At 47.1% G+C, this 238,596-nt stretch overlaps 8 protein-coding genes, 1 long non-coding RNA gene, 1 other non-coding gene and 1 pseudogene across 34 annotated transcripts; 6 read left to right on the forward strand and 5 right to left on the reverse strand.

The window, feature by feature from the left end:
* Positions 1-8,783: 8,783 nt before the first annotated feature.
* Positions 8,784-8,916, reverse strand: LOC131840060 (small nucleolar RNA SNORA70). Its single transcript, XR_009357171.1, has one exon. It is a non-coding gene; the product is annotated as a small nucleolar RNA SNORA70 (small nucleolar RNA).
* Positions 8,917-22,250: 13,334 nt separating this feature from the next.
* On the forward strand, positions 22,251-30,157 carry FKBP4 (FKBP prolyl isomerase 4). The gene is made up of 10 exons (XM_059184498.1): positions 22,251-22,549; positions 24,565-24,709; positions 25,157-25,299; positions 26,128-26,248; positions 26,516-26,672; positions 27,266-27,356; positions 27,452-27,535; positions 27,730-27,915; positions 28,437-28,676; positions 29,953-30,157. The coding sequence occupies exons 1-10, from the start codon at positions 22,445-22,447 to the stop codon at positions 30,058-30,060; spliced, it is 1,380 nt and encodes a 459-aa protein (XP_059040481.1). The 5' UTR covers positions 22,251-22,444; the 3' UTR covers positions 30,061-30,157.
* A 149-nt stretch (positions 30,158-30,306) lies between these two features.
* On the reverse strand, positions 30,307-36,984 carry LOC131838394 (uncharacterized). Its single transcript, XR_009356585.1, has 2 exons — positions 36,863-36,984; positions 30,307-31,688 (listed from the first exon to the last, which is right to left on the reverse strand). It is a non-coding gene; the product is annotated as an uncharacterized LOC131838394 (long non-coding RNA).
* ITFG2 (integrin alpha FG-GAP repeat containing 2) lies at positions 36,875-49,100 on the forward strand. Of its 5 annotated transcripts, none has more exons than XM_059184493.1 (13): positions 36,876-37,101; positions 42,036-42,131; positions 42,661-42,702; positions 42,892-43,063; positions 43,861-44,000; positions 44,451-44,599; positions 44,976-45,079; positions 45,253-45,306; positions 45,408-45,499; positions 45,991-46,047; positions 46,206-46,323; positions 47,835-48,008; positions 48,100-49,100. In XM_059184493.1, the coding sequence occupies exons 1-13, from the start codon at positions 37,006-37,008 to the stop codon at positions 48,201-48,203; spliced, it is 1,398 nt and encodes a 465-aa protein (XP_059040476.1). In that variant the 5' UTR covers positions 36,876-37,005; the 3' UTR covers positions 48,204-49,100. The 5 variants fall into 5 exon arrangements, with proteins under 5 accessions (XP_059040480.1, XP_059040476.1, XP_059040477.1 ...); XM_059184494.1 differs by having other exon boundaries at positions 36,877-37,101; positions 44,976-45,073; XM_059184495.1 differs by lacking the exon at positions 45,991-46,047 and having other exon boundaries at positions 36,878-37,101.
* Positions 49,101-49,357: 257 nt separating this feature from the next.
* NRIP2 (nuclear receptor interacting protein 2) lies at positions 49,358-57,477 on the reverse strand. Its single transcript, XM_059184499.1, has 6 exons — positions 56,953-57,477; positions 53,066-53,218; positions 51,910-51,992; positions 51,454-51,575; positions 51,184-51,236; positions 49,358-50,844 (listed from the first exon to the last, which is right to left on the reverse strand). Exons 1-6 carry the CDS (start codon positions 57,208-57,210, stop codon positions 50,752-50,754), a joined length of 762 nt encoding a protein of 253 aa, XP_059040482.1. The 5' UTR covers positions 57,211-57,477; the 3' UTR covers positions 49,358-50,751.
* Positions 57,478-68,642: 11,165 nt separating this feature from the next.
* On the reverse strand, positions 68,643-76,836 carry TEX52 (testis expressed 52). 2 transcript variants are annotated; one of them, XM_059187624.1, is made up of 3 exons: positions 76,748-76,836; positions 75,169-75,719; positions 68,643-70,509 (listed from the first exon to the last, which is right to left on the reverse strand). In XM_059187624.1, the coding sequence occupies exons 1-3, from the start codon at positions 76,817-76,819 to the stop codon at positions 70,209-70,211; spliced, it is 924 nt and encodes a 307-aa protein (XP_059043607.1). In that variant the 5' UTR covers positions 76,820-76,836; the 3' UTR covers positions 68,643-70,208. The 2 variants fall into 2 exon arrangements, with proteins under 2 accessions (XP_059043607.1, XP_059043608.1); XM_059187625.1 differs by lacking the exon at positions 76,748-76,836 and adding an exon at positions 76,520-76,570.
* A 667-nt stretch (positions 76,837-77,503) lies between these two features.
* On the reverse strand, positions 77,504-91,241 carry FOXM1 (forkhead box M1). Of its 7 annotated transcripts, none has more exons than XM_059184506.1 (9): positions 90,996-91,241; positions 87,777-88,325; positions 87,041-87,186; positions 84,417-84,608; positions 83,563-83,691; positions 82,843-82,887; positions 82,131-82,200; positions 81,768-81,943; positions 77,504-79,516 (listed from the first exon to the last, which is right to left on the reverse strand). In XM_059184506.1, the coding sequence occupies exons 2-9, from the start codon at positions 88,276-88,278 to the stop codon at positions 78,494-78,496; spliced, it is 2,283 nt and encodes a 760-aa protein (XP_059040489.1). In that variant the 5' UTR covers positions 88,279-88,325; positions 90,996-91,241; the 3' UTR covers positions 77,504-78,493. The 7 variants fall into 7 exon arrangements, with proteins under 7 accessions (XP_059040489.1, XP_059040486.1, XP_059040485.1 ...); XM_059184503.1 differs by having other exon boundaries at positions 82,131-82,203; XM_059184502.1 differs by having other exon boundaries at positions 87,753-88,325.
* An 18-nt stretch (positions 91,242-91,259) lies between these two features.
* RHNO1 (RAD9-HUS1-RAD1 interacting nuclear orphan 1) lies at positions 91,260-98,755 on the forward strand. 2 transcript variants are annotated; one of them, XM_059184510.1, is made up of 3 exons: positions 91,260-91,364; positions 95,937-96,146; positions 97,884-98,755. In XM_059184510.1, exons 2-3 carry the CDS (start codon positions 96,021-96,023, stop codon positions 98,481-98,483), a joined length of 726 nt encoding a protein of 241 aa, XP_059040493.1. In that variant the 5' UTR covers positions 91,260-91,364; positions 95,937-96,020; the 3' UTR covers positions 98,484-98,755. The 2 variants fall into 2 exon arrangements, with proteins under 2 accessions (XP_059040493.1, XP_059040491.1); XM_059184508.1 differs by having other exon boundaries at positions 91,261-91,364; positions 95,937-96,188.
* A 1,565-nt stretch (positions 98,756-100,320) lies between these two features.
* TULP3 (TUB like protein 3) lies at positions 100,321-166,127 on the forward strand. 9 transcript variants are annotated; one of them, XM_059184523.1, is made up of 13 exons: positions 100,356-100,444; positions 114,014-114,134; positions 135,792-135,843; positions 140,231-140,373; positions 145,852-146,011; positions 146,666-146,842; positions 156,520-156,647; positions 157,034-157,231; positions 159,475-159,587; positions 159,889-160,003; positions 162,005-162,103; positions 162,504-162,675; positions 163,551-166,127. In XM_059184523.1, exons 5-13 carry the CDS (start codon positions 145,900-145,902, stop codon positions 163,682-163,684), a joined length of 1,248 nt encoding a protein of 415 aa, XP_059040506.1. In that variant the 5' UTR covers positions 100,356-100,444; positions 114,014-114,134; positions 135,792-135,843; positions 140,231-140,373; positions 145,852-145,899; the 3' UTR covers positions 163,685-166,127. The 9 variants fall into 9 exon arrangements, 7 of the variants coding, with proteins under 7 accessions (XP_059040499.1, XP_059040506.1, XP_059040500.1 ...); XM_059184519.1 differs by lacking the exons at positions 114,014-114,134; positions 140,231-140,373 and adding exons at positions 102,159-102,237; positions 102,397-102,566 and having other exon boundaries at positions 100,360-100,444; XR_009356586.1 differs by lacking the exons at positions 114,014-114,134; positions 140,231-140,373 and having other exon boundaries at positions 100,321-100,444; positions 163,551-164,529; positions 165,377-166,127.
* Positions 157,240-159,468, forward strand: LOC131838400 (small ribosomal subunit protein uS5-like; annotated as a pseudogene).
* Positions 166,128-175,586: 9,459 nt separating the features above from the next.
* On the forward strand, positions 175,587-238,282 carry TEAD4 (TEA domain transcription factor 4). Of its 5 annotated transcripts, none has more exons than XM_059184515.1 (12): positions 175,587-175,682; positions 203,357-203,611; positions 216,082-216,146; positions 216,589-216,651; positions 220,501-220,629; positions 221,583-221,725; positions 222,261-222,316; positions 224,909-225,048; positions 226,133-226,306; positions 236,629-236,769; positions 237,714-237,866; positions 237,982-238,282. In XM_059184515.1, exons 2-12 carry the CDS (start codon positions 203,605-203,607, stop codon positions 238,093-238,095), a joined length of 1,185 nt encoding a protein of 394 aa, XP_059040498.1. In that variant the 5' UTR covers positions 175,587-175,682; positions 203,357-203,604; the 3' UTR covers positions 238,096-238,282. The 5 variants fall into 5 exon arrangements, with proteins under 5 accessions (XP_059040498.1, XP_059040494.1, XP_059040495.1 ...); XM_059184511.1 differs by lacking the exon at positions 175,587-175,682 and adding an exon at positions 176,881-177,094; XM_059184512.1 differs by lacking the exon at positions 175,587-175,682 and adding an exon at positions 176,881-177,094 and having other exon boundaries at positions 221,682-221,725.
* The last annotated feature ends 314 nt before the right edge of the window (positions 238,283-238,596 follow it).

A 238,596-nucleotide genomic window follows, 5' to 3' on the forward strand; every position in this document is an offset into this window, starting at 1 on the left:
TATATATTTTATATATATACATATATATTATATATATATACATATATATACATATAACCAGACTATTCACATATACACACACACACATACGAATGCACAGAACATACATCAAAGTGGTAACATATCCAGATGGTAGATTTATAAGGAATTTTTATTTTCTTCTAAGGACTTCTCTATAAGTTCCATGCAGTTTAAAATAAACATATGTTACTTTTGTCATCCCAAAAGTGTTACTTTTAAGTATGTTCTTTTAAAAATGTAAACTGATGATTCAGAAAATGTTTTATTAAAAGAAAGGAGGTTTATAGAAAAAAGCCTAATTCAAGTGACGTCAGCAAATTTTTTTTAGCTTTGTCTGTATGATGGGTGTTGTGAGGGTATTCGAGATAAAGGTAACATGATTGCTGACCTCAAAGAACTTAGAGTGAGAGTAAAGAACATATGACAGTTATAAGAGAAGACAATACATACAATATTGTAGGCATGTACAATGTTCTAAAAAACAGAGATGAGAGTATATAATTAAGTCTGTAAGAGCTAGAGAAGGTTTCCGAGAGAATGGGCTGATGAGTGTGGCTTTTCAGGATGAAAAAGGGTAGAGGGCATGATGTGGAGGGAGAAGGAACCTCTCAAACAAAGAAACAGGATATACAAAAAGCACTCAGCCATGAGGCAATGCATGAGACATCATGTCAAGGGACGTACACACAGAACCAGTCAAATAATGTAGTGATTTCAAATGATGGACGTGTCATGTAACTGCTAAAATTAAGATTTTATTTTAAGATTTTATTTATTTATCCGACAGACAGACATCACAAGTAGGCAGAGAAGCAGGCAGAGAGAGAGGAGGAAACAAGCAGGCTGAGCAGAGAGCCCGATGTGGAGCTCCATCCCAGGACTCCGGGATCATGACCTGAGGCGAAGGCAGAGGCTTAACCCACTGAGCCACCCAGGCGCCCCTAAAATTAAGTGCACTTGTGAGTTCAATATTTGGTAGAAGTGTACAGAATGCAAGTGAGGAAGAAAGGACTTGTCACCATGCTGTGGCAACAGGGAGTCCTTGAAAGGCTCACATATCAGAGGGTCTGGGATTTGTGATTTAGAGGAACCACTCTGTAATGCAGAAGATGGGCCTGAGGAGGACAAGACTGCAGGCAGGGGGGAGAAATGATAGTTACCTGACCTGAGGTAGTAGCACAGGAGATGAAGAGACAAGAACAGATCACAAAGATACTCTGGAGGATAAAATAGGCAGAACTTGGCAATGGATTAGAAGAGGTGAGAGAAGACGCCAAGGAAAAGCAGGCACGTGGGATCTCTCCCAGGTTCAGAATTGAATACGGTAAATGGAAGAAACATTCGATATTGAAAATACAGAAAGAGGAACCCATGTGAGAGGACAGGGGATAATGGGAAGTTTTAAGAACATGATGGGTTTGAGATTTCTCTAGATATCCAAGGGTAAAACTTGGAAGCATTAGGATATACTAGAGTTTAAGGGGAACTGGAGATGTAGATTTTGTAGCTCAGAGGTGATGGTCAAAGCCATTCTTTTGCCTCAGAAGAGAAGAACAAGTGCAAAGGGCCAAGAATCCTGAAGAAGATAAACATTTAACAAAATGAGCAGAAGAAGGTGAGAATATAGAGGAGGAGACCGAGTGAAAATAATGAAGTGGAAGAGTATGCTATAGAGAGCTAGCACAGTGATTGAGAGCTTGGTCTTTGGACAATTATCATACGATCTCACTGATGTGTCGAATTTAAGAAACAAGGCAGAGGATCATAGGGGAAGGGAGGGAAAAAGCGAAACAAGACAAAACCAGAGAGGGAGACAAACCATAAGAGACTCTTAATCTTGGGAAACAAACTGAGGGTTGCTGGAGGGGTGGGGGTGAGGAGATGGGGTGGCTGGGAGATGGACATGGGGAGGGTCCATGATGTGGGGAGCACTGGGAGTTGCTCAGTGTCACAGACCTATTCCCCTGAAACAGTTTCCTTATTCATGAAACTGGATACAGATAACATCTCCGCATTCGTGAAAAAAAATCCTCAACAAACTAGCAATAGGAAGTTACTTCCTCAATATGGTAAAAAGCATCTGTGAAACCTACAGCTAGAGTATTTAATAGTGAAAGACCAAGAGTTTTCCCCCTAAGATTGGGAGGAAGGCAAGGATATACATGCTCACCAACCCTATTCAACAACGTACTGACTATTCTAGCCAGGATAAGTAGGCAACAAAGGTATAAAAGGCATCCAGATTGGAAAGGAAGAAATCAACTATCTTATCCACAAATGACATGATCTTGTATACAGAAAATCTGAAGAAATCCACTAAAAAAAAAAAAGCTAGAATTAATGAAGGAGTTAATTAATGAAGGAAATTCACAAAATCGACATCTAAAAATCAGCTGTACTTCTATACACTAGCAATGAACAATACAAAAATGAAATTTAAAAAATTATCACATTCACAATAAGATCAAAAAGTAAAATACTTAGGCATAAACTGAACGAAATGGGCGTAAGAGCTTTACAATGAAAACTATAAAACATCGCTAAAAGAAATTAAACAAGACTTAAACAAATAAAAAGACATTCCAGGTTCACGGATGAGAAGACTAAACATAATTAAGATGGACAATCTCCCCTAATTGGTCTACAGATCCAACATAATCCTTATCAAATTCCCTTCTGCCTTTTTTGTGGAAATTGGAAAGTTAATTGTAAAAGTTATATGGAAATGCAAAGAATCCCAAAATAATTCTAAAAAAGAAAGGATGGAGGACCTATACTTCCTGATTTCATAACTTACTACAAAGATAATCAAGACAGTGTAGTACTGTCATTAAGACAGACATACAGGTTGGGGCACCTGGGTGGCTCAGTGGGTTAAGCCGCTGCCTTCGGCTTGGGTGTGATCTCGGGGTCCTGGGGTCGAGTCCCGCATCGGGCTCTCTGCTCAGCGGGGAGCCTGCTTCCCTCTCTCTCTCTGTCTGCCTCTCTGTCTACTTGTGATTTCTCTCTATCAAATAAATAAATAAAATCTTTAAAAAAAAAAAGACAGACATACAGGTTGATGGAATATAATTGAAAGTCCACTAATAAACACTCACATTTATAGTCAATGGATTTCCTACAAAAGTACCAAGAAAATCCAGTGGGAAAGAAATTGTCTTTTCAAAAAATGGTGTTGGGGCAATTTGGATAACCCAAAGGACAAAAAAATTAATTTGGGCCCCTACCTCAGACCATACAAAAATTAGCTCAAACGGATCACTAACCTAAATGTTAGAACAAAAATTTAGGAGAAAATCTAAGAGTAAATTTTTGTGGTCTTACGTTGGGCAAAAAGCAAAAGCACAAGGAGAAATCAAAATGGTGAATTTAAAACTTCAGCACTTCAAAAGACACAATCAAGATAATGAAAAGATAACCATAGAAGAGAAGAACATATTTACAAGTCATAGAGATATATGCGACTTACCTCTTACAATTTAGTAAAAAGCACAAATAACTCAATTTAAAAATGGGCAAAGGAGGGGCGCCTGCGTGGCTCAGTGGGTTAAAGCCTCTGCCTTCGGCTCAGGTCGTGATCTCAGGGTCCTGGGATCCATCCCCAAGTCAGGCTCTCTGCTCGGCAGGGAACCTGCTTCTCTCTCTGCCTGGCTCTCTGCCTACTTGTGATCTCTGTTTGTCAAATAAATAAAGAAAATCGTAAAAAAAAAAAAAAATGGGCAAAGGATCTGAACACACATTTCTCCAAAGAAGATATATTAATGACCAATAAGCACATAAAAAGGTATTCAACATCATTTGTCACTAGAAAATGTAAATCAAAACCACAATGAGCTACTACTTCATATCCCCTAGAATAACTATAGTCAATAAGACAATTAACAAGTGTTGGTGAGGATGTGGAAAAATCCTCATACATTGCTGGTGGAAATGTAAAATGGTACGACCACTTTTTTTTGAAAATAATATGACAGTTTCTTAAAAGGTTAAATATAGAATTACCATAAACCCAGGAATTTTACTTTGGTTATCTGCCAAGGGGAAACGAAAACATAGGTCTTCACAAAGATTTATACATAAATGTTCATAAAAGCACTATCCACAAGAGCTAAAAGGTGATAATAATTCAAATGCCCATCACCTGATGAATGGATAAACCAAGTGGTATTTCTATGCAATGGAAGAGTATCTATCCAACAATACCAAAGAAGGAAGTACTGAGACATGCTGTCATAAGCTCTATGAAAGAAGTAAAACACAAGAACACACATTGCACGATTCCATTTTTAACAAATGTCCAAGATAGGCAGATACATAGAGACAGAAAGTAGGTTAGTAGCTGCCTAGGGCTGGGGGTGAGAATGAGGGACTCTAGTAAGATAAAGTTCTTTTGGGGTGATAGAAATGTTCTAAAATTAGATTTTGGTGGTGGTTGCAAAATTCTGTAAATATGCTAAAAATCAGGGTGCCTGGGTGGCTCAGTGGGTTAAAGCCTCTGCCTTCGGCTCAGGTCCTGATCCCGGGGTGCTGGGATCGAGTCCCGCATCGGGCTCTCTGCTCCGCAGGGAGCCGGCTCCCCACCCCCCACCCCCCCGCCTGCCTCTCTGCCTACTTGTGATTTCTCTCTCTCTCTGTCAAATAAATGAAAATTTGGAAAAAAAGAAAAAAATATATGCTAAAAATCATTGAATTGTACACTTAAAATTGGTGAATTTTGTGGTATTTAAATAATACTTTGATAAAGCTATTAATTTTTTAAAGTATTCTTTTAAGATTTTATTTACTTATTTGTGAGAGAGAGAGGGTGAGCTTGAATGGGGGGAGGGGCAGAAGGAGAAGAACAAGCAGACTCCTCGCTGAGCAGGGAGACCGATCCAGGATACCTTCCAGAACCCTGATATCATGACCTGAGCCGAAAGCAGATGCTTAACTGACTGAGCCACCCAGGTGCCTCAATTTTTAATTTAAAAAGAAATATGTCTATCACTGGCACCAAGATTCTGGCCTCCAGATACCCTTTCCCACTAAAAGGAATGAGGACTTCTTAGAGAAACTGTTGATCCCAGGTCTGGGGACAATAATGTTTAAGATGAGCCTGGAACGTATTGCCACCCTAAAGAGCAAGGAATCTATCAAAGATTATTTGTTTCAAGAGACAATTTGAAGAACTCCTTCTGGCCAAAGATGAGACATTTTAAACAGTAATAAAGATAATAATTAAAATATATTGAAATATATCAAATGCATTTACACACCTGAGTTCATAATGATTCTTTTTTTTTTTTTTAATTTATTTGACAAACAGAGATCACAAGTAGGTGGAGAGGCAGGTAGAGATAGAGGAGGAAGCAAGGCTCCCCGCTAAGCAGAGAGCCTGATGTAGGGCTCGAGCCCAGGACCCTGAGATTACCACCTGAGGCAAAGGCAGAGGCTTTAACCCACTGAGACACCCAGGTGCCCCAGTTTATAATGATTCTTTTTTTTTTTTTTTAAGATTTTATTTATTTATTTGACACAGAAAGGGAGATCACAAGCAGGCAGAGAGGCAGGCAGAAAGAGAGGGGGAAGCAGGCTCCCTGCTGAGCAGAGAGCCTAATGCGGGGCTCGATCCCAAGACCTTGAGATCATGACCTGAGCCAAAGGCAGAAGTTTAACTCACTGAGCCACTCAGGCGCCCTGCATAATGATTCTTAAAGGGGAAAAAAATTGGTCATATTTGAAAAAATGTATATTATTTTGAAAAATGATAAATAAACAGAACAAATCAAGCAATTATTCAGTCTCTTCTATATATATTGTACCACTGGATAACAAAAACAGTTTATTAAGTGGCAGTATCTCTTTACAGAAGTATGCCAGTTAATGAAAGAAGAAGCAATGATATAATAATATCATGATTTTTGAATTCATAGTTGATCAAAGGGTGCTAACATCTCCCCGCCAAAAAAAACCCAAAAAACCTCTAATCTGAATCTGATCAAGCCTCCAGAACGAACTAGTAATTTACAGTAAATACAAAGAACAGAGGAACATGTTAAACAATTCATGAGGCTATAGTTAGCAAAACCCAAAATGTGGGAAAACAGCCTTGTTCCTTCAATAAATAAATCTCAAGAGAGTAAAAAGAGATGAAAGGGGAAATCAAAGGTCAAAAAAGCTAAGAGACAAATCAAACAGTCATAAAGTAGGACTTCACTTGGATCTTGGTCCAAACAAACACACTGTAAAAAGAAAATATGAAATAATTGTAAATTTCAGGATAGCAATATTTGATGATATTGAAGAATAATTGTGTGGGTGGTTAGTGTGATAACGGTATTTGCTTGTGTTCTTTTAAAGAGATCATATCTTTTACAGATATATACTGAATATTTATGGATGAAATTATATGTCTGGGATTTGCTTCAAAATAATAAGGGATGGGGAGAAATGGTGGGAGTAGATGTGAAACAAGATTGGCTTTGAGTTAATAAATAGTGCATTTGGAGATGGGTACAGGAAAGCTCATTGTGCTATTTTCTTGACCTCTGCATATGATTAAAATTTTTTGCAACAGAAACTAAGCTCTCCCAGGCACCCTCTATTATATTTCATTTCCCCTTCTTCATAGCACTTATTACTCTCTGAAATTATCTTATTTGTTTATTGTCTGTTTCCTCCCCGCAAACAGGTAAGCTCCGTGAGATGAGGAAGCTTGCTCATCTCGTTCATTTCTGTATTTCTGGCCTAGATTAGGTCCCCAGTCCCCACGTCTTAAACAAAATGAACAAATGAATGAGTTGCCCTCTTTGCTCTGGGCTTCCTTCCCCGAACTACCCTTCTGCCTCTGCCCCTTCCAACTTCTCCCCGAAGCCTTCAGAAAAGCCTCTGCACTGCAAAAACTTCCCTCCATCCTCAACTCTTCATGGACTGTCCTTTTCATCTCGTTTCCTCGGTGGAAACGCGACACCATGGTTTCTCCTGTGTACTCTGCCGTGCAGCCTGCTTGTTTCCTCCTGTGCTGCGTGACTCAGGGTCAGGCCCCGCACAGCCTTGTTTAAACACTTAACCCCATCCCCAGCCCCACTGCCACCCACTCCCGCTGCAGGCAAGCCTCTACTCATCCAGCGGACCCTTAGTGTCATTGCTCCGGGAAATGTCTTTTGGTCCTCTGGCCCATACTGCCGCTGTCCAGGGTATACGTGCCACCCCACTGAACGTCCTCACCTATGAGAGCATTTTTCACACTACATCGCAACTATCAGCTTCAGTTACATGTCTCATCATTCATCCCCATCCCCGCCCCGACCATAAGCTCTGTGGGTGAAGGAACTTCTCACAGTGCCTGCACATAATGGGCTGTCCGTAGACATGTATTAAATGAAGGAAGTCAGGACATTCCAACAGTGAGAGAGACTAAACATGGAGAGACCCAACAGGAAGTCTCTGTCACAGAACCAGTGGGAAGTGTTAAGAGTCTAGATTGGGGGAGTATGGCAGAACCAGATGGAGACCTGGACATGATGCCGCATAATTATCAATAACACAATCTTTCTTGCTAGATCACCACTCCTCCACCGCACCCACCCCCACCACTGGAGCCAGAAACCTGGGAGACCTCTGCCCTCAACCCACTCCATCTAATCAGAGACCAAACCTCATGTCCAACCTTCCTTCCTACCCCAACTGCTTCTGCTTTCGTTCAGACCGCCATCATCTTACATTCTGCTTGTTTCAAGTAAATCTTATGGGGCCATCCACCTTTAGGTCTGCCATCCTACATCCCTATGCTATCTTTCCTCCGCACGGCTAGAAGAGTGAACTTTAAAGCGCCAATCTGTGTGTTATTCCCCTAATTAAACCCCTATGATGGCTCCTCATTGCCTTCATGGCTTTAGCCCAGGCTCCTCAGCATGGCGGCCAAGGATCACACTCCGTGATCCATCAGCTTCCTGAGGCTCTTGCCCTGCCCCTTCTCTAGGGGCACTTCCCTTACCCACAGTGTGTGTCATGCTCATCCTGGTTTCCCTCCCTGGGATGTGTTTTCTATCTGTGTACACTGCAAAAAAAAAAAAAAAAAAAAAAAAAAAAAAATCATCTTTCTTTTTGGTTTTGTCTTATTTTGTTTTGACAGGAAGTAGGATTTATTGGTGAGCATGAATGGGAAGGGTGCAGTGCCGAGGTTTTCATGAGTGCAGAGCCTGCCATTTGTCCTAGGGACCATGATTTGGTGGCGGGGGTGGGGGGATGCACAGAACTCTCTCTTTAAAGATATTTATTTATTTATTTATTTATTTGACAGACAGAGATCACAAGTAGGCAGAGAGAGAGAGGGAGAAGCAAGCTCCCTGCTGAGCTGAGAGCCTGATGCAGGACTCAATCCCAGGGCCCAGAGATCATGACCTGAGCAGAAGGCAGAGGCTTAACCCACTGAGCCACCCAGGCGCCCCCCAAGGGACCATGATCAGGGATATATCTGACCCACGGCCATCTGTGATGAACCACTTTTCAGCTCCCATGTCTTCATATTCTTCCCCATTAAACTTAGTAAGGCCACTTCTTGGAAATGTGGATCTTCTGGAGGCCAGGGAACTTGACCTTGGCCCTGCATGGGGCCTCAATCCATGCTCCTTGTTCTGCAGCTTGGTATGGATGGACACGGTGACTTGGCCAATATGGACCCTGAACACTGTGCCCTGGGGCTTTCCAAAGGCACCCCACATACCTGTCTGGAGCCTAGATTAGAGATAACATGAGGTCAGACATCAATGTCCACTGGGAAGGGCTGTCTCCAAGGTTCCTTAGGGCAATCCTTAGGGCAACAGGCTGCATATACTACCAAGGAGGTTCCTGTTTGCAGCCATTGTGCACTGGGCCCCCATGGGAAAAGAGCACAGTCAGCTTAACTGGCTGCAGACCCATCATCTTTCAAGACCCAGTTCAAGCCTCTCCTACTTTTTTTTTTTTTAAAGATTTTATTTATTTGACAGAGAGACAGCTAGAGAGGGAACAGCAGGCTCTGCTGAGAGCCCGACTCTCAACGGGACTCAATCCCAGGACCCTAGGACCATGACCTGAGCCGAAGGCAGACGCTGAACAACTGAGCCACCCAGGCGCTCCTTATGAGGTGCTTTTTAATGCCCCTATTGTCCCCACCACCCCTCAAGACACAGCAGTCCCCCAAGGAGCCTTCTGCCTTAGCACCTCACCCCATTTGGCACTGTATGTGTTTCCAAGGCTGTCTCACTCAGTTAAAGCTTGGGGTCCTCCAGAGCAGGGACCATATCTCAGTCAGTTTTGCAATCCCAGTGCCCAGCACAGAACCTGGCACATAGGAGGCCCTCCCTCAGTAACCATGGAAAACTGACTGGAATCCTAGAAACTCGAGGGTACACCTGAGTGGTGGGGGAATGATCTGCTGCCCTCTCCTGGCAACGTGAGGCATTGTCCTAACCACAGGCACCACCCCTGGGAGGAAGGGGAAGCTGCAAAAAAGGATGGAGAATGGACTGGATTGAGGTCTTGGGGGGACACCTTTATCAGCTCCCACGCAGTTCCCAAGACCATGAAAGCTAGGATGCACAAGCCAAGTCAGTGCATCCAAAGGACGGCATATCCTTAGAGTGGGTCTATCCCCCACACTAACTATAAATTCCCCAAATTATACCATATTTGTCTCCCACTCTGTCCTGTTGTCCTTGTGGTGGTTCCTATTCCTGCTGCTTTCATTCACTTTAGCAGGCGATCACTAATTTCTTCCTCCAACGTTATAACAGCGTGTTTTTTGTTTTTTGTTTTTCTTGTGCATAGAAAGGCTGAATTTGACAACTAGTTTCTCTTGATTTTAACTCAGCTTCCCACTGATAGGAGGTGGTCTCTAGTGTTCTGGGTGTCTCAGCTTTCTGCCAAAATCCAACCACCAGCTGGGATCCCACAGCCCTCATTCCCTCCACAGCTTCAATAAGCCATGTGACATCATGGCCGGGGAGGGCGGTTCCTGGCAAGGAGAGTCATTACCTCACTCCTTTGGGGGCTGCAGGCTTATTGTCTGTATTTTGACATGTGGGAAACTGCCTAACACCTAACATGAGAAATGGGCTTGGGAAGGAGCTTGGGGCTGGAGATAGAGGTTTGAGAGTGACATGCCCCCAGGTAGGTAAAAACTCAGAGCAGTAAGATAGTCCACCTGCAGAGAAAGTTCACCTATTACTTATTTAGAGGCCTTAACATTTATTGTACAGGATACTCACTAAACATCTACTGTCTGTTGAGCTATTGAGAGTACACACACACACACACACACACATACACACACACACACACACAAAGAAAAAAGGGACTAGGGTCCAGAAGCCCAATTTTTGACAGTGAAAAATACTAGAGCTGCCTGAGAGGTTTGCCCTAAATTTAAAAATTCATACCATTAGAAAGGAAATGCCTTCTTCACTAAACAAATGCTCTCCTCAGGGCTCCCAAAGAAGTCCTCCTCACCTCTTAATTCCATTCCACTCATCCAACCCCTCAAAGATTTACTGAACAACTGGGATTGAGCCCCGCATCGGGCTCTCTGCTGAGCAGGGAGCCCGGTTCTCCCTCTCCCTTTGCCTGCTGCTCTGCCTACTTGTGCCCTCTCTCTACCTCTCTCAAATAAAAGAAAAAGTCTTAAAAAAATAAAACTGATTTTAAAAATCAGTTGCATGGAAATAAAACCAGTTGCATGAGAGAAAGAAAAATAGGAGAATAGAAATGGAGAAAACTTAAGTGTTTTCAAGCAGCTGCTGAGTGAACCAGGGAAAGGCACACCATCGAGGAGGACATGGTGTTGGGGTTGGAAGAACCCACCAACAAGAAAGAGTGGCTTTGTTTGCCTTGATGGTCAGAAAGGGAGGGTGACAGATGTTAGAGACATACTTCTTTGTTTCATGAGTAAGAAACAGAAAAGAAATAAAAAGCTAAGAACTGAGCAGAGAAGCAACGAAAAGAATACAAGTGTCTAAAAGACTGACAGAGGGGCACCTGGATAGCTCTGTCGTTAAGCATCTGCCTTGGGCTCCAGTCATGACCCCATCATGATTCCAGGGTTCTGGGATCAAGCCCCGCATCAGGCTCCCTGCTTGGTGGGAAGCTGCTTCACCCTCTCTCCCTCCCCCTGCTTGTGTTCCCTCTCTCGCTGTGTCTCCCTCTGTCAAATAAATAAATAAAATATTTTTAAATTTTTTAAAAAGTAAATTTAAAAATAAAATAAAATAAAAGACTGACAGAGTCCAGGAGCAGATAAGACATCTATCTACAGGAACTCTTCAAGCATTACCTGCAAGGAGAGAGGAAGCTCCAGCCATTCTTTCAAACCTCTCACACACCTGCATTGTGAGAAGGGAGTAGATGGCCAGAAAGCAGATGAGCGGCTGCCAGAGGCTGGGGCTGGGGGCTGGGGAGCGTTGGGAAGTGATAACTAAAGGGTACAGGGTGTCTTTATTGGGGGGGATGAAAATACTCTAAAATTGGTTGTACTGATGGTTGCACAACACTGTGAATACACTAAAAGCCTCTGAATTTGCACACTTTAAAATGGTGAATTACATGGTGTTTGAATATTATCTCAATAGAGTTGTTACCAGAAGAAATCATTGTAGGTTTACAATGTGAATGTATTTAACACCCTTTATTCCTTACACCTAAAAATGGTTAAAATTGTAAATTTTGTTATCTATATTTTACAATTAAAATACATACAAACCAAAAAAAAAAAAAATTGCATTAGAAATACACAAACGATTAGAAAGTAAGCCTTTTTTTTTTTTTTTTTAAGATTTTATTTATTTGACAGACAGAGATCACAAGTAGGCAGAGAGGCAGGCAGAGAGAGAGGAGAAGTAGCCTCCCTGCTGAGCAGAGAGCCCGATGCGGGGCTCGATCCCAGGACCCTGAGATCAGGACCTGAGCCAAAGGCAGGCTCAAACCACTGAGCCACCCAGGCGCCCTGAAAGTAAGCCTTTAAAAATTGCATTTGCAACAGAACCAAAACCCAAAAAATGCCTAGGAATAAATCTAATAAAAGAAGTACAAGACCTCTACACTGAAAATGTGGAACACAATACATTACTGAAAAGATTAAAGAATATCCCCCCAAATGGCAGAATATATCATGTTCATGGATGGACAATTCAGTATTTGAAGATGTCAATTCTCCCTAATCTGATTTTTTAAAAAAGATTTTATTTATTTATTTGACAGACAGAGATCACGGTAGGCAGAGAGAGAGGGGCAAGCAGGCTCCCTGCTGAGCAAAGAGCCCAATGTGGGGCTCCATCCCAGGACCCTGAGATCATGACCTGAGCCGAAGGCAGTCGCTTTAACCCACTGAGCCACCAGGCGCCCTCCCTAATCTGATTTATAAATTCAGGTGAATCTCAACGGAAATCTCAGCATTTTTTAAAGATATTGACAAGGTAATTATAAAATACATACGAAAAAAAATCAAAGAATGGAAAACCCAAGGCAATCTTGAAACAAGAATAAAACTGGGGGTGGGGGGAGGGACTTTTGCTACCAGATATCAAAACTTATTTCAGAGTCAGAGTAACGAAGACAGGAAGGTACTGGCACAGGATAGATTGACAGACCAAGGGAACAAAATAGAGTCCACAGACATCTACATATGGTCCTATGGGACAGGTGACAAAGGAGCTCGGAAGCTGCAGCAGTAATCAGGGCAGTGCAATATTAACAAAGGAATAAACAAATAGATCAATGAAAAACAGCAGGGAGCCCAGAAACAGATCCAAGGAAGTACAGCTGATCTTTCACGAAGGAGCAAAGGTGATACAATACAGCAAAGACAGGCTTTTCGGCAAATGGTGCTGGAAGAACTGGACCCACGGGGACACCTGGGTAGCTCAGTGGGTTAAAGCCTCTGCCTTCCGCTCAGGTCATGATCTCAGGGTCCTGGGATCGAGCCCCGCATCAGGCTCTCTGCTTAGCAGGGAGGCTGCTTCCTCCTCTCTCTCTCTGCCTGCTTCTCTGCCTACTTGTGCTCTCTGTCAAATAAATAAATGAAATCTTAAAAAAAAAAAAAAAAAAAAAAAGAACTGCACCCACATGCAAAAACATGAAAGCCAGACACAGACTTTCACCCCTTCACCAAACTAACTCGAACCGGATTCACAGACCTTAATGTAAAAAGCAGAACTACAAAACTCCTAGACGGTAACACAGGAGAAAACCTAGAAGACCTTGGGTATGGTGATGAGTTTTTGTACAACACCAAAGGCACAACCCATGAAGGAAACAATGGATAAACTGGACGTCATTACAATTAGAAACTTCCGCTCTGCAAAATCTGTGTCAAGAGAATGGAAAGACAAACCACAGGCTGGGAGAAAAATATTTGCAAAATGTACATCTGATACTGGACTGTTGTCCAAAATATGCAAAGAATTCTTAAGACTCAACAATAAGGGGCATCTAGGTGGCTCAGTCGGTTAAGCATCTGCCTTTGGCTCAGGTCCTGATCTCAGGGTCCTGGGATCGAGCCCCATATTAGGCTCCCTATTCAACAGGGCCCTCTCCCCAAACTTGTGCTCTCTCACTCTCTTTCAAATAAATAAATAAAATCTTTTAAAAAAAATGACTCAACAATAAGGAAACAAATCTATTTTAAAATGAGCCAAAAACCTGACAGACACCTAAGATACACAGATGGCAAATTAGCATATGAAAAGATGCTCCACATCCTAAGTCACAGGGAAAAGAAAATTAAAACAGCAAGATAGCACTACATACCTACTAGGATGGCCAAAACCCAGAACTCTGACAAAACCAAATGCTGGTTCGGATATGGGACAATAGGAAGGGAATTCCTATTTGTCGCTGGGGGGAATGCAAAACACCCACTTCGAAATTTAGTTTGGCAGTTTCTTACAAAACTAAACATACTCTTATCATACAGCAATATACTCCAAGGAGTTTAAAACTGATGTCCATACAAAAACCTGCACATGGATGTTTATAACAGCTTTATTCCGTATTCAATAAATTGCATACTGTTATCCAATAACAACATCATTGCCAAAACTTGGAAGCAGCCAAGAAGTCCTTCAAGAGTGAACAGATCAACAAGCTGTAGTACATCCATAGAAGGCAAAATTATTCAATACTAAAAAGAAATGAGCTGTCAGCCATGAAAAGACACGGAAGAAACTTAAATGCATATTACTGAGTGAAAGAAGCCAGTCTGAAAAGGCTACTGTATGATCCCAACTATATGACATTCTGGAAAAGGTAAAACTACAGAGACAGAAAAAAGATCAGTGCTTGCCAGGGGTTACCAGGGTAGAGAGGGACGGACAGGCAGAGCACAGAGGATTTTTAGGGCAGTAAAACTACCTGTAGGTTACTGTAATGGTGAATACATGTCATTACAAATTTGTCCAAACCTGTGGAATGTACGAGTCCAAGAGTGAACCCTAGTGTAAACTATGAACTTGGATTGATAGTGATCTGTTGATACAGGTTCATTGATTATAACAGATTTAGTCCTTTGGTGAGGGGTGTTGATAATGGAGAGAGGCTACAATAATGGGTGTGAAGGTGCCGGGTCTATGCAAAACCTCTGTGCCTTCTGCTCAGTTTTGCTTTGAACCTAAAGCCACTCTAAAAAGTTAAGTTTATTAAAGAAAATCACTAACCATAAAAAATACACTAGTAAATTGAACTCCATTAAAATTAAAATGTTCACCAAAACATACCATTATGTGAGAGAAAAGGCATGCTACAGACCAAAAGAGTATTGTGATATCTGTCAAAGCAAATCTTACCTAGAATATAGAAAAGAAACTCCAAAATTAATAGCAAAAAGATAGACAATGTAATCTCTTTAAATGAGCCAAAGATAAGAATAGATAAAATTTGAATGAGTTATCCTGATGGCCAAGAAGTATATGAAAAGTATTTGACTTCATTAATTACTAAGGGAATACAAATTACATAGCACTACACCCCCCAGATAAGCTAAATTTAAAAGGACTGACATACCATGTTTTGGCAGGAATGTGCTGGAAGTGGAATTCTCAGACACTCCTGGTGGGAGTGTAACTTGATACCACGATTTCAGAAAATTGGCAGCATTACCAAAGCTAAGTATAAGAAAAACCCATGACCCAGCAATTCCATTTCTTAGGTACATATCCAACTGAAATGAGCACTTGTCTCTCTAAAAGTCATGTATAAGAATGTTCATAGAACAGGGCACCTGGGTGGCTCAGTTAGTTTGACATCTGCCTCCGGCTTAGGTCATGATCCCAGGGTCCTGGGATGGAGTCCAGAGTCGGGTTCCCTGCTGACACCTTCTCTCTCTCCCTCTACCGGCCACTCCCCCTGCTTATGGTCTCTCTCAAATAAATTTTTTAAAAATCTTAAAAAAAAAGAAAAGAATAGTCATAGGAGCTTTGTAATAACAGCTGAAACCTGGAAACAACCCCTGTATCATCAACAAAGGAATGGATAAGAAAATTGTGATATAGTTATACAATCAAATATTATATAACAATGAAAGTTAATGAACTCCTCCTACATACAATAAAATGGATTAATTTCTCAGACATAATGTGGGATGAAGGAAGTCAATCCAAAAAAAGTACATGCTATAGGATTTGTTTTGAATGATGTTCAAACACAGAGGGAAATAATTTATTGTGATGGAAGTCAGAAGAGTGGTTACTCCTGGAGATAATTACTGCCCAAGCAGGGGACGTGAGGGAGGCTGGTGGGGTGCTGAAGTGTTCTACCTTGATGTGATAGCTAGAACATACATATACATGTAAGAATTCATTAAGGTATATATTTATAAGTAAATACATATTATTATCCATCTTTCGGAACGCCTGGGTGGCTCAGTCAGTTAAACACCTGCCTTAGGTTCAAGTTTATAATCCCAGCGTCCCGGGATGGAGTCCCACGTCAGGCTCCCTGTTCAGCGTGGAGCCTGCTTCTCCCTCTGCCCCTCCCCCTGCTTATGCGTGTGCGTGCTCGCGCGCGCGCGCTGTCTCTCTCTCTTTCTCTGGAAAATAAATAAATAAAATCCTTTAAAAATAAATAAATAAAAAATATTACTATCCATCTTTCAAGATCTTTCTCAAGTTCTAGTTCATTCTGAGGACTGCCCAGCATACCCTACCCCTTACCAGATCTGGGCATTTTGTACTCTGAATCAGTGCCACACTGGTCAGCCCTTGGTGTTAGTCTAACTTCTCTGTGTAAGCACCTCAAGCATAAGATAATTCTGTGGTAGACTCTAGGCACCCCGTAATCCCTACTGCTGAACTTGGAACCCAATGCATTCTCAGGATATCTCTTTAACACCAACTGGCCATTTTGAGGAAGCTGTGGTGGCGAACATTAGTGGGAATTAGTGGGCTGAGGGATGTTCTCCATAACCCTATCTTTCCTTCCCATGGGAAAGAGGCTAGCTGGGATGTCAAGTAATTGATCAACAAAGGAGCAAACCAAGAACCCCTTTACAAAAGGACACCCTTCTCCCCAAAGGTATATGAGGCTCTCTCTGTCTGGTCTACCCTAGACACTGTGTGAGTATTCCCACCCCTGGCTAAAGCTCCATGAGAAAATAACACCTGAGGTAGTAAGCCCGAGGAAATATCAGATAGTTCTCCAGCAGGTGGCTAGCTGTGGAGAGGGTAAAGGTCATCAAGTGCAAGGTTAAAGACAGAGACGCTGTGAGTACACATTTTGGATAACTGTTGAATAAATAAATACTAAAGTCAGTATTTGACTAAACTAAAGCTATTACCAACATAGAATGAACTTCTGGAATAGAAGAATAAATCCAAACTCTCATACAAACTTTTTATTAATACAACTTAAACATTTAAAAATATTAGCAGACCCATTATAGAAGTATGATCCTGTACTGAACAAAAAATTATTTAATTTCTCAGTAATGACAGCTGCTGCATTGCTCCTGTGGTCATTAGGTGCACATTCACAATCTTAAATATACATTTACTTTCAACCAAGGACCATGGAGGGCAAGATTTTATTTTTCTCAAACAACAATCCTCATTCTAGTTATGTTAATTAGACAGATGACAACCTTCACAAACACCTAATCTTTAATTGCACTCAAGTTTGAGAAACTAGAAATAATGCCAAAGTAAGTATTTGGCTATATGATCCCCTGAAAAACAAGGCCAAAGCCATATTTCAGTGCATCCCTAGACAGAGAAGGATAAAGACTGGCTGCTTTTGGTCACCCTAGGAGCAAAACAAAAAATATATATATATATATATATCTGTGGTGGAAAATTAGACTTTTCTTTTTAAAGATTTTATTTATTTGACAGAGATCACAAGTAGGCAGAGAGGCAGGCGGGCAGTGGGGCGAGGGGAGAAGGCTCCCTGCTAAGCAGAGAGCCTGGTGCAGAGCTTGATCCTGGGACCCTGAGATCGTGACCTGAGCTGAAGGCAGAGGCTTAAGCCACTGAGCCACCCAGGTGTCCCAGGAAATGAGACTTTATGTTTAAAAAGAACAACTCTTTCACTTAGCAGGACAACCAATAAATATTCTGTCCTCCTGTCCCCAGAGAGATCAGATAATGGTGGAGCCCACAGAAATATGAAGACCAAATTCTTACCTTCACAGGGCTCCCAGGCTTTTTAGAATGACAAAATGTCAGCACACAAAGATACTGTGAGGTATAATAGACAGTCAGATTCATCATTGAGTGTTAAAGAGCAAAAAAATGTATAGATATGATTTAACATCAGGAAAGATGCACTCCCCTCGAAATGACACCCCAAACCCTTGTCTAGACCAGCAGCTCTCCACTGAAGGGCCAAAGACAGGGTCCTCCGGGGCTTTTATTCCATATTCCAGCAATCATCGGGCTGAATAAATAAAACGTGGTACCCAGAGTAATTATCACTTACCTACTTACTACTTGTGCCATGCCCTGCTTTAAGTACTTCACACCTAATCATTCATATAATCCTCAAACAAAACCCCTCTAAGGTAGGTACTAGCATAATTCCCATTTTTAGAGCTCAGGAAAACTTGCCCAAGGGCCCACAGAGTGTTCAACGCTGAAACTGAGAAATGTGAACCCAAGCCGGAGCTCAAGAGCTTAGCCTTTACGCTATGCACTCCGGCATGCAAACCTCCCAAAAGTCTACTATTTTCAAGTGTATGAAAATGGACTGGGGGTACCTGGGTAGCTCAGAGGGTTAAGCGTTCAACTCTTGATCTCAGCTCAGGTCTTGAGCTCAGGGTTGTGAGTTCAAATCCTGCATTGGGCTCTGTATTAGGTGTGGAGTCTACCTAGAATAAAAACATAATAAAAATGGCCAGTAACTGCTAAAATAAGTAAGTAAATAAATGTATGTTTCAGGAACTATGCAGTACTTGTTTTAGTCAGTAGTATAGCTTGCATTTTCTCAGTCAAAAGACACCAAAAGTAGAAAGAAATTATGTAAGTGTCCTTAACACTTTTGGTATTACATTTTTTAAAAATTCAGTTTAGTTTCTGTAGTAGTTTTATACTAGTTTCAAGTGTACAATATAATGATTCCATAATTCTCTGCATTACTGTTTATTAAGTGTTTATTAAGTGCCCTCTAATCCTCTCCACCTAGTTCACCCATTCCTCATCCATCTCCCCTCTGGTAAGCATCAGTTCGTTCTCTAGAGTTAAGAGTCTTATTTTCTTTGTTTTGTTTTGTTTTGCCTTTCTCTGACGGACTTACCTCACTTAGCATTACACTCTCTAGATCCATCCATGTTGCTAAAAATGGCAAGATTTTGTTTTTTAATGGCTGAGTAATATTCTATTATATAAATACACCACATCTTCATCCGTTCATCTATCAATGGACCGTTGGGGTACTTCCAGAATTTAGTTATTGAAAATAATGCTGTGGGGCACCTGGGTGGCTCAGTTGATTGGGTGTCTGCCTTCAGCTCAGGTTATGATCCCAGGATCCTGAGATCGAGACCCACACCAGGCTCCCTCTCCCTCTGCTACTCCCCTGGCTTATGCTCTCCTGCTCTCTCTGTCAAATAAATAAAATCTTTAAAATAGAAGGGGGGTGGGGTTATAGACATTGGGGAGGGTATGTGCTTTGATGAGTGCTGTGAATTTGTGTAAACCTGGCGATTCACAGACCTGTACCCCTGGGGATAAAAATATATGTTTATAAAAAATAAAAAAATTAAAAAAAAATCTTTAAAATAAATAAAATAAATAAATTAAATTAAATAAAAATTAAAATAAAATCTTTAAAAATAAGAAAAAGAAAATAATGCTGTAATAAATATAAGGGTGCACATATCTTTATGAATTAGTATTTCACTATTCTTTAAGCAAAACCCAACAGGGTTTGCTATTACATTTTTGACACACTTCATAGCAGTAATGTTGTGATCCTTGGGCTCGGCGGCATATCCCAACGTTCATCATGTAGGTATGTTACATACTGTGTGTATGTCCACATGTACAAGCACACACACATACTCATTCCAAATACTTTTTTAAAATTTTTATTTATTTTTTTAATCTTTCATTGTTCCAGAATTCATTGTTTATGCACCACACCCAGTGCTCCATGCAATGCGTGCCCTCCACAACACCCACCACCAGGATTACCCAGCTCCCCCCACCTTCTCCCAAATACTTTTGAATGATTCAAATATATTTATTTTCTAAATATTTAAGAGCATGGGTAGTCAAAGAAGTTCAAAACAACAACTTTAAAAGACAGGAGGGTCTTCATGTCTGAAGGATGGGCCCAGCATTAGGGGGATGAAGTAGATGAGCTCAAGAAGGCGAATTTTAGCAATAATAAAACTTCTGGCCACAGCATGAGTCATCTACAGAATAAGGGGATTAAAAAAAAAAGTTATATTCTCTTCTTGTAGCAAAAAGAAAAAAAAATGGAAGGATTTTGAATGAGTGGAAATTAATACCAGTGGAAATAAGTACAGTGTTAAACATCTTTAATGGGAATACTAATTTAAATAGCTAGGAACGGGTTCAGTCAAGGGAGGGAAAGAACAAAATATCTGGGAACTTTCTGCATTGAGTATGTATAAGTTTTACAATCAGAAAAATATAATGTAAAGAATGGGGGAGGGGAATCTAGAAACAAGGTTCTGGTCTGGGAATTCAAGAATCCAATGCCTACTGCCCCTTCCCCCTCCCTTCCCCCTCCCAGCCCCTCCTGTATTCATCCACTGAACCTGGTCAAAAATTTTCACTGGAACCCTTTTCCTCCTGTCCTTCTTTCCCTCCCGCCCTATCCTTCCCCACTCTAATAGACTTCCGTGTTCCTGGCACTCTGCCCCCACCTCCACCACATTAGAATAAGGATCATCTTTCAGTAACCACCAGCTTGAAGGGGGGTACTGTGCTAGATACCTGTGTTCCGTTCCTCTTTCCCCGCCATCACACCTCCTCTCATTGACAAATGTTACTACCTCCAGCACCTGCTCCAGATCAAAAGGTACCAGGGTGACCCAACTCGCAGTGGCACGTGGGACCGAGCTAAGGGTAGCATCAAAAGAAACTAACACATAGGCGCCTGGGTAGCTCAGTCGGTTAAGGCTCTGACTCTCGGGTTTCGGCTCAGGTCACCTTGAGATTCTCCCCCTTAAAATAAATTAGTAACCCAAGAAACCAACCAACCAACCAACCAACCAGCACACGCTGGGTTAGCCAAGTGCACAAAAATCAACAGCAAGGTAACTGACAACCCATTCAGCCAGCACCTTATCCACCAGCCATCTCCTGGAGTTTTGGAAAACCTCCACATTGTTACTTCTTACTCTACCAAGGGATGCATAGAAAAGTAATGGGTTTATCCCTCCATACCCTCTGGGATATCCCCAGTCATCTAATGAGACATGTGTTAGTTACGACTAATGTCATTTGCTGTAAATTGCTGGAGGAAACGGTTTTATTTCTTCAGCATCCCTTCCCATTAGGCTCCATCAGAAAGCACTATAATGAATGATCCAATTACATTAGGGTATTGCAATTTCATTTATTATAGGGTAAATTTTGTACCTAAACGGGACAGCTTGTGTACAACAGCAGCACAGTGCCAGGCACGTAGCGAGGACTCAAAATAAAAAATTACTGAAATACAAATTAATGCAGCCAGTAAGTATTTGATACCACTCACCAGGCACTGTGTTAAACCGCGGTTAAGCGCTGAGCAAAATCAATTCTCTAGATGGTTCTTCTTCGTCAAAGGCTATTTGTTTAGGTATCCAAGTGCTGCAGAGCTGACTTGCTGCCCAGATCCCCTGCACGCCACAGGCAGTCGAGAAACACTTGAGAACCAAATACTTCCCGTGGGGTCTTTGGTAAAATGGAATGACTTTTCTCGTGACTTGAAACCATTTTACTCTTTAATATTAATCTAAACTGGTCGATTTATTACTGCCGGAGAAGGTCCCTTTAATATGCGCCCCATTTAAAGAGTCCTTAGCTCAGCGGGTCATTTCTTGCAAACCGGCTGCCTCTAGCATTTTAAAGAGCTAAAGGTGGCACGTGTTCCCGGCTCTGGGGAAATCAAGGTTGTTTCCCCCGATTCTGTGCATTACCGCTTTTCACTCGTTTTCTCCCCACCTGACTCCCCTTCCCTCTCGCTCCCCAATTCGTTAAGTATATATACGCCAAGTACAGACGGGGAGGCCATGCGGTCTGCGCTTACGACCGGCTTTTATAAAAATGCGCGTCTCGGGTGCGGGGAGACGGACGCGCGGCCACTCACATCCGGCTAAGCAAACCACGCTGCAGCCTGCAATGTGTAGGGCGGATCTGGGGCGGCTGGCCGGCTCGGTATTGGAGTGATGTAGGGGGATGGAGAAGGATCTGGAAGAATCCGGTTAGACCGGGCAACGGGCGGGGGAGGGCCCGGGAAAGGCCCCGGGGTGGCGGGGGGCGGTGAGCGGGGGAAATCCCCAGAGTCCGAGGGTCCCAGGAGTGGGGGGAGGGAGGCCAGGCAGCCAGAAGGGGTAAGGAACCCCCCAAAAACCAAACCAAAACACACACACACACATTCACAGAAGCACCCTTAGCACTAAAGCCCGAACTGGCTTAGCGGCCGCCGTCTCTAGAAAGTTCTCCGCCCCCTCCCCCTCCGTCCCTCGCTCCCGCTCCAGCTCCTCCCAGCCCCTCCCTCCGCGGCGGGGTGGGACCAATCGCTCCCCGCGGCCGCTCATTACCCACCTCCTCCAGCTCCCGCGCCCCATCGGCCGCGGGCTGCGAGCGCGCTGGGCGGCAGAGGTGCTCAAGCCTTCGACCGGTTCACAGCTGGGCGGCAGCCCCAGTGCCCTCCCGCCCGCACAGCCGTGCAGAGAGGCCCGGCCGAGAGGGCTTGGCTCGCGCCCAGTGCCTGGCTCCCGGAGTAAACGGCGCACCGAGCGGCGATGACCGCCGAGGAGATGAAGGCGACCGAGAGCGGGGCGCAGTCGGCGCCGCTGCCCCTCGAGGGGGTGGACATCAGCCCCAAGCAAGACGAAGGCGTGCTGAAGGTAAGGGCGGCGGCGCAGGCGCCCCTCGCAGCCGACCTCCCGCCGAGCTGGGGAGCTCCGGGCCGCCTCTGCAGCGTCCGGGCGGGTCGTTGAGCCCGGCGGCCGGTTGCATCGTCCTCCTGGACCCGGCTGCGTCGTTCGGGGGTGGAAGGGCCGCCACACTTTCTCAGGGGGCGGCCTGGGTGCGCGGGCCTCCCCGCGGGCATTCTCCGGCCCCCTGGGGCACCCGCGGTCCGGCGGAGGCCCCGGCCCCCTAGCCCCTGCGGCGCCCGGGCCCGGGACTGCGGCGCCAACTCCGGCGTGCGCGGTGCAGCGCGGAGGGAGGGGCGGGGCCGCGCCGCAGCACGCGAGCTGCAGCTAGGGGGCCCGGGCGGCGTGCACCCGGGCTGGAGCCGGCAGGGGCCCACTCCCGCCCCGACGCCGCCCCTCCCTCACGTCACCTCTCCCCGACCCCGCGACCCGGGCCGGGCCGCCAGCGCCTTCCCCGCGGGCCGCAGCCGGGAAGTCCCTGGCGGCCCTCGCCGGCCGTGCGGCGAGCACTCGGCTTCTCCGGGCGGTTAAACATTAGCTAGGACCTGAAGCGGGCCACCACAGTGATTTCCTGGCCCAGAGGCCTTTGTACGACTTGGCGCCCGGGGCCGGGCCGCGAGAGAGGTTCTGACGCCCTTCGTCCCCTTGGTGACCCCCTTCCTAAAAGCCGGCTGGACCCAGCTAGGTCACCCGCTCAGCCATGCTGGCCCCCCTTCCCCCGCCCCGGGAAAACCAGGGAGCGGTGCATGCCGGGACTTGTAGTTCCCCCTCCCACCTCGCCCTCCCCCTCATGAGTTGGGGCAAAGGGGTGTGGGGCCGGGAGGAGGTATTTTGCTGGGAGCCTCGTAGAAGCAAAGCGAAGGGGCAGGGCGTCTTGACCTGGTCGGGACGACTGATGGTGCTTCCGAGCAGGTTCTGCAGAGTGCAGGATGGCGAAATCCTAGGCTGGATTTCATGCCTCTTCCTCATCCAGTGTTCTTTTTACCCTCGCTCCCACTCCGTTCCGTGTGTGTGTGTGTGTGAGGGGCCTGTGCAGAGCTAGAGACCTCGGGGAGCCCATATCTGGTCCAGAAACGGTCCTAATTTTGTCCCAGATCTTAAGCTGTTCTTCAGGGGGCATGTGGCTTCTCCTAATCTCTCCAGCTCCCTGGAGATTTCTACAAGGTTATTATTCCCAGAAGGGTCCTTTCTTCTTTAATCTTCCACTCCTTCCCTTTTGCCTTTCTACTCCTCGAGTCCTCTGTCCATTCTGTCCTGTAGGTAACCACATACCTACCAGTTGACCCACAGAGTCTCCTTGTCACTTTTTATAAAGTTCAGAAGAGAAGCAGAGCTTGTTGAAATTCCTGAGAAATGCTCCAGCCCTCAAAAGACTTCAGTAGCCTACCAGTCAGAAATGTTCATGCCCCAAGCCAGAGTTTTAGGGCCTGAGTGAGCTCCCCTATGCTCATCAGTGACCTGGTACTTTCTGAACCTCTTCTGGGCTGTTGCTATTTCTGTTTTGTTACTCATATTCTTAATTCTTTTCTTATCCACAAACCAGATCCAGACCTAATGACCACCAGCATTTAGGAAGAATGAGGAAACTTAACATAACTGCTTCCCCCTTTGCTGCTGATAATAATCATCTTCAGCTTTCTGCCAATTTAATTCTCCAACCCTGATAGAGGTTATTATTACTGGTTTACAAATAAGGTCTAGAGAGCTTGACTTGTGCGAGAACATACAGCAAAAACTTGAGCTTGGGTCTTTCGTCTCTAGCTTTTAAACCAAGTCCTGTTGCACCTCAAGAAAGATGGAAGAGAGCAGTCAGTGGGGGTGTCTGTTGGCATCTAGCCAAACCTCACATTGGAATCATTTGAGGCTTGGTCCTTTTGCTTCCAAGGAAGCAGAAAAGTCCCCGTTTCCATCAGAGGTGTGCAAACAGCTTCGGGGCCTCTTTCTGCCCCCACACCTGGGTACACTCATCTTTGCTTTCCTCCCAGGTCATCAAGCGAGAGGGCACTGGCACAGAGACGCCCATGATTGGGGACCGTGTCTTTGTCCACTACACTGGCTGGCTGTTAGATGGCACCAAGTTTGACTCCAGTCTGGACCGCAAGGACAAATTCTCCTTTGACCTGGGCAAAGGTAGGTCCACGGTTAGTGGATTGGTAGCATTAGTCCTGAGGAGGGTGTAAGCTGTCACAAGCAGAAACCGTATTCTCAGAAGCGTGAGGAGCAGTCTCTTAGAATCCGTGAATTAACCCTCCCATAGCTCTTTTTTTTTCTTTTCCTTTTTGGAACCATATTGATCTCTATCTCACCTTCCCTGATCACCTCTGAACACCTCAAATTTTCTTCGGAGGTGGATTATCTTGTTCCTAGAACTCCTGTGTTCCAGGGTTGAGTCTTTTATAAAGAGGTCTGAGACCTGACAGTGCTTACTGCAACCAGGTCCTCTACCTCCCTGGTCTCGTTTCCTAAGAGTATATAGCTTCCCCGTGAGTGTGGTCTGATGAAGGTCCCTGGAGCTGCTCTCTGAGCCGGGGGTCTGATCCCTGTCAAGCAGGACCGGTTTGCTTTCTGTACCTACAGGGGAGGTCATCAAGGCTTGGGATATTGCTGTAGCAACCATGAAGGTGGGAGAGGTGTGCCACATCACCTGCAAACCAGAGTATGCCTACGGTTCGGCAGGCAGCCCTCCAAAAATCCCCCCCAATGCCACGCTTGTATTTGAGGTGAGTGTCCAGGCACAGAGAGCAAGGCAAAGAGCCAGGCTGATCTCAGCCCGGGGCCTGGCTGCCCTCCAGCACTTCCTGCCGCTTAGAGACAATGTAGCCAAGGCTAAGGGCCTGGCCTTAGGGGAGGAAGGGACCTGGAGAGGGCAGCTGGCTCTGCTCTTCACAGAGCCTGCTGTTGCCAGAAAGCGGCTGCTGGCGGAGATTTCAGGGGAAGAGAGATGGCCACAAACCCTTCCCCAGACTTGAAGCGGGGTAAGGGTTGAGGCCTGTTCTATTTCACGAACTGCCCGGAGATGGGTTATAATTTTGACTGAGAGGAGTCAGAAGGTCAGAATCTGTATGGTTATAAATGACAGTATAGAACGTCAGTGCTTCAGAGATCGAAGGAGGAAAAAGAATGCCCCCCATGGGTTGAGGGGGTGAGAAAAGCCTTCACTGAGAGGGGGAACTTGACACCATTCAGGATCAGAGTGTCTGAGCCCTCCTGTAATGGATGCTTGGAGAATGTTGAAAGTTGCTGGGTCATTTCCACCGCCTACCAGATTGGCCTTGTGAGACGGCTGGGTTAGGCCTGGCTGGAGCATGTCCTTCCTGGGGGAGCAGCTAGTAAGAAGATTGATCTTCCGAGGTCAGCAGACTCTGTGACCTGCCCACTGCTACCAAAGTTGAGACTAGAGCTCTCCCGGAACTTACCAGAAGTGCCACTTTGTCCAGTCTTGGTTTGGCTGCCCTTGTGCTCAGGCCTGGTCTGGCAGTGACCAGGGACTCTTTGGCTGATAGGGTAATGCTGAAAGGCATCGTGTCATCTTGCGTCTCGTCCCACAGGTGGAGTTGTTTGAGTTTAGAGGAGAGGACCTGACAGAAGAAGAAGATGGGGGGATCATCCGGAGAATACGGACTCGGGGCGAAGGCTATGCCAGGCCCAACGAGGGTGCCATCGTGGAGGGTGAGACAGCACAGTTTGTTCCGATTCCAATTCTGGTACTTAGTCCCTGGGTGGCTTTGGGCAGGTCACTTCCTTTTCTGATCTGAGTAGCTCATCTGAGAACTGAGGGATGGGACCGTACCTTCCTAACATGCCTCTAGTTCTGATAATACAACAAGGGCACCTTGGGCATGCAGTGGTGAGGTCATGGAGGGAGGCTGCAGTGGCCTCCTTCCTCAGCCCCTTGCCTACTCACATCCCTGGCATACTGCCTCCTTCTCATGCCAGTTGCACTGGAAGGGTACTACAAGGACCAGATGTTTGACCGGCGGGAGCTCCGCTTTGAGGTTGGCGAGGGGGAGAGCCTGGACCTGCCTTGTGGGCTGGAGAAAGCCATTCAGCGCATGGAAAAAGGAGAACATTCCGTTGTGTACCTCAAGCCCAGGTAAGGAGTGGACACTTTGTAGAGCAGGTGGGTGACGCAAGGTCAGAGATCTACATGTCCACAGTGAGTAGTTGTGTAACTAGGCACTTGACTCTGTTCCTCTGTGTGCGCTCACCCACCCCCACAGCCTCAGTGGCAGTCCCTGTGAGTCTGGCACGCACGTGATCTCCGTGTTTGGGACGTGGTCACAACTGGCCACGTCTGGAATCATAGCCTCATTTTTTCAGTTCTGGCCACTCCAGGTCTCCTCCTCTACCAGGGTCAAAATTGTTGTCTCCTACTAAACATACTCCGTCATTCATGACATTGATTGAAACCCATCTGTTATGTGCCAGACCGGGGGGGGGGGGTGCTGGAAATTCCGTTAGTCATCATTCCAGTGTTAGTATGAGTTAGAAGGATATGGAAGATGCTAAGAGACCAACTAATTGTGTGAAGAGGTCAGGGAAGATTTTGCCCAACAGGAAATATTTGAACCAAATCTCAGGGGATAGGGAGGTGCCTTGCAGGAAAAGGACAGGAAGCCTTTTCAGCGTGGAGCAGGTTAAACGTGGCCACAGTAACCTAGTTTTGTGGGCCCCCCCCCCCAACAGCTATGCTTTTGGTAACGTGGGGAAGGAAAAGTTCCAGATCCCGCCGAATGCTGAGCTGAAATACGAAGTACACCTCAAGAGTTTCGAGAAGGTGAGTTTGCTCAAGGTCCTCTCCGTCCTGAAGTCAGTTCCCAGGACATAGCTCGGGGTAGCTGATGACTTTGTTTCTCCCTTGGGGTACGGCAGGCCAAGGAGTCTTGGGAGATGAACTCCGAGGAGAAGCTGGAGCAGAGCACCATAGTGAAAGAGCGGGGCACCGTGTACTTCAAGGTGAGCCAGCATTGGGGTCCTGAGGACACTCCCCAGGACAGCACAGGGAGCACCTACAGTCTTCACCCAGCATATTGGAGCTGGCTGGTCCTACCAGTGGTGGTGTGCAGGGGAGGCAGGTCTCCCTCACGGCCACGTGTCCCTGATAGCTACCGAGGATGACAGCCCAGTGCCTGAGCCTCCCTCCCTTTTAGGAAGGCAAGTATAAGCAAGCTTTACTGCAGTACAAGAAGATTGTCTCCTGGCTGGAATATGAGTCCAGTTTCTCTAATGAGGACGCCCAGAAGGCCCAGGCCCTTCGGCTGGCCTCCCACCTCAACCTGGCCATGTGTCACCTGAAACTACAGGCCTTCTCCGCGGCCATTGAGAGCTGTAACAAGGTGAGGCCCTTCCCAAGAGGGTTGGGGAGCAACATTCACAGGCTCAGCTGGGTAAGCTGCCGGCGGGTCTGAAACGGCCTGGGTGACTCAGGTAGGGATAGGGTAGCAAGTGGGACCAGTGGGAGCCTGGAGGTGAAGGGCCCCAGAGGGAGGGGCTTCAAGAAGCCAGCACCTTGGCTTTCGTGGTAGAAGGCAGCTGACATGGAGGTCGAGGAGCCACAGGGAGGGAAGAACAGCTACAGCAATTCCTTTGGTTCCTAGCCGGGCTCTCCTTAGTACCTGCTTTATTCTGGAGAGAATGGAAATGTTGTATTGGGTCTTGTCTTTCATCGAAAGCCCAGGACGAACGGTTCCTTCCTAGACCTTGGTCTTTCCCATGTCATGCCCCAAGACCCCTTCCTGAGGTGGAGCCGGCGGTGTGTGTTCTGCCTGACCTCTCAGCACTGCCTCTGGAACCCTGTCTCGGCCAGAGAGGCCGCAGGGGCTCAGGTCTCCCTGTTGCTTCCTCTCTGTGTCCTTAGGCCCTGGAACTGGACAGCAACAACGAGAAGGGCCTTTTCCGCCGCGGAGAGGCCCACCTGGCGGTGAATGACTTTGACTTGGCACGGGCTGACTTCCAGAAGGTCCTGCAGCTCTACCCCAGCAACAAAGCCGCCAAGGCCCAGCTGGCCATCTGCCAGCAGCGGATCCGCAAGCAGCTTGCGCGGGAGAAGAAGCTCTATGCCAACATGTTTGAGAGGCTGGCCGAGGAGGAGAGCAAGGTAAGGCTCCAGAGGGGGACAGTAGGGACAGACTGGAGAAAAGGCGCTGCCTTGTCCCGGTGCCTGACCCAGCTGTTGTGGCTCCTCGCCTCCGGTTGTGCATGCCACGCCTGGACACCCGGTGCTGCCCTTGTCCCTGGAGCAGTGACATGTCCCGTTGGCAGAAACCGCTATGGTGTTGGGGGTGGGACATGGTTCCCTTGATCACACCTAAAAACCCCCCTCGAGAGCCCTACAGGTGAGGAGTTTGTTGTGCTGGGTGTGCCTCCCAAACTCTGTTCTGTGTGCCTGTTCAAAACCCAAGTCTTAAAAAAAAAAAAAAAAATAGGTTTTAAAAGCCTATGTTTAAATAGGTAATATAATTACCTCATACTGTTGAAACCGCACAAAACAATATATAATAAGAAGCCTCTCTCCCACCACCCAGAAGTGGTTGGCTGTGTCCAGTGTTCAGATGATTCCAGTAAACGATGCACATGCACAAGTAGACAGTCTTCTTCCTCTTCCCTAGTAAAAGGCAACATGTCCTGCCAGTTCTGTACATTATACTCTTTTCATATCATTCCTGCAAGACTGTCTTACATCGACAGCTCTCACGTTCTTCACTGTGCTGCTGGAGTCCCATAGTAAAGCACATGGCCTACCGTATCCCAGTCCCTTTAGTCTCCAGTGTTCAAGACCAGCACTGTTGAACAGAAACAGAACGCAAACTGTACAGTGATTTTCAGTTTTCTGAGTATCCGTGCTAAAACAACCAAGTGAACAAGTAAGGTTAATTTTAATACTTAGTTGACCCAAGGTGTCTAAATACTGCAACATGTAATGTTTTCAGATTGTTCCTCATCTTTCAGACCTAAGTTGGTCTCCAGAATTCTACCGTATTACTTTGTACTTAGAAAACATCCGTTTGGCCTAATTGTTAAGTGCTCAGGAGTCACACGTGGTCCTCGCTACCATGTTGGACGAGTGCGGTTCTAAGTAAAATCGCACTAAGGGATAGTTTAAGTGTCTACTTGTGTGTGTGTGTGTCTTTAGGACACACCTGGAGAGGGAGTTGGCTGTGTCGGCGTTCCAGTGCGTATCTTTTCTTCAGGGGATGAGTGTGCGTGGTCCGGAGTTGACGTGGTATCCGCGTGGTACATGCACGCGGCTCGTCACCACCTTGGCTCCGTGCTGGCAAGTGGGAGTGGGGACGTGGAGCGAAAGTCCCCTTTCTCCTCAGAGGCCTGGACCAGATGAGAACTGGAACTGAGCCCCTTCCTCTCCCTTCTCCCAGGCCAAGGCAGCAGAAGCCGCAGGAGACCATCCTGCTGACGCAGAGATGAAGGAGGAGCAGAAGAACGAAGTGGCGGGGAGCCAGCCTCCGGTGGAGACAGAAGCATAGCCTCTGCCCGGCCCTCCTCCCACGGCTGCCTGCCTCCCTTGCTCCCTCCCCTCCTCCACCCTGTTAGTTTTGTAAAAACTGAAGAATTTTGAGTGAATTAGACCTTTATTTTTCTACCTGGTTAGATGGTGGCTTTGGGGGAAGGGGGAAAGGAGTAGGCTGGGGGATCGTTTTAGGTGGTGTCACCCCCTCGTCCCTTCCCCCATCCTCCATTACATGTGAACAAATGTCCATCCACACGCACACTCATCAGAACGTTAATTTATTTTGCTGCTTCTGTTCGCTGTGTCTATTTTTCAAATGGTAGAAGGGAGTGAGTGGTAGGGATGCTACGTGGGCTCTGATGTGAAACCAGGGTGGAGAGGGAGACTCCCAGGCAGCCATTTCCTCATCCTTCCCTCCTGCCGGTCCGTTCCCAAACACGAGGCCTCCATGTGGGTGCTAGGGGCATGGGAAAAACCACTGCTATGCCCGTTACTGCTCTCTGTTCCCATCCCCACCCTCGATGGTATAGCTGAGCTGTCTTCTGGTGTCCTGATGACCACCCCTTGTCCCCCCCACCAGTATTTCCCTTTGGATCAGTTTCCCTTCTCAGCCAGGTCGTGTCCCCAAACCCCTCAGCCTCTTCTCTGCACGTTGCTGAAGGTCCAGGCTTACCTCAAGTTCTGTGCTTGAGCAATAAAGTGGAACTCAAACCTGGGTATCGGGCAGCCCTTTCTGTCTGGCCTCGAGGGTGGGCATGGTGGCTTACACATGGGGGACAAAACTGAAGGAGTGGCCTCCCCTCCTCCCCAGCCCTGGCTGGAGCGTGGTGGCTGATGAAGCCTGTGAGCGTGGCCAGCAGCAGGGCGATGCCTTCAGCCTCCCACAGGTTCCCAGTGCCCCTCTGCAGCCAGGCGGCTTTTCATAGCTTTCCTTTTCTTTCCTAACACCAAGGAAGCAGCAAACACAAACATGTAAAATACTGGGACCACTTGTCTTTGGGACAGATTGGTCGACCACCTAACTGATCGAGTAGAGGCATGTAATCTAGCCAAAAGCATGAGCTTTCTTGGATTCTTAAGGTAAAAATCCCCATGAGCAATCCTCCCAATTAGACACCTTTCACACAGTTACAGAAGAACCACCTCCAGGCCAGGGAGCTTTGGCACTCACTCGGGCCTGCTTTCCAGCTTGCCTCAAGGCCTTCATAGGGAAGAGCTTGTACTTCTGTGTGTTGACCTTTGGCTCCTATAGGCACTTCAGGGCCCTGGGAGAAGCCAAGGAGGCATAAGTCTAGCTAGTGTTTTCTCTGGATGGTCATAGCCATAGGCTAGAGGCTCGCTCTGGGGTCTCAGCCATCTTCCCTCCTATGAGAGCTGTCCTTTCTGCCTGGTGGAAGAGGTAGTCTGTCAGCCCACATCTCTGTACAGTTCCAGAAGACATTTCTCCATGCTTTTGCTGAGGAAGATGAATTTGTGTCAGAGTTGCACCTCGTCCTACAGCATGGCTGGTGTGTGAACCAGAACTAAGATTTGGTTCAGTCCATTGCCCACTCAGGCTCTTGAGCTCACACAGTCCTGCACATCTGGGTCTTGCTCATACTTCAAAGATCCGTCTTGCCCCTGCAGCCAACGACAGCCGCTTACCTAGGATGTGAGCCTGGGATTCAACCAAGAGCCTTGTGTGAATTAACCTTAGTACCTGGAACCGTCCTATGAAGGAGTTAACACCCCTACTTCGCAGATGAGGAGAATGAGGCTCAAGTTAAAGAGGGGTCTGCCTGGAATATGAGCAAGCTGGAACAAATATAAACTTGCTGGGAGGCTCATGTGACCTTGGGCAAGCTGAGCATATTTCCTTAGCTGCAAGAACAGGGGAGCAGACAAAACACACTTCTTTCTAAGGTTCCTTCCAGCTTCTGTGGGATTCCAGGAATTTAAAACACACACTTCCATAGAATCCTGGAGCTGGATAAGCCTTGGTTGGTGTAACATTAAAGCCATACCGTCAAGATGTTTTATTTAAGGGGCCAGAAGTCTTCAGGGTTAAAACAAGACCTGTCACGTACTTCCACTCTGCTCTGGACCATGCTCAAGTTAATAGCCTCGTCAGTTGAACATTTCCTCACCAACACTCAAAATCCTCCTGGGTTGAGAGAATGTGCTTGGATAAGGGAAACGGGTAGCAACCAATACACTGCTAGCTGTTACTGCAGATTTGGACATTTTCAGATTGGGTTCATCTTGTCCTAGTGCTGATCCTCATGACAAGTTCTATAAATTCGATCTCCCAAGTCTTTCCCATCTCCGTTCTAGCAGCCCCTCCCCAACATCACCAGATGCCTCCAGCCAGGTCTCCTGTCCAACAGCTTAAAACCCATTGATGACTTCCCATCCCAGAACCCATACTGAGGTCCACAAGACCCTGTGGGGCCTGGCCCTGCCTGCCTTCCACCAGCAGTGAAAAGCTTGACCCCCCTCTATACCAGCCACAGTATCAAGTTGGGGTGGGTGGCGGGGAGTGTGCATCTCCCTTCATTTAAGAGTGGAATCCCTCTTCTGTCTGCTGTGCTTCTTCCCTTTCCAAATCTAGGGCATCTCAGAACCTTAGGACATACTGAAGTTGAAATGAAAAGGGGTTAACGGCAGTGCTGAATAAAGCTAAAGTCAAGAGATTCTACGTAAAAGAACTTGTCCTCTTTCTGGAAATCATTATTGCTGTTTTCTGGCTGTAGTTCCCCAGCTGCTTGCCAACCTCAGATAACTTGAACGCACTACCACTGACCTCAATCAAAATCTCAGGATCATAATAAACCCTCGTTTAGCATGTAATGAACAATACTAAGGATCCCAATTTGGGAGGCAAAGTAAGAATGAAAGAGTCACAAAGTGGTTCTGAGGAGGGACAATCAAGAAAAAAACTCCTTAATGAACTTGCAGACTTCTCTGGCTAGATGAGGGTGCTGGTCCTATCCTGTGCCCCGCCCCGCAAGGCTATAGGTTCCAACTGTCATTAGTGCTTCACACATAAAATTATTTGTATTTTTTTTATTGAGGTGGAATTCACATAAAATTAACTATTTTACTATGGACAACGCAGTGGGATTTAGTCCCATTATGTCGTTGTACGACCACCACCTCTATCTAGTTCTGAGCCATTTTCATCATCCTTTGTTTCCTCATGAAACAGTGAAGGACTAGCCTTCCCCTTCAGTTAACGAGCCAGTAAACAGCCAGCCATCCCGGGGCGCCTGGCTACCTCAGTCAGTACAGCATGTGACTCTTGATCTCCGGGTTGTTGAGTTCAGCCCCAAGTTGGGTGTAGAGATTACTTAAGTCTTTTAAAACAAAAGAAAGCCAGACGAACAACCCGGACAGGCTCTAGGATCAAAGCTTCCCAGAGTGGGCAGTGCTTTGTGACATAGCCAGACGTGTGAGGAAGCCAGTGGGCCTCAAAAGGAGTGCTCTGAATAACAGCATTTCACTCAGAGCAGGGCTGCCCACAGTGTCATTCTGCCTAATTTCTGGGTCAAGGAAGTCTGAGAAACAGGTTTCTGTACTTGGGGACTTTGTGGGACCTTTAGTATGCTAAGGTACACTGTAGCTTAGAGAGGGAAGGGGAATGAGGAAGTCTCAAACAACCCATTAGGAAGCTAGGCCCTGCGCCGAAGATGGTGAGTGGCTCTGGGCCCAAGGTGTAGAAAGTCTTAAAGCTCTTGTTTCTTGCTTAGCCATCCTAGGCAGACAGAACTTGGACCCCTCTATCTACTCTTGGAGAAAGAAATGGACAAAGAATCTCCCTGGAAATGCTTCCCACTTAACACCTCCCTCCCTTCCCATAGCAGGTTTCAAATGAAGCTGTTGTTTGGCTGGTTTGTAAAGAATATGCCACCCAGGGGCGCCTGGGTGGCTCAGTGGGTTGAGCCTCTGCCTTTGGCTGAGGTCATGATCTCAGGGTCCTGGGATCGAGCACTGCATGGGGCTCTCTGCTCAGCGGGGAGCCTGCTTCCCCTCTCTCTGCCTGCCTACTTGTGATCTCTCTCTCTCTCTCTCTGTGAAATAAATAAAATCTTTAAAAAAAAAAAAAAAAATCTGCGACTCACACAACTTTACCCATGTCATCTAATGAAGAAGATGGCCTGATGAGGCTGTTTTGGAGACTAAGCCAACACCCATGTTCAAAGAGTGCTTGGCTTAAAAAAGACAAGCTCTAGAGATGGTGTCAGTGGAGACCCACCAACCATTCCATTAGGAAGGGCCAAAAACAAGAGTGTTCTTGTGGAGCCTGGCATCTGTCCACACAGCTCTGGGATGCCTAGTGTGTTCCACTTACGAAGAATGTAACATAACACATAATGCAGTTAAAGTTAATTGATGCAAGGTGGGAAGAATAGAAAGATTGGATTCCTGTTGTATTTTTTGGAGCTCCCTTTCAAAATTTATTGGGTTCTCTTGACAAAACCCAAAAGGTATGGTATCCAAATTGTCATATGACATTATGTCATCATGACAGGACCTACAGGACAAACATTAACAGGCAACCCCTGGCCCAGAAGAGTCAAGTACAAGAAATGCAACCACTGAAGAAGATCAAACTAAGGCACCGAAATTCTGGGCCAGGGTATGAATTCAGAGAACTGGATCAGGTGAGGACACTTAGTGGCAGAAGATGGGTCGTCCTCGTCTATTTTGTCCTGGGTTATTTATGAATTCATTTTTATTTATTTTATAATTTCATTCAAAATACTGGAAAAAGAGGAAACAATAGAAATAACATTGAAAAGAAACAGAATTCAGTAACAATTTGACTTTACATTTAAAGGTAAACATTTTTTAAAAAATATTTATTTTTTTGGCAGAGAGAGACAAAGCGAGAGAGGGAATACAAGCAGGGGGAATGGGAAAGGGAGATGTAGGCTTCCTTGCTGAGCAGGGAGCCTGATGCAGGGGTTCGATCCCAGGACCCTGGGACCACGACCTGAGCCAAAGGTAGATGCCTAATGACTAAGCTGCACAGGTGTCTCTAGAGGTAAACATTTTTTTTTTTAAAGATTTTATTTATTTATTTGACAGAGAGAAATCACAAGTAGATGGAGAGGCAGGCAGAGAGAGAGAGGGAAGCAGGCTCTCTGCTGAGCAGAGAGCCCGATGCGGGACTCGATCCCAGGACTCTGAGATCATGACCTGAGCCGAAGGCAGCGGCTTAACCCACTGAGCCACCCAGGCGCCCCGAGGTAAACATTTTTAAGTTGGCTTTTTTGTCTCCATCCCTTATTTGTGTCTCCATCCCTTAAAATCTATGCTGAAGCTCAAAGTGTGAGCTAGAATAGAGGACAAAGATATGGTAGAGCAGGATAAGGTTGCATGCAACCCCTCCATGAGATCGGAGATAGAAAGCACCAGTATACCCGTATGACACAGAGCCTTTGAATGGGCCTGGCCTGGCCCACAGTATGCCACCAAAACCAGAAACTTGAGCGAATGTGCAGATCCCAATATTTGTCTGGACAGCTTCCTGTTTACCGTTCTGTTTGATGTTCCTTGTTCTCATCTTACCTGGCTGTCAGGTCCACTGGGACCTCTGGGATAAAATGTGCCCCCCGCCACCCAACCCCCAAGCAAAACGGTCCTGGCCTCCAGTGCCTTCTCCCACTATGTTCAGACAGAGAAAGCAGGACCCTCCCCTAGTCCAGCCTCCCCGGGGGGAGAGGTGGATATCCTTATTTTCACAACATGGACTCCTGAAAAACCGTGCATAAACTGGCCTCGACCTGCAGACCTAAACTTTAAAATGTATTGAACACCTAAAAAATTTTACAACTCTTAGACTTCTGATGCTCTGATTGATGAGGCACCCCAAAGAAAGACTGGACTTGATTCAGCACGAAAAGTTTTCCTAAGAGGCCAACCACGAATGATGGTGATGTCCCATTTATACTACAGAGTAAGGCCACTGAGGCAAGGAGGCAACGGCTTTGTCTGGAGTAGGAGGGTAGAGGGCAGAGCAGATCCAAAATTTCAGCAACCCTGACCTCCAGCCTGAGGACTTTCCTAGGAACTGTGGCATAAATGATAGAAAGGAGCTGGGGTTTTGGATCAAACGATCTTGGTTTGTGCCCCAGCTCTACAACTTTCTATTTTGTTACTTAATCTTGCTGAACCTGTTTTTCTCATCCAAAACCCTTAATAATAATACAAGCACCCAGGGTTGTGCTGATTACATGAAACAGTATATACGAAATGTGCTTCGCTGCCAGTGGTTTTCAAACTACTGACCACAAAAGCCTACACACACCATTTAAAAATCCTTTTTCACATAAGTCAGTATATAAAATATACATATACAAATATACACAATTGAAACAAAGATTTCACAGAAAGAATAATTACTACTCGAAAATACCAAGTGGTATTTTCTATTCATTCTAATTTGTTCTTCCAAATACCGGTTCAATTCACTATATTGTTTCCAGGTTTCCTAACCGCTAACTATATCATTAAAACAAAAACAAAAACAAAACAAAACAACAACAACAAAAACTGTTGGAAAGCATACAGTTGTCCGTAATTACGATTACTATGATTCTCTGGTTTAGTCTGATGGCTGGGAATCTTCATCACTAGGGCAATAAAAGAAGAGGTCAAGGTTATTGGGTCAAGCCCCGGAGAGCCCGTTGCCTGGGGAACAGATCTGCCCCCGTCGGGGTAGGCCTACCCCTGCCCTGTGGAGCTCTGGAGGACAGGAGTGGCCCAGGCCCCTGTCACTCACATCCGTAGCTGGGTAAGCCCGCCCCCACGCCCAGAGGGCTCAGAAGACCCACCTCCTCTTTAAGATTAAGCGACGAAGGCCGCTATTGGAGGCTCGGGCGGTGACGTAACTTTCCGCGTTGGCCGGCCTTCCGCTCGGAAGGGGTTCGGGGAACATTTAGCGGGGTTCCCCGGTCCCTCGGCCCTTGGAAGCGCGATGAGGTCGGTTAGCTACGTGCAGCGCGTCGCTCTGGAATTTAGTGGGAGCCTCTTCCCGCACGCGATCTGCCTCGGAGACGTCGATAACGACACGGTCAGTGCATGCGCACTGCGAGACGCGGCCGGGCTCTGCAGCTCCGTTCCGGGTGGGGCGGGCCTGGGAAGTAGAGGAGCCGCCCGCGGCGTGGGCGTGCGCGTCGCGCCTGCGCGGTGGGGCTGGGGCGGTGGAAGTCGGGGGCTAGGGGAGAGCGTTGGGGGCTAGGGGAGAGCTTCCGGGGAGGTTTCCTGCTGAACGTCGGGATCGAATTGCTCGGGTTCCCTGGTCTGGTGTTCTTTTAGGGGCATACATAACTGATGCTTTGCCTAAGTTAGTAACTTCTTCACAGTGGGAGCCTGGTAAGCTGGTGGCCAGAGGTCCTGGTTCATTGCTTCTGTCGTGACATCACCTCTCAAGTCATTTTACCTTCCGAAGCCTCAAAAATCAGCTTGCAGCGTGCCTTTGCTGCTCTGACACGTGCCCCTTAGGCTGGGTTGCACAGTTGTGCTGTACTTTTCTGTCTCTGCGGGCCCCAGCCTGGCAGGGTTTCTCTAGCCTGCTCCGTAGAACACAAGGGCCTGGCAACTTGAAGGCGCTGCACCTTGGTTGAATTACAAAAGCAGTTTACATCTACTGTTTCATCTCTCCCCAATCGTTGTTTTCCTCGTTGTTTAAGTGAGTTAATACAGAAACGCATCTATTAGCGTTGTTAATATTTGCTTGTTTTTCCGCAAATACTTATTCAGCTGCCCATCGTGTGCCAAGGGCTGTGCTATATTCTGGGAATTCCAAAATGAACTAGACAGTCCCAGCCCTTAGGTGGGGTGATGGTCACAAGAATGACAAAATGTAAGGAGGGGCAGTGATTAAAATATGTAGAGTTTTGGCGTGGAGTATCAAAGGAGCTGTTGCTGGTGTGAGACGCTCTTTTTTAACAGACTATGTTTTCATTCATTTTTTCATATGTTTTTAAAAAATTTTATGTATTTATTTGATAGAGAAATATCACGAGTAGGCAGAGAGGGGGGAAGCAGGCCCTTCCCTGAGCAGAGAGCCCAGCTCGGGGCTCGCTCCCAGGACCCCGAGACGAGGACCCAAGCCGAAAGCAGAGACTCAACCCACTGAGCCACCCAGGCGCCCCCATTATTTCATATTTTTAATGCAAAGCACCGTATTGCCATCCTGCCCTACCCTCTGATCCATCTCCCTATTCTGCCTCCTTACTTATTCTCACCCCCCTAACTGTTCTGTGCTCTCTTTGGAAAAAAACAAGGCCTAAAACATGCCCCCCCCCTTTGTGTTTTGATAGAGAAGATATTTTTTTTTTTTAAGATTTTATTTATTTATTTGACAGAGGGAGAGAGATCACAAGTACGCAGAGAGGCAGGCAGAGAGAGAGGAGGAAGCAGGCTCCCCGCCGAGCAGAGAGCCCCAATGTGGGGCTCGATCCCAGGACCCTGGGATCATGACCTGAGCTGAAGGCAGAGGCTTAACCCACTGAGCCACCCAGGTGCCCCGATAGGGAAGATATTTTATGAGGCCTCTTTTGGCTATCTTCCCTGGAGGAAGGAGTTATTCTCATAAATTTATATTGTTTTCTGGGTTTTCACATTTCTTCATATGCCAGGCATTACAATTTTATGAGAAAATCAAGAGAGAGATTTTCAAATAATAAATTAACAGAGTGACTTTAGATGTGCATTATTTTCTGTGTTATCTGATTTTCCTTTTTGTTTAAAAGGGAAAAATACATGCCCTTTTTCATAGCTTCACAACATCAGCTTTTTTTGGAAATTGAACTTTTCTAAGTGGATTGCACTAATACACTTAGTTATGCAATATTAGATATATTGTACTACCGTTTTGTTTTGTTTTGTTTTGTTTTAATCTGAGTTGTTAGCTTCATAAGAGTAGGAAATTTTTTTTTTTAACATATAATGTATTGTTTGCCCCAGGGGTACAAGTCTGGGAATCATCAGGTTTACATATTTCACAGCACTCACCATAGCACCTCCCCTCCCCAATGTCCATCCCCCAGCCACCCTAGGATGGGAAATTTTTGTTTTTTCACTGCTATATTCCCAACACTTAGAATAGTGCCTGGCACATAGTAGGCACTCATCAAATGTTTGTTGAATAAATGAAGGCAGTTATGGAAAGCAAATGTGATTATGTCTCTGGAAGCAGTTTGAAGGGCTTTGCTGGTTATTGATAAATATAACTGAAAGAAGGGCAGTAGTTGAGATAGTTGCCTAGTGACTGTATGTGGTACATTCAGCCTGCGTGAGTGTGGATAGAAATTCTGTTACTGGTTCCCCAGGCTACCATTCGGAGATCTGGGGCAGGAAAACGACTTATTTCATCCTGATAAATCAATAGCCTAAAGTTCTTTGAAAACTAATTTATTTCCTGGTAAGTTGCGGGGAGGGGAAGGCAGAAATAGAATGCACACCCTCTTGGACTGCCCACAAAAGCCTGGCTACTGGAAGGCTGCAGCAGATCAAAGACCTTGCCGCCTCTCTCCTTGAGTATTTCTGGCGATGGCCCTCTTCATCTGGCTTTAGTGTCAGTAAGTGATCTCCAGAAGCCAGATCCAGGATCAGCCACAGAGAAGAGGAACTGCTGGGAAGCATTATAACTCCAGGAAAGCAGATGGGCCACTTTAGAAATGTCCCCTTCCAGGAGACCAGCCATTACCTCATTGTCATTGCCTGTCATTGCCTGGCTGGGTCACATCTATTTGCTCACTCTACCTACTGCACCGCGTTTTTATTTTATTTCTGTGTCTGTGCCCTTGTGAAACGGTGAGGTGCGGCAGGGAATCTACAGCATTTATCTTTGTACCCCTATCTCATTGTCTAGCTTTACCTGCGAACTCAACGACTGGCTGAGCATTCTCTTTCATCCTGATTTTTCTTTGTTTCTTAAAAATAAAACTTCTAAAAATTTATTTATTTATTTTTAAAGATTTTATTTATTTATTTGAGAGAGAGAGTGAGCTTGAGCTGGGGGCAGGGGGCAGATGGCAGGGGGAGAAACAGACTTCCCACTGAGCAGTACAGACGCAATCCCAGGATCTACCATCCCACCCACCCCCAGCCCAGGGATCATGCCTCAAGCCAAAGGCAGATGCTTAACCAACTGATCCACCCAGGCACCTCCTCCAAAACCTTTTTTTTTTTTTTATTAGTCCATTAAGTAAACCTTTATTGAGGCCCTCTTACGGACTACAGCATTTGCTGCATGAATGAATTAAAAAGAATGGATTGTAGGGTCCCTGGCCTTGGAGGGATTTAACTAGAGGCTGAAAACCACCTGGTGTTAGTGCTCACACTATGCTAGTCACTGTTATAAAGGCCTTGTGCTGTCTGTTAGCTCGATTCTCGCAACAACCTTATGCGGTAGATAGCCTTATGATCCTTGTTTTATAGATGAGAAACTTTAAGCATAGGCAGCGGTATTCAAATCCAGGTAGCCACACTGAGCCTCTGTGCCACGCAGCTGCTGTCCTGTGTGTGTGCGCAAGTCCTCTGGGGCAGACGTAATGGAAACATGTGGTGGAGAGAGTTTAATGTAAAAAACACTTACTTTATGCTTCTGTGATCAAATGTTCCCACCAGAAACTCCCGTAACTATTTAAAAAAAAATCAAAGAGGGGCGCCTGGGTGGCTCAGTGGTTTAAAGCCTCTGCCTTCGGCTCAGGTCATGATCCCGGGGTCCTGGGATCAAGCCCCGAATCGGGCTCTCTGCTCAGCAGGGAGCCTGCTTCCTCCTCCCTCTCTCTCAGCCTGCCTCTCTGCCTACTTGTGATCTCTGTCAAATAAAATAAATAAAATTTAAAAAAAATTAAAAAATCAAAGATTCAAATCAAGTAAATTATTATTAATAAACACCAGTTCATTTTCAACTCTTCCTTATTGTTGATCTGTTATGTCTGTGTTGCCTTTAGAATGAAAGCTCTTGAGAATCTAATGTTCACTCTGTTTTGAGAATAGGAAAGAGGCGTTAGCTGGTCCTGCCCCCCACAAGGGTAAATCAGGAAGCTATTTGTGAAAAAGGGTTTTGGTGCTACCTTGCTCTCATTGATAGCCCCTGGAAAGGTAGCCAGCCTTCTGGCAACCTCTGGGAAAATGGAGTACCCAGATACAAATAGAGAAGAGGCTTGGTACAGGGCGCCCCCTCCTAAGAGCTCGGCCACCACTTGAGGGCGCCAGAGGCCCAGAGCGTGGAGGCTGAGGCCTGCAAACCCCTCATGCTGTCCCCTCCAGCACCTCCACCCGCTCCACGTGCAGCACCTCCACCCGCTCCACGTGCGCTCATACACACTGTGATCAGAAAGTCTTGCAAGAAGGAGGAGGACCCCCAGAGCTGACCTTGTTTTCTCTTTTGGCGTGCGATTAAATACGTGGTCTGATGTTCAGTTTTCCAAGAGTTAAATATCTTGGGTTGTTTTCGAAACATGTACCATTGATAGTCAGGCACGCAGCCCCTGGGGCTGTTATGTTGTCAGACTTCTGGATGGGAAGGGTCATAGATTTCTTTCTCTCTCTCTCTCTTTTTTAAGATTTTATTTATTTATTTGACACAGAGATCACAAGTAGGTAGAGAGAAAGAGAGAGAAGCAGGCTCTCTGCTGAGCAGAGAGCCCAATGCAGGGCTCCATCCCAGGACCCTGAGATCATGACCTGAGCCAAAGACAGAGGTTTAACCCACTGAGCCACCCAGGTGCCCCAGGGTCATAGATTTCTATATTGCCGCATTCTACTAACTTCCCCTGACACGCACCCACCCCTACAGGGAATTAAAGAAACTCTAAGGAAACTGCTGTTGTTGGTTGCAGAGGACTTTTTTTTTTTTTTTTAACTAAAACGTTAGTGAATATGTAAATTGAGATCTTGTGACCTCCCTAGGAGGGGCCCCGTAGAGAAAAGTTTGAGGTGGTTCCCTAAGATCCCATCCTAACTAATCCTGTCTTCTCTCCCTGTTCGAAGTTAAATGAACTAGTGGTGGGGGACACCAGCGGGAAGCTGTTCGTGTATAAGAATGATGACAGCCGGCCGTGGCTCACCTGCTCCTGCCAGGGCATGGTCAGTGTTCAACTCCCTGGGGTTTGAGGGGCAGAGGGATCCTTCCTGTCAAGGCTGAGCCCCACAGGAGTCCACCAGTGTGTCCCCAGTTCACCATCTCCTCAGCCCAGCTGTTCTTTCGGGGTTCATTCAATTCAGGGAGGGGAGCCACCAGGCGACGCGCTCCCAGCTTCTGGGCTGGTTTTTATTTTCTGTTGTGGAGTTGCTTCCTTAGTACTCCAAAGCTGCCAAGGTCATCTGAGCTTATATAGTAGAAAATGGGGGGTAAGACTTTGAAGAAGTCTAGAAATAAACTGGCTATCCTGATGTGAAACTTCTGTTCAGCCCAGACCATCTTTACCACTTTAGGTCTTCCTGTTGGTGTCTGGGGTAGAACCAAACTCATCGCGTAAGAACTCCATTAGCGTGAACTATTAGTGTAGGTCACAGGGCACAAGTTTTCAGCGAAAACTGGTAACAAACCTCTCCTTGTTTCCTGGAGTTTAAGGAGTACTGGCCTCCCTCAGTGTGTCTCCCCTTTTCTTTGCAGCTGACTTGCGTTGGGGTCGGAGATGTGTGTAATAAAGGAAAGGTAAGAACCCTAGGGGATGTTGGGACTTCGGTAGAACTCCAAGGCTTTACCTAGATTGACCCCCATCTCCTGGTGGAAACCAGTCGAGAGTTAAAGGCTTCAGCCCTCTCACTTCTGTGCTTTAGTGACGAGGCTCATGCCCCAACTTCCCTCCCCAGCTCATCCCTCCCATGCCTCTGTTTCTTCCAGAACCTGGTAGTGGCGGTGAGTGCAGAAGGATGGTTTCACCTGTGTGACCTGACACCTGCCAAGGCCCTGGATGCTTCTGGGCACCACGAGAGCCTGACGGCAGAGGAGCAACATCCAGTGTTCAAACAGCATATCCCTGCCAACACCAAGGTCATGCTGATCAGCGACATCGGTGGGCATGGCCGTCTGCAAGCAGCCGGGGGAATAGGAGTCAATGGGTAGTAGAGCTGATCTCAAGGGATTCGGGGAGGTAGTTAGCGTTCATGTGCGCAGTTATTATGCATTTTATGTTGAGTTACTGAGCTCCCATTATAAACTAGGTGTTGTTCTAGGCAGTGGGACTGCAGCAGTGAAAAAAACAGACAGAAGTCACTGCCTTCTTGGACCCTTACTGGGAAAGGGCACAAGAGAAACAGTGTAGAACACTGTAAGAAAATGGAGTCCTATATGAGAAGGTCGGATGTGCCATGGAGAAAAGAAACCATGTAAGGGGGCTAGCAAGTGTCAGGGCAGAGAAGTAGAGGTACCAATTCTAAATGGAGCTGGTGGGGAAGCCATTGCTGGGAAGGTGACATTTGGCCAGACACTGAAGGTGGCAAGGGAGCCCGCCCTACAGATACAGGGCTTGATGTCCTGGCTGGAAGCTGCCCGGAAGGCTGTGGGAGGTACGTGGCGTGATTTGGGACACTCGGGTTGTGTATCTGACAGAAGCAGCAGGAGGGAAGCCGTGATAGGACCCGCGGAGCAGTTGGGTCCGGCGGGGGTGGGGGTTAGTGTTCCATGCAAAAGGCAGGCAGGGGAGCAGGTGCAGACACAGAGCTTGCGGGTTCACATCAGGTGTGAGGTTGTGGTGGGTGAAAGTGCCAATAGCGGTGGTGGTAGCAGAGGAGCAGGGAGGACACATGTGAAGGATGCAAGCTCGTGACTACACATTCGGCTCCAAACGCATCTGTCTTTCTGGATCTGCAGATGGAGATGGGCGTTGCGAGCTGGTGGTAGGTTACACAGACCGCGTGGTCCGGGCTTTCCGCTGGGAAGATCTGGGCGAGGGCACTGAGCATCCCATGGGACAGCTGGTGTCCCTCAAGAAATGGACGCTGGAGGGTCAGGTGAGAGGCTGAGTGTGGGGCTCAGGGGCCTCAGGGGGCAGGGAGGAGGCCCCCTCCAGGAAAGGGAGCACAGTCATGGGCCTGGGTTTAGGGTGGGAGAAAGAGAACATGTCCTTGTTGAGAGAAATCCAAAGAAGCGAGTTTCAGATCAGGGTGTGAGGGGCAAGTGACTAACCATTGGCAGAGAGAGGGGAGCACTGGGTAACGAGGGTGCAGGTGGTGTGATGTGCTCTACGGCACGGCCATAGGACATATTCCCGTGGAGAGCAGGTGGGTTGTATGGAGAGAATGGAACCAAGTAAGAGCCCTGTGAACTTGCATTCTTCCTCCTGCTCCTGCCCTTGAAGCCCGGGGCACTCTTTCCAGGGCCCCTACCCCACGCTCTCCCCTGTTCTCTGCAGGGTCCCACTTCTGCCCCAGCCCTCTGTCAGCCCCTGTTCCCTGGTGCAGGTGGACAGTCTCTCGGTGACTCCCGGGCCCCTGGGTGTGCCAGAACTGATGGTATCTCAGCCGGGCTGTGCTTACGCCATTCTGCTGTGTACCTGGAACAAGGACACCGGGCCCCCCCCCCCCTCAGAGGGAGCCCTGGAGGGCAGTAGGTAAGGGAGCAGACCTGTGGACAGCGTGGGGTGCATGGAATCCAGAGGGGCTCCCGGATTTCCATGGCAGCAGATGGGTCTGTAGTTGACAGAGCTGCTTCAGCTGGGTCCCAGCATGGCACCTCTTCCCCACTACAGAAGATTCTTTGGGGACCCAGGGAATCCTAGGCTTTCACCTTGTAGCACCTGCAGGAGATTCCAAGATTCTAACTTGGCAGTTCTGTCTCTCTCTTTTCTTCTACTTGCCACACGGGCCAGACAAGGCTCAGTGATCGGTGTCCAGGCTGATTCACATCCTGGGAGATCAGGGCTAGAAAAGTACTGGAGAACTAGGCTCTCCTGATCCCCATTTAGTATCCCCCTCCACCCCACACAGGGACACCCTGGCTGCCCGAGATGTCATGTTGCACCAGACTTCTGGCCGCATCCACAACAAGAACGTCTCCACCCACCTCGTTGGCAACATCAAACGAGGTGAAGGTGGGCTGGGGGCGTGAGAGGGAGCCGAGGGGAGGGGCCAGCATCAGTCCTGGGAGAAGGGGGCTGCAGGGCCCTCCCTTTCTGCCTGCCTTGGACCGCCCCTCCCTCTGTACCCTCTGACCTTGCCTTGCCCTTCACCTTTTCTTCTTCCCGTCCTTCTGTCGCACCCACAGGCCACACCGCTGAGAGGGCTGGCTCTGGCCTATTTGCCCTCTGCACTCTGGATGGTGAGTTCCTGCTGGGGTTGGGGGCTGCGTGCATGTGGGGTCTGCTCAGGGGTCCTTCATGCCCACCCTGGCCTGCCTGTCCTCCCCTCCTCCACCCGCAGGGACCCTGAAGCTGATGGAGGAAGCAGACAAGCTGCTGTGGTCAGTGCAGGTGGATCACCAGCTCTTCGCCCTGGAGAAACTGGATGTCACGGTGAGAGGAGCAGCCTTACCTCCCTGACACGGAGAGATGAGATTTAAGCGAGACATCCTCCCTTCTCAATTCCCTCTCCGTCTCTTCAGACGGACTCTAATGCGTCTCAAGTGCGTCTGTCTGCCCGTATCCCTCGGAGCTCAGCCCCGTTCCCTTCCCAGCAGCACAGTGCCTGCACCAGTGGTTTGGCAGCAATAACGGGTCTAACGAGAAATAAGTGACTAGGGTCCAGAAGTGAGTTCTTCGCCCCCCACTCCTTCTATCATTTTTTTCTCGTCTGTGTCTGAGCCCCTCTTGACTAAGGCTGCGGCCCCTGCAGCCTGCATGCGGGGCCAGACTTGTGCACATGTGATGGTTAGGCGAAGAGGCCCAAGGCTTTAAAGCCGGGAGACCAGGCCGGGTTTGAGCCCTGATTCTATGCCGTCTCCCTTCCCTGCTGCGTGACCTCGCGTGAGTGGCTTCACTTCCATCGACTGAAGCTTCCTCCGTAGGAGACTGGGAATATTGTTGCCCCCGTGGGCTGTGTGGCCACAGACGCGAGGAGCAAGGTCAGTAAGAAACTTAGGCTCATTTTCTTCCCAGCTGGCTGTTGAGCACACAGGGCCAGGTGCGCTGCTCCTTCATTTTTCACCCAGGCCCCATCACGAGGGCTCTTGGCACAGCAGCTGCTGGTCACCCCTGCAGCCTGGTCTCTGGCCTTTTGCAGGGCAATGGGCATGAGGAGGTGGTGGCCTGTGCCTGGGATGGACAGACATATATCATTGATCACAACCGCACCGTTGTCCGCTTCCAGGTGGACGAGAACATCCGAGCCTTCTGTGCAGGTGGGACCCTGGCCCATGGCCCCTCTCTCACCACACTTGTCCACCCTTGTGTCCACTGTCTCCGCCTCCCCTAACTTGAGTCTTCATAAACAGATGAGTTCTTTGGCACTTGTGTTAGAGGGTGACGGTGGGTACTAGGTTGCCATCTGTACAGGTTTTTTGTTTTGGGGGTTTTTTTTAAGCGCAAGCAGAGTGGGGGCAGAGGGAGAAGCAGGCTCCCTGCTGAGCGAGGAGCCCAATGCAGGACTCAATACTAGGACCCTGAGATCATGACCTGAGTCAAAGGCAGACGCTGAACCCACTGAGCCATTCAAGCACCCTTTACAGTTTTAAATAAGGAATAAAGGAGAGTGATAGACCTACCTCTGATTATCTTCACAAATGTGCTGAGTTTGGAGCATCTGGGTGGCTCAGTTAAGCGTCTGCCTTATGCTCAGGTCATGATCCCAGGGTCTTGAGATTGAGTCCCATGTTGGGCTCCTTGTTCAGCAGGAAGTCTATTTTCACTCTGCCTGCCACTCCCTGACTCATTCTCTCTTTCTTTGTCTCTCTCTGTCTCTCTCTCATCAAATAAATAAAACCTTAAAAAAATAGAAGGGCTAATTTAAAAAAGAATGGGCTGAGTTCTTATCTCTCTCTCTCTGTCAAATAAATAAAACCTTAAAAAAAAAAAGAGAGAGAGACTAATTTTAAAAAGAATGGGCTGAGTTCTTATCATCTCTCCGTCTGGGATGTGTGAACACACTGCAAAGTTCTTTCCCATCTGAGCGTGTCAGAACTTGGTGAGGAACATTCTAGAGCATTGGTTCCAAATCGGGGACTTGAAAAGCAGTGCTGGCTCTTGCAGGGAACATGGGGATACCTTTGGTTGCTGAGGTGCTAAGAATTACACAGTGCTCTGGGGTTCATTCTCCAATGTCCTGAAAGGTTAAAATGCCTTTGAAGAAGGAACCGTGGCCATCTAAGAGAAGCCTGAGTTTCTGATTGTTTTTTGCTCATCTACCCCTTGGACTACCAAGACTCCCCTTCATTCCTCCAGGGCCATCACTCAGATGAGGACATCAACAGCTATCACTTTTAGGGTGCTATTCTGCCTGGTACTTTTCCATGTCTGAAATAGGCCACATATTTTACGTGGTTTTTTTTTTTTGTTGTTAAGATTTTGTTTGACAGAGAGGGACACAGCGAGAGAGAGCACACAAGCAGGGGGAGTGGGAGAAGCAGGCTTCTTACTGAGCAGGGAACCTGATGCGGGGCTCGATCCCAGGACTCTGGGATCATGACCTGAACCGAAGGCAGCCGCTTAACTATTGAGCCACTCAGGTGCCCCCTATTTTACCTATTTTTCTGAGTTCCCACTACAGAGAGAATAGAAAGAGGGCCTTTGGTTTTTGGCCTGCCGTCTATGGGAGAGTGGGAATGGCTGACTCCAAGGTCTGCGTCATAGGCTCTGCCCTTCCCCACTGGGACTGGAACCCCCTGACCTCCGTCCCACCCCCCACACCCCTCAGGCCTCTATGCCTGCAAGGAGGGCCGCAACAGCCCCTGCCTCGTGTATGTCACGTTCAACCAGAAGATCTACGTCTACTGGGAGGTGCAGCTTGAGCGGATGGAATCGACCAATCTGCTGAAACTGCTGGAGGTTGAGCCAGAGTTCCAGAACCTCCTGCAGGAGCTGGGCGTGGGTGAGTCCCAGGAGGGCTCGCAGCTGGGGCAGCCCTGTGCCAGGTGCCCAGGAGATCCCCAACCTCTGACCCACCCCTTTCCTGTCCTCAGATCCTGACGATGTCCCAGCCGTCCGTGCCCTGCTTCACCAGACCCTCTACCATCCGGACCAGCCACCCCAGTGTGCTCCTGCAAGCCTCCACGATCCCACCTAACCGGACTTGCCCTCTTAGCTGAAAAAGGAGCCTCCTGAACCCCCCCACCCCACCCCCCAGGTATCCATGGCGCTGGCAGAATAGGAAGCAAACATCACAGAGGGACATGGAAGGATGGCAGCCATCCTAGGGGGGCTGTGAACTGTAGCCTTCTTGGTCTTCTCAGTGAAAGAAGAGACGAGTTGGCCTTCTGTTCATTTCTTCGTGTACCTTACCCGTCACATCGGCAGGATTGTAGGACCCCAACCTCATTCCACATATGAGGGACCTCCCCCTCCCTCCTGGAGCTCCCCCTTCTCCTTGTGTGGCAAACAAGCATGTTTGTGAGCCAGGTGCACAGGTCTTTTACATGGCTCCAACGCTTATAACGAAAGCAGGCTTTCGGGCCAGTGGAGCAATGAGTTAAGGGCTCTCCCCCGTTCCAGGCTCCATCTCCCCTGGCACAGCTCTAAGTCATTGGTATCCATGGTGATTACAGGAATGGCCCAGTGTTTTGCTTTTGAAGACGGTCTTTCCAGACATTTTACACTCTGGTCTTCACTGTTCCCACAACCCTGAGATGATTTTCTTCTGTTTATCAAAGAAGCCAGGTTAGCACTTCCTCATTTTGCCATGTTCTTTAAGTATTGTGTGGTTTCGTAGGCCTTGGTCCCTTTTTCCCCCCAAATACTTTGTCTATGAGACAACAGACATTCGAAATCTGGTGCAAGTTTAGGAGCCAGACCACAACCAGAATTGTATCTTGGGCCAATTTTACCCCTTCTGCTCTCGATTCTGCACACTCCCAAGCCGGTGTTTTTTCACATTACAGGTTGCCATCCTGTGGTGCGTTGTGGTCAGCATTTTTTGGCTGAACGAAATAGGATAGAATAAAGTAGTGTGAGAAATGTCAGAGTATATTGCTCGCAATAGGAGAAGTATTGTTTTGTTACAATTGTGTGTGTGCTCTGAGTACAATGTAAAATGCATTTCCGGCCATGAGTTGTGCCTCAAGGAGTTTGAAAGACCTTGCTCTCAATTATCTCGACCCCAGCTAGATGGATCGAGCTGGGGAAAGGCCCACATTCACATCGCCTTTCTGTAAGGAAATCAGGGCAGAGTTACCAGTGCAGACGCTGATCAACATGGAGGAAGTCCAGAGGAGGAGACTGGCATAGAGAAACAGGTGTTTATTCAAATGGACAAGCAGCTGAGCTGAAGGCCAGCCCCTGGGTCCGGGGTCTGCAATTATAGAAGCAGCAAGAGGCAGAAGAGAAAAGGCAGCGCCAGGAAAGCAGAGGTGATGGGGCGGGGCAGGAGGCCTGAGGGGATCCTTATTACACATGTGCCCCCTCTGCTGCTTCTGAGGGCAGGGGACGTAGCTGGGAGAGGCGCGACCGGAGGTCAGAAGGCAGCTGGGTGGTAGCCGGTAGCCTGCTTCTCTGATCTACCCCGGGCTCCAGATTGCGTTTCCACTCCAAGGACTCTGGTTTCCCAGCTGAGGTTAGTTAGACCACTCTCTTCCTCTACCCTGAACCCATGACCCGAGAGACTGAAACGAGCCCAAAAGGCACTCAAGGGTCCGGCTTCTTAAGGTCTGAGTTCCCCTCTTCACACTGAAAACAAAAAGCCTCCTTGTCCTTTCCCTTTGGGTCACAGCCAGGTGGTGGATGGAAAGCCACTGGTTCCAAAATCGGACAAGCTCAAGCCCAGGAGGCAGACATGAGGGGAAGGGAGGTCTAACGAGGTGAACAGTTCCAGAAACAAGAAGGAATCCTGGTTAGGTGGAGGCTGAGGACTGAGCACCTGCCCGCCTTTCCACCTTGTGGGGCAGTTCCTGACAGGGCCCCTCCACCCCACCCCCCAGAGTTCAGGGTCCCGAGGTGTAAAAAAGCGAGGGGAGGAGGAGAGCTGCGGGGGGAAGTAGTGGAGGTCCATCCGAGGTCTCGCACGGGGCGATTACTCACTTCAGACGTTGGCAGCCCCAGAAAAGGTAACTAAGGAAGCCCCCAGCCTGGCCGTCCTCCCCTTCCGGTGTACCGGAGTACTCGCTTGCCCTGTGAGCAGTCATGTGCGGAATCAGAAAGGTGGGCGTCAGCAGGGACAGGACCCCGGGTGAGGTGCGGCAGTCTAGCTGGGAGAGGTAACGAGCCCCTGAAGCCGAGGTGGGCAGGATGCAGGAGTGAAGGCCACTGAGGGGTGGGAAGCGTGGACGGCGGGGAACGGGAAGGGTGGTGCAGGCTGCGGCCTTTGACTCGGGCCAGTTCCCACCACGCCATGCTTAACGTCCTTTTCTGCAGTCCTAACTTGGAGGAGAACAGGGAGAGAGAAGCCAGGCCCCTGAGGTCACGGGCCCTCTCTCTGGAAGACTCCTGGAGGATTGGGCAGTGGCTGGGAAGCAGAGAGGAATGTGGTCAACCGAGGGAAACGGCGCGGCAGGGGACAGGGTGGCGACAGGAGGGACAGACTCAGTCATCCCCAGCTACTTGGCTGTAGTGATGCCCCATTCCTCCATCCAGCAATTCCCCAAGGCAAGGTCCTTCCCCTTGGGGACAGACTGGTTCAGCAGTCACTGGCCAGGCTCTTGGTACAGAGGCAGGAAGGGCAGCTCTGGGAAGGGGGCTCTCAGACGTAGTACTCCACGATCCAGGTCTATGCAGCACTGTGGGGACAGGGAGGGGACACAAGCGTCTCTCAGCAGGGAGCCCCTCTCGGGGGGCCCTCCCACTTCCCACAGGCTCCCCCTACTCCTTGCTCTTCCCCCTGGCTTCCATTCGCCTGGAGTCCTGGGCTGGGGGTGGGGGTTGGGTGGGCAGTGGGATCTGGTTCTTATTTTTTGCTTGTGGGCAAATGAGAAACCTCTAAGGAAGCAAAGGTGAAATCAAGACATCTCTAGGTCTTCCTTATCAGAAGCTGACCACACCTGTGCCTTTTAACCTCCTTTTCCCAGCCCTCTGGGTGAGGCCCCCAAGTGGGAGTCAAGCGCTAGCATCCTCCTTACCTTGAGAGAAAGTAGAGTCTGTAGTCCAAGACAGAACTCGGGACTCTCCACGTCTGCCAGAATCGTTTGAAAACAGAAGAGGCTGGAGGGGCCCCCAGCGGTCCCGGTGCCCTCCTGCCAATGCTCCCTGCTGTCTGCCCTCCCCCTCCCGCAGGTCTGAAGATCCAGACCCAGGGACTGGGGACACCCCGTAGGGTGCCAGCCTTTGCCCCAGCCGGGAGAGGAAGGTGGGAGAGGACGAAGAGGGCTGGGAATGAAGGGAGGACTCACCCACCACCTGGGCCGAGCAGGCCACTGTCTCCTGGCCCAGCTGTAGCTCTAGCTGCTCCACCTGGGTGGGGGGCCCAGGTGCCAGGCCCCCACCCGGGGCTTTGAGGACCTTCTTCCCTAACCTGTGATTAGGAAGCAAAGGTTATGGCCCCCACAGCCCCCAGCCCCAGCCCCAGCTCCAGCCCCTTAGTCAGCTGATACCCCTCCCCACCACACTTGGGTTCTCATCCAATAACCTGGCCCCATGTGGTGTCGAAATCCTTGTCTTTGCTATCAGAGCCCCCCTCATTTTTTAACTACAGCTTTCTTGATATATACTAGATATACCCTAAAAGTCACCCTTTTATAAATGCAGTGGTTTTTAGTGTATCATAGAGTCATACAACTACTACTATGTCATTTCAGAATATTTTTTGAATTTTTTCCGCCATCCATTCTTTCGGGCTGGGCCCTTACCCCAGGCGGCTGAGGCATCCAGCAGAGATCTGGTTGTGGTGGGTGCCTGTGTCCACGGCCACCCGAAGCTCCTGGTCTCGGCACTGAGAAAGAGGGTCATGGGAGACTCCATGAGCCCCCCGGGAAAATGGATCGGGCTTGGATCCTTCACCTTTCCCAGCCTTGGATGATTCCCTCTCCGAAACGAGTGAAAGGAAAGAATTGAATCTTTCCAAGTGATTTTTATGGCACTTGTCCAGTTGAGGCCACACCAGCTTAGAGGAAGGAATCCAAAAAGGAAGTAGAGCTGCCCGTGGGGAGTCCATACTCTTGGGAATAACTTGGCCAGAAATGGAGATCTGCTCATGGAGAGGAATTCTTGGGAAGCTGAGGGCCTGGCTTAGAGAGGTCTGGATGAGGCATAGAGGAGGGGGTGAGACCAGGCCGCCCTGCGGGGAACTTCAGATGTGGGTAAGCGCCAAGCTTACCACGGAAACGAAGACTGGTTCGCTTTCTTCTGGATATACACAGACATATAGGGTGACGATTGGATACCCCAAATGCACGTAATTTTCTCATCCCAGACGTCTGTTGAGCACCTGCTGTGTGTGAGATTTGTGGCTGGGAGGCACAGGGGTAAAGGCTGAGCTTGCGCGTGAGGGAAGTGTCAGTAACTAGTGCACACTAGCGAGTGTTAAGGTCTACGAAAGGACTGGGTGTGAAGTGCCCTAGACAAGAGGGAGGAGAGGCTGTTTCCTCCTGGGGAAGTCAGAGAGGGTTTCAAGAAGGAGGGACCATATGAGGCTGTCACCTTGGAACGCACGAGCTTTTTCTGAGTGTGTAGGTTGGGGGTGGGGTTGCAGGCTGCCTACATGCACGGTGGTCCATGGACATACAAGACATTGAAGAGCATTTACACATTCACATTCGAAGATTATATTTGATAAAAGGAAGGAGGAATGACCATGACAGGTGGAACAGCACGGAGAGAAGAGGCAGAGAGTAAAGAATGTACAGGATTCCATTTTTTGGTCCAAGCCGCGGGGAGAGGTGCCTTTTCTCCCTCCCTCCTTCTCCCACCGCCCAGGGGAGAAAAGGGGCTGGCAGAAGTGCGCCAGTCACAGGCAGGACTGTTCGTGAAAGCCTGTGCCGTGGTGGGTTGGGGGGGCCTTCTCACCTTGCAGTTGACCAGAAGAGCCAGAGTCTCTGTCTTGCTGGTCTTCCTCCTGCTCTCCTGGCCGTGAATCTGGGCCTGCACCAGGGGAGACTCCCCCTGAAGCCGACTCTGGTTTCCTTCCACCAGGCGTCTCTGGATCACGCTATGCGGCTGCTGGCTCCGTCCCAAAATAAAGAAGGCAGACGGGTCTAAACCCGAGTATCCAGGCCACTCAGTTCTCCCGCCTGGGAGTCATCCCACAATGTCCCCCCTCCCAACCCCACCCCAGTCCTGCATCTCACTAGAGTAAGGAACCAGCAGTCAGAGCGTTATAGCAGACTCAACCCCAAGATCACATCATGCCAGTTTCAGGGGACCCCAGGGGATGGCTCAGCAATGAAGAAATGGGAACAGGAGAACAGTCCATTTTAGATTAGACTGACCTATAGGTGACAGGACGTCTCAGAAACTAGTATGATTGGGGAGCTTTTATCGCCGGTCTAGAACATTATTTTTTACTTTTTTTCTGTTACCCCTTTGACCTCACCCTTCCGTGTACTGCAGATCCCAGGGTTGGTGATGTGATGAAAAAAAAAAAAAAAAAATCAGTAACAACAACAGAAAACAAAAGAAGTCACATCCTCAAAACTAGGATGCTTGAACTCTTCCCCACCTGAAACCACCTTTACTCTGTCTGGTCACTTCACTTCCTAAGTTCCGTCAGCTTTGTCTTCTGTATTTATCCAGTCCACCCCTGCTTTGTCTTACTGGTTTTGTTCAAGCCTCACCCCAGCTGTCTGGGTCACCAGACCGCCCTCCCTAAATTCCCAAGAAACTGCCTCCAGTACTGTTTCCTCCCACATACACCTGCTCAAGGCCAGTGATGAATCTAAAACCCTCACGATTCAGAGTGTGATCCTCAGATCGGTAGCCTTAATGTCACTTGGAAGCGACACTTAACTGAATCAGAAGCTTCCTTTTAACAAGATGCCCTGATGATTTGTGCATATAAGTCGAAGTCTGAGGAGCTCCAAAGTGAAACAAAACTAACTCTGTTACTCCTGTTTAAAATCAATCAAAGCACAGCCGCGTATTGTCGCTTACGTGATAAAGCCCAAACTTTCTTTTTTTTCTTTTTTAAAGATTTTATTTATTTGACAGAGATTACAAGTAGGCAGAGAGGCAGGCAGAGAGAGAGGGGGAAGCAGGCTCCCCACTGAGCAGAGAGCCCGAGGTAGGGCTCGATCCCAGGACCCTGAGATCATGACCTGAGCTGAAGGCAGAGGCTTAACCCACTGAGCCACCCAGGCTCAGGCGCCCCAAGCCCAAACTTTCTAAGGTGATGCACAGCCCAGGGGACCTGGCCACTGCTTGGTCTTTAGCCTCATCCCCCACTCGGCACATCTGCTGCCCCCCTGCCCCTGTTTGTACTGCTCACAGCACGCTGCTGTTTGCCTCCACACCTTGGCTCCTGCTCAGCACCCCCACACCCCGAGACTCCTCTTTGTCCTCTTTTTCTAGCCAGCCTGGATAACTGGATACTTTTTCAGAACTACTCTTTATTTGGGAGAGAGGTTTGTATTTAAGTCTGAAATTCCATACATATCCTGTAATTAATGTGCGGTTTGCCTCCTCCAGGAAGCCCTCTCTGACTTCTTTGTACTTTTTTTTTTTTTAAGATTTTATTTATTTATTTGACAGACAGAGAGTACAAGTAGGTAGAGAAGCAGGCAGAGAAAGGAGGAAGCAGGCTCCCTGCCGAGCAGAGAGCCTGATGCGCGGGGCTTCATCCCAGGACCCTGGGATTATGACCTGAGCGGAAGGCAGAGGTTTTAACCCACTGAGCCACCCAGGCGCCCCTTCTTTGAACTCTTCATTCTGCACACTGGGCTCAGCCCAGCACCCCTTCCCTTAGCTCCCTTTGTAATGTTTCTCACAGATGGAATTTGTGGATTTTAATTCCCCCATTAGCCTGGAGAGCCTGTGAGGTCAGGTCTTTGTATCCCAAGGCTTAGCTTTACATATAGTAGGCACTCAGTAAATGTTTGTTGAAGAATGACTATTTCTGTCCAGGCTGCACACGTGCTTCTCCACCTATCCTCACTTCTTGGGAACCTGGGACTGTTTCTCTGCCCTTGGTTTAATGAGGCCCTTGAGGCCAGCTGCTCCTGCCAACAAGGCTGCCGCCAGGAGACCCATCTCTGGGAAAAGGGCAGTGAACCCTGGGACTGGCCAGAAAGAGCAGCCTTGCCGTTCCCAGCTCTCCTCCCGCCTTTCCCACTAGGAGTACAGGCTTCAGGCTCCCCAGTGCTGTGCAGTTTGCTCCAGAGTTATCCTAGGGAGGGAGACAGTGGGGTCCTCCCAGGCTGCCATGTCTTCACTCCCAAAGCCACACAACGAAACTGCTTGAGATCAATCCGGGAGGTCCTGAGGCAGATCTCAGGACCCAGCCATTCTGGGATGGTAGTGTTAATAAAGCCTCTTCTCCAGGGCCAGAAATTTGTAGGATGGTCTCCAAACCATAGAGACTTTGAGGTCCTCGCCACCGGGAGCCAAAGGACCAGCTCCCCCTTTGCCCTCTTTCTCCCTATTTCTCAGCTGTGCTCGCCATGTCCGCCAGGAGGGAGCAGCTCTGAAGTTCCCTGAACTGAGATCTTGGTCTGGTCACCTTTCCTCTCTGGGAGCTGCTGGGAATCAGATGGGAATCGGTGGCCTCTCGGCTGGGTTCCTGGAGGGGGACCGTTCGTCTAGGAGGAATCTGGTAGGGCTAGGTCAGGAAAGGGAGTGAGGGGCTATGTTAGCCTCCTGGCTAACGCTGGGCTGAGACCCCTGGGGTTGACTTTGTGCTCTCAGGTTGTAGGACAGGCCTCCTTTCAGATCCTCTGACGAGGAACTGAGTGAGGTTACAAGGGCTTGGAAGCCTTCCTTTCTTTGAGCTTATTTTCTCTCAAGCTAAATGGAGTAGGAGCTGGAGGAACAATACAAATTAGACCTCTGATAGCAATTTCTATTCTCCAGGCACTCTTCGAAGCTAGTTATATGCGACTCCCACAGCAACCCAATGAGGGAGATACTACTAATTTGGTTCTCGTTTAGCAGATGAAGAAGCAAGCTCAGAGCCATTAAGCAACCTATCCAAGGTAGGAAGTGGCAGAGCCAGGATCTGAACCCAAGCAGTTGCCTGGCTCCAAAGCCCACGGTCTTCACCACTGTCCCAGAGGGACATGAGTGTAGGCAGCTGTCCCCTGGCCCACTCACCTCCTCATTGTTACACACACACCCTCCACACGCCCCCTCCCCTCTGAAGGCCATAGCTGCTGCATGGAGATGGAAGGAAAAGAGCCTGGAGGGGCCTGTTTCCCTACAAGGGAGTGAGAGGGTACTCAGGAGGCCAGTGGCCCAGCCAAGAGCCATACAAAACCCTGGGGCTTAGGAAAGGACAGAGGCCCTTACTGCTTCCATTGTGCAGGGAAAAGCCCAGTGAATGGCCAGAGCTGGTAGGAGAGAATCTGTTGTTTTGGGATAGGACAGAAACCACAGCCCTGAACCAGCCAGGCCTCCAGGCCCTTCCAGCAGCAAATGAGTGCTCCAGAAGGTTCCTGTGTCCTTGCAAGCCTCTTTTCCTAAATAGCATAGCTCCTCATCACCCCAGGATAAATCTTGGACTATTTGGGAGAAGCTGAGCAATGCCAGCAGGGTCTCCCGGAGCCCCCAAGCCCTGGGAACATCCCCAGTGAAGAGTCTGAGAACGGTCAGAGTGGAGCCCCTCTAGCTGGGACGAGCTCTGCCCCATTCTCAGCAAGGGAGAGGGGATCTGAAGGCTTAGGGACTGTCCTTTCCAGCCCTCCACCCCCTTCCCCAGGACAGAGGGAGGTGAAGAGGAAGGGTGGGGGAGAGGGCTGCCTCACCAAGTCCTTGGAAGTGCCGAGCCTCTTGAGGCTGTCCAGGGGGAGCAGGTCGGCAGAGTCCTTGTGCAGGAACTGGGTGGCCTGTCTGAGCCGGCGCTGCTGGCTCAGGGGGGCTCGGTCCCCCAGCGCTGCCTCCTGTCCTCTCCTCCTGGAGTCTCCCTCCTCTCTCCTGGCCTCCTGCCTGGTGCTTATGGCCCCTGCGGGGCTCGGCGAGCTTGATGAGCAGGGTGGGGGCTGCCGAACCGTCCTTCCCTCCATCCCCTCTGCCTCCTGTGGCCCAGCCTTGCTTCCCGCCTGCCCCAGCTCCCGGGGCGGCAGCTCTCCTGAGAGGAGGGTCTCCCCGGGGGCAGAGGAAATCAATAAATAATGGGCAGGAGCGGCGGCGCCAGACACCAATTTCCAGAGATTGCAGTAGAGGGAGTGAGGCTCCAGCTGGAAAAACCCAGCGCTCCCAGAGATGGGGGGGCGGGGGTTGACAGGGCCTGCAGGTGGCAGGCTCCACAGCACGGCCAACTCTGGGGTCCCGATGGAGTGTGTGTGTGTGTGTGTGTGTGTGTTGTATGTGTGCGCGCGTGCATTCCTGCAAGCGCGAGGGGGTGTAAGAGTGTTGTAAACTGTCAGGGTGTCCGTGCCAGCTTGTCTGAAAACCAGTGCATGTGGGGGTGTGTGTGTGTGTGGGGGGTCAGCCTGCATGCTTGGTGCGTGCGTGGGATGGAGGCACATGTGCCCACGTGCATGTGCCTTCCCCTCTCCTGGGGCTGCCCCACTGCTTTCTCCCCTGGGCTTCTTTGCTGTTTGGAGGGGGGGGGGTGTGGGCCAATAACTAGGTTCAGAACAAAGAGGGGCAGCCTCAGAATGTCCTTCCCTCCTCTCCTCCCTGTCAACAGGAGAGGCTTCCCCTTTCTGGGTCTCAACCTCTCAGTGTAGCAGGTGTCCGATGTACTAGGGGTCTGGGTACTCTGGGGTCCGGATTCTGGGGCCAGGGCTGGCAAGAGCTGCTCTGAATCTCCCCACAAGCGCCCCAGCTTCTCCCCTCCTCTTTAGGCAAGGCTGATTGAGTCCTGGTTCTTTAAGAAGCATTGTAATTCAAACACTCAGGAAGTTGTCAGGGATAACCGATACCTTTTAGTGGCCACCTCGGTGAAAAAAATAACCGAACTATTAGGACTCTAGTTGAAGCACTCCCGGCACCTGTCCTCCCCAGATGAACTCTCTTCCTCAGTCTGGTGTTTCACCATTCCCAGCCTTGTCCTTCTTCTCTTTATGCACATGCGTATATATGTATCCTAACAAACACATCATTGAGCTTTGCCTGATCCATTGCATATATCCTTCTGCAATTTCTTCTTTTTTTTTTTTTGCTCAATATTTATTCAGATTTATATTTACTTATTTATTTATATTTAAATATTTATTTAAATTTATTAGAGGGATTCATCCATGAGATATGTATTGCCTTATTAATTCTCTTTAACTGCTGTATATTATTCCTCTGTGAATACATCACGTTTAGGAAATTTAGGTTATTTTTTGTTAGATTTTGTTTTTGTTTTAAGTAGGCTCCATGCCTAGCGTGAGGCTTGAGCTCATGACCCTGAGATCAAGAGTCACGTGCTCTACTGACTGAACCAGCCAGGTGCCCCTTAGGTCATTTTTCACTTACAAACAATGGTACTATGAATATATTTTTTCTTTATCGCATTTATTCACGTTCACAATACTATGAACACTTTTACACATACCTCCTGGGCACAGGTGTGAACATTTCTCTAGAGTACATACCTGGGTGTGGAATGGCTGGGGCATCAGATACACAGCTTCTCCCCCATTAGCATAGTGCCAACTTACCCTCCAGAGTATTTATATCAGTGTGCACTCCAGTGATCAGTGTTCAGGGGTTCCTTGCCCTCCACTTCCTCCCCAGCCCTTGGAATCAAACCTTTTTCAGCCCTGGCTCATCTGTCATCAGATTTTTCTAGCCAGTCTTTTATCTTCACCATCATCAAAATGCACTGGGTCAAACATCTGCTCACATGTGTTGGACACGTACAGGATGGGAACTCCAATTGAGCCCTACTCCCTAGGGGCTCAGTCTAACCCAGATATCACCAAGACGTACACACACATTCAGACAGATGAGATTTCCAACGGCCTCCTGCAGACCTACCCTGTGTGAGGCATTCTCCCAGCCATGACAATTATATGAGGAAGAATTGCATTGTGATCCCTGTTTCTAGATAAGAGAAGTAGCTAAGTGTTATGGGTCAAATTGTGACCCCCACAAATTTGTACATGAAAGTCCTAACTCGCAGCACTTCAGAATGTACCCTTACTAGGAGTTAGGGTCTTTAAAGAGAGAATCAAGTTAACATGAGGTCACTAGGGTTGGCCCTAATCCAATATGACTGTGTCCTTACTGAAAGGAAAAATTTGGGCACAGAGGTGCACACAGGAAGAACGCCACATAAACATGAAGGCTGAGAATGCATGCTGTATAAGCCAAAGGATGACAAAGATTGCCAGGATCCACCAGAAGCTGGGAGAAGGAGCGCCTGGCCAGATCCTTTTTCAGCATCTTCAGAAAGAACCAACCTTGCTGACACCTTGATCTTGGACTTCCAGCCTCCAGAACTGTGAGACAATACATTCCTTGATTCAAGCCATCTGGTTAGTGGTACTTATTATGGAAGTCCTGGGAAGCTAATGTACCAAGACTTAGAAATCTCACCTAACGGTCAGTTACTGCATGGCAGAGCCAGGAATCAGACCCTTGTGTTCTGTCTCCCAAGTCTTGCTCAAGGTCCATCATGCAACTGTATACACTGATAGATCAGGGAGTGGTCTCCATGCTACAGCACAGGATGGGCCCAATACTGAAAGGCATCTCCTTCCAGTATCAACTTTGTTTTTGGCAGTTTGTTCCTTAGGTTTGAAAATACTTAAACAGCTTCAAGAGGTTGTGATTAATTCATTTTTTCAAAGAATAATGCTATTAAGGAACAAGAATGAGATGATTCCCGAGCACTTAGCAAAGTTGCCTCGGGCCAGGCACAACGTGGATGAGATGCCTCCAAACTCTTTGGTCCACTTCCATCTGCAGACAGAACCCCAGGGAAGCATGAACATACTTTGGTGTAGAATAGAGACTTGGAAGTTTGCAGTTTGAATGAGGTGAGGTTGGGGACTGCATCACCTCATCTCCAGCTGCTCTGACAAGGCCTTTGTTGCCTGGCACTGGGAAGCACTGGTGCTCAGGGAATGCCATTCTCTGGAATGGAGCTGCAAAATAGTCAAGTTGGTCTCTGGGTTCTGTGACCCAAACTAACGCTCTCTATTCACTATCTATCTCACCATCTTGGAGTGGGACTAAGGAAAAGGTCTTTTGCCTTTTTGTGATCCTTGGTTTCTTCCCTTGCAAATTTGTTCTTTCCCCAAATTGTAGGCAGAATGGGAATGTTCTGGCAATGCAAAACTGTGAGTTCTTCTTTCTTGGGAGTTAAAGAGCTCACCTTGATAAGATGATGTGCCCCATGCAGTCTACTCATTCAGTGCAATCCGTATCAAAACACCGGTAGTGTTTTTCACAGAACTAGAACAAAATTGGTGTGGAACCACAGAAGAAGCTGGGTAACCAAAGCAAGCTTAAAAGAAAGGCAAACCTGGAGGCATCACAATTCTAGATTTCAAGTTATATACAAAGCTGTAGTAACCAAAACAGTATGGTGCTGGCACAAAAACAGGCACGTAAATCAATGGAACAGAAGAAAGAGTCCAGGAATAAACCCATGCAATATAGTCAGTTAATCTACGACAAAGGAAACAAGAACAATGGGGAAAAGTCAATCTCTTAAACAAATGGTGTTGGGAAAACTGGACAGCAACATGCAAAAGAATGAAATTGGACCACTTTCTTTTATCAGACACAAACATAAACTCAAAATGGATTAAAAACATAAATGTAAGACCTGAAATCATAAAAATTCTAGAAGAAAATATAGGCAGTAAACTCATGGACATTGACCCTAGCAACACTTTTGTGGATCTGACTCCAAAGGCAAGGGAAACAAAAGCAAAAATAAACAATTGTGACTACAGCAAAATAAAGAGCTTCCACACAGCAAAGGAAACCATCAGAAAACAAAAAGGCAATCTACTGAATGGGAGAAGATATTTTTAAGTGATGTATCTGGTACGGGGCTAATATTCAGAATATTTAAAGAACTCATACAACTCAATACCAACCCCCCCCCCAATAATCTGATTTGAGCAGAGAACCTGAATAGGCATTTTCCCAAAGAAGACATACAAGGCATACATGGCCAACAGACACATGAAAAGATGCTCAACATCACTCATCATCAGGGAAACACAAATCAAAATCACAATGAGATACTACCTCAGACCAGTGAGAACAGAGTGCTGGTGAGGTGCTGGCAAGGATGCAGAGAAAGGGGAACCCGCTTGCACAGTTGGTGGGAATGCAAACTGGTGCAGCCACTCTGGAAACAGCATGGAGATTCCTCAGAAAACTAAAGCTAGAGCTATCCGATGATCCAGTAATTCTACTTTTAGGTATTTACCTACAGAAAATGAAAACACTAATTTGAAAAGATATATATGCCCTTCTGTATATTTCAGCTCCAGTTACAATAGCCAAATAATGGAAGGGACCCAAGTGTCCATCCATAAATGAATAAAGAAGATGTAGTGTACACACGTGCGCATGCACACACACACACACACACACACAGTGGAATACTACTCAGCCATACAAAGGGTGAACTCTTGCCATGTGCAACAACATGGATGGACCTGGAAGGTATCATGCTAAGTTGAAATAATTCGGATGGAGAAAGACAAATGCCACATGATTTCACTTATAGGTGGAATCTAAAAAAAAGGAATAAACAAAAGGCAGAAACAGATCCATAAGTACAGAGAAAAAACTGATGGTTGCAGGAGAGGAGGTAGAGGGAATTAAGAGGCACAAGCTTCTAGCTATAAAATAAGTAAGTCATGGGGCATCTCGGTGGCTCAGCGGGTTGAAGTCTCTGTCTTCGGCTCGGGTCATGATCCCAGGGTCCTGGGACCCAGCCCCGAATCGGGCTCTCTGCTCAGCGGGGAGCCTGTTTCCACCTCTCTCTCTCTGCCTGCCTCTCAGCCTACTTGTGATCTCTGTCTGTCAAATAAATAAAATCTTTTAAAAATATAAATAAATAAGTCATGAAGGTGAAAACTACAGCCTAGGGAATATAATCATTAATATTGTAATAACTTTGTAGGGTGACTGATGGTGACTACACTTATCGTGACAAGCACTGCCTAATGTATATAATTGTCAAGTCACTATATAATACATCTGGAACTAATATCATATGTTAAATATATTTTGACTTAAAAGAAGAAAATCTAGGCTTGTCTAACTCTAAACAAAACAAAACAAAACAAAAAAGATGGAGAAATGCCAGGGAATGTTCTGAGGCCAGTTTGTATCCTCAGCTGGGTGGTCTGTGTCTTTGCCAATAACTTACCTCACTTCCCTCCCCTGGTCATTTTTTTTTTTAAGTTTATTTATTTTTAGGACTCTCTATACCCAATGTGGGGCCCAACCCCAGGACCAAGAATCATGTACTCTTCTGATTAGTCAGCCAGACATCCATCCCTGGTCATTTTTAAACCTGAATTTTACAGAACTCAACAAATTAATTCATTAACAAGGAGTAAATACATTGAACTCTAACGATGAGACACAGGAAGAAAACTTCCAGGAGCACTACTGAGGAAGATTAAATCAGTCTTCCACTGTCAGGAATAGAAATGGAGATTTTCCCTTCCAAGACACTTGGAAAATATCTCTCATTATTTTCATCTTGTGGTTCACATAGATGTTGAAGTGAATGGATCCAAATTCAGAAATTTCATGAGAAAAAAAAGGAAGCACGAGATTCGGCTGTCTCACTGCATTGGTTCTCTTCTAAGTTATAGCAAGTTTTCCTTTCATTCAGTCAAAAAAGGATTTATTGAGCACTTACTATGTGTCAGACTCTGGGATAGGCTCTGGGCGTGCAATGGTGAACGGGATGAAAGACCCGTTCTCATGAAGTTCACATTCTAAGGAGGAAAGCAGACCGTGAACAACTACATTTATAATGTCAGGTAGTGGTAAGTGCTGAAGAAAAATAAAGCAGGATGAGAAGAGAGAGAGCCGTAGGGGTCAGGTGGTGGGTAGATGATGCCAGTGCTTGTACGCACACATACCCAGACGGGGTAGAGCTGCACCTCTCCATCCTCTCTGTCTGGCCGGTGACCAGCTCCTCAGGTGACCAGTCACTTGGACCAGGAAGACGCGCTGGGGTTAACAGCACTGTCTCCTGCTATAGAGAGAGTGGAGTTACCTCATCTACTCCAGGATGGAACCCTCTTCCTGGCTCTCCTTGGCACAGTGTCCTCCCACCTGGGTTAATAAGCCATCAAACGCTGAATCCGACAGACCTGAGAGGGCCGGGATTCCCTCTACTGGAAGAGTACACAGAACACTTGCTGTGAGTTCTAGAACAGCCAGAGGACTATGGTTTTTGTATTTCTAGTGATGAGGAAGGCAGAGAAAACATAAGGTTTTCTTGATCTTCATGCTCTCTGGCCCTGGATCTTGTAGAGAACTTTCTGCCTTTAGATGAAACCAGGCCATACGTTATACTTGCCGTTAGGTATCCAACAGTCATTAGCGAGTCTAGCTTTGTGCTGGTCAGGAAAGCAGTCACCAGCTATAGATGGCTATTGGCCATTTGGGATGCGGCTAAAGAGACCTCTGTCGTACATGTAAACTGTATACCAGGGTTTGAAAACAATACAAGAAACGATGTGAAATACTTCCATTTTTTGTACAAAGTTTACATTATTTTAAGTTGATAATATTTTGGATCTATTCTATTAAATAAAATATGTCATAAAGACGGGTATTTGGGGGCCACCTGGGTGGCTCAGTGGGTTAAGCCTCTGCCTTCAGCTCAGGTAGTGATCTCAGGATCCTGGGATCGAGCCCTGCATCAGGCTCCTTGCTCAGTGGGGAGTCTGCTTCTCTCTCTCTCTGCCTGCCACTCCCCCTGCTTGTGCTCTCTCTCTCTGACAAATAAACCAATAAAAGCTTTTTTAAAAAAACGAACTTCACAGTTTTTTACTTTTTTACGTTTTATTTTTTAAAAATTTCTAAATTTTTTTATTTCTTTATTTGAGAGAGAGAAAGAGAGTGAGAGTGCAGGGTGGTGAGGAGAAGCAGAGGGAGAGAGAGAGTTTCAAGAAGACCCTGAGCCACTCTTGGGCCACGAGCAGGTCTCAATCGCATGACCCTGAGATCACAACCTGAACCAAAGAGTCAGAAGTTCAACCAACTGAGCCACCCAGGCACCCCAACTTTTTACCTTTTTAATAGGAAAACTAGCAAGTTTAAAGTCATATACGGGCCTATTACATTTCTACTGGATGACACTGGTCTAAATAGATTCACAACTTGTTTCCTTGAACCTGATATAATCAATGTCAGCAGCTCTCGCCTATTTCAGGAAGTTCTTCTTTATATCTACTCTAAAGCCCTGTAGCTGTTATTCAGAAGCCCTGTCCAAGCCTCAGTGGAGATGGCCATGAACTGGTTCCCACCATTCCCACCATCCTTGCGATAAGCTTTCATGCCTCTAAATACAAGTCTTCTTTTTAACCTTTTTTCTTCAGGGCTGAGTAATGCCGATTCTCATCTCTGATGGCAGGGATGGGGAGGAGAGCTCCTTTGGCACGGTGGAATCACCCAGACATTGCACTGCCACATAAGGAAATTCCCAGAATATTCTTCATAGAATGGGTTATTCAGAGCTAGACAAACAGCTCCCTTGAGCCCATGGAAGGTGAAGGGCAGCCAGTTCTATTTCGGGCCTTCTCCTCTGGCCCTGTCAGATATGCTGAGCACAGGAATGAAGTTGTTTTCTAGAATTCTCCTGTCCGGCAAGGGTCCCAGGAAGTCTGTGCCAATTTTGAAATTTATCACCCTACCTCTACTCCAAAAATTACCAGACTATGGCAACGTTTTCTATTTGACACTTGGATGATCTTTTCCTATTTTACGGATGGTAAGACCAAGGCACAGAAAATTCTGAAACAAGATGGAACATGGTGTTTTGAACTCAGACAAAGCTTGGTCAAGTATTCCAACTTGGTCATTAGCGGGTGACTCTGAGTGACGTGTTTTAAGTTTTAGAATCTACTGCCTCTCCTGGGAAAATGGGAAGACATGTAATTTGTAGAATTTCTGTGAAATTTAAATGAGAGGCAGAATAGCAAACTGGTTAAGAGCTCCCTGTGCCTCAGTTTACTCCTCTCTAAAGTGGAGATTCTGGTGGGACCTATCTCCTAGTGTTGTGAGATTTAAATGGGGTGATTCTTGGAATGTTCTCAAAACATTGCCTAGCACGTAATGAGAGCTGAGTAAATATTTGTTGTTATTTGGGAACTGTATGTGCAAATACACACAAGTGTGCTTGCACACATGCACACTCCTAGATGCCTCTCCCCTTTGCTCCCATGTTACAGCTGGACTGGTTATCTCTGATATTATTTCTCACACTATTTTTACTTACTTGTCCACCTTCCCACCAGCTCCTAGGCTTTCTGAAGGTGGGTCTTTTTTTTTTTTTTTTCCCTGTCTTTTCTCTCTCTTCTTACCCAAAATTAGTTGAACGAATGGGTCAGCAGGACTCCCGTGGATGCAGGAGGAGACATGCCAATATTAACCCATCTACCTAGGCGATGAGACCCTAGAACAACCCATTGAGTTCCCCACCTGAACTTGACGGCAGACTCCGACCAACACCCTGAGCGCTCACTCCAGACCCCGGTCTATTCATTCCCCTTTCCTATTTGCCAATTCCTCTCACCTGCTGGGCTCCGTGTCAAAATCTGGATACCACAAATGCCCTCAAAGGATCTGACAAGGCTGCCCTGTGCCTCCACCCATGCTCAATCTCGTTGCTTCAGAGAATTCTGCTTTGCCTTTCCTCTGGCCTCAGCACTTCTCCTCCTCCCTCCTGTGTTTACCTGCTTTCCTTCCTGCTTCCGTTTTCCATCATTTTCCTCTCTCTCCTCCCCGAGGCTTTGGGCCGGCTCTTAGCTCCCCTGGCCATGACCTCCAGAGAAGTCATGGATTATTCACCAGGAGCCATGTATGATAGCTTGGGTCCACATTCAGTGAACATCCAGGCAGAATGGTGGTGGACGAAGGGGAACCACCTGGCGAAACCTTGACCTTTGGCCTGGAATGAGGGCAAGATACAAGAGCGTGGAGGCCTGTGTGAGGTTCTGTCCTGAGACCTTCAGAGACTGTCGCTTGAGATTACCATGAGAGGGGGGACTCTATGAATGGCCACCGAAACCACTAATTATCATAATAAATTGGAAGAAGCAACTGTTTGTGTTGTAAATGAGTAAATGTGTGTGGTTCAGTGAACAGTATACGGAGGAGAGGGCTTGCAAAAGGAAGAGAAACAAAAAGATGCAGGGTTTGGAGCAAGTGAGTCAGCGACAAGTCAAAATGAAAAGGACAGAGGGTCCTAAGGAAGGTAGGAAGTGAGCCTGGGGAAGAAGGGAAGTCTGATTTGTCACCTCAGGGAGCAGCAAGTTGTGGTGAGAGAGTAGATCTTTAAGGCAGGCCCAGGGGAGAGGAATCCTCCATTCCACCCCAACAAGGGCTTTCGAGAACTCCATACTCACTAGTGTATATGGGGGCTGGGTGGGGAAGGTGGTGTTCTTGGGTGCGAGCAGGCTGAGCTGGGGATCACCGTGGAAGAGTCCCCAAGCCCAGGAGGGGGTCTGGATACCATCGCTGTCCCTCAGGTCTCCACGCCCCAGTGCAGCTCAGGAATTTTGGGGGTCTTGCTTCTGCATCTCAGACGGGCCTGTGGACCAGAAGACCTCTGATGATGCTGTAGTCCGCAAGAAGGAGATTGCTCTCCAGAGAGCAGAGCAGAAAGGTGGTGGGCTGGGTGGAAATCCTTCCGATGGGAGGCTACCAGCTTCTGGAGGGGTCTGGATCTGCCAAGGCAGGAGTCTGTGTAAGTTCCCCTTATCTTCCTGCCTTCCAGTAGCTTCCAGGCCAGCAGGGAGGAGACATTCTCTGAAAAATCCCAGTGGCCTCCTTTTTTCCATTTCCCAACTCTTCATATTAACCATCCAGCTTTCCCCCGGGCCTCTCACGGTGGAGGTGAGAAAACCCAGGCATCAGCAGGTCAGTTGTGGAGATAGAATAACGGAAGAGAAGCAGGACGGGAACACGAGCCCTTGAGCCCAAGCCCCGAGTCCAGTGCCACATATCTACTACCAGGAGGGCGGGGATGCCTGGCTGTGTAGCCCGGAGCGAGCCCCTTCTCCATGGGTCCTGGTTTGCCATCTAAACCCTGCAGCTCCCCCTGCTTGTGCTCTGACAAATAAATACAATTTTTGAAAAATAAACCCTGCCACAGTTCATCTTGTGTCCTCATGGCCCGCCCAGTTCTGACCTGTTAGGACCCTAGGTAAAGGGACCCCCTGATTTCCACCAGGGTTCTTAACCCCCAGTGGGAAGGATGGGCACATTCCCAGAGCTGTCACTCCCCGGGAGTACTCAAGTGAGTCTCCTTCCCCCTGGGCTCTGGTCCCCACCTAGTCCCTACACATATCCTGGAGAGAAGTGTTAAGGAGAAGGACTACTGAAGAGTAGTCAGGACTCAGCTATTGAGCCCTACTGGGTGACTGCCTTCGGCTCAGGTCATGATCCAGGATCCTGGGATTGAGACCCTTGTGGGGCTCCCTGCTCAGCAGGAAGACTGTTCTCCCTCTCCCACTCCCCCTGCTTGTGTTCCCTCGCTTGCTCGCTCTGTCCAATAAATAAATAAAATCTCTTAAAAAAGAGAGAGAGAGAGAACCATAGATTTGGAACCAGAAGGAAATTTGAAAACTATCACACCTTATTTACTGTAATTATTTTTTAACATATATTTATTTATTTAGCAGAGAGAGAGAGAAAACAAGCAGGCGAAGCAGCAGGCAGAGAGAGAGGGAGAATCAGGCTCCCATGGAGAACCCTGGGATCATCACCTGAGCCGAAGGCAGATACTTAACCGAATGAGCCACCCAGGTGCCCCTGTAATTGTTTTTGAGAATAAATAACAGCATAACAAATGAGCATAACAAAACAATTGCCTTTTTTTTTTTTTAAGATTTTTTATTTATTTATTTGAGAGAGAGACAGTGAGAGAGATCATGCGCGAGGAGAAGGTCAGAGAGAGAAGCAGACTCCTGGTGGAGCTGGGAGCCCGATGTGGGACTCGATCCCGGGACTCCAGGATCATGACCTGAGCCGAAGGCAGTCGTCTAACCAACTGAGCCACCCAGGCATCCCAAAACAATTGCCATTTTTAAAGCATACAGTTCAGTGGCATTTTGTTCATTCACGATGTCATGTAATCACTTCTGTCTAGTTTGAAAATATTTCCCCCACCCTAAAAGAAAACCCTGTACTCACTGAGCAGTCAGTCCCCGCTCGCCTCTCCCCCAGCACCTGGCAACCACCAATCCATCTACTGTCTCTATGGATTCGCCTTTTCTAGATGTTTCATAGAAATAAAATCAGCGTCATTTAAAGAAAAAAATATTTATTTGAGAGAGTGAGAGAGAGCAGGTGCGAGCAGGGTGGGGAGGGGTGGGGAGGGACACAGGCAGAGGGAGACACAGGCCCCCCGCTGAGCAGGGAGCCCAATGTGGGGCTTGATCCAAGGATCCTGGGATCATGACCTGAGCTGAAGGCAGATGCTTAGCCAACGGAGCCACCCAGGCACCCCTCAACGCTATATTTTCAAGGCTCATCCATATCGTAGCACGTGTCAGTCCTTCCTGCCTCTTTGTGACTGAATAATATCCCTCCCACCCCCCACCCCCACTGTCTGTAGTCTATGAATAACTACTGGCTGATGGCTTCATTTACGGAGCGCCTACGCTGAGCCAGACACTTCCCGGGGAACTTCACTTACATTATTTTCTTTATTCCACCCATTTCTACCCTAGTGGCTCCTACCACGCCGATGAGGAAGCTGAAAGGCAGAGAGAGCCGATGCCCTTCCCAAAGGTTGTATAGCTGGTTAGCAGCCAAACCAGGGCTAGAACCCCTGGTGGGGTTTGAGCTCCCAGGTACCTAGGGGGCTGGAGAAAAGTGGGCAAGAGGGCAGTGGCCAGAAGCCCAGGAGAAGCCACAGTGAAGAAGATTACCAACTTGGGGTGATCTCGGGGTGATCACAATGAAGAAGATCACCAACTCGGACAGGGGCACATGGAGGCCTGCATCACACGCATTCTCCCCTTCCAGCCACCTCCCTGCTGCCCCTTCTCCTGGGCCACCCACACCAAATCTTCACCCCAGCTTGGGGGGCAGCCCTTTTCTGACCAACAGGATTTGCCTTCCTGCACTTCAGGCTCCTTATCTCTGACCTCCCACCACCAAAGCTGGGCCAGCTGGGGTCACCTGCCACGCAGGCCCAAGGCTCTTACATCATGCTCTGAGGTGACCACCATTTTACCTTGAATCTCTACTTTGCCCTCCTCCTATCCCTCCGCAGAGCGCTGGCCAGCCGTCCTCAGCCCTGACTTTTCCACCCTCTAGCACCAGCCTTGGCCTGACCTCCACTCCCAGACCCTGTGTGGGAACCACAATCCGGCAGAGTTGCTTCTGGTCTTTGTTCAGACATCCTATGTTCTAGGGAGGTGGGGAATCGAGGTTATTTTGCCTCAGAAGCTTCCTGTACCCCTGAACAATCCCAGTTATGTTGCAAATGGGTTATGGGAGTCAAGGTAAGTTCTTAGCCACGTTGCTTACTATGCCTCGTTTCCCACCCCAACAAGTGCACACGCACGCACGCGTGCACACACACACACACACACACACACACACAATTCTTCCTCCCCACTCCTCATTCTGTCCCTAAAAACTTGATCTCCCTCCGCTGTCCCTGCTCTACCTGACTCAATCCTCCCTTTCGCTATGAGAGAGTCCTCCAAGGAAGACAGAGATTAATTTAGGGTTTCAGTAGAGTTTCCACGAGCCTGGGGGACAGAGGTGGCTTGCAGTTGGAGGGATGGTGGTGAGGCTCTGAACCAGTCCTCCACCACCCCAAAGGCTTCTTGCTGAAGGTACACTGGTAGAGGACACTGTTGCCCCACACGGTCCTCGCCCAGCTGGAGGCTCTTTAGATCTGTCCGGGTTTTCTCTTCGTCTTCCTTGCTTCTTTCCTGGTTTTATCAGGTGGTGCCTTGGAGAGATGACAGAGGGGCAAGGCAATCCGGTTCTCTATCAGCGTTTGATACCTCCTCACAAGGTCCTGGCTCAGGGGCGCACTGGGCAGCAAGGCCAGTTTTAGCGCTTTTTCCTGGTAATGAGGCAGAGGGTTCGGGCAGGGCCAGCCCCTGGCAAGATCACTGGGAAGTGGGTTGGGCAGGAGCTGGAGGCGTCGGGGTTCAAACCTTCCACCAGCTGAGATGTGCTGGTACCTGTCGGGGGAAAGGGGTGTGCAGAGGACAGAGAGGTCAAAGAAGAGGGGCAGGCACTGGTGGGAGGAGTAAGAAGGGAAACACGATGCTCTTCTCATAGCTTAATAAACGCTTATGTTCACAATGCTACAAAGGTAAGCCCTCCCGATTTATAATTCTTCGTGATCTTCTCAAAAGAAAATTTTTTGAAAAGCCATCGTATTAAACACCAAACAGTGCTTAAAAGTTCTATAGACTTGGGGCACCTGGCTGGCTGTCAGTAGAGCACCCCACTCTTGATCTCAGGGTGGCAAATTCAAGCCTCATGTTGGGTGTAGAGATGACTTTTAAAAAATTCCATAGGGGACGCCTGGGTGGCTCAGTTGGTTGAGCAGCTGCCTTCGGCTCAGGTCATGATCCCAGCGTCCTGGGATCCTTGCTCAGCAGGGAGCCTGCTTCTTCTTCTGCCTCTGCCTGCCATTCTGTCTGCCTGTGCTCGCTCTCTCCCTCTATCTCTCTGATAAATAAATAAAATCTTTAAAAAAAAATTCCGTAGGCTTTTTAAAAAATCAGAATTATTTCAAATTACGATAATGATGAAATGCCAACCAAGCAAGGTCCCAAACTAATATTGTTCAAAATAAGAAAGGATCATCACTGGGATCCTGCTGTTTTATTTTATTGTTTTTTTTAGAGAGAGAGTGAGAATGAGTGCAAGCGAGGGGAGGGTCACAGGGAGAGGGAGAGGATCCCAAGCAGACTCCGCGCTCGGTGTGAAACCCAGTGTGGGGCCGGATCTCACAAGCCCGAGATCATGACCTGAATGAAAACCAAGAGCCAGACATTAACTGACTGAACCACCCAGGTGCCCCAAGTAGGGGGAACCTGTATATTCTGATAGTCGTAAAGGCTGACCAACTGTCGTCATTCACGTCAGTGCCATAAGAAAATAACGCGTTTATGTTCTGCAAGTATATTTGTCATGCACATCTTGAGACTGAGGTATAAAGCCATGTTTAGCTAACATTTTTCTATTACTCTAACATAAGCTAGGGAGTGAGCTGGTGGGAGGGAATCCCCTCTGTCTCTCTCTCTCTCTCTCTCTTTTTTTTTTTAAAGATTTTATTTATTTATTTGACAGGCAGAGATCACAAGTAGGCAGAGAGGCAGGCAGAGAGAGGAGGAAGCAGGCTCCCTGCTGAGAAGAGAGCCCAATGTGGGGCTCGATCCCAGAACCCTGGGATCATGACCTGAGCCGAAGGCAGAGGCTTTAACCCACTGAGCCACCCAGGCACCCCTGTCTCTCTTTCTTATTGGATATTGGTCTATGCCAGAGAGCATGCACACCGTGTGAGTGTTTGGCGTCAGGATGGTGAAATTATGTTGCTTAGATGGTCAATCTCCTATTCCTCTTCTTTTAAATTTATTTTTCAGAGAGGAGAGGGTGAGCTATAAAGCAGAGAGAGCGGCAGGCAGCGACGGAGAAGCAGATTCCCCACTGAGTCTAAGGGTCTGCCTTAGGCTCAGGTCATGATCTCAGGGTCCTAGATTCGAGTCCCGCACCAGGCTCCCTGCTCAGTGGGGAGTCTGCTTCTTTCCCCACCCTGCTCCCGCTAGGGCTCTCTCTGTCTCTCTTCCTCAAATAAATAAAATCTTTAAAAAGTAAAATAAAATAGGGGCGCCTGGGTGGCTCAGTGGGTTAAGCCGCTGCCTTCAGCTCAGGTCATGATCTCAGGGTCCTGGGATCGAGTCCCGCATCAAGCTCTCTGCTCAGTAGGGAGCCTGCTTCCCTATCTCTCTCTCTCTGCCTGCCTCTCCAACTACTTGTGATTTCTCTCTGTCAAATTAATAAATAAAACCTTTAAAAAATAATAAAATAAAATAAAATAAAATAAACAACAGCGGTTGAATGGTGGCAAATTTCTTGTGCTTCAACATACTTTGCAGCTCATCCAGCTGATGCTTGCTGTCTTTGGTTTACAGCAGACATACTCAGGCCTGGCTGCACATTAGACTTTCTCCCAGGGAGCTTTTTAAAATCCCTGTGCTCAGGCTGCCCCTCCACCCAGGCCAAGTAAGTTAGGATCTCATGGGTGGGGTTCCAACCACAACGTTTTCTTTAAGAGGCCCAGGTGATTGTAATGTGCTATCAGAATTGAGAACAACTGGGTTTATGTATCAGTGTTCTATTTCTCAGCAATGTTGTGGGCGTCGTAAAGCTTAGACCTGTCTGAAGTCTTTTCTGGGTCTCTCACGCTCAAAATGTGCCCTCTTGCTGATCTAGAGACTTTTTTTTTTTTAAGATTTATTTGAGAGAGAGTAAGAGAGAAAAAGCATGAACAGGGAGAGGGGCAGAGAGAGAGGAAGAGAGAATCTACAACCAGATGTCATGCTGAGCACAGAGCCTGACATGCGGCTGGACATGGGGCTTGGCCCAGGACCCTGAGATCGCAACAGAGCTGAAACCCAGAATTGGCCATTTAACTGACCCAGCCAGCCAGGCACATCTAGTGACATTTTATTTTATTTTTTTAAAAGATGTTATTTATTTGTCAGAGAGAGAGAGCATAAGCAGGCAAAATGGCAGGCAGAAGCAGAAAGAGAAGTAAGCTCCCCCCTGAGCAAGGAGCCCGATGTGGGACTCGATTCCAGGACCCTGGGATCATGACCTGGGATCATGACCTGAACTGAACGCAGCAGCTTAACCAACTGAGCCACCCAGGCGTCCCTCCAGTGACATTTTAAAATGTATTTTAACCCCTTACAGAACCGCTCAAAAGGAACAACAGGACGGGATGGGCCCTTGCTCTCACCATTCTGTCTTGTTTCCACCTGGTGAACTTGTACACATTCTTCAAGTTTCAGCTCAAGGACCATGTCCTCCGTGAACAGCAAAACCTTGTCTGGGTCTCCTTCCTTCCTGGCTCCAGGGACTGGGCCTCCAGCAGCAAACAGAGGGAAACAAGGATCCTCCTCTCACGGGGATGATGGACTAATGACACGACTTACTGAGCCCCCTCTCTATGCCAGACACCATGCCTTTGCATCTTCCAACAACCCTGCAAGGTACCAGGTACATCTCCAGTACATACTGGGGAAAGTGAGGCACAGAGAAAGTCAAGGTGGTGTGGCAAGTTTGGGATTGAGCTGAGTAGATTGCTACCTAGATCTGGGTGGCTTCTAAGTCCTCACACACACTCACTGAATGCCTGGCATTGCACTCAGCTCTCTTTGTGGATAACTGTGTTTCTCTTACGCCGTCTTTATGAAACGTTATCTCACATCAGAAGTAGCGGTGAACATGTCCCATTCCCCAGTCGGGCCAGAGTGCAAGTGGTTGGGAATGCAGATCTGGCTCTGAGCTGTCTAGGATTGAATCCCAGCTCCCCCACTTTACTAGCTGTATGAATTTGGGTGAGATAAGTGACTTCTGCTTCAGATGCCCAATCTGTAAAATGAGGTTGTTAGTAATAGCTTCGATTCGGGGTCGTGGGAGGTTATAAATAGTATAGCTCAACTTATTACAACACCTGGCACTGTCATTTCACTGAAATTTATTTTTATTGTTAGTTTTGCGGGGAGTGATCTAAGTCTCAGCACCTTTGTATGTCCTAGTGTTAGTTAGCACATACTAGCAATCAACAGTCCGTCCCGCAAGGGCTGTGGACAGAAGCCAAAAGGGTTGACATTTTTTGAAAGGATTAAAAATCTCCACAGCCTCCCCTCCAACCCCTCACTGCTTCTGTTAATGCCCTTGGCATTGGAATTTGAGATACTCTATCCTTATTCCCCGCCCCCTTTCCTGCCTTATCCCCTTGGGGACTCTGTACAGGAGATAATGGTGCTGAGTTCCCAGTTCCCACGGTGGGCAGCGGGGGGGGGGGGGCTGCCGGGCACTCCATTAACCCCTTCCACACTCCTGTCTCCACTCGGACCAGTCAACCCTCCATGCCCTTCTTTGTACCTTTCTGAGGGCTTCCTGCCCGTCCAGCCTTCTCCTGGTACCTGCACAAAGCCTTCCTGCCGGGACGCTCCAGCCCACAGCAACCCCTCCCTCCTCTGCATTTCTGTAATAACATCTTGTTTTTTGTGTAGTGCTTTCTTAGCTCCGTTAACCCATTTTATCTTCTCCCATCGAGGCAGATGTGGTGTTTACGGCCCCCATTTTATCAGTGATGGAATTGGGGCTGGAAAAACTAAATACGTTGCCAAGTCTGGACTTCAGTCCAAGACTCTGACGCCAGCTCTCAGCTCTTTCCACTAGTAACTGATATTCTTACAAGGCTCACTGTTTCTGTCACACTTTGGACAAGTGGCATGCATGGGCTTGCGTGGTCATCTGCCTTTCCAAGCCTGTGGGTCGGTATCTGCCTTTCCTAAGTTCCCTGGATGATATTTGTCTGTACCCCCAGGGCCTCACAGGGGTTAAGCACCTAAGTGTACTCGGTGCATTCTAGTGAAATGGCTAAGCAACCTCCCCTAGCTGTCCTTCCCTTGCCTCCACACCTTCCAGCTACATTCAGAATGGATGATCAAAGGCGGGAGGGCTAGAGTACTGAGGTAGACATCAGAGACAGGGACCAGAGAGAGAGAGGGTCACCTGAACACGAGTAGGTTAGGTGAGGCCACTCTCACCGCCGCCCACCCTCCCCACCCGGCCCAGGAAGGGGCTCCTCTTACTTCTTGAACTTCTTTGGGGGCAGGATGTTGCCCTTGGTGTCCAGTGGGGGTGCCCTGACTTCACTCCTCAGCTTGAGTCTCTCCAGCTCTCTCAATTCCTGTACCGTCCTGACAATCACCTGGTTCTTCCTGTTCTCATCCACGAAGATAGGAGTACAGTGGATGAAGGTCAGGAAGCTGTTCTGGCCCATCCAGGTGGGTGGGGGGATGGGGGGTTCTGCTGGGGGGCAGCCGTGGGCCATGGAGTCCGTTAGCCAGCGCCACACGTTGCTATCGTAGGGCCTGTCGGGCCTGGTGGGAAAGGTGGCAGGCAAACGGCCCACATCGAGCCACGTGTGAAAGCCCCACGTGTGCTGTGGGGAGTCCTTCCAGGGGTAGATGAGTCGGCGACGCACCTCAGACTTGATTTCCGTGCAGGGCGGCGGCCTCAGCGCCAGCCGGTGTTGGGCCTGCTGGGTGAAGCCGGGACACTCCCAGGACTTGTTGGGGATGAGGAACTCACGTTGAGCCCACGTTTGGGGGGGCAGGAGGGGCTCGCTGGCATGGGCCATCTAGGGAGAGACAAAAGGGAGTCTGGGGGACTACTCTGCTTCTCTCTCCCAGGAACGGCCGCAGAGACAAGAGGCCGGATTCTCATCAGGAGCCTGGTGGTCTGGCCAAAAACGGTCTTTATTCCTGCCCTGCCTCAGAAGTTCTGTCTGCTCTGTAGGAGTCCCCTGGGTTTCTTATCTTCTGCTCTCCCTCCCACCCTCTCTCCTCAGCTTCTGTCTTCCTGCCCTTCACTCTTTACCTTACCCGTCCTCTCCACTCTGCCTGCCCGCTCCCACCCTGCCAGCCCCTGCCCAGGACTTGTGCTCCTAACAGGATACACCAGGCCTGAGGAAACTGTGAGGGGGAAATGCCCCTTACCAAGCAACACGGAGAAGGGAAATCCTTCTCCAGAGAATGCAGCCCAGAGGCTCTTCTCTCCCAGACTCGTCCTGCTACTTGTCTGTTGTGGGTGCATCCCTCACTTCTCATCCAGACACAGGCATGTATGGAAAACATCTAGAAGGCTGGTTCCTTCCCTTTCCTGTGTCCCACCTCCCGTGAAATGAACACAGTAGCAGGTGTGTCCTGACACTGTGCTAAACACACCCACAACTCAATTAACCCTCATGATCCTAGAGCAAGTGTCGTTAACTGTCCCATTTCAAGGAGGCAAGAAGCAAGACACAATGTGGGTAAGTAACTCACCCAAGGTTGCCAGGTTGGTGAGTGGCAGAGCTGGGACTTGAGCCATCGACCTGCACTACTCAAAATGCCTCTCCCTCCTTTCCACCCTAGGACTTTATTGATTCCCAAAACTCACCTGTCTCTTGGGCCCACTCCGCTGTCATTTCTCCATGACCACCCCAGGAGGCATCTCCTTTTCTCTGGGCTGAGCTCTGTGTTCACAATACCATATGGCTAAGAGAAGAAGATGGTAGGAGAGCTCTGGGCCAGATCAACTGACCAAAAGAAAGTATGGCCCACCCCAGGGCACAGCCCTCAGCCAAGCAGGGTGTGGAGGCTGTGGAGATGGGGCCCCACCTCCTACCTGCAAGAAAGGTTTTTGGACATGGGGTGGATCTTTCTGCCCTCTGGGTTGTCTTTGTGAGCTACTGGCCATTCCTCTTGTGGGGCCGATTGCCAGGAGGAGCCGCTTTGTAAGGAAGACTTTTCCCGGCAGCATTGTTTGCTATTGGGGTTGCTATGGTGATGCTTCCTGGGTGATGACACAGGAGGAGGACTTACCCCTCCACCCCCGTGGGAGAGACTCATCAGTCCCTTGGGCCCTGGCTGCTTTCAGGTGAGACAGGCAGGCGGATAGGACTCCTACATTTTTAGCAAAAGATGGTGACCAGAGGAGCTTCTGGGGAGGGACTTGTCTAGGAGGGCAGGAAGAAAAAAGCAGGGCAGACTGGCTCCCACGTCCTGGATTGGGGTAGAAGTGGTCCTAAGGCACCTATATCTCTGCCCATTCTTCCCTACTGCTCCGGGAGGGGAGGACCCTGCCCCTGGGTAGGCCTTTCCTTACAGGGAGCACTAAAGGGCCAATTAACCATCAGGTTCAGAGGTGCTGAAGAGGCTGGCCATGCAGGACCAGTCCAGGAAATCTGCCAGGTTCTGTGCTAGGAAGGATGTGTGCCTGGGCAGGGAGTGCCCTGTGTGGGGCAGGCAGTGCTTTCCTCCTCGCACTTCATGCTGGCTGTGGGCCTTACCTCTTCCCTGTCACCACCATCTCCATCGTCTCCCAGTCTCCTCCAACCCTTCCCTACGCTTCAGAGACCAGACACCGACACACCACAGAAACCACACTTCCACCCTGGATTTTATTGACAGTCATGGTAGTGTTCTTGAGCTGGCTCACATGCATGAGGTCAGCTGGGGCCTAGGGTGGCTCGTAGCAAAGCCAAGGTGTGAGCTAAGGAAGCTAGGCAGGGCAGGGCCCTTTCAGTCTTCTCAAGCCTTGGGCCAAGTTCTTGGCAATGGCTAGTCTCTCTGGCATGATTAGGGACATTATCAGAGAAACGTCTCATGGGAGCACATCTGGGCACCCATTCTTTGCTTCAGATGCATCCACTCCCCCACCCCCAATTAAACTCCTGACCCAACAAGAGACCTTTTTATCAGGATTTCTTCTTGCAGGAAAGCGGACTTGGAAACATGGGAAGGTGGGAGGGATGGGCAATGAGAGAGACCCTAGGAAGCAGATCTGCTTGTCTGGGTGTCTACAGTAAAGGGTCCTTGAGGCAGGTCTCCTGGGCCTGGAAGAAACCGTGCACGGCATGTCCTCCCTTCTCTAGGAATTAAAAGCAAGGAACAGAAGCAAACTGAAATCCCTTGTCATCCCACCCACTTTCTGGCAGTCTCTAGATAATGATCTAAGGAAATAAGCTTACATTTATAATTAGAGGATAATTTGGAGAATATATACTATTTACAAGGGCCACGCTGCAAGGAGCAGGGAAGGTGGGAGACTGCTGGGCTCAGGTGTAAACAGTCTGGGAGGTTTCCTAATCTTTTTTCACCCTTGTTTTTGCTCTTCCCACCTTTCAGTTCCTAGCAGGGAGAGTGAGGAACTGGATTCTCTGGGGGAGCATTGGTGGCACAGTGACCAGTCACCAGGGCCTCGCTGCTTGCAGAGGGCTCAGTAGTGGCCATGGTGTGACCAGGCGAAGTGGAATTAGAGGAGTGGATGGTCCCTGCCTGTTATTCTCACTCCAGATGAGGCTTGGATGGCCCAGCCTCACGAGCTCCTGGAAGTGTGGACAGCTTGGGCAGCAAGGGTAAGGCCAGACCTCTACCGCAGCTCAGGAATGAACTGAGCCCAGTTGACGCTGTCAGGGCCCAGAGGATCTTCCTCCAGGCCAGGAAAGCTGATGTCCAGCAGGATCTTGCTGAGGCTGTCATTCATTGTGTCCAGAACCAGGCCTTCTGTCAGAGAACGGTTGGCTACAAGGCTGGTCACCTCTGGCCCAGGGGAGTCTGGCTTGGGGACTTCCATATCTGAGGGAGAAGAGGTGCTGAAGGGGTCAGCAGTGAGGTCAAAAGGCTCCGAATTGAGGAGCTCTCGGGGTGAGTCAAAGAGGGGGATACTTTTCAGCGGGGTGGTGCTAAAATCCGTCAGCCCCAGGGAATCAGGCAGGGGGCAAAAGGCAGCCTGGGTGGCTTGTACTGGGCTGAAGTCTAGCCCCCCTACTTTGGCTGGGGGTGTGAGCCTCCAGGATTCAGGGGTCACGGGGAGGACAGATTTGCTCGGGGTGGAGGAGATGGGCAGCATCTCCTTAATGGGTGTCTTGAAAGGTCCTCCCTCCTCCTGGGAGTAGCCAAGCTGAGAGGCAGGCTCAAAGGACTCTGCAGGCAAAGGGAGCTCTGTGGCTCGCTGGGAAGCTCCAGGGCCCTCGAAGAGCAGCTCGGGCTCGTCCAGACAAGGAGGCAGAAGGTGCTGTTTCCTTCGAGACCGGCTCATCTCCCTCCCCTCCCTTCGTTTAATCACGAGCATTTCCGAGACACACCGGGCTGGGGACTTGAGCCCACCGTAGGACTTCTTGGACCTTGGAGTGGGAGAGTGGGACGAGCCCTCCCAGGAGTGAGACGATTCCTCTTTGACAGACGGGTATGGCGAGGGCCACTCCTCCAAGGGTGGGCTCTCTACTTTGATGGGTCTCCCCAAGGGCAGCATTTCTTCCCCAGGCTGGGGTTCTTCCTCCTTGATGGACTGAATTGGCAGCAGAGGAGACAGCCCTTCTCCAAGCAGGAGCTTGTCTTCTTGCACAGGCCCTGTGGTGGGCAGAGGGGCCACCCCTTCCTCGGCTAGCAGCACCTGAAAGGAAAGCAGGTGTGTGGTGAGAGGGAGCTCTCCAGGCTTTGACACTCACCCCAGTCACCAGGCGGGACACAAGATTATGACTAAAATAAGCCACATGCTGGTACTGGTCCTCTTTTTGGTCTTTTTAAAGTCTTACAAATTATGAAATATGAGAATATATGATGAAGGGCATAGTTCAATTCTGGGGGTCAAAGGTAGAATGTTGTTTAAATATGGCGTTGGTACAATTAGTATGCAGCTGAGAGACCATAAAATTGGATGCCTGTTCCATACCATATACAAAGACTTCAACAGAAAAATTAAAACCATACGAATCCTGAAAGAGAATCTAGGAGACTACATGTACAATCTGAGGGTGGGGGGCGAACTTCTTAAGCAAGACTGGAAACCCAGAAGCTGTAAAAGAGAAGAGAGACATAGTTGACTATATAAAAACTTAAAATCTTTTACTGTGGCAAGAGATTCCATAAACCAAGAGATAAACAACGAAAGTTAAAAAAAAAAACAAAACCCAACTTCAGCACCAAGGACAGAGGTTAATATTTTAAAAGCAAAGAACTTTCACACATTATTATCAAAATCCCCTAGAAAAATGGGCCATGCCTCAACATAACAACCTCGAGGTGAACCATTCTAAGTGACCCAACATAACGAGAAGGTACTGGCACTTACTGATAAGCAAAGAGAGATAAAATGAAACAAGGAGATATCATTTACACATAGCAAATGGGCAAATATGTAAAAGACTATTAATATCAATTGCTGACAAAGATACAGATCTTGTCACATATTGCTGGTAGAAATGTAAATTGTCGTATATTTTTTTGGAAACCATATCTATTAAGATTTAATAAAATGGAAAACACCTTTCCCCTGGGCAATCTCTTGTCTGGTTTTCTAGCCCGCAGAAATAAAAGCACTTGTAAGAAAGGTACCTGCAAAGACATTTATTGCTGTTGTTGTTCATAGGGCAAAAAAGCCAGAAACAAAATGTACCCATAAAAGTGGAATGCTAGAAAATTTATGGCCTAGGCACACGGTGGATTATTATGTGACTATTAAGAATCAATGAATTAGAGCCAATGTCAAGTAACTTGGAAGACTCTCCCTGTGGCAGGAAAGTGTAGCGTGATCCCATTTTGAAGGTTCTGGGTGTCGTATGTACATATATAAAGTGATTATGGCTGTGTGTGTACCTATAGTACGCGAAGAGCGAGGACATATGACAAAAGCAAGCACACTATGCGGTCAGCAACGGGTATCACAGGCAGCAGGGGGATATGAGTGAAGGTTGGGGAGGGGAGGCAGAAAGAAGAAAAGGGGAAAAAAAAGACTGTAAATAAAATGAAAACAGTATATGGGCTATAGTCACATGGATACATTTAGGTAAAATTACATATGGTGGTATGTATATGTATAATTTTATGTATATTTAAAAAATATTTTTTCAATTAAAAAAAAATAAAGCAAACCCAAGTCTCTCTAAACTCTAGAGCCCATGCTCTTTCCATCTCAGAGAAGGAGGCAAGGGGGCCCTTTTCTCTGCTTTGTTACCAGTCGGCTTTCGCTCACAAACCCTTCTCTACAGAGTCCAAACTTGGTAGCTCATCACGAGATGGCCTTCACTTAACTCTCCTCACTTTCTCCCCCAAATAGGTCACTGATGCTCAACCAAGGGGTGCTATCCCCACCCTCTCATCCTCTAGGGGACATGTGGCAATGTCTGGACATGTTTTAATTGTTACACCAGGGGAGGCTCCTGGCAGGTAGTGGGGAGAGACAAGGGATGCTGCTAAAAGATCCCTCAGTGGGTAGGACCTTACTTGTCCATCCCCAACAAAGAATTATCCAGCCCTGAATGTCAACAGTATGGAGGCTGAGAACCTCCGGAGCTAGACTGACCCAATTGCTCTACCGTTACTAGGTATAAACTGGCATCTCCTGCCTCCACGGCACTTCCCATCAGAATGCTATTGCCACACATGTTTGCTTACCCAAAGGTAGTTCTAATAAACTCATCAGGTGTCTATGGGCTTCTGACATCACTTATACCATAATCCAAGTTCTTCTTTAGCTCTTATAATGCTCTTGAATTCTCCTTTGCCATACAAAGGGAAACGCCTTGTTCTACCCAACTAGATTTATAAGCTTCTCCCGGAACACTTAGCAGAGTGCTTGCAAACTATAGGTTCAACACTTTTAATGGACTGGAGTGTCTCCTCAGAGCAAAACGGAAGCCACTCACCTTGGGGGCGATACGGACTCGCTTGCTGTGGCGGGCAAGCTCTGAGCTCATGAGGGAAGCTGCTAGGGGCAGTGGCACCTTGACCGAGGGCTGCAGCACCAGTGACTGGTTCACTGGGAACTGGATGGGTACCAGGTACGAGCTGACCCGTGGGAGCAGCGGCTTCATCTTCCGCCCTAGGAGGACACGGGAGAGATCAGGAGCAGGGGTCCAGGAATACCGCCCTTCTCAATCCCGGGAGCTCTTTCTCATTCTCTGGACTCAGCGCCCTTTGAGCTTGGCCACAGACTCCTGCAGCCTGGTTGTCTTTAAAATATGCCCCCAGAGCAAGGACTAGCCTGATGCCCACTGTCCCATACTAACGTGCGCCCAGTGGGAGTTCAGTTTTGATGGTCACGTTCCGGCGGAGTTCAGGATTGGGTCGTTTCTGCTGCTGCTTGTGGCAGAGAGGGAGAGAAAGAAACCTGGGTTAATGAGGCAGGGGGAGAGGGCAGGAGAACCCGCCAGCTGCTCCGGTACTGTGCACTGAGCTAACCGACAGCCCAGAAAGAAAAGGCTGGTCTGGGGTGGATGCAAGTGAGCACTGTCTCCAGAGCCTGGTTAGTGGGAACAGGTGGATGGCACACAGACCTACCATGGCAGGACGATCCTACCAACTCATCCATGTGTCCTTGCCACCCCCAGGGGATGCTAAAGCATGGAGCTCTACTAGTGGCAGAGAAAAGCCAGGTAGGAAAAAAAGAGGGATAACTGCTGCCTGCCAGGCCTACACCATGCACTTGAGGTTGCCGTCTTGCACAAAGCCTGTGGCACGTCCTCTTGCCACACTGTGCTCTGCTCCATGACCTTCATTGTGCCCATTGCTGGGGGGAGGAGAAGTGGGCAGGAGCTGGGAGGAACGGGGGCATGAGGTGGCGGCCGTCAATTTCCTTACTCCCAGGAGCTCAGGGTGCTCTGTGCTTAGGGCTGGCAGTCACACAAGCCACATAGGCTCCCTTCCCCTGTCCACTAAAGCATGCTGCGCGGTGAAAGGAAAACAAGGCCAAGCCCCGAGCCGGGAGGAGAAGAATCTTACTGATTCCAAGTGCTCAGGCGATTGTGGAGACCCTGGGTCCAGTGGCTGGTGGCGGTCAGGCATTGTGGGAGAGAAATGAGATGAAGTTACCACCAGCGTGGTCAGTCTGCCCAGGTTGGGAAAAACAGCTAGTCCTGTTGGATGCTGAGGGTCCCAGGGGACAATGTGCCAGCCCAGGGGAACAGGGATAGCTTGCAAGCTGCCTTGTGGGGACTCTGAAATCCCCAAACAATCACTTCTGAAAAGGTGTTCTGGTGGCTGGTTTCTGGTCTCCAGGCTGAAGAAGGGCTCTTTCAATGCAAGGTTTCTAGACTTTCTCTGTAGGAATCACCTGAAAGGCTTGATAAAAATGCATATACCTGGTCCCATCCCAGACCCACTGAGTCAGAAGCCCCACGATCAGGGCCTGGGACACTCTGTTTTAACAAGCAAGCCCGGGCAATTCTTATCCACAAAGCAGTTCGGGAAACACTGCCGGGGGAAGTCATCTATTTGGATCAGAGCAGCCCTCCCCAAGGCCTGGTATAGCCTAGAAGTGTGTCATTTGGTGTATGTCAACTGTATTTAATTCGGCTAGTTTTATGTAGTTCGTCTCTAGGCTGTCTGGCTTCTAAGTCTGCCCTGGCCAGGTAAGGGCATCACAAGGACAACCTGTTTCCTTTTGAGATGGATACTAGGACGACCAATTCTGGCCTATTTAGAGGGAACCAGGATACTCACCTTAAACACCTGGTCCAACGTCAAGTAGCGATTGGCACTGGGGTGGATAGTCCAGAAGGAGACCTTGCCATTGGCAGACGTCTCCCGAACAAACATGTCGTGGAGAGAAAGGTTGTGGCGGATGGAGTTCTGCAAGGACAGAAAGACAACTACTAGTCAGCTACTTTAGCTTCAGAGTCGTCCCCGAGGGGACATCAGCCTCAGGCCTCCCCCGTTGTAGCCAGCAGTGTCCTCCTCGTCCTCACGGTCTTGCCTAGTGGAGCTCTCTCCCTGCTGTTCCACACCGAGGAGCTGCCAAGCCGGGCCATTAATCCATCAATCCAATGGCTGATAGTAAAAGAAAAGACCCGGATAGGTATCAGCGGCTAGGAAAGAGGACCGAGGCTGTGAAGCAATCAGTGGCAAGTAAAGTGAAGAAACTAAGAAACCAGGAAATTTCATTGAGGTAAGAGTGTGAAGAGTTCTACCACGGAGGAAACAAAACAAAAGAAAACCCTTGCTTGGAGCTGGGTTTTCTGTCTGTCAGAAGCCCAATGCTGTGGCCCTGTCAGTTAGTATGAGTGACAGCAACTCCAAGGGACCTCAGTGTCCCCACAGGTACAATGAAGAGAGAATCTCTGCCTCCTGGAGAAGACATGTGACATTAGAGGAGGTGAATCTTGGGTCATGGACAGCATTTTTTTTTTTTCATTAAGGTCTTTTCGTAAAGCTACTTAGTCACTCCAGCTGAGAAACATACACTTGTTTACAGTTCCAGCTTTCTCGGCATTGAACTGTTCCTCAGAGCACTGGACACAAGGCTGCACACCTGTGTGGACAAACTGCTGGACAAACTGTCGCTACGGGTTATGTACCTTCCAGCCTGGCTTGGCGATGTGTTTGAAATAGGGGAAGTGGTCCTCGATCCAAGTATAGATGTCTTTCAAGGTCATGCGCTTCCTCTCGGTGCTATTGATGGCGAACTGTATCATGGCCATGTAAGAGTATGGTGGCCGCTCAGACACAGAGTCCTGCCAGGATGTGGATGCTCCCGGGGGCTCCTCGACCTGTGGGTTACGAGATGCCAAAGACAAGGAGAAAAAGAAATGACATGGAAGAGTTCATAAGACCTTCCCGGGGCCCCCTCAAATAACACCCCCTAGAGAAACCTTTTAACTGATGGAATTGTGCTAGAAACCTACTCATCTGAGACAACTATTCCATAGAATAAAATTTTAGGATCAGGAAGCTTAGCAATGATCTAGTCCAGTCCCTGGACAATGTGGAGCCACTTCTGTGTCATTGTTCATTTCGTTGAATATGTTGTCCCATAATAAGTGGAGGTCCAGTCTGCTAGTGGAAACCTCTCAGGTAAGTTTGGGTGTACATGAGGAATTTTTTTTTTAAAGATTTTATTCATTTATTTGACAGAGAGAGACAGTGAGAGAGGGAGCACAAGCCTGGGGAGCGGGAGAGAGAGAAGCAGACTTCCCACGGGGCAGGGAGTTAGACGCAGGGCTCGATCCCAGGACCCCAGGATCATGACCGAACCAAAGGCAGATGCCTAACGACTGAGCCACCCAGGTGCCTGTACATCAGGATTCTTCGAGCATTGATTTTATCCTAAAATCATGCTCATTTTTCAGACTTGGGAGTCAAGAGACCAACATCTTCATCTGCTCTCTACTACCAATGGGATGTGAATAAACCCATGTCTTTTGGGGGTTTGTATGAGATATTTTTAGGAATATAGGATGGACAAATGTCTGCAAAGCATACATTTGGCTAAATCTTGGGCAAAGAGCTGATCAGTCACAGTTGAAAAAAACTGAGCTCTGGGCTGCCTGGGCGGCCCCGTCAGTTGAGCCTCTGACTCTTGGTTTCAGCTTAGGTCATGATCTCAGGGTCATGGGATCGAGTTCCGGGTTGGGCTTGGCACTCAGCTTGGAGATAGCTTGAGATTGTCTCTCTTCCTCTGGCCCCCCGCCCCTCCGTTCGCCTAATCTCTCACTCTCTCTGGAATAAATAGATGAATAAATCCTTTTCAAAAAAATAGGGGCGCCTGGGTGGCTCAGTGGGTTAAGCCTCTGCCTTCGGCTCAGATCATGATCTCAGGGTCCTGGGATCGAGCCCTGCATCAGGCTCTCTGCTCAGCAGGTAGCCTGTTACCCACTCCCTCTCTCTGCCTGCCTCTATGCCTACTTGTGATTTCTCTCCCCATCAAATAAAAAAATAAGTAAATCTTAAAAAAAAAAATCTTTTTTCTTTTTTTTTAAGATTTTATTTATTTATTTGACAGAGAGAGATCACAAGTAGGCAGAGAGGCAGGTAGAGAGAGAGAGAGGAGGAAGCAGGCTCCCTGCCGAGCAGAGAGCCCGATGCAGGACTCGATCCCAGGACCCTGAGATCATGACCTGAGCCGAAGGCAGCGGCTTAACCCACTGAGCCACCCAGGTGCCCCTTAAAAAAAAAATCTTAAAATAATTTAAAACCTGAGCTCTAATTTTAGAAAGTGCACAAGTTTTAAGTTTTACTTATGCACACATTCATGTAAATTGTCACTTTTAAAGGCTGTGGAATGATAGATTTAAGGGCATATGCAGCAATACGGTAAAAACCACCACCAGGCCGCATAGTTGGGTCAAATTGAATCTGCTTGCCAGACTATTTAAAATGCACATCTAGGGGCGCCTGGGTGGCTCAGTGGGTTAGGTCGCTGCCTTCGGCCCGGGTCGTGATCTCAGGGTCCTGGGATCGGGTCCCACATCGGGCTCTCTGCTCGGCGGGGAGCCTGCTTCCCTTCCTCTCTCTCTGCCTGCCTTGGCCTGCTTGTGATCTCTGTCTGTCAAATAAATAAATAAAATCTTAAATAAATAAAATGCACATCTAACAACTTTATTTGCTATTAATGTATCTTCTAATAGAACTATCTTATTTTTTAAAAGATTTTTATTTTTTTGACATAGACACAGCGAGACAGGGAACACAAGCGGGGGAGTGGGAGAGGGAGAACAGGCTTCCCGTTGAGCAGCTAGCCCAATGTGGGGCTCGATCCCAGAACCCTGAGATCATGACCTGAGCAGAAGGCAACGCTTGACTTAGCCATCCAGGCGTCCCTAATAGGACTGTCTTGTTAAAAATCCTCTATTCCTTCCATATTGTTGGGCTGCCTCTTTAAAGCTCAATTTCTCCCAACTAAGGAAAGATTTCAACTTCATCATTTCCCGAATATCTACCCAGTACCTGCTAAGCGCAGAGACTAAACTTAGTGCTCATGGAATACACAGTGAGCCAGGAACAGCCACCCTCAAGGAAATGTCACAGATGGGGCCAAACAGATGACAGGCACAAAGGTAGCTCAAATGTTATGCAGAATAGCGCTAAGCGCAGGGCTAATACCAGAGCTTGGAAATTCTGCTCTACAGGTCACTTGATCCATTTCCCTTCTTAGAAGTGCCCTGCCCTGTCCCCGACTTCCCTAGTGAGAAGTCACCTTTACCTGATTCTGTTCCAGGTGACGATTCTCCTTTTCCTCCATCTCTTGCTTGATGCTGCTGGAACCCAGCCCGTCAGAACTCATCTTTCCAAGCCACTGGATGTTGGTCAAGCTGTTGTCGAGAATGCAGCCTGCCGCCTCGCCACCAGCTAGAGAGTAAACAACCCAAGATGCCACTTAGCTGCCTGATCCCTGTGCCTGGCAGGCCCATAAAAATTGGTGGGTAGGGAGCATCTCTCCAAACCTCTACCCGTAGGGACAGGGAACACGTGCTGTATCTATTGTGGTCCTCAGGTACTCTGCCCCATTACAGATCTCAGGAGAAATTCAGGAGCCACACTGAGCCTGAGAGATCAGTCAAGGCAACTTTACCAAAGCGTTAGTATTTGTGCAAAGTCACTTTTCCTCCTCATGCTTCCATTTTCTCCTTTATTAAAATGGAGAAAGATTCCTATTTCCTTATATGGTCAACAGGGAAGAGAACAGCAAAAAACAAAAAAACAAAAAACAAATCCTTTCCTAATATAAAGAAAAATAAGAGAAATGCTAAATTATAATTTGGGCACTTTCGATGGTGCCCAAAGGATCTGGGTCAAGGATTTGGGATGAAGAAAGACAAGACTTTCCCCTGGTTCAGGCTAGGTGCCTATCTGTTAAGTACCAATGTGACGGACTGCAGTCCTTGCTACCAGAGAGGAAAGGCTGGGCTCCTCACCCCTTTGCCTTGCAGACCACATACCACAGCTCTCCCATCTCTGCCTGGGAAGGGCTCCAGGTGGTCTAGGAAGATTCACATCCCTAGCTGCAGGCTTTGGTCCCAGGGTCTCGGTGACCACTTCTGTCCTCTTGGGATCATTGCTGGTTTGGGCTTGAGGCTGGGGTCCTGGAGGGTGAGTGGGGGCTCCCCCACAGCTGATGAGGATGAACTTGTTGGGCCCACTGCTGCCACTTTCTTTTCCTTTGGCGGTCAATGCTGTGATGATGCTCTGGATATTGGCATTGTTAGGGACGGCCACCACTTGGGTGTTGGGCATGGTGGGGTGGTTAATGATCTTGATCCCAGCTGGAAACTTGCAGGAGTTGGACTCTGCCGCCTCCTTGGAGGCCTGTGCTTGACCAGGCTCTTGTTGGGCAGGGGGCCTCTTAGGTTCCTCTCCTGATGTTTCACCTTGGGCATTTTGAACAGGAACGGGCAGCCTCCGTCTTTTGAGAATCAGTGGCCGACGGGGGCTGGTTTTCATTATGAATCTGTGCTTTCACTCTCCATTGAGAATCACAAGCACAGGCCCTGGAAAGTGCAAGGAACAGCAGGATGTCAGAAATCTGTTAGGCTGAGAAGGAGGTACTGCTAGAGAGAGGCATTCCTCTTTCCATGACCAAAAGCATGAGCCCACAGGCCCAGGTTAATGATCCCTGGGCCTCTGTTAAGACCTCAAACAATAAGGAGATGAATTCTACGACAAAAGAAAGCTAAAACTGAAGCATTTCAAAAGGGGAAAGCAGGGTTGAACAGAGGTCAAAATGACCAAAGGTCTTCCCGAAGCTTAAGAATGTCTGGCTACAGGGGCGCCTGGGTGGCTCAGTTGGTTGGGCAGCTGCCTTCGGCTTGGGTCATCATCCTGGAGTCCTGGGATCGAGTCCCACATCAGACTCCCAGTTCTACGGGGAGTCTGCTTCTCCCTCTGACCTTCTCCTTGCTCATGCTCTCTCTTGCTGTCTCTCTCTCTCTCAAATAAATTAAAAAAAAAAAAAAAAAAAAAAAGAATGTCTGGCTACAGAAATGAATGGGACAGTTACAAAAATGTGGAAATTTTTATGATTGTTTATTATAGTACAGATCACTTTCAGTGACTCTAGGGACAGGGATGCTGGAATAGGAGGACATTTGGCAATTTGAGGACCAAACTCTAATCCCATAATGTATTTTAGGATTGAAAAAGCCTGTATATTTTTATATCATCTCAGTCTATAAATAAAAGGATGTGTCCATAGGATCAGAGGAGAAAGGCAGAGTGCACTACTGCTCCCTTGCCATCGCCTCCCACTTCACAAGACCTCAGAAGAAAACAGAAACTGCTCTATTCAATGAGGCCCATGGTGCTATTCATCTCACAGGCTATTATCCTTGCTGGTAAAAGCAAGAGTACACTTTTCTTTCACAATTTGCAAAATATTTCTATAGTGACATTTTAGTACTTGCATGTGCTTATTCATATTTTAACCTTTCTAAGCATGTCACCCGATTGCTTGATTTCTCTTCCAAAACCAAGACTACATTCCCTATCTCTCGGCCAACAGAATGTGCTGTCATCAATATGCTAAGTTGGCTTTGTCATGTTAAGGAAAATAGTTTTATCTTTTTTTTTAAGATTTTATTTATTTATCAGAGAGAGAGAGGGGGAGAGAGCGAGCACAGGCAGACAGAATGGCAGGCAGAGGCAGAGGGAGAAGCAGGCTCCCCACCGAGCAAGGAGCCCGATGTGGGACTCGATTCCAGGACGCCGGGATCACGACCCGAGCCGAAGGCAGCCGCTCAACCAACTGAGCCACCCAGGCGTCCCAATAGTTTTATCTTTTTAAAAAAATGTGTTGGGGCACCTGGGTGGCTCAGTGGGTTAAAGCCTCTGCCTTCGGCTCAGGTCATGATCCCAGGGTCCTGGGATCGAGCCCCGCATCAGGCTCTCTGCTTGGCAGGGAGCCTGCTTCCCTCTCTCTCTCTACCTCTCTGCCTACTTGTGATCTCTGTCTGTCAAATAAAATTTAAAAAATAATTAATTAAAAAATTAAAAAAATAAAAATGAAAAAATAAAAAAAATGTGTTTATTGGGCGCCTGGGTGGCTCAGTCACTTAAGCATCTGCCTTCAGGTCAGGATATGATCCAGGGGTCCTGGGATCAAGCCCCACGTTGGGTTCCCTGCTCAGCGGGGGAGTCTGCTTCTCCCTCTACTCCTCACCCTGCTCTCCTGCTCTCTCTCTCAAATAAATAAAATCTTAAAAAAACTTTTTTGTGTTTGTTGACTTTAATAGACACACAGAATACTCTGCCATCCTGTAAAATCATGTAATCCTCTTTAAAGGTACTTTGACAGAAAAATGGGCTGTGTTAGGAAATCCAGTATCTCCCTAAAAATGTCTGTCACAGCCCAATGACATTTGTCACCTGCTTTGAGTTCACAGGCTCTCTCCACTCGCCCCCTCCCTTTCCTTTATAACTAGGTTTCCTCTACTTCCAAATCTCAGTTTTATTTCTACCTCCGGTCTCTTTGGGCCTGCCTCCCTCCCTCCCTTCCTCCCTCGCCCACCAATGAGGAAATACTATTATTCCTTCCCCATCCCCAAAAGGTATCTTCCGGGTCTAAGGCTTAATTTTGTTTTCAACTCTCTGACCAGTCTCTTCCTATCATGTCCAACTCTTTAATCTAAGCTAGGGGACTTCCAGAGTGACCCCTCTGACACCACTGCCCATCCTGAACAGGGAAACCTTGCAGGTTCTCAGGAACCGGGAGAAGGGCCCTGGAAAAGGATGGGTGGAGGCAGTGCTGCTCAGTGGTGAGAGCGCTTGGGAGGAGCGGAGGGTGTCGACAGTTTTGTCTTTGACTTAATGCAGAATAAGCTCAATCTTCACGCCAGCCACGGCCGGCCTAGAAAAGTAGGCCAGCAGCAGCAGCAGCCCCGAGGTGATGGGCAGGACGCAGAGGTCAAACTTCCAGGGAAGGCCAAGAGGTGATGTGAGGAAGAAGCAAGGACAAGGCCAGGAGGTTGGAGGCAGAAAAAGTTTGCACCCTCTCCCAGCCCTCCTTCCCGTGGGGCCCCAAACCTCCACTCCGGTCCAGCGCCCTGCCGCTAGACCCCCTGACCTCGACGCCCGAGCCCGGGCTCCCTTGCCTCTGCCCCGGCCCCGGCTCAGACTCCATTCCTCCGCGCCCCTCCACCCCCCCCCCCCCCCGCCCCGCTCACCTCCAGTCTGCAGCCGCCGCCGCTGCTGCTGGGCTGTGGCTCCGAGGGCGGGCTCCGGGCTCCTCCAACCTGGGGGCCGAGCCAGGGGCCCGGACAGGGACTCGCGCCAGGCCGGCCGGGTCCCCGGCGGTGCGGGAGGGGTGGGGAATCCCGGGGGATCCCGGGAGGGGAGGGGTCCCGGGCCAGGAGGCCGGGGGTGGGGTCGGGCACCGGAGCTTTCAGTTTGTTCCGCTGTTTGAAATTGGCGCCGGCGGAGCGTTGCGGTCACGTGACGGAGCGTCGCCAATCGGCGGCCGTCCTTGTCTCAGCGTTCCGGGCTCGAAAGCCGCTGCGGCCCTGGGGAGCGGCGGCCGGGACGCCGCCGGGCGGGTAAGGCGGGCAGGCGGCCGGCTCGTGGGGAGGGGGGCGGCCGGGGGCGGCCTGGAGGGCGCAGGAGGGGCCCCCGCGGCGGGGGGCGGCCGGGCCGGCGGGGGCGGCGGGGAGACGGCGCTGCCCGGGCCGGGGCCCTCAGCCTGCGCTCCCTCGCGCGTTCCGGGTCGCTGTCCTGCGCCCGCCCCCCGGCGCCACTCTTCCCGCCTCTCTCGCGGTCCTCCGGCCCTTTCAAAGCCTCCCGGGTTTGACTTCCCTCCTGGGGGGAAACGACTCCTTGCCCAGCCGACGAACAATCGTCTGGCCGCTTCGACTAGTCAACCGGCGTGTCATCTTGTTTAAGCTTCCTCCATCTTAAAGAAAACTCCACGCCATGATAATACTTGATTAACTTGGGCGACACATTTTGTTGAGCACCTACATATGTGCCAGGCCCAGCTAGGATAACAGTGGTAGTAGGGGAGGTTCTTTCTTTACCCCGTATACAGTCTGACGGGAAGAGAGGAGACAACAGCCATTTCTGAAGAATCGAATTAAGCAAGAGCAGAATTATAGCTGTGAAGGGATAAATTAGAGAGGTCATTGATGACTGAGTATCTACGATAAGATTTTGCCTTCGGTAGGTCAGGAAAGGATTTTCTGAGCTTTTCTGAGATGGTGTGCAAAGGCTGTGTGGCAGGAAGAAAATTGGGGGTGTACAAAGACTGAAGAATAGCACAGGAGTCAGGGCTGAGAGACCTGAACAGAGTGTGGTGTGAGACGAAGCTGGAGCTTGAGGAAATAGGATCTTAGCCATAACTGAGGGAATTTGGGCCTTATCCAGAAATCAGAAATTTTAAGCTGTGAGTCAAGATCAGATTTGCATTTTTAAAAGCTTCCCCTGCAGGGGGTGCTGGAGTGGATTAGGGTAGACCCGTTTAGGCTACTGCAGTACTCCAGATCAGGACTGTTGGAACTTCAAAGGTGGTGGGGAGAGAAAGAGCAATGAGTGAGAGGCAAAAGGGGCATTATTGAAGACATGCTTAAGAGGTAAGATTGTCAGGGCTTGATGATGTTGGATGGGGACAGAGGTGGGACAAGTCAAGGTTTCTGGCTGCGTAACTAGATGAATGATAATACCATACCCCGAGCAAGGGCCTTGGAAGATAATCACCTGTGGAGCGGGTGCAGGGGAGATGATAATTAATTCAGTTTTAAATATATTGAGTTATGGGGCACCTGGGTGGCTCAGTGGGTTAAGCCTCTGCCTTCTGCTCAGGTTGTGATCTCAGGGTCCAGGAATTGAGCCCGGCATCGGGCCCTCTGCTCAGCAGGGAGCCTGTTCCCACCCCCTCTTACTACCCCCCTCGCCTGTCTCTCTGCCTACTTGTGATGTCCATCTGTCAAATAAAGAAATACAATCTATAAATTTGTTGAGTTTGAGGGCACCTGGGTGGCTTTGTTAAGTGTCTGCCTTTGGCTTGGGTCTTGATCCTGGGGTACAGGATCAATCCCTTCATCTGACTCCCTGCTCAGCAGGGAGTCTGTAACCTCTCCCGATGCTTGTGTGCTTTCTCTCTCTCTGTCAAATAAGTAAAAAAATAAAACCTTAAAAAGGAAAAAAAAGATATTTAGAGTCAACTGGAAAATTTAAAATATATAAATAAGTTGAATTTCAGCTGTATTTGAGACAGCTAGTTGGTGTCAAGTAGGCAGTGGGTATGTGGGTACTGAGTGTAGAGAATTCTAAGCTGAGCGTATAAATACTTAAGTCATCCACTTGTAGTTGTGAGCCGATAATTGCCTATGAAAGGTGTGTAAAGTAAGAAGAGCTCCAAAACACAGCCAGACGGAAAGGTTTTAGAGAGTAAACAGGACTGACCTGCGACTATGGCATGAAGAGAATGGATGCAGATATATATAGGTTTGTATGTTCGGTATCTGGAAAGTGAGAGTATTTTCTTTGGTGTCTCTTGCATTCTTTGTGGAGCAGGAAGTAAGGTCATTTGTTAAGAGGGATGGGGAGTTTTAAGGTTTTAAGAAAGTGGAAATATCTTAAGATAATCTGCAGATAATGAGTTGATGAAGGAAACATAGTAGGATTACTGCCGAGCAATGTCAGGTCTATTGGAGGCTGGCTAATGTCAACACTTTGACTGGAGTCATTGCTATTGCTGTCCTCTCTCCACGGGACTCTTGCAGCAGCCCTTTAACCGGGCACCCTGCTTCCTTTCTCCACGCCTGCTCTCCCAACCCACCTGTTCTTACAGACTGTCTGAAGCTATCATTGTAAAATATAAATGTCGCTTCCCTGTCCAGAGCCTTGCCGTGGCTTCCTGTCACACCAAGAATAATTAAGTCCAGAGTCCTTCACCTTGCCTGTGAAGCCCTGTGTCACTTGAACTGGTTCTCCTCTTCTCTCCTTTCTTCATTTCAGGTCTTTGCACAAATATCACTTTTTCAGTCGCCCTCCCTGACAACCCTGTCTAAAAGAACAGAGTTGGGTCAACCCCTTATCCTGTTTGGTTTTTCTCCATAGACACTTCCCAGCTAGGATGTAAGCACCATGAGGGCAGGGATTTCATTTTGTTCTCTGGTTTATATTTCCAGCCCCAGGAACAGGGCCTAGCACTGTTGGCACTCAGTAAGTGTTGGTTGAATGGCTGAATGAACAAACAAACAGCTGGGTGTATTACCTGTGTTCTCCCTAAAAATGTTAGTTCCTGAGTTTTGTCCTTTCTTTTTCCTTTACCTGTATGTCCGCTGCCTAGTGACATAAGTAACATAAGACTATGTTACTTTTTATTGTTGACTGACTGAATGAGTCATGAATGTGTGGTGGGACCCATCTGCCCTGTTGGGGGACTTTGCTAGATGCTCAGCTGTACCTCCCATGCAACTCTCTGTTGCATGCAGACTTCTCTCCCACGCTTCCACTGATGAAGCTCTTACTAAAGTCGATCTGGTTACTAGATCTGGCCACTTTTTTCAGACTTTTTATTACTCCATAGGCCTGTTGATCCTGCTTCTGTGTCTAGTCCCCATTTCCACTGACATAGCCCAGATTCAGGCCTGATCATTTCTCACTTAAGTAACCTCCTAAAACCTGACCCCCTACTTCCACAGTACTCCCTCTCCTTCCACACTGTTGCCAGGATGACCTATCTAAAAGACAAAAACAACTAATTATGACATTTATGAAACAATTGAAAATTTGAACAGGTCTAGGTATTTGATAATACATTTTTTAATTTGTCAAAGAGAGCACAAGCAGGGGGAGTGGCAGGCAGAGGAAGAAGCAGGCTCCCCGCTGAGCAAGGAGCCCTATGCGGGACTTGATCCCAGGACCCTGGGGTCATGACCTGAGCCAAAGGTAGAAGCTTAACCCACTGAGCTACCCAGACATCCCTGGATATTTGATAATATTAAGGAATAAATATATACACATACATATATATATATATATATATATATATATATATATAAAATTAATGGAGATGATATAATGGTTGGCAATATCATCTTCATAATACAGGAGTAGAGGAAGTGGATGAAGGGTGTGATGGATCCAGATGGCTATGGGTTGATGATCGTTGCAGCTGGGTGATGGGTACATGGGGGCTCATATTATTCATCCTCCTTTTGTGTATGTTCAAAATTATCTGAAGAGAAAGTTAAAAAAAACAAACCAAGTGTGATCACATCGTTCTGCTTGAAAATCCTCAGCAACTACTTAGGCTAGAGTCCAAACACGTATGGCACACCTGCTTTTTCTTTTACTTTTCTTTTCTTTTTTTTTTTTTTTTAAAGATTTTATTTATTCAGTTGAGAGAGAAAGAGAGCACACAAGCAGGGGGAGAGGCAGAGGCAGAAGGAGAAACAGGGTCCCCTCTGAGAGCCGGATGTGGGATTCGATCCCAGGACCTGGAGATCATGACCTGAGCCGAAGGCAGCCACCTAACCATCTGAGCAACTCCCCGGCACCCCACACCTGCTTCTTCTGACTTGACCCTGACACGGGTCCAGCCTCTGAGGTCTTGCATCTGACTTTGCCTATGCTGTGTCCTGCTTCATGGAGTCTATGATACCTTTAATTCACGGTCTTGTCTCCGGGCCTCTGTATGTGCTGTTCCTCAGCCTGGAGGCTTTCCCTAGCCCTTCTGTACTAGGTCACGTATTACCCTCTGTAGAAGGCCTCCCCTACAGTACGTGGAAGCATTCTTTATCATAATCTTCTGTCTCTCTCTGCTAGCCTCTCAGTTCTTTGAAGACAGGCACAATCTTACCTTTGTGTCCCTACAAGCACTTGGCACTTGATAAATAATCATAGAATCAATGGTTATGCATCTTTAAATTCCCAACACCCAGCATGGCATCCAACACACGCTGGATCAGTGTGCACTGAATGAACGTTGTTGAACGGGAACTCCTGTGTTTTTACTTTGGTGGTTGTAGGGATAGGAAGCTGTGCTCCCTGCAGTGTGGAGGTAGGGGTGGTAGTTGATAGTAGAACTGGTTGACAGAGGATGAGCAAGAGCTGGGGACGTAATCCTCAGAATTGTCCCCCACCTTTTGTTTTTTCCCCCTCTGCAGGCATGGGTTGGAATCGGAGCCTGAACTCCGACCTGACTACAACCAGCATCATGCGGTTACTAACTGCTCTTCATTCACCTATTGATGCCTCCCAGAAAAAAACGCCGCCAGCGTTCCCAGAAAGGCCAGCTGCTATTCCAAGAACCACCACTGGAGGGCCCCAAACACCACTATGGCTCTCCCCAGCTTACCATCACCCACACGAGACAGGTGCCCAGCAAGCCCATTGACCATAACACCATCACTTCCTGGGTAGGCCATGGAATTCTTACTTTGACTTTTGCTTGGTTAGGCTTTTCAGAATGCTGCCACTTCTGCCCCTTAAGCCAGGGCCTCCAAAGGTTCCTGGGGGCTGGGATAAGGAGGCAATGTATTCTTTTTGTTATCAGCCATCTTTGTATATTTTCTTTTCTTTTTAAAGATTTTGTTTATTTATTTGACAGAGAGAGAGATCACAAGTAGGCAGAGAGGCAGGCAGAGAGAGGGAATAGGGGAAGCAGGGTCCCCACTGAGCAGAGAGCCTGACAAGGGACTTAATCCCAGGACCCTACGACCATGACCTGAGCCAAAGACAGAGGCTCAATCCACTGAGCCACCCCGGTGCCCTGTATATTTTCTAAGTTCAAGCTGAGGCAAAAGCTGCTTGGAGTAGGAGTCTTTCCCTCCACATTCTTCTTAAAGAGTTCAGTATAAAAGTTTCATTACCCAGTAGGTCACTGAAGCAGCCAGATAAATGGCAGAATGAGTAAAAAATGAGATTGTTCCCCAAGCTTCACTTGAGAGGTAAACTATTTAACTAGGTATGGTATTTACAGTTTAATAGAGTAAACCTGGGAAAAAACCCACAGAAATGACATGTCATATTTTGACATGACATATTTTGACATATTTCAAGGCTCTAGGAAGAGAATACAGCTACTGTCAGGGCAGTAGTATAGCCAGAGGGCCAGACAAAAGCATAAACTTCACTTAAGAGTGCTTAATAAATATAGCTTGTTCAGGATTAGTTGGAAGAAACAAATACTTGCTTCAGAATTGTAGAAGAAACTGAAATGTTAGAATCCCGTGGTTGAGGAGTGAACATTTAGAGAACTCTTCATGTGTTGGGTGTTTTTTTTTTTTTTGGTTGTTTTTTTTTTTTGTTTTTAATTAATTAATTAATTAATTAATTTGACAGAGAGAGATCACAAGTAGGTAGAGAGCCAGGCAGAGAGAGAGGAAGGGAAGCAGGCTCCCTGCTGAGCAGAGAGCCCGATGTGGGACTCGATCCCAGGACTCTGAGATCATGACCTGAGCCGAAGGCAGTGGCTTAACCCACTGAGCCACCCAGGCGCCCTGTTGTTTTTTTTTTTAAAGAAGAGTTGTGTGGGTTTTTTTTTTTTAAGTTTATGCAGAGAAGCAGGCTCTCCACTGAGAAGAGAGCCTGATGGGGGCTCAATCCTAGGACACTGAGATCATGACCTGCGCCGAAGGCCGAGCCTTAACCCACTGATCCACCGAGGCACCCCCATGTGTCAGGTCTTAATGCTAGCTGCTTCCCATACATGATCTCATTTCCTATTCTTGAACTCAGCATTCACTCCACTGGGGGCCTTCTTCGTGCCAGGCACTCTGCCAGGTTCTGGGCATCAAAGGTGAGGAAGATTGCTGGTCTCTATCCTCAAAGTTTAAAGATTGTTAAACAAGTTGTGGTGCTATAAAGTAAAGGAGGCATTGTCCCTTTTCTTAAACACAAGGAAGCAGAAAGCCAGAGAGATCGAATTACTTGCCCAAAGCTCATATCACTTTATTTTAGTATCCTTTTAGAGGGATATTTTGTTCTGTGGCCATTACTATAGTGGGCCCCCATTTAGAATTCTGGTCCTTTAGTATAGTTTCCACCCTCAGGTTCCTATTTGATAGCTGGCTTGCCTCACTTCTTTTTGGTTTTTGTTTTTGATCCTTAAGGTATCACCTCAGTTTGATACGACAGCAGAAGGCTGGTTCCCAGTGAACCAGAAGCGTCATCATCGAAACCAGGCAAGACATTCAAGTCGAAAATCCACCACTTCCAAATTCCCACATCTAACATTTGAGAGTGCGCTGCCTTCCTCCGGTTCAGCCGCACTTGGGATGCCCTTGGCCAGGGAATGCCCTGGTCAGTCAGAAAAGCGCATTTCTGGAAGGTCCTTAGTTCCAGTGCTCAGTCCTCAAAGCTATGGGGAAGTGTCAGCACACGTGCTTCAAAACTTACCTTACGTATTCATTCCACCTGATATCCAGACCCCAGAGTCATCGTTTGTGAAGGAGGGGCCCGTTTCCCCCAATCAGAGGGAATGTAGCCTTCTGAGCGGCTCCTTCCACACTAGTACTCCCAAGAGCCCAGAGGCTGGGCCTGTTCTAGTTAAAGACACCCCTGAAGAGAAGTATGGGATCAAGGTCACATGGAGGAGACGACGCCACTTGTTTACTTACCTCAGGGAGAGAGGGAAGCTGAACAAAAACCAGTTCCTTGTGAAGAACTCACTGGATTCCTCAGACTCCAGCAGTCTTGAGAAATTTTCATGAAGTTACTAAAGTACTTTTCTGGCTCGCAGAAGAGTACATTAGGAGAATAAAATGGAAATAAAACCAATAACCTCAATAGAAAAAAGATGTCTTAACCAGAATTTTGGAGTCATAAGGGAATTCAATTCCCAGATTTGCTTTTTAAAATATCTTTCCCTAGAAAGTTTTTAGTGTCAGAAACAGTTCATATTTTTCTTACATTAACTGTTTAAAATTTTAAAGTATTTTGTAACTATTTAAAATGTATGTAAATAAATGGTTGCAGAAAGGTTTTAGAGACTCCTGCTTCTGATTACCAATCACTCAGCAATACTGCCTTCTCCACAAAAGGTCTGTCTTCATTGTTTTTTAAAAACCACTAATTAATCCTCTAATCACCTCATTCAAACTAATTCATTCCACATTTTTGAGTACAATCTCTGTGTCAGGCTCAGCAGCAGCTTCCTTTATGATATGATGGGTAGGGAAACATTAAAGCAAACTCTGCAACTTTGTAGCTGAGCTGTCCCCTCTGCAACCTTGCTCCTCTGCTCAAAGGCCAAGGTGAGGAAAGGCAGCAAGCCCTAACTGAATACAATGGGGTCAGGGGTCATAAAGGGGATGTAGATAAGTTGCTTAGGTTTGCCGTATTTTGTTTTTTTTTTATTTGCATCCAAACTAATCTGTAAATATCAAATAGGATGGGAAAATGATTTCTTGAAATGTATGTAATTAAATATGGAAACTTCTCAGAGAAGACTACTTACTGTGACTAGAGCATGTCCACCCAGTCCGTTGCCCTTTCACCAATACAGATAACATCTCTTTCAACTGCATCTGTTCAGTTTTAAGCATCTACTCTGTCTGGTTTAGCCGGAGCTAAACAAGCAGGGATTATTCTGTTTATTTCACAGATGGGACTCTGAAGCCCCCATAATCAACTGTGTTTAGGGTCCCCCAGAGAGCGGAGGCTGACACATCAAAGGGATGCTCTGCTCTCCCAGCTTGTGCCAACTTCTGTGCCTCTTAGAAAGGCAAACCAGTGTGGAAACAGCTGACCTCCGAATGCTATAAAGACAACATGCAGTAACTTGTGCCAGGGTGTTTTGTAGGGCTTACAATAATACGTACGTTGGTGGTGAGAAAGGAAGTGGCGACAAGATTTATTGGAAATGAGAGTACATATTTGGATAGGGAATCTCGTGGGATATGGATGTTTGAAGATCATCCACAGAGAGGTAAACGGGAAAGGTTCTTAAAATCTGTAGAATTGATCCAGCAATGCTGTAAAGGCTTGGGCTGGAGTAGGGAAGGCGGAAGGAATTTTGTGCAGTTGGAATGCGATACCAGATAACTATGAAAGATGCATTCAACGGCAATGACTGCTGTAGAGGGTGCAAGTGTGCTTCCCGGAAGGCTCTGGTGTCGGGAGGGCCCGGACTGTGAGGGCGCCGGCAAAGGTCTGTGAGTGAGTTCTAACATTACAGACTTCCAGAGAGCGCTGTGGGTGGTCTGTGGGTACAAACGGCGGCGACTCGGGGAGGCCGCTCAGTGGGTGGCGGTTAGGGGGATGGGCCGCTCCTCCGACAAACTGACTTCCACCCCGCTGGGAGCCACCGCGACTGACGCGGACACATCCCTCCGCCCTCCACCCCATCCGGGAGAAGCGCTCGGGGAACCCAGCTTTACCCAGCGCGTCACCAGAGTTCGAGCGCAGGCGCCTTTAACTCCCGGCGCCTCCGCCCCCTAGAAACCCTCCCGCATCGCCGGGCGGCAGCAATAGCCAATGAGGTACGAGCGGTGCGCACGAGGACCAATAGGCAGAGGCAACAGTGCGGGGTGCGGTTGCCAGGGGGCGGGGCCCGGCTTCCTGCCAGGCTTGCCACCCTAGCAGGGGCGTCGGGGGTTCTGGACTTGGTTGCCACTTCCTGAGCCGCGGGGATGGAGGCGTCGCGCTGCCGGCTCGGACCCCGCGGGGACAGGTCCGAGAGGGGTGGTGGCTGGTCTCGTCTCGAGCGGGGCGGAAGGACTGAGTGAGACCATGACGGTCCTCTCTGGGAGCTCTGAAGAGAGGGTGGTGGTCTCGCATCGGGGAGGGAGGGACGGATTTGGCGGCGGGAGGCGAGTTTGGGGCCCCCCGCTTCGCGGTGGGGGGATCCCTTTTTCCCGGTGAGCGGTAGGAGGCAGAGGCTCTGCAGCCCGCACCGAGAGCGGGGACTTTGTGTTCAGGTCCCTGCTTGGGAAACTCTTGGCGTTTTCGTTATGAGCTCGTTAGGAGCTCGTCTTGCTCTCTGTGGGCCTCGCTTACTCAAAATGCGTTAGCCGTGCTCCTCGCGCACTGCCCGGCAGGATCATAACTGAGGTGGATGAAGCCCTTCCCGGGGGTGTTGAGGCGGAAGGTTGTGGGTGGTATTTAATCATTTGCTCTAATGCCATTGCTTTTGGCAGGCGGTGCTGAATTCTGGAACGGAGTCCGAGGGCTGAAAGTGCGAAACTAATCTTTTGCTTCTATCTGCTTCATAGTAATTGTCTTTTATTTAGGATTGTTCGTCTTATTTGCAGTGTACCATACCCCTGTTTGCGCCCCTCTTTCCTGCCTCCGCCAGAGGGAGAGTCTGGGAAATAAAACAATCCGAAATCTCAGTCTGTCAATTTCTTGTTAGCTAGGTTAATGGAAAGTTAAGGGGGAGCGGCATGAATTCATTGGCTTCAAACTTCGGCATTGTCGAAGAATTGAACTCATACACGCCAACAGTATTCCCCGCTTTTTATGCCATTACCATGGCAAATAAAGATGTAGCATGTAAGGATTTAGTCTGATATTTAAATTAGTAGATATTTAGACGATTCTAAACAATTTAAAAACGTCACAAGGAGGTGTTGGGCATAGAGAACCCCTGTTTTCCCCTTTCATCACATTTTATTTATGTGATAGCTGCTATCTGAAAGATTTGTTCTCTGCACTTTCTTTTTCTCAAATTGAGAGAAAATAACCCACGTTTACCAGTATACCATGGAAATGCTAGGAAGACGAAGATAAAATTCAGCGTCTTTGTTGAATTCAGATGGTGTATGTTCAGTGTGGTCATTCAGTAAATTAATTGAATGAATTTATGGCAATAAATTTCTTGGGTACCAGGTATTTGATATATGACGTGATTTTTGGGGGGTGGGGTGAGGAATTGACTTTGAAACTGAGACCAGGAGGCAAAGTGGCTTTTAATCTATTGGATCTGAAGTTTAAAGGGATGGTTTTAAAGTTTTCCCCTCTTTTTCTTTAACATCAAAGGAGAGCGTGAGTCACTTAATGTTTCTACTGCCCTAGGTAATATTAAGTGCTGTTTCTATGACTGTTTAACTCAGTGGTTGCTGAGGAGTGGAAATGTCTCTTCTATTTTGGCTTCAGGTTGCGTGTTTAATGTTTTTGGTGAAATACATTGATACATTTTTTGGTATTAATACCTTTCGATGTGAAGTATAATATCTGACTTTTAAGTTTCCTGTGATTTTTTTTCCTTTAAATTTTACCATGTTTCCTTTGATTGTTTACCATGAGGAAGATTTCAATGAAGTGGAAAAATTACTAACAAACTTCAATTATTTTTCCTATTTCTGAAATAGTGGGTGAAAATTGGGGATGGAATTTGAAACATCACTCTCAGGACCTTTGTTGAAGCGAGGCATTTTGTATTATAGATTCCCTGGAGATGACCATGCCTGGCTAGAGCTAGAACTTGAGCTTTCTCTGGCCTTTGTCCCTGATAGAGAATTGAAGGTATGGTGAGAGATTTCTCCATGTGATGTGACCTTGTGACCCAGTTGACTAAGAATGTTCTAGTCTGTGGTTTACATTAGGAATAAAAACAGGCATAGTAGCTGGAGCTTATGTATTGTCCAGGCTTGTTCTCCTCTCTCACGTTCTCTCTTTTTGAAGATTTATTTATTTTAGAGAGTGTATGTGCACGCGAGAGTGAGTGAGCACGGGGAGGGGCAGAGGGAGAGAATCCTGAAGTAGACTTCCCACTGAGTTGGATCCCTGGACTGAGACTACGTGACCTGAGCCAAAATCCAAGGGTCAGCCACTTTACCTTCTGCAACAGCCAGGTGTGCCCCTTTCTCTTTTTTGAATGGTTCATCAGGTCAACTAATTGTTGGCAAATAGACTTACCCAGTGCTTAAATATAATCAGAATAACTAATCCATGACTGCAATATGTTTGGCGGATATTAAAAGCTCCTAATACCATCAGACTTGCATGTATTTCTCCAAATGCAGACCTAGAAAGGAGAGACTAATCCTCTGCAGTAAATTTTATTTTTTCTGAGACCCTTCTGTTCCAAGCAGACAGACTCAGACATTTTTTGGAATAGTTTTCATTTCTGACTTTGCTTATTCTTTCCTATGGAAACTCTGCTGTTTTTCCTGCATCTGTGCCCATTGAAAGAAGATGCTAACATTTATTCTTACTAAGGGGAAATATATGCTTGAATTACTCGGAGGCAGAGTTGAAGTTGCCTTGCTTCTCTGTATTTGAGGACTTTGGGACAAGAAGGGGCCTTGATCATTCCTTTCGTTCTCCTGTTTGAGAAGAGTGGAATTATTATGGCTTCTTTCAAACTAGAATTTCCTGTGCTCTGCTTTTGCTTTATCTCCTCCAAATCCATTCACTAGAAATAAGCCCTTTGTTCTGCTAAATTTATTCTGCCTCATCAGATGTCCTTACTGTCAGAAGTAATGAAGGCTGCAAAATTTTCCTGGCCTGCTTGAGGAAGACGCCATGGCCACATGCTGATTGATGTGCTGTCTTTATTTACTCATTTTAATACCTGTCACGAGGGCTTGATAATGAGGATTGCCATCTCTGTCTTGCTGCCTTAGAACTTCTGCAAAAACATAAATGATGAGTACTGTGTCATGTGAGTCACAGAACCCCTGGAAGACCATGGTTCTGAAGAGGGTTACAGTAATACTTTTATTGTTTATAAGATGGCATTTGCTGTTTTACCACATGGCATTGTGGGAGACACTGGAAACTTCTACTGGGTTCTTGAGTTCTGGTCCCAGCTTTTTTACTCTCTGGCAGTGTGATTTGAGCAGCTCATATACTTTTTTTTTTTTAAGATATTATTTATTATTTATTTGACAGACAGAGATCACAAGTAGGCAGAGGCAGGCAGAGAGAGAGAGAGAGAGAGAGGAGGAAGCAGGCTCCCTGCTGGGCAGAGAGCCCAATGCGGGGCTCGATCCCAGGACCCTGGGATCATGACCTGAGCCGAAGGCAGAGGCTTTAACCCACTGAGCCACCCAGGTGCCTCAGCTCCTTTACTTTTTTGGCTTTAGTTTTCTCCTCTGGAAAATGAGGGCTTCTTTGGATTCCCTCAGAGATTTATAACAAATTTATAAAATGACATATATATTTTAAAATAATGCATGGCTCAAATTTCAAAAGATACAAAATAATATTCAGTGAAAAATATGTCTTGCTGTCTCCGTTCACCTTGTTCATTCATTGATGGACATCCTAGGGGACCTTCCAAAGATATTGTGTTAAATAATCTATAAATTTTCCTTTCCCCCTCCTAAAGTTGATGATTTTAAATTTTAGGGTAAAATAGAACACTTTTAACCCTACTGTCTACTTTCATCATTGACGAGGTGTTTTTAGAATACAAACTATAGCTCCTGGAAAATTTTTCCTGTAGTAATTAAAGTATAGAAAATAAGACCGTAAGAAGAAAACAAGTATTATTTTTCAGACAGGCTCCTAGAAGAATAAATCTTGGTATTCAGTGTTTCAGGAAAAAACTTCAGTACATCTGTAGTTTGCCTTTGATTTTAGGTTTTAGAATGCAACCAATTTTTCTTTTAAGATTTTGTTTATTTATTTGACAGACAGAGATCACAAGTAGGCAGAGAGGCAGGCAGAGGGCAGGGGGTGGAAGCCGGCTCCTGCTGAGCAGGGAGCCCCTTGGAGGGCTCCATCTCAGGGCCCTGAGATCATGAGCAGAACCTTAACCCACTGAGCCACCCAGGTGCCTCTAGAATGCAACCAATTTGATAGATAATTGACTTGTTTCACTATTGAAACAGTGTAGGGGGCCTGGGTGACTCAGTCATTAGCGTCTGCCTTTGGCTCATGTCATGATCCCGGGGTCCTGGGATTGAGCCCTGCATCGGGCTCCCTACTCAGTGGGTGGAGGGGGGTGCTGGTCTCCCTCTCCCACTCCCCCTGCTTGTGTTCCCTCTCTCGCTCTGTTTCTCTCTGTCAAATAAATAAATAAAAATCTTAAAAAAAAAAAAAAAGGAACAGTATAATTTGGTTATGGCAATGCCATATGAACTATAGATAAGGTAGAGAGGAGTTTGTTTATTTATTTATTTTTGGCTGAGTAAAGGTCTTAAGTGTGCTGTTTTAAAAGGGAAAATCTAAAAAAAAAAAAAATGAAAGGCAAAATCTGAGGGGCGCCTGGGTGGGTCAGTGGCTTGGGCCTCTGCCTTCGGCTCAGGTCATGATCTCAGGGTCCTGGGATCCAGACCCATGTTGGGCTCTCTGCTCCGAGGGGAGCCTGTTTCCCCACCCCCCCACCCCGCCTGCCTCTCTGCCCACTTGTGATCTCTCTCTCTCTCTTTCTCTCTGTCAAATAAATACATACATACATCTTTAAAAAAAAGAAAAGGGAATATCTGTCAAGATAAAATGTTCGGTAATAAGGCTTACGTTTGAGTATCCTTTGCTGCCCTCATAGCATGTCACTAATTTGATCTCTCTTGAGCTTCATACATCCAAAGAAAGCAGGGCTGGTATTGTGATCTTCATGTTATAGATGGGGAAGTTAAGAATGAGAAAGGGTATGATATACCTAAGGTCACATGACAAGTAAGTGATGCAGTCAAAAGTAAAATTCAGAAGTAAAATCCAGGCTTTTGATTTCTAGTCTCTACTTCCGCCCCCCACCCCCTGATCATGTATTATCAAAATATCTATTCCAAATATTCTGGATGCCATTTTTACAAATAAATGATGACAGTGGGTACTGATTACATTCTAATTGTTTTTAGCATGAGCAGTTGAAGAAATCAGACATTTTAGTGAAGTATTAATTTCATCCAATGGAAAGGGAGTGGAAATATTTCCTTGGTATTGTTAGGCAAACAAATGCACTTTCATCTTTATCCAAGAACTAGAAGGAGAGTAAGAAATATTCCTGAAGAGAGAAATGTAACCCTGAGGAAAGGAGAATCAGGCAAAAGGCAGAATGAACTTAGATTCTGAGTAACATTCATTTTACATCCAGAAGAAATGAATTCTTTGACTTCTGACTCAAATTATACATTTAAAATAATCTTTCTGTTTGGTTCATTCAAAAGGATGTTTTTGCTTTTACTCTGTGGAACATGCAAATGAAGAGGGTTTCACTCTAATTTTTCTTGCTGCATTATTTGGGGCCAAATGAATGATTCAATCAGTTACCAACTTTTCCTTCTCATTGCCTCTCTCCCCGCAAACAATTTCTCCTTCTTTCTGAAGAAAAGAAATAGACCCACTAAATGGACCTCTTGGGAAATGGATTTTCATTCCCTGGCTTCAATTAAGTTAGTTGCAGATTGTGGCAGTCATTCAAGTAGAAAAGGGCTGAGCCTAGAATACTAACATTTGTCCTCAGATGAAGAAGGATAGGTTTCAAAGGAGTCTTTTCTGGCAGTTCTAATTTGATCTTCCTATGCCTTTTCCCAGGAGCAGCGTTCTGAGCTAGCCAGAGGTGTTCTTGGCATCTCAGTGCATGTGAAAACATAGCCTTCTAGGACTGACATTTGGGACTGGGACAAAGTAACTCTGTTTGTCAGTTGACTTAGAGGAAATTACTTTAGTAATAGCTATTGCCCACTTATGACACCAGAATCAGTCCAGACGGTGAAACCTGATGACTCCTTTTCACTATATACAACTAACCAACTTCTCTCATGGGTTTCTTCAGAATCCACTCACTGGCTTAGAAATTCTGCTACCTAAAAATACCAAATGAATGGGCATCCTGACTGAAAAGATTCTTGGCAGACTTGTTGAAATACCATAGTAGTGCAGTTCCAGACTGCTGACTGCTGGAGTGTGTGTGGTCAGTGGTGCAGGTTAGCATGCTAAGTTGTTTCACTTTTTGGCTATTTTTAATAATGCTGCTGCGGACATTAGTATCCAGGTCTTTGTGTGCACATATATTTTCATTTCTTTTGCATATATACCTAAGTGGAGTTACTGGGTCATATGGTCACTCTTGTATCTTACAACTTGAGGAACAGCAGGCTTGTTTTCCAAAATGGCTGCAACATTTTACATTCCCTGCAGCCAGGTGCTGGGCTTCTTTTCTCTACCTCCTCGCCATTACTTGTTATTGTCTGTCTTTTTGATCATAGTCTCAATGTGAATGTGATGTGAAATAGCATCTTACTGTGCTTTTGATTGCATTCCCTTAATGATGAATAATTGAGCTTTGTTATATGCTTATTGATTATTCCTATATTTTTAGAGAAATATCCATTCATTTACTTTGCATTGTAATTGTTTTGGGTTGCCATTTTATTACTTAGTTGTAAGAGTTCTTTATAAGTTCTTTATAAGTCTTCTGGTACAATTCCCTATCAGAGAAATGATTTATAGATATTGTCTCTGTCGGTAGGTTGCCTTTGCACTTTCTCGATGGTGCCTTTTGAAGTGCAGATGTATTTTATTTTGATATAGTCCAATTTATTAGTTTTTCTTTTTATCTCTTTTGTTTTTGGTGTTGCACCTAAGCAATCATTGCCTAATCCAGGTTTATAAAATTTGGTCAGATGTGTTTTTCTAAGGTTTTTAAGCCTTATATTTAGGTCTTTGATTCATTTTGTGTATGCTGTGAGGTAGGGGTCCAAATTCATCCTTTTTGCATGTGGATATCCGGAACCATTTGTTGATAAAACTATTTTGAACCTATTTTTAAAACTGAAGTGTAATAGACTACTTTCCAACTTAGTACCTCTAGATCTACCTTATTCTTTTGAATAACCACAAAGTATTATTTTCATAAATGTATCTTATTAATTGCTCACCTGTTGACCAACATTAATATTATCTTAGGGGGGTTCTATTAAAAACAATGAAAAATAGCATCCATGTTACATGATATATTTGGCCTAGTCTTTTGTAAACTTTGTATGTTAGGGGATGCAGAGTTTAATTTTAGTAGAGGCTGCTAAATTTCCCTCCATAAAGGTTATGAACTTTTTCTTCAACAGACTATGAATGCTCATTTTTTTTATTTTAAAAGATTTTATTTATTTATTTGACAGAGATGACAAGTAGGCAGAGAGACAGGCAGAGAGAGAGAGAGAGAGAGAGGAGAGCAAGCAGGCTCCCCACTGAGCAGACAGTCTGATGCGGGGCTCGATCCCAGGACCCTGCAATCGTGACCTGAGCCAAAGGCAGGGGCTTAACCGACTAAACCGCCCAGGCACCCCTGAATGCTCATTTTAAAGTGGAGCAGTTACTATTCTTTCTTGTTGCTTAGTCCCTTATGTGTACAGATTGATTACATAGTAGGCACTCAGTAAATATTTACAGGTGATAAAGATGAGGGTAAAATCGAGGAGCTGCCTGCAGTTTGGATCAGGGTCCCTTTAAGCTGGTCTTTGAGATAAAGAATATAAAGCCAACTAATGCAAAATTCAACAACTAAAAATCTACACATTAAAGTAGGAACAAAGGTAGCCAAGATTAAGGAGGTACTATTATGTTCTTTACAGATGAAACAAAGCATATTGTTTGTAGAGTCCAAAATGTTTACTGGCAGTTGCCATAGGGAATTGCCACAAAAACTGTTCCAGAAGTATATAATAAAAGAAATTTTGATTGACAGGCATAAGAGTTGTAGTTAGCAAGATATAACTGAATGTGTGATGGGAAGATGTGTCACCTTGGAGGTGCTAAGATTATTAATCATTGTTTGTCTCTCAAATGTGGTTTGGTAAGAGAATTATCAGTGTAAGTTCAAACTTAAGAATCTTTAAAAATCACTGCTTCCGGGGCACTTGGATGGCTCACTGAGTTAAAGCCTCTGCCTTTGGCCCAGGTCATGATCTCAGGGTCCTGGGATCGAGCCCCACATCGGGCTCTCTGCTCAGCGGAGAGCCTGCTTCCCCCTTTCTCTCTGCCTGCCTCTCTGCCACTTGTGATCACTCTGTTAAATAAATAACAAAATATTTTTTAAAAAAATCACTGCTTCCAGCTTTTCCGATATGGAGTAATGATCTCAGATCGACTAATCTTGGCCAACAGAACTGAAGGTCGGTTATGTGATATAAATGATACTATGGTATAGTGTGAAATGCTGTCCCGTGTAAGCTCATAGCTGACACAGAAAATAAAGGAGAAAACCAAAGAGCAGAGGAGAAGTCTCCATCATCTTTTGTAATGTGTATGCCAATAGGGTGGATACTATTTTATTAAATCCATGAAAGGTACATCCACAGTTTTAAACTAAAAATAAAGTTTTTTCTTTAAAAAATGATTTTAGGTTTACAGTAACTTCTGTTCAAATTATTTCTCATAGTTAGGCAGTGATATTTTATCGGTGTCTTCATTATTTTCCATAGCTGTACAACTATAAAATGGGGACAAGTACTATCTAATTTTTACCTACTTTGGAAAGTCCAAAAGTAAGGGATGATGAATTAAAATATTTCTTTAAGGCATAAGTCAAAGGACTTTTTTTTTTCACCCAACTTTAAAGTTCATTTGTTTTTCAGACATTTGTTTCACATCTTCCCTGTTCTAGGCATCACATGCCAGGAGCAGTGGTGAGTAATGTTAGAAAGTACTGATGTTTGTTAAGCTTCTTTTGTAATTTGGCTTTTCTTTTGAGTGTTAGACGTTTGTCTCAAGAGTCATAAAAGAAATGACGATGCATGTCACTTGGCTTAGCAGAGGCACTGTTTTGGCAACTGCTCTGCTGTAGTGAAAGCAAGAGAAGCCCCAGAGAAGCCTAGAGTACATCTCCTGACACCACAGCTATGGCAGAAATGCCCTATAAAAGACACTGATGTGGATACATTTAGCTTCATTACCCACAGGCTTGCACTTGAACCAGAGGTATGCACATGGTCCCTTAATAGAAGTTGCTCCTGTGGGTATTCCCGGGGTTCATGTTACTAACCGGGATAATGGCGTCAGTTTTGATTTCTAGTTGAAAAACAATCATCAGACGTTCTCAGGGTTGTGAATTCAAGACCTACATTAGGCATCCAGATTACTTTTAAAAAAAAAAAATTTTAGGGCCGCCTGGCTGGGTCAAGTTGGTAGAGCATGCGACTCTTGATCTCGGGGTTGTGAGTTAGAGCCCCACATTGGGTGTAGAGATTACTTAAAAATAAAAGGGGTGCCTGGGTGGCTCAGTTGAGTGTCTGCCTTTGTCTCAGATCATGTTCTCAGGGTACTGGGATGGAGTCCTGTGTCCGGGCTCCCTGCTTGGTGAGGAATCTGCTTCTCCCTCTCCTTCTGCCTCTCCCCCTTGCTTGTGCTCACCCACTCTCTCTTCTTTCTCTCTCAAATAAGTAAAACCTTTTAAAAATTCTAAAAAATAAGAAAAATAAAATCGACAGTTTTCCCCCCTTATTTTATTTTTTTAAAGATGTTATTTATTTATTTGACAGACAGACGTCACAAGTAGAGAGGCAGGCAAAGACAGAGACAGGGGGAAGCAGCCTCCCTGCTGAGCAGAGAGCCCAATGTGGGGCTTGATCATGACCTGAGCTGAAGGCAGAGGCTTTAACCCACTGAGCCACCCAGGCACCCCTCCCCTCATTTTAAAATGCAGCCATTTAAGAGCCTTCACATGCTTGCGTCGGCAGCACATATACTAAGCCTTCAAGCATATTTTGAGTGAGCACATGTAGCAGTTAGTGGAGATCAGATAAGTGTACTTATAACAGGCATTGGGTTGATTAATACATGGCTCCTATATTGATTCCAACCATTTATAGTTTCAACTTGTTTTATTCTTAGTTACAGTTTTTAAATTTTTAAAAAAGATTTTATTTATTTGACAGATCACAAGTACGCAGAGAGGCAGACAGAGAGAGGGGGAAGCAGGCTCCCCGCTGAGCAGGGAGCCCAGTGTGGGGCTTGATCCCAAGACCCTGAGATCATGACCTGAGCTGAAGGCAGAGACCTAACCCACTGAGCCACCCAGGCGCCCCCATCTTTAGTTTTAATGGGCTAAGAAGTGACTTTTAATATGTGTATTTTAGGTCTTTACATGGTACTGTTCTGAAAAAAAACTCAGCTTTTCCTTTCTAAATAGGGGAAAACCCAGTCCTCTCCTACTGTTTCTTTCCTGCTATGTGTTTCTTGTGTGTCTCTTTCACTTCTTGCACAGAACACTTCATTTCTGACATTTCCGGTCCCCAAATGTGTAGGGTTTTGTCCTCACAACAAGCAATTCTCTGTGACACCAGCTGGGTGTCCCACAATTCAACTCAATTCTGATACCACACTAGTATGGGATCCCACAGGTTAAGGGAGAGGTCCCACAAGACTGCCTCTCTCCTGCTACCCCCATTCTTCAGACATCATTTACAAGCCTGGTTATCACCTGTGCTTCTGACCAACTGGCTGTAGACAGTAGGTTCACAGATCCCCTTCTCGGGTTCAAGAGCAACTCACAGAACTCAAGGGAACACTTAGCGTTTACCAGCTTATTAAGGGATATGATAAAGGATGTGGGAGAACACCCAGATAAAGAGATACATAGGGCAGGCCTGGGAGGGTCCCAAGCACAAGAACTTCTGTCCACATGGAGTTGGGGTGTGTCACCCTCCTAGTATGGGTGTGTCCGTCAACCTGGAAGCTCTCTGAGCTCTATTTGTGGGATTTAATGGAGGCTTCATCAGATAGGCATTATCAGTCATTTTCAGCCTCCCTTTTCTCTTTCTTTCTTTCTTTTTTTTTTTTTTTTTAAAGATTTATTTATTTGACAGAGAAACAGTGAGAGAGGGAACACAAGCAGGTCCTGGGAGTGGGAGAGGGAGAAGCAGACTTCCTGCCGAGCAGGAAACCCCATGCAGGGCTCCATGTGGGGCTCGATCCCAGAATCCTGGGATCATGACCTGAACCGAAGGCAGATGCTTAATGACTCAGCCACCCAGGCACCCCATCAGCCTCCCTTTTCAAGAGAATGGGGCACAGGGCTGAAAATTCCAGGCATCTTGTCATGGTTTGATCTTTCAGGTGACCAGCCCTTCACAGGTACAAAATTCAAAAGGATTGAAACAGTCTGTAATGAAAAATAATATTGCTTCTGGTTCCCCTACCTATTTAGTTTTTCTCCCTGAAGGCAACACTGATATCCTCCCAAAGATACTCTGCATTGTAGATGAAAGATATGTATATATTTTTTCCTTTCATAAATGGTAGTAAGTACTTCCCAGTTCCTGTACCTTGCCTTTTTCAATTGGTAAAACATCTTGGAAATTATTCCAAATCAGTATCTCTATATTTCTATATTCATGTGTTAGTGATTTTTTTTTTTAAACAGCTGCAGGGTATTCCAGTGTGTGGATATGGTATCAGTCCCTCTTGATGAACATTAGAGTGTGCTATCTTGGTATTATAAACAGTGCTACAGAGTCATGTAAAGTTTATAATCATATGGGGCGCCTGGGTGGCTCAGTCAAGAGACGACTATTGATTTCAGGTCATGCTTTCAGGGTTATGAGATTGAACCCCGTCCTCTATGTCAGGCTCTATGGCAGCCTGAGTTGGGTTCCCCACTGACTGTGAAGCCTTCTTAAGATTCTCTCTCACCATGGGGCACCTGAGTGGCTCAGTGGGTTAAAGCCTCTTCCTTCGGCTAGGGTCATGGTCCCAGGGTTCTGGGATCGAGCCCCACATTGGGCTCTCTGCGTGGCGGGGAGCCTGCTTTCCTTTCACCCCTCTGTCTGCCTCTCTGCCGACTTGTGATCTCTGTCAAATAAATAAATAAAAATCTTAAAAAAAAAAAAAGATTCTCTCTCACCCTTTCTCAAAAAACAAAATAAGTTCAACTCATACTGGACAGTTGGCTAAAGTTGGGAAATCGTAAGTTAAAAAATTGCTTAAAGAGTTTCTCTAAGAATGTAGGTTGCTTTCATTAGTGGTCAGAAATTTTATATTTCATACCAGTGTATTTTTAACATTTCAAAAACTAATGTTAGAGCAAATATGTGATGATTATACACGACTGAACTTATTTGTTGAGAATAAAGATGTAATGAAACCGTGGGAGCTATTGGAAGGTTAGAGTGGAGAGAGTGGAACTTGTGTTTGTTACTTTTTTTTTTCTTACTTCATCGATACTATTTCTGATAATTCCTTATGGAAGTTTCACTGTAGAAATCACTGCCTCGTCTTTGATGAATGATGCTATGAAAGGCCACACATCTTATTTGTAGCTGCTTGAATGTAGCGGGTGCCTATTATTATTTTATAAGTAGTAAACCATTTTATTTTGACACAGAGATTTAACATTTATTAATGTATCACTAATTAAATATAAGCTACTTGAGCAGTAACTGTATCTCTCTTACATAACACATAGAAAAGGTAGAGATTCAGAAAACAATACAGATTTGAATGCATGCTTACTATGTACCTGACGTTTTTCTAATCATCTTCTTAATTTGTTCAAATGTTATATAGTCATATGAAATTATTTATGCTGTGCGTGGTGGGCAAAGGTTAAATACCTTGTCTGAGAGAGAAAGTAAAGGATCCAGGTTATTAAAAAGCCAGGGAACCTGGATCCAGAGCCTGTCCTTGAAATGATTCCTCTGTAAGGTTGATTGACTTTACTTTCATTCTTAGATATTTTATGAGATCATTATTAGGATCCCTTTTGTTAGGGAACGAAAATGTAGAAAAGTAGGATTGTTTGCCCAGGGTATGTTTGTGGAAGGCCTAAAGTTAGAGTTCTCAGTTTAAGGGTATTGATAGTCAAAGACGCTAGGGAGGAGAGGATAGATTTTATCTCCTGGACTTGGAATGGCATGGCTACTGAGCAATCATTGGTTTTACCATAGTTAAGACGGCAATTTGTATGTTTTACAAGTAAACTGTTCTTATCCTTTCTACTTACTTTATCTGTCCACATAGTGGCTTTTTTATCTTTATATAACAAAACAATTCACAAGGAAGGGTGTGTTGTTTAAAAAGAAAATAGAATTGAGGCAGCAGGAAACAGGAGTGATTATTCCCTCTGCTCTGTAGGGAGGGATTGTGTTATATGTCCGTGTCAGTGCCTGAAGTCGAAGGAGTCATGAACCGTACAGTCTGCTTCACTTACTGCATTTCACTGGTTTTTGCTCAACTCCGCGTTGTGCAGGTCGGGGTTCTGCTGCGCCAGGCGCTTGCAGAACCACGACTTGCCCAGCATCTTGCTCAACTCTGCGATTCACTGGTTTTTAAATTCAATTTTAGGATTCTTGTAAATACATTGTGGTCTTGCAACGCCCTTTCTTTTTGATATTTTGTCATCTGACATCCATAGGAAGGGGTGAAATTCAGAATGATGTTCTTTGAAAGAACTGATCAGAAAGAAACAGAAGGAAGTCTCAAGAAACAAAGACCACGCCCTGTATTTGGGGGGAAAAAGGAATCTCTTCATTGAGGTTAGTAAAGTTCTGATATTTATTGTAGTAAATCTTTGCTGAACAACTCCAGGGATGTGAGTCAAGTGGGGACTTGGGGGTAGAAACATGTGGGGAGGGAATGCTTCCCTTTTCCCTTTTCATTGACTTTTCTGGTCTCTGATTCATCTGCATCTTTTCAGCATTATCAATTCACAGCTATAATCACATTTATAAATATTTATCATGTGCATATAAAATAATGAAATAGCTTATATGTAGTTAAATGAAGTTATTCTGATTTCTTTATGACAGACGCTTTGTGACAAATCTCACAGGTACACATGCCAAAATTTCTTGGCAGTGGGAAATGAGGAAGTGAAGAATTGCAAATTTGTCATATGACAAAATATTATGACTCAGTAATTGGGAGTAAATGTATTAAAATTTCAGGTGCATTCCCTTGAAAGGCATATCGGAAATTAAGGCTTTTCACAGGCATTCTAGAGGAAACATTTTTAAAGGCAGTTGTATTTTGAAAGGTCTTTAAAAATATGGAATACGAAACATTACTTTGCACTGGTTGGTGGTATAGTCGAAGGGTATGCTAAGAGGGTGAAAGGCAATGTCTTTTCTCCTACATAAAGTTACCTGTTTGTGGAGTGCTTATATGCATTCATATTTTTTTCTTAGATCCCAACTGTTTGTCCTTTCTAAAAGAAAGTTTGAATTAGAGTTGGCCATTATAACTAACCTATCGATTTGTGTCAGTATCAGCTTTAGGTGTCTTAGTATTCTTGGTCCCAAGTAAAATATAAAGCACAATATCCTTCATATAGTGATTGAGAGTATAAACTTTGCAACTAGATTTCCTGGGTTTGGATCCTAGCTCTACCATTCACTGATTGTGTGACCATATAACTTAGCTGTGCCTCAGTTTCCCCACCTGTAAAAAAAAAAAAAAAAGTTGAATTACTTTACTTCAACTTCCTGAACTCAGATTTCAGATCTCTCAGAGCCAATTAGAAATCCCAGGAGAGGGGCGCCTGGGTGGCTCAGTGGGTTAAGCCGCTGCCTTCGGCTCAGGTCATGATCTCAGGGTCCTGGGATCAAGTCCCACATCAGGCTCTCTGCTTAGAAGGGAGCCTGCTTCCTCCTCTCTCTCTCTCTCTCTCTGCCTGCCTCTCTGCCTAATTGTGATCTCTCTCTGTCAAATAAATAAAATCTTTAAAAAAAAAAAAAAAGAAATCCCAGGAGAGTTTGATTACTTCTTCTTATATCAGTGTCTACAGCAGTCTCTTAGTTTATGGCCATGGAAATAGGGCCATCCAAAATAAGTAAGATGTATAGATATGGTCCAGACTTTCCATCTTCTCAGAGATAGGGGATTATTTGGGGCAAGGCAAAAGCTTAAAAACACAGTATTGATACTGTGTTTTTTTAATGAATAGATTTTATTTTTTAGAGCAGTTTTAGGTTTATAGAAAAATAAATGTAAGTACAGAGAGTTCCCATATTGTCCCTCATCCACCCCTCCCCACCTTGTCCCCTATTACTAACATTTTGCATTAGTGTGGTACATTTGTTATCATTGTTGAGCCAGTATTGATATGTCTGTACTTTACATTAGGATCACTCTTTGTACATATATTCTGTGGGTTTTGACAAATATATAGTGGCATGTATTTACCATTACAGTATTATGCACAACAGGTGTCATTGCCATAAAAATCTCTTGTGCTCTACTTACTTGTTTCTCCATAGATTTTTTGTTGTTGTTTATTTTTTTTAATCCAAGTATAATTAACATACAGTGTTTTGTTAGTTTCGGGTATACGATATAATGCTTCAACAATTTCGTACATTTCTCTGTGCTCATCAAGATAAATATATTTAATCCCCTTTATCTATTTCACTCGACCCCCCCATCCACCTCCCGGATGGCAACCACCGGTTGGTTCACTGTATTTAAGAGTCTGCTTTTTCGTTTCCTTTTTTGTAGTTCATTTGTTTTGAGTCTTAATTTCCACATATGAATGAAATCATATGGTATTTGTTTTTCTTGAACTGACTTACTTAACTTAGCATCAGACCCTCTAGGTCTGTTTTTACTATCTCTATAGTGTTGCCTTTTCCAGAATGTCGTATGGCTGGAATCATACAGTATATACAGTATATACAGCTTTTCTTAGATTGGTTTCTTTCACTCCTCAGTATACCTTTAAGGTTCCTCCATGTCTTGTGTGTGTGTGTGTGTGTGTGTGTGTGTGTATAGCTCTTTTCCTTCATCACCGAATAATGTTTCATGGTATGGACGTACCACAGTTTATGTATCCATTCACCTATTGAAGGACATCTTGGTTGCTTCCGGCTTTTGGCAATTAAGAATAAAGCTGCTGTAACCACAATGAAAATATTCATGTGCAAGTTTCTGTGTGGACAAAAGTTTTCAGCTCTTTGGGTAAATACTGAGGAGCACAACTCCCGGGTCGTATGATGAGAGTAGGTTTACTTTTGTAAGAAACTGCCAAACTTTCTTCCATAGTTGATGTGCCATTTTTTGCATTTCCTCCAGCAATAAATGAGATTTCTTATTGCTCCACATCTTTGCCAGCATGTGGTGTTGTCAGTGTTTGGGATTTTAGCCATCTAATAGGTATGCAGTGGTAACTCATTTTTTTTCTTTTTTTAATTTGCCATTCTGTAATGGCATATGATGTAGATCATCTTTTCATGTGCTTATTTGCCATCTGTATATCTTCTTTGGTGAGGAGTTTGTTTAGATCATTTGCCCATTTTTTAATTGGCTTGTTTTATTATGGTTGAGTTTTAAGAGTTCTTTGTATATTTTTGATAGGATTCCTTTATCAGATTTATGTTTGGTAAATATTTTCTCTCAGTTGACACTGTTTTTCACCTTCCCTGGCCTCAGCTTTTCTTTTATTTTTAAAAGATTTTATTTATTTATTTATTTGAGAGAGAACAAGCAGGGAGAGAGGGAGAGGGAGAAGCAGGCTCCTGGCTTAGCAGGGAGGCCAATGTGGGGCTTCATCCCTGGCATTATGACCTGAGTTCAAGGCAGATAGATGCTTAACTGACTGAGCCAGTTGCCCCTGGTCTCTGCTTTTCTACAGGAATTTCCTAGTTGGCAGAGCTGCACATGCTTTGTACTTTTTGGTCAGTGAGGTTGAATGTCACTGTGGTGACACTCACGTAAGCTTCCCAGCAAGATTCTCACATATGTATCATGGAATAGGAAATTTTAACCTTGCTTTTTCTAATATTCTCACCCTCCCCTTATAAAGATGTCTTTATAAGGATACAAATAGTTCCCCAATTTATAGCTGTACTGATGTTCCAAATGTTGGTATGAATTGGTTGGTTGGCATTTAGGATGTTTTCCCAAAGAAAAATCTTTGTCTTGTTCCTGATTGTAGAGGAAATACTTTCAGTCTGTCACCGTTGTGTATTATGTTTGCTGTAGGCTTTTCATATATGACTTTTATTATGTGGAGGTAGTTTCCTTCTATTTCTAGTCTGTTGAGGGCTTTTATCTTGAAAGGATCTTGAATCTTGTCCAATGCTTTTTCTACATCAAATGTTTTTGTTTTTGTTTCTTTATTTTGTTGATGTGTGCCTGTTTTTGAGAAGCAGGGTGACAGAGGGAAAGAACAGGAACTTTGGTGTCTTACATATAAAAATGTGGCTTTGTTTTTTTAATTTATGTGAACTTAAGCTTGGTTTAGTAAATTACCTAAACTCCTGGAGCCACCCTTTTTCATCTATAAAATAACTAAAATAATAGCAACCTGGGGCACCTGTGTGGCTCAGTGGGTTAAGCCTCTGCCTTCAGCTCAGGTCATGATCTCAGGGTCCTGGGATTGAGCCCCACATCGGGCTCTCTGCTCAGCAGGGAGCCTGCCTCCCCCTCTCTCTCTGCCTGCCTCTCTGCCTACTTGTGATCTCTATCTGTCAAATAAATAAATAAAATATTTTTTAAAAATAGCAACCTTACATGGTTCAAATGAACAGTAAGTAGATTTTTATGTATAAAGGCCTAAGCACTCTCCCTAGCAAATAGAACCTTTTTCTTTCCTTTTATCTCAATGACATGTGTTTATTATTATTGTATTTCTGTTGTTGTTGGGCTTTGCATTCATATTAATATTATTGGTTGGGTTCATATTAATATTACGGTTTTGGGGTTTTTTTTTACTTTTAAGGAGAATTGTAAGGAAACTTGCAGTAGACTTAAAAAAGAACAAGATAGATAAATTCAAAGCTATTTTAAAAGACAAAGGTAAAATATCTGTGGTGTTAGAATACATATGATCAAGGGATAACTAAATTATGATAACTTATTCAGAATATGACTCCAGTATATCAAACAAGCAAAGGATTTAGATTATTGAAGAGAGACTTTGGACATTAAATAGTTTTTTATACCCTTGAGCAGGTTTATCTAAATGTGGACTACCAAGAGAGAGAATTTCCACTTTATGTATGATAGGCACTGATCATACTGCTGGTGGAAGTATGAATTGATGTAGTTTGTTTGGAAAGTTAGTTTGGCAATAAAACTAGTCATACCCTTCGCCCAGTCTTCTTCCAAAAAGGATTTAGATCTACCCTTAGTAATCCTACTTCTGGGACTCTGTCTCAAGAAGAAGCCTTGAAATGCAGACACAAGCTTTATTTAAGTTTAATTATTAATGAGGTATTACCTCTGTACAGTAAGTGTACAGTGTGATGACTATTTTATATATGTATATATCCCTATGATACAGCTATAGAACATTTCTATCACCCAGAAAGTTTCCTTGTGCCTCTTTCCAATTTTATCTTTCCTCTACCCTCCGCCCCACAATGGTAACCATTTTTTAAATTTCTATCATCAGAAATGCTTTTGGTGGTTCTTGAACTAATACAAGTGAAACCATACAGTATATACTGTTTCATGCAAGGCTGTTTTCTTTTCTTTTCTTTTTAAGATTTTATTTACTTGAGAGAGAGAGAGAGACAGAGAGAGACAGAGATAGCAAGAGCCAGTACAAGCGGGGAGGAAAGGGAGAGGCAGGCTCCCTGTTCAATCTCAGGACCCTGGGATCATGACCTGAGCCAAAGCCTGATACTTAACCGACCAAGCCACCCAGAGGACCTGTAAGGCTGTTTTCTTTCTTTCTTTTCTTTTTTTTTTTTTAAGATTTTATTCATTTATTTGACAGAGAGAGATGACAAGCAGGCAGAGAGGCAGGCAGAGAGAGAGGAGGAAGCAGGCTCCCTGCTGAGCAGAGAGCCTGATTCGGGGCTCCATCCCAGGACTCTGAGATCATGACCTGAGCCGAAGGTAGCGGCTTAACCCACTGAGCCACCCAGGTGCCCCTGTAAGGCTGTTTTCAATCAGCATAATGTTTTTGAGATTTAACCATATCGTTGTGTTTGTTACCAGTTCTTTTTATTGCTGAATAATACTCCACTGAATGAATATACCACAGTTTGTTTTTTTGTTCTTCTGTTCGTAGACATGTGATTCGAGTTTTTAGCTTTAAGAACATTCTTGTACAACTTTTTGTAGGTATATGTGCTAATTTCTTCTGGATATAAATCTTATTGTTATTAAATTAGCAACAACTATGAGGGGTGCAGAGCGTGAGAGCTGTGGTGTACAGCCACGGTGCCCTGGTGCACCCTGCCGGCTCTGGCCTTGGAGGGCGGGGTGGACGGCAGGGGTGGACGGCAGGCCCGGTCTGACCATCGGCAAGCTGCCTGTGCCCTCTCTGCTCCACGTGCATAAATTCATACACAGACGTGAATGGATAACAAGAGAAAATGGTTTTGGAACTATGGACATCAGAAATTTTACACAGGAACCTTTGGGAGATGTTGTGATGTAGTTTACTGTAGTCTGTCTAAAGTTGGGACAGAATTGAGCAAATAATGTGAGTTTGGTGCTTTAAAAAGTATGAAAGCTGCTAGTGAGCTCTGTTCTTTATCAGGAGAAATAACTGAAATTGATAAAGCCTTCCAGAAAATCCAGGACTTGCCAACAAATCATGTTATGAACATGGTTGGCTGATCAAGATAAACTTAGTAATCCTTCAGAACTGGATGAATTAATGAGTGAAGAAGCATCTGAAAAATTCATAAAATCTACTGAGGAGTGAAAATGGAACCCCTAAATCAAATACTATGAAATAAAAAAATAAATGAATATGCAACAGCATAAATATCCAACAATAGGGGAATAAATTGGTATAGATAACATATTATGCAGCCACTAAAAATTGTGCTTATAAAAACAAAGGAAGGGGCACCTGGGTGGCTCAGTGGGTTAAAACCTCTGCCTTCGGCTCAGGTCATGATCTCAGGGTCCTGAGATGGAGCCCCACGTTGGGCTCTCCGGTCAGCGGGGAGCCTGCTTCCTCCTTTCTCTTTGCCTGCCTCTCTGCCTACTCGTGATCTCTTTCTGTCAAATAAATAAATAAAATCTTAAAAAAAAAAAGTTTACGATATATGACTTGGAAAAAATAATGCATTATTATTATGTAGTTTAATTTATGTTTTTTTTATTTTTTTTTAAGATTTTATTTATTTATTTGACAGAGATCACAAGGAGGCAGAGAGACAGGCAGAGAGAGAGAGGAGGAAGCAGGCTCCCTGCTGAGCAGGGAGCCCGATGCGGGGCTCGATCCCAGGATCCTGAGATCATGACCTGAGCCGAAGGCAGAGGCTTTAACCCACTGAGCCACCCAGGTGCCCCTATTTTTTAATTATCCTACGATGGGAGTAAGTTACTTTCCTAATAGAAAAAAATACACTTTAAAAATCTGAGTGAGGATCCTCGTGCTTTAGATTCTGTGAACTTTGATTATGTAGACAGTAGAGGGTAGTCAATTGAACTTCTTTTGTATCTTTCTTGTACAACTTAGCTTGTATGACTTTTATTTGAATTACAGATGTTTCCCAGTTGTGGATCAATTATGTATATCAGATGGAATAGTCGTTCGTTATGTGGTAAAAGATTCATTTCCATTAGTAATTAAAAACATGCAAGTAAACAACTTTAAGTTACTTTTTAAAAAAAGATTTACTTATTTTATTTTGGAAAGAGAGAAGGGGAGTGAGCACAAGCAAGAGGGGCAGAGGGAGAAGGAGAGTGAATTCTAGCAGACTCCATACCCAGCGCGGAGTACAACCCGGGCTAGATCTCCCTTGAGATCGGGATGGTGAGATCAGAACCTGAGCGGAAGTGAAGAGTCGGCACTTAACCGACTGTGCCGCCCAGGCACCCCTTAAATTACTTTAATATATCATTAACCTAACAGAGATAACATACCAAATTGGCCAGAGCATAGAGAAATAGGTTTTTAACTTGCTGGTAGCAATGTAAGTTTATAAAGTTCTATTTTGGGGAAAAACAATTTAGAAGAATTATAGGTAAGGGCTCAAAATAGTATAGTTTATAACTTTTGACTTGAAAATTCCACTTTGAAGAATTCATTGCTGTTCTGTAGTGACACAAAGAAGTTCTGCATTCAGAAGAGGGAACAAATCCATCTTATCAGTGGGGTAGGACACTTTAACCATAAAGATATGATGTGTATATGAATTTTGTCAATAAAAGTGGACATATACATAGAAAAAATAATTGAAAAAAAAAACCCAAAATGAGTTTTCAGAGTGATCACTGGCAAATCTGTGCATGTGCTGAATTTATAATGCACTTTAAAAAGTCAATTTTACTGTATGATGATTTAAAAAATTAGTACAGACAAACTCAGTTTGAGGAAAAGAAAAAAGTAGATGAAGGTACTGATAAGAATTAGAAATTGATTGTGATGTGAGAGTCTGTAGTACATTGGGACTTTTTCTGTAAAGTTTTCTTTTTAAGATTTTATTTATTTGACACAGAGAGAGAGATCACAAGTAGGCAGACAGGCAGGCAGAGAGAGAGGGGGAAGCAGGGTCCCCACTGAGCAGAGAGCCTGATGCGGGCCTTGATCCCAACACCCGGAGATCATGACTTGAACCGAAGGCGGTGGTTTAACCCACTGAGCCACCCAGGCACCCACTGAAAAGTTTTTTTTTAAAATACTTTAAGAGATCACCTATAAATACATTTGTATTATGTATGTATTATGTGTGTTTGTATTATGTGTGTGTTTGTGTGCTAAATCACATTGAATCATAAAGTTCTTACTCTTTGCCAGTTTTTGAATGACTGCTCTAATGGGGGATAGGAAACTGACATAAACATACTATCAGGATATTCAGGGTAAGTATATTTAAAAATGTTCAGAGCACTGTTGAAGTAGAACAGAGGAAATTATTATGGAGAAATTGAGGACTTTTGCATAGAAAAGGTGTGTGGTTCTGTTTTAGGTTTTGTTTTTTAGATTTCAGGGGCTGTTCATTCAATGTTAGGTCATTTATTCCCATAGAGAGGATTCTTTTTACAGTGACATTTTATTTTATTTATTTATTTTTTTAAAGATTATTTATTTATTTATTTGCCATAGAGAGAGATCACAAGTAGGCAGAGAGACAGGCAGAGAGAGAGGGAGAAGCAGGCTCCCCGATGAGCAGAGAGCCCCATGTGGGGCTCGATCCCAGGACCCTGGGACCATGACCTGAGCTGAAGACAGAGGCTTAACCCACTGAGCCACCCAGGTGCCCCTACAGTGACATTTTAAAAGAGATGTTTCATTTATCACAAATTTACTGTGAACCTGTACCAAGATATTTATTTATTTAATCAATATATATGTTTTATTTAAAGAGCATTATTCTATAGCACTTTTATAGGCTGTGGAACACAGCCAAAGTGAGAGCTCAGTGTAATAAGTAATGCTCATCACAAGATTCCTAAGTCAAGAAGGGAAGCATGGACTAGGCCCTCTTACTAAGGCAGGGATATACTTAAAACTTTTTTTTATCCAGAAAATGGTTCCTCTCTCTTCATGTTTTAAAAAATAGTTTTCCTCCCTGTTCTTCAATTTGGATAATTTCTACTGATATATCATGTTTTTCCTTTTTCTTTGGAAAAAACAAATTTCTTTAGAATCATTTTTAAAATATATTTTTAAAAGATTTTGTGTATTTGACAGAGAGAGAGAGAACAAGCAGTGGGAGAGGGAGAAGCAGGCTTCCGACTGAGCAGGGAGCTTAATGTGGGGCTTGATCCCATGACCCCAGGATCATGATCTGAGCCAAAGGCAGATGCCTAACCGACTGAGCCACCCAGGCACCCCAGAATAATTTTTTATTGTGTTCTGAACATTATGCACAGCACATTGTAAAGACTCTAGATTCTGTTATTTTTCCATGAAGACTGTTCATTTTTTTCAGTTGGTGTAGATTACTTATTTGAACTGCAGATTGGGCTGGAAGGCAGCCCTGAGATCTCAGTTTGGTTCTTAGTCTTACCAGGATCGGTTGGAGTCAGCCCCATGCATATGCATGCTTTGTTTGGGGTCAACTAGATATTAGGGCTAAATTTAGTGTGCTGCCAAAGATAAAGATTTGGGGTTCTCAGTCATGGTGATAGATAGTTGACATAGGGTATGGCCTGTAGATCAGCATGTAATCCCAAATGGAATAATGGTCAACAGAAGAGGTCGGAAAGTAAAGGGGTATAAGTATCGTGATGGCTGGGGCTAATTCCTTGTTCATTCCTGTATCCTTAGTGCCTACCTCAGTGCCTGGTATGTAGGGCACGCTTAAGAGTTGCTGACTGAATTTAGTGAAAGGAACAGTTAGGTAAGAGTAGAACAATGGGGATTTCAAGAAAACAAGAGAGGAGAAAATTTCAGTAAGGAACTGGTGGTTATTTTTGTTAAATACTTCAAGCAAGTCAAGCAGGAATGAAAGGTGAAAACAAGCTATTATTTTTGGCAATGGGAGGAAAAGTTTCAGGGGAATGAGGGAATAGAGCCAAACTGCAATGAGTTGAGAAGTGAATTATAGTTGGAATAGTGACAGGAAGTGTTGGTTATCCTGAAGTTATTTGATGATGATGGGAAGTAGAGATAGATAAGGTCTGGGAAGGCAGCTTTTTAAAGAGTAATTGTGAGCCGAGGAAAGAAGCTACTAGAGATGGAGAAGCTGGAGAGGGAGGAGCAGTATTCGTTGTAATTCTAGGGAAATGGGCCAGAATCAGTTCTCCAGTATCAGAGTTTACTTTATGGGGAGGAACGTCTTCTGTGATAGGAAGGGAGAGGAAGCACGTGTATTTTTATGAGTATGGTTGGAGAGGAGAATGAGAAAAGGCCTCTGTGTGGCCCTTGGGCCCTCTTGAGAGAGGAGTAACAGAGTAGCTAAAATCTAATTCATATGATATGTTTTATTCTCCAACTTACATGCTTTTTAAAAAAAAAATTTAAAGTTTATTTATTTAAGTAATCTCTACAACCCAATATGGGGCTTGAACTCACGACCCAAAGATCAAGAGTCACATGCTCTTCCAACGGGGCCTGCAGGGGCCCATCCAACTTGCATGCTTGTTTATTGTGCATATTTTTGAGGCAAGCCTGATCTTAGATCTTTATTTCCAAATATTTATAAAAGGCCTGAAGAATGTGTGTGGGAGCACATTGCAGTTAGATTTAACATTGAATATGTTGGAGACTTTTCATCATTATAGTTTGTAAAAGTTTAATATATATAGTTTGCGTTGGTGTAACATTATGTTGACACTCATGCTGTAGTCGGAACTGGACTGAATTAATTGTTTAACTCCCTTTGTAGGTGGATTTAAAAAACACTTTTATTGAGGTGTAATTGACATACATCAAACCGCACATTTAAAGTGTACATGTATGGGGCGCCTGGGTCGCTCAGTGGGTTAAAGCCTCTGTCTTTGGCTCAGGTCATGATCCCAGGGTCCTGGGATCAAGCCCCACATCACTTTCTCTGCTCAGCAGGGAGCCTGCTCCGCCCCCTACCCCCATCCCACCCCTGCCTGCCTCTCTGCCTACTTGTGATCTCTATCTGTCAAATAAACAAATAAAATTTTAAATGGTACATGTTGATGAGTTTTGACATACGTATACCCCTGTGATACCATCATTACAGTCAAGATAATGATCCCCCAGATTTTCCTTTTGCCACTTTATAATCCGTCCTTCCTTCTCACTGTCAGATACCCCCTGCTTTTTGTCACTGTTGATCAGTTTGTGTCTTCTAGAATTTTACGTAAGTGTCATCCTACAGTGTGTTCTCTTTCTTGTCCTTAGCAGAATGGTGTTGGTATTCATCCATTTTTGTCATGTGTATCAGTAGTTTTCTCCTGTTTAGGGCCAGATAGTATTTCTCATAAAATTTATCTGTTCATCCAATGATGGACATTTGGGTCACTTTCACATTTTGGCTAATAAAAATAAAACTGCTTAAAATATTTAAAAATAAAGCTGCTTTGAACATCCATAGATACATTTTTTCTTTTCTTTCCTTTTTTTTTTTTGTGTGTGTGTGTGTACATATGCTTTCATGTCTCAGGTGAATTTTGGAGTGGAGTGCTTGGATCAAATAGTGGGTATATATTTGACAGTTTTTCAAAAGTAGCTGAAAGAGGTTGCACATTTTGCACACACCTGCCGGTTGATGCCACGTGAGTTCACGTTGTTCTACATCCTCACCAACACTGGTGGTCAATCTTTAATTTCTAGCCTTTCCGGTGGTTATGTATTGACATTTCACTGTGGTTTTAATATGAGCTGAAGGCAGACGCTTAACCAGCTGAGCAACCCAGACGCCCCTTTTGTCTTTTTGATACTAACTGTTCTGACAAATGTGAGGCAGTATCTCACTGTGGTGATGAATTGCATTTTTCTCATGATCAGTGATATTGAGCACTTTTTCATGTACCTGTTGGCCATCTGTCTGTCTTTGGAAAAATGTCTATTCAGATCTTCTGCCTGTTTTCTTTTCTTTCTTTTTTTTTTTTTTTTTAAAGATTTTATTTATTTATTTGACAGAGAGAAATCACAAGTAGATGGAGAGGCAGGCAGAGAGAGAGAGAGGGAAGCAGGCTCCCTGCTGAGCAGAGAGCCTGATTCGGGACTCGATCCTAGGACCCTGAGATCATGACCTGAGCCGAAGGCAGCGGCTTAACCCACTGAGCCACCCAAGCGCCCTTCTGCCTGTTTTCAAATCAGATTCTTAGGGGGGTGGTTTGCATACAAGTTCTTTTTATATTTTGGATTTCAACCCCTTATCAGCTATATGATTGCAAATTTCTCCTCCCATTCAATAGGGAGGAATGTTCTATTTATTCTGTTTTATTCTGTTTATTTTTTCCTTTGCTGTGTGGAAACTTTTTACTTTGATGTAGTCTCACTAAAGCGTTTATTTTTATGAAGTCCAGTTTGTTGATTTTATTGATTTTTGGTATGTATATTTAAGTAAAAGACATAACCAAACCTACAGTTTTTCTCGCAGAAGTGGGAGTGGGAAAAATAGAGCCTAGGTGGCTCAGTCATTAAGCGTCTGCCTTTGGCTCAGGTCATGATCCCAGGGTCCCTGGGATCGAGCCCCATGTCAGGCTTGCTGCTCAGAGGGGAGTCTGCTTTTCCCTCTCCCTCTACCCCTCCCCCAACTTATTTACTCTTGCTCTCAAACAAATAAATAAAAATTAAAAAATTAAAATAGAGCTTCTATATGATCCAGTAATTCTATTCCTTGGTATTTATCAAATACTTAAGTCAAATCTTTGATTAAGTATGAATAATGACTAGATGTAAGAATTAAAAAATGACATTGCTTTATGTAATTACTTGTCTTCAGTTACTCAACCTTTTCCCCTCCATCTTTACTGTAATATCACCTTTTTAATAATTCATTATCACACATAATACATGTATTTCTGATTGAGTTGGACCAGAGTTTCATAAATTGTTTTTATTGTAACTTCATACAGGCAGCTAATGACTAAAGATTTACGGTTAGGAATTTCTCAAACTAAAATAAATGAATTGCCTTCCAAGTTGTCCCCTTTATCAATCCACATTGGCATTTATTGCATTTATTTAAATAAAATAGGGGAAGCCTTTCTTTCTCTCTTCTTAACTAATTCCTGAAACTAAAAAGTATCATTTGTGATGTTATGAAGCCATAATATAATCAGTAAAGGAAGTGCTCACTCAAGTTACTATGAGAAAAGCCATGAGCTGTTCACAGCCTTCAGTTATGCAAGTCTTAGCAGGCTGCATTCCTGGCAGGGACAGTGTTTACTCCCTCCACAGAAGGAGGCTGTTTCGCTTCCTGTATCACTGGCCAAATTGCAGCTAAGTGCTGATTACAGCATCCTTATTATCTGGCCCCATGTAGGAGGCAGCAAGAAGCCTCCCCTGACTGGATAGCAGCAATGGATTTTTGTGTTAGAAAAATTTATTCTTTTTTTTTTTTTTTTTTTTTTTTGGCATGCTGAGAGAAATTGACAAGAATGTTAAAAATGTAAAGTAATCATAGACTCTAGTAGGTCATCAATACGTTATTAAATGCTTCAAACTTGGGGCACCCTGCAGGGCTCAGTCGGTTAAGCATCTGCCTTCCACTCAGGTCATGATCCCAGAATCCTGGGATGGAGCCTGCATTGGGCTTCTTGCTCAGCAGGGAGCCTGCTTCTTCTCCCTCTGCCTGCTGTTCCCCCTGCCTGTGCGTGCTCTCTCTCTCTCTGTCCGATAAATAAATAAAATCTTCAAAACCAAATGCTTCAAACTATTTGGCAACATGGTTTGTTGTGTATAGCTCTAGACTAGCAATTCAGTGTTTTAAACTAATCTCTAAGTGTCTTAGGCATTTGTCTTGGGCAAATTTCATTATTGTTCCATATCATCTCCTTAGAAATTCCACACATACTGTGTGTGCAAATTAGGCACTAGATTAAAGGGCATGTGGATTTTTAAGTGTGCTGTGAAATGCACATTACACAAAATGTCTGATTCCTTGTTTTTTTCCCCTCTAACTTCTTATTTTGAAGAAAGTTTAATATGCTGAAATCTAGAAAGAAAAGTATATTGATAACCTATGCCCTTCACCTACAGTCACTGCTTACTAATGTTATTTTTTAGTATCTCACTTTAAACAATCTTTTAAATTAGATGTACAAAGAAGTTGTAAAAATGTAAGAGAATTCCTTGACCAAGTTTCCCCTGTTGTTAATATCTTACATAATCATAGTAATTTACCAAAACCAGGACGTTAATACTGATTCAGTACCATTAACTAATCCACCGGTCTTTTTGGGGTTTTGCCAGTTTTCTCACTAATGTCTCTTTATAGTTTGGTATCCAAATCCAGAATCCTGTAGTCTACTTAATTGTCACATCTCTTTAGTATTCTCCAACCTTCTTCAACCTGCGTTGTGTCTCAGTCTTTCTTTCTCTTTCCTGAACCTGAGGCTTTTTAAAAAAATCAAAGTAGAGTTGACACATAGTCTTCCGTTAGTTTCAGGCATACAATATAGTGATTCAACAACTCTGTGCTCTGCTCACCACCAGTGTAGCTCCCGTCTGTCGCCATACAAGGCTGTTTCAGTACCATTGACTCCATTCCCTATGCTGGACCTTTCATCACTTTGACTTACTCATCCCCTAACTGGAATCTGTAACTCCCACTCCCCTTCCTCCCTTTTGATCTTCACCCTTTTGAAGAGCACTGGCCATTTATTTTGTTGACGGTTTTCTCAGATTGGGTTCCTCTGCTCTTTGCTCTTGATTAAATTGAGGTGGTACATTTTTGGCAAGAACTGCCAACATGATTCTGTGCCTTTCTTGCCACATCATATCAGGAGGAAAATTGTGTTGTTCTGTCTTCTTACTGGTGATGTTAATCTTAATCCCTTAGGTAAGGTCCTGTCTTCCAGGTTTCTCCACTGTGAAGTTTCTAATGTTTCCCATTGGAATCAGTAATTATCTTATGGGCAGATACTTTGAGACTATGCAGATATCCTGTTTCTCATCGTATTTTCACCCACTAATTTTAGCAGCCATTGATGATTCTTGCCTGTAGTAATTATTACTGTGGTGTTTGACTTTGGTGACTTTCTATTTCCATCATTCCTTTTATCTTTTTTAATTGGATTTTTTTTTTTTTCTGTAAGGAAGAGCTGTACCTTCTTCTTGGTTCATTCATTCTTTCATTCATTTTATTTATCTGTATCATTATAGACTCATGGATACTCCGAGACTTGTGGCTCCCCTATCCATACTACCCAGTTCCTGTTCCCTCATTATTTCTACCTTATTCGCTCTCCTACAAGACCACAATACTATTATCACATGTGGGACACTTCACGTGAATATACTGATAATCCTGGTCTGATGTGCCATTCATAGTCAGATATCCCCAGTGCACCCACAGTAGTCTTCACTGTATGTTTTGATCTGTAATTCAAAGATTCTGTATTATATTTTCTTGCCAGAAATCTCTTAAATCTCTTCCACTCTAACCTAGAGCTGTTTTTATTGTCTCTTTCAATAAGGATGCTTTTGAAGAATCGTGAGAGTTGTCTTGCAGAATTTCCCTCCACTTAGTTTGTTTCCTCTTGAATAGATTTAGAACAAACATTGTTGGCAGGAATGTTGCATATATTATATTGTATGTATTCTTTTCAGTACATCACATCAGGTGTGTCAGTGTGTCAGTGTGTCCCCTCATAGTTGCTGTAGCCCTTCATTTGGTTAAGGTGATACCTGCCAGATTTCCTCATTGTAATGTTACCTTTTCCTCTTTGTAATTAATATAATCTGTGGGGAAGATACTTGAGATTGTGTTGACTACCCTGCTTCACTCAGTGGTAATAGAATCCATCAATGTTTCTTGCAAGAGTCAATTATTAATATGGTAGTTATAAAGTCATGATAGTCTACTTCTATTATTCATTCTATATTTATTAGTTGGCATTATTCTGTAATGAAGATTTTTGTTATACCATTTATTTATTTAGAATTAGTTTAGACTCATGGACTTTTTTATATATAAAAAATTTTGTATATATAACTTTTTTATATATAAAGCTGTATAATAACAGCTTTATTAAATGTAATTCATATACCATACGATACATCCCTTTAAAATAGACACACTTCGGCGCCTGGGTGGCTCAGTGGGTTAAAGCCTCTGCCTTTGACTCAGGTCATGATCTCAGAGTCCTGGATCGAGCCCCGCATCGGGCTCTCTCCTTGGCAGGGAGCCTGCTTCCTCCTTTTTCTCTCTGCCTGCCGCTCTGCCTACTTGTGATCTCTGTCAAATAAATGAAATCTTAAAAAAAAATAAAAGAGATATACCTCACTGGTTATTAATATATTCACTAAAGTGTGCAGCCATTACCACAGTTAACTTTAGGACATTTTCATCACTTTAAAAAGACATTCCATGCCCTTTAGCTATAATCCCCCAACTTTCATCCCCCCAAGACTGTAAGCAATCACTAATCCACATTCTGCCTTTATAAATTTGCCTGTTCTGGACATTTCAAAAAACCAAATCATATAGGGGCACCTGGATGGTTCAGCTGGCTAAGTGTCTGCCTTCAGCTCGGGTCATGACCCAGAACCCATTTCCCTCCCTCTGCCTGCCCCTCCCCTTGCTCATTCTCTCTCTCTCTCTCTGTCAAATAAATAAAATCTTGAAAAATAAATGGAATCATACAATATGTGTGGTCTTTTGTTGATTGGCTTCTGTCATGTAGCATAATGTTTTCCAGGTTCTCCCATGTTTCAGTAGCTATTCCTTTTTATGGCTGAATAATACCCCATTGTATAGATAAACCAGATTTTGTTTACCTGTTCATTAGTTGATGGACACTTGAGATGTTTCCACTTTTGGGCTCTTGTGAATATTGCTGCTATAAAAATTTGTATGCAAACAACAATGTAAATGTACTTAATACCACTGAACTTAAAAATGGTTAAAATGTAACATTTTATGGTACCTGTTTTTACCACAATAAAAAAATGAAGAAAAAAAATTTATGAAATGTCCGTGTGATGGACTATTATATAGCGGCTTAATATTATATTTCAAAAACCTAAAACATAAAAGATGCTTATGATATAATCTTAAGTTAAAATAGTACAAAAAGATGTTTGTTTCCTTGTTAGCAGGGATTGTATCTCAAGATGGTAGGATTATGAAGAGACTTTCATTTTCTTTATAAATTTTTTCAAAATATACAAAATGAGTATGCATTGTTTTTATAATCAATGAAGAAAAACACTAGCAAGAGAAAAAAATCATACAAAAAGGGTTTGGCACCAACTGTCTTCTTAACACATGTATTATCTCAAAAATCCTTTCAATTAAAGAAATAATAGGGTGAATAGGTGAAGAACATTCACAGATACAAAATCCTGTTATAAAATAAGGCATGATGATAAGTATAGCAAAGGGAATATAGCCAGTAATATTGTAATAATGTTTTATGGTGACTATCCTTACTGTGGTGAGCCTTGCATTATATATATGTTAAATATATATTATGCTACATGATATTATATATATGATGCTCCTAAACATAATGGAGACTAGTAGTTCAAGAGAATGATATTCTTTGGGCATAATTATGTGCCACACTTGAATGTTGGGTCTGTTTTTCTAGCATGTATGTTTAGGACTTTCCCTGATGTGTGAAGTAAGTGGGAAATTTTCCATGAGAAAAATGGGAGGAAACATAGTAATTCCATTTCTTTTACTCTGTAGGGATTCTTTCTGTTTTGTGTTGATTTACTAACCAGGCTCGCTTAGGCTGGCTATTCAACAACTTTGTTTGAAAGAAAGGAGAGAGTACTAAAGGAGGAAATGGAAATTTAGTAAGATCATTTTCCAGGTTAGACTAGAAATTCTAGTTTAGATTAATATAAATATATAAAATATATCATTTCTGCTAAATTATAATTGAAAGGAAGAGCTCAAAGAAAGTGTAGCTTTGATGTATAGTAGGTATCTACCTGTTACAATGATGTAGCATCTTTTTAGTGCCTCTCTTGTTCAGGTCAGAACAAAACCTGTTTATTTAAATTGTCTGTTCAGCTTGCCCAGGCTTGATGAAAGGAATTAAGTGGTGTCAAGATAGGCATTGAAGATACACCTGATTTCCTCACTATTAGAGGCCTCAAGAGAAATGTTTGAGGACTTCAGTTGTGTGTCAGAATTTACCATAATTGAGGTTTTTAACATTGTGTGTGTGTGTGTGTGTGTGTGTGTGTGGGCTAAGGTGGTGGGACAGGATGATTTCTTTTCCATGCCAGGGGATTTTGCAATTGTGATGTAGTATTGAGAGCAGAGTGAGGTAGAGGAAAAACAAAATTCATAGCAGTAACTGTTGAAAATACTAGTATATAAGTGCATTTTTATTCTACCTTACCCATTCCTGTATATTCATATTTTTTCCTATACATATGTATATTCATAATTTTTTGTCCTGGTCATTTTCTTTAAAAAGAAAAAGGTTATTTTATTTTATATTTATTTTAGGAAGAGAGTACAGGTTGGGGGCAAAGGGAGGGGTAAAGAGAATCTGCAGGAAGATTCCCCACTGAGTGCAGAGCCCTGATGCAGGCTAACAGGTTCTCACGGCGCATGAGATCTTGACCTGAGCCCAAACCAAGAGTCAGACGTTCAAGCAACTGAGTCACCCAGGCTCCTCATCTTAGTTGTTTTATGTAGAATTTTTTCAAATTTATACTGATGTCCACTGAATACTAATAATATTCTAGCACTATATTCGTAAAGCTAGGATTTTAAAATATATGAATGAGGATTAAAAACACTAAGAAAAACAGGAACATATCTAGGAGAAAGGTTAGGAGCCCACAGAGTCAAGGCATGGTTATATAATATCTGTCATTTTTATTTGTTTATTTTTCCCTTTTATTTTTTTTAAGTAGGTTACACACCCAGAGCAGAGCCCAATATAGGGCTCAAACTCATGACCCTGAGATCAAGACCTGAGCTGAGGGGTGCCTGGGTGGCTCAGATGGTTAAGTGTCTGCCTTTGGCTCAGGTCATCATCTTCAGGTCCTGGGATTGAGGCCCACATTGGGCTCCTGGCTCAGCGAGGAGTCTGCTTGTCCCTCTTCCTCTTCCCCCCATTCATGCTCTCTCTCTCAAATGAATAAATAAAATCTTAAAAAAAAAAAAAAAAAAAGACGAAGCTGAGCTCAAGAGTCTAATGCTTAACTGATTGAGCCACCCAGGCACCCCTGTTTGTCTGTCTTTTGAACTGGGAAAAGGAGATGATTTATTTTGAATACCCAGCTTTTTTTTTTTTTTAAGCATATAGTTTATAAGGAAATTAATAGAGGGGAACTGTCAGAGAACCAGAATGTCATCTATATTTTTGTCTAAGGGGTTATTAAATCTGTTTACAGGTTAGTAGGCAGGAGGAGCCTTGGAGATAGTATGTATCTAAGTTGCTACGCATTATGAAAATGCACCTTCTAAAAATATGTGAAGGGAGTGGTAAACCATTAAGCCACGGATAGACGCTTTGGTATTTTTTACCTCAAATGCAGAAAAAGCCATGCTTCCTTCTGTAGCCATGGAATCTGTCTTCTTAAAAAGGAGCTAGTGTTTATAGTTTTTCTGACAGTAAGCTCCCAGTAAAAATTTGTAATACAAATCATAGTTATTACAAATAATAATAATTGAGACACATTTCTGCCTTGTTTCATACTTTACTCTTTCCAAAAATGCTGAGTCACAAAATAAAATCTTAAATTAGAAATTTTTCAAAAAATAGAACTAGCTTCTGAGAGAGTTTTTGGAAAGTTCAAAAGGATTTGGAGACAGTAATTTGATTCTATTTTTGTCGTCGTTGTTTTCTTCCATCAAACAAATCTGTCTCCTGGTGGTATTAAGTCTTGTCTGTTCATCCATACTTAGAGTGTCTTTGCGTGACTGGCATCATGTTTTATTAATGGCAAACTTGAAAAGTAAATTAAATGACTTTCCTAGATCTTAAGGGAATCAGTGAGCTGTAGTAAGATACTATACATAGTTGTTGGGGTAGGGGAGATTTTGACCCTGTCCATCTTGGTTCTGCTGGCTGATCTCATAATTAAATTGACATAATTTAACAGGATTAACAGGAGAAAAAAAATTTTATTTTGTAGGTATGGAGCTCTTATAGATGGGCCTAAGAAATAACCAAAGCGGGTGGTTTATGTACCTTTTAGAAACAGAAACAATAAATTTGTGAAGAACTGACAAGACAAAGAAACTTAGTCTTGGGTACTAATGTGTCAGTGTACACTGACTTCTGGGCTTCGAATTCTCTCTCCCTGGTGATAAGGATGTTTCTTTACCTCCTGATGCAGGGAGGGCACCTGTCACATGGGAAATTTATTTCCTGCTTTCAAGGGGACAGAGAGGAGGGTCAGAATGTGCTTGGACTGGTTGTTTTTCAAGTAAACTTTCTTTCAGAATTATCAGTGTGCCACTTTGACATATCTGGGAGCAGCTCTGAGCCCCATTGTAGTTCTCATTCTCTCTTTCCTAGAACTAGCTGCAAAGAAGGAGACAAATGTATTTCAATTTTATGTGGACTTTAAACTCTGGAAAGAGACCTGGATTACGGTCTCTTTCTGCTGTTTAACCTTATGTATGACCCTCCAAGTCTGTTTCTCCAGCTTCAAAGTGTGAAAAATAATAGTACCCAATTCAGAGGGTAGTTTTGAGGAATTAATAAAATAATGCATATAAGATACTTCACTGTGTCTGGCCTATAGTAAGTACTCAACATATCGTTTTAAAAAAAATTCCTGCATGCATGGGGGTCTGTGTCCTACATCCTTTTATTTATTTATTTTTGGTTGTTTTTAAAGATTTATTTAATTATTTGGGAGGGGGATGGGATTGGGAGAGGTGGGGAGAGAATCTTGAGCAGGCCTCATGGCCAGTTTGGAGCTTGATTTCACCAACCTGAGATTTCAACCTTTCACCAACCTTGATTTCACGTGGGGCTTGATTTCACCAACCTGAGATCATGACTTAACGACTGAGCCACCCACGTGCCACACACATCTGTTTTTTTTTTTTTTAAAGATTTTATTAATTTGACAGAGAGAAATCACAAGTAGACAGAGAGGCAGCCAGAGAAAGAGAGAGAGAGGGAAGCAGGCTCCCTGCTGAGCAGAGAGCCTGATGCGGGACTCAATCCCAGGACCCTAAGATCATGACCTGAGCCGAAGGCAGCGGCTTAACCCACTGAGCCACCCAGGCACCCTTTTTTTTTTTTTTTTTTTTTTTAAAGATTTTATTTATTTATTTGACAGAGAGAGATCACAAGTAGACAGAGAGGCAGGCAGAGAGAGAGAGAGGAGGAAGCAGGCTCCCTGCTGAGCAGAGAGCCCGATGCGGGACTCGATCCCAGGACCCTGAGATCATGACCTGAGCCGAAGGCAGCGGCTTAACCCACTGAGCCACCCAGGCGCCCTTTTTTTTTTTTTTTTTTTTAACTCTTTGGGTACTTCAGTCTCCTGAGGTCCTCTGTGGAGTAAGTGTGGCATTAAGGATGGCAAGTCCTCCTTCAGTCAGTGTGGGTAACATCTAGACACGATGCTGTCCCTAACGTAGAATCAGTTGGTTCCAAACAGCCCAAAGGAGTAGATACTTGGAAAAGATGAAATTGACATAATCTTAACAGGGTTTTCTCTTTACATACTCCTTTTTTCTTCTTCTTCTTTTTTTTTTAAACAGTGCCTTTGAAGATGAGACCATGAAGCTTCGACAGCTGAAACTAGATAATCAGGTGAGTGAATCAGGAGTCTCCCTCCTGTTTTGAAACATGTGGCCGGTTGTACTGACTGTGATGCTAATAGTCTGGACTCTGAAGTCTTGGCAGGGTCCTGGAATGGGGGCAGGCAAGGAAAAGGCTTTGATGTTACTAAGCAGTGTCTGGAGGTTATATTTGCTAAACCAAGGCCCTGGGCTCTGGCAAGACCAAAGTGCTTCCAGGAGCACAGCCATAAAACTGGCCTTGGATTTCTAATCACTGAAAATTCCTTGGCACCTTTCCTAAGAATTAGAAGAATGTTAACATTGTGTTTTATGTAGTAATGGTCCTGCTGCCTTGCATACCTCTCTGCACTGTAATTTCGGTTAAGTATAAGATTTTTCTTTTTATTCTAAAATACAGATCTGAACATGCTGCTGGGCTGCTTAGAGACCTCAAGTGTTTACAGCACAATTTTCTTCACAACACTGGTCCCAGTTTTCAGCTACACATTAATTCTGTTTTTCAGTGATTTGGTTTATGTTTGTTTCCTCCACTAGGCTAAGCTCCTTGAAAACAGAAGCCAAGTTTGTTTATGATGACCATTATATCAGAAGTTCCTAGCACAGGGCTGGGCACGTACTAATCCTTCCCTAAGTATTTGAACGAAGGAAGAAATAAATGAACAGTCGTATGTTATTATTTGCTGTGATCGTCATTGTTGGTCAGCTTAGAACCTCTACATCTCTTGCTTTCTTATTTGCAGTTTCATGTGCATGTTACCTAATTCAGGACGTTCTACAGCTCGAGTCTGTCTACATAGGATCAAAGTGTCTAGGCCCTGTAGGTGCCTAAACATACCTCTAAAGTTTTGTCTTATTTATGCTAATGTTGGAATGACTAATGGGACTTGTAGTGTAATAAGTTGCTTTAAAGGTGGGAGAGAGGTCTGTGCCTGGCGGGCAGGGAGGTATAGGGACACCCCCTGTAGGGTGAGGCCATGGCAGGTTGGAATGCCATGCCCGCCCTGGGAAGGCTTTGGCGCTCGCGCTCATGTGTGGCCGCCCCTGCATGGCACCTTCGAAGTCTTCCATGATGATGGTACTAATGTGGGGACTGTCACTGCATTCCACTGCCACTCGTCACCAGCTGGTGGGGTCCAGCCTCCTCACCTGCGCCTAGAAGGGGAGTGTTGAGTACAGGTCTCCCCTGTGTGCAAGTCTGTGCCACCAGAGGACACCTCTGGCTTCTAGGTGGCTGGTGATGGCCTCCATCATCCTGCTCAGGTCCCTGGCCCGCCTCATGTGTTTGTGGAGAGGAGCAGCTGCTTAGGTGTGGCTCCAGCTGCCTAGCTTTGTTGACTGAAAGGTCTAAGTAACAGTACCAGTGGCCATGGCCAGTCTGGAGCCCTCTGGAGCCTCCTGGCTGGGCATATGACAATCACAGCTTTTCCCCCTCGCCCACCTCTCTGTGAGGGGCTCAGAGGAGTGACCAGTGTGGACAGGGACCTGTGGGCCCAGCCCTCTGGGCCCTAGCTGCCCCAGGCTCTTCCTGCATCCAGTGACACATACACGTAAGGCCTTGCCTGTCCATGAGCCCCTACAGAAATGCCTGCGCAGTCCGGTGTGCAAAGCCCACTCTTCATGCCTGGAGGGCCAGGAGTCCCCACCACCCTGGCGCCTGCATCTTGGTGTGTGATGAAATCCTCTTAGGGATCCCCAGGGTGCTTGGGCTCCAAAGGCTGTAGACCCTGGCATGGGTGACCTGTCCCAGGGAGCCTGGCCATAGTGCTTTTATAGATAGACTTCCTTGAAACCACTGCCGAGGGTAACATAGCAGCTGTAGCCTCCCTCCTCCTGGCTTCCTTTAAAGAGACTGAGGGAGGGGCACTTGGGTGGCTCAGTTGGTTGAGCATCCAACTCTTGATTTCATTTCAGGTCATGATCTCAGGGTTGCGAGATTGAGCCCCGTGTCAGGCTCCATGCTCAGTGGGGAGTCTGCTTGAGATTCTCTCTCTGCCTCTTCCCCTACTGCACTCTCTCTCTAAAAATAAATAAAATCTTTAAAAAGAGACTGAGGGACATTTTAAGCCAATCTAGTTTTTCATAGCCTTGCAGGAAAATGGCAACAAACTTCTTAGCAATTATAGGTCTCACCGTTCTCCACAGGTTGGGATACCTGTAAGCAGAGAACCATCTAGCATTCTGCACACATTCTCTGTAAAGTTGTCAGGTGGAAGGTGTGAAGTAAACAATCCTTTCTAACACTGGAAAAAAATAAAGGTGGCTCAGATATTTGGTAATTTTTATTCTTTTTAATGAGCGTGCTACGTGTGATATGTTTACGGTATATGTGTTGGGATTCTGTGGGCCTTTTTATGGCACAGATTTTTAAAAGTTATGTTTTTTTTATGGGCAATAAAAGCATATGGTAAGGATTCCAATAATACTCAAAAGATATTTTATGAAAAGTCTCTCTTCCTCTCCTTGGCTTAGTTCTTTACTGGAGACTCACTAACTCCCCCCCCCCACCCCCCTCCAAGGTTTTATTTATTTATTTGTCAGAGAGAGAGAGAGCAAGTGAGCTAGAGAGAGAGAGAGAGCACAAGCAGGGGGAATGGCAGGCAGAGAGAGAAGCAGGCTTCCCACTGAGCACAGAACCCAGTGAGGGACTCCATCCCAGAACCCACCCACGTGCTGCAGACTTTTTTTTTTCTTTTTTTGAGGGAAGGAGTTTAGGGAAGAGGAGGAGAGACAGAGAGAATCTTAAGCAGGCTCCAGGCTCCATGCCCAGTGCAGAGCCCGATGTGGGGCTCGATCCCATGACCCTGAGATTATGACCTATGTGGAAATCAGGAGCCAGACGCTTAACTGACTGAGCCACCCAGGCACCCCCAGAGACTGTCACTAACGTCTAATGTACTCTTGCAGAGATAGTTAATGAATATACAGATATAAAATTTTATAGAAATTTTTTTTAAATTAAAAAAAATCTAGGGGGGCACCTGGGTGGCTCAGTGGGTTAAAGCTTCTGCCTTCGGCTCAGGTCATGATCCCAGGGTCCTGGGATCGAGCCCCGCATCGGGCTCTCAGCTCAGCAGGGAGCCTGCTTCCTCCTCTCTCTCTCTCTGCCTGCCTCTCTGCCTACTTGTGATCTCTGTCTGTCAAATAAATAAATAAAATAAAATCTTTAAAAAAAAACCTGGGGACCTGCTGTGTAAATGCGGGTATTAAATAGCCTGTGAGAATACTGTGAGGTTCTGAAGCACTGTCTCTGCCTCGAGAAGGAGGTTGCTCAGCAGGGGGTAACGGAATTTCCACAAACACAAACTGAGCATTCAAATCGCCTGGGAAAAAAAGGCAGCACTACAGGATGAAGGAAAGGTTGGGCTGGGAACCGGAAGACTCTGGTTCCCATTCTGACTCTGCCATTAATTAGCTGGGTGATTTTAGGTAAGATTCTTAAACTCTGTGGGTCCCACTATTTCATCTGTAAAGTGAGGTCAGATAATAGAAAGTGAGGATCTGAGAGTATGGACATTAGACCTGAGATGAGGTACACTGAGGAAGGCTAGGTTGCTGCTCAGTCTGGGCCTCAGAGGCCAGTAGGATCTTGGTGGAAGTCTGTCTCTCAGTCCAGGACATGCCACCCTACCCAAGACCATGCACTCCATATCCGTGACTGGCTTAATCTAGCAGTGATTGTCAGGCGAGGTGGGAGAGGCTAGGGAACGTTATTCTCCCCACCGCTGCCTGAAGTATACGGTAGATTAACCTCTTAGGAATCCTGTTTTGGGAATGTCCCCAGGTTGAGAGTCATTGGTCATGAACTTTGTAGGCTGAGAAGAGGTTTGCTAAAAGCAGCCAAAGTTCATAAGTCTCACAAGGATTGGTTCATACTAACCAATATCACAAGTGATGAATCTAAACCTGGCGATTAATTTACTAATTTCTAATGAACCAGAATCAGCTGATCACCACAATCCTATCAGATAAGTGTGTGGGAAGTTTACAATTAGAAAAGAGGCGTGATGACTTTGAAATCCGAGTGAGTGCAGTTTGTAAAATGATATTTATGGTAAATATCATTGTGTGATCATATAATTAATTCATCGCTACTAAAGGGATACACCTGGCAACAAATGAGATAGGTGACTGTCTGGTTAGGCCACTTCCTGCCTTGGGTGGCCCTAGACACACAAGGTAGCTCTTGCTCTAAGTTTTATCTTACCTTATTTCCACACAGACATTTCCCTTTTCATACCTCACTCATCGTCCAGGTTTCAGTAGTACTGAGTAGGTTAGTTTCTTTCTTATCTGTCTTTTTTCCCCTGATACTATAATCTTAGGATTTAATATTTAAAAAATCCTAGATTTACAGATAATTTACATAAGACTTCTTTTGTCCTGTGTTTCTGTTCTAGGTTTTGAACAGCTTTACTGAGATCGAATTCACTGACTATAAATATACACCCAGTTAAAGTGCACAAATGATTTTGAGACCTTGTATCAAATGAAACCATATGCCACGTGGTCGTTGGTGTCCAGTTTCTTGACTTAGGAAGAGGTTCGTCCATGTTGTTGCCTCTGTCAGTACTTCTGGTCTTCTTATTGTTGAGTGTGATTTTCCCCGTTGTGGCTACACCACATGTTGTTTATCCATTCATCAGTTGACGGACACTGGGGTTGTTTTCACCCTTTGGCTACTGCTGATAGTGCTGCTCTGAGCATTCGTGTACAAGCTTCTCTGCGGACGTGCTTTCATTTCTCTTGGCTGGTATATCTAAGTATAGGTACCCCAAAGCCTACCTAATATACCTCAGGTCATTGGAACAGAGTTCCTGGGTCATCTCGTAACATGTTAAGGAGCTGCCAGACTGTTTTCCAATGTCCCTGAACCATTGTACACATCCCACCAGCCATGTCCTTGGCCTTGTTTCTATACATCATTGTCAACACTTACTTTATTGTCTGTCTTTGACTGTCGCTATTTTAGTGGGTACAAAGTGGTATCTGACTGTGATCTTGATTTGCATTTCCCTGATGACTAATGATATGGAGCCTTAAAATGTGCTTATTGGCTCTTTGTATGTTCTCTTTGGAGGCATGGAGAAATGGAGAAAACCCATTTTTAGATTGGGTTATTGTCTTTTCATTGTTAAACTGTAAGAGTTCTTTATATAGTCTAGACCCAGGCTCCTTATCAGAAATATTATTTGGGTGGCTCAGTCGTTAAGTGTCTGCCTTCGGCTTGGGTCATGATCCCAGGGTCCTGGGATCGAGCCTGGCATCGGGTTCTTTGCTCTGCAGGAAGTCTGCTTCCTCCCTTCCCACTCCCCTGCTTGTGTTCCTTCTCTCGCTGTCTCTCTCTGTGTCAAATAAAAATATATATATATATTATTTGTAAATATTTTCTTCAATTCTGTGGGTGGTCTTTTTACTTTCTTGATGGTACCATTTTCAACATAGAGTTTTAATTTATTTTTTCTTTTTGTCTCTTGCACTTTCAGTATCATATCTAAGAAATCATTACTTCCCAAGGTTATAAAGACTTGCTTCTGTGTCATCTAAGAGTTTTCTGATTCTTCTAAGAGTCTTCCACTTCCTATGAGTTCTTTCGAGTTAACTTTTATATATAGTGTGAGGTTCCAACTTCAGTCTTCTGTGTGTGGATATCCAGTTGTCCCCGCACCATTTATTGAGAAGATTCTCTCACTGCATATATTTTGCTTTTGTTTTTACTAGCTTCGTTAGGGTACTCGTTTTTTCGGGGCACTTGGTCACCTTAGCTGGCTACAGGTCATGAAGATTTTTAGACTCCTCCGGTGATGGGCCTTAGACCCAAATGCCCATTAGGTGGAGAACCTTTGTGCCATCTGGTGGACAATGGATTAAAATACAACATACTCCTTTGGGGTCAGGTTGCCCATCTATTTGTACCTATCATTCTAAGAGAGGTGGTCATTGGTGTGTTGAATTGATATTTTAAAAAGCGTGATTTAAAAATTTTAGCCTCACCGCCTTATGATCTCACTTTGTGTGCCAGAAAGATTTGGTGTTTTTAGCCAAACTCTTAGATTGCTGGCAGCCACTCTGATCTTGCTGGTTCTACCTTGTGGTCAGCCAGGTCAAGCCCACGAGCGTCAGACTGTAACCTACCCATTAGCTCTAGGGATTCTTTCTGGAAAATTGAGAAATCAGTGATGTCAGGCTCATGAATTTGAGGCTTGCCTCTGCTTTATTATTTTATAAAACGAAGCTCTTTGTGGGAATCCCTGCCCCCCCCATCTAATCTCCTTTATTTCCTCACTTATTTTGGAATTAGCATTCAGTATTTTGCTCCCAGGGAATGATAATAGGATTTACCACCACATTCTGGAGAAGATGGATTCTTGGAGTTACTGTTCAGTTTCTGAGGGAATTGGGAAATTTACAGGCTTATGTGCCACTTAAAAACAGCCACGAAAGCAACATATTTCGATTGCATTTAGGGCATCAAACAGTCACCTACGGCTCTCTTCCTGACAGCCCGTCCTTCCTTTAACGTTGTTTATGCAGCCTCACTGACAGCTTTTTTGGGGAAGGTAAAATGTGTATGAAAGCGAATTGACATGGTTGCATCTTAGCTCAATTAACACCTCCCTCCTCCCTCATTCAAACTATGTGAGAAAATGCTGAATTCAGGGGACACGTTTCACCAAGATGGCAATTTGGTAGTTACTTTATTTTTTTTTCATATTTACAAACTTGGACAACAGCAGGATATATTTAGTGCTGTAATACAGCCCTGTAGCCCTGGGCTTCACAACTCAGATCTATGGTTGGTTGGTGGTTGTTTTCCCTCAAGTTGTTGACCTAAATGAGTTTGATCAGTGTTGATGTTGATAGAGAAAGGCTTTGCCAGATGCAGTCACAGGATCACTGTGGCTGAGAGTCTGTCTAGTCTGCCCTTTGCAGGTCTAAAAACTTGGTTTTGTCAGTGAACCCAAGTGTAACCAACCAGGTCCTCACACAAACTCACGCTAGTCAAATTCACAATGATCAGTTATGAAACCAGACACTAATTTATTAATTTACAATGAGAACTCCAGCTTTTCCAGAATACATCCATCTCTGCTGGTCATGGTTCCCTGTTCCCGGAAATAGGATACCTAAGAAGTTAATTGACAATTAGAAGGCTGATTAGTAAGCAGGGAACCTGAGGAAATGAAATTATCCTGAGGGATATTTCATCAAGGCCACAAAGAAGTCTTACATAGTTTCCTGTCCACAAAGAGAATAAGCTCTCCCAGTAAATAGAATTGTCTTCTAGATTCAGCATTTATGTTTTTGGACAGGTTGGATAAACTCTGCCAAATTCTTGTTCTTTGGCTTTCCTTTTCTGGACCAGTACCCCTTCCCCTCCCTCCCCTCCCCTCCCCTCTCTTTTTTCTTTTCTTTCTTTTTTTCTTTCTTTCTTAGATGGAGGGAGGAGGGAGTATGAGTGGGGAGAGGGGCAGAAGGAGAGAGAATCTTAAGCAGACACCCGCCTCCCCAGCTGAATGTGAAGCCTGACACTGGCCTCCATCTCATGACCCTGAGATCGTGGCCTGAGCTGAAATCAAGAGGTGGGCACTTAACTGTGGCACCCAGGCAACCCAGATGTCCCCTTGTTCACAGAACATTGTTCTTTATATACGTTAAAAAAATGGGTTAGCTGTGGCCTGTGTTTTTGCTTCTTCAGTTGTTGCCGGTTATGAGACTATCGGAGGCTAGGTAACTGGCCACATGAGCAGATGTGGTTCTCATGTCTCCTTGTTTGTATTTCCCATCTCTTCAGCATATCCCCTATGCAAAACTTCACAGTTGCTAGAAGAACCATATCAGCAAGCTCTTTGGGGAGAAGCTCATTGTAACCAAATATGTATTCTGTGTTCCATCTATATGTTAAGGTCCATCTATTCATATTAATTCACGAGTTTCAAAATAATCTCAGAAACTTCAATTACTGGGGCACCTGGGTGGCTGGCTTAGGCTCTGGTCATGATCCAAGGGTCCTGGGATCAAGCCCCACATGAGGCTACCCACCCTGCGGAGAAGCCTGCTTCTCCCTCTCCCATTCCCCCCACTTGTGTTCCCTCTCTCGCTGTGTCTCTGTCAAATAAATAAAATCTTAAAAAAAAAAAAAAAGAAAGAAAGAAACTTCAATTATTCCTTCCCAGATTGCTCTAACCTTTATTCTTTCTTTCCCTTCCTTCCTTCCTTTCTCCCTCCCTCCCTCTCTCCCTTTGTTTCGTTTTTAGATTTTATTTATTTATTTGACAGAGAGAGAGAGGAAAGAGAGAGAGAGACAGCAAGACAGGGAACACCAGCAGGGGGAGTGGGAGAGGGAGAAGCAAGCTTCTCGTTGAGCAAGGAGCCTGATAAGGGGCTGGATCCCAGACTCTGAGCAGAAGTCAGATGCCTAATGACCAAACCACCCAGGTGCCCCACCTTTATTCTTTCTTGACAGGATAGTCCATTTGGGCACATTATTAGCTCCCTAGTCTTTTTTCTTATTCACAAGGCTGGGCAAAGAATAGTTCTGTTTCTTCTATGTCCTCTGAATTTAACCACAAGCTTTCACCAGCCCCATTGTGGAAAAATGTATTTTCTTTCCTACTGATAGTCTTACCCCTTGTAGGGACTCTTCTTTCTAGTAGCACGTTTAAAAGCTGTATCAATGAAAAGAAGTAAATAGTTTTTGCCTAAGGAACAATAATATTTTTGGTTTGGAATCCTGGCTTAATTTTTTAGCTAGGGGCTTGGCATTTTCCTATTCTGAAATATCCCAGATCCATAATTAATTTCCAGGTATTATAAGCTCTTATTTGCCAAAGCATAAAAATAATATTTGTGCTAGTTCCTTCCTTTTCATCTTGCTGGATTTTTTTTTCAGTCTCTCATGCTTTTTTTCCTGACTTTCTTTGATACCATATTCTTGATGTCACTTTAGCCACAGTGCTGATTACTTTCTATTTGGAATGTTCCAACTGTAATTTTTTTTCCCCTTTTTATGCTTGGCCCAGATTTGTTAGATTTCTAATTATGTAAAAATGAGCAAGAAAACAAAACTTACTGCTCTCTAGCTGATTAAAATAGGAAAATAATTTGAGGTTTAGAGGATAATACGTTTTATTTTTTTCTTTCAATTATAAAAGTAAGAAAGTTTATGGGGCGCCTGGGTGGCTCAGTGGGTTAAAGCCTCTGTCTTCGGCTCAGGTCATGATCCCAGAGTCCTGGGATGGAGCCCCACTTGGGGCTCTCTGCTCAGCGGGGAGCCTGCTTCCTCCTCTCTCTGTCTCTGCCTGCCTCTCCGCCTACTTGTGATCTCTGTCTGTCAAGTAAATAAATAGATAAATCTTAAAAAAAAAAAAAATAAGAAAGTTTACAAAAAACATAGAAAACTAGAAAAAGGAGAAAAATCCATATTCTGCCACCCAAAGTAATCACCATTCATGTATTTCTTCATCTTTTCCCTTATGTATAACTGTTCATGTATTTTAAGCTTGTGACCATGCTTGGATAATTATATAATTACTGTAAATATTTTATTTTATTTTTAAGATTTTATTTATTTGAGAGAGAGAATGAGAAAGAGAGAGCATGAGGTGGGGAGAGTCAAAGAGAGCAGCAGACTCCCCACTGAGCAGGGAGCCCTATGTGGGACTCAGTCCTGGGTCTCCAGGATCATGACCTGAGCTGAAGGCAGTTGCTTAACCAGCTGAGCCACTCAGGCACCATACTATAAATGTTTTAAGTAAACTTGGATCGTGGACTCAGCTTGGCTAGAAATGCATTTGTATCATTTTAAATAGACCTTTAAAGGTGTTTGGTAAATATTTATTAAATGAAATGAGTGAATCCTTGTCCCTCTCTGTGCCTCAATTTTCTCATGTCTCAAGTAGGATAAATTAGTTTACAAGAGGTTTGTCAGAATTAGTGAAAAACAATAAATATTCAAAGCAGCTAGGTCTTGTTGTAACTCTTCTAGCTATAGTATTACTTCTTTTTTTTTTCCCCCTAGAGAGCACTGCTGGAGAAGAAGCAGAGAAAAAAGCGCCTTGAGCCACTCATGGTACAGCCAAATCCAGAAGCAAGGCTTCGTCGATCAAAGCCAAGAGGTAGCGAGGAGCAAACTCCTTTGGTGGAACCTCATACCCCACAGAACGATGTCATCTTACATGGTATGTGTTAGGCCGCATCTCTTCCCACTAGGGCACAGTTTTCATAAAGATAGGAGAAGGCAGAAAGATTCTCAGATGGACCAAAGGGACAATATTAGCATCATTACTAGGTACCTTCTAAGACCCACATTCTGGGTCTTAGAGTGAAAATAAAAGCAATGGTTTAATTAGTGGAAGATACCCTGATGTTTGTACTTATCCTAGAGCTGTTGTTTTCATTGCCAAATGGTTTAGTCCATTTGTTTGAGGAACTTACGGTCTTGAATGTCATGTCATGTCATGGCAGAGTTAGCCATGACACCAGGAGTAGTAGAGAACACCCAGTCTTCCAATAACTAGGACTCAACGGACCGCGTGCAGTGGTGAGCTGTTGACTTGGACAGGATCTGAACTTTGGCAGACCTACTTTGTTTTCACGGTCTTAGTCTTTAGTTTCTAAAGCATGACATCAGGTAAATTTTATTTAGTAACAGTCAGAACATGTTAATAAAATGAACACCAGTCTGAGTTGCTCTATTAACAAACATCCACATGGATGTTAAGGAAAGAGAAGTGAAACGCTTGGATGGTTCTTAATTCTGATCACATATACCAAAACAACCCACCAAATAACAGATAATACTTTCCTCTTTTCTCTTCTCTTTTGGACCCTAGGCATTGATGGTCCAGCTGCCTTCTTGAAGCCAGATGCTCAAGATTTGGAAACCAAACTTCACGTTCTCTCAGTAGGCTCCTCTGCTACAGAAGAAGATACTGAAGAAAGTGTTGATGGAGAAAGCACTTTGGAGACTGTGTCTAAGCCAGATCTCCAGGAGATTCTCCAAAAACATGGTAAGGATTGGTAACGAAGGTAAGGCAGTTAATCATCTTAGCCACGTATAATCTCTTCCTTTCCTTGCTTTCATTGTCGGTTAACAATCTAGATGGTGATGGTTCAAAATTGCTTGGAATGTGGCTTATGGCTTTACAGAGATGACAATATTAGACATCTTTGACATCTGAGAATTGATTATTGTCAACGACAATAATATTTACCCTCTTGCCTGAGAAAAATAAGATAATTACATATAAATTATCAGCAGCATTAGCTACTACACGTGACTATTTCTTTTTGACATCTTATTTTTAGTTCCCACTCCCTTCTTTTGACAGAGTTGCCACTCAACACCCCTACTCGGCCTCCATGTCACAGATTTATTGATCTAGTGATGGCTGACGAGGAATACAAATGGGATCAAAATATACTTAAGTTAATACTTTCCTCACTAGCGCCTACTTTCTGCCAGTTGGAGTTACCACTTCCACAAATATTCCTGTACACCCTAGAGAGCTCTTGTATTTTTCTTTCCTTCTTAGAAAAATGATTTTCTATGGGAAGAAATTAAGTGTCCCCTTTTCAGGTGAGAAGACAGAAACCCGGTCATGAGTAAGTATTTATTGGGTGCCTCCTTAGTCATAGGTAGGCATTATAGGCCTGGGATGTGTGAATCAGGAGGTTCTATCACAGAATGGTAGACCAGATGTACATTCAAACACAGTCACATATTCATTCATTTAGAAAATAAGTGTTGAGTATATACTAAATACTGGACATTGTTATAGGCACATAGGCTACAACAGTACACAAGGGGTCCTGCCCTCCTGAAGTGTTTATTCTAATTGAGCCATCATGTACTTAAATAGCCAAGAGAGCATTGAGAGGGGTACCAACCCAGAGCTGAAGGTTTGGAAAGCTTTCCAGGGAGAGTGATGTCTAAGCTACAACCTGATGTAGGAGATAGAGCTGGCCAGTCCAGAATGGCTGGCCAACACAGTATGAGCGGATAAGGTGGGAAGAGGGACTAGCGAGGTGAGCCTGGAGGGGTGACTGGGCTCTGATTATATAGGCCAGTATAGGTCATATTAGGAACTTGGACTTTATTTGAAAAATAACTAAAACCTATGAGGGAATTTGATCTGAGGAATATTATCACCCAATTTGGGCTTAATGGGAAAACTAAGAAGAATTACGCTGCACCATAAGGAATTAATTGAAGGTGGGGGCAAGGCAAGTGTAGAAGCAGGAAGACTTAATGGAGAGATGGTTTGTCTGATGGGACCTGGAGTTATAATGTAGTATATGCAAGAGTAAAAACCAGGGAGAAATAGAATTACATTGCTGGGGCAATGAGAAGGGACAAGAAAGGCATCAAAAGAGAACAATTAAGCTGAGCCAGGAAGGATGTGTGGCCTCCTGTTTACTGGAACATCTGTCAGCAGCTGCAGACTGACATTTTGAATGTCTCTTGTATGTCAGGCACTTGCCATACATTATCTCAATTAATTTAAAATTTATAGGGGCACTAGGCTGGCTCAGTTGGAAGAGCGTTTGACTCTTGATCTTGGGATCATGAGTTCAAGCCCCACATTGGGTACAGAGACTAATAAAAAATAAATAAACTTAGATATTTATAACAGTACTTTGCAGCATTTGTACATATTAGTCTCTCCATTTACATGTAAGAAAATTCTATATATTACATTTGTAATTATACATAGCCTCTCAGACAGGCTAGATAATTTGTCCATGGTCACATTGCTGGTAAGGTGACACACTTGGGTGGAAGAAAGAACATGTGCAAAGGTATTGGGTATAAAATCATGATATGTTATGAAAACCAGAACAGATGGCAGGAGCACAAGGTGTGGCAGCAGCCATGGTAAAGGGGGTCAGAACATAGCTCTGAAACCCGGGTTCTTGCTGGGTTCTGAATCTCAACTCTGCCACATCTGGCTGGGAAAGGGGGAGTACAGCTTTTCTTTCCTCTGCCTCTGTTTCCCTGTCTATAATAGGAATGTGATTGTGGCATTTCCCTATTATTTTACTACCACTATTGTTATGACAAAAGAAAGTGATTGATGTGGAGGAGTCAGAGCAAAGACAACCTTCATTTAATCAGAAGCTAAGTTATCCCAAGTCATCTAGCTATGTAGTGGCAAACCTAGATTTTCTGATTCTTAGTCTAGTTCTTTATCCCTTACTGTAGATACCGAGTTCTCCCCTTCTACACTGCCCTACGAAGTGATGGCTATGGTTGTTTTGTTTTGTTTTGTTTTTCCTGAGGACTGGCCCTTCTGAGAAACCAGGTGGTTTAATGCCTTTTTACATCCCAACAAGTTGCATCTTGACCATAAAACCCATTAAACACTTTTTTAAAAAAAAGATTTTATTTTCTTGGAGAGAGACAGAGAGAAAGAGAGTACGTGAGTAAACATGAGCAGGGGGAAGTCTAGAGGGAGAGGCATACTCCCCACTGAACAGGGAGCCTGATGCAGGACTTGATCCCAGGATCCTGGGATCATGACCTGAGCTGAAGGCAGGCACTTAACTGAGGCACCCCATTAAGCACTTTCTTGACTAAGATCTAGGATGTGTCAGTTTGGCAGATTATATCCCTTTAGTAGGTCCAGTTTATTTTTTCAACAAGTTTGGGAGAAATCTTTGAACTCCATTGTAAAACATATATTAATATAAGCTGAATTTTTGGCATAAAAGTGGCATTTGCAAACATACTACCAAGTGAAAATATCCATGATTGTGATGTTTTATGCTTTTTTGCTACAAAAGAAAAAAAGGTTAACATTTTAGAAAACAAAGAAAATACATCCTTCACAAACCAAAGAATTTTTTTAATAGTAGCTTTATAGGCATATAATCAACATACCATACTATTCACCCATTTAAAGCGAACAGTGGGTGTAGGAGGGGAAGATGGCAACAGAGTAGGAAGATCTTGGGTTCACCTCACCCCACGAATACAACTAGATAACTATCAAATCATCCTCAATACCCCAGAAGTTGCTCTGAGGACTGGCAGAACATATTCCACAACTAAAGGTAGAGAAAAGGCCACAATGAAGAAGGTAGAAATGTGGAGACATGGTTTGGGGGAGAAACGGGTCATGGCTGCTGTGGTGAGGAGGGAGCTGCATTCATGGAGAAGGGCAAGAGACAGATTAACACACAGGGAAGTGCAGGGGTAAACAAACCCCCATAGCAGTTGGTTTGGAAAGCAAGAGGTGCTGAATTTCATGAGTTCCTGCAACCAGCAAGGTTTAAAGCCTGGAGTTCTAAAGGTCAGTGGGCTTGGTTCAGGGAGAGCCTGGAGAGCACTGTGCTGCTCTTGGAGGAAAGGAGGGCAAACAACCCATGGACATACAGAGTGGAAACAGCAATCTGAAGAGTGCCAGAGCACACAACGAGGAAGTTAGTTGTTCATCTTCGAGCATTTCCCAGAGAGACAGTGTTGGTGGAGACACCCCTTCAGGAGATACTGGCAGGCACCATTTCCCTCCTCTGCCCCTTAGTATAAGCGCACAGCCACCTGTGGGAACCAGTGCAGCACTGACACTTGCTACCTAACTTGCTTACACTAAGCCCTGCCTACCCTCACTGGGATGGGCCTACCCCTTCCCAGTCATGCATGCCTAGTTCGTTTGGAGGCTGCTGCCTCTCCTCCAGATGACCAAGGCAATACTTATATCAGACAAAATAGACTTTAAAACATATATTGTTAACAAGAGACAAAGAAGGACACTATATAATCATAAAGGGGACAATCCAACAAGATGATATAACGATTCTAAATATTTATGCTCCCCACCTGGGAGCACCCAAATACATAAAAACGTTAAAAGCAAACATAAAAGAACTAATTGAAAATAATACAATAATGGTAGGGAACTTTAACACCCTACTACATCAATGGACAGATCATCTAAACACAAAATCAAGAAGGAAACAGTGGCTTTGAATGAGACCGTGGACCAGATGAAATTCAGAATATTCTGTCCTAAAACAGCAGAATACACATTCTTTTCAAATGCACATGGAACATTCTCCAGACTAGATCACATATGAGGCCACAAAACAAGCCTCAACAAATTCATAAAAATTAAAGTCATACTGTGCATCTTTTCTGATCACAACACTATGAAACTAGAAGTCAGCCACAAGAAAAAAATCTCTGGGTTTTTTTTCCTCTGGAAAAGACCATGCATACATGGAAGTTAAATAACATGCTTCTAAATAATGAATGGATCAACCAGGAAATGTAAGAAGAGATTAAAAAGTGCATGGAAATAAAATGGAAATGGAAACACAGTGTTCAAAACCTTTGGGATACAGCCAAAGCTATTCTAAGTGGCAAGTTTATAGCAATAGCCTACTTCAAGAAGCAAGAAAAACCTCAAATATACAACCTGACCTTATACGTAAAGAAGCTAGAAAAAGAATAGCCATATAAAACCCCTAAAACTAGCAGAAGGAAGGAAATAATAAAGATGAGAGCAGAAGTAAATGATAAAGGAACTAGAAAAAACAATAGAAGAGCTCAATGAAACCAGGAGCTGGTTCTTTGAAAAAAAAAAAAAAAATCAATAAAATTGATGAACCTGTAGTCAGACTTGTCAAGAAAAAAAAGAAAAAGGGTTCAAATAAATAAAATCACAAATAAGAGGAGAAATAGCAACCAACACCACAGAAAAACAGTGAAAAGGGAATATTATGAAAAACTGCATACCAACAAATTGCAACCTGAAAGAAGTGGATAAATTCCTAGGAACATGTAACTTACCAAAACTGAAACAGGAAGAAATAGAACATTGAGCACACCAATTACCAGCAAATAAGTAACCAAAAAAATCAGTAATCAGAATCAATAGCCCAAGAACTCCCAACAAACAAAAATCCAGGACCAGATGGTTTCACAGTGTTCTACCAAACACTTGAAGAAGAGCTAATACCTATTCTTCTCAACTATTCCAAAAAATAGAAGAGGAAGGAAAACGTCTAAATTCATTCCTAAAGACCAGCATTACCTGATATCAAAACCAGATAAAGATGCCACCAAAAAAACCCAAAACACAAAAAACAAAAAACAAAAAAAACCCCTACAGGACAATTATCTCTGATGAACATAGATGCAAAGATCCTAAAAACAAACAAACAAACAAACAAACAAAAATAGCAAACTGAATTCAGCAATACATTTAAATAATTATTCACCATGCTCAAGTGGGATTTATTCCTAGGTTGCAAGGGTGGTTCAGTATTTGCAAATCCACATAATATATCACATCAATAAAAGAAAGGCTAAAAAACCATATGGTTGTTTTAATAGAGGCAGAAATAGCATTTGATGAAGTTCAGCATCCATTCATGATAAAACAAAACAAAACCCTCAACAAAGTGGGTCCAGAGGGAACATACCTCAACATAATAAGGGCCATGTAGGAAAAACCCCTGTGGAGCTAATATCATCCTTAATGGGGAAAAACAAAGAGATTTTCCCTTAAGGGAAATCTTTTTTCCCTTAAGAAAAAAGAACAAGGATGTCCACTGTCACCCCTTTTATTCAACATAGTACTGGATGTCCTAGCCACAGCAATCAGATGACAAAAAAAATAGAAGGCATCCAAATTGGTAAGGAAGAGGTAAAACTTCTCTGTTTGCAAATGATATGATACTATATATAGGAAATCTAGGGGCATCTGGGTGGCTCAGTTGTTGAGCGTCTGCCTTAACCTCAGGTCATGATCCCAGGGTCCTGGAATTGAGCCCCTCACTGGGCTCCCTACTCGGCGGGAAGCCTGCTTCTCCCTCTCCCATTCCCCCGCTTGTGTTCCCTCTCTCGCTGTGTCTCCCTGTCATGTAAAAATATAAAATCTTTGGGGCGCCTGGGTGGCTCAGTGGTTTAAGCCTCTGCCTTCGGCTCGGGTCGTGATCTCAGGGTCCTAGGATCGAGCCCCACATAGGGCTCTCTGCTCAGCGGGGAGCCTGCTTCCCCCTCTCTCTCTGCCTGCCTTCTGCCTACTTGTGATCTCTATCAAATAAATAAATAAAAATCTTAAAAAAATATATAAAATCTTTAAAAAAGAAAAAACCCAAGGACTCCACCAAAAATCTGCTAGGACAGATAAATGAATTCTGTAAAGTTGTAGGATACAAAATTAATGTACAGAAATCTGTTGCATTTCTGTACACCAGCAATGAAGCAGCAGAAAGAGAAATTAAGAACGCAATCCCATTTACAGTTGCACCAAAAATAATAAGATACCTCGGAACACACCTAACCAAAGGGCTTAAAGATCTGTACTCTGAAAACTGTAAAACACTGGTGACAGAAATTGAAGATGATACAAAGAAATGGAAAGACATTCCATACTCATGGATTGGAAGAACAAGTATTGTAAGAATGTCTATACTATCAAAGCAATCTACACATTTAATGCAATCCCTATCAAAATACCAACAGCATTTTTCATAGAGCTGGAACAAGCAGCCCTAAACTTTGTATGGAACCACAGAAGGCCCTGAATAGCCATAGCAATCTTGAAAAAGAAAAGCAAAGCTGAAGGCATCACAATTCTGGACTTCAAGTTGTATTACAAAGCGGTAGTAATCAAAAGGGTATGTACTGGCAAAAAAAAAAAAAAAAAAAAGACACATGGACCAATGGAACCAAATAGAAAAATCCAGAAATGAACCCACAATTATATGGTCAATTAATCTTTGACAAAGCAGGAAAGAATATCCAGTGGGAAAGAGTGTCTCTTCAATAAATGGTGTTGGGAAAACTGGACAGCAACATGGAAAATAATGAAAATGGACCACTTTCTTACACCAATCACAAAAGTAAGTTCAAAATGGATTAAGGACCTAAGTGTGAGACCTGACACCATAAACATCCCAGAAAAGAACACAGACAGCAGTAAGTTCTCGGATACCAAATGTAGGAACATTTTTCTAGATAAGTGCCCTGAGGCAAGGGAAACAAAAGCAAAAATAAACTGTTGGGCCTACATCAAAATTAAAGGCTCTGTACAGCAAAGGAAATTATTATTATTTTTAAAGATTTTATTTATTTACTTGACAGAGAGAGCACAGGTAGGCAGAGAGGCAGGGAGAGAGATGGGGGGGGGGGAAGCAGGCCTCCCACTGAGCAGAGAGCCTGATGGGGGGCTCCATCCCAGGACCCTGAGATCATGACCCGAACCTAAGGCAGAGGTTTAACCTACTGAGCCACCCAGGTGCCCCAGTTCAGTGATTTAAAATCTATTCATTGACATCTGCAACCATCCTTACAATCAGTTTTAGAAAATTTTCATGACTCCCGAAAGAAATCTCATACCCATTAGCAGTCACTTCCGATTTCCTCCGACCCCTTCAGCCCAGGCAACTACCAGTTTACTTTCCATCTCTGTGGATTTGCCTATTCTGAATATTTCATGTGGTCCTTTATGAGTGTCTCCTTTCACTTAGCATGTTTTCAAGGTTCATCCATATTGTAGCACTTCATTCCTTTTTATTGCCAAATTAACATTCTATTGATGGATATGCTGCTGCTGTGTTTCTGTCATCAGTTGATGGCCCTTTGGGTTGTTTCCCCTTCATGCTATTATGAATAATGTTGCTATGAACATTCCTGTGTAGCTTTTGTGTGGACATATATTTTCTTTTTTTAAAAATATTTATTTATTTGACAGAGATCACAAGTAGGCAGAGAGGCAGGCAGAGAGAGAGGAGGAAGCAGGCTCCCTGCTGAGCAGAGAGCCCAATGTGGGCTTCATCCCAGGACCCTGGGATCATGACCTGAGCTGAAGGCAGAGGCTTTAACCCACTGAGCCACCCAGGCTCCCCTGGTTGGGAGCCTTTCACTTGAGATTAATTTTTTAACTGGCCTTTGTCTTATCCGTGGGTGTCCCTGAGCAAAGCTAATATCAGTGTATTTCTGAACTGTGTAAAAATAGTTCATAGTTGTCCCTTCTCTGAGATGGCTGACTGTGGGAAGGAAATGGTTTGGAGGAAAAAACCCACACTGCTTGTTGCTAAGTCTACTTGTAAATTCATGATTTAGATATGGGGGACAACTTTATCCTATAAAGAGAAAAGGAATTTAGTTTTGCTGTTGGGCAAATGATTCTTCCTGAGCCTGATATTACCAAATGTAAATTTGAGTACCATACTTCTCTTACAACACACAACATACTTTATTTTATGTCTCTGTTCTAGCCCTAGATATATTTCATAAACAAGAAACAAAAGAAGAAAGACTAAAACAAACAAAAAAACAAGAAAGACTACCACAGACTCCTCCTCAAACTCACGTAAATGTGAGGATAAAATGAGAAAATAGTTTTTAATCAGTTAGTTTTAAATTTTTTATAAAAGGTGCTTCATAAATCCAAGGTAATAGCATTTTCAACATTCCCAACTCTAGTTAACTAGCCTAGAGATGAACAAAATGCTGGAAAACAAAAAAGTAACTGATATAGAGAACAATAGATTATTGAATTTTTTAAGTTGCAGTGAACTATACCATTTTAGCCATTTTTAAATGTACAGTTTAAAAATATAAATTTTTAAATAAATATTTACCGTTTTAGCCATTTTTAAATGTACAGTTCAGTGACATTAAGTACATTCATGTTGTTATGCAACTCTCACCACACAATACATCTCCAGAACTTTTTCATCTTCCCATAATAAATCTCTGTATCGCTAAATAATAACTCCCCATTCTTCTGTCCCCTGCTTCCCTGGTAACCACTATTCTACAAAATTTCTGTCTCTGTGAATTTGACTACTCTAGATTTCTCATATAAGTGGAATCATACAATATTTGTACTTTTTTAAAAAAATATTTGCTCTTTTGAACTGGCTTATTTCACTTAGCATAAGGTCCTTCAAGGTTCATCCGTGTTGTAGCCTGTGTCAGAATCCCATTTCATTTTAAAGCTGGTATGTATATACCACCATTTGCTTATTTGTTCATCAGTTGATGGCTATTTGGGTCATTTTCACCTTTTGGATATTGTGAATACTGCTGCTGTGAACATTGGTACATAGATATCTGTTTGAGTATGCTTTAAGTTCTCTTGGTATATACCCAGAAGTGGAATTGTGAGATCATGTGGTAATTCTATATTTAAATATTTTGGGAACCACCATACTGTGTTCCACAGTGCTTGCACCATTTTACATTGTCACCAGCAATGCACAGGTTGCATTGAGGAAGGGTTCCAATTTCTCCACATCCTCGCCAATACTTATTTTCATTTTTTTGATAATAGACATCCCAGAGCTTAGGAAATGGTATCTCATTGTGATTTTGACTTGCATTTCCCTTAAGATGAGTGCTGTTGAGCATCTTTTCATGCGCTTATTGGCCATTTATATGTCTTCTTTGAAGAAATGTCTGTTTATGTCCTTTACCCATTTCTGGGTAAACGGTTATTTGTTTTGTTGTTGTTGAGTGTGTTTAAGGAGTGCTTTTCTATTCTGGATATTAAGCCTTTATGGAAAGGGAAAGCAAGGGATAGATCTAAGTGAGAATATGAAGAAAGAATTGTCTTAAGTCAGAATAGCTGGACTGTTTTAATCAAGAAAGTTGAAATTATATTTGGTTCAACAATTTATTTTTTTAAACCAGTGTTGGCAGTTTTTGACAGTTCTTCCTTTCTGCCAGGTATCTCAGGTAGTTTGAACTTCGATGAAGAGGAGACCGATGGGGAGGAAGAAGGGAAAAAATTATGTCATTCACCATATTCAGAGGCAGAGAGACCCACTTCTGCATCCAGCCAGAAATCAACTACAGTACGTAGTTCAGAAATTTCTTCCTAGGCAACTAATTTAACTATTTCCCAAATGTATCTCTAGTATTTAAACACAATTACTGAATGAGGGTTCATTCAAAGATTGAAGCTCTAATTTAGACTTGAAGTTCATGACCTCCCTAATTTCTTGTGTCTCAAGCCAGCTCTTGTGAAGTCATATCCCATTTTTGTACTTAGCTCCTTCATTACTCCCAACAGTCACATACTTATTTAACTTCACAGAGTTTCCCGTTATTTCTTCAGAAAACTAGATACACTGGGCTGTATCATGAAATAATTTTGCCCATTAATTAATTGTTCCTGGAAGAGAACAAGTTGTTTTGTGATCCCACCTCCTCTTGCTCATGTGTATGGCTCTTCTTCTAGGATACAGGAGCTTCGGGAACTGCAGCCCAACAAATGGATAACCAGCTGGGGGAAGTGGAGAACTTAGAGGACTTTGCATATAGTCCTGCCCCTCGGGGTATTACAGTCAAGTGTCGGATAACCAGGGATAAAAAAGGAATGGATCGGGGTCTCTTCCCCACTTACTATATGCACTTGGAAAAGGACGAAAATCGAAAGGTATGAGAAGTAACTCTTAAGACAGATGTTGAGAAAGAGAGGAAGAATGTTGTGGGAACGGATTGTTGAAGGGTCATAGGATAGGAGAATAGCACTGGTTTCAGATCAAGTCAGCAACTCCCAGTTGCTGTGTTCTGTCTTCAAAGACCTCAGAGTCTCAGAGGTAAAATCTGCCCCACCCCAAAGAAAAAGAGTTTGATCCAGAATATAAGAAAATGGAAGAGAATATCTGAATGTAATTATTTGCCTCTCTATCCTATTTTTTGGTGGGGGGAAGGTGTTACTGTGTGCTCTTTGGTTTTTATTTTAATTATGGTAGGAACATGACACTGTGTGAGTTTTAGGGAATAGGAGGAACTGGAAATAGAGAAGGACATGCAACCGGAATGCCTTATTTCTCACGCTAGAAATTCTAATTTACTTCATTTCAAACACAAATTTGAGGCAATTTAATACTTGCCAACGAACACTGTATTTTGTTTTGTTAACGGGTCTAAGTGGATGATTTAAGAACATGAAAATGAGATGATGATTGATACCATTGTTATTATAACCGCTAATTTATTAAGTGTTTATGATGTAGCAGGCATGTGCTAAATGCTTCGTGTATATATTATCTCCTATAATCCTTACTACAACCTTGTAAGATAGGCTTTCTTACCCCTGCTTTATAGATAAGTAAGTGGGACTTAGGGAATGTCCTGTTTCCCCTATAGTTGGAAAGACCCTTCCTCACCAAATTGGATGAAGTTTTTTTGAAAAAGCCACTGGAGGTTTTGGAGATAAAGCTGCAATAGTCCCCCACCCCCAATTTTTTGCTTTCTGTGCTTTTAGTCACCTGTAGTCACTGACATCTGGAAGCAGATTGGTCCTTCTTCTGACATCGGTTCAGCAGGTCGATAGTAGCCTAATGACCCCTCTCTTCAGTCTCATCACATAGGCATTTTATCATCTCACATTGGCACAAGAAGAAGGGGAGTACAGTACAGTGAGATATTTTGAGATGGAAAGACCACATTCATAGAACTTTTATTACAGTATATTGTTAGAATTATTCTGTTATTGTTGCTAATCTCTTGCTATACCTTATGCATAAATTAAACTTTGTCATAGGTACATACAGAAAAAAACTTTGTAGTGTTCAGTAGGCATCCACCGGGGGTTGGTGGATAAAGTGGTCTATTGTATGTGGAGAATCCAGCTAATTTTGGAAAGTTGTACAGTAGGGAAACCCTGATAGTGAATTCTGAGAGGCGTTATAAGGGTGAGAAAAGGAGATAAAGCCCCCAAGGTTGGTCTCCAAGAAAACACCAAATGGCAGATGACACTGTTGCCTCCAGAGGCACTGGGATGGGAGGCCACATGGCCTCCGCAGCCGTCAAGGCTAAGGAGCTCATGGCAGCAAGACCAAGGATGAAGAATGGATGCCTCTACCAGCCTAGATTGTCTGGTCAAGCACATGAAGTTCAGGTCCCTGGAGGAGACCTATCTCTTCCATCTGCCCATCAAGAAATCAGATCATTGAGGTTTTCGTGGGATCGTCCTTCAAGGATGTGGTTTTGAAGATCATGCCCATGCAAAAGCAGACCCATCCTGGCAGGCAGACCAGGTTCAAGGCATCTGTTACCATCAGGGATTACAGCAGACACATCGGTCGGTGTTCAATATTCCAATGAGGTAGCCCCTGACATCTTTGGGACCATCATTCTGGCCAAGTTCTCTAGTCCCAGTGCAGCGAGGCCTCCGGGAGAACGAGATCAGCAAGCCCCACACTATTCCGTGTAAGGTGACTGGCCGCAGCAGCTCTGTGCTGGCGTCCCACCCACGGCTCTGGGGCCCTGGCATCATGTGGGCTGCTCTACCTCCACGGAGGGCTGTCTAGCTACCCCGAGCAACTTTGCCAAGGCCACTTTGGATGCATCTGCAAGACCGAAAGCTGTCTGATCCTGAGCTCTGGAAAGAAACCATGTTCATGTTCACCAAGGCCCCCTCTCAGAAATTCACTGACCGTCTTGTAAAGACCCACACCAGAGGTTCTGTGCAGAAGACCCAGGCTCCAGCTGTGGCCACCATGTAGTTTGTACAGAAGAAGAATGAAGGCCAATTAAGCCTGTTAAAAACAAAAAAACCCGAAAGAGTGACTGCTTGGTACCTGATAGGCACTTGCTAAACATTTGTTAAGCAAATAGAAGATGGTGGTGGTTCTCTCAATATTCTTGAGTGACACTTTTTTCTTTTTCCAGATATTTCTTCTTGCAGGTAGAAAGCGGAAAAAGAGCAAAACATCCAACTACCTTATCTCCACTGATCCAACAGATTTATCTCGTGAAGGGGAAAGTTATATTGGCAAACTCAGGTGAGAGCAGCATTGTATCATACCTGCTCTTTCTGATATTTTTATTCCTGTAATTTCAGAGGAATCTGTATCTCCTTTACAGTGAACATGTACTGATTGTGTACTTTCAAGAAAAAAAAAAGAAGTTAATAGAAAATTTAAGTCCCTTCCTTATTTGAATGAGAAGTCTTTGAAACAGTGGTGAACATTTGGAGAACAGGCAAATGGGCCTCCATTATGTTCCATACCTGTACTAGATTTGTATTTGTGTGGGGAACAAAAATATAGATCATTAATGGTAACTTCTTCCTCTTGATTCTAGATCCAACCTCATGGGGACCAAGTTTACAGTTTATGACCATGGCGTCAGCCCGACCAAGGCCCAAGGTCTGGTGGAAAAGACCTATATCCGGCAGGAGCTGGCAGCCATCTGTTATGTACGTGCCATCCTCATAATGCAACTTTTCTTGAGTCTTTTTCCTAATTTCCTGGGTGTCCTGCTGGCACTTTAAAAGTAACCAACACTGAACTCACACTCTTCCCTCCCAAGCTTGTTTCTATTTCTGTGACCCTCCTTTTCTGTTGCTGGTTGCATTTTTCTCTGTATATTCAAGTTTTAATTATTACAAATTGCCAAGTTTGGTTCTGGCCAGAGGTTACAACAAAGCAGACTGATCTCTTTTTTCTTTTTTTTTAAGATTTTTAAAAATTTATTTGAGAGAGCATGAGCTTGGAGAAGGGTAGAGGGAGAGAGGAGAGAAGTGGGCTCACTGCTCACCGTGGGGGGCTTGATCCCAGGACTCTGGGATCATGACCTGAGCTGAAGGCAGATGCTTAACTGACTGAGCCACCCAGGTGCCCCCCCCTTTTTTAATTGAGGTGTAATTGGCATTTCGGTTTCAGATGTACAATGTAATGATTTTATTTTTTAATTAAAAAAATATTTAATTTTTAAAAAAAGATGTTATGTATTTATTTAGTTGACACAGAGAGAGAGAGAGCATGCACAAGCAGGGGGAGTGGCAGGCAGAGGGAGAGGGAGAAGCAGAGCCCAATCCTATGACCCCAGGATCATGACCTGAACCAAAGGCAGACGGTTAACTGACTGAGTCACCCAGACGCCCCCAGATTTACTTACTTATTTGAGCAGGAGAGCATGCACATATGTGCATGTACACACGTGAGTGGGGCGAGGGGCAGGGGGAGAGAATCGCCAAGGAGACTCTGTGCTTCGTTGGAGCCCAATGCTAGGCTCCATCTCAGGACCCGTGACATCATGACCTGAGCCAAAACCAAAAAAAAGTTAACCAAGCTTAATCAACTGATCCACCTCAGTGCTCTAATGAAATGACTTTATATATGTATGTATTGCAAAATGGTTATCCCGGTCAGTCTAGTTAACATCCAACAGCATACATGGTTACACTTTTTTTCTTGTGTTGAGAACTTTTAAGATCTCCTCTCTTAGCAACTCCCCTATATATAGTACTGTGTCATTATTATTTTTATTTGCATAGCTGACACACAATGTTACATTAGTTTCAGGTATATGGCTTAGGGATTTGACAGGTTTATCCATTATGCTGTGTTAATCGGGGGAATAGCTATTATCTGACTGTATTCCTTATGCTGACATGGGCATTTGAATTTCTTACCTCCTGGTATAGGCCCTATGTAATTTAATTTAATTTAAGCTAATGTAAATTAAGCTATAATTCTCACTGTATATCATATAATGCCATGCCCTCACTGGGAAATACATATTTATTGATGATAACAAATTGGGCAGTTTGCTCATAATTGTCAGATTTCACTTTTAAGACTAAAGAATAGGGGCACCTGGGTGGCTCAGTGGGTTAAAGCCTCTGCCTTAGGCTCAGGTCATGGTCTCAGGGTCCTCGGATTGAGCCCCGCATCGGGCTCCCTGCTCAGCAGGGAACCTGCTTCCTCACCTCTCTCTGCCTGCCTCTCTGCCTACTTGTGATCTCGCTATCTGTCAAATAAATAAATAAATAAAATCTTTTTAAACATTAAAAAATAAAAAAGACTAAAGAATAAGAATAAAGTTTCAAGCCAGTAGTATCTCTTTTAAATTCAAGTGTTCACCTTAGGTGTAAAAGGAGGTACCGTATTACTTTTCTTTTTTTGATTCCCTCTCTCTCTTCGTTTACCTAAAGAAATCAAATTGGTTTTGACGTCATTATTGGATATTTTACATGCCCAAGAAAATCTTGTGTTAAGCATGTGGTCTCTTCGTTAGAACAAGAGCTTGGTTTGGTGACTATTACATGCCTGCACTGATGTGTTTGTTATGTGTTTTACTCCATTTTGCATTAAATCTGTACAGTTTCCTGTACAGGAAAAAAAAAAAAAAAAAGAATGTGGTCTCTTTTTCCTTTCTGTTCCTAAGTCCCTGCCTTTATTCTCCTATCTTCCAGGAAACAAATGTACTTGGATTTAAAGGTCCTAGGAAAATGTCTGTGATTGTTCCAGGGATGAATATGAATCATGAACGGATCCCATTTCGGCCACGAAATGTAAGTAAGAACAGATTTAATCAGCAAGGGAGTCTGAAGGACAAAATTACAGTACGAACAAGACCAATACAAAAAAAGTATTGATTCTCGGAGAACCCCCAAGTTTGAGTAGGGCTTGTACCCTTCTTTAGGAGAGAGATCACACCGGAACGGCAGGGTAAGTACAATTGCAGAGTATTTGCTAAAGTGGTTGATCCAAAATTGCTTAGCCTGCAAAGAGAAATGCTAGATAATCCATCAGAATTTTAAAATCTGCTTAACTTTTGGCTTTCTTTTTTTCTGCTGTACCCTTTCTGAAACGGAGAAAATACTCCCCTTTTCCACCTTCTACCTCACAGAGTTGAGAGCGAATGATTTCCTATGGTTCTCAGGACAAAGCAGTGATTTTCTCTTCAAACAGGACCACGAGAGCTTGCTTTCCAAATGGCAAAACAAAACCATGGAGAACTTGATTGAACTGCACAACAAAGCCCCAGTCTGGAACGATGACACGCAGTCCTACGTCTTGAACTTCCATGGCCGTGTCACTCAGGCATCAGTGAAGAACTTTCAGATAGTCCACGAGAATGACCGTAAGCCTGCAGGAAGGGTTGGGCGGAGTAGAAGGAAAGATGTTCTTACACAGCAGGGAAATGAGTGCTTCCTATCATTGACAGGAAGTCCTATTCAGGGGAGAATTATTTTAAAAAGAAATAGTTTCTTTGAAAGACTCAAGTGCAGTTTTATTTATTTATTTATATTTTTAGAAAACTTATTTATTTATTTGGGGGCAGAGGGAGAGAATCCCAAGTGGGATCATGACCTGAGCTGAAATCAAGAGTCAGACGCTCAACCTGCTGAGCCACCCAGGCGCCCCTAACGAGGCAGTTTTATTTTTGTATTTATTTTTTAACTTTTTAAAAAGGATTTTATTTATTTGACAGAGAGAGACACAGCGAGGGGGGAACACAAGCAGGGGGAGTGGGAGAGGGAGAAGCAGGCTTCCCACTGAGCAGGGAGCCTGATGTGGGCCTCAATCCCAGGATCCTGGGTCCATGACCTGAACCAAAGACAGACACTTAATGACTGAGCCACCCAGGTGGTCCTAAGGTGGCAGTTTTAAAGTGAAACTTCTGAGCCCCTGTTTGGGAAGCAGAAGCAATGGCTCTCAGTAAGGCTTCCTCGGCACCTCTAGCCCTTGGAGTTTGTGCTGTTCCCTTCTGATCCTCTCATGCTAGTCCAGGAGTTATCTCCTGCTCCCTGAGAGGAATAGTAATGGAAACTTGGCTGCTGGTTAGCAGATGCTCACTCTTGTTCAGTGCCTCTTGCCATCCTCTTCAAGGTTTCCCATTGTAAAGGGACCCAGTGACCTATTTGCAGGACTTTTCTCTGTATCGTCAGTAGGCTTTCCCCCAGTATAGCCCCATTCTCTTCTAACATCCTAATTTCTTTCTGTTTTTTTTTCTAGCTGACTACATAGTCATGCAGTTTGGACGCGTAGCAGATGATGTGTTCACCCTGGACTACAACTACCCGCTGTGTGCACTTCAAGCCTTTGCCATTGGGCTTTCTAGCTTTGACAGCAAGCTGGCCTGTGAATGAGGAAACAGCAGGCGCCTAGCTTTCTCACTCAGAGCTTTCAGGAGCCGATACTTGTCTCCTTTGCTTTTGCCCCAGGCCATGAAGAGCACCAGCCCGCCCCTTTGGGAGTAATCCCCGAATGTATGTATATGTGTCTATGTGCATGTGTACATGTGTATATGTGTATATGCACACACGCACATACATACCACTCAATTTCTCTGGGCTCCACAGACCAGGTCAGGGGTCACGGCTTCACCTGGGTGAGGGGTGGTTCAGAGCACAGAAGGTTCCTTTCCAGAGCACATTGGTAACTCCCGAGGGGACTGGCCAGCACATTCTGTGCCTCTGCGGTCAGATTTCCTACACTTGGGAACTTGCAGATAGAATCAGGTTCTAATGATTACTTCCCAGGATCTTTTTTTGGGGAAGACCTTTCCAGAGTGAGATAGTTGCCTAAATTGCCTTTAGTCTTCAGGTCTGCAGACTTTTTCTGTAAACGGCCAGAGAGTCCCTTACAGCTGCTCAGCCACAGCCAGTTCAGAAACCCGGGAGTGTGGCCGTGTTCCACTGAAACCTGGTTGACAAAAACAAGCAGCACGCTAGATTTGGGATATTGCTGTACGTGATGGGCCTGGGCATCTTCCAGAATGAGCCCGTGGCTGTGACATCATATGAGTGGAACATATGAGTGGAACATGGATATCTCTAGGGAGCAGACTGGGGGTCCAAAGGTACTCTACTTCATCCGCGTAGCTTTTACATTGTTTTTTATTTTTTATTTTATTTTTTAATTTTTTTTAAGCAAGCTTAAACTCACGACCCTGAGATCAGAAGTTACACGCTCTACTGACAGATTCAGCCAGGTACCCCTCAAAAATTTTTTATTTTATTTTATTTTTTTCAAATAAGCTTTATAGCCAACATGGGGCTTTTTAAAATTTTTACTTTTATTTCACTTTTTTTTTTTTTTTAAGTAAGCTTTGCTTTTAGCTTGTTTTGGTGATGATGGCTTCTAGAGCTTCGTTTACCTTCAGAACTGGGAAAACCCCACATGAGTGGCCATTTTGAGTGCACACAGGTAGCTTCATTCTGCCGTCCTACCCGAAGTACCCATGGGGGAGGACCACATCAGCCACTTTAGCACCCCACACGAAGACCTTCACGCTCACTTGGAAACAAATCTAGTATTATGTCGTCGTTATCAGAGCAAGCGTGGTATTAGAGCGAGCTTGCTTTCCTCCTGGGGCTTGGACGGTACTGACGTCATAGTCCCCCGCTGTCCCCCTTCCCTCGGAGCAGGCTGGCTGGCAGCCATCTCAGTCAAAGCGGCTCTGGCCAAATTTTGTGATTAGTGATGTGAGAAATGTATTGTCTCATTTCAGTTTAGGAGGACAGCATAAACTCTGGGGGTGACTTAGTCTCATTAAGACTGAGAGTAATTCGACAGTTGCCTTCATCTTCAATCCAGGAGTGCCTCCTACAGCCATAGGGCTGTGGAGCCATTAGTATAGAGGGACACACACACCTGTTCTTACCATGTAAGAGGTAAGAACATTATGTATGGAAACTTACCACTGACCAGCTAGCTGAACAAGCTCCACGGACCTTGTTAGGCAGAGCTCTGGGTCTTTCTTTTTAACACAAATATTATCAGCCCCCTAAAGCCTGGCTCATTGGTACAGATCACGCTCCTGTCACTTTTCCTCACAGATCATAAGAGTTTTGCCAAGTCTTTCAGATTATTAGCACCTCCCAACAAATCCTAGGACTCTGCTTGCCACCAGCTCACCAGTCTCAGAATGCATCTGACTCTAGACAATGCAAGAGTGTTGTGAGTTCTACGTTCAGCATTGTTCTGCCCCCAAGCCTTTGTGCGCCTGAGCTTTTTGCCAGCATGGGGCAAGGAATCAGCCGCTCTTGTTCCATTATGTTTCCCTTCCGTGGACTTCCTTTGCGTCCCTGCTTCCTGTCGTTCCTTGCTCCACATCAAATAGCGACGAAGGAGAGAGCTGGGAGATGAAAAGACTCTTCGCTCGTCCCCCACGGGCGAGGCCTATCTGTTGTTTTGACGTGATTGGTTTCCATCTCAGGCGTGTTTCCTATCAAGTGCTGGTTTCCATCTCAGGCGTGCTTCCTATCAAGTGCCTCATTCATAGAAGTGCCCTAACGCACCCGACAGACCTCTGGCACCACCACTGACGTACTGTCTGATCCGCCCTTGTTGAAAACGGAAAGCTGTTCACTTCTCTCCAGTTGCAGTAGATGACCGCGTCTGGGGATACGGAGCCTGACAGGATGGCTGGATCTAATCCTGCTTCCTCCTGCTCTGTCTGGCTCTAAGACATCCATCCATACCCCAGCTTCAGGTACTCTCTGCTTGAGTGTGCAGGCGATTGGTTTTACAGAAATCATATTTATAACTTTTGTATGCTACAGAAATAAAAAATAATTTATATAAAAATGTGAATGTCACCAGTCTTCTGTACAAAGTCCCATCCCTTATGGAGTTCCCATTCTGGAATGTTCCGGAATAACCATTTTCATCCTGTGAATCAGGATGCTGTCATCCCAGGATAGCAGGAGTCTGCAGACTCAGAAGTCTGTCTCATCATGTTCGTGACACCAGGGATTTTCTAGATAGATGATGGAGCCAAGAACTGAGCAAAGGGAGGGGGCCACAGAAAGGTGGGGTTTATACTGTTCTAGATACCTGCATCCGTCGGCCTCCTGGATCTTCTTTGTTGGCATCAGTTAATGATTCAATATCTAAAACTGAAGTAGACCCTGTCTCTTGCCTCTGAGCGTTCACATTTCAGAGCTACCTTACAGAGAGAGACAAGTAGAAAAAAAATTATGTGTTCACAAATCTTTACTAGGCCTTCCCGCTCTTATCAGTGTCACAGTGAAAATGAGTCACATGGAAGGAAGCAGGAAGAGCGTAAAAGTCAGGATGAGAGCTGGAGTCAGAGTTAAATTCTTATGCCTTGGTTTTTCTTTTTCACATGGTTCTTTTTGGCTACGGTGCACGACTGGCTAAACGGATAATTTATGACACAATTCTTTGTATACTTTTCAGTCATTGACGTGAAAGATATCAGCAAGTGGTTTTTAAAAATCTAAAACAGGCCTACAAAAGGTTCTTTTTGGTCCAGAAGTTTAGCAGATCACACAGCTAGCATCAATCCAGTTCCTTTAAACAACATTATAGGCACAGGAATAAAGCAACAGTTTGAGCCAAAACCCAGGGTTTGACCCCTTTTATGCTGGTGATTTGCCATGTGCCTCTTTCCTCCTCTCTATATTGAGAGGTCTTGAACTATATGATCTTCAATTCTTGCACACAGTTCTCCCCACTCATGCTGACAACAATGTGGAATTCCTCTACTTGCATTTGGAACTGAACTCTCTGGTTATCTTCTGGACAGCATCATGCTGTCCATAGCTGAAGATATTGCTGGCAGGGGTGCCAGAGACCCTAAGAAAGGATCACGGGTGCTGACGCTAGGGAACTGGAGAGGGCAGATTCTGAGTATGTCTTTGGTGGGGGATTCTGGAATGCCAGGAGTGCACAGAGTGGGAGAGTACTCACACCACATGCTTAATGGCTGCTTCCTTCCAGTCTGTAGCCTGTTTTAATTTTCCCCATGTGAACCTCAGCTAGAGGCTTGCCAAGGACTGGCCAGGTCCTGTCCCACCCCTCAGACACATTTCTTGACCACTTGGTCGTTTTGCCTTCTCTCCCCACTTTGATTGCCTAGTTGTCATAGTCGATATATGTTCCTTAAAAGTCTCACAGACTCTTATCTGCAAAAAGCCAGGGATCCCCGCAGTAAATGAAGGATTTGCCATTGGTCCTCAGAATTTAGGGAAGCCTTTATTAAACCACACATGGATTCGTGGCGCCACCTACCAACCTAGGATGAGCATTACAAGTGCATTAAAATGAAAAGCGCAGTTTCTGTAAATCAGAGAAGTCACAAAGGGCTCAGGGACTTCAACAACTGGACCAGGTTATATTTACAAAGCACCCTTGTGCTTCGGTGTGACTCTCCTGAAGGTCCTAGAATAGTAATGTTTCTGGAGTTTGGAAGCCAGTAGAGGTATTCCAGGTAAAATGCCGGCATTTGGCATAGGATTATGGCAAATACCAATATCACTTTTATTAACATCCTTTTAAAATGGAGCAACCTGGGTGCCTGGGTGGCTCAGTCGTTAAGCATCTGCCTTTGGCTCAGGTCATGATCCAGGGTCCTGGGCTCGAGCCCCACATGGGCTCCCTAATCAGCGGGAAGCCTGCTCCTCCCTCTCCACTCCCCATGCTTATGTTCCCTCTCTCGCTATGTCTCTCTGTGTCAAATAAATAAGATCTTTTTTAAAAAAATGGAGCAACACGTTTTGGGTGACATTTTTATCCCTTCAGTTATAGAAAATGGTTTATATGCACTCATAAAGAAATTCTAGATGGTTTTCCAGGGGCTATGAGAGGAAAGAAAAACAGAATAGTTTAACTGGGAAACTAAACATTCGGGTTCTAGTCTCAGCCCTGACCCTACCTCACATTCCTTACTTTGTACCCATCTCTCTATTTCTACATGAAGGAGCAGCCTAGGTAAAAAAATGCCCCTGCTGTTATGGAAACTTTGGAAATATTTCAAATGTGAAATGGGCCTCCATGATTTTTTCTGGCTCTGCTTAGTCTTTTGGTCCATCAGGCCCAAGCTCCTTTCATGAGGTTCTAGAGCTATGGCCCAAGAGTCTGGAGGGCAAGAAAAGAGAGAAGGCCCCAGGAAGGGCAAAGCTGGTGGGGGCCAAGGTGGGAGTGGGAGTTGGAGTGTTCCTGGTCTATTATCACCATTTATTACACATTTTAGTTTAATATGGTGGTTCTCAAGCCTCAGAGTTTTAACAACTAGTTAGGTACTATCTACCCAGATTTTGTCCCTTATTATGATTTCCAAAGATTCAAAAAGGATCCAGTGGTTCTTTTTTGTAATCTCGGGGCAGGAAGGCTAAAGAGGAAGAATGACCTGAGAGGAGAGTGGCAGGCAGAGGAGGGCTAGGAATTAGATTGAAATTTTAAAAACAGGGCAAATATGTAATTTCTAGGGTATAAATGCACATCAGGACACACTATATCCGTATAGAAATTTGACCTTAAAAAATATGTCCTTTCTTTGCCTTGAGTCAATTTTATGCTATTCTGTATCAGGTATACAGAGATACAAATTCTAAATATTAATAATTTCATATGGTCTAAAAGAAATTTTAGGGGCGCCTGGGTGGCTCAGTTAGCTAAGTGTCTGCCTTCGGCTCAGGTAATGATCTTGGGATCCTGGGATCGAGCCCCACATCGGGCTCTCTGCTCAGTGTGGCATCCACTCTCCTTCCGGTTCTCCCTCTCTCTCAAATAAATAAATAAAACCTTAAAAAAAAAACCTTTAAAAAACTACAATAAAAGCCTATTCCCATATCTGTCTCCTTCTTTTTCCCTTGCCCTCTTCTCCTCCTGTAGTTAACTCTTTTTAGTTTCTTTCTAGTGTTTCATTATGCAGAAATAAATGCATTTGTAATTCCCCAAACTTTGTGCACAAAATATATATAGCATACTATGTACTCAGTCCTGTAGCTTGCTTACTATACCCGGAGATAATCCCCTCTTAGTAAACGCAGGCTTTCCTCATCCTTGTTTAGGCGCCACAGTACTTCACCATAGTGTTTTTTAACTAATCTCCTCTGTATGGATAATTTGCGCATTAAGAAATTTTATCAGGGAAGAAGGGGGAAAAGAAATTCTATCAGTGTCTTTTGAATATATGCAATGTTCCGGGGACCGTGTTACCTATTTTATTTATTTATTTATTTATTTTTTAAAAAGATTTTATTTATTTATTTGACAGAGAGAAATCACAAGTAGGCAGAGAGGCAGGCAGAGAGAGAGGAAGGGAAGCAGGCCCCCCCGCCGAGCAGGGACCCCGATGCAGGACTCCATCCCAGGACCCTGAGATCATGACCTGAGCCGAAGGCAGCAGCTTAACCCACTGAGCCACCCAGGCGCCCCGTGTTACCTATTTTAATCCTCTTCTTTTTCCTTCTTCATACTCAGTGACTGCCACAATGTGACACCTTTACGCTGGGCACTCCCATGGCCCTGAATCCTTCCCTTGGCTCTGCAAGTGTTTCCCCCCTCCCCACCCACCCTGGCCGCTGAGCGGCTCCCAGAGGATGGTCCTCCGCTGAGGCTGCAACGTCCAACACCGTAAGGCTGCAACGTCCAACACCGTAGCCACTAGTTGTGTGCAGTTGTTTACATTTAAATCAAAATAAAATTCCATTCTTCTGTCTGGCTAGCTGTGTTTCAAGTTCTCAGTAGCCACATGTGGCTAGTGTCTACCGCACTGGACGGCGCAGATAAAGAACGTTCCACGTGGAAGTTGTTCCTTGCCCAGCTCCCTCATTTGACTGTTAGTCTCTCCAGGGGCAGGGATGGGGATTTTTCTCTGTTTCTCCTTTGTGCCTCCCTAGCACAGTGCCAAGGACATCATCTGTGTTCAATGAATGCGGAGTGGGAAGATGAGTGACGAGGATGCTGGGCTCATGGTCTAAGTGTACCCAAGGTTACAATCGGCATGTGCCTGAGCTGTCATTTGAACCCAGACCGTCTACATTAATTTTCAAATGATTGCCTCAATAGCTACTGATAATAACACTTGTAACTGAATTAGAGTGGAGAAAGCTTTTCCTTCCTTTTGATTTTTTTTTTCCTGGAAGTCTTAGATAACTGATCCTAAAGATCCCCCGGGAACCTCAGAGAAACTCTCACGTGAGAACTGGGTGGGGAAGGCCCCAACCTCCGGCCTCTGGAAAGCAATGGTTTGTCTTGTTTTGGGCTGTAAATACACTGCGTGAGTTTGCAAGGGCCGGGCTGGCATAGCAAACTACCACGGACTGGGTGGCGTAAACGGAAGTTGACTTCTCACAGTTTGCGGGGCTAGAAGACAGAGATCAAGGGGCTGGCATGTTTGGTCTCTCCTGAGGCCTCTGTGCTTGGCTTGCAGATGGCGGCCTTCTTCCTGTGTCTGCACATGGCCCCCCTCTGTGGTGGCCTGTGTCCTTCCTGACCTCTCTCCTTATAAGGGCATGGGTCAACTGAGATGTGAGCCCACCCTAAAGACCCCCTTTTAACTTAATCACCTCTGTAAAGACATTATCTCCAGATCCACTCCTACTCCAAAGTACTGAGGATGAGGACTTCAACATGTGAATTTGGGGGAGACACAATTCAGTCCCTTGCCTCTCCGGTTCCCTAAATAGACCTCGAGTCCATCCTTCCACATTTTTCTTTGATAAAGAGATAACAGAACTTATATTCTGCTTATCAAATTACAGGCTACTTTCATTCAATAGAGAAAGAAAGATGGCAAACACCTTTGGTAAAGGTCTGCTTTGTTCTTCAGAACACAAGATGCACTTTGGTTGATATGGAGTGAGAAGTCTTCTTACGGAAAAGCAAACAGAAGTATGAAGAGGTTGAAAAAGGAGAAGGAGGGGCGCCTGGGTGGCTCAGTGGGTTGGGCCTCTGCCTTTGGCTGGGGTCATGATCTCAGGGTCCTGGGATGGAGTCCTACATCGGGCTCTCTGCTTGGCGGGGAGCCTGCTTCCTCTTCTCTCTCTCTGCCTGCCTCTCTGTCTACTTGTGGTCTCTCTCTGTCAAATAAATAAATAAAATCTTAAAAAAAAAAAAAAAAAGGAGAAGGAACTCAAGTTCCAGGGACCCCAACCACAAGAGGAGTCAGGCGCATTAACAGCGTTGCAGGTGGGCGGGGGGCTGGCTCCGGAGATATTTGAAAAGAGTATAGGTGCCTTTTACCTAGCAGCCAGGGAGCCATCTTCTCCTTGTCACTGTGTTCTTAGGCCATCAAATCCAGTTGTGGGTGGTTTTTTAAAAAAGGTGTGACGAAATTAGGGAAAGGTTCTAGTCACATTATTTCCCCCCTCCCCACCATAAAAGTACCAGTTTGTTGCCTATAGAAGGCATTAGACTGAAATACAAAAGACTAAAGAAGGAAATAATAACCCCCGAAAGGAAGGTAACATTGTATATCAACTCTACTTCAGCAAAAAAAATAGTGAAAATGAGAGGGCGCCTGGGTGGTCAGTCTGTGAGCTTCTAACTCTTGGTTTCCAATCAAGTCATGATCTCAGGGTGGGGAGACTGAACCCTGAGTCTGGCTCTGAGCTTAGTGGGGCAGTCTGCTTGAGAATCTCTTTCCCTCTCTCTCCCCCCTAATGCTCCCCCTTTTTGCTTGGGCACACATTTTCTCTCTCTGATACATAAAATCTTTTTAAAAAAGGAATGAAAATCAGGGCACCTGGGTGGCTCAGTGGGTTAAAGCCTCTGTCTTAGGCTCAGGTCATGGTCTCAGGGTCCTGGGATGGAGCCCCACATCGGGCTCTCTGCTCAGCAGGGGGCCTGCTTCCCTTCCTCTCTCTCTGCCTACTTATGATCTCTGTCAAATAAAAAATAAATAAAATCTTTTAAAAAAAGAATGAAAATGAGAAAATAAAAAATCCAATTAATCTTCAACCTGTCAGAGATAATCACTCTTTTTAGAGTATTTTTACTTCCCAATTTATTTATTTATTTATTTATTTTTAAAACGATTTTATTTATTTGACAGAGAAAGACACAGCGAGAGCACAAGCAGGGGGACTAGGAGAGGGAAAGCGGGCTCCATCCCAGGACACTGGAATCATGACCTGAGCCAAAGGCAGATGCTTAATGCTTAACGACCGAGCAACCCAGGCACCCTCGATTTATTTTTCAAAAACAGGATTATCCCACAAACTGCTCTTAGAATCTGTATTTCCATTTATATCGTGAACAATGTCTACTTTGTTTCTGGTTTACTTTGAAAAGTCTTGTTATTAATAACTGAAAAGAATTCCATCACATAGATGTGGTTGAACTTGTTTAAAACATATAGATAATTTGTTTAACCACGACCATGCAGTTTCGAAACAAAAAAATGTATTAAAGGAGTGGAAATAATACCAAACGACATCTGATAAAAATAATATAAATTTTTACTGTAATTTTGGAGTGTAGACAACTCAAATACCCTCGACACATGAAGCCCAGCTATGACGGCAGCCCTGCCCTCCTCCTGCACCATTCAGCATGAACCCTGGGTGAGATACAGTTGTAGGACAGGGTGGCGTGGTCTGGTTCACTAAGAAGTGAGGTGAGTTGTGGATTATAAGGTGTCATTTGAGGGGAGCCATATGTATCTCTTCCAGCTTGATTCAGACAGATGCAATACTTCCACCAGCAAATTCATTCCTGAGGGTCACTGAAACCTTAAGAAAGGTTTTACCCTAGTAGGGGCAGGGCATGTGTATTAAGATCAGTCAGTCTTGAAACTTCACAGTTTCCAAGTCTGAGAACTTTAGCCAAAGGAACCACGACAGCCTAGGAAATGAGATTCCTGAAGGTGTAGGACTTTCTAGAAGCCTGTAAGGGTATGGACCAGGAGACCAAGCTTCTGAAGGCACAGTATTCTAACCTGGATCATTTAGGATCTCAGAGACTTAAGATTTGGAGAGAGGAAGCCAGTCTGACCTCTGGATTTCCTCTCGCCAATCTGGGCTAGCCGTGACACTCCAAGGTTGCTTTATCGTCTCCCGTTTGGACTCTGCCTTGCCTTCCTCAAAACCTCTGAACCTTGGCTGAACTCAGCTCCCAACTAACCTGTTTCTCCTGGTATTTGAATTTTTACCTCCGTGAATGGCACCACCAATCGTTCAGCTATGAAAGCTTAGTGAGTTTGGTTTCCTCTCTCACCCTCACAGACAACCTAGTTACCAATTCTTGTTGATTTTTGCCTGTGGACTCTTTCTGAGACCCTTTCCCTCACGGTCAAGCTCAGGAGCACAGCCTGAGCTTAGGGCACCCTGACTCTCCAATCCACCGACACCATGGCCAGAGGGGTCTTCTAACGCTCCTACCTATTATGCCACACCTGCGTCAAAATGGCATTCCCAATGCCCAAACTCTTGAGCACGGGATTCAATGGTCCCCACAACCTGGCACCCACTTATTGCAATCTATTCTTCCAGCTCACCAGTTTACAAGACTTTTCCTGAACACCCTGTGTGTACGCACTGCTCTATTTTTGTGGCTCTTCTGCCCTCTTAAGTTCTTGTTTATCCTTCAAGAGCTGGCAAATGTCGCCTCTGTAACTGGGAATTCGTTGTTCTTTCCCTCAGGTTCCCTTTGAGCTCAGTATGACTGTCCTCACACCTAGACTGCGAACTTCTTGAGGGTGGGGACCTATCCCTTGCACTTAGCTTGGTGCTCAAAGTCAAAGAGACACTCAGCAAATAATTATTGCATTAGATAGCCAGTGTTTACAGTCTGTACTTCCTTAGGTGCCTATATACTGCCCTGCAGTCTTTTCATGTATGTGAGGTGTGACCGAGCCCTGATGTGACTCATTATTGACTAAACATACCAGAATTTATGTAATCAAACCTGAGCTGCTTCCTTCAAAATATTCACCTTATGAGATGGGATCCTTCATCCAGCGATGCTGTCATCCCTCCAAACACCTTTGGAGCACTTCTCTCTTGGAAACAATTTTGGCATCTATAGTACTTTCTTTTCAATCTCCTCTGTGGTGGTTTTTTTGTTTTCCTATTTATTCAGCATTGATTAAGTGCTTATCTTTCCCGGGCACCAAGCTGGTGGGGGTGAAAGATAAGATTAATCAGACACTGACTCTGTCTTCAAAGAAGTTTCTGTTCGCTTACGGAGATAAGATCTGGACTACCAACGAGATGCAAGGTGAAGTGATAATGTTCCCTCAGGGTTGGATCTGATTTTTGGAAAAAGCCAAAAGTCTTTTGGTTTCAGCCTCCCAGCAAAGAGAAAGACAGAGAAGTCTGCGATAACACGCTGCTTTGAGCCAAAGTGTTCTCAGCACTTCCGAGAAGGAGCCCAGCGAGTTTCCAGCACCCCTCTGCCCAACCAGACTAAACTGACTGGCACGTTCGTTTCAAACCCAGATCCCCACCTGTGGCAATGCTCTTCTACGTACGGATTGTTCCCAGCTAAAGCTAAGCTCTTTGAGGTCTTATTTTCATTTTTGTTTTCACAGCATCTGGGTGACAACCAATATATGTCGGATAAATAGTCATTGAGTTACTGAGCCCAAGAGGTGTCTCCCCGTGCCACACGGACTTCACACCGAGGGTCCTCTCCCCATGAGTTTTACACTCGTGGTAGAGACAGACGATAACGACCGAAAGGACCAACGCCGGGGAGGGCACGCGTGGGGGGCACGGGCGGCGGATCTGGGACCAGAGCCCGGGAGTTCCTGCTTCCTGGTTCCCCGGAGCGAGTGTCCTTTGGTGGGAGCCGCGGGGAAGGGAGCAGCCCTTCCTGCGCGCTGGGCGCCCGCCCCTTCCCCGGCCTCCCAGGGACTTGTGCGGAGCGGCGGCGGCCGGGACGCCGAGCGTGGCAGGGCCACTCACATGAGCCCCCCCCCCCTCTCCCGCAACCCGGTTATGAGGAAGGCTTTCAGCTCCTGGGAAAGGCAGTCGGAGACTGGGCCAGGACAGGCCGGAACCCGGAGGCTCCGGGACGAGGAAGAGAGTCGCGGCCGGGGGATCCAAGGGAAAGTCCGGGCGCCGGGGAGCGGCGGAGGCAGCGTCCAAGCCGAGGGGTCCGAGCCGCCCCGCCGCCATCCTGCAGCCCCGCCGCGCGCGCGCCTCCCCTCCCCCGCCGGCCCCGCCCCCGCCCCCGCCTGGCCGCCCCCTCCCCCTGCCGCCCAGTCTCCTCCCCGAGGGGCCCGGGGCAGGGCAGCCCCTCCCTCCGGCTCCCTCCCTCCCTCAGCGAAGCGCATCTCATTCCAGCCCTCATTCCGCACATTCCGGGCGTCCTCCTTTCAAACTCCAGGCCAGGGGGCGGGCAGGGCCCGAGCTCCCGGCTCCCGCCGCCCGCGGCCGCGTCCCCCAGGTGAGTGGCGCCCGCCCCGCCGCGCGCGCCGCCCCCCCGCAGCGCGCCGGCCCCAGGGCCGCGTGCGCCGCCCCTCTTTTCTTCCCCCGTCGCCCTTCCCGCCCCGGACCTCTCGGCCCGGCCGGCGCCCCCGCTGCTCTCCCTTCCGCCGCTGGCCCCCGAGCTGCCTTCCTCTAGCCGGTTGACTCACTCCTCCAGGAATAGGGAGCTCCCGTGCTTTCCCGTCAGTCCCATTCTGGGAAAACTCCTCCCTCGGCGCGCTCCGCTCCGCTCCGCTCCGTTCCGCTCCGCTCGGCTTGGCGCGCCAGCCCCCGGCGGGAGGGCTCCGGCCGCCCGCCCGCTCTCCCTTCTCCCCGCCGGGCCGGTGGTCCCCCGGGCCGCCGCGGGGCTCGGCGCGCTGCCCTCTGTCGTCCCGCAGTGCCGTCGCCGCCCCTGGCAGCTCAGCGGAGCCGCGGCGACGAGTTGGCGCGCGCGGGGGACCCCGCGGAGCAGGCTTAGCGCCTCGGCCCCACCTTCCCACACCCTGGGACCGGTAAGGCTGCGGCGCGGGCGCTCGAGGACCTGGCCGGAGGGCTGGCATCGGGCGGGGCGTGGGGAGCTCGCCCGGCACGTGGAGGCAGCGCGGACCTCGGGCTGGGGCCGGCCCGAGGGTGGTGGATGAGAGGGGCTTAGCGCGAGGGGGGTGCCGGAAGCCGAAGGCCCCCAGCACCCCTGCCTCGTTTCTGCCGGGCCCTTTTCTGACTTGGGAGAGCGAGTCCTGAAGGTAGTGGGTGGGCTGGTGTGAATGCCGAGGCTTTGCGCAAGTGGAGGAAAGCCCTCCGGAGGGTCCCCTGCTCCCCGGGGCTGGAGAATCCTGTTGTACTCCACGGTGGGGACCAGCCCGAGGGAGGAGAGCTCCCAGACCCTGCGCGCGCCTTTCCCAGGGACACAGGCTCCCTGCAATTGTGTGGAAAGGGGATTCCGGTCACACACAGTGGCTGTCTGATGCGTTCACGTGACCGCCCGACTGTCCCCTCTCCCGAGCTTTGGGTGTATGTGACGGTGCCAGTAGGCGTATTTGTTTGTGTTGAACGTGAGTGTGTTTCCACTCGAGAAGAGTGCTGTCTGAAAGTCTGAGTGTCTCTAAGTTCCTGTGCAGTGCCACGTCTGTATGTACGTGTATTTCTCTGGAGGATGTTGGTTCTGCAGGACTGTTTTTCCTGCCTGCATGACCATGGGCAAGAGACCGTGTCTCTGTCGCATGTGTACAGGGATAATTGCACTGTGGTTGCTGGAGTGTGTGGTCCCCAGGCTCCATTCGCCCTGGACTGGACAGAGCTGGAAGGAAGCCGTTCACACCTGCCTTCTCCAGGCAGCTGTCTTTCTGAGGGCAAGTGGGTTCTGTTCTTGCCTGAAACAATCCAGAGAGCAAGGTGGGAGAAGACTAAAGGAAACTGAGATCTTTGTCTAGCGGTGATGGGATGGGCTGTTGATAGAAGTGGAGATGTTTCCGGAACTGTCTTGAATCTTGAGAGGTGTGTGGCCAGCGCTTTTCAAGTTGGCCCTGAGGACAAAGAGAATGGGTGTATACCAGCCTGAACTTATTTTCTGCTGGTCCACTGTCCTTGGAGCTAGCTACCCAGCAGTCAAATGAGAGAATCCTAATTCTTTACACTTTGCGGTGGGAAGGAAAGGGAGGAACTGTGCGCATGCTTTAGTGCCCGGCAGGGGAGGGAAGGGAAGGGCTGCCTCTCGTTTGTTAGTGGACCTGCGGGAAGACACTTCTGCGTGTCTTTGGTGTCCCCATCTCTTCCTTTCTGTTTTGCTTTTCTGTTGTTGTTGTTCTTTCTCCATTTGGGTTTTTTTTTTTTTTTTTTTAAATCATTTGAAATTAGAGGCAGAAACTGGGCAGGGAGGGAGTCTGTCCGGCTCTCTGGCTGTCCCGAAGATTGGCAGAAGTGACATAGTATGTGATGGTGTTGGTAGGGGGGCACTGGCAGATGGGGTACAGAGTTCTTTCTTCATTCCCACAACAAGGTGATGGGTAATGTAGAGGACTCTTGGAAGGAAGAAACACAACACTCTCAGAGGGGTGGTGGCTGGTAGCTGCTCCTTCATGCTCCCCCCCACCAGCCAGGGGGGCGGTGCAGATGATTCAGTGAGAGTCACCTCACCTGCTTAGACCAGGTGTGCACCTAGAGCTTTGAAGGCATCGGGTCTCAGGGCAGCATTGATGGGATAGAAAAGATACAGATTTGGGGCTGGACATACTGGGGTGCAAATCCCAACAGTCAGTTGACAGTTGTTAAGGCCCTCAGGCTAGTTTCCTGATGAGTAATATGGGAGGGGGGTAATTAATATCCATCTCAAGCATTTGTTGTGAAAATTGGGTGTTTGCCAACTACCCAGCATACTGTATGTCCCATTCTAGACTCGGTAGCCGGTATTTCCTAAGCATATTTCGGCATGGAACCTCTTTTTTTCCTAAGAACTTCTCTGAACACTCTTTGACAAACCCTGACCTGTTCATTTGTTTTTACTTAGCAAACAGGAATTGAGCCTTTGCCATAGGCCAGACCCTGTCTGATATTCTTCATCCTTAGGAACCAGGGTAGCTGGTGGCCCAGGTGGAGGTGGAGGCAGGGCTTTGTCCTGGGGAGCACAGGGTCTGCAACTCCTTTGCTCTAACTCCAGTTTTGCCTTGTCCCCCCAGGGTGAACCTGTTGAATGTTATTGGACAATCTGATGTTAGCATCTAACTCCCTCATTTTAAAAGACAAGGAAACTCCTGGGTGGCTCAGGCAGTTAAGTATCTGCCTTGGGCTCAGGTCATGATCCCGGGGTCCTGGGATGGAGTCCTGCTTCTCCCTCTGCCTGCCGCTCCCCCTGCTTGTGCGTGCTTGCTCTCTCTCTCTCTCTCACTCTGACAAATAAATAAAAATCTTTGAAGACAGGGAAACTAGCAGGTCAGTAACTTGCTTAAGATAGCACAACCAGTGAATGACAGAACTGGGACTAGAGTCCATTCTGTTCTCACTTCACATTCTGTCTTCTCTGTGGATCCTAATGCTCAGACCCCCCCACCCCGGCCCCCTGCCAGCCCCCTTCATCTGATAGGTGTGGGGGCTGGAGCTGTCTGGCTTGGTCTCCCGTCTTGTGGCTCAGATGGGAGGCAGAAATACTCCCTTTTGTCTCAGCAGAAAGCACAGAACTATAGAATCTGAGAATGCCGACTTGGGAAGGGGTCCTCTGGGGATACTTAAATGCACCCTCCGTTTGCCTCACTGGTTTGTACGTTACTTGGCCAGGTGGAGAAGGGTTTCCCTATCTTTCTAGATCTCCCGGGATGCAAATGTCGCAACCTCCCTCGACTTCCATTCTGGAGTCTTGCACTGGTGACCGGCACAGAGCGGTACCTGTTGCCTAATCAGCGGCTCCTCTCCTCCTCAGTGCAAGTGGAGGACAGGGGTCACCAGCTTTGCTTCATGGCCTTTCCTGTAGTTGAGGTCAGTCTGGGGGCAGTGGGAAATTCAGGGCTTGTGAGGGTGGCTTTACCTTGCTTGTCTGGCTTTGCCCCCCATGACCCTTTGTTGGCAGGGGTTGGGAAGACAGCTCCCTTTTAAAGCTCTGAAATTGGAGCTGAACAGCTGCTCTCTGGTGCCCCCCTCCTTCCCCCCCAGGGGTTTAGCCAGCTCAGGGGCCCAGGTGGAGGTGGGGGCAGGGCTTTGTCCCTGGGCAGTGCGGTCTCCAACTCTGTGTTCTAATTCCAGCTTTGCCGTGACCTCTTCTGAAATGACAGTTCTCCCCTTGCTTTCGGTTTTTCTATTTAGATATTAAGGGGATTCTAATCACCTCCTGGGTGATAGGGTCCTGGAGCCTTCAGCTGATAGCAACTGGATCTTTGGGAACATTTCCACTGGAACTCCAGTCCCTAAGATGGGTGCCCACATCCTCCTGTCTTTAACACAGGCAGGCCTCTGGAAAGGCAGGAGGACCAGCCCGCTCCATCACTGTGCTGAGGGTGGGCGGGCCCCCATGGGTGGGGACCTGGCTTCCTTTGACCCAAACTTCACGGGAACAATAGACTTCAGAGGAGTCACCAGAGGCAGGAAATGGGAGCTGTGCTAAGGCAGGGTGACCCTCCTGTGAGATGAGATTGCATATCCGGCCCCGAAAGGAAAGGCAGGGTGTTGGGGGCAGTGCAAAGGGCACTGGGGAGGGCTGATGACACATAGGGTGGGCCTCTCCTTCCCAGGGGGGCCTTTACTTAGAGTGAAACCAGAGCTGCTTAGAGCCCAGTATTTGGCAGAGCGGTCTGCTTTATGCCTTACCAGCAAAGGTACTGTGGTGTCTGCCAGCGTCCGCGTATACCAGGCTCACTCCTGCCAGAACCACGAAGTCCCCTGCCCTTCAAGCCCTTGAGAGGTCTTCGTGAATTGTCCTGGCTAGGATAAAAGGCTAGTTTTGTTTCTTTCTGGCTGATCTCCATCTTGGCTTTGAGCCTTGAGTAATAGTTGCCGAGGGAGGCAATTTGTTCAGTAGGCAGAGCTCTGGGTAGGGAGGCGACAGGCCTGGGTCAGCTGGACAAGAACGTAAAGGGATTTTTTTTTTTTTTTTTTTTTTTTTTTTTTTAAGCTACAGTCAGAGCACAAGATAACCAGGACAGGCATGTGGTGGATGATTCTGGGAGGCAGAGCACACTTCTGTTGCCTTTCTCTCTGTGAAGGAAGAGCGAGCAGACTTGGTGAGAGGGCTCAGGAGAAGGAGCGGGCTTTGGGAGAAGGGAGACACTGCACCAACTTGCCTTTTGTGAGTCCCCGTGGCTGGGTTCTTACACATCAGGTTTGGGGGTCCTGCTAGCCACCGCAGGCATTAAGCAGAGACTCCCTCTAGGATCTGGGGAGGAGCCCTGTGAAATCAGAGGGGGAGGTGGCAGGGGCACAATGATAACTGCTGTTACCATTTTTCCTTCATGTGGGCAAGAACTGGAAATGGCAGGCTGGTAAGCTTCTTATTGACGAAGGGACTCCAAAATGGCATTGAGAGAACTGCTCACCGACACGGTCACCCCACCAAGTCTTGGAAACGTCATCTAGTTGAGGTTGGCGGAATGCTTAGAAAGGACATGGAGTCTCGTGATTTTTCTTGGGTCCAAGAGAAATGAATAGGTTTGGGCTGCTGCAGCAGTGATGTGGATTTATAGCTGGTGGAAGGGCCACGCTGGCTGCTCATATTGAGCTCATGTTGCCGTTGTGGGGGGGTGAGGGGGGAGGTGGAGGTCTCCAGTGATAGGCCATGAGGCTCTCATTTTGGCTTTGTCCTCTGTCAGTTCTGTGGGTGTCTAGGACAGCAAGCAAGCAAGCAAGGAGGATGGAACCAATCATCTTAATTGTCTAAATGCTGAGATTAAGCAGAAACAGGAGATGAAAAACCATTTTTTTCTGTTAAGATTAATACATGCTCATTGTAGAAAAATTTGTAAATTAAAGAAGGAAAAAAGGTACGTAATGCCACAACTCAAGGATGAGCATGGTTAATATTTTGGCATATATCCCTCCAAATTTGTGTTTATGCAAATAAATTGATATATATTATATAATTGGAATGCTACTCTATCCTGTTTTTTTCTTCCTGAATACTATATAGTAAGTAATATCCCGTATCATAAAAAATAATTTAAAGGCATAATTATAAGGATCTGGATAATATTACCTTATATGAATACACGTTAATTTCTTTAACTGCACACTACCAAACTTTTTTTTTAAAGAATTGAATTGCTTTTTAATTTTTAAATTTTTAAATTTTTTTAAGTATATGCAGGGGGCGTGGCAAAGGGAGAGGGAGAAACAGGCTCCGCAGTGAGCAGGGAACCCCATTTGGGGCTCAATCCCAGGAACCTGAGATCATGACCTGAACCAAAGGTGAACGTTTAACCAACTGAGCCATGCAGGCACCCCCCCTCCCCGCTTTTTAAAAAGATCTTATTTATTTATACGGCAGCGCACAAACGGGTAGCAACAGGCAGAGAGAGAAGTGGGCTCCTCGCTGAAAAAGGAGCCTGATGCAGGACTTGATCCCAGGATCCTGAGATCATGATCTGAGCCAAAGGGGAACGCTTAACTGACTGAACCATCCAGGCATCCCATATTAAATGTTTTTGTAAGTTGTGTTCAATTTTTAGCCATTAAAAAATTACTTGACATTGAGTGATGTTAAATCTGTATAGTTCTCTCAAAAAGATTTAAATATAAAATCGTGCATTTAAGTATGTACAGAATAGGAACTTACTATCAATTCTTGGGGAGAAAAACTTGGGACTTTGGCTGATGAAGGAAGGGGAAGGGAAACGAGCATTTATTAAGTGCGTATCAGGTGCCAGTTCTAGACATTTCTGCCTGTATCACCGTGTTTAATTTTCATGGCAGCCCCGTGAGATAGGGTTTGCTGGTTTGATTTTGTTTTGTTTTTTAACCTCTACAGAAGAGGAGGAAAATTACACAGAGATTAATTCTGGGGTTGGAGTTTGAACCCAGGTCAAACCGACTCTTCCGACTGCCCTGTTAAACCCGGGGCCTGTGTGGGCCAGTGGGGTGGCGGGGTCTGCGTCAAGAACCCTAGTCTGGGAAACTCTGGTGTGCTCTGGCCACACTGGAAGTCACGTCTGGTTTTGGGGGTGAGTACATCCTGACCTGTTAAGTACTGAGCTTGTGGATACTGTCAGTGTCTTAGTAGAGGGGCGATGGGGGGGGGTGGAACCTGGAACCTGTCCTGCCCTCAGGGTGCTGTCATATCTCAGGGCCAGAGGGAAGGCCCTCCTTGCAGCAAGGCTGTTCAGGTCTGTATGACCGTTTCACTCCGTGGCACAGCATGGCCCACATGGGAATTCATGATTCAGGATGATATGCATAGAGCTTGCTGTAGCTGCTTTGGAGGAGAGGTTTCCCTAGTGGGTAGGAAATAGTGCCTCAAGGGCTTCTGCTGCCTCCATGTGGCCCTGGGCAGCAGGTGGGGCTTGCCCTAGGCTATGAGGGAGGGATTTTCCCACCTTGTGCTTTTGGGATTCCTGCTGGGAGGAGGTAAAGATAAACTAACGGGAGCTGGAGGCAAGGCTAGAGACTGTGGGGTGGGTAGTGGCCGTGTCTGAGGAGTTGGAGGAGACTCTGGCTTGGGTAGCTGTGGGAGCTCCTGCCTGGCTCCCATCACGCACCAGCTGAATGAGCAGGTGTGAGGCTGGGTCAGGGGAAGGTGGGTAGTGGCCACAAGCACACACTCCAGAGCCATACTGCCTAGTAGAAATATAGTGTAGGGGCGCCTGGATGGCTTGGAAGGTTGAGCATCTGCTTTGGCTCCGGTCATGATCTCCAGGTCTTGGAATCAAGTCCTGAGTCGGACTGCTGGTTTAGTGGGGTGTTTTCTTCTCCCTCTCCCACTGCCTCTCCCCCTTCTCATGCTTTATCTGTCTCAGATGAATAAATAAAATCTTCAGAAAAAGGAGAAAAGGGGCGCTTGGGTGGCTCAGTGGGTTAAGCTTCTGCCTTTGGCTCAGGTCATGATCCCAGCGTCCTAGGATTGAGCCCCACATCGGGCTCTCTGCTCGGCAGGGAGCCTGCTTCCCTTCCCCCTCTCTACCTGCCTCTCTGCCTACTTGTGATCTCTCTCTCAAATAAATAAATAAAATCTTAAAAAAAAAAAAAAGGAAAAAAGAAATATAATGTAAGCCAGATAAGTAATTTTAAGTTCTCTAGGAGCCACTTTTAAGAAGTAAAAGGAGGGACGCCTGGGTGCTTCAGTCATTTAAGCAACTGCCTTTGGCAGGTCATGATTGCAAGGTCCTGGGATCAAGCCCCTGCTCAGCAGAGAGCCTGCTTCTCCCTCTTACTCTGCTGCTCCCCATGCTTGTGCTCGCTCACACTCTCTCTGGTAAGTAAATAAATAAAATCTTTTAAAAAAATGCTCCCCACTATTAAAAATAAATGGGTTCCACACTTTAAAATAATTAAAAAATGTAAAAAGAAGGGATGCCTGGGTGGCTTAGTCTGTTAAGCATCTGCCCTCAGCTGAGGTCATGATCCCAGGGTCTTGGGATGGAGTCCTGCTTCTCCCTCTGCCTGCCACTCCCCCTGCTAGTGCTCTCTCTCTCTCTCTGTCAACTAAAGAAAGAAAATCTTAAAAAAAAAAAAAAAAGAAATTGGTAAAATGAATTTTTTTTTAAAGATTTTATTTATTTATTTGACAGAGAGAGATCACAAGTAGATGGAGAGGCAGGCAGAGAGAGAGAGAGGGAGGGAAGCAGGCTCCCCGCTGAGCAGAGAGCCCGATGCGGGACTCGATCCCAGGACCCTGAGATCATGACCTGAGCCGAAGGCTTAACCCACTGAGCCACCCAGGCACCCCAGTAAAATGAATTTTGATAACATATCAAACAACTGTCTTAAATATTATAGTTTAAATATGCTATTGATAGTAAAAAAAAATTAATGAGATAGTTTGTATTTTTTTTGTACAAAGTGTTGGGAATCAGGTGTGCGTTTTATACTTAACAACATATCTCAGTTTGGACCAGCTGCTTTTCAAGGGCTCAGTGACCATATGTGGGTGGTGGCAGGTGTTTGGGCAGCACAGATTTACAGCCAGCCTGCCTGGGTTTGAATCCCTTTTCTGCCAGTTATCAAGCTATGGGGCCTTGGGCAAGTTCTCATCGGCACTGTGTCTTACTCTCCCCCTCTGCCAGTATTATTATAGAACCAACTTCATATGGTTAATGTGAAGATTAAATTAGCTAATATTTGCAATAAGCTTAGTTTTTTAACCTGGCACATACTAAACACTATCTGTGTAAGTGTCCATCAAATAAATGACCCATAAATGGTCCTTAATCTCTTGACAGGCTAAGTTTGTAAGAGGAAGAGGCCAGGGATATGCTGGGAAGAAAGTCCTGGAGTGTCCCTGTGTTAGGTAGGCCATGCCTCTAGCCCGTAGTTCTATGTAATGAAATTGCCTTCAGATCAGATGGGCCTAATCTACTGTTGCTGAAAAGGAGGCCTGCCTTCTGGAAGTGAGAAGAAATGTCAGCATCCCTATGATAAGACATGTTCCAATCCAGCAACAGGTGTGTCCTGCTTGAGGCTTGGAACTGTGCTGGGTGGCACGGAAGAGGCAAAAGCATCCTCCGAAATGCTCCATCGTAAACTGCATGATGTCATGTTGGAATGGGGGTGAGGTCACGTCCAGCACTTGGAGGTTTAAGCAATAGTCGTGCTGCTTATGCAAGAGAGGAAGCAGAGCTCTATCAGTGGCTTCTGATACCCTCCTCAGAGCTCTGCCAGCCCCAGCTCTGCCAGCATGCCTATGTTGGCATTGGCCCCCTCCGCCTGTACCTGCCCTCAGCCACTCCACAGGGGTCACAGAACACCCACTGTGTGCCTCACACTGTGCCAGGTGGCAGCGGTAGAAGCGTGGAACAGAAGACCTGGTCCCTGTCCTCCAGGGGCTTGCAGTCCAGCAGGGGAGACAGTCTGAGACACTGAAGACCTGCGAGAGTAAAGAAGGGCCGGTTAGACGCCCAAACTAGTGCTGAGGGGATGTCTGGAAAACGTGATTCATTCGATGGGGCTGGGAGGGGTCAGGGAAGGCTTCTCAGAGGAGGAGGCACTTGAGCTGGTTTTGAAGGATGGGTAGGGTTTCGACAGCTCTGCGTGTGCGTGTGCGCTCACAAGAGCAAGTGTGTGTGAGCGGGAGCAAGAGGTGGCAGGGGGAGAAACAGAGAAAGAGATACAGGTGAGAAGATAAGGAAAATGGTGATTTCAGAGTCATGGACATAAAATTAGGGGAAGGGAGATAACTAAGCTTTAGGAGTGAAGTAGATTTGAGTCAGGTCTTCTGGGCAAAATGAGGAGGACTTTTTAAAAAAACTTATCTTTAAATTCACATAGAGTAAAATTTACTCTTTCTGGTGTACAGTTCTGTGGGTTTTGACAAATGCAAAGTGTTGGGTATCCCCCAGCACAGTCAAGATACAGAATGGCTCCCTCTCCCCGAAAGAGTCCCTCATGCTGACACCCCTTTGTTATCTGTCCGTCTGTCCCCATCCCCCTGTCCCCACCCCATGCCCGTCCCCTGACAACACAGATCTACCCACTCTTGTCATTGTGCCTTTTCAAGAATATCAGGTGGACTCATACAGTGTGTAGCTGTGGTGTCTCCGTGTTTCACTCAGCGTGGTGCCTTGGTTCATCCAATTCTGGGCATCAGTATCTTGTTCCTTTTTTTTATTACCATGAAATGTATTATTTGTTTCAGGGGTACAGGTCTGTGAATTGTCAGGGTTATACAGTTCCCAGTGCTCACCATAGCATAGCACACACCCTCCTCAATGTCCATCACCCAGCCACCCCATCCCTCCCCGCCACTCCCCAGCAGCCCTCAGTTTGCTTCCTGAGATTAAGAGTAGCTTGTTCCGTTTTATTGCTGCATAGTAGTCCATCATGCAGAGATCCTGCCGTGTGCTTACCCCATCACTGATGGAAGGCCTTTAGGCTGTCTCCAGGCTTTGTTGATTTTGAATAAAGCTGCTGTGAACATTGATGTATGGGTTTCTGTGTAAATACAGGCTTTCATTTCTCTTGGATAAAGAGCAAGGAGTGGGATCGTGGGGTCACATGGTGGTATATGTATGGTGGGTTAAGACGTACATGCCTAGCTTTCTGCGCAAGCGTGCCACTCTGCATTTCTACCAGCCACGCAGGAGAGCTCTGGGGCTCTGTATCTTCGGCAGCGCTTGGTATCACCTGCTATCTTCTTGCTTCTGTCTTTGACATTCTAGTAGGGGTATAGTGGCATCTCATTGTGGTTTTAGTTGAACATTTTCACGTGTGTGCTTATTTGCCATTTTTACAACTTCTTTGCTATCCAAAGAGACGCCTATCCAAATCTTTCATCTGTTTCTTTTTTTTGATGGTTCTATTTTGAGAATTCTTTAGTATTCTGGATACAAGTCCCTTGTTGGACATACGATTTACACATTTTTGGAGAAAATTCATTTAAGTAGGAAATCTCCACAAGAAGACAGTGGGTGTGAGGGACTCAGAGCAAGGGAAGGGTTTGGTGTCCTGAGCCTTGGCCTTTCTTCCAGGGGTGGGGAACACCTGAGGAATGACCTTTGTGAAAGTAGAGAGGAGGAGGAGGAGGGAACAGGGTCTTCTATGAAGTTCTTTTCCTGGCTGAGCACCTGCCCTTGAGTATGCTTCCGAATAGGAGGTACAGGTGGTTTATTGCTTTGCTAAGTACCTGGTTTTCTGCTCATGGCCCCCAGCTCAAGCTGGGCCAGCCCCATCCAGAACTTGTGGATGCTTGTGCCCAGTCTGGGATCCAGCCATTCACGAGGCCTCGTTACCAAACTGGATGACCGAGTATTCTGGAATGGGAGGTGGGGTGATTATTGGGCCCTCAGAGTAAGCCACTGGGTAGGCGTGTGGCTGTTGCAAGAGAGAATCCATGTGGTGAGATTTCTGGGTCAGGGTGGGTCCTCTGTGTTAGTGACCTCAGCCTAGGGTCTGAGGGCTCTGGGCCATTAGAATCTCCAGAGCATTGCAATCTGCGTCTCTGTCCCTGTTCAGGCAGGAGGGCGCCAAGGCAGAGGAACCTTCTATGAAAGGTGACCCAGGGTAGAATAGGTGATGCGTCCTGCCTCTTGTCCAAGTCCAGGCCAGCCTGTTCCCTGCACGGGTGACTTGGCAGCTGTCCACATGCTGGAGCCTCCATTCTTGCCAGGGGCAGGCCTTTTCCAGAGACAACAGGCCTGAGAGTGGAGAGAGGCCTGCAGGAGCCCTGTAGGTTCCCTGCAGCTCCCTGGTGCTCTGGACCTGGGGGGCTGTTCCCTAGAGCTGAGACCTCCTGCCTGGCTTCTACCTGAACACAGTGTGACCCCAGAGGCCCCTCCTCCCTGGTGCCTCATGCTGCATGGGGGTCCAGTGTGGGCACACCCTTGGGTCTTGGCAGGGTGGGGTAGGGTCAGGGGTCTGTGGGAGCTGCTGACTGGGCTGGGGAAGGCAAGTCTTTGTTGAGAGCACACTGGGCTCCTGGGAGTAATCGGTTCAGGCAGTGTCCGGAGTGCATCACTGTTGGATGGGACTCAATGACAAGGCCTGTTAGGCAAAGATGCCTGAGTTCTGGGATCTACTTTGAGATCTGAATTTTCACAGGACAGGCCCACTTAATGTGAAGTCAAGTAGTTTGGTTCAGTACTTTTGCCTCTCTAGAACTTCCGTGACTGTTGATTTATTTTAGAATCCGGAAAAAAGGCCCCAGGGAGAAAAAAGTGCAAGTCTCACTCTCCTCATCTTAAAAACAAACAAAAACTAATAGCCTCACCCATCTCATGCCTTTATTATTATTATTACTATTATTACCTTTAAAGCAGGGTTGGGTTTACAGAAGAATTGAACAGGAAATACGGAGTGTCTTCCCTTTGCCTGCTTGCTTACTCCTCTTGTTGACGTCTTGCCCTGGTGCAGTGTCGTAGCCACGCTGGTGAGCCAGTACGGATCCGTGGCTTGTAACTGGAGTCCCTAGTTTACATTTGAGTTCACTGTTCAGGTGTGCCTTCTGTGGGTTTTGACAAATGTGCATGTCATGTGTGCACTCTTACAGTATTGTATTGAACAGTTTCACTGCCCTAAAAGCCCGGCGCTCCATGTATGCCTCCATGATCTTCTCCTGTGTCTGTGCTGCTGCCTTTTCCAGAACGTCCCGTGGTTGTGGTCATACAGCGTGTAGGCAGCCTTGCAGGTTGGCTTGCACTTAGTGAGATCCCTGTAAGATTTCTCTGTGTCTTTTAGACACTTGATAGCTCATTTCTTTTTATTTCTGAACAATACTCCAGTTTCCTACCTTTTGTTTGTGTGAGTGGGGGCACTGAGGTCCTGACGGGGGAAGTGAGTCCATGGCCAGGCTGAGCCTGGAGCCAGGTTTGCCTTCCTTCGAGAACCTGTTTGCAGGGGCTTCTGTGCAGCAGGCACTGTGCCCAAAGCCCCTTCACCACTTCCTTGGCCCCTTGAGTGGCTCTGGGGCCAACCCTGGGGTGGGGTGGTGAGAGGAGGTGGTGGACACCCACCTGCTGTGACACACTTCCTGGATATATTAGGGCCAGGCCCACTGACACCCACATCTCTGGGTGCTTGCGAGCGGTGGCTGGGGCAGAGCGCAGGTCTAGCTCCTGGGAAGCTGGATCCCTGTCCTCATTTACCCTGCTGCCCTCCCGGGGTTGGGGGTCCTGGGGAATGGGTGGAGGGCTTGGGGCTGTATCATTCTGTATCCTCTTCAACTCTGAGTTACCGACTGCCTCTCCCTGCTGAGGCTCCTCCCACCGCCCACTCCTGTGCCCCTCCTTCCTCCTGCCCCTTTCCTCTCCACTGCTCCCCAGAGGGAATCCTTCCTTCCTCCCGTAGCCCCCTCCATCATTCTGCCAAAACCACGAATGTTTGAGGAGCCCTCCTGAGAGCCAGCTGCTGTGCCTGCACGTGGGAGGCAGGATTGAACTGAGTCCTCACAACAGTCCCATGAGGCATTACTACCTCTGGAATGTATTTGTGGGGACAGGCCGGGAGAGGTCAATAGCTTGCCCAGGGACACTGGCCAGTTGGAGGCCCAGCCAGGATCTGAGCCGGCCTCTGACTCCTGAGCCCAGGCGGGCACCTCTGCCTCTTATCATCCCTCTCCTGACCTGGCAGGTTGGCTCTCTGTGGCAGGTTCCTCACGACACGCTGGTGGGGTGGTGGGGTCCTCCTTTGCCTTTTCTCTCACCCCTCCCCACCCCTGTCCTGCCAAGAACAGGTGTGGTAAGTGTCTTCACCCTGCAGGGTCAGTGAGGTGGTGGGTGGTGCGGACCCATGCGCTGTGGTCTGAGTTCCTGACCTGTCTTGCCTCTGCCCTTCATCTCTGCAGGCCAGTCTTTTGGTTTGAGAGATCAGAAGCTTGGGGGAGGTTAGACCCATTCCTGACCAGCCACACAGCTGCTAAGAGGTAGAGCGCCCTTCAAGTCACATGACCGAAGCTTCTTCCCAGTGGACGGGACCCGTGGTGTGCTTTCCCCGGAGCCTCGTGTGTGAGCAGAGGAAGAGGCCCTGCTAGGGCGGCTGCTCTGGGTGGGATTGGGACAGCTAGGCTTTGTGTGGTTTTTAAACTTTTTATAATAAAAATAAGATGTGTTCTGTATACTTACTATAACTTACTATATACATGTATTTCTTCAGGCCTCCAGCAAGCCCTGGCCAGCTGTCTGAAGTCCCATGGGGCCAGTTTTGTTCAGCTGAGTACAAGGCTCAGCTCAGCCCACGGCGGTCCATTTCTCCACTGGGTGCTTTCTTCTTTGCTCCCTCTTTCCTCTCATTCCTGAGGACTCGCTGCCCGTTACCCAAATGCTGCTTTCTTGGCTTTTCATTTCTAGCTATAAGTAGGTCATTTTCCTGTGTCTCCTGTTTTGGGCCCAGGTCCCTCAGTCCCCTTCACTGCCCACATCATTCACCTGCTCTGTCTCCTGGTGTGCTAAAAAAAAAAAAAAAAAAGCATGAAGTAATTGGATGCATAAAATATCTGTCATTTTGTGACTGGCTATTTCACGTAATGGAATGTTTTCTAGGTTCATCCCTTTTGCAGCATGTGTCAGAACTTCATTTGTTTGTTTTGAGGCTGAGTAATATTCCACTGTATGCATTTGCCACATTTTGTGTGCCCGTTCACTAGCTGATGGCCATTTGGGCTGGTGCCACCTTTTGACATTTCTGTCTCCGTTAGCTTTTGAGTTCCCAGTGCCTTGAGCTCTGGGTCTGTGCACATCCTGCCCCACCCCCAAGGTATTCATCGACAGTTGTCGAATGTGTTACCCTCCTGGGTGCTTGATTCTTCAGACTCGTGCTGCTCTGTCCTGTCGCCAAGCATCCTGGGTGAGCGGGTGCTAGACCATGCGCCTCGGGGACGGGGGTGAGGTCCCTGCGAGCCTCTAGTGCAGTTTTCAGCTGATTCATTCACAACCTTTGTTTTAGTGTTTCAGTTCAGAGACACCTCATTTCTTTCATAGATGTTACTGACGGATTACCGTTGACCTCACAGCCCACGGTACTATAAGTCGTGCAGGCTGGAGCTCCTCTGTCTCCTAGGCCACGCCGTGGCCTTCTCGAGCTTGGGGACACGGGCCAGCACCGCACCCCTGTGCCTTGGGGCCATCTTCCACCGCGCATTCGGGGACAGAGGGCACAGAAGGCACAGACGTGCCAACCAGGTGGCACAGAAGAGATGGTGCAGAGGCCCCTTATTTATAGCGTGAGCGCGGGAGCCTGAAGGCAGAGTGCAGCCTTGCTCCACGTCCTGGGAGGGCCTGCTGCAGCCGATCACACCCTCAGGGTGGCGAGGGGCAGCGCATCTGTGTCTGCCTGTGACCACGGGAGCGCCGCGGGGTGGCTCTCGGGCTTCCGAGTGTCACTTGGCCCGTGTGCACACACAGGATCTGTGACTGTTCCGTGAACTAGGATAGACTGTCCTTGCCTCTTCTTGGGGAACGCTGGACACCCACTGCCACGAGGCTGAAGGGTGCTGAGAGCAGGACTGTGTCATTTGTGACCTTGTACCCGATGCCTGGCATATAGCAGGTGCTCAGTAGACGGCTGTGAGTGAATGAATGGAAGACTCCGAGGGCTAAAGCCGTAATGGGTTGAGGCAGGAAAATAGGCAGGAGGGGTCTTCGTGGCTGGGAAACCTGCTTATCCACATATGTGGGTTGCCTGCTGCGCTCCTTCCCTGGGAAGCAGCTCTCTCTTCCAGAGGCATCCAGACAACGGCTGTGGCAGCTGCAGTTGTGGAGCAAAAACGTACAGGGCTGAGGCTGTGTTCTGGTGCCTGTTTGAACTAGCTGTGGGGCCTTTTGGCAAGTCGTTTTACCTCTCAGGACTGTAAGCTGGAGGGGAACTTTCTCCTCTAGGGTTTTCCTCATTCACACAAACCTTGGGATGCCCATGTCTCCCAGCTGGGACCTTCGCGAGAGGCTGTGGGGGCAATGGCGTCTGTGTGCCTCAAGCTCCGCTTCGCTGGTCTGTCCTGGGCTGGAACCCAACCCTGTTACCCTTCCCATTTAGCTGAAATCCTGCATGCTATGGAATGAGACCACTTCCCCCTGCTGTGGTCTGATTGTCCACAGAACAGTGTGGACATTGTGTTGTGTTTCTGTGGTCCACAGAACCGTTGGCAAGGAGGTCCAGGCAGCACTGTGGTGGGTGAGGGTGGCTTGCTGAGGGGAAGGGACTGAACCTCGCCCCTTCAGGTCTTGGAGCTTGGGTGCAGGGCTGCACCTGGGGTACCCCCAGTGTCATCATCTGCAGTGAGTGTGGGGAGAGTAGAGGAGATCTTGTCAGGGTCTCCGCTCAGTGCCAGGTGCCGAGTAGGTATGTGAAATGGTACCTCCATTTAGTCTTACGTCTAAATGGTACCTCCATTAAGTCTTACGTCTTAATGTGAGAACAGTTCTCTCTTTGGTGAGCTGAGTGTCTGTGCCTCAGTGTCCTGATACTTCCTTGACAGCTGGGCCTCTCTCCCACGAGTGCTGGACCCCCTGAACTTGTCCAGCAGATCATCTGCTCAGTACACAGGGGCCGTGTGCTGGGGGAAGAGGCGGTACCGTGTGTCGGGGAGGTGGGCCTTCCCCCCACGCCATGACCCAGCCTTTGCCTGGAGGAGAGGTTCTCCTCTCTTCCTCTTTCTGTGTCCCGGCCGTCTCCGTTACAACAAAGGAGCCAGTCGTCCAGGCACCGTGGGGGATGTAAATTGGACCTGATCCTCAGACATCCCTGGCTATTGATGGCAAGAAGACATCAGCTTAGGATGGAGGATGGAGAGCTCTGTGGCGGCCCAGTGAGCAGTTCAGGCAGTACATGGTAGAGAACTAAGGCCTCTGCGGCCTGGGCCAGGGAGCCCATCTGGACGCAGGTAGACCCCAGTTTGAGCTGTGTGCCGTGTACCTGATCCAGCGATCCACTCAAACTGTGCACTTAGCTTCCTGTCCCCCATCTAAAGTCTAAACCCTTGAGGGCCCGAACCCCTTTCCTCAAAGTATAGTCCAAGAATAGCTACTCAGATGGTTTTTATTTTAAAGTATAGTTTTTCTTTTTTTAAATTTCAGCTTTACTGGGGTCAATGAAATGAAATGAAAATCGTAAGATATCTTCAGTATGCATTGTGGTGATTTGGTACCCTTACACATGGTGAAAGGGTCCCCCCCGGCTAGTTAATGAACACATCTGCATTTTCACGTCTTTCTTTTTTTCAAGATTTTATTTATTTGACAGACAGAGATCACAGGTAGGTAGAGTGGGGGAGCAGGCTCCCTGCTGAGTAGAGAGCCCGATGTGGGGCTCGATCCTAGAACCCTGAGATCGTGACCTGAGCCGAAGGCAGAGGCTTTAACCTACTGAGCCACCCAGGTGCCCCCATCTCTTTCTTTTTGTGAGAACATTTAAGTTTTACTCTTGTAGCTTTCAGTTACACAGTACAGCATCACCAGCTCTAGTCACCGTGTCCTATAGCACATCCTCAGGCCTTGCTCAGCTTGTGGTTGAATGACCTCCCCCCGGTTCTCCCACCCCCAGCAGATGTTTGTTGATGGACTGGTGTCGGGAAGGAGGTCCACCCTAAGCAGGAAAACAGTGTGTGTAAACTCAGGCTTCAGGGGCTGCTGACGAGTCCAAGGGGGCTGGAGGGGAGAGTGGGAATGAGTCTGGGGTCCACTGTTCCTGATTTTCCCTTCTGCTCTTACTAAGAAATGAGGTCAGGGCAGTGAAGGCTTCGAGATACCCCAGCCCCCCAAATCGGGGAGTTTGCACAGAGATCTGTACTTGTGCTTCAGCATGCGCAGTACCTTTCGGCACTTATCTGGTTGGGCCCAGTCTCCAGAGTCTAGTCCAGTGGGAAGGCCAAGGTAATGATGGGAGGGGCCGTTTTCGTCTCCACTTGATAATGTGTTGATTCCGGAGAGCCACGTTCCATCCAATGGAGATGGTCTGTGGGCGCAGCTTTGCTGGACTGGGCAAAGCACCTGGGGTGCGGAGCCATAACTCCACCGGCCTTGGTAACCAAGCCTTGCAGATAAGTCTGCCAGCAGGAAGGACCTCGTGTTCCAGGATTGAGGCAGAAGGGGACCTGCTCCCACCCTGAATTACTTTAGTTACTCCCCATGCCTCCTCTGTCTTTATCTCTTTGAGACTCCTGTAGTGGAAGATTAGAATGGATCCCCTGGAAGGAAATCCCGTTTTCTCTTTCCTCCCAGCTTCCCAGTTAAGGAGCTGTTGGGATGAAGGTGGTTGTTCTTTCCGAGGGCCCCAGCGGGGAAGCATCAGATGCTGAGGCATCACAGGTCATGAGGAGCCTGAGATAGTTGGAACCTTTACTTGGATCCCATAGCTCTTGGAATGTGAGCTGGGAGAGGAGGGATAGAGAGAACCATTGCTACCTATAATTGGACAGGAGAGTCAGGCCCCTTTTGAACCATCTCTCCTTAACACCGGATGACACCAGCCGAGTCTGAGAAACCTTCTGAGTTTCAGTTCATCATTTCTGATTTGGGGTCGGGAGCTTAGGGAGGACGTTATAACATGGGTTGACCCTCAACAAGTTAAAAGATTTTGTGGTAAAAGGAAATGAGTGGTAGATTCCTGATGGAGGAAAGGGAATCAGTGGGATAACTGATCGTATATAAAGTAGGATAACATCTATCTAAATTCCCGACATCAAACCAGGAGAGTTGGGGCAGGTGCTGATGTGTGAGAAAGAATCGTGTGCTCAGGTAGCTCCGGGGAGGCAAGCAGGTGAACACAGACCAGCCGCTGTGCTGTGCAGACTTGCATCTTGGGGATTCTGTGGCTGACGGGAGAAGGGTTGAGCTTGGTGATCACTGGTGGCCCTGGAAGGGTCCTGAAGGGGTGGGCTTTGGGAGCAGGACATGGAAGTCTTGACGATGCAACTCTGGACTAGGCAGGGGACGGGACTAGAGGGGATGAGGTCTGGGTCTGCTGCTTCCTCAGGGCAAGTCATTTGCCCTCCCTGAGCATTGGTTTCTCCGTTTTATAACCTGGGGATCATGGTTCCCTTCCCGTCCTGAAAGTGTTTTTGAGGAGTTTATCGTTCTTCTTATTAAAAACTTCTTATTAAAAACAAAAAAAATAAAAGCCTGTAAGTTCTAATTATTCTGAAAATTCCTGAGTAACTGGCATCTGGGGACGCCAGGGTGGAGCCGAGTGTTGTTTGAGCCTGGAGTTTGCTTTGGGTGGGCCATCTGGTGGGCTTTGGGTGGGGCTGGGGGCAGAACCAGAGGCCTCCAAGCCAGGCCCCGGAAGCCAAGCCGGGGATTATTTTTATTCCTCTGTTCATGGCACGTGGCCCACGCTTAACTATGCCATCTGTCTTCCCCTCCCGCTCTCGTCCTGGCAGGCCCACGGGGGTCATTGTGGAGGGTTTGGGGAAGTAGGAGGAGTGGGCATCCTTCTCTAGGCTGGTGTTGGCTTACCCTCCATTCTGCTAGCTTGCAGGCCTAGGCTGTGTGGGAGGTGTGCTTAGGGGAGGCAGCTGCCAGGCCTGGGGCCGTGGGTGGTGAGGCTGGGAGAGGCCAGCCAGTGAGAGCTCTGGCCTGGGGGCAGCAGGGCCACACAGGGCTGGGAGCAACTCCACTTCAATAGCAAATCCTGTGGCCTGGGGTCTTGAGTGACCCCCTGCCCTCCTTCCCTGGAATGGACCCAGTTTGGGGAACACGAAATACAGGTCCTCAGAGACCTCATGGGTCTGACGTGAATCTGTGGTTCTCCCCGGGTCTGGTGTTCCGCTGGGTTGCCCTGGGCCTGGCTTCTACAGGGACCGAAGGTGCTTACTTCAGCCAGCTGGTCTAGCTCAGCTCGGGTGAAGGAAGGGCCCAGACACTCTAGTATTCAGAAGGGTTCATGTGGTATCAGGGACATTGGGCCTCCCTTCTTTCCTTCCCTCCTTTCTGGCCTCCCTGTCACCCTCTGCCTGGCTGGCGGGTATTTATCTGTGTTCAGTGCCAGGTCTCAGAAAAGAATCTGGGCCATAGCCAGGACATACAAGACCTTAAGTATTAATATTTTTAATTAACATTAGTCAGTACTAGACACTAAGGCTTAAGATATATGTGCCTGTTAGGTCCATTTAGGACTTTAGACCTTTCCCGTGAGGCATTATTTGTAAGTAATGATGGTGACAATACAGCTTGTACTGAGCACTGACTGTGTCAGGCCCCGTGCTAATTAACATCTGATCTTGTCGACCAGCATATGGGACATCTTGCCATGGCAGATCAGTTCTCCAGCCTTCTTTGAACAAAGCCCCAGGTGAAAGTCTATGTGGTATGTGCAAAAGCTACGTAGAGCTCCCAGAGGAAGTGGAGGGTCTGGACAGGGAGTGTGAGCAACAGACACCGTAGGAAAAAAAGGACCTGAGATCCCAAACTAAGAAATGGACCAATTTGGCCATGGTCACGGCTGCTTGTAACGCTGGAACCAGAATCAGTCTCTTGACTCCCAGACATCACACTTGCATTTTACAAACCTCCAAAAACTCAAGCTCTCTCTCTGGTGTGCCAAAGTCCAGACATTTACTGATATTTTCTTTGGTTTCCTGACACTAAACATGGAACAGTTCATTCTCCCCACGGAGAAATCATTATTTCACAAAGGACACTTAGCAGATATCCCCTCATTTGTTCCCCAGCTTTGTGCAGTGCACTGAGGACTTTGTAGAGAAAGACAATCGTGAAATCTGAGGAACGGTGAAGGACGCCAGTCATTCCTTGGAGCTGGTGGGGGTCAGATATGGAAAGCATGGGGAGCTGCTGGAGGCCAGAGAGAGAGCTTGAGTTTTTGGAGGTTTGTAAAATGCAAGTGTGATGTCTGGGAGTCAAGAGACTGATTCCAGACTAGAGGTCTGGGTCATCTTCCCAGAGGAAGTGATGTGGCTGGACCTTCAGGATGAGTCGGAGTTCAGTGAAAGAAGGACGGGGAGGAAGGCTGCAGGCGGCACTTCCGGGTGTGGAGAACGAGCTTGGCATGTCAGGGGTATCGTTTGGATAATGGAGTTTGGGGGTTTGGGGGTACAACCAAGGGAGTATAAGAGGATGGTGCAGTTGCCTGGCAGTGTGGCAGGAGAGCAGGAATCAGCCTTACAGTATCCTGTCATGGGGCATGTCATTTTATCTAAGGCCAAGGAAGGATTTAAGTGGAGGAATCCCATGATCCCATTTATATTCTAGAAAACTCACGGTGGCTGCAGCGAGAGATCACGCAGTCTGCATGGGGTTGGCACAGTCACGGGGGAAGCACTAGCAAAAGCTTGGATTAGGGCTCTGAAATGGAAAAGACGGGGTTTCAGGAAGACCTTCTGGAGAGAGGATGTGGTTGTTAATTATTTATGGGAGATAAGAGGGAGAAGTTAAAATACATGCTTAGGTTTCTGGCCTCTGGGTGATTGGTGATGTCATTTCAGGACTCAGTGTCCTGCTGAAAATTTGATTTTGGACATGTTGAATTTGAGGAGCTTTTGAGAAGTCTGATTGGAGCTGCCTGGTAAGCAGTTGCCATATGTAGCTAAACTCAAGAAGGACATACAGATTTGGTAGTCAGAAATACACAGTGGGGGTGTAAGCCATGGGTGGGGAACCCCCAGGGGTTATGTATGGAGGTTTCAAAGGAGAGGTCAGGACAGAGCCCTGAAGAAAGCACTTAGGGAATGGTCTGGCCAAAGAGAAGGAAGGAAAAGTAAAGACAGTGGATTAAGACAACTTGAGAGTGGTCTTTGTTCTTCATAATTTAGAAATCAGCTTGTTAAGTTCTACGGAAGACCTTGTGGAATTTTTAATCATAATTTAATTGAATTTGTGATTTTTTGGTAGAGATTCAACATCTTTGTGATATTTTCCCATCCATGAACACAATTTCCTCTCCTTCAATTTAGATGTTTTTTTTTTTAAACTTAGATTATTCATTTTAGATGCCTTTTCCCCCAATATATGTACTTAATTCTATAAACTTCCCCCTTGAGCTCTGTTTTAGCTAAATGTCACAATTTTTTTTTTAAAGATTTTATTTATTTATTTGACAGACAGAGATCACGAGTAGGCAGAGAGGCAGGCAGAGAGAGAGAGGAGGAAGCAGGCTCCCTGCTGAGCAGAGAACCCGATGCGGGACTCGATCCCAGGACCCTGAGATCATGACCTGAGCTGAAGGCAGAGAGGCTCAACCCACTGAGCCACCCAGGCGCCCTAGATGTTTTATGTCTTTCAAAACAGTTACTGTTTTCTTTGTAAAGTCCTCATTTATTGTTAATCAGGAGGTAAATAATGACTTTGTTTCTAAATGCAATATTTTAAAACTCTGTATTGTGTAATACCTTATTTCTGGTATAAGACAATGTAATTGTAATTTGTCAAATCCTTTCAGTCTCGTATCTTAATGCCTTATAATGACAGTTTACTTCTTTTCTTTGAATCTTCTCATCTCTTTTTCTTATCCTACTGTGTTGGCTAGGACTGTGTTGGCTAGTTTCTTGGTAGAACCAGACTTTACAGTGTGAATATAAATGTTGAAAGTGGCATTCTTTATTTTATTTCTGACTTTAAAGGTAATGCTCCCAGTGTTTAATCAGTCAGTAAGAGTTGCACAGGTAAAAGTTCTGGTCACCATTTCCAGTGTAGGTGTGAGTGCGGTTGGGGTGGGGGAACGACAGTCACACACTAACCAGTGAGTCTCCAGCACCAGCCTGGTGTCCTGCAATTCAGTCCACTTCTGACACTGTCTACATGGAGGTAGTCATATCCCACAGGTTAAGAACTTAGTTCCACAAGACTGTCTGCCAACCCCAGATACCAGTGGCAAGATTGGGGGTTCCAGTGACACCTCCTTGGGTTTGATTGATTTTCTAGAATTCGGAGAAACACTTTACTTGCTAGATTATTGGTAGATTTTGAAATGATTATTTTATCTCAGCACAGCCAGATAGAAGAGAGGCATAGGGCAAGGTTAGGGAATGGGTGTGGAACTTCCAAGCCCCCTATAAGTATGTACCATTCTTCCCACATCTCCATGTGTTCACCGGCTCACCAGCTCTCTGAGCCCTCTCCTTTTGGGTGTTTATGGGTTTCATTACATAGGCACAACTGATTAAATCCCTGGCCACTGGCAATTAGTTTAACCTTTAGTCCCTCTCCCTTCCCAGAACTTTTTGGGAGGGGAGCTGGTGGTGTGGGACTAAAGGTTCCAACCCTCTGATTACACGGTTGGTTCTCCTGGCCACCAGCCCTCATCCTTAGCTGCATTCCAAAAGTCACCACATTCACATAATAAGACATATTTATCGCTCTTATCACTTATGAAATTCCAAGGGTCTTAGGAACTCTGTGCTAGAAACCAGGGCAAAGACCAAATACAAATTTATTATAAATCATAACATCACAGTGGGTTTTGGGAAGATATCTTCTGTCACATTAAGAAAGTTTGTTTCTAGAGTTTGCTAAGCGTTTTTATTGTGACTGGGTCTTGGGTTTTAGCAAATGCCTCTTCCCACGTTATAGTTCAGAAACATGGTTTTCCTTCCATGTGCATGTGATTACATGTGGGTGTTGCATGACCAGACTTAGTCATGGTCATTGTTAATTGTTTTTATAGAGTTAATTTTTATTTAAAGATTTTATCTATTTATTTGACAGAGAGAGCAGGAGCACATAAGCAGGGGGAGCGGCAGAGCAAGAGGGAGAAGCAGGCTCCCCACAGAGCAGGGCGCCCAATGTCCGGGGCTTGATCTCAGGACCCTGGGATCATGACCCAGGCCAAAGGCAGACGCTTAACCAACTGAGCCACCCAGGCGCCCAAGAGTTAATATTGTTTAGATTCACTTTTATTTTTACCACTACTTTGTTCACCCCTCTTCCATGTGTGTAATGTCTTCTTTTTCTAGAAGTTCCTTTTTAAAAAACCCCTCCTTTCCTGTTTTTTTTTTTTCTTTTTTAGTGAGAGTGTGTTAGTAGTAAGTTTCTCCATCTTTGTCTGAAAATGCCTTTATTAAATGTTTACTCTTGAGTGATATTTTGGCTCAGCTTTTAATTTTAGGTTAACAGTTATATTTCTCTCAACAGTTTGGAGACATAACCTTGGGTCCTCTAATGCTACTGTTGAGAAGTCCACTATCCATATATATGTTAATGTCATAGTTCTTCCTTTTTGGTAATTTGTCTTTTTTTACTCTTGATGCTTTTAAGATCTGTTCTTTGTTTTTGGTATTCTGCAGTGTCCTTTCAGTATGTGTTGACTTTACTTGAATTTTTCTTGATTAGGATTCAATATAGCTCCTTAATTGGAGATTCATGTGTTTCATTATTTCGGGAAAGTTTCCTTGCCATTATCTTTTCAAATGTTCTTCATTTTGTGTATTCTGTCTTTTAGGAATGCTAATTGAAGGTATGTTGAACTGCCTTATTTTATTGTCCTTGCTCTTTATCATTTTAAAAAAATATATTTCTGAGTAATATCTTCATATCCATCCTCCAGGTTGTTAATTCTTCATTTAGCTCTATCTAATGTGCTATTTATCTTAGTAAAACCATTGAGTTTTAACTCCAGTAACTAAAATGTTCATTTCTAAATGTCCTATTTGATTCTTTTTCCAGTCTGCTTTGTGTTTTTTGATAGTGTCTAATTCTTTCTCATGTTTCCAATTCTTTGTTTAAGAGAGTAATTATTTTAAATATCATTCTATAATAATTTTTATCTGATAGTTCAGTTATCTCTAGTTCTTGGGGCTCTAGTCCTGTTGAATATTGATCATAGTAGATTGTTTCCTCTTTCTTAAATGTTGCAACTTTGGATTTTGAGATCATTTTTTAGTAAGGCTTTCTCTTTGGGAATTCTCTGTAATATGGGTGAGGACTGTCAGGGATTTTTCAACCATGGACCACTACTTATTGTTATGAATTGGCTGGGAATTCCTGCATAAGGTAAAATTCAAATCTCAAATCCACTTAAGGTCAAGGAAAGACAGTTTTCTTTTTCCCTCCCTTCCTTTCTTTTGCTCTCTCTCTCTTTCTTTCTAAGAATTTTATTTATTTGACAGAGCACCAGCAGGCAGAGTAGCAGGTAGAGGGAGGGAGAAGCCAGCTCCCACCTGAGCAAGGACCCAGATACAGGGCTTGATCCCAGGATTCTGGGATCATGATCTGAGCCAAAGGCAGTTGCTTAACCAGCTGAGCCACCCAGTCGTCCCCTTCTTTTTCTTTTCATTTTCTTTTTTCTTTTCTTTTCTTTTCTTTCCTTTTTCCTTTCCTTTTCTTTCTCTTCCCCACCCACCTTCCCCTCTCTTCTCTTTTTTACCTAGGACTTAGGCCAAGACAGATAATTTTCCTCGTCATATTTTGTCAGTATTCTTCCTTTTCTATGAGGATTGAGGTATGATTCCAAGTTCCAACTCCCCATATCTGTCAGGTCTAAGCTGTCATCTGCGAGGCTATTAAAACCTAGCAGCATCCCAGGGCTTTTGTAGTAATGGCTCATTTACAGATTCCTTTACTTGGAGTTCTTTCATTTGGGGGCCTCTAGGTGTTTACTTTCTTTTGAAGACAACTGTACATTTAAAAGTATTATATTTGTTAAATTTTATTTATCATTTCTAAATTTCTTTTAGAGAGTGAGAGTTTTCAAGTCATCTTATCTACTCTGTTGCCATCAAAGTTTTTTTTTTTTTTTTTTTAAAAGATTTTATGTATTTTAGAGAGAGAAAGAGAGCAATAGTTCTCACCTCTAGGATGCTCTGAGAGAAGACTTCCAGAGCATTCTTCACTTTCTTTTCCTTCCCTGTACACGAAGCCCCACAGTTCTTCACAAAGAGGTGGATATGAGTGTCAGTATAGTCAATGTCCACAGTGAAGGAAAAGGAGGAGCTGAGTGAGGGGTGGGGTGGGGGTACAATCTCGGAGGGAGGAGAGGTTGCAAGGAACTTGGCCAGCCTGCAGGCACTTAGTCTCCCAGCCTGTATTCGGGCTAGTGGTAAAGGGCAGCACTGTGTTGTCAGCTTCTAGAGACACCAGCAAATCACCCTTGCTGTAGCCCCCATATGTGAGAATCTCCCAAGGCTAAAATCTTCCCTTTATTTATTTATCTATCTATCTATCTGTTTATTTTTAAAGATTTTATTTATTTATTTGACAGAGAGAGACAAAACAAGAGAGAGAACACAAGCCTGGGGAGTGGGAGAGGGAGAAGCAGGCCTCCTGCCAAGCAGAGAGCCTGATGCAGGGCTTGATCCCTGGACCCTGGGATCATGACCTGAGCTGAAGGCTGCTGCTTAAAGACTGAGCCACCCAGGCATCCCTAAAATCTTCCTTTTAAAAGAGCCCAAGCTGAGGATAGAATAGGAGTATGGTAACCTGCATTTTATTTTGTATCCTTTTTTTTTTTAATACAAGATTTTAATTATAGTAAAAAACATACAAGATTTGTCATCTTAACCATTTTTGAGTGTATTAGTTCGGTTATATTGAAAGTTAATTTTCACATTGTTGTGCAGCAGATCTCCAGAACTTTCTTATCTTGCAAAACTGAAACTGTATACCCATTAAGCAACAGTTCTCCACTTCTTCCTCTCCCTGGGAACCAGCATTTTACTTTCTGTCTGTGATTTTTACTATTAGATACATCTTATAAGTGGAGTCATATAGGGCGCCTGGGTAGCTCAGACGGTTAAGCGTCTGTCTTTGGCTCAGATCATGATCTCAGGGTCCTGGGATCAAGTCCCGTGTTGGGACTGTATCGGGAGTCTGCTTCTCTCCCTCTGCCTCCTGCTCCCCCTTCTTGTGCGCTGTCTCTCTCTCTGTCAAATAAATAAACAAAATCCTTAATTTAAAAAAAAAAAAAGATTTAAAAAAAAAAGTGGAGTCATACATCATTTATCTTTCTGTGGTTGGCTTTTTTCACTTAGCGTAACATTCGCAAGGTCCATCCAGGCTGTAACATATGACAGACTGTTACTCCTTTTTAAGGCTGAATGATATTCCCTTTTGGGTTTATACCACGTTTGGTTTATCCATTCATCTGTCTTATTGTGAATAAGGCTGCTGTGAACACGGGTGTACAAATATCTCTTCAGGACCCTGCTGTCAGTTTCTTTGGATATATACCCAGAAGTGGAATTGTTGGCTTGCTTGGTAGTTTTATGGTTAATTCTTTGAGGAACCTCCATACTGTTTTCTATAGTGGTTACATTTTTCATTTCTACAAACAGTGTACAATAATTTGCATCCTATTTGTCCCTTGTTGATTTGATGTCAGAACATCTCTTGGTCCTTGGTCCTGGTGTCCTACCTCTCAGTCCTGTCTTTGGATTCTTAGAGCTATGCTCCGAGAGTGCCTAGACCACAGGGTGGGAAGCTGGGGTCTACACGGGGGGAACAACCTGCCCGAGATTCTAGGCCTCCTGAATTCTCCCAGACCTTTCACTTCGCTCTTTTCCTCTTGGTCCCTGGCCTTTTCCCTCCAAGCTCCTGTGCTGTTGGGGGCCGAACAAGGAAGAAAGAGCAACTGATTCTCGGGCTTGGCGTTTCCCGGGGTGCCCTGTCCCATGGCTGTATAGTTCTTCCTCCGATGCTGTGGTCTCTGCCCAAACAGGTCCAACGGGCGCTCCTCCAAGCGGAGCCTTGGAGGGCAAGGCCGGCACCATTACCTCCAACGAGTGGAGCCCTCCTAACTCCCCTGAGGGGAGCAACGTCTCTGGGGGCAGTCAGGCGTTGGACAAGCCCATCGACAATGACGCGGAGGGAGTGTGGAGCCCCGACATCGAGCAGAGCTTCCAGGAGGCCCTGGCCATCTACCCACCTTGTGGCCGGCGTAAGATTATCCTGTCAGATGAGGGCAAGATGTACGGTAAGGAGACTATTGGGGCGGGGTGGCAGGCCCCTGCCCTCACGGTTCAGTTCTGGAAGTAGGGCCTAGGCACGGGGGGGACACAGAACCCTCGGGTTTCTCTAAGTAATGGAAGGGGAGTGCCCCATTGGGGAACTTAAGGCGGACACTGCTTCCTTCTATCTGGGCTTCCCAAGGGGTGGGAAGGTATGTGAGGAGAAGCCTTTGGGTGAGAGGCTGTGGTAGTAGACTTGGGAAAGGGAAGAACACCCCCCAACCCATCTCCCCAGAGCGGACTGGGAAAATCCGATAAGCTGTCCCTCAGGCAAATGCCCCCTCATTCTCAGCTCCCCACTCTGGGCTGTGAAGGGAGGTTAGGAAGGTGGCTCCTGGACTCATTCATTCCTCATTCATGCACACACGTAGCCGTGAACCTTGTGTGCCAGGCCTCGGTGGGGAGGGTCTGGCCCTTGCTCACAACATGGTGAAGGGTGGGAGAGGTGAATGAACACAGAGCTGGGCTACAAGGCAGATGTGGGGTGTCCCAGGAGAGAGGCAGGCAGGGTGCTCTAGACCTTCACTCAGGAAAGGTTCCCTCCAGCTCAGAGTCATCTGGAAAGGCTTGGTCTTTAGGAGGGGCTGAGAATGTGGAACATACAGAGATCCTTCATGTCCAGTAGCCAAAGAACAAAGCAGTCTACCTGGGGGTGTGCTGACCTTTGGATGGAGGAGAGGGTACGTGGGAAAGTAGAACAAAACCAAAAACCGAATAGCTGTCAGAAGACCCCAGTCAGGCCTCCATTCCCAGGACTCCCAGCTTGAAACACGGGGCTGAGGAAGGCACTGGGAGGGGTTCTGTAACCAGTGGGTCCTCTGACAATAGGGGGCCTTGCCCTGGCTCCCAACAAGATGGCTCAAGGCCAGGCACCCACCCCCAGGGCTTTCCACTGAGGTTCTCTCTCCCCCATGCAGCGCTGGTTCCCCCTCGATCCCTCAAGACAGAGACTTTGTCAGCTGTCTGAAGTGTGCTGTGTGAGGGGCTCATGGGGGCTGGCCGTATTCGTCTCCTAGGGCTGCTGTAAGAAATGGCCACAAATGGGTGGCTTAGCACAGCAGAAACATATTTTCTATTTCAAGAGAAGTCTCAGGTTAAGGTGTCTGTAAGGCTGGTTTCTTTTGGGGGCTCTGAGGGGAGGGTCTGTTCCAGTCTCTTAGCTTCTGGTGGTTGCTCACAAGCCAGAGTGGGAAGCTGGGGTCACATGGGGCTTGCAGCTGGATCACTCCTATCTGGACTCTGCTGCCACTCTGTTGTCACATGGCCGTCATCCATGTGTGTCCTTGCCTCTTCTTATAAGGATACTCGTCACCCCTAATCCAGTGAGACCTCATCTTAGTACAACTATAAAGACCCTGTTTCCAAATAAGGGCACTTCTGGGGTTCTGGGTGAACAGGAGCTCTGGGCGGACACTCTTCAGCTTCGTTCAGTGAGAGCAAACACGTGTCCAATTTGTTACCATCTTGGGGCACCACGGGGCTCTCACAGCCCCTGGTGCTCATCTTTTAGCTGCAGCCTTCCCTACAAAGCCAGTGATTCCTCTTTCTTTCACTTGCTGGGGAGACAAGGTCCATGCTAGCTGGACCCTGGGTCTCGTCCTCAGGCTCTGGTTGTAACTGTGCCTCTCTCCTCACCAGCCCCACTGCTGTGGCTTTGCTGGGTCCGCACAGAGTCTCTCTGATTTCTGTGGGCATCCGTGCCCTGTGTCGCACCCCCCCCCCCATACCACCCTTGCTCTAACCACTTCCTGCTCTGGTGTTTGCTTCTTACTTCTGGCCCCTGTGGAAGCTTCGTGGAGAAGACTGCTGATGTGTATGAGGCACCTGGTTGGGGTGCCAGGTGTGGGATCAAGTGCTTTACATAGTTTATTGCCCTGGAGCTGGAGAGGAATGGAGAGCCGGTGTCTTTGGCTCTTTCTACTACTCTGGTGGAGAATGGGATGGGTCCTGATGCAGAGCTGAGGTGTGAAGGTGAGAAGGGGTGGGGAGGGTAGTTGTGGACAAAATGTTTAGCTGGAGAGCTGTCTGGGTCTCTTGTTGGGAAGCAGCATACATCCTGGTGCTTTAAGGAGCAACTTTTCTGACAAACACAAGGGGCCAAGAGGCGTTCAGCAGAAGGAGAGAGCCGAGGGTGCTGCGGTATCCGGGGGGCCAGGGAGATGACAGAACGTGGCAGATTCAGCAGACATTTGTTGGATTGCCGCTGGGGACCGGACTCTGAATGCTGAGATGTTTCTTTGTGTGTGTGTGTGTGTGTGTGTGGTAAAATATACTTTACATAAAATTTACCCTTTTCACCATTTTTAAGTGTACAGTTGAGTCACATAAAGGACAGTCACGTTGTGGTGAAGCCACCAGCACCATCCTTCTCCAGAACTTCTGCGTCTTCCTAAGGCCCCCATACCCATGCGACACCAACTCCCATTCCATCCCCCGCCCAGCCCTGACAGCCACCACTCAGCTTTCTGTCTCTGTGGATGTGACTGCTGTAGGGACCTCCCGGAAGTGGAATCAGACAGCGTCTGCCCCTTTGTGACAGCCTTCGTTCACTTAGCATCGTGTCCTTGAGGGCCTTCCCTGTTGTAGCCCAAGTCAGAACTTCCTAACGTTGCGTGGTATGATAGACCACATTGTGTTTTCTAGTCACCTGGCGGTAGACATTTGTGGGGTACGTAGTTTTATTTACTTGTTATGGATATATATTTCTCTCCCCACTTCACGTGTAAAGGAATTGGGTTAAGAGACTTTTTTGTCAGTCGGTGGACATTGTGACTGAGCCAGTTTGGGAAGTGCAAGCCTGCAGACCTCTGAAGTTCTCTCTGGCCCAAGGGGAGCTGTTGAGTGGCGCGGGGAGCAGGATGAAAACGGTGTTTGGCAAACTGTCCTGGCTATGTTGTTGTCCCGTTTGTGGCTCTCCGCCTGTGCAGAGACACAGGGAGGGGCAGAGGGTGGGGGGATCACACAGGGGAGGACCTGGAGGAAGAGAGGGGAGTGGGGCAGGGGCCAGGAGCCTCTTAATTATGCCAAAGAAGACAGGAGCTGTCAGTGGCCTCTGATGTCGTCTAGCTCTTCGATCTTTTCAAGGGTTGGGGTTAGGGTTAGGTTAGGGTTAGGATTCGTGTTTTATATGCTTAGAGAAGCCGAGAGTTTCTCCCAGATTCTCTCAGGTGGTAAGTGGGAGAGCAAAGGCTAGAAGCAGTTCCCTGCCCCCAGGCACAGTGCTCCCCCATCACCCCAAGTGGCCTTTGTGCGCTCCGTGAAGCCTGGAGCCTCTCCTGCTCCTCTCCCTCCTGCCCCCGCCTGCGGCTTGGCCTGGCTTGGCCCGGGCTCCAGGTGGGTCAGGCTCCGGGCAGGGCCACTGGAGGCTGCTTCTCAGTGTCCGATGACTCACCCAGCCCCCAGGGCACCTGTCCTTCGTGAGCACAGATCCTGCTGGGGTCCAGACACTGGCTTATCCCCATCTCCTCTTACCAGGCGCTGGGGCTGAGCCAGGGCAGGACCGCGTAGGGAGTTGGTGAAGGGGCCCTCGGCAGGGGCTGCCGTCCAGCTGGGAGGTATATATAGCTCTGAGCTCAGCCCCGGTGTGTGGGATGGGACCCCGGGGAGGTGGAGGAAGAGGGACAAGCTGCCAAGCTGACTCAGACCTTGTCTCGCTCTGGCTCTTCTCCTTGATCTTCTCCTCTTCCCTCGGGGGACCCACTCTTGCCACCCTTCAGTGCCATAGCTGCATCCTGCACCCCCGAGTGCCCGGTCTGTACACACCCCACTTACTGTAGTCAGCGGCCATTGGTCCTCTTGTAGGTGGGCCAGCCCAGCGGGACACAGGGTGGGAGCTGAGAACAAGCAGGCAGGAAGAGGCCTTGGGCAGGGAGAAGAGCCAGCCGATGTCGGGTGCCCCGAGGAGGAGTCTAGACCTCAATACAGGACAGGGATTCAGCCTGCTCCCAGCTCTGGCCCCAGGACAGCCAGCGCAGGACAGGCTGAGGAGGGCCAGCAGACATGCAGATAATATGCAGAGCTGCAGGACAGATTAGCGCCTGTTATTTCTGAGCTGAGCCTCCCACGCTTGTGGATGGGCTCCCGCAACCAGGGCTGCTGGCCGGCTACTGCCTACGGCTGCCTTCAGTTTTGCCCCGTCACTCTGTGACCCTCGCCCTGGCACTGCCATGCTGGTCGCTCTGACCACCTTTGGCCAGCCTGGCCTCTGGCCCCATGGGCAGGTGGTGGAGAGGTGAGCGTAGGGCAACTTCTCACCCCTATCTGCCCGCACACTCTTATCTTTCCCTCCCCTCACAGCTCCTTCTTGCCTTCTCTGTTCTGCCTGCACAAGAGCTGGCTGGCTCTGTCTTCTCTGCATGCTTTCGTTCTGCCCACCATGCTCCTGAGTCTCCCAGCTCTCCTGGTGTCCCCCCTTTCTCTGCATCTCCTCTCCTTGCATCCTCTGTTGTCTCCCTGGGTGCCTTGTGGCCCAGGCTTCCAGTTGCCATTAGCAATCCGGCAGCTCTTACAAGCGAGCTCCTCCACTGCCCTTTGCTCTCTTGCCCTGTGGTTTCTAGATCTTCCATGTCCCCCGCTCTGGCTCATACACTGACTTCAAACTTCTGAAGGCCTGATGGCGTGACTCTCAGTTCGCACCTGGTCTGTGCCAGGAGCTGGTGTGGCCTTGGGCTGGTGGTCTAACCTTTTTTAGCTTCAATTCCTCGTTTGTAAAACTAGGGGCAATGATAATAATGCCGCCTTTCTGTCTGGTTTTGGTTCCATTCATTTATTTCTTTTATTGTGGGAAGATAGACACCAAGGAAAATTTACCACTGTAACCCTGTTAAGTCACAGTTCAGTGGCGTAAAATTCATCTTGTGGCACCTGTCATCGCTACCCTCCATCTCCAGAACATTCTCATCCACCCAAAACTGAAACTCTGTGGCCCTTAGACACTAACTCCCTGTCCACTCTGCTGTCCCCAGCCCCTGGGAAGCTCTCTTCTGTGTTGTGTCTGTACGGATTTGCCTCTTCGTGGTAGCTCATGGAGGTAGAGCCAGTCATACAGTGTTTGTGTTAGCACAGTGTCCTCAAGGTTCACCTGTATTGCGGCCCGGGTCAGGACTCTGTTATTTTTTATAGCTGCATAATACTCCTTTGCACAGCTACACCGTGTTTTGTGTATCCATTGAGCTCTTGGTGAGCACTTGGTTGTCTCCTTTCCCCTGTTGTGGCTAGCGCTGCCATGAACACACGTGTATGGGTATCTGAGTCCCTCCTTTTCAGTTCTTTTGCGAAAATACCTAGAGATGGAATTTCCGGATCACGGGGTAATTGCACTTCACTTTTTGTGGAAGTGGCAGACCGTCTTCCAGCGGCTGTGCCATGTTTTGTTCTGCCAACAGACTGCAAGCGTCGCGGGGTCTTCGCTTCTTTGCCAGCAGTTGTTACTTCTCGTGGTTAGTTGGTTTGTGCTTGAATTGTCATCCTTATGGGTGTGAAGTGGTAGCTTGTGGTTCTGATTTGCATTTCCCTAATGATTAGTGACGTTGAGCATCTTTTCAGCACTGCCACAGGGATGAGAGCGCGTGGGGCCCTCCTGGTGTGCAGCACTGGGGTGTGGAGCTGAATAGGACATGTCCTCTGTCCTCAAGAGCTTGAATTTTAGGGAGAGAGGAAGGCAGGAGCTCCAGTGACTTTCAGCCAAAGAGTTCGAGAAAGGCATAGACCCCTGTGCACCGGGACTTGGAGGTGGGAGTGAGCACACCCACTTGGGTGGGGATCAGGGACCACATCTTGGGGCGGTGGCCTTCAAGGTGGGGTGGGATTTCACCAGAAGCCTCAGAGCGCTGCAGGGACAACAGTGATACGAGCTCAGGTGTCAGGCCTAATCTCTGCCTTCTGAGGCTGCGGGCAGAAGTTTCTTATCCACAAATAGCCTCCTCCTCCGCTGCAGGTGTTTATAGCTTCAGCTGGTCCCTGGACAGAGAGGCCCCCAGGCCATCAGGATTAGGGCTGGTCCTAGAGGACGGGAGGGCTTACTCCTGGGAGAGGCCTCTAGGAAGCCAAAACCCGGTGTGTGCATGTCCGTGCATGTCCGTCTTCTTTTCAGTGGGGGGCTCTGCCCTCAGGTTCTCAGCTTTCTCCACTTTTTTTTTTTAAGCTTTTATTTATTTGACAGAGCAGGCAGAGAGGCAGGCTGAGAGAGGGGGGGAAGCAGGCTCCCTGCCGAGCAGAGAGACTGATGTGGGGCTCAATCCCAGGACCCTGAGATGATGACCTGAGCTGAAGGCAGAGGCTTAACCTACTGAGCCACCCAGGTGCGTGCTTCCTCCACTTTTGAGGACTCCTAGCCTTCGTGGTAACAGGGCCTTACGAGCAACACAGCAGTAGCGGCTGGCTTTGCTGACCTTCCGCTAGGCAGTAGGTGCTTTATGTCCTCGATGCTGTTTAGTGTACTTATGGCCCCAGGGAGAGCTGGTGCAGACAGGGGAGGCAATATAGGCAGAATGAGATGCAGCAATGGCCGTCCCAGACCGGCGTGTTCGGGTAGGATAACGATGTCAGCGGTAGTGTGTGGCCAGCGAGAAGCCTGGGCTGGCTGATGGGCACGTGTGACATCGAGTGTGGGGTTAGGAGGAAGTGGTGGTGGTCACGTGAGCCCCGAGGGCTCCACCCTCAACCTGTGGTGAGGCCAAGGCTCCCCTTTGTCCCTCCGCTGTCCTTGCCTATGGTGGGGTGGGGCCGTGGGTGTGAGTTGGGGCTGTTGGACACATGTCCTCTGACAGATGGGCCACGGTCTGGCGGGGGCGTCCTTTCCAGCCACACCCAGGCCCTCTCTAGGGTTGGCCAAGGCCACCTGCCACTCTGTAATGCCCAGCTGCCCGACTGGCCCCGCCGAGGTCCAGGCTGGCCTCCCACTACCCCAGCATGCGGTCTCCGCCCTGGAGGGGAGAAGACTGGCCTGACTTCGAGCAGCAGATGACAGAGCTGGGACAAGGATGTGGGTCTCTTTCCCTACCACTGATTCATCTGGACTTTGCACTCATTTCTTAACTGCCCTTGCTCCCTGCTGGCCTGCCGTGTGGTTTCAGGGCTCTGCCTCTTAGCATATGCTCCCTGCTTCTCTCCACTTCTCCCTTCAACTGTGGCGTTCTGATATCTTCGCCATTCACGGCATGTTGGTGTCTGTCAGCTGGGGGAAGCACAGTCCATGAGTGAAAACACTGGGCAGGTTCCTGGGGTCCCAATAGTCGGCTCTTCCTCTAGGACCTGGGTCTGGGCGAGGGGAGTCGGACATAGCCAAGGGCTTGCTTCCTGCAGAGAGCCAGGTGGGGATCGGTCCCGAGGGAGGAGCCCCATGATGTCTTGCGGAGGCAGCTCCCAGCCCTGCCTAGGGAGACAGCCATCCTAGCACCGTTGTGAAGCCTTAGAAGTGTCTGTTCTCGTGGCACCTGGGACACTTAACAAACCATGTGACTTTGAATGAATCACTTCCCCTCTCTGGGCCACAGTTACTTCTTCCCTAGGCAACATCAGACCTGGGGGCACCAGGTATGACCCTCGCTTCTGAGAGAGGATGGCCCTCACTTCCATGTTAAGTAGAAGACATGCTGTGCAGTCCTGAAGAGACAAGTTCTGGAACCAGACTGGATGGGTTTCAGTCCTTACCATTTGTTGGCCTGTGACCCTGAATGGCTTCCCGAACCTCCATGTGCTTCGATTTCCCTTTGTGTAGAAGGCAATGGCAGTAGCAGTGGCACAGAGTAGCTGTGAGGATTGAAAAGGGGGACGCAGATCCGACTATCCCAGTGAACAGTGTATTTGCACAGGTCCTTTTGCAAGAAGGGGCTCAGTAAATGTTCACGACTGTTGCTCATTACGAGAGCGAGAGAAGCAGTAGCAACTCCCCACATAAGTGTAAATAAAGCCTGGATTAGAGGCCAGCTGGCCCCGTGGCAGCAGTGTGACCGGGTGGCCTCCGGAGCACCCCGCTGGCAGGAAGGAAGCTGGTTGGCCCCTCTTGGCTTGACACACCCACAGAGAACCTGCACTTCGCTCCTGCCTACGGGTGCTCTCCACCCTGGCATCACCTCTGATCAGCAGAACAGAACTGGGTGGAATAACGGCCTGAGATGAGCTGGTGGGGGGGGTGCTGTTCCAGAGATGGGGGTGCTGTTCCAGAGTGGAAGGTGCTGTTCCAGAGATGGGGTGCTGTTCCCGAGTGGAGGGTACTGTTCCAGAAATGGGGGTTGCTGTTCCAGAGATGGGGGTGCTGTTCCAGAGTGGAGGGTGCTGTTCCAGAGAAAGGGAAGGGAAGATGCCCAACTTGGAAAAACACTGACAACTGAGTTGGGTTTGGCTCCCGTGGCTCCCAAAAACGGCCCGTGGGACGGCAAAACTCCTGAGCCCAGTAGCAGAGGGCAGAGGGTGCTGTGGGACTAGGAGGGGGCTGTGTCTCCATGACCTGGGCCTCCTGGCATCTCTGATGTCTGGAGTAGTCTCTCAGCCCCTGCTGAGCACGAGCCTCCCTCTGTGCTGCTGCTTCTGTGCTGTGGAGAAAGGGCCACTGTGCCTGGGCTCAGAGGGCAGTGCTGGTAACCAAGCATCTTCTTGGTGTCCTGCACTCGTGGTGCCGCCAGCCCAGGTATTTCTGCCAGATCTGTGGGCGGGTGCTTGGGGTGGGCTCTTCCAGCTTCAGTGTCCTCGGCTGGTACCAAGAGTGGTTGCCGCCTTCTTGCAGGCCCGAGGGAGGTCTGTGAGTTTGGGCTTCAGGACCATCCGTTGCATGTCCCCCTTCCAAGCCCCTAGTCTGCTTATTTGTAAAGCAGTTTCATTGGAGTTTAATTGCCATATGGTGAACTGTACGTATTTGAAGTGGACAGTTTGGCTAAGTTTTGACAGATGTACACACACCTATGAAGCCAGTAGCTACCGTCAAGAGAGTAAACATGTTCATCTTCACCTGAAACGATCTTTACTTCACTTTGCATTTATTTTTTAAATTTTTAAATTTTTAAAAAAGATTTTATTTATTTATTTGACAGAGATCACAAGTAGGCAGAGAGGCAGGCAGAGAGAAAGGGGGAAACAGTCTCCCTGCTGAGCAGAGAGCCCGATGCGGGGCTCGATCCCAGGACCCTGAGATCGTGACCTGAGCCAAAGGCAAAGGCTTTAACCCACTGAGCCACCCAGGCACCCCTCACTTTGCATTTATATGTTAAGTTCTTTTTCTCAAAAAGAGCCTTCCAAGTTTTAGATGCTCAGGCTCCGTAGAAATAGGGATTTGCTCCTGCAAATCAAATGAAATCAAATCAAATCAAATCAGGCCGGGATAAGGAAGCACTTTAATAGCTATGTTGGACTAGTTGGAAGTAAAAAGCGATTTGTTTTTTTTTAATATGTACCTTACCTGTTGGAGGCCAAAATACCTTGTGGGACATCTTTCAGCATCTTCTCACCATTCCCTTATCATTCATTTAACACGTATTTACTGGGAGCCCACTACAGAGGACGGCAGGCAGTGTTCTAGGTGTTGGGTGTGGACAAGTGACTAAACAGACAAAACCCTCTCTTCTCAGGAGCTTTTCTTCCATTGGAGGTGAGGGTGGGGGGTGGTGCTCTGAGTGAGCAAGCAGATCGTGCGGTGTGTCAGAAGGTGCTGGGGAGAACAGCAAAGATGTGAGGCCGTCACAGTGGGGTGGGTGGGGGCTGACATCAACCATCAGCAGAGAGTTCGGGGAGCTGTCTCTAAGACAGAGGCACCTGAGCAAAGAAGGCCTCCAGGGTGGGAAAGGGAGGCAGTGGGCCGTGTGCAGCAGGGCTGAGAATGAGGCACATGGAGGCCCTCAGGTGGGACCTCAGGTGGGAGTGGGCCAGGCATGTCTCAGGAGCGACCAGGAGACCCAGTGGAAGATGCTGCACGGTCAGAGTGGCCAGGCTGGGGATGGAGTGAACAGGCTCTGGGGGCTTCCAGGCCATTGCAGGGGCTTGAACACTTGCAATCTGAGTGAGATGGGAAGCCATTGGAGGCTGTTTGAGCCACGAGGTTGCTATGGCTGCTGTGTTAAGAATAGGCTGAGGGTTGGGGGGCCTGGGTGGCTCAGTGGGTTAAAGCCTCTGCCTTCGGCTCAGGTCATGATCCCAGGGTCTTGGGATTGAGCCCCGCATCGGGCTCTCTGCTCAGCGGGGAGCCTGCTTCCCACCCCCCTCTCTGCCTACTTGTAATCTGTCAAATAAATAAATAAATAAATAAATCTTAAAAAAAAAAAAAAAAAAAAAAAAACAAGAATAGGCTGAGGGCACGGGGTCCAGGTAGAAGGCCACAGAGGATGGGAGCGTGGACCATGGAGGGTGAGGTGGTGGGAAGTGGCTAGATGCCAGATATACATTTGACCTTTGAACAATGTGGGCTTTAGAGGGGCCAACCTCTACCCCACCCCCACCCCCATCACAGACACAGTGCACAATCCACATAGAACTTGACTCTCCCAGAGCTTGACTACTAATAGCCTACTGCTGACCAGAGCCTTTCCAGTAATACAAACAGTCTATTCCCCTGCCTTTCCCAGCAGCAGCCCCTGCGTTCTCCCGCTCACCCTTCCCTGGAGTGCGCCTTCCTGCTCTGTGATCAGTCTCCTGGTCTCAGGAACCCTCCCTCCTCCCTTGTTCTTCTCCTTGCTCCCAGGCTGGGCCCCGAACTCGACTACTCGCACAGGCCTCTTCCTTTAACAGGAAAGGAAACTGAGCTGCAGAGAACTCTCATTGAGCTCAGGGTAAAGTCTGCTTCCGAAGTCTGTAAACGTTTGCTTAGAATCGTCTGGAGGAGGAACCTTAAAAGGGCTTGGTTTAAGAAGGGAAGTCTGGGTGAAGGTCCAGGAGGAATGGGACGTGCGAAGATCCCGTATCTTGTTTTTGGAGCCACTGGACTACACCCAGCTCCCAACTCCCAGTTCTGGTGATGACTTAGACCCTCTGGCCAGTGATCAGAGCGTTTCCTAACTGCAGCGTGAGTGTCTCTTGTTAGACATGGTGTGTGACTGCTCAGCTGTCTTTTTGGACATTCGTTTAAAGGAGCCCATGGAATACCTCTCCGTGGAAAGCTTTGAGAAGCGACGCACCCCCGGCTCCCTGTTTTAGGTGCAGACCAGCCCACAGGTGATAGCCTCAGGGTCTGGTCCTCCCCCACCCTTTCCCCTGACACAGACTGTCCAGTGCTTCCAGGCCAGCTAGTCTTCCTGGCAGACAAGTCCTCCCGAGGGTGGCCTCTTAGTTCAGTTTTGGCAGTGAGGAAAGGTCATCTGGGGGGCCAGCTTGGCCTTGGCTGTGCTCTCCAGTTACAGCGGGGTGGCGGACAGCCCACTTGTCTTACCCCTGCCCCCCCGCACCTCCTGACTCATAGCCACAGCCCTCCAGGCTCAGCAAGGGCCGGCAGGATGGGGCGGGCTGGTGGCTGTGCTGCTGGCCCCAGAGCTGGCCCCAGAGCGGGCCCAGAGAGGTGACAGCTCCTACTCAAACCCCCTTGCCCTCCCTCTCCCTAGCCCAATGCCCTTCTTTATAGTCTAATCCTACCCAGTGGTCAAGGTCCAGCAGAAGGCTCACCTGACCACCCAGCCTGAGCTGACCCCAATGCTCTGAGCACACTGTGTTCAGTGGCCCGCACTGTCTGTGGCCCACACTGGGGTTACAGCATAGGCACACGTCTCTTCTTAGCTGTGTGTTTGTTGCTTTGAAAACAGAACTGCCTTTCATAATTGCATTTACAATAGTAGGGGACGTGGGTGGCTCCTTACAGTTTTTCAGGGTCCCTTAGACACAGCCTCAGCCTCTAGGAGACAGCTCCCTTGGCGAACACTCAGTACGACCTGGTGACTGGTCTGGTCAGAGCCATGCAGCTGGAGGTGTGGGCTGCCCCGGTCTTCTTGATCTGAGTTAAGGGCCTCAGGCCTTCTCCGTGAGGATGCTCAGGGTCTCAGCACTTAGGTCTCTCATCCCCCCTGCTGCCCACAGACAAGGCAAGACCTCTCGTGAGGTACTGCTCATCTCTGGAGATGGTGGAAGCTGTGTGGGCAGGGGGCTGCATGGGCGAGTGTCAAGGTCCAGGCACTTCCCTGCAGCCTCCCAAGTGTGCAAAAGACCCCAGGAGGAAGCAGGACAGATTGGCAGCTGTCCCACTGTTGTAGAGTGGGGGGAGGAGGTGGCCTCTGAGAGGGCTCCTCAAGTTCATATGGGGCTCACAGCCCTGTCACCTCCTTGCTCTCAGGTTACCAGTCCCCCAGCAAGGCCTGTTGCTGCTGGGAGATCCCTGGGATCCAAGGAGGGCGGGAGGGAAACTGCAGAGTCCTCAACCCAAGTCCCCACTCAAGGTGGGCAGAGGGTGAGGGAAGGGATCCCCAGATCCTCTTGTGTTTCTGCCTTTTGTCCTTCACCCGCTGAGAGGCTGTTGGTGTCTCTGTAGGTCGGAATGAGCTGATAGCCCGCTACATCAAGCTCCGGACAGGGAAGACCCGCACCAGGAAGCAGGTGGGCCCTGGGGGATGAGTGTGGGTCCCAGGGGCAGGTACCCCAGTTCCAGCCTGCTCCTATGGTGGGCCAGGCCCTCTGCAGGACCAAGGGTGGCTTCTCGGTGGGGCTGGTTCACAGGGGTTATCTCTTTCTGGTGTGCCACAGACCGTTCAGTTTCCCTGTAGTCCCTGCTGCCGTCAGCTGGGAGAAAGTGCCCCCCTCCTGTCCCCAGGACACTGGAAGAACAGAGAGCGAAGGACTGGCGCTGCACTTTGATTTATCGCCAGACTCTGGGTTAGCTGGATGTGTGGGACTGAGGACCCATCACTGACTGCCCCTTTCACTCACTCATTCCACAGACGTGGCTTGAGGATGGTGCAGGGCTGAGGGTCATGGAGCCAGCATGGGGAGCACAGGCCTCCTGGGAGATAGGGACAGGAGCCTTCTCTTCTTGCTACAGGTCTCCAGCCACATCCAGGTGCTGGCTCGTCGCAAAGCCCGCGAGATCCAGGCCAAGCTAAAGGTAAGGCAAACCAGCAGTGGTGGGAAGGACCGAGGGCATAGGCGGGGCCAGCTTCCTAGAAGTTAGGGCCCTTTTTCCCTTTGGGTTCAGGGACTGGCTGTTGGTGTGCAGAGCCAGCGTGCTTCTTGGTGTTGAGAAGAGTGGTCAGCCTGTAACTGCTCTTGTCTGCACCGGGAATGACAGTTGAGCTGTGTGTGTGTGTGACCCCAGGCCCTGCAGCATCCCCCTTCCCGGGCAGTTTACTCCCCAGGTCCCAGCGGGATTGTCCTCCACGCCCCATTCCTTGAGGACCTCATGGAGGCCCTGACCCCTTAGTGCCATGCCCTGACCCCTTAGTGCCATCCCCTGAGCCTGCAAGGGTGGGCGTGGTCAAGCTTGGGAGGCCCTGCTGTGGGGGTGGGGCGGCTGTTCCCCCGGAGCTGGGGGAGTACCCCCCTCACTCCACTCGCAGATGGTTGGTTCTCTCCCCTTTCCAGATCAGCCTCACCTGATAGTCCCCAGTCCCCAGTTCCCAGAGCAGTCCCCAGCAGGGGACTGCTCCAGGGAGGCCCCGCTGCTGACAGGACACCTCATCGGGTGGTCTGTTCCCCACAGGACTCAGGCCTCCTGGATGCCTGAGTCAGGGGACCCTTTCAGGGACTTCCAGGTGGGGGTGAGTGAGCTCACTGTCCTAAGGGGTGTGTAGCAGAGCTTGCCCAGCTACCAGGTAGGAAGAGCTGACTTTTAGGGGTGTCAGACTGAAACCAGCAGTTAACGTACTTTTTTTTCAGCCCTTTTCGTTTTTTCCCCCAAACAGAATATCACATCAGTATGTAACCACAGGAGCTGCCCTGGTCAAAGCTAGGTTGGTGAGGAATAGGCCAGACACCCCTTGCTCCTATCTACCTCTCAGGCCCCGTGGCTCTTGAACCCCAAAGTAGCTCAGAGCCCAATTAAAAACCTGCACTAGATGAGCTTGCAGGTCCCTGCGGCTCTGGTTGTCGGTGATCCTGACGCTGGAGCCTCTGAACGGGTGGCGGGGACTCCCAGGAAGCCGCGCCCCACGGCCCACTTGGCCCAGCTGTCCCCCGCCCCCACAGCTGCAGCCCAGCACCTCGCTCCTTTGTCCCCTGGACAGCTGGCTGGGCCTCAGCTGTCGCTCCCTCCCTCTCAGGCCGAGCACACATACTCCTGGAGACCCCCCGGGGTCTGGAGTCCAACTTGCTCACTTCCCCTCTCTGGTCTGCCTCTGACTTGCTGGGACCCTGGCAGAGAGCCAGATAGAGAAGAGACTTTCCAGTGTTCTGTTTATGGCCATCAAGGGAAACTTTTAATTCCCTTGGGGACCATCCGTATGGCCCCCATTTACTTCAAGGAATTGCTACCTTTGTCTATACGCTCTAACTTAGAGGCTGGGGAGAGCTCTGCTAGACCACTGGACGGACATTGAGGGAAACCATGAGCCCCTTAAATAACACACAGATCTTTGTGTGCATGCGTTTTCTTGGAGAGGGTGGTCTGAGGATTTTTTCGTATTCTCAGAGGGGTCTGGGACCCAGCATAATTTGTCTCCCTGGACAGACTTCTTATTTGGTAGAAATCCCCCAGGACTTGGGAATGGGTGTACCTGGCTCTGCCCTTGTGCCACGGGGGCGTGGTGAGTCACTGGCCTTCCTCCAGCTCTATTCAGTTTAAGATGTAAAATGACAAGGGGAAGCAAGGTGGTGTCTGAGGTCCCCTCCGGTCCCCAAATTCAGTATCTCCCTGGCCTTGTTACCTGGGCACTGATGTCACGCCCCATAGCATCTTTCCCACTTCGCCCTGATTCCTGTTCCACCCTGGTGACAACGTGCTTTCCCGAGCCCCAGTCGCCTGTTTAGATCAGCTATCCGGGAAGGGACGTAAGTTACTGACATCGAGCGGATGGAGCTCTCTGGCCTCACGGGGCAGTTGTTAACCACAGAGGTCCACGGGCTTTCTGAGTGTTCAGCCTCTTGCATCACACATGTCCTCCTGGAGGGAGAGGCCTGGGCCGGCTGATGTGGCACGTTTGGCTTTTCTCTCCTGAACTGGTGCACGTGTCTTCGGGAAGAGGCCCTCTTATGCTGAGAGCTCCCTCTTTGGTTATCGAGAGCCTCTGAGAACAAAGCCCAGGTTTGCCCCGAAAGGACAATGGCTTGAGGATGAGCCCTCCTCTCAGAATGGTCTCCTGTGCCTTCTGTGCTGTGTGTACCCTTCTCTCCCCTATCCCCTGTCCTGGGCCTGCAGAGGCCAACCTGGACCAAGCTCTCGGACTAGCCACCACCACGGTCAGTGCCCTAAATTCTCAGAGCCTCTGTTTTCTGCCTCTTAAAATGGGGATCCTGCCGGTATTGCCAGCCTCACAGGAGTGCTCTGATGTTCAGAATCAAAGTGAAGTCGTGTTCTTTTTTTTTTTTTTTTTTAAGATTTTATTTATTTATTTGACAGACAGAGATCACAAGTAGGCAGAGAGGCAGGCAGAGAGAAAGAGAGAGAGAGAGGGAAGCAGGCTTCCTGCTGAGCAGAGAGCCCAACGCGGGGCTCGATCCCAGGACCCTGAGATCATGACCTGAGCTGAAGGCAGCGGCTTAACCCACTGAGCGACCCAGGCGCCCCTGAAGTCGTGTTCTTGACCTTCTCTGGGTCATCTTGTGCCACATGAGTGCACATGGTCCTGGAGAAGCTGAGTGGCAGGGCCCCTGCAGTTCTGGCTCCACAGTCTGAGGTGCTGGGATGCTGGTTCCCTCACGGTGGTGCGTGCTCCACAGGGCTGTTGTGGGGGCCGAGGGAAACTGTCATGGGGGAGTGTTGGGAGTGGCAAGGGCCTGTGTCAGTTCTCCCTTGTCTGGGACTTAGAATAGATCTGGGTCTATCATCTTAATTATCAGATAATGGCTAATTTATTTTTCCCATTTAAATATATTCATCATAAAGACAGAGTTGACATAATCCAGTCTCTTGGCCTCAGCTAAGATACACACACTGAGTAAAACTTGCCATCCTAGTCTATATTTTGGACAAAAACCACAGTTCCCATTAGGCTTTTTGAAGTACAGAAAACTGAATACAGAAATACTAAAATACGTGTCATCATTTTGAAGTCCTGTGGGTTTGGGGCGCTCTGGCCCAGAGCTGCTGGCTTATATACGCATACATGTTACTACTGTGACTGTTCTCGTCCGTGTCACACATGCTTACAGATGCTTTCCTGTGCACGTGTTAGTTCAAAGCCTCTGCAGGGAAAACCTGTTCTTTGGTGTCTTTGGACCCATGGAGGGGAAGTAACAGGTGTTGACACCTGCCACGTAAAAGGCGGGGGTGCCTTGGGTGTCCACAGTGCAAGGGGAGACCCATGGGGCAGGACTGGGACAGGTGGGACCAGAGGAGACCGTCCCACGCCTGCAGACAGCCCGTGTGGCCGCAGAGGAGGACTCCTGTCTGAGGAGGGCTCTGACATGTTTATGTAGTATCATCTTCTGTGAGCCAGGTCCTATGCCGGCTGCCGGGGCGCGGAGGGAAACAAGGACTAAAAGGCTTCTCAGAATGTCCCCGTGAAGACACCGTCTGGCAGGTGGCTTCCCAAGGCCCTTAAACTCTAATAAAATAGACTGGACAAGTATTTCGCCCCGTGGCAGAGGAGGAAACTGATCAGAGGAACCAAGTGACCTGTGCTCGTCACAGACCAGGTTCATAGCACAGCAGGGGCGCGAGCCTGATCCCCCGGGGCCTTGTCCGGGGCTCTGGCCACTGGCGTTGGGACAGCTTCCCTGAGCACAAGCCCCTACCCCGCCTCGCCCACACATGCCGTAGTGACCACTGCTGAGGCCCTCCCTTCCAATGTCTCCCCAGGACCAGGCAGCTAAGGACAAGGCCCTGCAGAGCATGGCTCCCATGTCGCCCGCCCAGGCCATCTCCGCCACAGCCTTCCACAGTAAAATGGCCCTCGCCCGGGGCCCAGGCCACCCAGCAGTCTCAGGGGTAAGTGGGGCTGCCTGGAGCCAGAGGCCGAGCCAGCCCCTTCTTCTCACTCCTTCCCATCCTGAGGAGCTGGAGGCACTGGCCAGGCCCCATTTCTCTTGAGTCCTCCCAGGCCTGAAGAACCAGGAGGAAGGAGGGACCAAGGACTGAGGGGCCATGCTAAGGCTCTGCTGACATTGGCACTGGCCTCTCGGGGGCCTTGCCAGTGACGCAGCAGGCCTTCCACAAGGGGCAGGGCTGCCCCCAGTAGCCGGCCAACTGGGTAGCTCTACAGAGTTGGCCTGATTGACGGATGGGAGCTGAAGCCCGAGGCGTCGGTGCGGCACCAGCGCAGCCCTGAGCAGCCTCCACCGCTCAGCCCGTCCCCACGCCCCACAGGCACTCAGCACTGTTCTCCTGCCACTCAGAGAGCTGATGCTCAGGAATAGACCCTTGTTTGGATTTTAAATGTCTTGACTGGGGCCAGCTTGGTGACACTTTCAGAATGGTCTAGAAAGGCTCCTCCTTTCCAGGGCTGTGTCCTCACAGGGTTTTCTTGGCTGCAGGGACTAAATCGGTCTTCAGAATGCACCCACAGCATCACCCTTGGCATGTGGGGATGGGACCGGGACGGCCCCTTGCTCAGTGAGCCTCTCGTCCACCGGTGTTCAGAGTGTGTTCAGAGACCGCTAGTCCCTCAGGATATTGCCTAGATAACGACACAAAGTTATCATGTATGAGGAAGTTTGGGACACTTAGAACTAAATAGGTTTCTGAAACCTGGGACTGTTCGGGCCTGATGTGCCGCTACGCACTGTGGGCTTCTAAGGGAAGAATATCCTGCCGTGATGGCCAACCTGGGCTTTCTCCCGAGGAGCACATTCTCAGCAGAGCAGGTCCAGAGACTAGAGCTCCTCAAAACACTTGTGCCGGACAGCAGTGCTAACTCTCTCCTTACCACCCACTGGGTCCAGGCCCCCAGCCCTGCCTTCCAGCTGAGGCCTACCTGGCCTCCCCGCACTGCGGCCCACGTGCCTGGTCCTCTGCTGACTCTGCGCTTTTTGCCTCCTCAGTTTTGGCAAGGAGCTTTGCCGGGCCAAGCCGGAACATCCCACGAGTGAGTATGGCCTGCTGCCGGTTGCTCTCTGAGCTGAACCCGAGCGCATAAACGTGTGCTGTGGAGCCTGGCACCCAGTCTGGGACAGGACCGCAGGCTGGCCTCAGCCTTTGAGCGGGGGCTCGAACTTTGAAATCAGGGTCTCCCGCTCGCAGGCAACAGCCCAGTCTGCAGCATGGACATCCTGGGGTGGCATTTGCCGAAACGCTACTCTGTCCAGGGTGAAGCAGGGCCAGAGCTTGGGACCCCGAGGAAAGGAGGTCAGGGAGCTGCCCTCTGGCAGGCCAGGGAGGGAGGGAAGGCGAGAGGGAGGGGTGGATTTTCCCAGTAGACATGCTGCCTCTGTGGGTCATCCGTGAGACCATGAGTCCACGAGACGGACTTGGCAGGGGAGGGAGCAGGTGGCCAGACCCACCAAGGCCACTGATGGCCAGACCACCAGGGCCAGACCCACAGAGCGTGCTGGACACTGCCGGAGGCTCCTGGGCTGCCGCCTGCCCTAAGGCTTACACCTGCTCTCTCCTGTCTCCCACAGTGTGAAACCTTTCTCTCAGCAAACCTACACTGTCCAGCCTTCGCTGCCTCTGCCAGGTGGGTCGGCAGTGCACGGCTCCCTGGCACCTCGCACGCCTGCAGCTCCTGCCCCCCCTGCCCAGGTCCCAGGTCCCCTGACAACTGGACAGTTCCTGATCTGTTTAGATGCGCATGCTCAGAACAGACATCCCAGTGTCCTGGCTCTGCCCCTTGCCTTTCCCCTACCACGCACACCTCTGTGCTACACCAAGCCTCTTGTGCCACTTGGGCTGCCTGACCTGCTCCCCAGCTTGGGCTCAGGGCCTTCAGGAGTGCACGCTGTCCGAAGGGGAGTGCCTGTGCCCCAGGGCTGCTGTTCCACCTGGTTGCCCCCGTATACTGCAGGAGTGCCCCGGAGAGCTTGGGTCTTGGCATGGCCCCCTTCTTGGTGACACTGTCGTCTTCTCCTTCAAAATGGGAGATCCAAGGAGAGCATGGCTTTCGAGCCTGGAGCTGCTGGCTAGCAGAGGGAGCCCTCCTGAGCAGAGCTGTGGAGCATGGGTGTCCCTCCTCCCTGTTCAGGGGACACTCCTTTCTCATGAGGGTCCCTCACCTCCTTCCTTCTCTGCAGGACAAGGCAGGATCCTCACCCTTAACCACCTTCTCTGGCCCGGGGAGTGATTCTGCTGACCTTCTAGCCTGGGGCTCGTCCTGTCCTGAGAGCGGGGCGCGCCCCTCTTGGGGTTCTGATCGCTGCTTTCTCCCAGCCCCAAGTAACCCGCCCTCCTGTCTGTCCCCTCCTCTCACTGGCCTCAGCCTCGGTTCAGGCCCTGCTCTTGCCTGCTAACCTGCGTCCCGTTTTATCCCGCCTCCTCTCTTCACTCCGTGATTCACCTCTGGGACCACCCTGTGGTTCCTAGGCTTAACATCTTTTCCTGGCTTCCAGGTGCCTTCTGGGTACGATCTAAAGTCTGTAGTAGGACTTGCATGGCTCTTCTTGGTGACTCAGCTTCTCTCCTCTCCCTCCTGCCCTCCGTGCCTCCACCTGCCCTGCCTCTGGGCTGTGGCTCAGGCTCCCCGTCCTGCAAGTTCTCTGCCCTGCCCCTGCCCAGCTTAGGCGCCCTGAGCGCTCTGCGCCCCCATCTAGCCCTTGATGCTTTTTATTGCCAGTATCGGGTTGGGGGGCCCAGTGTCTGTGAGCGACTACTCTGCGCTTCCACGGGGCCCGTTGTGGCCGGCACATGGCACATCCTCTGTGAGCGGTGCCGCACCGATGAGCGAGCCGTTCAGCTGGGGCATTAGGCATAGCTAACATGTCCAGCACGGCCCTCTGCCCACCGCTTGTTTCTTCTCCGATTCCTTTCTTGAGTGCCCCTGACTTACCCTTGAGTGCTCCTGACCTACCCACCTCAGCACGCGGGCCCCCCACCTCCCTCTCCCGTCCTGGAGTTCTTTTTTTTTTTTTTTTTTAAAGATTTATTTATTTATTTGACAGAGAGAGAGAGAGAGAGAGAGAGATCACAAGTAGGCAGAGAGGCAGGCAGAGAGAGAGAGGGAAGCAGGCTCCCCGCTGAGCAGAGAGCCCGATGTGGGACTCGATCCCAGGACTCTGAGATCATGACCCGAGCCGAAGGCAGCGGCTTAACCCACTGAGCCACCCAGGCGCCCCCCGTCCTGGAGTTCTGCCTCTGCTTTCTCCTACCCCATCAGGTGCCCCAGCTGGGGGTTTTGCTCCTTTGTGTGCCTCCTGTGTCCCTGACTCTTCCCTCCACCACACTGCTTTTGTTCGGGCCTTCTTCATTTTTCCCCTGAAAATGTCCCCCGGACCGTGCTTCTGACAGCCTCACCCCTGCGTAGTCCTTCCAGAAATGGGCGTCCGATCATTTCACTGCCCCGCCTCCAATCCTGTCACTCCCAAACTCTCAGGCTCAGATTCATGCCGCTTAGCCTGGCCCCCGGGCCCATCTCTTCACCTTTGTTTCCTGCCACGGGCACAAACCCACCTGCTCTCCGGTTCCCCCCCCCCCCGAGGACCTAGCTTCCAAACCCGCTGAGCTTCTCACAGCCCTCTCCCTTTGCCTCTGCCTGGCCCTCTGCTCCGAGTGCTTTTCCCTGTCTTCACCTCCTGCCTCCTGTGTGTGCTGGCCACTTCCTTCAGGCATCGCTGTTTTTGGAGAAGCCTGCGCTCTTCACGCCCGAGGGCGTACCTTGTCAGTTCTTACCACGTGCCTTACTTCCTTTATTAGCAAACCTGTATGGAGTGCCTGTTCTGAGCCAGGCGCTGTTGTAGGGGCTGGAGAGACAGCAGTGAACAGATCAGGAAGCTTCCTGCCCCCATGGGGCTTCGGCATTGTAGGGGGTTAGGTCTGGTTGTCTCAGACTGGACCTCAAGCTCCCCGGCACTGCAAACCCGGCAGTGCTGCTCAGGAAGCTCTTGGTCCCCCATCCAATGTCCATTTCCCCCCGAGTGCAGTTCTTCCCAGGGGCCCAAGGGTACAGCTTGTACAAGTGCCGCCCTCCACCACCCCTGCAAGGAGGCCTATTTAAGAAAGGCAAGAGAGCTCCTGGTCAGCTCAGGGCCTCACTGCTGGGCCCGGGATTCTCGCAGAGGCTGTCGGCAGGGAGGCTGTGTGTGGACCGCTCCCCATGTGCCTCTCCCCCTGCGTGCAGGGTTCGAATCTCCTGCAGGACCCACCCCGTCGCCCTCAGCGCCCCCAGCACCCCCATGGCAGGGCCGCAGTGTGGCCAGCTCCAAGCTCTGGATGTTGGAGTTCTCTGCCTTCCTGGAGCAGCAGCAGGACCCTGATACGGTAGGTGCTGGCCCCGGTCTGGCCGGCTCTCTTACCCACTCCTGTTCCCGGAGGCGCCTGTGTCTTCAGCTCTTTCCTCACCTGCTTCTGGCTTCCTGCCCTGGCCTTCTGCCCCACTCCACTTCTGGTTGCCCTCAGTTCCCCTAGTCCTGCCCAGTCTTCCCTTCCACTGGCTCTCCCTTCCCCTTTCCTTTCCTTCATCCGCCCCTCCCTCTTTGCTCACTCCGGCCCCTCTCTTCCCCTCCTCCCCTGGCACGGTTGGTGATCCCGCCCCAAAGCCCTCCCCGGTGTCCTCTGTCCATCCCAGTTCTCTTGGCTCTCCCTCTGCTGCTCCTTCCCTGACCTACACTCTTCTCTCCATGCCCTCTGCCCTGCCTCTCAGCCCCCCTGCTCCATCCTTGCCCCTGTGGCTCTGAGGGGCCTCCTATGTCCGGCCCACATCCTTGGGCGCCACCCCCACCCTGTCCCCTTCGTGTCCCATGTCCTGGGTGACCAGCGTCATCTGGAAAGGTCAGAGGAGGAGGAGCTGAAGGAGGCGGGGCACCCAGGGGACTTCACAGACCATTTTACTCTGATGTTTTCAAACTTGTGTTTTCAGCAGAGGAACCATTAATCAAACGCTTATTCAGAAGCCCCGTGTGTACAACAAAAGAAGTAGACTTTCTTTGGGTGTAGTCCAGTGCCTGTGAGGGGCACAGGGGCAGTCCAGCCCCCGTCTGCCGGTTGGAGCACAGTTTGAAAACACCTGATCTCGGCCGGTGGTCTGACATGGCAGATAAGAGAGGTCCAGAGGTAGGAAGTGATTTGCTGAGGGCATCCAGTGGCCAGCCAGGACTGAGACGGAGCCCTGTTTATTAGCAGCGACTAGGCCCACTAGGTGCAGGCACAGCTCCGGAGGCTTTATACCCATTAACTTGGCTTTACATCGGGTCCTTTTACTGTCCCCATTTTACCAGTTGGGAAACTGAGGCCCGGAGAGCTGAAGTCACTTGCTCTAGGTCACGCGGCCGTGATCCCAGCTCTGGTCTACTCTGGCTGCCTGCTACCCCATACCTGTCCCTCAATCCAGCTGTTCTCTCTGCAGTACAACAAGCACTTGTTCGTGCACATCGGCCAGTCCAGCCCAAGCTACAGTGACCCCTACCTCGAAGCCGTGGACATCCGCCAGATCTATGACAAATTCCCGGAGAAAAAGGGGGGACTCAAGGAGCTCTTTGAACGGGGGCCTTCCAATGCCTTTTTTCTTGTGAAATTCTGGGTAAGCCCTTCGATAAGCTCTTCCTTCCAGTCCCAGCACGTTGATAATAAGGAGGAGGAAAGAGAAGAAGTGGGTATTGGGTGCCCTTTCCGCAAGTGCAAGGGGCGGTCTGAGCACACAGCGGCCACAGGGTGGTGGGAGGCTGAACCCAGGAGCCACAGGGGTTGCCGGAGAGCCAAGCTAGCAGGAGAAGGCCCTGTCCTGAGAGGTGATGACAGCCTCAAGGGGACTACTAGAACAAGACCTCAGGGAACACTGAAGGAGGAGTCGGCAAAGAGGCTACAAGGACTCTTGGAATGCCAAGTCCTGAGTTCGCTTTAGGGCCACAGCAGGGCCACTGTTGCGTTGGGCAGGGTCTGCAGAAGTAGGCTATAGATTTAGGATAGCTACCCCAAGAGAGACACCCACCCAGCTTCCCAAACATAGGCTTAGCCTCTGTAGCTTTCCCTACAGGGAGGAGAGCTCCCTGCTTTTGAGTCATCTCCTCTGAGCCCACTAAGCTGTAGTGCCTGCTCTGAGAGCTTACCTCCCAGGGGCCCAGTGCACACAGAAAAGGGGTTCAGGGTGCAGACAAGGGTGTCTGACAAGTGCACACTTAGCCCGTGGTGGAGAAGTGCAGCAGATCCTTCTGGAGCCTGGTTTTGCTTTTCTCCTGTGTGGAATCTGTGGTTTTCCAGATCTCGTGTTTCTTTTTGGTGTCCCTGCTTATTTTTCTGGAAAGCATTCTCTGGTACTTCCCTAAGGAAAAATGTGGTATAGATAAATGTTCAAGTCTTTGCCTGTTGTTCTGTACTTGGTTGATAGTTTGATTGGGTATAGGATCTAAGTCATGAATCATTTTTCTAGAAATGACTTTCAAGAATCATTTTTCAATACACTGCTCCATTGTCTTCAAACACAAGTAGTGTGGTCACTTTCTGATTCTCTGTCCTTTGTTATGTCACTTGGGTTTTGTTTTAGTTTTTGTTTTTTATCTCTGAAAATTTTGCATTTCCTTTCTATGCCTTAACACTCTTTAAGTTTCACATAGAGGAGCTTTGGGATATGTATGTTTTTACTTTCTGATTTTTTAAGCCAGGCCCTTTGAATTGTGAGATTTTGTTACTCAAATTTGGGGAAATTTACTTATATGATTTCTTTCCCTTTGTTGGCTCTGTGTTCTTATCCAAGAACCCATATTAGTCTTATTTTGGATATCCTGGACTTACTCTCTATGATTTTTACAACTCATTTGATTTGTACTTTGATTTGATTTGTACATTTGATTTGATACTCTCTATGATTTTTACAACTCATTATGATTTTCCAACTCATTTTCTTGGAGATTTCCTTAACTATATCTTCTAATTCTTCTGAGTTGGTTGAATGTATCTGAGTACATATTACATAGAACCCAGTATAGCAGTGGCATAAATAAGTAGTTTATTTTTCAAGGATTTCAACTCCGTGAAATCACTAGAGATCCTCTATGGAGCTTTCTTGGAAGTCACACACAACACTTAATTATTCTGTGTGGTTGTACTCTTATTTGAGTAAACTGTCATTCTGAATAAAATTAGGGTTCTATGATGATAGAAGAAAATGGATGAGTCTTTGAGTTGCTATTGTGTTCATAGTTCAGTTGATGGCATTTTTCTTAGTGGTTCAGAAGGTCATGGTGCATTGTATAATTAGTGATGGATTAGATTAATGGAATATGGTGGCATTCTCTGCCCCACTTTCTACTGAATGTCTAACTTTGACCATGATATTTTTAATTAATTTTTTTTAAGATTTTATTTATTTATTTACACAGAGAGAGACAGTGAGAGAAGGAACAGAAGCAGGGGGAGTGGGAGAGGGAGAAGCAGGCTTCCCGAAGAGCAGGGAGCCAAATGTGGGCTCGATCCCAGGATCCAGGGATCCGAGCCGAAGGCAGAGGCTTTAACCCACTAAGCCACCCAGGTGCCTCCCAATATTTTTAATTTTTAAGAGTTCCTTCTTATTCTTTGATGGTATCCTGATCTTATTTCATGACTACAACTTTTCTTTTATCTCCCTGGGATACAAAGTAAGACCCATGTGTTTATATTTCTTCTCTTCCCTTCTTTGTATTTATTTCCTTTTCATCCTTTTTTCTATGTGTTTTGATGTCTGACAATGTCTGTAATTCTTGGTTCATATATAATTCACCTATCATATAATTCATCGACTTAAAGTGTGTAATTCAATGTTATTTACGGCTTCCCTAATACTTCGTTGTATGGGTATACCAAGTTTTGTTTATCCATTCATCAGTTGGTGGACCTTGGGGCTGTTTCCACCTTGTCTGAATAATGCTACTGTGGATTTCACACCCAAGTTTTTCTGGGGCTATAGGTTTTCATGTCTTTTGGGGAGACACTTGGGTCTTGAATTGCTCTGTCATATGGCAGCAACTCTTTGCCTTTTTTGAGGAGCTCCCAGACTGTTCTCCGAAGTGGCTGCGCCATAGTACATTCTCACCAGTGGTTTTATGAGGGTCCCTGTTTATCCACATCCCTGCTGACCCTAGATTATTTTCTGTGATTATACCCCTCCCAGTAGGTGTGAAGTGGAATTCCTTGTGGTTTTGATTTGCATTTCCTGTGCTTATTGGTCACCTGTCTGTCCTCTTTGGAGGAATGTCTGTTGAGCTCCTTTGCTGATTTTTAAGTTGGGTTGTCTTTTATTATGGAGTTTGAGCTTATATATTATAGACAGAAGTCCCTTATTAGGTGTGTTTTGGAGATACTGTCTCCTAGGCTGTCAGCTCTTTTCACATTCTTGATAGTGTCCTTTGAAGCAGAGAAGGTTTTCATTTTGGGGAAGTCTGATGGAGTCTTTCCTTTGTTGTTTGCACCATGTCCATATTTAGTGATTGGGAGCTCTGTGTACAGGGTAGGACTTGTCACCTGGTGGGTCACCTGGTGGGCTGCACTTTAAGGTGCTTGGGGTTGAGGAGTCATCTGGTTTTTTTTAAGGGAAACAATAAATGTCAGCATGTTTATTAGACCTTTTTTTTTCCCCCCCTTGAGGTTGTTCAGTTTCTCCAGAGAATTCTCCTTGAATGATGCCCCCGGAAGGGGATATACTTGGTCCCTGCAGCCAAGGTGTGGGACAGTGGGGAGGACTGGGGATCCAAGCATTTCTTATGCAGCTTTCAGTCAATTCTCTCTCCCCCCTCTGACCTGCTCCCTGAAACCTGACGCCCTCCTGTAAATTTTCTAATGATTATTTCTTGGTCTTCTGTCAAAGGGTGGGAGAGGTGGGCCTCACCACTCTTGGTACGGCCTTTCAGTCAGTGTCTTGTGCGAAGAAGCCCGTGCCTTCCCTGCCTGTACTGTCCTGGCTTCTCCAGGCCCAAGCCCCTCAGGGCTTCTCTCAACCATGGCTGCTCACTTTTTACTCTAAGACCTCTGAAGGTGCTTTGAGGCTGTGATTCCACTTGCTTCCTTTACCCGTAGAGTTCCTTCTAGCTCTGGTCAGCCTTTAGCCTTCTTAAATTTGTGGAACTCTCTTGCCCGTGTGGTTTCGCCTCTGTTTGCTTCATGTTTATGGCACAACACATTAAAAAAAGTTCCTTGCTATTGTTTCTAGTTGGTTCCCTGGAAGGGAAAAAAGTGAACTTGTATCGTCTGTCTTCCATTTTAACCAGATGTCCTGGAAAGCAGCTTTAACTAGAGTGTCACCTCTCGAGGATTGGTAGTCCTTGTTTGGCATGCTGGTTTGAGAAGATCTAGAGGCAGAAGGTTCCAGATTGACTAGTGATGACCACCATGGGTGTAGCAATGGGGGTAGATAGTGGCACTTGGCGACATCTTTACCATCCCTTCTCTTCAGGTAATGAGGAATCACAGAAGGTTTCCCAGCAGGGAAGGACACGGCCAGAGTTGTCCTGAGCTGGATCAGTCAACCGTCCAGACTGGAAGTGAGGAGGAGGCTGCTCTAGTTTAGGTCAGGCAGGACCTCACCCAGACAGGCTGGCCTTAAGAGTGTGATGTATGGGGCAGGATGTCTTTCTTCCTTTTTCCAGGAGGAGCTTAACCCCACTTCACTTCCCCATTTCCTCTCTCTACTGTCCCTTTTGGCCCTGGCCCTGAAGTTGGAAGTAAGAGGCTTTGCTACGGGCCGCCGTCAGCAGCATCTCTGTGTAGCAGGCGCAGTAGCTCCCGTTCCCTCCTGTGAGTTGAGGGGGCTCCTGGCGCTTTTTTTGGGGGGGGGGGGAAGCCCGCACACTCTCTTGAATGATCCTTCCCCCAGGCCCCGCCAGTCCCGACTTAGCCTTGGCTTGGAAGAAGGACCTTGGGGGAGGTGATTAGTGACTCCTTCTCAGCAGTGGCTCAGCTACCCTGAGGTTGTCATTTCAGAAGGAAGGCCTGGTTGGCAGGAGGCATTTGTGGAAACAGTACCTGGGGGGCGAAGGGATGGGGAATTTGGGGCCTTTTTCACTAGCTCCTGCCTTCTTTTAGTTAGTAGTAATATTCTGTATTCTTCTAGCCACCATCCAAATGAGGACCATCCTAGGCCTCCCCTTTCACAAAAGAGGGGGACACTGAGGAATGGAGTAAGCAAGGGCCTGGCTTTGAGACGTCCAGCCAGGGTAAGCCTCTTTCCTGTAGTCGTTCTTGTGACATGCACATGACGTAGGTCAGGGCATTCAGTGGAAGGTTACACCAGGCACTGTCCATCACTTTACATGTATCAGCATGTTTCATGCTTGCCGCAACACTGAAGGCAGGTTCAGTTGACGGCCTCATTCTCTACAGGGGAAACTGAGGCACAGAGCCGTGAAATGACTTGCCAGGGTCAGCCAGTTCATAGCGGCTTAACAGATTCACACTCAGTGTGTGTCTAGGGTGTGTGCTTGGAACCAGGACATTGAACTGCCCAACCTTACAGAGTGGCTGTGGGATGACCCTACGTGGGGTCCTGCTTCTGCTGGAGAAGGCTGTGGATTGCCTATAAGAGGCTCCACAAGGCCCTGAGGAGCAGCAGATAGTGGCAGTGCAGAGACAGCAGACTGAACTGTGCATCCTGGGTAGAGTTGGGCATTTGGGCTTCTTGGGTTCTCTGGAGCCCAGACTTCTCTTTCAGAAAATGAGGACTGGGGCGCCTGGGTGGCTCAGTGGGTTAAAGCCGCTGCCTTCGGCTCGGGTCATGGTCTCAGGGTCCTAGGATCAAGCCCCGCATCAGGCTCTCTGCTCAGTGGGGAGCCTGCTTCCTCCTCTCTCTGCCTGCTGCTCTGCCTACTTGTGATCTCTGTTCGTCAAATAAATAAGTAATATCTTAACAAAAAAAAAAAAAAAAGAAAGAAAGAAAATGAGGACTGTCCTGCCTGCAGGTGAGAGTGGGCAAGTAGGGAAAAGGAATTAGAATGTTCTCTCCAGCCTTGCTTGTGGCCCACATCCTTCCTTCCTTCTGATGCTTTCATTTATCATTTGGTGATAGGGATGGATGGGAGAAGGAAGGGAGGGGACAGTTGGTGCTGAGGAAATTGGTCAGGCCAGTTCTCTGTGTGGTCCCTGCACTCTGCCCATGGGCTGTACCCGTGGCCCCTGCTGTGTGGGCCCAATATGGCCCTTGTCTTCCAGGTGCTCATATTCCAAGTGGGAGGATCTGGAGCAAATCTCATGTTCTTGGGCAATAACTAGTGTACAGATATAGGGGAGTGTGATGGACTATAAGTGGGGCCCTCCTGGTGTGTCCTGGGGGAGCAGAGGGGCAGCAGTGGGCTCCAGCTGGGATGTAGAGGCTCTTGTCTCTGCTCTGCAGCTCAAGAGCTGTGGCCCGAGTGTATCTCCACTTCTCTGGGCCCGTTTCTCCATCTGAACCATCAGCAGTTTTGTTCTGAATGGTCTGCAGGAGGCTGTGTGTCTGAGGGCCCCAAGGTGCCCTGCCCTTTGCTTGAGCCTCTAGAGCCAGTCCCTCTCTGAAGAGCAGACACTTGGTCAGGGAAAGGACAGGTGAAATCAGAGATGGGGGCCTGCCAGCGGCCAGGGCTCCAGGGCAGTCATCTGGTCTCTCCTGTATGGGGTGGGCAGAGGCACCAGGGTTGTACAAATTCTGTGATGGGGGAAAAGGAAATGCTCCTGTTTGCTAAGCATGAGCCTTTTGGTCAGCTCTGGGGTCCTCACAACCATCTGGAACCCTCCGCTCCTGCCCCTGGCCTGGCCACTCCCTCCCCTGGGAGGCGAGGCGGCACTCCTTAGAAAGGAAACAAAGCCGCCTCCTCCAAAGCCTTCCCTTCTAGATGCTGGGGAGTTGACCAGCGCCTTCTTGGAGTGGGAGGAGGACTTTGATGTCCCTAACCCAGCCTCCTAGCCCATTCCCAATGGAAGTTACTCTTCCTTTGATGGGGCCGTGGTGGTATTTCCTAGGCTGCTGCCTGGGGGACAAATCATTTCCAGCTGGAGCTGGCGTGGGGTGCAGGAGGGTTGAGTTGTGAGACTATGCTCTGTTGGGTGGGACATGCAGGGTCTGGCGCAGGGACTGAGAAGCTGAAGTCTCTTCTTCCTTCCCCACAACATGTGGGACCAGCTGGGGCCACCTCTGTCCTCAGGGCAGTGGAGAGGGGGCTCGGGGACACCGAGGGCTGTTAACACCAGTCTGCAAGTTGAAAAATGCCGGGCAGAGGTGAACTGAGGCCTCGGAGGGAGGAGAGTACATCAGACCGGCCCCCATCCCAGCCTGCTGCTCCCTTTGGGCCCTGACATTTCTCCCAGGCACATGCCAGCACATGACAATGAATCTGAGCCCCTCCGGCCCCCTCTCCTGGGCTGCGGCTGTCTCGGCTCATCTGTCACCAGATCCCCCACACCTGTTCCAGGCCCCGCCTGGGCTGCCCACCCACACCACAGCTATGAATAGGGCGAAGGGAGGAGAGTGTGGGGGCACTCGGAGGGCAGGAGGGCGAGTGCCTCTTCTGCTGAGAAAGAGAAAACCAGCACGGTAGAGTGAGGGGGTGCCAGGGTGGACAAGAAGTGTGCGATGTGTACGATGTGTGGGGCAGTCCTCCGGGAGGATAAGGCAGTGAGGCCAAGAGGAGGTGGGGGGCAGGGTTTGTCTGGGTCACCGCCCACATCTGCTTGGCTCTGGGCTGCACGGCCACAGGGCCGGCCGGCCCCAGGATGCACAGCAGGAGCTTGTTTTCTTTCCCACTACCTCCTTCTCTCTCTTCCTCTCTCTGTACCACTCACAGCATCTCACTCGTGCTCCTTGCTGTCCCACCAGTTATGAATTCCTTGATAGCAGAGACAACGTTCAGCCTCTTTGGACCCCACTCCCCTTGACTGTGCTGGGCTGGGGCGGGAGACATGGGTGACTGAGGGATGGAAGAGCCAGGTGAGTGGGAGGCTAGGACCAAGACCTGCGTGTGCTGGGGCAAAGGTTATGGTGGGGCAGGGATGCGGGGCTCACCGCTCATCTCACTTAGCGCCACCCAGCGGTGAGAGGCTGAACAGCCACAGGCGGCAGCCGTGGCGGGGGCGGGGTACGGGGTTGGGAGGAGGGCCTCGCCCCAGGCCTGGCCGGGGCCCCTGGGAGAGCTGAGTCCTTGCTGGCAGGGTGCTTACCATCTGGAAGGGGCCGAAGGCATCTGAACAGATTCTGGCAGCACAAGGTGGTGAAGGGCATGGCATGTCCAGAGCGGTGCGGGGGCGCTAGGCAACTGTGACCTTTGTGCGCTGGGAAGAACCTGGGAGGGATTGGGCCGGTCCTGCCCAGCCCTGGTGCACAGCATTCTTTTTGGTGGCATACAAACAAATATTTCTCCTTTAATAGTTACGCAGTAATTATCACAGAAAAAAAATAGAGTTCCTGACTGATTTCCTGGACTTAGCATGGACGTAAGGAATGAGTGGATTTAAGAGAAAACAGTGGGGACAGAACAGGGCCCTGGTAGGTGCTACACAAGCATGTCGTTCATCAAGAGGACTCCGGCGGTGGCTGTGATTCGAGCGCCATCATTCTGTGCCCTGGCCTTGCCCCTTGGCTGGCACCCACCCTCCCGTGTTCGGGTGCCTGCCCTTCATAGGCAGCCGACCTTCCTGCCAGCTCTTGTTCACGCTCCTGCCCTGTGCTTCTGGCTGCAGCATACTTTGAGCAAACTGTTCCTTTTTAAAGAAGTCTGACAAACTTGGTTTCCTAGGAGGAGCATGTGACTTAGCGGGGAAAATAGGAGACGGAGAGCTGGATTTTGGTCCCAGTTCACCACGTACTTCACTGGAAGGCCTTTGCTGGTCCCAGCTGCCCTCAATTCCCAGCCCAGGGAGGACCGCCCCCGCCCCACCCCCAGCCAGGACTCAGGGCACCCCTTGCTTGCCCAGCTCCATCCCCACCCCAGGGCCGAGATGCTGCTATTTATTTCGGAGGCTGAGCCTTGAATGTAGCTGGAATTCCTTGTTCTCCTTTCTTCCTAGTGGCCTCATTAAAACCATTGCAGAGTGCACTAAACCTGTGCCATTCTATTCAGCATGAAAATAGCCCATTTTCTTTTTCTCATCATGAAAGTTAACATATCCTCATTGTGTTCCATAACCTGCCTTTTATTTTTTTCACTCGGCAATCGTCTTCATTTCACCACAGTAAACACAGGCCCTCCTCAGTAAACTCAACAGGAAACTCAGGCCCTTGTGGCGACCTAATATTTTCATTGTGCTGTAAGACATTGAACCAGTCCCCAGCAGTCCAGACAATGTTCTTCCTCTCAGAAAACTTCTTTCCCCAAAGGAGAGAAACATAATGACTGAGCATCCCCTAATGGCTGGTAACAGAACTGCCTGGTGCCTGGCTCTGAATGGTGCCAGAACCTTCCGTGGTTCTGGGGAGCCCCTGAGTTTTGCTCAGAGGAGGCCTTGGTGTCAGATTCTTCAGCCTCGTCCGGAGCTTCTGCGTCGTGGGGCTGCCGCGCTCTAGGTCCAGCCTGGCGGTGCTCAGGCTGCTTGTGTGGGTGGGAGGAGAGAATGCACCCTCAGAAGAAGCCTTTTTAGATCTGTGCGTTTGTTCTGAGTTCTGAATTGCTCTGCTAGCAGGCCCTGGCTCAGATGGGTTGATTCACTGGGGGGCCCTAACTTGGGGGATGGGGACCCCTAACTGGCTTAGGGCTTCAGAAGCACAGTGTCTGCCTGAGAGCTGCCAAGGCGTGGACTTGTCTCATCTGAGCTCTCCCTCCGTCCCTGTAACTCTACCGGACGCAGTAAGCGTGGGAGTGGGAGCTTGAAGACCTGCGTCTCGTCGCTTGTCAGCTCTGTGGGGCTGGGCCAGGCCTGTGGTCAGGGAGCCTCACTGGTCATGCTGAAGCCAAGATCCTGCTTCTATCCCACTTGCAGGGGATGTGTGTGAAACTGGGAGTCTTACCCCATGTTGGCTAAGAGAAAAATTTCAAATCAACCCAACACCCAGCAGGAGGCACTTGAGGCTCTGCTGTCAGCAGAGGAAGAAAAGATGTGTGTTGGGGAACAGCAGGAAGCTGATCTAGGGGACCAGGGGCTCCCAGGCCAGGCTGGGGAGCAAGCATCAGGTTCTCTGATGGCAAAGGGTCAGTGAAAGGGTTTTAACCATGGAGGGGTGCAGTTAGACTCGTCTTTTGAAGAGAATTCTCAGAGAACGTAGAGAATGAACCGAAGGGAGGAAGACCAGCAGTGGAGGGGCTTCGTCTGGAGGCTGCAGCAGAGATGTGAAAAGTCAGGGGTGACTGGACTCAGTACTGCCATAGACATGGGTGAGAGGCCGGCCCCCAGAGCCGTTTCCAAAAGAGCACTGGCAGGGTCCAGTGACCAGCTGGACTGGAGGATGAGACGGAGAGGAGTCCTGGCACCACCTCCTACTCTCCCCTCCGCCAGTCTCCCATTCTGGCTTTCTGTTCCCACGCTTACTGCACTATCAAAATTGACTCTGGAAAGGATCTGACAAATTCATACTAAAATAGAAATGACTGATATAGATTCAGTTGTTTGCAGTTTAACAAGAGCAAAGCCTTAGACTATAAAACCATAAAACCTGAAGTCCTAAAGACAAAGTTGGGGGCCCCACTGCTGGATGTTTTGGTGCCTAAATGGGTAGCGGAGGCCTATGACTAACGCAGATGACAGTGTTCTCTTTTTCCATTGTTTAGGTAACACATCCTGACTTTACACCAGGCCTGGCTGTGGAGAAGGGTGGAAGCTTTCCAAGATCCTACTCTCCCAGTTCTTTTCAGGCCTTCCTGATGTCTTGCTGGCCCTAGAACCTGGACGGTGGCCCCAGAGTTCTCCCTAGGTCCACTCCCAGCAGGGCCTCTGTTGACTCACCAGTCCACTGTGAGTCTTCCCTGTGTCTTCCTCCAGGCAGACCTCAACACCAACATCGAGGATGAAGGCAGCTCCTTCTACGGGGTCTCCAGCCAGTACGAGAGTCCGGAGAACATGATAATCACTTGTTCCACCAAGGTCTGCTCTTTTGGCAAGCAGGTGGTAGAGAAAGTGGAGGTAGGAGCCCCCCAACCCGCCCCGCGTGTTTGTTAAGGCAGGCCCATCCCTGCCTCAGGCTGCCCTTCATCCTGTCCCCACCGCTTTGCCCACGTCTGTCTGAGTCCGTGAGCTATTCCTCTCACATGCCCGCCAGTTATCAGTAACCCAGCTCATGTCCAACCCAACCCGATGCCAGGCTGGCACCAGGGCAGAGAGCACGCCCAGCCCCGGGCTTCTCAGCCCCTGCCACCCCTGTGGTCACCTGGGGACCGTGGAAACACACCAGTGCCTAAAACCCTCTCTGCACCAATAGTGGTTTATAAAATGCTTTTTGAGTTTTTTTTTTTTTTAAGAGATTTTATCCATTCATTTGACAGAGAGATCACAAGCAGGCAGAGAGGCAGACAGAGAGAGAGGGGGAAGCAGGCTCCCCGCCAAGCAGAGAGCCCAATGAGGGCCTTGATCCTGGGACTCTGGGATCATGACCTGAGGTGAAGACAGTCTCCCAACCCAGTGAGCCACCCAGGTGCCTGCCCCTTGAGTTATTTTTAATTAAATGTTTATTTTGAGAGAATTACATACAGCTCCACATGCTGTGCCATTGTCACCCCGTGTACCTTCACCCGGCAGCATCCTGTGTAGCTAGAGTATTATATTGGCAGCCGGGAGATCAACATCGGGATAGCCCTGCAGTGTGGCTCAGACGTACCCTGCTCCCGCGCCCTTGTCGTGCCTATTAGTGTGTGTTCATATGCTGGCAGGACTGAGTCACTGCTCTGTCCCATCTTGCCTAGTGCCACTGCGCTTTTGTCCTTGAGCTCCCTCCTCCTCGGCCTGGTCTGCCCGTCACTGACGGAGGAGGTGGACAGTGAGTGGGTCACGGAGCTTCCCCAGAGAGCTGGGCCGGGGCAGGAAGTGGTCAAGAGAGATTCTAAGCCCCCGCTGCCCCCTGGGTCCTGCAGACAGAGTACGCCCGCTATGAGAACGGCCACTACTCCTACCGCATTCATCGGTCCCCGCTCTGCGAGTACATGATCAACTTCATCCACAAGCTGAAGCACCTGCCCGAGAAGTACATGATGAACAGCGTGCTGGAGAACTTCACCATCCTGCAGGTGCGTGATGGGGGGCAGGTGCGCTGCAGGTGTGCGGCAGGAAGGGATCAGTGGGTCGAGACAACGTCGTGCCCCTGTTTGGGGCTTTAACTCTCATCTTTCTTGTCCCCTGCAGGTGGTCACCAACAGAGACACGCAGGAGACACTGCTATGCGTCGCCTATGTCTTCGAGGTGTCAGCCAGCGAGCACGGGGCTCAGCACCACATCTACCGGCTGGTGAAGGAATAAGAGACTCAGGGAGCAGGGAGGGGGGAAGAGACGTCGTGTGTGCAGGGATGTGGGGAGGGGATCTGCAGAGGCCCGAAGTGCCAGGAGAGCGGAGAGGTCCCGACTCTTCCTGTCCAGGAACAAACTGTGCCTGAACCTGCAATGCCCAACCCCAAATAAACCCAAGATGGTGTGTATTTTCCCAGGACCTGATCTGGCTGTCTGAGCCTCGGGAGGGACCGTGGGAGAAGGGGAGCAGACTGGGAAGCAGGCCAGAAGCAGCCCCACAGGTGCCCCATGGACTCGGCCAGGAATGTCGCCAGATGCAGAGCTCCCGATGGGATGGATCCCCTGCTGCCATTCGAGCCCTGCACTGTGCTGCCGGCCGCGCTGGGGGGTCGGGGCTTGGGTTCAGGGCTCTGTGCTGGGCATCCCCGCGTATGCCCCTGCAGGGACTGGTGCATGGTGTTGCGGCCACCATTGGTGCCCTGTCTGCAGGACAGCCAACAGGGAGGCTTGGTC

The sequence above is a fragment of the Mustela lutreola genome, chromosome 8, assembly GCF_030435805.1.
Source record: "Mustela lutreola isolate mMusLut2 chromosome 8, mMusLut2.pri, whole genome shotgun sequence".
Lineage (NCBI taxonomy): Eukaryota > Metazoa > Chordata > Mammalia > Carnivora > Mustelidae > Mustela > Mustela lutreola.

Excerpts from the sequence above, each read along its gene's own strand:
- FKBP4 (XM_059184498.1), top strand. The coding sequence starts at position 22,445 with ATGACCGCCGAGGAGATGAAGGCGACCGAGAGCGGGGCGCAGTCGGCG. Across the intron at positions 22,550-24,564 it reads AAGACGAAGGCGTGCTGAAG|GTCATCAAGCGAGAGGGCAC; the intron begins GTAAGGGCGGCG and ends CTTTCCTCCCAG. Across the intron at positions 27,357-27,451 it reads ACCTCAAGAGTTTCGAGAAG|GCCAAGGAGTCTTGGGAGAT; the intron begins GTGAGTTTGCTC and ends GGGGTACGGCAG.
- ITFG2 (XM_059184493.1), top strand. The coding sequence starts at position 37,006 with ATGAGGTCGGTTAGCTACGTGCAGCGCGTCGCTCTGGAATTTAGTGGG. Across the intron at positions 44,001-44,450 it reads AATGGACGCTGGAGGGTCAG|GTGGACAGTCTCTCGGTGAC; the intron begins GTGAGAGGCTGA and ends TCCCTGGTGCAG. Across the intron at positions 45,500-45,990 it reads TGGAGAAACTGGATGTCACG|GAGACTGGGAATATTGTTGC; the intron begins GTGAGAGGAGCA and ends CTTCCTCCGTAG.
- NRIP2 (XM_059184499.1), bottom strand. The coding sequence starts at position 57,210 with ATGGAGGGAAGGACGGTTCGGCAGCCCCCACCCTGCTCATCAAGCTCG. Across the intron at positions 51,993-53,065 it reads CTCTTCTGGTCAACTGCAAG|TGCCGAGACCAGGAGCTTCG; the intron begins GTGAGAAGGCCC and ends CCTCTTTCTCAG. Across the intron at positions 50,845-51,183 it reads AGACTCTACTTTCTCTCAAG|TGCTGCATAGACCTGGATCG; the intron begins GTAAGGAGGATG and ends CTGTCCCCACAG.
- TEX52 (XM_059187624.1), bottom strand. The coding sequence starts at position 76,819 with ATGGCCAGTAGCTCACAAAGACAACCCAGAGGGCAGAAAGATCCACCC. Across the intron at positions 75,720-76,747 it reads TCCAAAAACCTTTCTTGCAG|ATGGCCCATGCCAGCGAGCC; the intron begins GTAGGAGGTGGG and ends GTCTCTCCCTAG. Across the intron at positions 70,510-75,168 it reads CCCCCAAAGAAGTTCAAGAA|GTACCAGCACATCTCAGCTG; the intron begins GTAAGAGGAGCC and ends TTCCCCCGACAG.
- FOXM1 (XM_059184501.1), bottom strand. The coding sequence starts at position 88,278 with ATGAAAACCAGCCCCCGTCGGCCACTGATTCTCAAAAGACGGAGGCTG. Across the intron at positions 84,609-87,040 it reads GTCACCTGGAACAGAATCAG|GTCGAGGAGCCCCCGGGAGC; the intron begins GTAAAGGTGACT and ends CGTAACCCACAG. Across the intron at positions 82,204-82,842 it reads CGCCTGAGCACTTGGAATCA|CAGCAGCAGAAACGACCCAA; the intron begins GTAAGATTCTTC and ends CTCTGCCACAAG.
- RHNO1 (XM_059184508.1), top strand. The coding sequence starts at position 96,021 with ATGCCTCCCAGAAAAAAACGCCGCCAGCGTTCCCAGAAAGGCCAGCTG. Across the intron at positions 96,189-97,883 it reads ATAACACCATCACTTCCTGG|GTATCACCTCAGTTTGATAC; the intron begins GTAGGCCATGGA and ends TTGATCCTTAAG.
- TULP3 (XM_059184516.1), top strand. The coding sequence starts at position 100,404 with ATGGAGGCGTCGCGCTGCCGGCTCGGACCCCGCGGGGACAG. Across the intron at positions 160,004-162,004 it reads AGCTGGCAGCCATCTGTTAT|GAAACAAATGTACTTGGATT; the intron begins GTACGTGCCATC and ends CCTATCTTCCAG. Across the intron at positions 162,676-163,550 it reads GATAGTCCACGAGAATGACC|CTGACTACATAGTCATGCAG; the intron begins GTAAGCCTGCAG and ends TTTTTTTTCTAG.
- TEAD4 (XM_059184511.1), top strand. The coding sequence starts at position 176,890 with ATGACCATGGGCAAGAGACCGTGTCTCTGTCGCATGTGTACAGGGATA. Across the intron at positions 177,095-203,356 it reads GAAACAATCCAGAGAGCAAG|GTCCAACGGGCGCTCCTCCA; the intron begins GTGGGAGAAGAC and ends CTGCCCAAACAG. Across the intron at positions 220,630-221,582 it reads GCCACCCAGCAGTCTCAGGG|GCCCCCAGCCCTGCCTTCCA; the intron begins GTAAGTGGGGCT and ends CACTGGGTCCAG.